This window comes from Lontra canadensis, unplaced genomic scaffold (genome assembly GCF_010015895.1).
Source record: "Lontra canadensis isolate GAN:19392208 unplaced genomic scaffold, GSC_riverotter_1.0 scaffold3, whole genome shotgun sequence".
Classification (NCBI taxonomy): domain Eukaryota; kingdom Metazoa; phylum Chordata; class Mammalia; order Carnivora; family Mustelidae; genus Lontra; species Lontra canadensis.
This window is the reverse complement of record NW_022630997.1, coordinates 25,308,349-25,596,706: the sequence shown is the minus strand read 5'-3', so window position 1 is coordinate 25,596,706 and position 288,358 is coordinate 25,308,349. Positions and strand designations below refer to the sequence as shown.

General features: G+C 40.4%; 3 protein-coding genes across 8 annotated transcripts; 1 reads left to right on the top strand and 2 right to left on the bottom strand.

Moving 5' to 3' along the window:
• Positions 1 to 117,552: 117,552 nt before the first annotated feature.
• HTR7 (5-hydroxytryptamine receptor 7) lies at positions 117,553 to 202,336 on the bottom strand. Of its 5 annotated transcripts, XR_004380199.1 has the most exons (4): positions 201,577 to 202,336; positions 131,160 to 131,918; positions 119,943 to 120,100; positions 117,553 to 117,588 (listed from the first exon to the last, which is right to left on the bottom strand). XR_004380199.1 is itself a non-coding variant. In XM_032836718.1 (3 exons), the coding sequence occupies exons 1-3, from the start codon at positions 202,119 to 202,121 to the stop codon at positions 120,043 to 120,045; spliced, it is 1,362 nt and encodes a 453-aa protein (XP_032692609.1). In that variant the 5' UTR covers positions 202,122 to 202,336; the 3' UTR covers positions 119,815 to 120,042. The 5 variants fall into 5 exon arrangements, 4 of the variants coding, with proteins under 4 accessions (XP_032692609.1, XP_032692618.1, XP_032692622.1 ...); XM_032836718.1 differs by lacking the exon at positions 117,553 to 117,588 and having other exon boundaries at positions 119,815 to 120,100; XM_032836727.1 differs by lacking the exons at positions 117,553 to 117,588; positions 119,943 to 120,100 and adding an exon at positions 124,232 to 124,664 and having other exon boundaries at positions 201,577 to 202,335.
• A 10,198-nt stretch (positions 202,337 to 212,534) lies between these two features.
• Positions 212,535 to 239,792, top strand: RPP30 (ribonuclease P/MRP subunit p30). Of its 2 annotated transcripts, none has more exons than XM_032836701.1 (11): positions 212,535 to 212,632; positions 214,053 to 214,108; positions 214,694 to 214,750; positions 215,144 to 215,218; positions 218,291 to 218,362; positions 225,845 to 225,934; positions 234,220 to 234,336; positions 234,912 to 234,941; positions 235,332 to 235,369; positions 235,737 to 235,816; positions 239,654 to 239,792. In XM_032836701.1, exons 1-11 carry the CDS (start codon positions 212,551 to 212,553, stop codon positions 239,725 to 239,727), a joined length of 771 nt encoding a protein of 256 aa, XP_032692592.1. In that variant the 5' UTR covers positions 212,535 to 212,550; the 3' UTR covers positions 239,728 to 239,792. The 2 variants fall into 2 exon arrangements, with proteins under 2 accessions (XP_032692592.1, XP_032692584.1); XM_032836693.1 differs by having other exon boundaries at positions 239,618 to 239,792.
• Positions 239,793 to 247,170: 7,378 nt separating this feature from the next.
• ANKRD1 (ankyrin repeat domain 1) lies at positions 247,171 to 255,673 on the bottom strand. Its single transcript, XM_032836682.1, has 9 exons — positions 255,544 to 255,673; positions 254,724 to 254,900; positions 253,725 to 253,862; positions 253,489 to 253,596; positions 252,187 to 252,285; positions 250,702 to 250,800; positions 250,398 to 250,496; positions 250,163 to 250,261; positions 247,171 to 247,633 (listed from the first exon to the last, which is right to left on the bottom strand). The coding sequence occupies exons 1-9, from the start codon at positions 255,568 to 255,570 to the stop codon at positions 247,523 to 247,525; spliced, it is 957 nt and encodes a 318-aa protein (XP_032692573.1). The 5' UTR covers positions 255,571 to 255,673; the 3' UTR covers positions 247,171 to 247,522.
• Positions 255,674 to 288,358: the final 32,685 nt, after the last annotated feature.

Genomic DNA, 288,358 nt, shown 5'->3' with positions numbered 1-288,358 from the left:
TCAGCTAACTGATACAACTTGAATGGCAAATACCATGTAAAAAGTTGCCTAATTCATAGCCAGTGAATGGGAAAATATACATGAAAATAAACATGATATGGTTTCATTTCATCATAACACAGAAACTTCAAAGTCCAATCCAACAACAATAAACATTGTTAGACTACGGAGACTGGGGAAATTTCCTACACTGCCGATGGGTGGGTGAACTGATGTGATTAGAGAATTAAAGTTGCAGACACAGAAATTCTACTCCTACATATAAATCCTACAGAATTTCACCCACCCGTATAGCAGGACAGGTGTATGGAAACATAGTAGTAGTAGTATTGCTTTCAAAACAAAACAAACAAACAAAACCCACCAACCCTAATGTCATGTCTAACACAGGAAACTTGGTAATTAGAGTATATTCATAAAGAAATTGATACATAACAGAACAGGTAAACTAGAGCTATGGGCTTCAACATCGGTAATTTTTCACAAATACATTGAATATATATGAAGCTTTTCATATGAAAAAAATACCATTCAAAGTGCAAAATGCATTGCTTTCTGATATGTAAATATGCATCAAGTATAAATAAATGTATGAGAAAGAAACGCCAAATTTAGGATAATGGTTACCTCTGGGTAGGGACACAGGGAGATCAAAGAGGGCTATCAAAGGAGAATTCCAAATTGTTAATATTTTTAAGTAGTAGATATGTTAGTGTTGGCTGCATTTTAGACTTTGGTGTGTCTTAAGTATTATATAATAAATTTGATATCTTCAAAGACATAAGCAAGACAGGATACAAAGGAGAAAGGTTAGCACTGAAAAAGATACTCTAAAAACAGAAGCCAGTCTACCTGGAAGCCTACAGTCATCCACAGAGACCTGGGGCTTGCAAGAAATACACAGATGTGAGAAGACTGGGATTCAATGGACAAAATGGAGGAAATGACTGTTTGCCTGGTCTCTTACCAGGGATTCTCTCCAGGCTGCCATCCTCTGGCAATACTTGCAGCAAAGTAAGTTCTCATTCTTTGGAGTGCCATCTTTTGTCAAATGTCAGTCCCTTCCTGCTGCTTCCAGTCATCTTCGAATTAAAGTCTCATCCAGAAGATTCCAGAAAGGTGATTATGTGTCTGATTCCCATATAGAGGATTCAATAAGGTCACAAATTCGGGATTACTTTTCATGTGATCTCTCACTTTTTGGTCTCATGGGGGCGTGGGAGGGGGAGAGCAAATCCTAACATCCTGGAACTGGTCTGAAGCTTGCAAGTGGGCTTCGGCATTGTTTGATGCTGGCCTGTGGCACTCACGGGAGACTGTGTTGTTCTCCTGTTAGACATTAACAATCTCATAGAACAACAACACTGGATATGCTTACTCTGAGCCCATGATATCAGAGACAAGACAAGGTCACTTCCTAACTTTGTCTAAGCACAGAAAGATGCAAAATCACCATTTGACCCACCAAAGACCAAACATGCCCCTCTCCTGGCTAATATGAGTGACCAATCTTCCCTACCAATTACAGCCTTTTCCTTCCTCTGTTCTGTTCTTCCTATGGATAACATTGAGATACCCCATCATAGAATTGTTCTGTTTCTTGACAGCACCCAATACATACAGAGCAAACCTCGATTCCTCTGACCCTCCTAAAATCACCCCACCCAGGCCTGGACACCCTTTGTGGAGAAATCCCACAGTTCTGGCGTTCACTCTCACTGCAGTGTTTAGTAAACCCAACTTCAGCTATAGGCATGTTCCAGGTGACTTTTGGCGGAAAGCACTGACCTTTGCAGTCACCACTCTACAAGGAAAGCCAATCATAATGGACTTGGAGTGAAATCCCATTGCTCAACTTGTTCAGATAGTCATGCCAGCCACTTTGTGGTGTGGAAAAGTGGATAGGTACGTGAAGTACAGAGCACTAACCCACATCAGAACTCTCATCATCTCTGACGTCACACAGTTTTCTCCTCTTCAATCTTGACTAAACGTGTAAGGGTCTATTTGGTTTTATTTTTCATCTAAGCAGAATATAGGATCTCATTTTCTCATGTGGTGAAGAGGGAAGGAGAATAGTTCAACTAGAAAACGCCAAGTGTGAAAATATGGAGAAGGGACTGTATCCTTAGGCTTGTGGCATGGTAAGCGTTCAGGTGTGGCCCAAGAGTAAACTTGGTGGAAGAGATTAAACAATGAGGGCTTGTGAAAAAGGAATCATTTGGGAACTTCAGGCAGGGTCCCCCATGCTAGGTATTAACTTGAGACTGTATTTTGTTGCCAACACATATTTCAAGCCATGGGCAGAGGCAACATTGGGAGAGGACCAGGACTATGTTTTCAAGTGATAACTGAACAGAGCAAAAGATGGGTTAAAGAAGAGAAAGAATTGATATAGTCTATGGAAAGCCCATTTTATGAAACAGGTCTTGAAATTACCACCAAATACAGGAGATTATTCTTTATTTAAATCTCTCCACATGCAGGTGAGACAGCTTTGGTATTATTTCAACACCCATGGGTGTTAAGCTACGATCATCTTTCATATAACCCAGGGAGCATTAAAGCAGCTCAGCTAAATTATGAGTTCTAATTAGGGTTTAATTAGAAATAGAAAGCAGCTTAGTTAGAACATGGCTTCCTACAGCTAGTTACAGAGCTTTGTCTGCAGCTTTGTTATGGATTTTTAAAACCCTCTATGTGCTGAATTAAGGAAGACAGGGATTGTGAATATATTCTGCCAAACTCATTGGTTCCAGGAATCATTGCTAGGAAACATGGGACAGAAATATCATCAGAGAGCCCCTGTATTTATATTCATGCTTCTCAAACCCTATTTTAAAATCTGCACCCAAGGGGTGGTCTGGGTTACTCAGTCAGTTAAGCATCTGACTCTTGGTTTCAGCTCAGGTCCAGATCTCACGGGTAGTGAGACTGAGCCCCTCCTCAGACTCTGAGCTCAGCAGAAGTCTGGTTGGATGTTCTCTCCCTCTGCCCCTTCCCTCTCTCTCATTCTCTAAAATAAATCAATCTTTGAAAAAAAAAAAAAAGAAGAAGAAGAAGTCTACACCTAAAAGACCAAGATGATGGGTAATAGAATTTCACCTTGATTAAACTTAACACTGATCAAATGATAGGAATGAGAAGAGTAGGATGCAGTCTCAGCCAACCTGGGAAGGGTACTGGTGAAGTCTTTGATAGAGGAGCTTCAAGAAGGGGAGTGACTGAACACCAGGAAATCTTCTCTCCAAACATAAGACATGACAGTCAGAACAGGGGCTACAACATAGCCTTGTGAAGGCTGCATTCATGTATGCTGCCCATGGGGTCTTAAAAGGATGGTTTTCTGTACTTCCTTGTATCTGATCCCTCTCCTGGTTGCTCAGAAACATCCACACTGCCTCTAGGTTTAAATTCCTTATAACAATACAAGAGAAACTGTACATATTGAGATTTTTTTATTTCTAGATTTTTTTTTAAAGCTATTAGGAGAATCAATTGTTCTCAAAGCCAAAATGTTTGACTTGCAGGAAATGGCCTTTTTGCTAAATCAAGAGGAAGCTCTTGAGAATCAAAAGGAAGGCTCTGAAAGAGACAGGGAAATATGACAGATTGAAAAAAAGGAGAAGATAGGGATTATGCAGACTGATCAAGGGTGACCTGGCTGGGAGAGACAGGGACACAGGGAGCTTAGAAGGGATTGGTGGGGACCACAGAAATGGTGGCCTCACAGAGAGGAGCAAATTTGGCCACTTGTTGGCTCCAGAAGAATTTTTGCCCGCAAAAAGTTTGTGTTGAAGTCTACTATTTTCTGTACTTAAAAATATATTGTGTGTTATGTCAATTGAACTAGAAAATACAAAGAGCATACTTCAGTATGTATGCCAGAGTCCCAGTAACACAGGCAAACACAGAAAGGATAAGGCCAAAGCATCTGTTCTGAATTCAGCCATAAGAGTCACCTGAGCAGCCAACTCAGTCAGCATTTGATCACGTGTGCAGAGATTCACGGCACCCCTCCAGTTTGCCCTTCCCACCCCCACTTATGTGACATCTCTACTCATGCTAATATTACAATGAGCTCTGGGGAAGGGATAGAACAGAAGAGTAAAATCAAAAGGGAAGAAGATTGGTTGGGCACTCAAAGGGAAGCCCCGAGACTGTGTGCCAAGATCATCTTGGACACAGTTGCCTCTCATGACTCCCTCAGGCATGGTCACAACTAGGACAAATAAATGGATATATATGAATTCATTGCATTCCTGGTTTGCTGACCAACCTATTTGGAAAGGAATTCCAGAGCTGAGGTCATCCATCTATCACAACCATGATTTTCTTTTTCTGAAGACGACATTTTCTCTCTCTCTCTCTCTCTCTCTCTCTCTCTCACACACACACACACACACACTTAAAAGGCAATTCTTTAAAATTTAGCTTTATAAAAAGCTTAGTATATACTAGACTTATTTTCTACCTTTAGCCTCTCAGGAGAGAGAATGTGGTCTTATATTTTGTGTGGAGTTCTTTTGCGGAACACTCTTAAGAGATACGGTTGTAGTAAAAGGAGGACAGCAAGACTGAGCAAAAGGTAAAGCTGACCTACAATGCTGTTGCAACTGAACCTTATTCACTTGTGTAGGGAGCTCTGCACCTAGAACAGCCTTTCAGAGTTCTCCCAAATCAAGCCTTAGAGCTCAGCTTTGGTGTCCTGTCTCAATCACTTATAGACCACAAGCCATCTCCTCTAGGGGGTGTAACCATGAATGGGGCAATTCATGGATACTGAGGACAAGTTCAGTGCAGGGTGTAGCTATGATCCATTGGAAGCCAGTATTCCCAGCACAAGGGGTTAAGTGCGTCACCCCAATGAGCCAACAAAGAATGTCAACATACACACAAGCTTCCACGTCAAACATTATCATACCAAAGTATTAACATTGGACACTACCATCTAGGCTATTAGTTCAGTTCTCCCCTTCGCAAAGACTCAACGAACACAGGCAAGGTCTCCCATTCATACCCACCCTCCAGCCTACCAGCTTTCATTTATCAACACAGTCCTGGATTATGAACTTCTAGAGAAATCTAGGTCTACCTGGAAAGTGATGGATGACCACACTGCTTGGATACTAGCAAATCTTGAGACCACAAAAGGATTACAGGAATGGGAATTTCTTAGTTTTCTTTTCCCTAGAATTTTACACTCAATTAAACATAAGCTACTCTGAGGCCTTGTAAGATCAGCCCTGACAACAGTCACATGTGACCTGAACACGGAGTGGCTGCCTGATGTCCCTGTGGGTCAAAGCAGCAGGAATATTGGAACCCAGCAATGGTGGTGTGTGATGAGCACGTCCTTTCCATTTTGCATCCTCTTCATTATCGAGATAAATCAATCTGTTGGCCTCCAGTGGCTTTCTTCAGTACAACTCTGAAATCTTAATGGGATAGACACTTGAAGGATAGAAAAATCTCCCACCCCCCATAAAAGGATAATTTGGGAAAAAAGTTAGATATGTAGGTTTTAAAAACATTTTAAAATATAAGCTATCTAAATATGTATATTCATGCATACACATGTTTTTATGTGTGACTAATGTTGTAGAGGTTCTTTTTTTTTCCCTAAAGTCTCCCTCTGAGGTGGGACTTGAAGTCATGACCTCCCAAACCCAAGATCAAGAGTCACATGCTCTACCAACTAAGCCAACCAGGGATGTTTTGGTTTTTTGAGATTTACTTATTTCAGAGAGCAATCAAGAGCACAAGCAGGGAAAGGGGCAGAGGAAGAGGGAGAAGCAGACTCCCCAGCAAGCAAGGAGCTTGAAGTGGTCCTCCATCCAGGACTCTGAGACCAAAGGCAGATGCTTAACTGACTGAGCCACCCAGGAGCCCCCAGCCAGGGACTTTTCTATCTGCTCCTTCTTATCTTCATTATCTTCCAGGACCTAAGAGGTCTTCTGCTAATGAGATGTTAACTTGAAGTTTAGAATTTCTGATTTCTTTCCTTTGGTTTAATTTAGAATCTAAATTTACTTTAAAAAAGGAAAAGTATGTATAGACCAATGCCATTTTTCTTAAATCTTGTTATTAATCTAGTCTTCCTCTGAATATCCAGATCACACCTTGAGTGATGTTCAATTATTAATGGCAGATACTTCTATGTTGGAATTTAATGGGATTTATTACTCTCCCCTTTTTTTCCTATAGCTTGAATTTTTTTTTTAAGATTTTATTTATTTATTTGACAGAGAGAGAGATCACAAGTAGGCAGAGAGGCAGGCAGAGAGAGAGGAGGAAGCAGGCTCCCTGCCGAGCAGAGAGCACGATGCGGGGCTCAATCCCAGGACCCCGAGATCATGACCTGAGCCGAAGGCAGAGGCCCAACTCACTGAGCCACCCAGGCGCCCCTATAGCTTGAATTTTTAATATGTATGTATTTTTACAAATCAGTAAACTAAATGGAAACATTACAATTTAAGAAAGTAGAGAAGGAATTTAAAGCTTCTTCAAACCTAACTTCAGTAACAATAGGTCAACTCCTTATTCCCATTTAATCAACTTCAACCTCAAGGTGAAGTAAAAACCACAGAGGACCTCTGTCTTTGATCCAAGAGAAGATCTGTAGTTGAGCATGGTCAGAAGCATGGTATTAGAAGGGAGGGCTCTTTTTACTTTCATTTCTTAGCTTAGCCTTAATTTGTGTATTTCCTCAAAAATAAGCCTCCTGAAAGGAATCTGAAATATGGCAAGGAAAACCACGTGAATCAGATGAGCCCCCTGCTGGGGTCACCTTTGAAGCTGCCCATTAAAAAGTAGAGCAAAGGAGGAGCAAATTTTAATGTAAGGAACAGGTAAGGGTTAATTTTTCTCATGTTTCTTGCTGTTTTGGGAATTCAGTTTTTAAGAATTAAACAAGGAAACATTTTAGAAAAGTGAAGAACATACATACAAGGGAGGAGTAAAGATCATTTCTAATTTCCTTTCCCAGCAGCAGTCACCATTAACATTTTAGTTTAATTATAGGGGTTTTTCTAGGCATTTTGATTGGCACTTGTGGTCCCACTGAGTAAGAAGTATTTATGTTGTTTTCTCTATGTAATGTCATATTAAGGAGTTTCTTACAAACTTTTACAATTATCATGCAAATACATGATCATTGAAGAAACTGAAAAATATAAATAAAATTAATCATCCTGCCACCTAGATAGAAGAATTTTTGTTACGCCAACTGCCAAGCTTTTTTAAAGGGTAAAATTGAACTCTGGATGGCTTTTCTTATTTAAATCATAGACCATAAACCTTCTAGATACCTCTGCTTTTTTGCTATTGAAATATTTTACAAGTGTTTTAAGATATACCCTTATATTTTACTCAGAAGAAAAGTCTAGAGGTGAAATTACCAAGTCAAACTAATGGCATTTTTAAGATTTCTAAGACTTTGGAAGTTTGTGCCAATGTGTAGTTTTACCAAAAGTACTTAAGAATGTCCATTTCCTTTTTTGGGTATTACAAAATTTAGCCTTCTAATCCAGTCGGAAAAACAAATCCTTTCTCATTGCCTTAATTTGTGTGCGCCTTAGATTATGCTCAAGGCCAAAGAATTTCATTAAATTACTTAGATTTTCCTTCTAATTCCAGACTTTCCTTCTTTTTATTGACATGGATACTAGTTTATAACAGCTACAATATTATCCCTTCATCTGTTCAGTATGTTTATAGGTTTTAACATAATTGAATTGGCTGTTAACAGAGTGACATTAAGTAATATCTGATAACAGAACCTTTGCTCTTATTTTGGTTTTAAGGAGAATAAATCTCATCTTGTGATCATTGGACATGGATGTTCATTGAGATTAATAAAAGTAATTCTTCTAATCCTATTATATTCAACTTTTTAAAATCAGGATGTGGGGGTGCCTGGGTGGCTCAGTGTGTTAAGCTGCTGCCTTTGGCTCAGGTCATGATCTCTGAGTCCTAGAATCGAGTCCCACATTGGGCTTCTTGCTCAGCGGGGAGCCTGCTTCTTTCTCTGCCTTCCCTGCCACTCTGCCTGCTTGTGCGCTCTCTCTCTCTCTCTGACAAATAAATAAAATCTTTAAAAAAAATAAAATAAAATCAGGATGTGTTTCAAATTTTATCAAATGCCTTTTTAAGATCTATATATTTTGTTTTTATTTTATAAAGGACACCTCATTTTCTCGAATATTGAACATTCTTAAAATTCATGCTCCTTGGGATTCAAGGTTTGGATTTGTTCCATCTGTTCTCGTTTTCAACACCACTAGTTGTTCATATATTAGACCTCCTTTATTTACAATTGTATCCATCAGAATATCTTTTTTCTTTTTTAGTTTTATTAGTTGTACAGGATTTTCCCGAGCCGTCCACCCTATCTTTGCTAGAATTTTCATTACTATTTTTCTATGTTGTTACTGTCATTCTGTAAGGCCTTAAGTTTTGCTTTCATGTCTGAGCTTTTCCCACATATTTTTGGATTATCTTATCATTTAATCTTTTGAGTTTTTAAGAATTACATCATCTGCAATTTTAGTGAGAATATAGAGATCTACTGAACTCCCCCTTCCTATGTTTCTTTGCACAATTCCTTTTATAATGTATGTTGCATTTTCTTCAAATATCTCTACCCATCTTGGATTCATCTGCTGGGTTCTGGATAAAGAACATTCTATGCAGGTAGGGGGTGTGAGCTGGCGATCTACAGCCTCATCTTTGTTACTCTCCTTTACCTTCTAAATCTTTTAGTGTCCTAGAAGCAGAGTTGAGGGGATGGGGGGAGCACAGAGGATCATAGCTAAACATAGGGCTCAGAAGTCACCTATTGGTTCCTAGCTCAATGATGCCACTTCCTACCTCAAAGTCAAGTAACTACTATTTTTATGTTTTTTAATACATAAAGTGGGGATAGTAATATTTCCTATATGAAAATTGAGTGAGATAATACTTAACCTAGAACATTTCCTGCCACATACTAATTATGGCATGATATTAACATCATTAAAAATTGTCCTGTGACATTTCCATCACAACCTGCAAATGCTGCCTTCCTTTCCTTAAACCACTCTACCTCACTCTAGGGATTCACCTCAATTATGAGAGTCAGTTAGAGACAATAGAAAGGACATAAGGTATATCTTCAGTTACACTTTCTGCGGTTTTGAACTAAGAACACATAGGGACATCCCCCAACTCCCAGGGATGATCCATTCCTCTAGCTGTAATCAGAAGTTTAGTGGACTCCCTCCTGCCCCCATTTTAGGACTACAGCACTAATTTGAGGAGAGAATTGTATCTTGCTGAAGGTCAAGAGCACTTCTCAGCAAGCTCTCTTCTTAGTAGAAAGCACGCATTTGGCTGGTACTCTGTAGTTTAAGGTTATAGTAGACATCATTTTCTTTTATCATTGCAGAGTAGTTCACTCTTCCTTGCTATTTCTGGTAGATTTTAAATAGGAGAATAAATATGCTTTAACTTGGAGACTTCTACCAGAAACCTGGAATCATTCCAATAGCTTAAGAATGGTCAGAAAGAACTCACTTATAAAGTGCTCCAGGCCAAAGCCTCACCAATGGTGAATCCTGAAGAAATTATAAAATTCAGCATGGTCATTACATTACTTACATTTCCTACTGAAGAACTGCTATTAGTGGATATTTTCCAAATTTCCCTGAGACTTTTAATTTTTTTCTTCCTTTTTTTAATGGCTTTGGTGTTTCTAATTAAAACTTCTTTCTCATTGCAGATACTGTACATATGTGGTCTTATTCCCTTACTTTAATTGCAATGACCTTGGCTATTTGTTGGTCTTTCTAAAAAGCCAATCTATGGTTTCATTTTTGTGTTTTTTATCCTTATTGATTTTGTCTTCTATTTTCCTTAGCTTAATTTTTAATTTTTCCAGATTCTCATATAGAATACCTGGTTTTAATCTTTGTTGTTAACAAACCATTTGTAGTGAATCATTTTGCTCTGAATATAGCTTGGTGATGTTACACTATCCTTTGTTTCCATAAATATTTTAATGATAATGAGATAGTCTATGGTCTGAAAAGATACAGAACACTGAACTGTTCATTTTCTGCTTGTAGGTTAGTTCCATTTTGTGGGTAATTATAAACAATTGTATTAAAAATACTTTTTCTGGATATAATACAGGTTATAAAAAACTTGAAAGTTCATAAAAGCTAAAAGGGCATTTTTCAGTTATAAAAAAAATCTAGGTTGTATTTTTTAATGTTCCCCCAGACTTTTGTGGAGTTAAATATTAGTTTCAGAACACTACAGTATGTTTACTAGTTTCTAAAGAGAAATTATCACCTTCTGCTTAAGTTCAGTGATCTGTGACACTAATGGTGGTAAATAACAGATATTGTCAGTCAGGGACTAATGTTAATACTTTTATTTACTGCCCTGAGATGGTCTTTCGTTTAATTTTATGGAAAGGTGTCTTCTGTCATCTTTAAGTCATGGGAATTTCACTGGTAGGTTAGTGAAAGATATACCTGATACTATTTATCACTATAAGCAAAGAATTCAACAATTTTTTTCCATAAAACTCTTGTGAAAGATGGTGACTGGTTGAGAGAAGGCGCTGACAAATAAGAAGTCACCGGAGATACCCACTGTCAACCCCCAGGGTGTGATGAGGAAATCAAGGTCTTCCAGGAACAGTGCTAGGAACTGAATGGTCTAGTAATAAAGTGATACAATTGTAAGAAATGTTGAAGGATATGGAGAACAAAGGGAGAGTGTTTAACAAGTCTATAGGGAATAATAGAATACTAGAATGAGGTAATGGCTGGGAAATTTCCCCAATTTTAATACATGAAATCTTACATTGAATAAGCACCAGAAGTCCTGAGCAAAATATCTACATCTCATACTCCTAGAAATAACAGAATTTCAAAGATATTGAAGATAAAAAATTTAAATGTCCCAGAAAAGAAAGAAATCGATTGCCCAGCGAGAGGGAATAAACTGACAGCACAGTTCTCAGTAGCAAAACAGACCAGTAAAGAGGAAGAAATCGAGGCCAAGAGAGATCATGTTCACTCCACAAGGACTGGTCATAGAGTTCCCCTTAAATAAGGCAGTCTGACTCTGAAGCTCACATTTCTCAACATTCCAATGCCCCTTTCTGGAAAATATGCTGGACAGTTGTCTTTAGTTTCTTACAATGATGAAAGAACCTATATCTCAATTCAGTAACTCAAACTGTGGGAAGAACCATGTGTGTGCCTTTTAGCAGATATGAAACTGATCTAACTAGTATTAATGTTTATAAAAATTCAAAAGTAGGGTTTAGAGCATTCCTCATAAGTGGTAGGATGAATTTTGATTTCCACACTGGGTCCAATTAAATTATATTTAGACATGACTAATGGTAAAATGCTCTTGACAATGTCATCCAAAAATGGAAGGTGGGTGAGTTTTAATGGATAAAAATATTTCCAATTTTTAATTAGGCATGCCATATGTAGTCAATTGAGATCTGTTGATTAAGATTTCTCCATTTCCCACATCATCTCTAAAACATATGATCTTGAATATAAATGAGCTGGGCAACAGATCTTTAATTTAGTAAATGTTACACATGTATTTGGAATTTCAATAATAGAAGAAATTATTTTTAAAATGGGACAGATTTTCTTTTGTAGCTTGTTAGCTAACTCTGAAAAATATTCCCAAATTGAGGGATCAATGAGGATGGAAGTTGAAGATAATATTTGACCTCTCACAGTCTTTGAAGGACAATACATATTAGCATATATATAAATTGTGTCACAGCTCAAGGAGTGTGGAAGACATTGAATTCTTGAAATATTCTTACATTTCCCTGTATCAACCAGACAATGTTTCTGCATTGCGTGGCACAAAAGATAACTACTCAATATACCAGGAGAGTCCCAGAAAATTCCTTTTCTGAAGTTATTTATACTTTATTTCCTTTATTGACAAAAGCTATTAAATTAGTGACCAGAGAATGGTCAAGGGACTAGAATAGGCTCAATGATCTAGTATTAAATGAGAACTATTTTCATATAATACAGCAATGCTCACTTTCTAATAAATGACAGGCCTGCTGGGAGGTGAATAGTATAGCTGGAGCTTAAAAGATTGATTTTAAATCCTTCTTATCCTAAACCTTGGCAAATTACTTGAAATCTCTGGTCTTTCATATGGATAAAAGAGATAATACTTACTTTCAGGCTTTCAGGGAGGATTAGACAAGATAACGTATATAGTGGGAACTCTACAATTTTTTTTATCTCCAATTAAATTTTGCCAGTATAAGACAGGAGGAGCTGTCTGGGAACTCCTGGGTTCTGGTCTGGTCAAAAAAGGTAGACAGTCACACATACCTGATATGTAGTGCCTGGGTGACCTAAAGAGGCAACCCCATGAGTTTTTTTTGATCCAGAATTCCCCAGTCCCACGCAACAGTCAATGGAGTCTATCCCAAAGACCCAAACCTTCATGCCAGAATGCTTTCCATCTACCATGGTTGTTCATGGCAAATCATGCCACGTCATTACATATTATTCAGCAAACAAATCACAGAAAAGGTATAAATAAGTGACACAAATAGATTGGGATTTGGGGGTGGTGGTGGTAGGGAAGGTTCATTCTATTCTACTAATTCTAGGACTTGGGCTAATAAAACAGAGCCTCCCAAATAATGGTCTGAGTGTCAGTTCATTTCCAGCCTTTGACATTTCTCATGTTATGCCAAAGGAGGAGTTACAAATTTTGGCAAAGGTTTCTCCTAGGCTGATAACCTGGTCTATTAAGACATACCCAAAACAAACCCAGATAACTTTCACCAAGCAGAGTCCCAGCCCTTACCTATCAGGAAAGGAGCAGGCCTGGATGAAAGCTCTAGCACTTGCCTTGTTCCCTGGTGCCAATCCTAGAACTTCACTTTCTACACTAGAGCTCTAGTCTCCAAGAGCCTCTCTTCGTTTGCTCTGACGTTACTGAGCACTCAACACATTACAGTAGTCCTGTTTGAGTGCTCACTGTGAGTTCAGGAATAGTGCTAAGTGCTTTTCTAAATGTATTCTTATATAAGATCCCCAGCGACTTCATAACCTGTTTCCCATTTCATATCTAAAGGAACAACTCAACCAAGATTCACCTGAAACATGGTCTGCTTAGGACTGTTCTAAGCCTGAAAGAAAGAATAAGACCATGCCCTCTGTCCTCCAAGAGCTTAGAGTCCAACAGGGGAGACACATCTGCACAACTTATAATCAGATGAGTTGACAGGGGCTGTAAATCCATGCAAACAGTTTTCCAAAAATAGGAATCTCTCCTGTCATTGTCAGCTAATGACACTTGATAATATAGCAACAGATTCATTCTCTACATGAAACATTGTAAATAAGTCTACAGTAACTCAGCTTGCGAATCTGGGCCTTCACAGCCTTCAAAACCAGAAGCATTTTTGTTCAGACAATGTTTGCTGAGAAAACCACCACCCAGCAACAAGTCATGCAGGACACAGACACTCCCCAAACTGCCTCAGTCTGAGATGAGTAATGACTGGAAATGCTCTTCCTTAACAGGTCAAAAATCTATGAGGCAGCCCACAAAACAAGGTTAATAGAACCATCTATAGGCCCCAAGGCCCAAGCTTCGTGGGTTAAGCGATGTCACACATTTTGTGGTACTAAGTCCTAACTAGCTCCCAGGCAGTTCTACATCCGATGGGTCACTAGGCAACTCACTCACTCAGAGCCTTGATTATGGCCGCAGGCCAAGAGAAAAGCCTTGGGTCTCCATCGTATTTTGCTTCCATTCTTAAAGTCACAGAGATAAAAGCATACTTCTTCTACCCCTGCCTCTAGACTGAAGTATTACGCATTTATGGAACCATAAATAAAGGGAGCCAATAGCCACAGTGGGGAAAAGAGAGCAAGAAATCAGTAAATTGGCCTGAACAGACACAAACGTGAAGTTGGAGGGTCTCTTTCAAAGCAGAGATCCTTGCCACTTCCCCTTTCAAACCCTGATTTTTGGTCTTCTGACCAGTTAGCCTCCATCAGTCCCAGCTCTGTTCCCCCAGGAGCGCTCTTTAACCCTAGGATACCATTCCTTTCACCTTCATCTTGTCATATCGCTGCTCATTGGATTAAGAGCTCCAAGAGGGCAGTGAACAGTTGATGTATAGCTTAATAATCTCAGCTTCCCACACAGAGGAGCTGGCAGTGCATAACAGAAGACACAACATCAAAGTAGCCCCTACCTGGAAAAGACACCCCCCCCAACAATAAAGATCAAATAGCTCAGGATGAAGAAGTTACAAGGCAGAGGCGGAGTGTACACTGTTATGTTTATACCGCATGACAGTTCTCAGGGTCACAGCCACCAACTGCAAATCTAGAGATAAGAGTGCTGTCCTGGGCCAGAGTGAGTGAACACAGCTTGGGAGTCCCCCAACATCTAATTCACAAGCACAACCTACATGGCCTACCTTCAAAATATATTTGTAATTCAGCCATCCCTCACCACCCAAGTCCACCAATATGCCCCACCTTGTCTTCTGTGGCAGCCTTCTAGTTGGCCATTTGCCTCCACTTGTCCCAGCCCCACAGTCTCTCACCAACACAGCTGACAGGGTTTTTAAAAACGTTGCATCACATCCCAGTTCAAAACCCTCCAGTGGATTCCCATAACACAAAATCCAAAACTTCTACCATAGTCCCAAATGCTCCCTATGGTTGTGCCCACTTCTCCCTGACCATTCCTCACTTGTTTCCTTCCACTCCCCTCTCACCTCACCCACTTTCTTGCTATTCGATGAGCTCATCTAGTATGTTTCTACCTCAGGGCCTTAGTCCTGCCTGCTTCCTCTGGCACTTTCGTCCTGGATATCTTTAAAGCTCACTGCTCATATTATTCAAGTTTAAGCTCAAATGCTACCTCTTCCAAAGAGTCTCTCCCGTCCTCTCCATGTAGCATAGGATTCCAATTATTTTTTATTCTCCTACTCCTAATACCGGAGGAATTATCACTATCTGACATGTTATTATTATTTTTTTAATCTCTCATAGGAGGAAAACCTTCATGAGAACACAGACTTGGTCTTTATTCACTCTATAGTGCTCAGGACAACAATTGAGTAGGTATGCAATAGATGGTTATTAAATGATTGATCACAAGAATAGCATTAAATGAGCCGGGAGATTACAGGCTCCAGGAGCAGACAATCTCAAGCTCACCTTAGAGTAAAAGGTCAGTGAGCAAGCCCTGAGAAAGGAACAGGTGGAAGTCTACGCATCCTCCATCTTCTGCCCTTCCCCCCAGATTAATTGCACAGAATCTTCTGACAACAAGTTCAGTGTAATTATCAGAATGGTCACAATGGTCATTTGTGGCTTACGGAGAGCATACAGGAATTCATTAACCTGAGAACCCTTGCAGGTAAGCCCTGGTCAGCTAGTCACTAGTTGGAGGATTTAGGCATGTAAACTTACCAATCTAAGCCTCAGTTTTCTCAGCAAAAACAGGAAAATGGTATTTTGCAGGACTCCAGGCAACAATTTTGATGAACTAATGTATAGAAAGGGGCCCAGAATATTAATAAAGGCCCAGCAGCTGTTAGTTTAATGTGAACCTGGTCTCCTAGGTAGTAAGTTCCAAACTGTCAAAACTTCATCTTACACCTGGAGAGTATCCCAGTACTAGGTCACGAAATATCCAGAAAAACGTCCATTACTAGTGGAGCTAACCATTTCACTGACCCATATTCTGGCATAAATTGGAAGTAAATGTAGGTTAATGTACAAGAAATTTACTAACAGCTTCTTCTCTGTCCTAAAGCCCTCCCCCAGGGCCCAACCCACTCCCAGGCAGAAAGGTCCCGAAGGTATCCAAAGGAACCAGATGTGGTTTAACATCCTCTGACAGTTCAAAAGTTTATTCCCAAAGGTCTTTGGGTGCTTCTGAATTTCAGTCAATGAGCCCCTGAATTGCAAGTATAGAAGTAATTGTGGAAAACAGGGCCTACTTTACAAATTGCTGAGCTAACATCAGCTGGTGAGTATGCTTTGTGAGTTAATGGATAATTGTTGCCTCTAACCATGAAAAGAGTCAACTTTCAACACTGATGCTTTGTGCCATAAAAACACAGGAGGGCAGTTAAGAGTCCCCAAACCCCTCATAATCAGACTATCTTTCCCACCATAACTTAGGTCTAGGCAAGAGATGGCAAATGTGTGTTCACTGGGCCGCCTTGCCCTCCCAAGGCTGCGGATTCATCATGGCCCATTTCCTAGGGGGCTCGGACATGGCCTTGCTTGACAAAGTATTCCTGGCAGGTACAGTCAATAAATTTGAATTGAAACATAAGGGGAAAAAAAAACAAACCCAATTCCTTATTCCTAAGGATTGCTGAGAAGAGAGAACAAAAAGTTTTATGGGAGCCTCCTCTCTCTTGCTATGCCATCATGTACAACCCAAGCTTGCGGTAGAGAAACTCATTTTCTCCTCCCCCCACCTCCCAATGTGTCCTGAGCTCCATCCACAATGACCGTTTGGAAACTCAGTGTATTCACTAACACCAGCTGGCTGATTACAGGGGTGTCACCATTCTCCCTAGAAGTATTAATGAAAACGTTCTATTTGGTCTCTGGAATGTTTCCTATTGGTTCCTCCTTTAGGGCCTTCATATCTATATTCCTACTGCCTCATTAAGGTTCCCTTTGCCTCATTAAGACTTCCTACAAGTACCACAGCGACTCTCTTATGATAGAAAGAGGCTTTACAATTCGAGGTGTCTGTTCACAAGGCAAAGCTACCCTTTCAGTTTATAGAAAAAGAGACTTAGTTTCAGAGAGGTTAAAGGACTTGCCAGGTGTCACACAGCTGAAGGAGATAGCTGGGCCCAAATGCCGAGTCTTCGGAATTTCAATTCCCAACCTCTTCCACTCCATCAGTGAGCTCCCCTGAAGGGCTAAGAGAACTTCAACCCCCAGCAAGCCCTAGCACTGTTGGCAGTTTATCTCCCTCAAGATTAGAATGCAGAAAAACTAAGGTTGTTTGGTTTTCTTTCAAAAGACCATCATATTCGCAAGAAAAACATATGGACAGATTGCAGGGATGCTCTTCAAAAAATGTAAGTTTATGTATCCTTGCCACTCTTGCAGCAACAAAATTTACAGCATTCCATGAAAAATGAAGGGGAAGGGAAGAAGTAGGGAGGGGTGTGAGAAGGGGGCGGGGAGATCAGCAAGAGATACACTACTTTCGTGTTCCAGATGCCTTCCTGCCCCCACTACCCCTACCCCCGCCCCCCCGCCACCATGGAAGTGGCATCTAGGAGGCCAGGAGCTCCTGCCACCACAGGTGAGAAATCGCAGGCTGGTGCCCCAAAGCCCACGTGTGCGCCTCCTACTGCTCCCTCACAACCCATCAGCTCACCTCTTTAAGGCTCAGCTTCTGCATCTATAAAGATAGTCACCATCCTACATCATGGTGTTTTTTTTTTTTTTAAGATTTTATCTATTTATTTATTTGACAGAGATCACAAGCAGGCAGAGAGGCAGGCAGAGAGAGAGGAGGAAGCAGGTGCTCTGCTGAGCAGACAGCCCGATGCGGGGCTCGATCCCAGGAGCCTGGGATCATGACCTGAGCCGAAGGCAGAGGCTTTAACCCACTGACTGAGCCAGCCAGGCGCCCCCATCATGGTGTTTTTATGGTTCACTCAGGACCGTTTGTATAAAGCCCTGAGCACAGCATCTAAACAGCTTTAAACTAAGTTAGCTAGTTTTGCTAATGTTATCATTTGTGCTGGATAGAAATCCTTTTCCAAGGACTCTTTCCCCTTTCATGCCTCATCTCTGTCCAAACTTGGGCACATCAGTCAAGTTCATGGAACTCCGGTTCCTCTTCTATAGACAAAGAGGATAATAGCAGACCCTCCTACTTCACAAAGTCCTTAAGAGAATAAAATGAAATAGAATAGTAGAGCACTTTGTAAACAATTTTTGATCACAGTCTTTCATATTCTAGCCAGGTATCATTAAAATGGGAGCTGAATCACTGATGATCAAGGAGTGAAATGCTGGAGTCCTCTGTAGCCCAGAATAAAAGAGGTGTTTGTGTAAGAATAGGGTGGTGGTGGGTGTTATGATATCCATCATTTATTATTCCTTTATTTCTCCCCTTCTAATACTTACTGGGTACATGGTATGTGCTAGTCACTAGAGTTGTGTTGGGGATATAGCATGAACGGAGCGAGTGAAGAGTCTATCCCAGCACCGCGTGCCTGTGTAAGTAGTTAGAAGTGTACGCAGAAAGCCAGGTGCCATGCTGGAAGATTCAAGCTCACTTGGGAGGGACAAGAAAGGATCCCCATGGAAATATCTGAGTAGAAGTCCAAAATACGAAGAAGCATTACTGAGGCAAAGGGGAGGGCTTTCTGCCCGTGGAACAATGGGCACAGAGGCCCAAGGAGGAACCAGTAGGAAATATTCAAGATCCCTAAGGAGATCAGTGTGAATGGGACCAAGAAAGAGAGGGGCTGAGAGCTGAGGAGGTAGGCATGCACCGAGCCCACCATGCCAAGTGAGAAGTATTTTTGTTTTGTTTTTAAGATTTTATTAATTTAACAGACAGAGATCACGAGTAGGCAGAGAGGCAGGCAGAGAGAGAGGAAGGTAAGCAGGCTCCCCACAGAGCAGAGAGCCCAACTTGGGGCTCGATCCCAGGACCCTGAGACCATGACCTGAGCTGAAGGCAGAGGCTTTAACCCACTGAGCCACCCACACGCCCAAGTGAGAAGTTTTGATCTTCATTCTAAAATCAATGACCACCACCCACAGGATTAAAATAAAAATGACCATTGAGACAATTACTCACCTGACAAGATAGGAAGAACAGATGCGAGGGGCATGGGCCAACGGAGGAAAAGCAGTGAGAAGCAGGGCTACTGCAATGGTCCAGACAGGTTATGAAGGCAGTTAATGAACCTTCTTCTAACAAAGAAGCTAGAGAGAAGTAGACAGATGCAGGAAATACTGATGAGCAAAGAACCCCAGAACTTGGTGCTACAGGAGGAGAGGGGGATATGGTAAGGTGGACCCCTCTGTGTTTCTGCTGGGAGCAGCTAGGGACACCATGGAATCACTCTCTGCCAACAAGAATGTAACAGAAGAACCTGTGTAGTCAGTCCTGAGACCTCCAAGTGGAAGTACCCGGCAAGCTGGGGAATGCAGAGTCCAGAATACAGAGAACCTTAAAGGACACCTAAGCTAGATCAGCTTTGCTAAAATGTGTAGAACTCAGGGGAAATGTTCTCTTCTGATGTTAGAGAAGGACCAACAAGAAATGGGCTTCTCTCCTCTTCCGAAGTCCGACACCCTGAAGGCAAGATCACTACCATTCATTTACTCCCCTTCTCCATTCATAAACTTCCGCTGCTTCTGAAGGCCCCCACCCCGCCCCGCTTTCTCCTGGTGACCTTTATATTCACCCACGGAGCTTTCAGATCTCTTCACAGATAAAGATGATAAAGACAACAAGGTCAACATTTGACAAACGGAAGGGAAAACACTAAGAATTAAAGTAGTGGGGCTTTCTGATTGGCTCTAGCATGGTTGGCTTTCTCTTCTAAGCAGGCTGAAGAACCCAACAGGTCCTCACAATCAGCACTGGGACAGTCTGTGGACCGGCATGCCTCCTCAGGACAGCTCTCTGCTGGGCCAGGCTAGGTAACAAGTTTCTCTCTGCTCTGGTCAGGTTCTCTTGTCCATCCTCTTTGAGCTACAAGTTAATGACCCTTGGGGTCAGTGAGTGTGCCAACAGGAAGCTCAGAAAAGCTTAAGGAAAGGAATTTGTGATGACAGCTTTTCTCGTCCTTACCACTCCAACTAAGCATGCAGGTGTGATGTCCGGTTTTGCTGTTTGCTAGCTCTGTTTTCAGACAAGTTACTTCACCTCCTTTACCTGAGTTGCGTTCACTATAAAATGGGATGCATTTCTTCAGAGGATCATCATGAGGCTGAAACAAAAGAACATTCAGGACGAACAATAGATGAGCACAAAGAAGAAGCTTTTTGTTGTTGTTGTTTGTTTGTTTTTGTTTTCTTCGTACAGAGGTGGAGAGAACATGCACAAGCAGGGGGTGAGCCCCACTCAGCGTTCGATCCCACAACCCTGAGAGCACAACGTGGGCTGAAATCTAGATGACTTTAACCAACTGAGCCGCCTAGTGCCCCAGGATGGTCTCTGTTTTAAAGAATTTTTTCAAAGGATCGTACATGAACTATTAGATTCACCTGAGAGGTTTATAGAAATCAGATTCTAGGCACCGCCCCCCCCAACCCCGCTCACTGAGATACAGTCCAGATTTGTATAGTGAGAGACAGAATCTTATTTCCCTCAGTTTAAGGAGTCATTTGTGACTGTGTTGAAAATACTGAAAATCTTAAGACTCTTAGGGTCCTAGACCAGGGTTTCTCAACTTTAGCTACCCATTTCATAACTCTGATGCTCAGGTCTCTACCCTGACTAGTTAAATCTGAACCCTTGAGCATGGGGCTTAGGCGTAAGTAGTTTAAGAAGTACCAGGTGATTCTGGAGTGCAGCCAGAGAGGAGAACCACTGGTTTTGTTAAGCTACAAGGGAATTCTATCATTCCTTTAAAATTCCATGAATATCTAACTACCCTTCCCCTTCTCTTTCCCTAGCCATCACTCAGCCTCCTTCCATCTTGGATGCTGGTCTTCTTTGTTATTGGTACTTTAACATAGAACCATCTAGTCTCTCCTAGAGAAGATCTCCAATATTTATCGATTAACAGCACAGCTCTGTTGGCATTCCCCTACTCAGAAATGCAGCCCAATAGGCCACTGGGAGACAAGGCTGGAGAATGGAGTTGAAAAATAGTCTTGGGGTGTCTGGGTGGCTCGGTGGGTTAAAACCTCTGCCTTCGGCTCGGGTCATGATCTCAGGGTCCTGGGATAGAGCCCCGCATTGGGCTCTCTGCCTGCTTCCTCCTCTCTCTCCCTGCCTCTCTGCCTACTTGTGATCTCTGCCAAATAAATAAATAAAATCTTAAAAAAAAAAAAAGTCTTGACCCTAAAACCCCAGGAGACATGGAGTCTCTCTGACAGCTGAGCAGGTGTACGTGGTGACCTGGAGGGAGTTAGGCAGGTAAAGGGAAGCTCATTACCTTAAGAGTGGCAGCTGTGTCAAGGAATTTCTTCTATGTAAAAGCAGGCTTCTTTCATGACCTAGCTTTGTACAGTCTTTTAATTATACTGTTCAGTTGCAATCTAATGGAATATTAAAAAAAGGTAAACCAAAGTAGTTAATTCCTAGGGGAAAAAAAGCTAAAATTTTGGACAGATGTCATTGGCATATGGAAAACAGAAAAACGGAGTTAGCTCAAAACTGGAAATATGGAGACTTGGAAATTCTATGGTTCTTTGCCTTAAGTTTTTCTGTTAAATGGCAAACGCTCCAGGGTCAGGGGCAAGGTGGGAAATAAGACTTTTGGCTTAATTTTTAATTTTTTTTGAAGATTTTGAGAGAGGCAGAGGGAGCACAAGCAGGGGTAGCAATAGGCAGAGGGAGAAGGAGTGAGAGAAGCAGGCTCCCCATGGAGCAGGGAGCTCTCTGCGGGGCTGGATCCCAGGATACTGTGATCATGACCTAAGCCAAAGACAGACGTTTAACTGACTGAGCCTCCCACATGCCCCAAGACTTTGGCTTTAATAAGCTCTTCTCTTGGAAGTAGGATTTATAGGGATGGGGGAAATCACAGACCTCCATGAGCTTTAAGAGATAGAAAACCAGAGGGGTATGGAAGGTGCCTAAAGAAGCAGGAAGTGATGCTTTTGGAAGAAGAGCTGTTATGTTTTATATGCTCCTTACCATGATCATATAGCGGCTTCCCTCATTCCAGATCAAACCAGAGAAACTAGCTCAACATCAAGGATAATAAGCAATCAAGAATCCGAGAGGAGTATAATCCATGCATTTGAAGCCCACTGTTAGGCCTACTTGATCTGAATCTTGCCTCCCAGTACCTCTCCTGTCTCTTCCTCCTTTGCAAAGTGTTCTAGCCAACTGAGGAGGTTTGCTTTTGACACCTACATGCCTGTTACTGTGTCCCTGCTTGTGGAAGGTTGCAAATAAGATCTGCAAATATGTTGCAAATAAAAATTTTCTAAGTCTGACAAACGTGGTCTAAGCTTTAAAGAGATTCACATCTCAAACTATACAACAATTCCCCACAAATCCCTCTGGCAAGACCCAAGGTTGGGGAATGGATACATTTGTTTTGCCTGATAGGGACTCAGCTTCTGAGCTTACCTTAGGTACATCCCAAGGATAGGCACCAGACCACAATGGCAGAAGAGAACCTCTGAGGAAGGCCAAGACAGGTACCAGAGGAGTGGAAATATCACTTTGGTCTTTTTTTTTTTTTTAATCTTATTCTGTTCTAATAATCCCTTTTTCACTCCTAAAAGGAAGTAGGGAAACCTATTTGAGATGATTTAAGAGGAAGAAATTAAATAGTAACACAGTGGGTCTTTATTCTTAGAGAAGAAACCCACTAGGGAGCTCTCTATCCCCTTAAATAGCGAAGAAGCCAGAAGACCCACTTACTACCTCATTTTAGTAGTCCTAAGGCAAAACCTTAGTCCTAAGGCAAAACCCCAGAGGAAGCCAACACTAACCAAGGAAATGGAGAATACTGTATTGGGGGAAATTTGAAGACAATGACCGGAATAGAGACTGCCCTGAGCAGGGCGAGAACAGGACCACTCTGAATTTCATGGGAGATGTCCATAGGACCCTAAGTCAAACACAACAATTCCAAAATAAGTTGTTGGAAAGGCACTTCAGAAACATGGTGGGGATTAAAAGAACATTCTGATCAAGATTCACCAGCCTGGGGACCAACACAGCCTCCATACCCTCTGCAGCCTTTAACTCAGGATCTTTATTCACCTGACAACATGTCATTGAGGGCAATGTACTCAGGTTTTTCAAAAGCCTTCCAATACAGTTTAGCTTCCGGAGAGAACAGCCAAAGCAAAGATCACAGAATAAGAGACAAAGTTTCATGTAGGAAAGTCCTAGGGCCAGGAGATGAAAGGAAGTTCCAGGTAACTCCAGGCTTCACCTAACACGCATTACTGAGGTCAGGGAAAACTCTCATCCAAGCCCTTTAAGGAACAGTTATTTCTGGGAAGAAACCTCCACTCCCACCCAAACCATCTTCAAATGTGTTTCCCTGGTCACAGAGGATAGATAGGAAAGGATGAAGAAGGCTACACAGGGCAGTCTAAAACCACATCCTTGCCTAGGCTAGTAAAGGAATCCAGGTCCAAAACTGCTGACAGTTCATGTATTTAAAAAAAAAAAAAAAAAAAAAGCTAAAAGCGTAGGTCTTAGGTGTTATCTCAAGAGAGTATAAGGATTGGAGGCAACACTTGGAGGTGATCGATAGGCTTAGGGCACATTTTGCCTTGAAGTTTCCATGGGTATAGGCTTCTCTCTGAACTCAAGTTGTATATGTTAAATAAGTATCTCTCTTAGCAGGTCAATATTACCCCCAGTCAAGTTCAAAAGTAAACAAAACCAAAAAAAGCAACCTCCCATTTTGATCTCAAATTTTCTACTCTAACCAGCCATTTCCAGTTGCTTCCTCCTAGGAAACTCTAGGAAGACAAAGGTTAACTCTTACAAAAACCAGTGATAAGTGAGAACTTATGGCTGATTTATCAAGTTTGCTCTCCTCCTGGTCAGGTGCTGCTCCCCCTCCCTTGCTGAAGTTTCCACCTACTGCCTGGAAAGGAGCCCATTAGAGGTTGATGCCAAGGCCTTGAGGAGACCCAAGCCCCGTCCCACTAAAGGCCCACCCCTAGGAATGGACTTCTAGGAGCTGTTTATTCTATGAGCCAGACTTCCAACTCTTTATGAGTGGGCCAGAGCTGGACTTATGATTCCACTGAACCATTCACAGATCATCCGGGAGGAATTTGGAAGCTCAAGAGTATTGGGCAGCCTTTGCTCTGGTTTGAGGGATCAAACACTAAGTCGCCATGGGACAGTCCTATTCCTCTGTGTAGGTAAAATGTAGAGAAAGCAGACAAGCAAAGAACAACAACAACAAAAAAAGTCAGATTAAGAACTGAAGAGAGTCCTAATTTTTTTTTTTTTAAATTTTCAGTCTATGGAACATCCCAGTCTTTGTCTTTTTGTTCATATTGGCTACAGTTGTTGTCTCTCCCTTGTAAATCATTTCCCTTGACTAAAAGCATTGTCCTAGTTTCTTCTCTCTTCTCCCTTCCCTCACTGTGGGGAACATGGGAGATAGAAGTGTCCATCTCCTATGTCCCCAAAGTGCTTATATGGCAATATCCTAACACTGGTTCTGGAATGCTCCGGTATTTAGTCATTAAGAGACTGAATAGAGGGTGTAAGCAGTCTACTGGTCTCTAAGTTTGCAGTGAACCCTGAGGGATCTTCATTATTTGTGAGATGAGCCATTATAGAAGAATAATTTTGGAATTGCCTTAGGCAAAGTTTGCCTTATTTACCAATCTTGCTAGCCGGGAGAGGATCTAGAAGGCATGTGGATTATAAGGAGAAGACAGGCAACATTCAGAAACTAAAAGATGCCTTTCACACACCCTCTTCAGTACATGCATTCTGGGAAGTGAAGATACTTTTTGGCCAAATATTCCAAGGCCCTCCTTCTCTGGGAGTTTGCTGTATCCTGACATGGTTTTCAGGATGCCTCCAATTCCCCAAGGAAAAGAGATGGTCCCTTGAGTTCCTAGAAAATTGAAATTTCATGGATGTTCAGGCTATCTGCCATAAACAAATACCCTGTAGAGATAAATTAGGATGTTTATTAGTGGACACACCAGATGAGTATGCTGTTGAAGTCAGAGTAATCTAAAATCTAGTTTTCAGGAAGTCTCTGAGCCTTCCTCCTTCATGGTTGTTTCATATATTAAAAAACACTTGAGTATCTACTATATCCCAGTCACTGTGTTACATTGATGGGATGAGCAGAATTATCCAGAAGTGAACTGGGGAGCTCAGTCTAGGTTGTCTGAACAGTAAAGTCCACTGGGACAAAGGATTCTGCTTACCCACCAGAAGGGGTTGCTCCTGAGCTTAGCTCTTTATGGAACCAGAGGCTTCCTTCCCAGCAGAAGATTCTTTAATCTTCTTTAGGTTGCCTGGGTCTCCCAGATAAGGCCTTTAAATAGCTGGCACTGAAATGCAGATTGCCCAGTGGAAAAGTCATCTGATTATTCTCCCACTGAAGAGGCTGCTCTCAATTTGGCCCTCTAAGAAGGGAAAGTATTAAAAATTCGTGTCTCATGGGACACCTGGCTGGCTCAATAGTTAAGCCTCTGCCTTCAGCTCAGGTCATGATCCCAGGGTCATGGGATTGAGCCCCACATCAGACTCCCTGCTCAGTGGGAGGCCTGCTTCTCCCTCTCCCACTCCCCCTTCTTGTGTTCCCTCTCTCACTGTGTTTCTGTCAAATAAACAAATAAAATCCTTTTTAAAAAATTTATGTCCCCTCAAGATTCATGTTGAAACCTCAATACCCAACATACATACTTTGTGTGATACTATTAAGAGGTAAGCCTTTGGAAGGTAATTAGGGTTAGATGAAGTCATGAGAGGGACTGCTGCCTTTACAAGTCATGAGAAGACTTGGCTTTGTCTCTGTTCCCTTCCATGTGAGGCTACAATGTGAGTCAGCAGTCCACAACCCAGAGGAGGGCTCTCACCAGAATTGGACTATGCTGGTGCCCTCAGCTCAGATTTCTTGTCTCCAGAACTCATTAGGAAATAAGTTTGTTGTTTGTAAGCTGCCCAGTCTAGGATGTTGTTGAGAAGGGAAGTTTTCTTCAACCTTCTTAGGGTCCCTGAGTGGGCCTCAAATTTAAACTGACAAAGACAAGTTAACAACAACAACCACAACAAAACCCACACAAAGTTAATTTAAGTTTAAGGAGACATAAGAGCCTTCATGAGGAAATCAAGACCTGAAGACATGGTTAAGCTGGTTATTTTTATATCAGATTTGATGCAGAACTGACAGTCATGGAGAAAGAGGATAGGACAAAGTAGGAGGAAACCAAGGGATACTTAGGCCCATTTGGATTTTTCTCAGCATTGCTCTTTCTTTGGAAGTAAGGTTTCTTTCTGTTATAGGAAGGCAATCCTCATATAAGGTTTTTAGGACTTACTTCATGGAAGAAGGGTGGGGTAGGGAAGTCAGAGTGACTACCCTGCTCCTGCCATTTTCTCAAACTTGATCAGCTTAAAATATTGAACATGCCAATATACCATATTCTGGGGTAACAGATCCTGAACCTCATCAGGACTTTGTTACAGCAGTCCACACGACGGAGACCAACCAATAATGGGAAAGAGCTCCTCTCCTGAGCAGTCCAAGTTGGGAGCATCCCCTCCCCCACACACTCTCTACTACATGGAAAGGATAGGTTCGAGAAAACCCCCCTCTCACTGCCACGTTTGCATCCAGAAGGGCGGCGGTGGTGTGGGTGTGGAGGATTAGAACCAGTGACTGCTAACATTGGTTGGACCTACTAAGTGCCAAGATCTGGGAGGAATCCTCCCCAGGCAAAGGACTGCATCCTCAAGCATGTATACTCATCACAGAGCCAGGGGTACCAAGAGTATCTGTGAGAGAACCAGGTCATGAAAGATCAGGTTTTCTTTACAGAGCATTTGTCACAGTGGCAGGATAAATTGGGTGCCAAAGCAGGTTCATGCTGCAGAATCACCCCTCTCAGATACAGGGATGTTTAGGCAGGTCTTTGAATTGGCCTTGGGAACACAGAATTCACAAAGCAAATACGCTACTTCCAGCACTCGCCAAAAAGAATCCTAAAATCTGGCAGCTCAGAGAAACTTTGTAATAAAATAACTAGGGCTTTCCTCAAGGGAAGGTCTTGGGGTCCTCAAGCCTGGAAGCCTGAGAAAAAGCAGTTACATTTTCTTCTGTATGAAGAATACATGGGACGGAGGGCCAGTTTGGATATCCCTGCGGTCTTGCTGTAGTCGAGTATTTTCTATGCTGCGGCCAGGATATTTCTAGAATTTAGGTTTTTCTCAAATTTCTCTATAAAAATATATTCTCTCCTGTAGCCCTCGATGCCTTCTTTATTCCCAGGAATTGAATCAGACAGTGCAGCTTCGAACCACATGAGGCGACTCTTCTGAAAGCACACCCCTCCCCCCTGCCTTCCCAGGGGTCTGAGTAGCCCCTCACAACTTACATGGCTTAGGTAGTGATCTTTCCCTCAAAATTACCCTCACGGGCCACCTGGGTGGCTCAGATGTTTAAGTGTCTGCCTTCAGCTCAGGTCATGATCCCAGTGTCCTGGGATCGAGCCCCGCATGGGGCTCCCTGCTCCTCAGGGAGCCTGCTTCTCTCTCTCTCTTGCCTTCTACTGCCACCCTGCTTGTGCTCTATCAAATAAATGAAATCTTAAAATATTACCCTTGCAATATAAGCACTGTAAACACCTGGGTGGATTAGTTCTTAACCTGCACACTGGCCCACTATATTTATTTTTTCTAACAAAACTTTTTTCTTCCCCTTCCCTGGCTCATACTTCATTGTCACAATTCCCCCCCTAGAGTGGGTATCTGCCAAGCATGCCATTCTTGGAGGAGGTTCTTCTCCCACATGATTCCTGTATTTTTTTTTTTTTAAGGTTTTTAGAGCAAGCATGGGGGAAGGGGCAGAAGGAGGGAGGGAGAAAATCTCAAGCAGACTCGGTACTTAGCATGAAGCCCAATGCAGGGCTCCATCCCAGGACCCCAAGATCATGACCTGAGCCAAAAATATCATGAGCCCAATGCTTATCTGAGTAACCCAGGTGCCCCGATGAATCATGCATTCTTTATGAGGGCTTCCAGTAACAGAATCCTATTTCCCTAGTGACAGGGATTAGCCCAGACTAGCTCTGTAGCTCTGAGCACAGCACTCTGGCCACGGGGATGGAGGGTCGGGAATGGAGGGTCAAGAATGGAGGGACCTGTGTGATGGGGTAGAAAATCTAGGTCCTGGCCACAAGACCCCATTCCCACAATATATAAAGTGGCCTTGTCATCAGACCAACCTGATTCCTACCCAGTAAAGGTTAAACTTAAAGCGACTTAAACCCATGGGAATTTATTTAAGGTCTCTCAAGAAACAGATTATAGATACACCCTCCTGAACTATTGTCCATGCACCCCAGCCTGACGGAATGGGGATCTGAATTTATAGACTGATCTGTTGCTTTGCAACACTCTAATTTGTTCCTGATAAGGAAGTGTACAGCCAAGACAACATGTAGCAGAATTTTTGTTTCCTGTCAACTCTTCAGTACTCCCAGTAGAGGGGTACAATCAACTTCTTGCAGTAGAAGAGGTCTGTTGCCTCAGTCACCAACTGCAAAGACTATTGTTGATTTTCTGTTCTGAGCAACCTCTAGCTCATCAGAGGATATAGCTTTTCTTTTGGGCAAAAATTTAACGTGCAGGAAATAAAGTAGTAAGAATGACCCAAAGCAATCTCCTTTCCAACCACAGATTCTATCACAAATAACTTTAGAATTTTCCATCTAAGAGAAAACTCCCCCTTTCTACTATTTCTCAAAATAATTGTTGAGGGGGGGGGTGTTTGTTTGAGAAATGGAAGCCAGTAGGTCATAAGATGAGAGTTTACTGCTGGATAAACTCTTACAGATACTCTGCCTCAGACACCGGGCTTTAAAGAGCCCAGATAGCTTTGTTCACCAAGTGTTCTCCACTTCCAGAATCACACTCACTCCTAATAACTGCACAGGATTGAAAGCTAGGGGTACAGCCTATGTGACTGCAGTGGAGTTCTTTCTTACCCCTGGGACTGTGCTCCCCAGTTTCCCAGCTGTGCCTATACAGAGTTTGACAAGGACTAGGAAAAGAAAAGATTTCATGGAATAACGGGGAGTCCAGAGCCTTGACTTTTAACTCCGCAAGACTGGTTTCAATCAAAAACAGGAGAGAAAAAAACAAAAAACCTGAGAAATAACACAGGTGCTTGGGCCATGAGCAATATAAACATTTTCTTGAAGAAACATAGTCCGGATCAAATAGCTAATGGCCTTTTCCTCCTCAAAGATGAAAAAAGTTAAACCTCTGTCAGCCGGTAACATTGCTTCCCATAGAGAGGCAGGGGTCCCCCCTGGGTAGGAACCTAGCTCCACTCTTCAGCTCTGGGACTTTCAGCAAGTGACTTAAGTCAGTTCCCAGCTTTATTATTATTTTAAAATTCTTATGTGTGTGTGTGTGTGTGAGAGAGAGAGAGAGAGAGAGAGAGCGCGCGCGCGAGCGCGTTCCTGAGGTGGGGGTGGGGAGCCAGAGGGAGAAGCAGACTCAGCACTGAGCAGGGAGCCTGTGGGACTCAGTCCCAGGACCTAAAACATTGCCTCAGGAGGCAGACAGGCTTAAAAACAAACAAAAATAAACAAAACAAAACAAAACAAAAACCTTGGGAGATCACAATTTGCAACTTTCCCCAAACAAGTATAAGGAGGAATTGACCCTTAAAATTTAGAGTCTTTGCCACATAAATACCCCTTGAGAATCAGAAACTGCCTTGAGAGACCAAGTAGATTTGCTGTGCAGTTGTGTTCACAAAGATTCTGTGAATTCATGTTCAGTGCACCGTAAGAAACTTCTTGTCAGTTCAGCCTCCGCATCTACTTTTCTGCAACCTGGTCCTCCAACCCTCCTTTCTCCCTGCCGCCTCTCCCCTTCACAACTCACTGTCCCAGTGTCTCTCTCAGGAGTTCTGGTCTCAAAAGAAATGGCTACAGGGTAAGAAGTCATCTCTAGGGTTAAATCCTCGCTCAAAAAACAAATAGAAAAGAACCCCACCTTTTTAAAAATGCAGATTTCAATTACATTATTATCATTAAATAGGATTTGATAAAAATGCCAAAACAAGAAATAGGAAGATAGGAGATGCTAGGAGAATTTAAGGAAGTTAATCCATGGAAAGTGTCTAGGGCTTCCTATCTACGGAGCACTTAAAAAGTGTTTGCAATTATTATATGCATCATTTAAATGAGCACTGCATCCTATTCCTAAAGAAATTTAGGTTTAGCTAAAATTAAAGAGACTATTCCTGTGAAATAGTTAGAAGTGAAATGCATTCATTATAATAGAAATTGTCTTGAGCACAATTCCGTCCTGGAGCACAGGTGGCTGGTGAGAGGTTAATCGGTCAACTCCCTTACCCAAGGCCATCTGTCCAGTTCTCTGGTCAAGTCACAGATACTCATGGAGGCTCTCCTGTTCCAGGTGGGGAGCTAGACTTTTATGGAAGAAATATCGACCTTTGGGTCAGGTTGACTGAAGTTCAAAAACTGATCCTACCTTTATCAGCTATAAAAACTCAGCTTTGTTCCTTAACATCTTTAAATATAGGGTTTCTACATTCAAACTTCAGCTTCCCCAGCTAGCGCTTCTTGAAGAAACATAGTCCGGATCAAATAGCTAATGGCCTTTTCCTCCTCAAAGATGAAAAAATTACTTGACCACTTAGATCTGGAGGTTTTCATCAGAAATGGCAGTAAGGGTAGTATCCCGTCCACAGGGCCTCTGGAGGATAAGGTGAGACTCCACGCAGATGTCCCAGTGCATTCCCATGTGTCTGGCACATGGAAGATACTAGAGAAGAGTTGTTATGAGGACTCAACACATAAATGCCTGGATATATATCCCTTACAGGTACAAAGGGTCTAATACACATGAGTCCGCCATTCCCACACTGCCACCACCCCATTTCTGCTCCTGGTCTTTCTTCCACCTGAAATTGACTTTCCTGTGATTTCTCCTAATCAAACTACTATTGCTCTTCGAAGATCACCTTAGAGAAAAATCCCTTCAAGAACAGCCTCCCAAACTACTTCTATTTCCTTCTTCTACGCTGCTGTAGCATTTTTGGTACAGCTTTTATAGAACTTTGTGTTCCCAGTTAGATAAGCTTACCAGGAATAGAAAAGCAGATTTTACTTCTCCCTGTCCAGTATCGTACCAGAAGTTATACTCATGCTAATAGATGTGCATCAGAATTTCTAAAAATAGCCTTGATCAGCACATTGGTGCTTGACTTCTCTCAGAAATCCTTAAATGAAGGGCAGGTAATATTTATTGAATGAGTTTTGGGTCCAGTCACTAAACTAGATCTTTTACATATGTTGTCTCATCAAATGAAATGCATGATATGATCATCCCCATTCCACATGTGGGGACATTCAGACTCATGGAATTAACTTCAAGAGATTTAACAGTATGTGCTAGAATCCAAATTCAGACTCATGGAATTCTAGCTAAATGCTCTGCCAATATTGTACCACTTCCTACATCATTAGGGTTCAGTTCAAGGACAGAAGGGCAGCTCCATTTCCCGACTCAGCCCTCCTACTCAAGTAAGGAGAGGGAAGCTTACCTTACTTCAAGTTTGTCCTTCTTGGCTTCTGAGACCCTCGGGGTCACTCTACAGAGCCTGAAATTCATCAAGGACTGCTCCTTGTCTTGTTTCTCATGGACAGTTGAGCATCATGCTGTCAATAAGTTAGACAGATGCCCGTGGTCAAAAATAGAACACCTATTTTTTTTTTTTTTAAAGATTTTATTTGACAGAGAGATACAGCAAGAGAGGGAACACAAACGGGGGGAGTGGCAGAGGGAGAACCAGGCTTCCCACTGAGTAGGGAGCCCAACAGGGGGCTTAATCCGAGGACCCTGGGATCATGATCTGAGCTGAAGGCAGATGCTGAAGAACTGTGCCACCCAGGCACCCCTAGAACACCTACTTATAATCAGAGGAACAAGGCTAAGCTGTTCGTACTCTAAAGCATACTTCTTGGTGCGGCTGTCAAAGCATTCCATGTAAACTATATTGCAAAATTAGTAGTAACATTGTAATTCCTATTTTATACAGGATAATCTACCTCTTCCCGATGATGTAGAAAATAGGATTCTGGTCATAAGTGAGTGAAATACTTAAAGACCTTTCTCTGTTCTGGAAAAGGAAATTTGAGAAAATTACGGGAAAAGTCCACTGTTGGAAATCATCCTACATGTCGTCTGATTAGTAAGGTGACTACACTGGTCTCTATACTGGTCAGACCACGTATTTGATGTGTCATTTCAGGGAACCATGCTTTAAAAGAGACGGTAAAAATAAATAAATAAGCAAGCGAGCAAGCGAGTGAGCGAGCTGGTAAAGTGGAAGAGATTCTAGAGGAGAGCACTGAAGAGGCCAAGTGTGCTCTTAACTCACAAGGGACATAGGAACAGAAGTCTCAGAAGGAACAAGTCACCTGTGCTTAAATACCGGACAGATTCTCCCAGCGAGGAGAAACCACATGTGCTTTGTGTTACTCCCAAAAGGTAGAGTTAAGGGTGCCTGGGTGGCTCAGTCGGTTAAGCGCCTGCCTTCATTTCAGGTCATGATCTCAGCGGTCCTGGGATCAAGCCCCGCGTCTGGCTCCCTGCTCAACAGGAATCCCCCTTCTCTGTCTTCCTCTGCTTCTCCCCCTACTTGTGCTCTGTCAGATCAATAAAATCTTAAAAAAAAAAAAAACAAAAAAACAATAAAATCTTAAAAACAAAACTTGGAGCTAAGATCAGAGGTTAGAATCTGAAGAGAAGTGGATCACATAGAACGGTCTCAGAAATTCTGCAGTTTGTGGGAGAATGCTAACCACCAGCCCCAGGCAAGATGCAGGAGGACACCTGCTAAACACTGAACCCCCAGTCACTGCTCACACCCTCTACAATCTTGAGCTGTTCCCTGAGCTCCTTTCCAATGGGTACATTTTTTTTGATCACTGGTCCAACCATGGTTCGAACTTCTTGGCCTTCTACCCCACTGGCCTCTAAGTTGACCACAAAAGGGGAGACAGTTGAAATAGATGTGTGGGGGAGGGGACAGCTGAGCAGAGCCTCTCCACACCGTGTAATGGGTCTTGACAAAAGTTCCCTGGGCCTTTGTCCTTTTCAAATGCTGTTGCCAAGGCAACTGCTTGCTCATGACTGCAAAAGTAGACAGCCCCTACATGAAATTATGGCCACTTTGTTCTAAGAACAAAATGATTTGAATGATCAGAGCTTGTTTTACACAAAATGAGATGCCAGCTAAGTGTTTCCACTCAAGGGAAAAAAGTGTATAAAGTCTCCAGTTTCAAGCTCCACCATTAGAAATGTTTTCTGTCGGGTGATGGAAAGGTTATGAGTAGACCACTGGCAAGGACAAGAAACTAAGTTACAAACACCAATGGGACTGAATAGATCACCCCTTTTCTAAGGTCATTAAAGTCTAGAGGATAATAGATGCGTGGACTTCCTAGTGCGACTCCCTTATTTTTAAATGTGGTCCCTGCCACTTAATAGTTAGGTACTTTTGCCAAGTTACTAAACCCCTCTGCCATCAGGCTCATCATCTATAAAGAGAATACCTACCTCTGAGTTGTTGCATTAGTGAATGCATATGACGTGCTCAGAAAGTACTTGGCCTAGAGTAAGCTACTTGAGTGTTAGCTCTTGTTATAATGGTGAAAGTGATGCTGATGGTGGAAGAGGAAGAGGAGGAGGAAAGACTAGGAAGGAGTGGAGACAAGATGTCAGGGCCCTTAAGATTTTTGCCTGGGTTCATAGGCCAGTTAGTCAAGGAAAAAGGAACAGCCCTTTCCTGAGTACCTAGGTACCCAGTAGTAAGCCATTAGAGCCTTGATTTCCAAAAGCAGAAAAAGTTTTTTGGGGAGGGGATGGGAGGACAAAATCTTGGGAAGTGTCCTGAACCACATGACTTCTAACAAGACACGAAGGGAGAATGATCCTGAGTATCCATCCCTGTCCCCGAAATGGGTGTTATCAGGCTGCCCAAATCTCCTTCTAGAGTAAGGTTTTACTATTGCCTCCCAATTGTGTCCCATTCCAACTGCTCATTCCTTTACCATATGATGGGAGAAGGGTGGGGACATCAGTCTCCCATGAAATAGTACCCTCTTTTTTTCCCTTGTAGGTACTTACTATCTGATGCCTCAGAGAGATTTGGGTTTTCTAAGCATCTTTGTGCTTATAGCAAATCAGACCAGACAAATATAAGCAATGATAGGAGTTCATACCTACATATAAGCATTTATCAGTCAATAGTCATATCATCCATGACTATTTGAAGGAAAAGAAAATGCAGGAGAAAGGCTATTGCACCACTTGGTTCTGGAACAGTCTGGATTTCCAAACTCAGTTGCTGAGCACAGAGGCCCACAGGTTCTGACTCCTTGTTCTTATAGTAGAAGCTCCTCTTCTCTCTTCTCTCCCATCAAGCACCCTCCAGACTGAAGGCCAACAATTTGCCCCATGTTGGTCACCTCAGCAGCTCTTCCCAAGCTGGGTGACAAGTATGGTTTCTCGTACTGAGAAAAGAGTGCAAATCTTGACAGATTCCCCAAATCCAGAGGGCAGACATACCAAGCATGATAGTCCCAAATAGTGTGCTCAGTGGTAGGACATGCCCTGAAGTGGCTGCTCCCTTAAGTCACACAAGGGAGCAGGAGGGAAATAGGAACATGGGCCTGGAGGTTTTACCCTGCACAATGAAGGGCCCCTCAGATCAAGGTAGGAAAAACTACTACCTTCTTGCCCCCTGATTGAAATCTATATATAGGCCTAATACCAATAACCTTTTGTTATTTTTGAATATTTTCAATATTTTTGTTATTTTTGAATATTATGAATATTTATCTCCAAGAGAAGGAACCTTCGAGAAAGGAATATAGATAATGTCTTATTCATCTAGCTAAAGTACCAATCTCAGTGTTTCACACATAGTAGGTCCTCAATTTTTTTTAAAGATTTTATTTATTTATTTGACAGACAGAGATCACAACTAGGCAGAGAGGCAGGCAGAGAGAGAAGGGAAGGGAAGCAGGCTCCCTGCTGAGCAGAGAGCCCAATGCGGGGCTCGACCCCAGGACCCTGGGATCCTGACCTGAGCCGAAGGCAGAGGCTTTAACCCACTGAGCTACCCAGGTGCCCCTCAATAAATGTTTAGTTAATAAGGTTCATTCCAAGAAAGAGAAATTTTAGTCGTCACTGTTATTACAGAAGATGGATATATAAAGAATGCATTTTTCTCATAGAGAAGTGTAGGAGGGTTCATCAAAGGAAGAACCAGCTGTGTATGTCTAGGAGATGTATAAGAATTCAGCTCATTTATTGGGGCACCTAGGTGGCTTAGTGGGTTAAGCCTCTGCCTTCAGCTTGGGTCATGATCTCAGGGTCCTGGGATCAAGCCCCACATTGGGCTCTCTGCTCAGCGGAGATCCTGCTTCTCCCCCCAACCCACCTCCCCCGCCCCTCGCCCCGCCACCTTCTGCTCTGCCTACTTGTGATCTCAATCTCTGTCAAATTAAAAAAAAAAAAAAATCTTAAAAAAAAAAAAAAAAGAATTCAGCTCATTTATTAAGGCTGACAAGTCTCAAGACCAAGAGAGACAGTGGTGTAATTCCCATTTGAATGCATGCAAGCTTAAGACCCAGGATAATGTTTCAGATTGGGTCCAAAGGCATGAAAAACCCTATGCCCCAGTTCACAGCAGTCTGGCAAGAAGAATTCCCTGAGCATTCAGGCGACACTTAGCTTTTTGCTCTATTCAGGCCTTCAGATGGTTTCTCTCCATATGTGGGTGGCCTTTATTCACATCAACTTTGCTCAGTCTATTAATTTAAATGTTTAACTGATCCAAGAGCATCTTCACAGAAATTCCCAGAATCATGCTTGGCCAAGTATCAGGACACCCTCTGCCCAGCCAAGCTGACATATAAAATTAACCATCACGTTAATTATCTCAGAGTACAAACAGAACCACCCCACTCCTCTTATATTCATTCAAACACGTAAGAAACACCCACTATATGCCAGGCATTATGGGGTTCTCTCATTTTTGGGTCTCAGCTCCCTGAGAAGGCGGGCACGCCTGCATAGCAACACAAGTGAGCTAGGCCTACACAGGCCTAAGCTAGAAACAACCAGAACGAAACTGCCCCAGCCCCAACCACCAAGCAGGACTCAACTTGGATTTTCGTTTCTAGGCAATACTGCGAGGGAGAAAGGCTTTCCTCTCAGAGAAATCAAAGGCAGTCTTTCTCAGAATGATTCATACAGAATTTCTCAAACTTGGCTGTACTTTTAAAATCACCTTGGGAGCTTTAAAAAAAAAAGAAAAAAGTGCTTATGCCTGAGCTCCAATTAAATTAGAACATCTGGAGGTGGAGCTAAGACACTGAGTTTTTAAAAGCTCCCAAAGCAATTCTGCTGGGTAGCCAGGGTAGAGAATCACAACCCAGCTCTTCAAGGTACAGGTAGGCTTGTGATGAGAACTACCCAACTGCTCACCTCTGACTGGTGTATACATGACCAGGCTTTCCGGCTGTGGCAAGAAAAAGGTGAGAAACAGTTGTGAGCAAACACCGGATTCTGTTAAGATGTCCAGTTGGCCGGTGAGGAACTCAGTCCTGTGTTGCCTTGGACGACTGAGCAGTGGTTGGCAATCCTGTGGCTCCTGCGTTAGCCTCTTGCTAGGCTATTTCCTCTTGAAGGGTGCCTCGGTCCAGAAGCTGCTGCTGTGTTTCCAACAGCAAAGCCGATACCCACATCTGATATCACCTAGTCCTCTCACCGGAATTGGTCATCAGTTTTTCAGAGTAACAGGTAACATGCAGCCGGCCTACCCTACAAGACCAGTGCACCCTCCCAGGGCAAGAAGCAACCAATTCTCTGCTTATGGTCAGGACAGCCCAAGTACAGAAGGGGAAGCAGCCTGATTTATGCCTAATAGGCTACTGGAAAGATAGGTGGAAGAAGTACCTAGAACTTTCCTGAACTCTATGAAGACAGACTCTAGTACACATACTGCTTGGAGGGCCAGAAAAAGGCTTTTTACAGCAGAGGGCAACCACGCACGAAGTCTTCCTCTCCCCCAGCTTCTTTCCCACAATGGAGGAGTTCATTCCTGACGAATTACCCCTTGACTCGCAGGGCTAACAGACCTGAGCAGTTTAGGAAAATAGGCCATCAAGGTAAAAAACAAAAAACCAAAAACAAACCACCTGCGTTTGAATTTCAGCATTGCCATTTAGCACCTGTGTGACCTTAGCCAAGTTATTTACCTTCTGATTTTTTTTTTCTTCATAATTAAGAAAGGAGTTAAGCTAGTGCAGACCTGTCAAAGTTATAGGACATAAAGCACATGACGGGTGAGCACAGGGTCAGCACATAGTCATGTTCAAGTGAATATAAGTTAGTCTTAATGGAAATGTACCTTCCAGAAGTGTCTACAGTTTAAGTTGTACTAGGGACTCACGAATTCTCAGGTCCCATTAGAGCCTGGGCTGCCCATCATGAGCACTTCCTATTAGCTTAGTCACCCCACACTCTGGGCCAGAGTGAGGTTGACTGGTGACCCATTAGGAAGCACCTCAGGAAAAAAAAAAAAATGCATATAAAAAATGCTTTGGAAATTGAGCAGAGATGCCCAGTTAACAACTAGTTACCATGTTGGTTGTAACTATGCTAAGTATACACACACACAGAGGACACACTTTTCCTGCATAGACAACTTCCTAATCATTTGTTTCTTTAATAAAAAAGAAGGCAGAATGCCATCTTTTGTTAAGAGATTAATACAATCCTAAGAATTACTTCCCATACACTAAGCACATCACGCAGTAGGTTTTGTCCCATGTAAAACAGCACTGGATACACATTTCACTCCTGGAAGAACATGGGGTTTTCAAATAGGTGCCCTTAAGATACCATTTCCCTCCAACCTTAAGATTCTTTCCCCTTGGTTGACTAGACATTTCTTATTACCTAAATTCTCCAGGTTTACCCATAACTGATCAGTTGTGGTCCAGTATGACAAACACTGGCATACCATATGCAAGTCTATTGCAGTTTTAACCTATCGATCTATAATGGAAACTGTTTGAGTAGGTTGCAGTTACTGTGTAATAGAAACTGTGCTAAGCACTTTGCATGCATTGTTTCACATGATCTCCACAACACCCCTATAAGCCCTATTTAACATATTTGGAATTCAAGGTTTAGGAAAGTTAAGTTCGCAGCTAAAGATACAAGTTACAAAGTGGCAGAACCAGGATTTGAACACACCTATTTCTAACTCCCAGAACCAGTTAACCAGGAAGTCTACTGAGAAAGCAACATACTACAGCAAATGCTCTGGGCCAAATGGGGCTGGGAACCCAGCGCACGCAAACCAAGGTAGGGTTCACTCCTATCCCTCACAGGGTGGATCTTTCCTTCCAAACATTCACCAGATTGATAATGTCACCAGGCAAGCTGATGAAAGATAAAATGAGCAAAAGCGAATACGTGATATATAATATCTATAGGGAGGGAAAACTGAGGACTTTGAGAATATCCACAATATAGTTGTTTTTCCTTAAAAACGCAGTTATGTAAACTTAGAGATTCATGAGTGAAATACCTACGTAACTGTAATAGTTTTCTTGTCGTTGCTACAGAAAAATTACCACAAACTTAGTGGGTTAAAACAACAAGAACTTGTTCTCTTACAGTTCTGGAGGTCCGAAGTTCGACATCAGTCTCACAGGCCAACAGTCGAGGTGTTGGCAGGACTGGTTCCTTCTAGAAGCTCTCGGGAAGAACATCTCCGTGACTTTTCAGCTGGCAAAAACCTCGTGGTCTTTGGGGGCCTCCAGCTGTACACCGGCCACCTGCTTCAGGGCTCCTGCCACACTCTTACAAGGATCCTTGTAATTACATGGGGCCCACCTGGACATCACCGAACTCTCTTCCCATCGCAAGACTCTTAATCACACCAGTGAAGTCTTTTTTTGCCAAATAAGATAATACACCCACCAGTTCTAGGTGTTGGGACATGAACGTCTTTGGGGGTCATTATTCTGTCCACCCCAATGACCAACATTTATATTTTTGTAGTTAAGACAAAATTTTAACATTAATTAGAAAGGAAGCCAACCTTTTCATAAACACCTGTGTCCGATGTCCAATTAATTTGTGGTTTTGGGGGGCTGACTTTCACTGCTAAGTAATGATGGGTTTGGGGTTTTTTTTTCCTTTTCGTTGGAAACTTTCTGGAGCACGTGGGTGCAGGGATGGTGGTAGCGTCTGGGTTTCTGAGCAGCTTGGATGAGCATCTGTGGAGGAATCACTGTGGTGGGTTATATTTAAAAACAGTTTCTTCCAAATGTTCAGAACAGGGCCAGGTCTGTACTAAGAAGCAGCCTTAAATCTGCTTCAGAAAGAAAAAAAAAAAGGTAGAGATCCTAAAATGCAGAAGGCCGTTACATCAATTCGTTTGGTATTAGCAGCTCACTAATAAGGAGAGACAAAGCAAAGAAGATTAAAGGAGGGAGAGGAAGACCTGCAGCTTCTTCACTGATCCTTGAACCAGTTAATCATATTCCGATGAGAAGCGAGTCGAGCAAGAAATCAGGGGCACCAGATTCCCCCTGAGTTTCCTTTTCTAGCCAAGGAAAAGAAGGACCATACTGCTCAGATGCCCTTTGGATGGGGCTGGATGCCAAAAAGCAAACAAACAACAGACAAAGAAAAAAAAAAACAGCAGTAAAGTCCGAGTAGGGCGAGCCCAAACAGAAATGTATTATTTGCTTTGGTTTTTGTCTCTTCCTCCAACTGGTCATTGGAGAACATCCACTCCCTCAATGCCCTGAGGAGAGATGTACAGTTGTCTTGACCTCCCAGTCCGTTGAGAAAAGAGCCCTACACTGATTGCTACACAGAGCTCTGGGTTTTAAAGTTTCAAGCTGCTGGTTCTCAAAGAAGCAAGTGAAATTGAAAGCACCTGGGTCGGGGGAGGTGGTAACCTGGTGATGGCTAAGGGCACGTGTGGTGATGAGCACTGGGTGTTGTAGACAACTAGTAAATTGTTGAATGCTACATCTGAAACTAATGACGTACTATATGCTGGCTAATTGAACATAATAATAATAAAAAAAAAAGGAAGTATATTTGTAAAGAGATTAACACGGTTCTAATACGAGGAAATTCATGTTTACCTACATGTTCTCCCCCTTTTCAGGCTTGCTTCTCCTAATATTTCAATGTGTATTTTCATCTCCTAGGAGGGCATTCACTGATATACATGTTACTTTATTAAGAAATTAACCTATAGCTTATTTGTAAAAACAATCAAATGTGAAAATATGTATCAGATGCTTTTAAAACAAGTAGCCACAAATAATGAAGTGTTCCTATTATCCTTATTAGAATTCCCTTCACGTTGGTGAGGAGAGACAGGGAATTTTTTGGCTAGTAGTTCCTAAAACTCACTAAAGCACTTCTCAGCCTTTAATGTGCACACAAAACACCTAAGGACTTTGTTAAAATGTAAATTAAGGCTCAGTGCGGGGAGGGGAGGAGAAGAGGAGGATTATAGATTCTCTATTTCTTACAAGCCCCTGAAATCCCCGTGAGTAGTGAGGTTATGGACAACAGATTTCCCAAGCGCCACCCCATCCCACCTCACCCCCCAAACTCCCCGCAGAGCTGTAATTTTAACAAGACCTTCGGATTATTTCTATATCACCAGCCTTACACTGGTTCAATGAGCGGAATTGGCACACCAGTTAACGTTCAAATGCCTGCTAGGTCTCTGTTGGTCACCTAAATGCTCGAATTGGACTTACTTGAAAATGGGTGCTGAACAAACGCTGTCCATCCACAGGTCACCAGGGTGTAACCTCTGAGCCTAGAGCTGGCAGTCTGAGCATTTGGAAGGCCATGACCCCCTGTGAGAATTGGTTGTCCGTTATGGGACATCAACCGCCAGCAAAATCTACAAACACATGCACACATTTCATAAACAGTTTCAGGAAGTTGCATATTTCCAAGTCCATCCATAGATTCCCTGAAAATTAATGAACTCAGGCTGAGAATCCCTGGGCCGCCCTGCAAGGACCATCTGTCTCAGCAATGGACAACATGCTAGTTTCAAATTTCATCTTGTTATCCTTTTGACTCCTCTGAGTCAGCCCCAGAACCTTTCCCTGAAAAGATCCACTGAAGGTAACTAGGGGCTTCTACTTCCCAACCCCCAGGGTGCACTTCAATTTAACTGACGTTCATAGAACACTATGGTCAACAATTATGGACTATATATATTTCAAGCTTATATGGCATATTCACCAACAGAGACCATAGACAATGAATCATAAAGCAAGTCACAACATTTTTATGACACTGAAATCATACAAAGGGTATCCTCTGATCTCAACAGAATTTGATTTAAAAATCAATAAAATAATATATCTAGGAAAACTCTATATAGAGTTAAACAATATATTTCTAAGTAATTTGTGATGAAAGACGAAGTCACAGGAAATTTGAAAATATTTTGTAGGATGGGCCAGCAGACTGGAAATTGAAGGTAAGTTGATGTTGCAGCCTTGAGCCTGAAATCTACAAATAGGGTAGCTGGCTGGAAATTTAGTCAGGATGCTATGTTGCAGTCTTCAGGCAGAATTCCTTCTTTGAGAAACCTCGGTTTTTTGCTCTTAAAACTCTCAACTAACTGAGTGAAGCCCACTCACATTTTAAAAGGTAATCTGCTTTACTTAAAGACTACTAACTGCATATGTTAATTATATCCATCTACAAATACCTTCACAGTAACAACTAGCCTAGTGTTCTACCAAACAACTGTATACCTAAGTCAAGTCAGCTTGACACAAAAAAATTAACCATCACATATAATACATCAAAATGTAAAAGATGAAGCTGAAGTGTTAGGGGGGAATTTATAACTTTAAATGCCTAAATTTGAAAAGAAGAAAGAGCACTGGGTGTTATATGCAACTGATGAATGGTTGAACACTACATCTGAAACTAATGAGGTACTATATGTTGGTTAATTTAATTTCAAATGACAAAAATAAAGAACTGCATGAAAAAAGGAAGAAAGAGCTAAATACAAGGACATAATAGTCTACCTTAAAAATAAGCTAGAAAAAGAGCAAAATAATCCCAAAGTAAGCAGAAGAAAGGAGACAATAAGCAGAATTTAATGAAACCTTAAAATGGACATACTAAGAGAGAACATTTACAAGTCAAAAGCTGTTTTTTTGAGGCTATCAATAATATTGAGAAACTTCTAACTACTAAGAAATAAAAAAGAATAGAAATCACCCATGGTGGGAACAAAAAGATGGTTATTACCATAAACATTAAAAGGATAGTAAGAAAATTACATACAACTTTATTATATCAAGTGAATAGCTTAGATGAAATGGACAAATTCTCAAAAAAAATTTATCAAAATTGACACAAGTAACAACAGAAAAAGGAATAATTGAAGATATACTACATAATTTAAATGTGATAGTAAAACATCTCTCCAAAGAAAATTCCAGGTCCAGGAGGTCTTAATATTGAATAATGTTAAATATTCCAGGAAGAAATAAGACCAATATTACTCACACTTAAAAAAAAAAAAAATAGAAGAGGAGGTGTGCCTGGGTGGCTCCATCAGTTAAGCATCTGCCTTCTGCTGGGATCATGATCCCAGGGTCTTGGGATGGAGCCCCAAACTGGGCTGGCTCCCTGCTGAGTGGAGAGCCTGTTTCTTCCTCTCCCGCTGCCCTCCCACCTCATGCTTTGTCTCTCCCTCTTCTCTCTCTATATTAAATAAAATCTTTTTTTAAAAAAATCGAAGAGGAGAGTTCATTGCTTAACTCATTTCATGAAACCAGCATAACCCTAATGCCAATCTAACAAGGACATTACTAAGAAAGAAAATTACAAATGAATATTCCTCATGAATATAGATGTAAAGTCCTTAAGAAAATATAAGGAAATATATCCAAAAACTATATAAAAAGGATACTAGATCATGACAAAATAGGATTTATACCAGGAAAGCAGAGTTAGTTTAACATTAAAAAAATCAATCCATGTAATTTATTGCATTTAAAAAAAAAGCAGAAAACCATATGATCCTTTTGTACAGAAAGGATTAACACTATGCATCATAAAAGATCTGAACAAAGTAGGAATAATAGTGCACCCTGCTGTTCTATTATCTATTACCCTCTTACCATAATGTCAAATGGCATCTATGAAAAACCTACAAGTAATAACATCCTTAATGGTTAAAGGGCAAATTATTTTACCCAGAGATCAGAAACAAAGGAAGGATGCCTGCTTCCACCCCTTCTAACCTACATTGCTCTGGAATTCCTAGTTATTTCAATAAGATAGAAAATATTTTTTAAAAAGATATAAAAGTTGGAACAGAAAAAAAATTAATACTGTTTGCAGATAATATAATTTTTTATATAGAAAATCCCAAAGAATCTATAAAACTACTAGTAGAACCAATAAAAACACTTGCCTAGGATACAGAATACAAGGCTATTATTTGTAAAATCTATTATATTCTTGTATACTAGCAGCAAATAAATGCAAAGTGAAATTTTTAAAAATTCCATTTACAGTGATATCAAAAATAAAAAACATAAAAGAATAAATCTAACAAAAGAGACCGAAAATCTTGACACTGAAAACTGCAAAATATTGTGAGAGAAATTAAGGAATTTCTAAAAAAAAAAAAAAAAAAGGAAAGATACAGTCATAGATTGAAAGACATATGGTAAAGCTGATAATTCTCACCAAATTGATCTATGGATTTAATATAATCCCAATTAAAATTTCTATGGGATTTTTACAGAAATTGACATGCCAATCCTCAAATTTATTAGGGAATATAAAAGTTCCAGATAGCAAAACAAATTAAAAAAAAAAAAAAGTAAACTTGGAGAAATTACTCAATTTTAAAACTTACTTTAAAGTCACAATGAAGAAAATAGTTTGGTATTGGTAAAAAAAGATAGGCATACAGATAAATGGAATAGATTCTAGAAGCAGAGCTACATACATTTGATTAATTGATTTTGGCAAATTTCTAAGCTAATTCAAAGGAGAAAGGAAAGTCCTTTCAACAAATATTACTACTCAACTGGATACCCATGTAGGAAAAAAATGAAAATTGATATTTGTCTCACACCACAAACTACTATGAACTTTTTGTGCACAAGTCTATTTAAGAACTTATATACATATCCTTTTCTTGGATTAATTCCTAGAAGTAGAATGGTTGGATGTTATGGTAGGTATACATGCAACATTTTAATAAATGGTAATAGTAGTTTTGCCAACTGAAAATTCAGGGAATGGATTATTGACTTAGATATAAAGTCTAAAATTATAATACGTATACAGGGGGAAAGGAGATTAATGCTATGATTTTTTTGGTAGGCAATGGGTTCTTATATAGAAACACAAAGCATACAACATAAAAATTTAAAATTTCTGAGTTAGACTTAGTGAAAATGAAAAGCTTTTCCTCTTTAAAAGCCGCCAGTAAGAAAACGTAAATAAAAACAAGCTACTGACTGAGAGAAAACTCTCAAAACAGAAATATCAAAAGACTTGTATCCAGAAAATTTAAAAAAAAATTATTCCAGCTCTGTAATAAAAGGCAAATGGCCTAATAAGTAAATGAGCAATAGATTTCACCAAAAAGATATACAAATGGTAAGTATATTTTTAAAAAGCTCAACATCATTAGCCATCAGGAAAATGCAATTTAAGCCACAATGAAACATATATTCATGAGAATTGCTACAATTGGAGTAACTGGCCATACCATGTATTGGCAAGGACATGGAGCAATTAGAATTCTCATACATTTCAGTTGGGAATGAAAAACAATACAATTGATCTGTAAAACTACTTTTGCCATTTGTTAAAATGTTACATGTATACTTACCATAACATCCAACCATTTCACTTCTAGGAATTAATCCAACAAAAGCATATGTATATAAATTCTTACATAGACTTGTGCACAAAACATTCATTGTAACTTAATTATAAAAGACAAAATCTGGAAACAACCCAAAAGTTCATCAACAAATGAATGGGAAAACAATCATGAATGATCCATATACAATGGAATATTTGTTAGCAATTAAAAGGAAAGAACTACTTATAGATGCAACAATTTGGATAAATCTCAGAATCATTATGTTGAAGAGAAGAAACTGGGTGGAAAAAAAAACCTGTATTATTCCATCTATTTAAAGCAGAAAAACTGACAAAACCAATTATGCTTTTAGAAAACAGCATCCTGGTTACTTTTGAGGATTGGTAGTGACCAGGAGGGGAATAAAAGAGGCTTCAGTGGTCCTTATAAGGTTTTTTGTTTCTTGATATAGGTACTGATCATACAATGGTGTTCATGCAAAGAAAATTTTTCAAACTGAATATTAATGACCCATGTACATTTCTGTGTCTGTGCTATATAATTCAATATAAATTTCAAAATACAAAAACAAAAAAACAGGACTACAGACTCTGTATTTTCTACTCTTTTGAGCAATTAATAGAGCTATTTGTACTTGTACTTGCCATACCCATTGCAATCCTGTCACATTACATAGGAGGGTCACACTCTATCCTTGAACTTGAAAGCTAGTGGCCCCCTCATCCTCATCACCAGCACCTGTACTAGCCAGCAACAACAGCCACATGAACATCACAAACCTCTTGGCTGACATCTAATGAGAATAAGCCTCTGTTCTGTTCAGAGAACATTTGCAAGACATTCTAAGTTTATTTATTCACACATACCTATCACCACCACCATCTCTACCACTGCTAAGGAAAAGAACAAAAATTATATCATAGCTATTGAAAGTAGTATTCTTTGCCACAGTTCCCCTTTCTGATGATCATGAGGGGGAATAATGATAATCCTATCATTATTTTGGGCAATAATTACCTTTTTGTACAATCCTAATTGACAAATGCATTTGTAATTTCAGGACATGTGCGGAGGCTCATGATTCTATAAATAAATAGAAGGACTTTTGTTCCAAATCTGAAATAAATATTTGCCTCTCCAGGTCAAGTTCTGACAGGACTATCTGTTAGAAACCTTGTTTCAACCCCAGGAATCCTGCTCAGGGTAAAATTAACTGAAGGAAAACAAGGTGGCCTACATGTGTCAGTCACCATGAAGCTTCTGGAAAACCTGAATTCTCCCTCAGAGAAGACAAAAATATTGTCTGGAGAACACATCAGAGCCCAATGACAGATACTCAGATATCTGAAGTTATGACAAGTTGATTTAAAAATTAGTCCCAGTTATATTCCTTATTGTACCCATGCTTCTTGAAAATGTAACATTGCAGCATATCCTATCAAAATGATGAGCCTCTTGGGACACTTGGGTGGTGCCATTGGTTGAATGGACTCTTGGTTTTGGTTCAGGTCATGATCTCAGGGTCGTGAGACTGAGCCTCACATCAGCTCCACGCTCGGCGTGGGGTCTGCTTAAGATTCTTTCTCCCTCTCCTTCTGCCCCTTTTGCACATGATCTTTCTCTCTCTCTCTCTCTCTCTCAAATAAATAAGTAAATTAAAAAAAAAAAAAGATGAGCCTCTTTTTTCACTCCCTTGAATCTGGGCCAGTCCTGTGGCTTGCTTGGGGTAATAGAACATGGAGAAAATGATGTTGTGCTAATTCTGAGCCTAAGTCCCAACATACAAGTATATGTGCTTCCCCTCTCTTTCTTGGAATCCAGTCACTACCGAACAAACCCTAGCTAGTCTGCTGAAGAGAGTTCGGTTGTAGTACCCCAAATTTTCCTATGCCTATGCCCAGCTGATCCTCATGCCTGTAAGAACCTACTCAAGATGAGCAGAGTGGCTTGTCCAAACCGCAGCTGGTCATAGACACAGAATGAGCCTAGGTGAGTCCAGAACTGCCTAGCTGGCAGATTTAAATATATTTGTATTATAATATATATTTCATATATATTATATATAATATATTTGTATTATAATATGTATTATATATATTATATATTATATATTTGTATTATTTGTATTATTAACACACTAAGACTTGGGATGGTTTGCTACATGAATAGTTAGGCAACAAATAGCTGAAACAGAAATCTGAGGGTATAGTTCTTTGGGAAGACCCTTTGGTCTAACTAACTTCCTCATTTTATGAATATAAGTAAAGATAAACATAAAGGACATGAACTAAGAGTCAGAAATACCAGCTTTTTTTTAAACTCTATTTAGCTAATATTACAACATTTCTTGGAAGAGTTTCATTATAACCATGGTAATAGCTACTGCATTTAGGCACTTAATATAGACAGAAGTATTCTAAACATTTAACAGCAATTTTTTCCCTATAATTTGAGGATATGGATTGTTCAGAATCACACATGGAACTAGTCTATGAACGTAAACCCTTCTGACATCAGAGCCCCTGTCCTGCAGTTTCACTCTATTCCACTGCCTCCCACGATGGTGAGGCACAGAACTGTACCTTGAACGGGGCCTGAAATTCTAAAGTCAGGACATTAAGCAAATAATAACTACAGTCAAAATTATCCTGGAAAATGTCTTTGTCTATAAATTGTAACACCAGCTGTCAGGAAGTCCACTAGAATCAGTTTTGTTATCCAATATTATACAGATAGCTACAGTTTGGGAGAGACAGAAGTCAGTCTCCATGGCTGGGCTGAGTTTCAGAGTCCATGTTGAATAAAAAAGATCCATACACACACGGCCATGTATCTTGTACGTGGTTAGATGCTCATGCTATGAGAGATGCAGGAGACCTGAAACCCACTGGAAGATCATCATACTTACCCATCTCATTTTTCTTTTGGCTCATAATCCAGACTGACAGATGGAATCACTTGAGGTATTAAAATTTGCTCTTTCTCTATTCCTGTCTCTTCTCATTGCCAAGTGTTCAAACACTTAAATTCGCAAAAGTTAAATGTGTATCTGGTGCAACTCCACTCTACTGTTTTGGGAAAAGATAACATGCCATGGGTTCCAGAGTACTCAAGGAGGTCAGAGCTATGTGGGGAACTGGAAAGGATACTCTCCCAAGAGTCAGGAAGCCCTGGTCTTGATCCCCGATCTGGGCACTAACTTGCTCTGTGATTTTGTTACACGTCAACATTCAGTCGACATCCCTAAAGCTCGGTTTCCTTGCCTGTGACACATTTTTTGGCTTTGTGAAACAAGCCAGAACCCTTTCATACCAAAGATAACATCTACTAGGTAAAATTGGACTGCTTCCAGGAAATCAAAAAGGGGTGAGGAGGTGAAGGATTGATGTTAGGCTCCTGGTCCTTACCGCACAAGTGCCTTCCCTGAAACTCTCCCAGATGCCTCCTGTGATGCAGGCTTCCCATGCCTTCCATCAGCTCCATCCTGTGCTCATTGGCTCTATGGTGTCAATCTGACAATCCTGAGCTCCAACCTTGGGTCTTTCCCTTGTTACCTGCATAAACCTTGGCAATGTACCTCAGCTTTTTCTAATTTTAATTCCTTCACGAATGCAACAGAATTAATAACGTATACCTAACCTATCTATATAATAATAGATGGCATTTTTGTTAAATATGTAAGATAACATATTAAGCCCAGTAATTTTGTGTCCCTTGATAACATTTAAACACCCATAAGCAATAAAAAGCAATTAAAAAGCGATAAAAATAGAAAACTAACCTAAGCAAAAACAAAAAACAAAACACACACACACACACACACACACACACACACACACACATTGGAATGATACTGAGTGAGTGCAAAAAAACTGAAGAGACAAAACCAAACCTGGGAAGGACTAGACCCAGGGCAATTTGGGTGTTTCCACAGTAGAGTGAGCATTCCTAGTGGGTCTCTGCCCCACCCACCTTCTGTGTTCAGGATGTGACTTGCTGGGAAAGATAACCCAACTGGCCTAGTTTGGATCGTTTGACTACACTGGATCAAAGGTAAAGAGCTCTGTAATGGAAAACCCCATTCAAGTCACATGCAGTGAAAAGAGTGAGCTCCCTAAGGGAAGGAAGCACTGTTTTGAAACAACAGAAGGAATGCTAAGCAGACAGAAAACAGGTTCCATGCCCAGTCCTGGGAGTTATCATCAACATCACACAAAGGTTAGATCCCAAAGTCATTATTGTTTTTAAATGGCCTATCCAATGATATCTCCCCCTAGGTATGTCCTTGCCATGACCTTTACTGCTACCCTACCTGCTTTCCTGTTGGCTCATTTTTGTGGTTCCAGGCAGCTTCCTGTGGAGAGCCTTGCTGAGTTTAATTACTTTTAGGGGAAAAACCTCTTTATGCTGGTGAACTCAGCCATAAAACACCATCAATCCAATGATTTCCCTTGTGTTAACTTCCCCCTAAGACAAGACTATTGTTTTTGTTTTTGTTTTTTTCACTTACAGAACAATACAAACTCCATATATCTGATGAATCAATAAATTATAAAACTTTGCTCTTCACCCAGAGACAACACAAAGAAACTCTGAAACCAGAGCAGGAGCGTAGTGTCTCCTCCATGAACTCCTCCCTCCGTAAACTCACTCAGTGCTATTTGAACAGCTGTCACAGGTTTGGTTTGATCTCCTGAGCCCTCTATGACAGTGGGTCAGACAGTAACATCAACACTATGTTTAGTCATGAGGGAATTAGGAGATGAGGGAAATCAAGGTCAAAAACAGACCCATGAATAGTATAAGCCATTTTTTTGTTTGTAATTTTTCTTAAGAAAACAAGGAGATGCTTGGTCTATATATTTAGGCTTGAGAGCTCAGAGCCTAAGGTGAACTTTCTGAGTAATGTCTTGTGATTCATTTAGTCTCTCTGTGGCCTTTTCAGACCCAGCACAAAACACATGGGTGGAAATTCACACCTGCAGTTCACAAGTGGGGAACTGGAATTCAGTCCAATTCAGTTTTTAGTGTAACAGAACCACTTGAAGTCAGGATCCCTGGGCTCTGATCGAACTGCCAACTGTTTCCTAACTTGAGGGGAGTTGCTTTCCTTCCATGGGTCTTGGTTTTGTCCTCCCTTATGTGAGGATACTGAGCCACTTGTTTCTACGTTGCTTTCCTTCCTGTGTTGTTTAATGAAGCTAGGGCCAGAGGGATTCCTAGGAATACGTGCTTTGGGCACTTAGAGAACCCAACTTTCTCCTGGGGAGAAAACGTAGAAATTAAAGACTCACCTTGATGGGTGAAGAGAAAACGTAGAAATTAAAGGCTCACCTTGATGGGTAAAGAGCTGAAAAGGGCACCTGCTGATGTTATTCAAGAACTCCAGAATATCATTCTTTGTGGGCACTGATTCTATAATATCTGGGATGACAATAAAAGTTGGAGTCAGCAAACTTTTTCTGTAAAAGGTCAGATAATAAATATTTTAGGCCTCACAGGGCTAGTCTCTGTTGCAGTCACTCAACCCTACCATTGTCATGTGAAAGCAGATACAGACAATCCTTAAACACAGGAGCAGGTTGTGTTTCATTACAAAACAGGCAGTGGGGACTTGACCAATGGACTGTGATTTGCTGACCCATGATATAAACAACAGCCTTTGGAAGATCACTGAAATAGGAGCTTCAAGATGGAGGTCGAAGCCAAAGTCCACCATTTAACTATCTGGTGAATTGCTTAACTTCTGCAAATCTCAGTTCCTTCCTTTTCAAATGAGAAAAACAAAGACAGAAAAGGAAGTGGTACACACTGTGCCTCAAAAGAGTAAGAATGCTAACAGTTAACATCGGAATCTTATAAAATTTGAAATACTCCTTTCACATTTTCATCACCTTTAATTCTAAAAAATAATAATCCTCAATATCTACCTAAAGTGGTAGTTGTTACCTAACATTCTGGATTGTAGATATCATTATTCCCATTTTATGGAGAAGACACTGAAGGTCACAGGGTGGGGGGGGGAGTGAGGTGAAAACTGTATGCTGCTACATTAGCACAAGGTGTCGTAATTATTCAAGATGAGGGAGATAAGGTCTCCCAAGTCTTCCCTTCACAGGTTCAAGGAGTGGATTTTCATCCTAGTATTTAAAATCCAATTCAGCATACATGTTCTAACATCCACTGTTGTGTGTAATCCATCTCTGTGCTCAAGGAGCTTCTCAGCCTCATAAAGAGCCCTAATTCACCCCTAAGGAAAGGCTGGAGTATCCCTCCTATGTCCTTGTCCTCTCTCAGAGCAAATCCAGGAAAATAGACTTGTTGCTATCTGCATGGACATGGTAGTTTTGTGGCAACAGAGAACCAAACAGTTTTCCTACCTGTGCCATTAAGATGCATGGAGGAATGGGGAAGGGGAGGTACTCAGAGTAATCTGGAATCTTCCAAAGGCCAACAGCCCTGTAGTTCAGAAGGCTGCAAGCGTTCTCCTTTGCCGGAGGCTGTGTAAAGACAAGGGTGACGGGTACACAGGCAATGTCTTCCCAGGCTTGAAAGAGGATGATCAGACTAAAAGACACACCAGAGATCACCACTTTCAAGGGTTTGAAATCTTCCCAAACATCACTTTCAAACATTTTACAATTTTAAAGAGCAAAGATCACAACTGCTGAATTCCACTTACACAGTATAATTTGACACTTGCATGACTGCTTTTGGGTGTTTTGACATATATTTTTCTACCATTAAAGGGAGCATTGCACTAAGATGGAAAACCAGAAAAACACAGAAAAAAATTTGATGAAAATAAGAGTAATCCATAATTTCATAAGGCAAAACAACTATTAATGTGTCACATTGTGTCGAAGATGGTCACAGTCATCCCTTCCCTTGTGCAGGCCTTTTTGCTATTGACCTTGCCATTCTCCTCATCCAGAAGTGGAGTTTTAGTTTCCCTTCTATTGAATCTGGGAAGACACTGCAGCTTGTTTTGCAAATAGAAAGTCACGGAATGACATGGTACAAATAATAATGCTAAGCTTTAGGAGGACTTACAGCTTTATTTTTGTCTGCTTAGAGCCCTGAGTCTCTGTATTTAAAAAAAAAAAAAATGCCTAGGGGTACCCGGGAGGCTCAGTTGATTTAGTGTCTGACTCTTGATCTCAGCTCAGGTCTTGATCTCAGTGTCATCAGTTCAAGACCTGCATAGGGCTCCTTAAAAATAAAAAAAAAATAAAATAAAAATTAAAAATAAAAAAAAAGTCTTCTAAAATAACTACTTAAATAAGACCCAGTCTTGTAACACTGCAGAAGTCCAAATTTCAACAGAAAATCAGGCATACCAAGAACAGAGAAGATCTCAAATCAAATAAGAAAAGAAAATCAATCGACAGCGACACCAAATGACACAAATGTTGGAATTATCTAACAAGGATTTTAGAGCAGTCATCATCAAAGCACTTCAATGAGCCTGTGAACATGCTTGAACCAAATGAAAATATAGGAAGTCACAGAAGAGAAACAGGAGATATAAAGAAGAATGAAATGGAAATTTTAGAACTAAAACACACGATAAATAAACAGTTCAGTGGATGGACTTCACAGCAGAATGGAGAGGACGAAGGGAGAATTGATAAAGTTGAAAATGAAACAATAGAAATTACCCAATCTGAACAACAGAGAGAAGAAAAAAAAGATGAATAGAGCCTCCTCTGTGACATGGAAGACTATAACAAAAGATTAACATTCATGTCATGGAAGTCTAGAAAAAGAGGAGAAAGAGAGCAGGTTGAAAAAATATTCTAAGAAATCTTGGCTGAACAGTTCCCACATTTGGCAAGACATAAACCTACAGATACAAGAAGGTGAAAGAAACCCAAAGAAATCTATGTCAAGATATATCATAGTTAAACTTCTAAAAACTAAAGACAAAGGAATAAAAAAAACAAAACAAAACCCTGAAAGTCTCCTGAGAGAAATGATGCATACCTGTAAGGAAAAAACAATTAGAGTCAGACTTTTCCTCAGAATCCATGAAGGCCAGAAGGAATCAACACCACATTTTTCAGATGCTGAATGACAAGAGTCAATCCAGAATTTTATAATTAGCAAAAAAATTCTTCACGAATGATGGAGAAATGAAGATATTTTCAGATGAAGAGTAACTAAACTTGGTTGCCAGCAGAGCAACTATATAAGAATGACTAACAGAAGCTCTCTAACCAGAAAGAAGATGATAAGGGAAGGAGTCTTTGAAAAGCAGGATGGAAGAAAGAACAGAGGAAAATAAAAAGCATGGGTAAGTGCAGTAATATTTCCTTCTTAAGTTTTCTAAGTTCTGTTTGATGGTGGAAGCAAAAATTGTACCAATGCGTGCTGTGGTTCTCGATGTATATAAACGAAATATTTAAGACAGATGTAGTGGGAGAGAGAAAGGGGAGGTAAGGTTTCTGCGCTCCAGTCAAACTGATAAATGTGGACATGCATAGCCTGTGGTAAGTGGTGTGTGCATCTACTGTAATACCCAGAGCAGTCACTGTAAAAACTATATAAAAAGAAACACTCAAAAACACTATCAATAAATCAAAATTGGATTTAAGTAATTCCCAAAAAGGCAAGAAAAAAGGAAACAGAAAAATGAAAAAGAAAACAAACAGCAAAATTATTTTAAAAAATAAATAAATAAACACAATTATAGGGCTTCCCAGTATTCAGGTGCAAAGTGGTTAAAGCCCAGTCCTCTGGAGCCAGACTCCAGGGCCAAATTCCTCACTCTGTCCCATTGGACAACTTTCCTAATCTACCTGTGCCTCAGATACTAAATCTGTAAACTGGAGATAATGATATCCCCTTCATAGGATTTTGCTGAGGTTTAAAAGAACTAATATTTACTTATAACAATGCCTGATGAATGGTAAATATGATATCCCTATTTTTTAATTAAATAAATTAAATTGATTCCAATAAATTAAATTGATTTCCTAACTCACAATTTTATTCCTCTTTTTTCACCCTCATAAATTTTTTATAAAGATTTATTTGTTTATTTATTTATTTATTTGAGAGATAAGAGAGCGAGCCCATGAGTAGGGGAACAGGGGTGGGAGTGAAGAGCAGAGGCGGAAGGAGAGAGAGAATCTCCAGCAGACTTTCCACTGAGCACAGAGCCAGCTGCACGAGATCATGACCTGAGTCGAAATTAAGAGCCTGAGCCTCAGCCAACTGAGCCACCCAGGCGCCCCGAACCTCATAAATTAACACTGTGAAAGACATCCTTATACTTTAGTCTTATTCCATATTTCTGACTATTTTAGGGTACCGGAATCCTCTGAAATATTCTGATGTTCATGTGCAGTCCCACTCCTTTTTCCTGGCAGGATAAACTTCACAGACTTCTAGAAGAACTTGAATAACTAGACCAGCTGCAGTTCTCACCAAATTTGTCTCGCCAGCCCGCGAAATATAGAGCAGAGTTCTCTGTGGCAAGGAAACCCTACTAGCTTATGACATTACACTAAAGCAGCCTAATGTCTTGGTTAAGAGCATGGGCTCCGAAGTTTGGTTACCTCAGTTCAAATTCCAGCTCTTTATCATTCATGAGCTGTGCAACCTTGGGCACCTTGCTTAACCTGTCTGTGCTTCCATGGTGGTCTTTTTTTTTTTTTTTTCATCTATAAAAAGGGGGAAATAATAGTATCCCAGGGATGTTAGGAGGATGAAAAGAGTTAATACACCTGAAGTGCTCAGAGAAGTGCCTGCCGTTAGACCAAATAGTAAAGTTCAGCGAAGCGTCCTTCCTGATGGCCGAAATCTATCCTGCAAGCAGGCCAGTAAGAAACACACCATGACCTTCCCAGTGAAATGTTGGTCTTCATTATTGGGCAATGTTGGCTGCCAGGAGGGTTGTGATGGGGGCACCTGGTTATTACGCGCCACCACTAGGATAGCCTACTGAACATCACCTCCGCCAGAAATCATCCCTAAAGAAGAAGGGAAACAAGTAATTTCATAAAGTATTTTTTCCATCTGAGCTGACTCTAGCTGCTGGCACATGTGGGAGCTTAGCACATTTACTGGATGACAAACAGATTGGCCTGTTCCATCGGGGTATCTGCAAGGCTCAATGTGTGGTTTGAAATCTTTGCAATTCTTGGTCTCCAGGAACTCCGTGACTCAAAAGGAGTATTCTTAGATTTCTTATGGCTATAAATCAAAGTATAAGATCGTGCTTTGGGAGATGTTGTTTATTGTGTTTTTAAATGGAGTTAAAAATAAACTGCTAAGATTCCCTCTTAAACTCTGGGCTTAGAGCAGATTCTATTCTGAGGTATTATTACTCAGTGTATAAACAGACTCTACAGAGATAAATTGTACAAAATTCCATAATTCCTTTCTGCCAAAGAATAGCAGCTGGTTGTTGCCAAAAAATCAGCTTCCTATCTTTCCTTTCTCCTTTCCTCATTTTTAATGGCTCATTTTACTCTGGAATCCAGACAAGGGACAGACTACAAAAGCATTAATCCATCCACTGTATTTGAGTTGGCATCAGGATATTCAAGACCCAAAGCAATCACTCTCCGATTTCATGCATCATAGAAAAGGGAGATGTTTGAGACTAATATATATGTCCCCGACTCACACTTAACTAGAATATTGACATAGATCCTGATTTCCTATCACAGTTCCAATGTGAAATATTCTGGCCTATTCTTAGCATAAGTTATCAAATTATCCTGAAATCCCAATAGCTAAGCATTCTTGTTACGCCTCCTCTATAACCCTAAGGAGCCATGTGTCCTATTTAAGGTATGAAAAATATGAGGACCATGAGCCCAGGCAGGTCCTCCTATTCATAACTGCTGAGTATGGTCTGCCCATTTCCAGGTTACAACGTTGGACTCCATTAGTTGGAGAACTTGATCACTGTTCCAAAGCTTCAAAAGGAAAGCCTCTTACAATTTTTTTTAATTTTTTTTTATTCACATAGAATGTATTATTTGCCCCAGGGGACAGGTCTGTGAATCATCAGGCTTACACAATTCACAGCACTCACCATAGCACTTACCCTCCCCAATGTCCACAACCCAGCTGCTCCAGTGTGTTTTGCAGGACTCACAGATTTTTTTTTTAAAGATTTTATTTATTTATTTGAGAGAGAGAGAAAGATCACTGGTGGTGGAAGTGGGGAGGAGTAGGGGGAGAGGGAGAAGCAGTCTCCCCACCAAGCAGGGAGCCCTACAAGAGACTCCATCCCAGGACCCTGGAGTCACCACCTGAGTCAAAGGCAGACACTTACCAACTGAGCCATCCATGTGCCCCAGGCCTCACAGATTTAAAGGACCGTTTGGTCTAAACAAGAAGACTCTGCTAGAGGATTTCCAGCTGGGGACTATCTGCATGCTGAGCCCTGTTCTCACAGGAGATAAGCTCAACAGAGCAAGGCCAAGGTAATCGGAACAGAACCCTAAGAGGCACTCTAGCCTCTCTTGCTTTAAGAGTGTGCACTCTGGAATCAGACAGCGTAGATCTGAATCTTATCTCTACCACTTATTAGCTGTGTGACCTTAGATAAGCTAAACAAATTCTCTTTGGTGATAATAGTGCCATCCTGACAGGATTGTGGTGAGGAGTAAATGAGCGAAAACACATAGACTAGTGCTTCTACAACAACATTTCCTATTTTAGTGTTCTTATCACTGATTATTAGCATTGTTACATCCCATATTGAGAGAGATTTACAACGGTTGCTTAGAAAACCAGAACCAATCAAATGTATTAAGCACCTACCATTCACCCAATCCCCAGCTAAGCACTCGGTCTTCAAGGGTATAAAAACATACGAGTAAATGGGGAAGAAGAGACAAATCAACCATGTAGAAGTATTTCAAATAATATATAGATATGCAGCAGAAACCACTCCTTGAGTGGGGGCTGCATTTCCAAAGATCCATAAACAGAACGGACAGGGGTGGGAGGCCAGCCACTTCACAGTGAAGAAAGCTGACAAACACTAACTCAGCCAAACAATCAAGCTCATCATAACAATGATAAATCATGTTAATTATATGCACTCCAGCACCGGTCGACTCCTGGGAAAAACCTGAGACAAATCACAACTGAGGGACATTCAATACCTGGCCAGTTCTCCTCAAAACTGCCAAGGTCATCAGAAACAAGGGACGTCTGAAAAGCTGTCACAGCCAGGAGGAGTCTAAGGAGATATGAACAACTACGTGTAGTGTGGTTGGTCCTGGAACTAAAAAAGGACATTAGATAAAAACCAAAGAAATCTAAACAAAGTATGGATCTAGTCGATAATGTATCATAATGGTTCATCCATTATGGCAAATGTACTTTACCTAATGTAAGATGTTAGTCAAAGGAGAAACTGGCTGCTGGGGCATATGGGAACTCCCCGCACGGTCTTTGCAATTTTTCTATAGATCCAAAACTGTTCTAAAAAATTAAGGTTTGGGCACCTGGGTGGCTCAGTCATTAAGTGTCTGCCTTCGGCTCAGATCATGATCTCTGGGTCCTGGGATCGAGTCCTGCATCAGGCTCTCCTGCTCAGCAGGAAGTCTGCTTCTCCCTCTTCCCTGCCCCCATGCACTGCTCTCTTTCACAAAAATAAATAAAATCTTTAAAATAATTAAAAGTAAATTTATTTATAATAAAAAATATATGGATTTGGCTCATAAGGATGTCCCAGAGTAATGAGGAGACAAATGATTAAGTCATAAATTACAAGGAGTATGGTATGTGCACACAGCACGGAGAGGTAACGCCAATGTTGAAGGTGGTTAAGCATGGCATTAGGAGGGAGACATTGTCTGAGCTGCAATTTTCAGGAGTGAATCAGGCCTCCTAAGCAGAGGGAGTGCCTGAGTAAAGATCTGGAAACCATTGAGCCTTTTGGTGTTGTCAGGTGTCTAAGCGTGAAGGGGAAGAGTCACAAAACAGGAGACTGAGAAGGGAAGAGCCAGATCAGAAAGGACTAGAGTGTGCACTTAGCTGGAGGGAGGCCGGCCCATCAGGACCATTCCAAAAGGGAATGACTGGAAGAGCAAAGCAGTGGGAAACACTCCTGATAGGCATCCCATTCTCTTAAAATTAAAATGCCCATCATCCCTCCACTGCCAGAAATAACAGCTATAAAGTACTGGACTTGACCTATTTTAATCCCATTTGTCATTGGGCTCAATTTATTGATGGCTAATAGCTTCTTTCTAGGGGAAGATTCGCGACTCAAGAAAAAGAACTTACCATTTTTAGTCTAAAGGCTTCTCCTGGAATGGACAGAAAAAATATCAAATAGGGGTTGACCTGGATGACCAGGTTTGGCCATCTCAGCCTGTGTGGTGGTCCATAGGAGCCAGCACCAAATCAGTGAGGGCAGGAAGGTGGCAGACATTGAGCAGGAGACAGGGATGGGAGTGGAAATGCCCTTTTGTAACAGGGTCGAATTCAAGGAAGTGCCCTGGGGATTGAGCTCCAACCTGGACAAAGACCAGCAGACTAGAAAGGCTATTAAAATAAAAACACAATTCTCCACCACTTTTTGCAGAAGTCCGAGCATACTGCCACATCATTAAGAACAGAGAGTATGGGTTATGGGTTAATGGTGCCAATTTAATTTCCAAATTATGAAATCCATGAAGAGCAGAATTTGTCCAATCAACTGTTCTGGTTGCCCCAATGATGGGAAGAGGCAGAAATGCCAGATGTCCCACAACTCCTGGGACAGTTCCACTCAACAAACAACTGTCCTACTTTCCACAAACTTCACACATCACTTCACACAGAGGGCCATGAGAAACAAAACCTATATATAATACATAATTATCAGAGCCAAGAACACAACTCTGTCTCACCTATAAATACAAAGTACCTTTTGCAGGATACTAATTTTGCAGAAACCCAACCACCATGTAAATCAAAGAAAGAGTTTCCATTGTTTGAAACTTCCCAGTTGTTCACCATTTTGGATGGTACCATGACTTATCTAATAACAGCACAAATGGTAGTTTTGGGTCCTCTGCACTCACAGAGTTTCCAAATATGAATCCCAGTATGTAACACCTTCATTGAGGTTGTGCTTGAAAATTTACATATTGAAACATCTCATTTTAGTAGAAATTTCCTTCTTTTTATTTCTCACCTATATTACTGCTAAGATGCTAAATTAATGTTTTCATTGTGTGAATAGGGATTTCATTTTAGGATAGTAAAGAGGACATTATAAGATGCTTGCTATAAGTAGGTGGTGGGTCTAGCAGGATTAAGAATCACAGTATTAGATTCAAGGGGGCTAAGAAATGGGGAGAAAGCCCCTCCCAGCAGCCTGTTCCTTCATTACATTTAGGAGGAAGTTAAATGACTCTGGTGGGCTCTGTTAGTTCCCTACAAGGGATTCTGCCTAAGTAAATTCCTGGGGGGCAGAAGCCCAAGTGAGCTCCAGGGGTGTCTCAGAAGCTTAGAGCTGCTCCGAGACCCAATTAAATGCAATTAAATTAAACTCCAAACGTGCTTCCAAAATGTCAGGGGAAGTCTAGTCTCCTGAGTGCTGAGACCAAGCCATGAACGGATTCTGCTTTAAAAAAGAGTAGTATCTCACACACAGAGACAGAAGGAAGCCCCATTAAACTGTTTTCTATGAGGGGGCAAGGTGACCATATACCAGCTTCTCCCACACTGAGCATCAGTACCTTAGCTGAAATCATTAAGCAGATTTCCCTTGTTCCAATGAGGTTTTGTGTTGTTTTGTTTCATTTTGATCTGCAGGAGGATTTGGTGAAGAGGACAGTGTCAGTAAAGACAGAGCTGCTTGCTAGGAAGCGAGCTGGCACACTGGAAAGAGAGATGCCTGGTGTTCTGATGTTGGTCTCCAGGTCCTCCTCACCAAGCAGCACAGAGATAGCCTTTAAGCCATAGAACCAAAGGACGAGTTCTGACCCAAAACTGGCTCCCTTTTTGTGCACTGCATAGCATTCTTGATGCATACCGCCTCAGGTCTTTGGTTCCTGCACCAGGGTGAGGGGCACAGTGCTCAAGAAAGAAAAACTGGCAGACATCCAAATCCATGGTTTCTACCACAATGCCCCACCCAAGTTGCAGGAACAAGCTTCCTCAGTGTGCAATGCCTGTTTCGGAAGATTTAGACATTAATACTGGATGAGAATTGGTGCCCTGAATAGAACTTCTCAGGGGACTCATGATTTTACTAAATTGTCGGGAATAATACTACCCTTACCAATCTCCCAGGGTTTTATCTGACTCAAATCCTGTTAATTTGTCTCCATTTCCCATGGTGAAAATATTAAAAGGTCATTGCTTGAACTAGCTGAGGAAATCCATGTTGTACCCAAACAGTGGCATGCATCCTCATCCTAGTCTGAGGGAGGATTTTCCATTGAAGTGCTTCCCACCGAACCCACATGGCTCATACGATAAGCACCAAAAGTCATTTGCAGAAAGCTATGGGTCAGGTGTTGATCTCTTTAAGAATTTGGAACTTTGGGGGCAGAGTCCAAGGAATTTTCCTCTGAAGGCATTATAAATAATAGCAAAAATAAAACACCAGTGCCAATCAAATGTTATTTGTTGGGTCCTAACCATATTTCAGATATCACACTAAGGGTGTGTGGACTCTGCCCTCTCCTTCCTCCCAACTACTCCGCCATAGAAGCATTACCATCCCTTATTTCTAGATAAGCAAACTGAAGTTCACGTATGCTAATTAGCTTTTCCAAGCAGTGTGGAAATAGATGTGAACCCAGGACTGAGTCCAAGGCTCTCATCCTCATCATGGCAGGAGAGGCAGCAGGGACCCTGGAGAGAATATGAACTCCAGCATAAAATATGTCCCCAGTCACCGGCTGTGTGATCTGGAATAAATCTCTCAATCCTGGGCTTCTGTTTTACTGAAATTCCATGAGCTGTATAAACTGATCCATCAGAGGAGAGCATAGATGGGTGCAGACCATTGCCTGAGACCAGGCTGGCTTGTTGATTCTCTGAATCCATGCCAGGAGTCAGCTGAAAGGTCACGCAGAGGATACTCCCAGGTGCACAATGACAGCGAGAGCAGGACGTTCACTTGAAAAAGAATGGTTGCAAGTAATTTATGGATTTATGTTTTCAAGGCCAGTGCTTTGAAGCTTTTCATTTCCTGGTCAATCCCTCTGCATGAGGTGAGGAGTAGAGACAACTGTCCTCAGTTTTCTGTTGTCTTGAGTATTCTTAATCATTGCTATCTGAATACCACTGAGATTTCCTTATCCTTCTGGATTTTGCTGCTATTGGATGCTGGAAACTGCTGAGAGCTAAATCCAAAGGAAAAAAAATATAGACTTATAATTCATATAGTATATAATATATAGGACAATATAGATAACATATATCATATAATTTATAATAAATAATATATATTTTACATTATATGTGTATATATATATCAGATCCCAATTTCTGGATGCATGTACACAAAAGTACACAAAAGTTAAAACTATTCATATATGAAATCAAGTATGCTATACCACATGATGGAACTAATACACAAAATGCACATAAAATTCTCCAAACATATGTTTAAAAGGAATATAGATTTTATTTAATCATGAGGAGAAACATCATAACAAGAGCTTTGTTCTTGTCCAGCTCAGCCACTGGCTAGCTCTGTGAACTCTGTAAGACACAGCGAGGTCTGTAACAAGCTTAGGGGTCAGACAATTTAAATTCTGGTGTGGAAGGGCACTGATTTGCACAATACAATTTGGATGTGCAATAGGAACAAAACAAGCAAAAGTCCTATTTGTCCTACAACTAACCCCATTGTTGTGAGGCTCTCATTCCCATGGTGGAAAGACCATAGGGGGAAATGAAATACTTAAATTTGACAAGTCAAAGTGATCTAACCTCAAGTTAGATCTAACCTTCAGTGCCACAATTTCATTTGAACAAACAGTCAGTTCAAACTCACATTCAGAGAAGTTTTTCCATCTTTCTTTAATTTCAATATTCTCCCTTTCCTTCCCTCTTCACAGTATAGTATCAGAGTAGAGGGGAAGTCTATTGTGTATCTGCTGCTTGGTAGGGCTGAGCCATCTGGTCTACCTGCTTTACTTCCCTCACTGCTCTCCAGCGTACACGTCATTGGCACAGACAGGTTCCTGGGCACTCTCTACTGGCGTCTGTGAAGGTAGAGCTAATCCTGGAGATTCAGGGTGTTATGCTGGCCCCTGCTCCATAGTGTCCTGAATTAAGCAGTCAAAACAAATTAAGAAATAAATGTCTAAGAAAGTATGGGAAGGACAATCTTACTCCAGCTCCGCCCACGGTATCAATAACCATCTACAGTAGATGACTCAACATGTTTTATCTTTAGTCCTATTCCTTGAGCAGCTGACATATGCAGCCAACTACTACTTCATATCTCCATCTGGTGCTTGAAAGACACCTCAAATTGAATATATTCAACCAAATTCATCATCTTAATCCCCCCAAAGCTGGCCTTATTTTAGTTGTCCTTACAATAGTAAGTACATCTATCAGTTATTTGAGCTAGAAATTTAGAGTTCATTCTTAAAAGCCTCTCTACTTCAGCCTCTCTATATAATCCATCATCAGGGGCAATTGTTTTAACCTCCTAATTACCACACAGATCTGACCCCTTCCTCTCAGTCTTCACTGCTCCCTGTCTCTCAACTGGACATCCTCGGTGGCCTCCTGATTGCTTTATCTGTACCCATTCTGGACTTCTAGTCTGCTTTCCACCTTAGCCAGAGTGGTGTTTGCTAAGTAAACACAGTGCCAGGAGCATCCATACCTCGTGTGCACACGTGCATGCACACACACACACTCTTCTCAAAACTCTAACTGGCATTCTATTATACTAAAAGAAAGACCAAAATATTTCATATGAGTCTCAGAATCCTATGTCACCTGACTTACTTCGGCAGCTCCCCTACTTGCCTTCACTCTCTCAGTTCCAGTGACACTGGCCCAATTTCAATCTCTCAGTCTGAAGGGCTTCTTTCCAACACAGGGTCTTTGTGTCTGCTATTCCCTCTCTCTTGAAGCCTCCTCTCCCCACTTAACCCTCCTTTGCCTGGCTGAGGGAAACTCTTCCTTCGAACCTCACCTTAGCATTATTTCCTCAGGGACCCTTTCTAACCTTCCTGATGATATCAAATCCCCTTGTCAGGTGTACTTTCTCTCAGCTCTCAGTTTACATGTATGCATATGATTTTTTTGATTAATGGCCATCCCTTTCACTAGATTATAAGCTTCCCAAGAGCGGGAACCATATCTGCTTTTGCTCCCCATTTTATCCTCAGCATTCTGAGCCATGCAGGGCATACAATAAGGTGCTTTCATACATATTTTTTTATTTCTACTCATTGAATGCATAACTGATTGAAAAAAATCCATCCAGAAACTCTTTGATGAGTTTTAAGAAATATAATAAGTTATTGATACCTGTAGAACTGTCAGCTGGAGAAATGGCTTTACTTCAGAGATTTTGACAGCTGTCTATGCTGCCTATTAGCTCGGTAAGCTTTGGAAAATCATTTAACTCAGCAGGAGCATTAAAATAATAATACCTGTTTTCAGTCACAAAGCTACAGATAAATAGTCAAGTATTATACAAATGTAAGGCATTATGATTTTATTAGCAAAGTTTAAAAGATTTCTATGAAAAGCTGCAAAAAAAATAAGAACACATAATTAATGTTGAAAAAAGCCTTGTGATTTCCCCCACAGACTTCATTTTTATATTAGTCAACATGATGTTTAATCAAATATTACCCTAAATATTTATGGAACATTCTTTAGGCACCCAATACCTTGCAAAAAGTATCTATTTCCTATCATGTAATCATTATTATAGTTCAGTTCCATGGGTCGTAGCAGTTCCTTCCCCACAGATGAGGAAATTGAGCTTTAAACTGGTAACCGCCTTGTCCAAAGTCATGAGCTGGGAAGGGATGAGCGAGGATGCCAACACCTGGTGTCTGTGACCTCAAAACTCATCCATGCTTCTGGAGATTTGGGCTAATTTAAAGGAGAAATTTTATCAAACAAAAGTAGCATTTCACTTTTTTTTGATGGTGGGGGGAAGATCATTATTGAAACCCAGATTAGTAGCTTAGAAAATTGCCTGCAAGAGATATCTCAAAGACCTGAGAAAACAGTATAGAAATAGAAATTATGAAGGAAAATTTTAGAGATTTAAAATCTCTGTATCCAGAAGACCTAACAAATACTTTAGAAAGACAAAGGGAGATAGAGAAGAGGAGGTAGTAGTTAGACAAATAAATAAATAAAATATTTGTGAGATAATGAAAGACTTAAGTCTACAAGATTGAAAGCCTCTCTGATTTCAAGCCTGGAGTATTTTTAAGCATGCCTCATAAAATTTCTGATCTCTTAAGTAAGGATAAAGAGAAAAAATCTTAAATACCACCAAGAAAAACAAAAAAAGCTACCTACATGTGAAGAAAAGAAATCAGACTGGCACGTAGAACATTGGAAGTTAAACAATAGAATGAAATCTACAGATAAGAGCAAAGACTGCAACTGAATTCTATACCCTATGAATGTATGATCACCCTTCCATGGAGATGTACAAGACTTCAGAGAGTGAATCATGCGTACAGTCCATCTAAGGAAAATACTCAAGAACATTCACTTAAATAAAAAGTGAAACCAAAAGGAAACCTCAAGATGAAAAAAGAGTAAAATAAAAAAACAGTGAACAAATAAACCTGATTGATTTGTACATAAATCCTGGTACAGATACATGTAGAACTAAAGATATAAGTATAAAAAATGAGGATAAATAATCTGATATTGTCCAACAGAAGGTTTAAGAGAGATGCTTGAAATAGCAGAGGAGAACACCAATACATACAAATTCCCAGCAAAATCTAGACATTGAGAGTGACGAAAAAGGAAAGGATTCCAAAAGTTTAATGGTAGAAAGAGAGGAAAGAAAGGTGAAAGGAAAAGTATTTTAATAGTCTCATCCTGTAGGGTGCGGGCAACTGGAGAAACAGAACATCCCACAGTGAAAGCTTCATTTTCTTATAAATAGGGAAATTGTTTCATCTGCTGGGAGAGGATCATTAAGAAAAGGGAAAAATACAGGACCACTTCCAAATTAACAAAGGGAAAGAAACAGAATGAATATCAACGAAAACCAGAAAAAGGAAACAAAGTGAGTAATGAAATGCAAAGACTGAAGAAATAAAGTCATTATACCTAACATGAATACACCAAAGTATCCTAGTCAAATACAAAGACTGACAGCCTAGGTTGTATTTATATTGCTATTTGCAGAAAACACACTTAATTTGAGTGATGAAGCGTGATGGGAAATGAAAAGATCAGCAAGGAGATACCAGACAAATGCAAACAGAAAGAAAACAGATATGGCAATATGAATACCAGATAAGATGAAACTTAAGGTTAAAACATTATAGAGGATTGAAAGAATCATTACGTACTGATAAAAAGCACAGTTTAGGAATTCACTAAATCATTGTAGGGGCACTTGGGTGGCCCAGTCGGTTAAGTGTCTGCCTTTGGTTCAGGTCATGATCTTGGAGTCCTGGGGTCCAGCCTGAGCTGGGCTCCCTGCTCAGCAGGAAGTCTGCTTCTCTCTCTCCCTCTTCCTATCCCTCCCCGCTTGTGCTCTCTCTCTCTCTCTCTCACTATCTCAAATAAATAAAATCTTTAAAAGGGAAATAAATAAAAAGGAAATCAGTATAGACTATATGTACTAAAAAAATGGCAGCTAAACAGGTGGAGGGAAAACTACTATCTATATAAGGAAAACCAGACAAAAATGCAATTGTCATACAGTTGACTCAGAACCTAGTCATCAAGGGTACGTAAGGATAGAAGAATACAATAATACAGTCAATAAACTTGATTTAATAGACCTATGCAGTGGGGCGCAGGAGTTGGATGGTACCAGCTTTGGAGAGCCAGTTGTAAGTCGGTCTACCGCCCCCACATACTGAGTGATGTCACGTTTGGTGGCTAGAATACAGGCTGTGGTGGCCATGGATACACCTGGAAACGTGTATATACAGAAGGTTATTTTGGATTATCATGTGTCAAAGAACTGGGTGAAGGAAGAACAATGCTACAAATACTGCAAATGGTCATCTCCAGAGAGAGCTGGCTGTTCAACTTTATCAGCACACCACTGAGTCTATACATGAAAATTTACATTTAAGTAGAGAACATAGTTTTTCTCATACACTCAGGGAACATTTTGAAAAATTAATCATGTACTTGACTCAAAGCCTTAACAGATTCTAAAACTGGAGATTTTTTACAAACTGCATTTTTCTGATCATATGCCAATGACACTTGAAATAAGTAATATAAAAGCGACAAGAATTACTACTGGCAATTTAGAAACATACTTCTAGTAAGTGCTAGATCAAAGGAGCATTACAATAAAAGGGAAATCAGAATCATCTAGAAAGCAAAGAGAAGGAGAACCATTCATGTAGAATCTATGGACAAATGTTAAGCTCTACTCCAAAGAAACTGTATGTTCTTAAATGCCTTTATTATTACAAAAGAAAGAGTAAGGACAAATAATGCAATGAGTCTAAGAACTAATCTTAGAAACTGGAGGGGAAAAAACACAACATGAGCCAAGAAACAATAGGAATAGAACTAATAAAAAAAAATGAAACTAATAAAAGCAGAAAACACAGACTAGAGAGGATTAAAAAAAAAGAAAATTGAAACCCAGCTTTGGAGGGAAAAAATAGGTAAATTTTTTCACCAGGATCTTGAAAAAAAAAAAAAAAAACAAGAGAGCAAACCTAGAGCAATATTAAAATTAAGAAAAGAAATATAACCACAGATGTAAGAGCAATTAAGATAATTTCTAAGAAAATGAAACTAAGGAGATACATTTAAAGAGCGTTTTCCTGCAAAACACAAATTCTTTAAATGGATCTAAGAAGAAAGGAAAACTCAAATAAATATTCCAATGACCCTAAAATCAGAAAAGAAATTAAAAGTCCACCATTCAAAACAGCACAAGAATATCTGGGTTCATAGCTATGTTTTAGCCATCTTTTAAAGAAAAGACAAATATTTATTTAATCTATTTCATTTCTAGGAAGAAGATGAAAATGTCTCCAGTTAACTTGTGGAAGATAAAATTATTCTAATATCAAATCTCAGAAACAAACCTGATAATCAGATTTTTCTTTGAGAAAGAAAACTTTCTTCTAGATGTTAGCTCCATAAGAATGGGGACGTTTATGCTTAAATACTGTGGCCTCAGCACCCAGACTATTACATGACAGAAAGCAAGTGCTCAATAAACATCTTTTGAATGAATAATAGACCAATTTTCCTCATGGATATAGATGCCAAAACTAAAAACAAATGTTAGTAAATAGAATCTGACAATGCATCAAAATATTTATAGCATACTAACAGATGCTGAAAAGACATTTGATATCCCAATGTCATAAAGTAGTTTAATTAAAATCAGACATTACAGATGGAATTATATATAATACCAAAATTTTTTTATTATTATCATAAAAGTTCTAGCCAATTTGGAAATTAAAAAAAGGTAAAATAATGAATCTACGCATCAAAAAAGAAAAAAGGAGTAATATGTTATTGTTGATAAGTGCTCCTATACATTGAAAACCCAAATATCTTGGAGAAATTTCCATAGGAATCACTGAGTGACAAAAGCAAAATGCACAGAAGTGGGCATAATAGCTCATTTCTTAAAACAATAGCAAAAACCCCACAAATATCTAAGAAGGAGAGAGATTTGTAAGCATGGAAAGATATACAGAAGGTTATTTTGGATTATCATGTGTCAAAGAACTGGGTGAAGAAAGAACAGGAAGGAAAAGCCAGGTAAAATTCAAAATGTATATACACATACACACGTATGCAAAAATTATGTACTATATATGCATTTATGCAAAGTTATATATACATGCACATATAAAACATATAAAGAAATTAAGTTAAAAATTTATTTTTATTAACAATATAGTTTTTAAAGGATTCAATTTTTTTTAAAGGTTATGTTGCTTCAAAAGGAAGGTACAGAATGAAATAATGCAGAGGTTAACTTTCTCAACTACAACTCAAGGTGTTAAAAGGCAGATTGAGAAACTCCAAGGCCATCTCCTCCTAGGGCACTGCCCTACCACCCCTGGCCTGCTTTCTAACACGGTCTTTCTCTGCAACTTTCCACAAGGAAGGCCCTCTAACTGCTTGGTGATTTATTAGCCATCAGAGGGAATTAGCCAACAATGACAAGTGTGTCCAGCTCAACGCAATTTCTCCACCAATGGGCCCCATTAGAGGATCAGTTTCATTCCTTTATGTTCCTGCTCAAATAACTGCATGATTAAAATTTATAATTGTTTCTTTTCTCTAAGCTTCTTCTAATCAATTATAAAATTATTTGACAATTATAAAACCAGGAGTAGATAAGACTGTCTCAAAGAGCCTTCATTCTAAAGCAGCAACCCCCTACCCCATTCATTTGACCATGGTTTTCTGGAAAGGGTAGCTTATTAAACATTCAGAGGGATGCCCATGAGGTGTACTCCATAGTTGAATGAATGGTTCAAATGTGTTCAGTGATGCTAGAAATATTCAGTGTATTTTATCTTATAAAGTAACAAAAATATTGGAGAGTTTAAATCATCTTATTCATTAAGAGTAAAATAATACGTTTAATCTTACATTTTTGTTATAAACTTGGGATAAAAATATTTTAATAAAAGAAGTGAGGTTTTTATTCTTTATCACTTATCCTGTTAGGTATATTTTGGATCCTAGTACAGTACCAAGATTATTCTTATATTTGTTTACACTGTGGCATTATTTAAAAATCCCAGTTCACACAAGTCCATGAGAACAAAAGATGTACATACATGTTATGTCTTAAGATATTTGGATATTCTTAAATTGGACTAATCCAAAATGTATTGATTATTTCATTAGGAACAATTACCTTTTTCTTTTCTTTACTTTTTTTAAAAGAGAGAGAAAGAGAAAGAGAGAGCAAGTGGGCTGGGGGGTGACAGAGGAGGAGAGACAGAGGGAGAGGGGAGAGGGACAGAGGGGGAAGGAGAGAGAATCTCTCTCTGAGCTCCACTGCTCAGTATGCAGCCTGAGTTAGAATTCGATCTCAGGACCCTGAGATCATAACCTGAGCAGAAATCAATAGTCAGTCACAACTGACTGAGCCACCCAGGTGGCCCATTATCTTTTTCTTTTTAAAGAAACTATGGGCTTTGATTGTTCATCTTTAATTTTGCAATAGTTCTTTGTGTTTTTTAAATTAATATATAACTCTGGAAAACACAAAATTATGCTCTTTTGATAAAAACTCTTTAAGCTATACTAGGTTCATGACAAACTAGTTTGCTTAGTAAAAATATTTACCTTCAAGAGCACAATATCATTCATCATCTTTAACCACCCTCCCGAAATCAAGAGAGACCTATATGTAGATTACAGAGAAACTGAGTGGGAAACTGAGTCTAGAGCCATTTCTTGGCAGTTAGTGCATTATAGCAAAATAAAACTTACAGCTATAAGGTGGAATGTCTTTCTAGAGACACCTATAGCTTGTCTACATATTTTTTAAAAGTCTAATTTCTCCTATTAATATGAATCTGGCCCGATTCCTTGCAAAATAATATCCAGGTCATTTCACAGTAAAGATCCACTTGTCTTTCCTCATATTAAAAAGCAGCAACTCGTTGCACACTGAAATCACTCTTTTTCTAGTCCTCAAATTTCCCCTTTGTCCCCCAAAGGGGAAAGAGACCTCTCAGTCCATCCTGACACAACACATTACTGTCATTACTTGATGAATACCTACTTTTTCCCCACTAGAGCGTAAATTCTGTGCAATCAGTACCCTTGTCTATCTGGATCCCTAATATCATCATTTCTTGAGCTTTGTATAGTTCCTGGAACATAATAGGAACTCAGGATTTGTAGAACTAAGAGGAGGAGGAATGGCGAGAGGAAAGAAGGAAAGAAGGATGTCAGAAAGCAAGCAGGCATATAATAATAAATGATAGCTTCTTGTTCAATAAGTGGTCATGATTATTATTGCTGTCACTACTCACATTTTAGGGATGGAGTTCTAAGCCCATTGCATTTATAAGACTTCATTAGTCCTTCAGACATTCTGTTGGGCCTTCGTTATAATATAATCATATTTCCAGGCTAACTTCTCTGAAAGAAATTTACTGGGGCTTCTGTTTTATTTCTAAGCAAAGCATAGGGTATCGACATTTTCCAACCAAACGAAACAAAAAAGTTTTTCTGAAGATATTTGAACCAAGAAGAACAAGTTAGGTTTTCACAAGGAAATGGATTTTCTATTAAATGGCAAATCCCACTAAATGGTTGTTTCATAGGGTTCTCGGCAAAATGTTTTTTTTTTTTAATTTACATGTTTAAATTTAGATCACTGAAAAGTCCATTTCAAGAATGTTTTCTGAATACAGAAAGAGCATCTTCACTCAGTTGTGAAGAAGGCCAATTTTCTTCTACTATACACTTTCACTCAGCATTTTGCTCTTTTGAGCTAGAAAAACAGGCAACAACACTCTGTTAGCCTTTAAAGTTTCTATTTCAGTCCACATCATCATCTCAAGAGCACTATTATATTTTAGCACTTTTCAGAAAGGTTATCATACTCAAAAAATATGACTGTTTGTCAACATCCTCATTTATACCAAGATGAATTTTCCTTTCCCCTGCCTTTCTCACCTGGAATACTTTCTCAGTGTTTGCAGTAATTTTGAACTGAAAAAGTAATTCTCCATCTTTGTTGGTTTTATACAAAACATGGAAACGATTTGTCATTACTGTCCACACCCTCCTAGCCCTCACCCATGGCAGACATCACTAATTAATTATGGCAATTCCTGAGCCTAGATTTGAACACAGAGTTCATATCAACCTGGGTTTCCTGGCAGTTACCCACAATCATTTAGACTGTTTTTGGCAAAATAAAACTTGTTTTTCCAGAGCTAGTCTAGAAGTTACCTGAAAGCAGTTAGGGCAATTAGTTACCTTGAGATCCATTTCAGTTCTATTATTCATTCTCATCTACAAATCATTTTACCACCACCCCCCAAAGTTGGGAGAGACAACTCAAGCAATCTTTCATACTCTAGAATAGTAAAATTCCAACATTTGTCATGCTGTTGTCAGCCATCAAGTAAGAGAGTAGCAACTAGGTATAGGTTTAATTAGTAGTGGTTGTATCCCCTATGGAAAGTCTGTGGTTGTCTCTTTAGAGCTTGTATAAATCAAGAAAAAGTAAACACATGAGAAGTTGGTAAGACACATGTTTTTGGAAATGTGGAGTAAAGTTGGTCTTGGACAAAGAGGAATGGAAAAGAGATCCCAAGAAGGGAAAGAGTAGAGAACTAACCCTGGCCATTCAGGTTGACAAAACATGGGACAAGAATTCTGCTGCAGGATGGGAGGCCCAGAGTGTGAAAGAAGGTATGGCCACAATCAACTAGTCCAAAACTACCACATTTTACCTCAAAAAGTGTGGTGTCTGTGGCGCTTTTGCATCTGTGTTTGTATTTTGTGTTATGGTCCATCTGACTCACAGAAGTTTTCTTTTAGTGGTACCACATGCTTTTACAATTGAAGCGATGGGATAGGGATGCCTCCTGATTATGAAGTAAACTGGGAGAGGGAGTGGGCAATTATTTGGGTTGATAACCTTCAGAGCCCAAACCTAAGCAATTATCACACATTCCCACCATTAGCTCCATGGAAGTGGCAAGAACGTACCATTGGCTAATAGCTTAATACTTTTAGGAGGCAACATTTTACTAATTTATATGTTTAAAATGATTACATGCCCTCTATAAGATAAGCACTCTTTATTGAACTACAATAGAATATTTGGGTACCAGAAACTAACTTCTATGTACATCTTTCTTTTTTTCAATCACCCAAGATCCATGATCAAGGCTGGTCTAAGAGTGGTAATACTAAAGGGGAGCATTATTTTTCTTGTACAGAGGGATGGTCTTCCCAACCCAATATCTATGGAAGGCATCATTTCAGTGCTTTCCACAGCAATGGGAATAAGTCTATTCTGAGCCATCCATATCACTTACCTGTGTCACATTACAGGCATATCTGTTAGGATAATTTGAGGTCATGGGCTCATTTATAAATTTTTTTTTTGCAAAACTGAGAATTAAATGTATGAACTTGTTCTCATATGAATGTCATTTGTGGGAGCTCAGTGGAGATACATTGTCTTTCCTATTCTTCTGGAAATAATAATCCAGCTTCTAGCTACCTTAATATTATGTAAAGTTCTGGTTAAATAACTAACTAAATAAATAGCCCTGCCCTGAGAACACGAGGTCCACCCTGACTCCTCTCATATAGATCCCTAGCTAATGCTAACAGCATAATACAATCTTTATAAAGATGGGGATGTACCTCGGCATAAAATAAAATACAGTGTTATCAGAAGGAAGCCAGAAGAGTTTATGAAGTTTCAAAATCTTCCCCGTATTTTTCTGTTTTGCTAAATATAGAACCAGTGAATCATATGAATGGGTGTGCTCAGCGTTCCTCTCCCCAGCTCCAAGCTCTTTTCCTTTTGGGAGGGGGCGGCCTGAAATGTGGAATACTGTCTCAGCTTGCTTTCAACCCTCTGATCTCCCATAAAGTAGTAGAAGTCTAGAAACTGTTAGCAATTTCTCCCTGGTACAACTGGAGACACAACTTGAGGAGAGAATGAAACACTCTGTATCAGGATTCCCCAGAGAAGCAGAAAGCTTCTAGTTATGGATATATAGATATATATCCATAGCAGATAGAGGTAAGATATATATATAGATATATATGTAGATATATATATATCTAATATATAAATATATATTTATATAAATATATTTATAACATATAAATATATAATATATAAAATAGGATACATACACATATATAAGCACACATATACACATATATATAGATTATATATATGTATATGCATATATACACATAGTCTTGGGTCCAAAATCTACAGAGCAGACCAGCAGGCTGGAAGTTCAGATAGGATTTCTATGTTACAGTCTTGAAAGAAAATTCCTTCTTCTTCCTAAAAGCTCAGTTTCTGTACCAAAGATGTTCAACTGATTGTATAAGTGCTACTCACGTTGTCAAAGGCAATATCTTTCATCTAAAATCAATTGTAACTGTAAATGTTAATCACGTCTACAAAATACCTTCACAACAACATCTAGGCCAGTGTTTGACCAAACAACTGGGCATAATAGTCTAGCCAAGCTGACAACTAAAATTAACCATCATGCATCAGTCTTAGCGATATCTCAAATTGTTGATCTTCTAGAAATTAATTCTTTACCTCTCATTCTACCAGATTAATAAATATATGATTTTTCTTGTTCTAAACTAATTTCAAGAAATGTCAAAATGATGGCTTTATACAGAGCACAGAGCCTTCAGAAGTAGAAGGGGAAATTGTGTCACAAGCCTTAGAGTTGTTTAAGATAAAAGAAAAGCTCTAAGATATTGCAAGGTCCTTAAATATAGGAATAAATTATAGGAATAAATGTAAAAATAAACTGGAATTGGAAAGCATTCCAAGGATAGATGTCTGATACTGTTATCACTTCAGAACTTCACGACTTCCAGAACGGAAGCAACACAACTAAAGTCAACACACATGCAAAACACGCTACGTCAGAATCTGCAGGGCTTTTTCCTTTTATAAGAGAAGTACAACCTTTCGTAGGAGTTTACAGTCTCTCTGATTGCTTTCATTTCAGTAAATAAGATCAAGAAGAAAATGAAGGTGTTTTATTACCGCCCAAATTCAACAATAAATAGACAAAATGTGGAACTGATTTAGTTTATGACATCATAAACTCAACGTCCTATTGTACTAAAAGTGCCTCTCATTTGTTCATTAGTGTTGTTAACCAACATGAGTACATGCCTGCTATGTCCCAGGCTATTTCCAGCATCTGGGCAGCGGCCCTCAGAAGGAATTGCTTGTGTTTATAAAACACCGGTGAGGCAGAGGGATAACATTTTTTTCCTGTGCATAAATGCATAAACATTGCCTGAATGGCTATACCACCACCTGCCAGATAGATGCATCAGCCAAGCTGGGTCAACATTTGTGTATGCTTAGTAACCATCCCTCTTGGAAGTATGCCTACCTCCCAACACACCTTTCACCCATGCTCCCAAATCCATCATTTTTCTTTCTTTCCTGGCTCCTTTGAGTTTTTCCTCAATGTAGCAAGGATCATCACTTATTTGCTTGTATCTGTTTCTTGCTCATCATTATATCTCTTATTCTTGGTACAATGGCTAGGAAAGGAAAAGAGATGAATAGTTATTTGTTGAGTGAATTAACAAATGACAATTCACAATTATATGAACTCTGCAAACTGCCCTGGGCCAGGGAATGAGGGAAATATACCTTACTCCCTAACCAAACAGGCATTCCCACCCATGGGCTGTCTGTGTTACTATCTGTGAAAAGATACATCTTTAAGAATAGAAAACCCAGAAATGGACCCACAACTATATGGTCAACTAATCGTCAACAAAGCAGGAAACAATACCCTATGGAAAAAAGAGTCACTTCAAAAAATGGTGTTGGGAAGATTGGACAGCAACAAGCTGAAGAATGAAACTGGACCACTTTCTTGTACCATACACAAAAATACACTCAAAATGGATGAAAGACCAAAATATGAGACAGGAAACCATCAAAATCTGAAAGGCCAACACACGCAGCAACCTCTTTGACCTTGGTCATAGCAACTTCTCACTAGATATGTCTCCTGAGATAAGGAAAACAAAAGCAAAAATGAATTATTGGGATTTTATCAAGATAAAAATCTTCTGCGTAGTAAAGAACACAATCAGCAAAACTAAAAAGTAACCTTTGGAATGGGAGAAGATATTTGCAAATGACATATCTGATAAAGGGTTAGTATCCAAAATCTATAAAAAACTTATCAAATTCAACACCCTAAAACAAATAATCCAGTTAAGAAATGGGCAGAAGAAATGAATAGACATCTTTCCAAAGAAGACATCCAGATGGACAGCAAACACACGAAAAGACTCTCAACGTCACTCAACATCAATATCATTGATATCATAATATCACTCAACATCAACATCAACAATATATATGTATGTCAGGGACATACGATATATACAAATCAAAATTTTTGATTTTGATTTGTACGAATCAAAACCACAATGAGATACTACCTCACACCTATCAGAAGGGCTACAATTAACAACACAGGAAACAAAGGGTGTTGGCAAGGATGCAGAGAAAGGGGAGCAAAGGGAGAAGGGGCTGCAAACTGCTGCAGCCGTTCTGGAAAACAGTTCCTCAAAAAGCTAAACCTAGAACTACCCTACAATCCAGCAATTGCACTACTAAGTATTTCCTCAAAGGATGCAGAAATACTGAATCAAAGGGCCACCTGCAACCTGATGTTTACAGCAGCATCATCAATGATAGCCAAACTATGGAAAGAGCCCAAATGTCCATCGACTGATGAATAGATAAAGAAGATGTGGTATATATACACAATGGAATGCTACTCCGTGATTTAAAAAAAGAAGAAGAATGAAATCTTGTCATTTGCAATGACATAAATGGCAAGAGGAGCTAGAGGGTGTTATGCTAAACAAAATAAGTCAGTCAAAGAAAAATACCATATGATTTCATTCTTATGTGGAATTTAAGAAACAAAACAGATGGATGTGGGGGAAAGGGGGGAAAAAGAGAGGGAAACCATTAGAGAGACTCTTAACTATAGAGAAGAGAGGATTGCTGGAGGGGAGGTGAGTGGAGGGATGGGCCAGATGGGTGATGAGGATTAAGGAGGGCACTCGTGATGAGCACTGGGTGTTACATGTAAGTGAGGAATCACTGTATTCTACTCCTGGAACTAACATTACACTATATGTTAACTAACAAGAATTGAAATAAAAACTTGAAACACTAAAAAAAAAAGAAACATCTTTGAAGTGCAAAAATGATGGGGACCCTCTCTTAACCTGAGAGAATCAAGCTCTAATGCCCTGAAGCATCTACTGTACGTCGAAAATTAACTTCTCTCTTATGCATCTAGAATGTTCTGTCATCCTTAGGAAAACTGCAAAAATAGTCATCCAAATCATTTTCTGTGTTCAGATGAGAAATGTCGAGAGGAGGTATGCTCATGTCTGAGTGGCAAATTTTCCATACTGTATCATTGCAAATATGCTGAGTAACTATATATATATATATATATATATATATATATATATATTCAACTAGATAATCACTATTCCTTTTTGGATAGTTCCCTCTATTTCCCCCTCTTCTGATTAATCCTGACCGGTTTAATCAGTTTAATTCTATATTGGTAGCAGGAACCTATATTTTGATGCCATTATGTTAATGCATTGCTATTAGGTAACACTTCAGGACCTATTTGTCAACTTTTGTACTGCACTAGCAGAGGGCCCCAGGTACAGGGAGTTCCATGCTTCTGGTCCCCCGTGTTCCTCATGCAGCGTCTGATATTCCTCAGTAGGCTACAGAATACAGTCAGTGCCAAGGATTTGGGGGAGATTGGGGCGGGGAACCCAGAACCCCACTGTCAAGTCTGTCGCAGAGCACAGAGCAATAGAAACTAATCCAGGGACAGCCAGAACAGCAGGTGGAGGAGGGAATGAGCAGGACTCAGCGTTCCCCGTGCGCTGGATGCCTGCTGGCCTGCTGACTCACTGTCTTATTTCCCTCTCATCTTTCTCCTGAGGAAAAGAGGACTCCCTCTCCCTATGCTTTGCTGCTCTTGGTAGGAGCCCAAACCTCAAAGCAGCTGGGAGAAGAAGGTGAAAACAAGGATTTTGGATCACATTGAGATAAGGAGAAAAGAGCCTACCTCTTTCTATTTCCATGAAACAAAATATGGCTCAGCAGTTTGCTTAATCAGAATACATCTTAGCTATTTTTTTTTTTTTTGGCTCTTTTAGCACTTTAAGTCTGCCAACCATTCTTTTAAAACGGATGGTACAGGAACAGTGCAACCCATACGTCTCTCCAATAACAATAAGTCGAGAATTATTATAGATCCGAGAGAGGCACTCTTTTCATGTATCCTTATTGTGCTGCTGAATTTCTAAAGTTGAGACTCTCATCTAAAATTTCAGGTAGTATCTATAAACAGCCTAAAATGGTTTTCTCATGTCCCTTGTGGGGATTAGTGATACTGATAAATAAAACAAGTCATTAAACTAGGGTTTTTCTTTGTGTATGAAAGATGTTTGCTATCACTTAATAGGTTTAAAAATAAAAGATCAGCCCTACACAGACTACTCCCTTCCTCAAAGACCCAAGTTGGCTCTGGGTGTGTTGACGAGACCAAGAAGTTCTCCATTTGGCATAAGTTGCTGAGGAAAATGAGATGAAGCATTTGTCCATGCTTCTTGATGGTTTTTCCCTCCAGAGAAACTATTAGAATAATAACACAGTATTCATGAAGCATAAGTATATAATGGAAATAAAAGCAGATGCCGTTGACCTTGGAACAGCATGGGTTTGTACTAGGCAGTCCACTTAGATGCAGATTTTTTTCGATAAAAATGTATTCTTCTTCCTTGTGATTCCCTTAACAATTTCCTTCCTCTAGCTTATTTTATTTAAGAATACAGCATTTAATAAATGTAACAGACAAAATTGTGCTCCTCGACGAATGATGTTATAGGTAAGGCTTCCTGTCCACAGTAGGATATCAGCAGTTAAGTTTTGGGGGGAGTCAAGGTTACAGTGGATTTTTGGAAGCTCAGGGATCAGTGCTTCTAACCCCCACATTTTTCAAAGGTCAGCTCTACTAGACCACTTACTGGGAGCAAGCAGGTACTCTTCTAAGCATTTTGCATTTATCAGTTGATATAATCCTGATAAAAACCCCATGCAAGACATGCCATTGTAATCTCATTTTACCTATTAGGAAACTAAGGCGCTGAAGGAAAAGTAACCTTTGGTCGCATGGGAAGTAAGCTGAAATGATATTGAAATAAAAACATTTGGGAGAGAATGGTACTCTTGTCACTAAATTTTGTTTCCGTCACCACTTAATTAAAACTTAGCTTAGAAAATTTTTCATTTCCTCAAAATAAGAAAAACAAACAAACAAACAAAACCTGGTTGTCTTAGCCCAGGCCTCCCCTCCTCGCTATTAGCAGCTTGCGTGTTATAACACATGGTGCCTTCTCCTGCTGACAGAGTTAAAGGGAGGCCAGTTCTCACTAAATATTCTTGCCATGGGTAAAGCAAACCACTATCTGTCCATGGGGATCGTGTTATCTATGGTGATGTCATATTCGTTCTCTTTCTGCATCAGAATCAGAATGACAGAGACTCCTAAAATCCCCAGAGTCCCCAGAATGGTCATTCTAGCCACTAGCAACTTGTTGCTGCAAAACTTATTAGGGAACCACGTCTCTGGTTCATTCAAACAGCAGTCCTCCCCTTGCCCACAGAGTTCCTTGTTATGACACTGGAGTGTCTCCGGCTAACCTGTGCTTAGCAAGGACGATTCCTTACTAGGGCCTTACTGAACATTTAAAAAGAGCAGTAGGTTTTTTTGTTTTGTTTTGTTTTAAAGATTTTATTTTATTTTGTTTATTTGAGAGAGAGAGCATTGTGAGGGGGAGAGGTCAGAGTAAGAAGCAGACTCCTCACCGAGCAGGGAGCCCGATGTGGGTCTCGATCCCAGGACTCCAGGATCATGAACTGAGCCAAAGACCATCGTTTAACCAACTGAGCCACCCAGGCACCTGAGCAGTATTTTTTAAATACAGTTACATACTGCTGCCTTAGTACCTTATGCAAATATCTTGTGCATTTTAAGTGAGACTTTTTATCTAAACCCTACCTACAGAGACCTCAGTCTTCAAAATAAGATTTGCCACATTTTAAATCCAAGGCAAATTCAAGGTAACAAATGGCCTCTGGTTCCACTATGTACAACACAGAAATTTTATAGCTCCTTAGCTTATGTTTTAGTTCCGGACTTTGCTCCCCAAATAATAAAGTTCATTTATTTAAGGATTTGGAGAAACAACGGCCCTTTTAGTGCTGGAAACAAGAAACAGCGTATATCATTTCTGTCCCTTCCTGCATCCCCAACCACCCTCGAACCTAGGGATGGGAGATTCTCGCAGAAAATTCCCTGTAGGTTTAAGAAACAGAGCAGGTCAGAGAATTCTCAGACTAATCTTAAGTGCATGTCTTACTGTAGGGACCCACAGGTACAAGTCTGAGAGGACACAGAGAAAAGTCAGGCTGATCAGAAGCATCTCAGCCCAAGGAGCCCCATAGTCGATGACAGCTAACATTGGTTGAACACTCATCTCTGGCCAGGTACCGTGCTAAATGCTTAAAATGTTTTTACTCATTTACCTTCACAGGGAAATGATGAAATGGGTACTATTCTTATCATCCATGTTTTACACATGAGAACCCTGAAGCACAGAGAAGTTAAGTGACTAGCCAAAGTCACACAGCTAGTTAGAGGCAGAGGCAAATATTTGGATCCAAGCCTTCCAGCTTCAGAATCCCTGAGCTGAACTACTCTATTCCAACTGTTTCTTGGAAGAGAAGTTTAATGTTGACTGTCCTCCTCTTCCTGGCCTCAGAGATAAAGAAAGAAATGGTCAGCAAGTTACCTGAGGGTTCATGGAGAAGGTGGATTTCAGAAAACCCTGTTTGTGTTTTCCATTTGTTTTTTTTTTGCGGGGGGGGGATGTTGTTTTTTGATACTGGAAAAAAAGACTCCTTATAATAATTATCATAATGTTTGTCTAGCAGAGAACCTTTGGACACATTTGTCTGACTTTTCAGAGCGGGAGTAAACAATAGTTAAGGCCCCCATTTGTGCTTATAGTTATAATGACTTAAGAATCCAGTGAATACCAAAAGCACCAACCAAAGTTATAAATAATACAAACAGAGCAGCATACCCAAAGGATGAGGGATGCCTGAGCCCATTTTATTCCACAACATCCAATCAGTATGGTTTTGTTGATAGAAACATTCCAGTTTCAACTTTCAGTATTCCCATAGACCCAAGGAACAAAGAGGAAATTTCACTGTAGTCTACAAAAGCAATCAAGTCATTGGACCATCTCCACTGCAGTTTCGAACTAATGAAAGCCATTTCTCTTTGGAGAGCTGGGATGATTCTAGAGCTTTCAGGGTCTAGAACTAACCCAGAATATAAGGAGAGCTGGGGCCTTATTTACCTTGCACACTTAACGTGTTGCTAGTGCCTAGAAGCCCAGCATAGAGCAGGCACCGAACACACAGAGTAAAAGTTGGTCAGTGAATGACTTGGAACAACAGAGTTCTCTGAGTCTGGTTCCATTCTGGTTTGAGGGAAACCCATAGCACCCTTATGCAAATTTATTCGGTATTCCTTCTGCAGGATTTGCAATCTGAAAACATAACAGAAAAGGGAAATGTTGGCTCAAACTTATACTTCGGAGACTATTGTAGCTGCCCCAGGACTGGTTGACTGTAATACCAGCATTCGATCACTGGTTGAAGGGAAAGAGGTCCATCCACCCAAAGCATGTACCTCAAAGTCATTTGCAAAGTTATGCAGTATAATGGTTAAGAATTTGATCCTTGGGGTCAGATGTACATTCATATCTGAGCTCCACCATTAATAAGCTGCATTCTGAATATCTCTTAACCTCTGTTCCCTAGTGTTTGAAATTGAGGTAATAATGCACTCCAAATCTTCTTGTTGTAAGAATTATATGCACCAACATATAAGAGGTACTAGCAGGATGCCTGGGTATAAGGAAATGCTGAAGAGATGGTTGGAAAGGGTGTAATGGAAACATGCTGAATACTCCTTCATTCTGAGGTTCATTTTCATGTAATATTTTTATCGCTAAAAGCACTCAGATTTGATGATCACCAGTTTTTCTTTTAAACAGTCTGTGTCCCCCATAGGTCAGTGACCCTCTCAGAGAAGAATTCTGATATCTTCTAGCAATGTGCCACATGAACCCTGGCAAGAGTAGGGCTCATCACCGTGGCGTTGGAAAATCAGTTGTGCTCTGCTCATGAAGAGAATACATTTCACTATATGAAAGAATGTATGCAGTTTCTAGAAATACTTAGCTTGTTTCTGGGCCAAGGATCCTCATTTTTGTTATTCTCAGACTGCCTTTCCAAATAACTTTAATGAAAAGAACTCTTGACTTTTCCATATCTTGAAGATTCCAATCGCTTGTGTTATTCTAATCTCAACACATTCAAGAGCCTCCTGGATTCCCTCTGTTCCACTCAGGCATTTTCCTTCCTGTACTAAAGGAATCTTCCTTAGTCACAGAAAATACTTGTGCTTATTTGGTGAAATAAGTCATAAAATATAAAAGATGTGTTGCAGATAAAGACATTTAATTGGCTTAAAATGATTATTACACACATTAGCAATGTCATCCTAAGAGGTAGATTATTGGATGCAAGGAGGAAAGGAAGGGAAACGAGGCAAATATTTTAAAATTCATACCATGTACCAGAAGCCAGGATACCAGCATTTACTGGGCTTAACAGGCACCAACCTCTACACTAGCACTTTTATGCCCACTTTCTCTCATATAATCATCACACATATTCTTTGACCTGGTAAAGCAGATCCCTTTTTTCCAAATGGGGAAACCTTAGCAGAAAAGGGATAACCTGTCCAAGGTCCTTTATCAAGAAGTGGTGAGTTCAGAACTTAAACTCCCAGATGAAGATTCGAAATCTAAGATTTCTCATGCTAGCATTTCACGTGCCTCACTGCTGACTTAAGCAGAGGGTAGAGTCTTGACCTTCATAATTGGGAAGTGTAAGGGTGTGGATACAATTTTTGACCAGTTTACAGCAACAGATACTATTATATATATAGGAGGACAACTTCATTGCCCCTCTATACCACTGAGACAAAGATGCACCCCAACTTCTCATTCAAATGAAGAATAAGCTAGATCTTGATCTTGCTTGAACCAGAAATCAACAGGTTTTAACAGAACTCTGAAATTTTGGAGTCTCCACTTATAATGGTTTTGGTGTGCTTGTATCGTGGGTCTAATGGCGCTCAACTGTTTACACAGAGCAAGTTTTCCTTACTCACTCACCATCATCTCCTAGCTCATGGCTTTTCCTCCAAAACCTTCTCTGGGTATTTTCATAAATAGGCTTCATAATCAGAAATATAAAGAGAATCACAGCAATGCTAATTCCACCCTCGGGACTTGTTCCTGAAGGCAAGTTTCAGACCCTTCATTTGCTTTTCAGACAAGAGTAGAAATAATTGGGCTGCACTAGGTTTATTTTTATGAAATTATTCTGAAGAACAGTCATTAGGTAGGAAAGATCCTACCTTCTCCATCTCCACGGGCCTGCTAAATGAGGACAGCAGTTTGTGAAAAGGTGGTTGTAAGCTTTTAAAACCACCACATTTCATGAGGTAGTTGGTTTCTTACATATTTCAATGGGCATGACCTGGAAGCCCAAACTAAAAAGAAAAATACCCATCATTAGCTCTCATTTATTAACAGTTCTTCTCTACAATGTCCAGGACTAGGTGATGTGCTCAGAAAAAAAAATATATATATATATATATGTATGTATGTGTATATATATGTGTATGTATGTATGTATATTACATATATAAATAAATTTGTACCATAAAAGCAAATGTCATGATTATTAAACCATGGGAGAGTCTGTCAGTTGGTGTGATATTTGTTTTTATGGTGGGTCCCCAGGGTGGCGGGCGGAGGTGGACCTGAGCAGCACCTGGTTTCCAAATTGAGCTCTGTCTCCCGAGATTTGCACTTACCTCAGTGTCTCTCACTTACGCAAAGTGGTTTAGGATAACTGAAAATGTCCAGGCTAAAGACGCTGTCTCTAATCCTGGTCCTGCTGGCAGAATTCACTCCATTTAAATAAATTCCCTCAACTCAAAACCGTGTGGATAGGACTAGGTGATTTCTAAGTTTTTCCAGAAGCTTCAAATTCTAGAAGCTGCTTCTTCTACTCCCTTTACCTTATCTACACACAGGCTTCTTGGTGTCTTCCCCTTCCCTTGGCAAATACCACTGGAGGCAGGGGTGACTGTTGAACTGGTCTGGTTGTCAGACTCCAGGACACAGAGGGGGCCATTTTCACAATGAATCAGGGTCACTGTAAGGGGAACGCTCACTTGGGAGTGGAATGCACTTAGAAGTGGCTTTCCTTTCCTGCTCTCAGGCATGCAGCTGGAGTGGGAAGTGGACCCCAGGCTTGGTTCCTGAGCCGCTCTACTTCCTCTTCTCTGCCAACAGCCAAGCTTGAGCCCATGCCCCCAAATGCAGCTTTGAGGCCATCTCAGGCACCGGGATGGAAATAACTGCATTTTTCCCATAGTCTCTCCTTCTGTCTCTCCCTGTCCTTCCGTTCCTGGGAAGCTGGCAGCTGGTGGACTGGGTGTGACTAGCTGGGAGGGAACTGAAACACAGGGCTCATACAGTCCTGTGGACTTTACTGGAGTTCTATGGACTGAGACCTCAAGCCCGAAACCAACTGCCAAACATGTGGTTTTGGCCATTTACTCTCCATGAGCTCCATTTGGGTGTGCTTTCCCAGAGAAAATTCCAGGGAGGATGGGAGATGGGGCTGAATAGGTGGGAGGCAGATGTTGTGAATTCCTTGGCTCTAACACTACTGTCACCAAGGATAGTACAATTACCAGTAAGATGGTTTGGAGAACACTCTTTGATTCCAGAAACAAATATACACAACTTAACAGAAGTTAGCTTAGACCCTAATTCATAGAGTTCACAAAAAATATAAGCTCTTACCACAAGAGACATGACAAATATATGATAAAAATTCATCTGTCTGAATTTATTCACATATAGCCTAGACCTCTATCTTTCTCAGAGTATCTCTAGTTTTATCCCTTTCTTTCCCCATCTGTTCCTCTCTCTCTCTCTCTCTCTCTCTCTCTCACACGTACATGCACGCACGCATGCACACGCCCACTCTACCGTGTGACCATGCAGGTGTATCCCAGCATCACATGGAGAGGGACTAAGAATCTACTCTTTCCCAACAAGCCATCTGCAGCAGGAAGCCTCCTGAACCAGAGCCCAAAGGAGAACTAATATACTCGGTCTCAGTTTTCCCTCTCCGAAGCCCACACACATGCCCACCTCCTAACACACACAGCATCTGGCTTATCCACCCCAGCATTTTCCCACCCACTGGGAGCTCTGCACTTCAAACACATTACTGCAACGATAGGGAAGTGGATTCTCAAGGACATATCCTGGACTGAGAAAATGTGCGGGCAAGAGGCAGCTACCCTGTGTGTCCAGTGAGTGCACAGTGCCCTCCTCTCCGGCGAAGTCAAACTGAATGTCTATCCAGCTTTTCCTGGAGGGCAGTGACCTATTGATAATGCAATTCTCTGGGTCCTTGGCCTCCCATCCTGTCCTGAGAATTCTGTCACTTCCACACCATTGACTGCAGTCTAAATGCTGCTTTGGGTACAGAAGAAAAGGAAATAAAGTTGAGAGAATATGCAGCAGCCATCTCCTCAGGCAGTTACAAAAACTGAGCTGTAAGGATGATGTCTGGTTTCCCAGAGAAGAAAGGGGAAAGAGGAACGACAAAAACACTCAAGAGTCATCAAACTCCAGAGTTCTTTCCACAGTGATAACAAGTGCAGGCTACATCAAAGACTTTGCGCTTTTCCTAATACGCCCTGAGCAGCTCGCAAGCTGTTGCCATTAAGCGACTCTAATGTTTTCTAATGCACAAGCACATTTATAGTAATTAGACATGGGATACTTCTTTCTGTTCCAGAACCTTAATGCTGGAGCCTAGTAGAGGAAGTCTGGCTGAGTCTCCTCAGTTACAATGGCTATTCTCCTGTACCATCTCCTTTTTTAAGAGGGGGGGGTGTGACGTGGGGTAGAGTGTCAGGCTGGTGCCAAACCCAGGGTGGTCCCCATGGAGCCCAGAGAAGGAGAGCTGTGCCGGGGGGGCACCCTCTGCTCCACACCACAGCAGGGCAGAGCTGCGGTGAGGGAAAGGGAGGGAGGAGGAAAGATGGGAATAACTTTCCTTGGCGACTTTCCCATTTCCCCGCAGGGCAGACCAAAGGTGCTCAGTGACACTGCATTTCTTAGGACCACAAGGGGTAAAGAAGTCCTTTCCTGAATGATCACGTGTGCTCCTTACCCCATCTGGCTTCCTCAGCCTCCAAGGCAAACACAAACACCTACGTCTCCCACATATAATTTGCTGCCCTAGCCAAGATTGTTCCCAAAGATTACATTTGATATCTATTGTAAAAATATTACATAGTCAGAATAAAATCTTCCTTTATGCAGAGAAGTATGCTGTGAAAAGTAAAATTCCTCTCCCGCACCCCCCCACCATGTGCCCTGGCCACAAGTAACCACACTGCACTGTTTATCTTATATCCTTCAAGAAGTGATTTATGCATATGCAATTGAATCTGTATATAATACTTTTAAAAATATTCACAGGGAATCACACAGAGCGTACTGTTTCATCACTTGCTTTTTAAACTTAATATATTTGGACATTTTTCCATGTCCATATACTCAGCAAATCTACTCAGATCTAATTCATTCTTCATAAGAACTGAATATTGTTTGGGCAGACCATAATTTAATGAGTCCTCTCTTTAGTGGTCATTAGGTAACTTCCAGTTGCTTGTTATTACAAACCATGCTGCAGTTAAATTATTTGTACATATATCTTTGTGAACCTGAGCAAGCATATCTTAGAAGTGGAATCCTTGGCTTAAAAAGTATGCACATTGTAAATTTAGACAGATGAAATCGTATTGCTCTCTCAACAATAATAATGGAAAGTCGAATGTTGGCTTTTCCACATCCTTGCGAACAACACGCAGTATTCACCAGTAGCTGAAAGTTGTATTTTATTGTCTAACTAAATTTTCATTTCTTTAATTAAGAAGAAAATTGGGAATATACCCACTCATTATAAATCCTCAGTGTGCATTTATAATGCCCTATTTAAACAAACACAGATACATACCCAGAAACACATTTCCTTCATGAATTTCTTATTCATATCCTTCAGTCATTTTCTTTTGGATTGTTCATTTACTCCTCTTGATCTGTAAGAATATATCCATATATATATGAAATTACTATGTCTTTATCATATATATTTACATTTTTTTTCTACTTCATCCTTTGAATTGTTCATACTTGGTTTACAGTATGATTATAATACTGAAGTTTCCAAATTTTTTAAAACATAACATAACATCTGGGTTTTATGTCAGACCCCAAGTGCTACTCCACTCCAAAATCTTTTTTAAATTACTAGTATTTTCTTCCAACACTATTATTACTTAATTCTTTCAGTGTAAATGTTTTAATCGTTTGGAATTTATTTTGGTGTAAGACATGAGGTAAAGAACCAACTATATATTGTTCCCAAATACAATTTATTACATAATCTAATTTTGGTGTTTTAATTCCAAATACTAACCTACATGTCAAATTCAAAACATATGCAGGTCATTTCTAGACTCTAATCTGTTTTATTGATTTGCTACTTCTACCTTGATTATAAGCTGATTTAATTACTCTAACTTTATTATGCATTTCAATATCTGGTAGGGCTAGTCTTTCTTCCTAGCTTTTCTTTAATATGTTTTATTTTCAAGCTAGAAAAGTTGCAGGCAGATTCTCTCTTCAAGGATGGTGGTTTGGGTTTGCTTTGAGGGGTAAATGCCCCTGTTCTGTGAAAAACCACTTGAGAGGGTCCTAGGGTTAGGCGATATTCACCCATAGCCGCCAGGGAACAACTAGAATGCAAACCCACATGCACTCTGTTCCATCTGAAGCCAAAGGTTCTATTTAGAAATGTAAATGGGGTAGATTTTTTAAAAAAGAGATCTAGGTTTCTACAGTTTATATAGCCAACAGAGAAATGTTTCTTCCTAAGTGTGGCATTTTAACGTCCCATTCATATACATGAGCACATGTGGCACAGAGATGGGATGGAAGAGCCAGCCTCAGAGAGAGGGCTGTGTGGGGTCCTGATGTCCCCTCACCCTCCCAGGCCACAGAGATCGTAAACAAGAACAGGCTGAGATTAGCACAGTCCGTCCTGGGCCTGGGCGCTTTATGACACAATTGGTGTCATAAACAGTAAAACACCCTGAATTAGGAAAATGTATGCTGTTAAACTTCAGAGTTCTGATGTATTCTAGAGCCTTCAAAGAAAAGTGAAGGCTGCTTTTAAGGCAACAGTCCGGAGCCATGGAAACTTGATCAAGGTTAAAGGGCCCACAGTGACCAGAGAGCTAAACGCAAACAGGCTCATGAAGCGACTGACCTTGAAATAGCCACAGGCCCTAACCGATTACAACCAGGCACAGTTCCTCAGATTACCAAAAAGGGAAAATTCCATACATTCCCCGTATTCCTTCACTCTGCTTGTAACTATGGCCCCTCACCACCCCCTCCTCACAGTCTCTCGTTTGCTGTCCTGCCCACTGCTCCCTTGCAGTGTAGTCAATAAATTTGTATCTCCTTTGCTCTGCCTTGGGTGAGTCCTTTCACTGACCCTGCCACTCGCTGGCTTGCACCCAACTGGGTGGGTCGCCCCCACCTTGGGGGCCTCATCTGATCAAGAGAGACACCCCAAAAACCTCATCCCTGTGGCCTCTTCTCTTTTAGGGAATGAATATTCCTACTTTCCTTGAAGGAGATGGGGAAACATGGATTTTGGGGTACTTTAGGTTTGGGGAGTAAAAAAAGATGTGCTTGAGAGCATGGCCCTGGGGTTGGTTAAGCAGAAAGCTGGGGGCTTCACTGGAAGGGGAGTTGGGGAAAGAGACACACCTTGTCGATGAGCTCATGGAGGGGCTTTGAAGGCTCCCATAACTAAAATTCTTTTTGCATTCTCTTTGCTGTTACTTCCTTTTGAAACCCCCAGACCTTCATAAAGCTTCAGACCATCTAACAGGCAATTATGGGGGGATTAAGGGACGTGACTGTGCTCACCTGGAGAAGAATAGTCAACAGGCATCCAGCTACAGACGGACAAGATCCATGGAAACAGTGGGATTCAGAGGAGTCGGCAGCAGTTAGGTGTCTGTCTGACCTGGCAGAGGACAGAGAGCAGCAGTTAGGTGTCTGAAGTGGCAACAACTCTGACCGATTTCTGTACTATGAGCGTTTCCCGGGGAATCCCAGAGAACACGTAAGTATTCTGGAATTTCTACAGGCAGTGAATTTGGTTACTAAGGGGGAATGTGGGGCACCTGGGTGGCTCAGTGGGTTGAGCATCTGACTCTTGATTTCAGCTCAGGTCATGATCTCAGGGTTCTGAGATTGAGCCCCTCTCCCCCAGCCAGCTGCAGAGCTCAGTGGGGAGTCTGCTTGAGATTCTCTCTCTCCCACTGCCTTGCCCCTTCTCCCACTTGCAGGCCCTCTCCCTCTCAAAACAATAGTGGAAAAAAAAAAAAAAACTAAGGGGAAATGTAGCCTCATATCTATTGACAAAGGGTCATTTCTGCAACAAATATTTGACTTTTTGTAACCCCTTAAGGTGAAGTATGCTTTTACTCACTAATTAAACTACGTTTTTCAGATAGGCCAGCTGGTGTCTCAGCCTCACCCAGCTGACACAGTTTTCAAATAGTCCAGTAAATCCTATCAAGGCAGGAAGATTCTCTATCCTAAACAAATGAACAAAAATTAAGATCTGACTTATCCAGGTAGTTACCCCAATCCTACTCTTAGCAGACTGAGGACTCTTGGTTGCAGCCTCTGCTGGTGAGCAGGGAGAGCCCCCTAAGGTGGACCTGGCTGCCATTTCCTCAGGGGTCTGGTCTGCGGAGGACTTTGCTCTTCCATGTACTGCTAAATAAAAATAATTACAGAGGGGTGCCTGGGTGGCTCAGATGGTTAAGCATCTGCCTTCGGCTCAGGTCATGATCCCAGGGTCCTGGGATCGAGCCCCGTATCAGGCTCCCTGCTCAGCGGGAAGCCTGCTTCTCCCTCTCCCTCTCCTGATGCTTGTGTTCCCTCTCTCACTCTCTCTCTCTCTCTCTCTGTCATATAAATAAATAAAACCTTTAAAAAAAATAATTACAGAACTGAGGCTCCTCCGAGCCCACAATATCCTTTCCCTCTGATCTCCCGACCTAGGTGAGCAGATCTACCCCTGGTGCCTTCCTTGGTACCCTTAGACTGCCTTTTGAGTCCTTGTGTTTCAATATAAGTTTCCTTTGATATTCCTTTGAATTCAATTTAAACCAGATATAAATTTGGATGTGGGGAGATACCTGTATCCCCCTACAGACAACTTTAAATGTGATTCTCACTTACGGCTATGCAGTCTTTAAGCAGTCATGGAAGACCATCTTTTGACTCAGGTGCCACTGGTCCTTATGAGTTCACTGATCTATTTAATATGCATTTATGAGCATGTATCTATTGTATTCACAACCCTATGCCATGGATAACAGAGATGTAGATGATAATATTAGCTTCTATTTAAAGAGTATTTTTTAAAAAATAATTTCCAAATGCATTACCTCCTCTAATCCTAAATAGAAGAATTGTCTGTGCCTTGAAAGATACGTAGACTCCTGGGGAACAATATACTCCACACCAATGCAAAAATATAATGAACTTTATACTTTACGTCATGTTTTATAAAATAACAAAATTAACATGAGGTCAGCTTACCCTTAGAAGGATTCTTGGAGAGAGCTGACTCAGAGTAGTTTGTGCGGGGTTTTTTTTCTTTTTTTTTTTCTTTTAATCTTGGGATGAGCATGAGTGAATTTTTTTGGGTGGTGGGGAATGGAGGGGCACAGGGAGAGGGAGAGAGAATCCCAAGTAGGCCCCATGCCCAGCGTGGAGCCTGACACAGGGTTTAATCCCATGACTCAGAAATCATGACCTGAGCTGAGATCAAGAGTCTGACACTCAACTGACTGAACTAACTACCCAGTTGCTCTGAACATGAATGAATTTTTTTAAATTTATTCATTTTTTTAAAAGATTTTATTCATTTATTTGACAGAGCGAGCAAGAGAAGGAACACAAGCATGGGGAATGAGAGAGAGAGAAGGAGGCTTGCCACTGAGCAGGAAGCCCAATGCAGAGCTCAATCCCAGGACCCTAGGATCATGACCTGAGCCGAAGGCAGACGCCCAGTCACTGAGCCACCCACGGGCTCCTAAAATTTATTTTTCATATAATCACAGGATAGAAATTTTGGAAAATGAAGACTAAAACACCCCTATCCTAAGTGATATTATTAGCATGCATATGAAAATGAAAATAATGGCATGGAAGCATATACTGGAGTGTATCTTTCCATTTGTTTTTTTAATATGCTACCTATCTGTATCTACATATACATTTTAACTAACATTAGGGTGCAAATACTTATATGCTACTGCGAGTGTTCATAACCACCATTTTAATATTTTTATCCTATTAGAACCAGTGAATATACGACAAAGTATCATATAACCATTGCTATTACTAGAACTACAAAGTTTTCCAACTTCTCAACTATTCTGACCAAAGTAGTCTTCCCATATCATTGTTTCTTTAAGGTAGTTATCCACAGGAAACTTATTTTAAACAAATCTGTCTTAAGTTTGAACTTTCTTGCTGAAACTATGGTAAATTCTTGCAAAACTAAGATGATTAAAAGCCTAAAGATTTTTGTTGCATCTCTTACTTATTTAAATCTATGTTCCTTTTTGAGTGACTAATCCTTCCCTATAATTATTTCCTGACCACTTTGTTCCTCTCAAGGTAAACAACATATTTTTCTGTCAACTTTTTGTTACACAAATGCAGAATCATTAACATCAACAAAAAAAATCTAAAATAAAAGTTGTACTTTCTTTAAGAACAAAACAGTAAACACACACACACAGATCAGAAGATATCAAGTGTTCTCTCTGGCTTGAATTAAAGAGTAAACCATCTTGGACCTGTGGAATCACTTCAGCACACTTAAGATAAATTTAGGAATACATCTTCTTCAGTAATACAGTGGACTATTTGTTTCAGCTTCTATTTATTTTCTTTTTCCCCCCAAACCTGCTTGCATGAGAACAAGGAATGTTCCCGATTTCCCACCTGCCTCAAACCATTCTGCTATTTCTTTAATTAGTCCTCTTGAAATCACCTTTTCCATTCCTCCCACATTGTTCTAATTCTATGCACTGATCCCGCCCTTGAGCGGTTCACAGGGCTTGCTAGCATCCCATTGGTGGTAGATTATACAAGGGAAAGCAAATCCACACGTCTATTACATTTAAAGGTTCACATCCAGAAATGTTTACTGTGGATTCTCTGCAATAACTCCTAGACATTTTTTTTCTTACAGGGAATTTCAGTGCAGATCATTTGAAAAGTGGAAACGCGTGCACTTATGGTAGAAACAAAAGCGGCAGGACCAGATCCCTCCAGCCAGAAAAAAGAAAAGATCCACAGGACACATGCATTTCCAAATGCCTCAGTGTAAATTTCAACACGTCAGATATAACTAGGAGAACTTCATAAGATTGCTTAGCTATTTAAGCCCTATATACAAAGAATATTGGAAAATTACAAACAAAAAAATGTTAAGGTCTTTTTATGTTTAATGTTGTTTCAAAAGAAATATGTCTTCACTATACAAATTCAAAATTCACTGAAAAGCACAAAGAAGAAAATAAAATCCATGAGGGATAATTTAATCCTTTATGTCCAGAGGACCATACTGTTCAAATGATAGGATTTTTTTTAAATAAAATTGGAATCATGCTCCACATCATGATCTCTAGTCATGCTTTTTTCAATTAACAGTATACCGGGAATAATTTTCTATGTTATTGGTGTTCTAAAACACTTTTGTCTTATTCTGTAGATGAATATACCAAGATTAGCTAATTCTTGTTTTTTTTTAAGCTGTTGTGGGTTTTTTTTTTTTCTACTATAAGTAACTATAACTGTGACTTGACATAAATTTTTTGCACATTTCTTATTATTTCCTTAGGAGAGATTTTTTTAGAAAAACTAGTTTCACTGATCAAAAAATACAAACAATTGTAGAGATTTTTAGTAAATGTTGTGAGTTGCCCATGAAGGACATTCCCTTCTTTTAATCTATGAAAATGTACTATACATATTCTTTTCTACTTTTAAATTTTTAAAAATCAAGTGTGATATCGTTAACCAACTTCTAAAATAATTAAAGTGGGCCTATGTATCCATCCTTTAGTCCCTTCACACATTTAATTCTTTTATTTCTGCAAAAATTTTGTAACCAGAAAAATGGCGTTTTGTCCCACCCTGCTAGTACCTAGAAGATGACCACGGTTCCTTTCAACCTTATTCCTTAACCCCTTCAATCAAAGCTTTCCCAGAAAAAGACTCTTAAGATTGAAATAGAAAATTACTACTTCTGATTGAAAAAATAACTATAAAGACTTTGAGACTCCAAGGTGGTCCCCTAATGTTCTAACGGTCCAGCACCCTTCCCTCTCTTGATCTATTCAATGTTTTTGGTGGGGGTGGGGGGTGGGGGTAACAACAGCTGCCTCATTTCATCTGTTTACAGTAAAGCTGCCAGTTAGCATCTTGCTCCTGTCACAGTAAGTCATTCATCCCTTCAATAGTTATTGAGCACCTTCTTTGCACTATGCACTAATCTAAGATCTTGAAATTCAGCAGTGAGCAAAAGTGAAAATGTTCCTGCTTTCCTGGAGCTTAGGTCTGTGATGGGGAGAAACTTAACATGTCTGACTTCACATTGCTTCTGTTTCCCTTGGTGCTGGGACCTACAGCTTAGAAGCTTCTGATGGGCCCTCCACGTAGGCATGTTAATCACTGAAGGAATTTTGCTTACAGCCAAGATTTGTAAAAGCTGCTTTTTTGGCCTAAACCTTCCTCTCTTGGGGAGAGAAGGAAGTACATACAGATACGACTATGTTATGTCTAAGATTTTACAGGAACAACATGACCAGATCCCTGTACCCAAAGATCAGCTGACCAAGGACAAAGAAGTCACGTGACCTTCCTCGGACGTCAACAGACGTCAGTCACCTATTGACTCAATCCTCTCCCACTTCTCCTTTTTGCTGACATTAAAGAAGCTTTAGTTTCACGCTGAGGGGAAATGGTTTTTGGGGACAATAGTCTCCAATCTCCTTGGTGTGCTGGCTTTCCACACAAAGTCACTTTCCTACCCCAACATCTTGCCTCTCGACTTACTGGCCTGTTGTGTCGCAAGCAGAGGAGCTTGGACTGGTTCTAGACCCTAGTTGGAAGAGTTGGTCAAGTTAGACTAAATGGAGTTGCTTTCTAGAATTTTATATGTAGACAGTGAGAAAAATATGCTTTCTTTCCCCCTTGATTGAGAGCTGTAAAGGTACTATTTTTTAATTAATTAACTAATTAATTAATTAATTTTAAACTCTATGTCCAACATGGGGCTTGAACTCACCACCCCAACATCAAGAGGCCCATGTTCTACTGACTAAACCAGTCAGGTGCCCCTAAAGATACTATTGGAGAGCTCCCAGAAGCCATGTCCTCTGCTATGTGAGGACACTAGAAGAATGAAGCCAAGAAGTACTGTAGAAGCTGAGAAAAAAAGCTGGAGAGCCACAGTTCCGGGGCTATTTATCATCCCCAGCCATAACCCTATGTTTAACGGTTACAAGAGACCTTATAACATGCCCCCTGCCTTTTTGTCTTTAACCTATTTGTCTAACACAGACTCTGGTCCCACGTCTTAGAAGATGGGATCTGGGAGGGCTAAAAAGCCAGCAGCAAAAGAGGAGATGCTAAGCTTGTATCTATGTGTTTCTTTTTCCTTTGCTTCTGGAGTACTTTAAGTATTTCACCTCCCCCCACATTTCGTTCATTTAACAAACATTTTTTCAGCAATGACTGTGTATCAAGTAGTCTTCTAGGGACTACGGATGCTGCGGTAAATAATACGTATGGAAATTCCTATCCTTACAGATTTCAGTTTCCAGTGGAGCCAGCTAGACAATAATCAAACTAAGAAAGAGAGTGGTGACACCAAATTTATGAGCAGGAAAGGAGAATCGAGTGCTGAAGAAGCGGAGGTAAGGGATTGTTATTTTATGTAGAACAGCCTGGGAGGGTCTTGCTTTTAAGGAGTGGAGGGTGGAGTGGAGGAGACCAGAAGGCCAGGCGGGAACAAATAAATTGGGGGAGAGCTGAGGGAGTGTGATTAGGAAATAGAGAGGAGCAGCTCAGAAATGCCTTGACCCCACACAGATAAGTCAGCTCTTAGTGCCCAGTCGCTGGGAATAGTGTTGACTCTAAGACCAGAACTAATTTGAAATAAGAAGGAAAGTGAAGGGAAACAGAAAAAGGTGTTAAAGGATATCACAGACTTAGTTTGCCCTGTTCTTTTAATAAAGAGATGAAATGTTGTAATGAAGGATGGAGTGTCAAAATTATCCTTTTGAGCATACTTAATAAGGGATGCCCATCTAAGTCAGCCCTGGTGTCCAATCTACCTATACCCACCATTGTTCTTGCCTGAAGAGTCATGCGGGGGGGGGGGATCAGATTGAAATCTAGAGCAGGGAATCCTCAGCTGAGATGCCAGGAGACACTAATGCCATAAAATTAGGCAAGAACCACAACTCTAGGGACAGACAGACACTTTTAGTACACACATACATACAACAACCATCTACCATACACATATACACACACACACACACACACACACACACACACATACGCACTGTCTTCTTGAGAAAGGGAATGGCTGTGCTTTGATGAGCTTAGCCCTTCATCTCCTTCCTGCATCATGAAGCCCCAGGGGATGAGAAAGCGTGGTGATTCCCAAGTCTGCAGAGACCTGCTCGGAAGACCGAGGGCGGGGCCCAGGCATCTACATGGGGTATGCACGCAAAATTCCATACACGGGGAACTGAGAGTGACCTCGCTAACTGGTCACGGACTCACAGCCCAGGAAGCCTCAGAAACCACAAGCCAAGATCCCTGGGTCCCCAGCCCAGCGGTCACCATTAACTGTATGGCCTGAGGGAAAGCACCTTTGAGAAGGAGCCTCTACTTCAGTTTTCTAAAGAAGGGATTTAAACCTCTTCCGGGCCACTTACACTTTTGTGGTATTTGGCATTTGAAGGTAACACCTTAATGGGACCAGGACTGTAGCGGGGAAATACCACACTCGGGCACAGTTCCAGGCAGGCATTTACAGCAGACGGAGGGAGAGGGAACTTGTTTGCCCCAGCATCAGATCACGTGGCTAGCCCCTCTGCACAAGCAGGCAGGAGCTGAGCCGGCCATCGGACCTGCACTGCCGCAGCATCCTGCGCTGTCCGAAAGTTCTCGAATCCCTTCAGCTTCTGGATGTGCGGTAGGGTTATCCCTGATGAAGGATTAAAGGAACTTGTTTGGGATACCGTGACACCTCGGACAATCTCTTTGTAAGTTATAAAACACTACAGCAACGTCAGCTGGCTTATTATTACTCTTATTAGTGTCCTCAGATGAGGTGTTGGGCTACTCACCTGGCAGGTATGAGTAGTTTAGACTAAATCTGTCTTCATTGCTGAGGTCAATCCCCAAACCCTAACCACTCTCTCTTTTTTTTTTTTTTATTTAATTATTTGACAGACGGAGAGAGAGATCACAAGCAGGCAGAGTGGCAGATAGAGAGAGGGGGGGAAGCAGGCTTCCTGCTGAGCAGAGATCCCGATGCGGGGCTCAATCCCAGGATCCTGAGATCATGACCTGAGCCGGAAGCAGAGGCTTAACCCACTTAACCGCCCTAACCACTCTCTTAAGGTGAATTACTCTTGTGTGTCATTTTCATACCAGAAGGATATTGGTGGACGCCAATGAGAGCTTAGAACAATAATTTGTTCCAGTGCTCATTGTGCTTTGTTGACCTCAGAGGGACATTAATGAACAAGTGTTAATTTCATTCCAACTTGTAGAACAAGTGGAACAATAAAAGCAGTGGGACCCTGTTCTATAAACTTGGCACGTCTCATTATTTAGAAACTGCCTGAAGAAAATTCTAGGAAGAAGCTTGGTTTATTCGTAAGAACTGATGTGTTCACTTCTATTTTTCTCCTAGTTTATGGCACTTCTCAATATGTTGATAAATTATCTGATTTAATGCTCTGAAATTCCATGTGGGTAAAATGGGATTAATAAATCATAACCGAAATCATCATTAGTGAACTCCCTAACAACCCCAGATTAGTCTTCAGTTTCCAGGTTTTTCCTAATGCTCCAGAATAAAAAGTTCAGCAACATATCAGTGTAACTGGTCATACTAATGTCCTCTGCTATGTTATCCCATCCTCAAGAGAATATGCTAAGAAAGGAATTGATTATAATCAGAATTATATGCCACCATAGCTCAGCTGTCCTCTTATACTAACCTCTAGTCCTAAAATAATGCCTCCTATTTTTAAAATGTGGTTGGTATTTTTAAACAAAACATAGAGCAGCAGTAAGATGACAAGATGAGCCAAGACCAAAATGAATGAATAATTCTTCTATCTCAAACAATAGTTACAAGTCAGGACATGCAGACTGTTTCCGTGTCTCAAAAACAGAAGAATAGTGACAGAAGAATCTAATAATTACCTAAATGTTTGATGTGGGGGCGCCTGGGTGGCTCAGTGGGTTAAGCCTCTGCCTTCGGCTCAGGTCATGATCTCAGGGTCCTGGGATTGAGCCCCGCATCGGGCTCTCTGCTCAGCAGGGAGCGTGCTTCCTCCTCTCTCTCTCTGCCTACTTGTGATCTCTCTCTGTCAAATAAATAAATAAAATATTTTTTAAAAATTCTGAAAAAAAATAAATAAAGAAAGAAATGTTTGATGTGTACAATGTACTAAACTTCCAGATCATGGCTGAATTTCTCCTCTTTTTAGTCAAAATGTATTGGACTCATGTACACCTAGGCAAAGGCAGATAGGGAAGGGTAACGAATGTAACTGTAATATAATAGTCACTAATCAAGTCATTTTAGAATCACAAATTATAGTTGACAAGGAGGAGACATCCGTGTCAGCAATATGGTTGACTCGACTTGTACAGAAAGTGCTCTAGGAACAGCCCTAACACTTAAAATGCTGCATGAAATCTTTTTAAACCCTTTTTAATTCATGGCTGAGTCACTGGGGAAAGAAGTATGTAAGAGTTAAAAGGCAGGCATTAGCTTACCATTAACCCTAGGAGGTTTGGAACCTGGGATTTAACAGACCTAAGGGAGACTGGAAACAAATCTGTGAAAACAAGTGGAGAAGTCAGTCAGAGACTCTAACTGAAGCTGAAACTCCTTCCCCTACCAAAGATTTTCACCCTTGAGGGAGACAATAAGAATACATGATTCTCTTGATCTTGGTTGTGGAAGGAGATGGGAAAAAGGCTCCCCTTAGAATTCCAACCTATGGAAGCAATCTAAGTGCCCATCAATAGATGAATAGATAAAGATGTGATATATACATAAAATGGAATATTATTCAGCCATTAAAAAAGAATGAGATCTTGCCACTTGCGACAACGTGGATGGACCTAGAGGGTATTACGCTAAGTGAAATAAACCAGAGAGATACAGACAAATACTGTATGATACCACTTACACGTGGACTCTAAAAAATAAAACAGACAAAGCAGAACCAGACCCATAAATACAGAAAACAAACTGGTGGTTACCAGGAGAGGTGTGTAGGGGGATGGGCAAAATGGATGAAGGGGAGCGGGAGGTATAGGCTTCCAGTTATGGAATGAATAAGTCAGAGGGATGAAAGGTACAACATAGGGAATATAGTCAACAGGACAGGGTTGTATGGTGACAGATGGTAGTTATACTTCTGGTGGCATCGCATAATGTACAAACTTGTCTAATCTTTATGTTGAACATCTGAAATTAATGTACCATTATGAGTCAACTATACTTCAGTAAAAAATGGCATGTCAAAACTCACAAAACTAGCGACAAATGTATAATTTTAAAATGTCTTAGCAAATAAGACTAAAACTCAGAGAAATAAACATCTGTCTCAAGAAAGTCTAAAAACATAGCAAATAAAGTAAGAAAATGTAAGATAATGAAGAAAAGAAATTAATGAATTAGAAATAATACTTACAACAGAAAATATGAACCAGGCCAAAACCTGTGTGCTTAAAAAAACTTATACAACTTATCGACTCTTGAAGATACTAGCTGAAGAAAAAAGAAGAGATGAATTAGATAAATTCCTAGGAAAATAAAATATACAAAAACAGATACAGAAAAAATAGTAAATCTGAACAGTCTATAACAATTTGAAAGTCTAAGTCTATAATTAAAAACCTGTACCAAAAAAAATCATAGTCTCCCAGAAACTTGACTTTATAGGACAAGATTACCGAAGAATGTACAAAGACTTCAACTGTACACACAGTATCCAACACAATTTATGAAGTCATAATAACTTCATTATAAAGTTTGCTAAATACATTGCAACAAAAGGAAGTTATAAAACAAATCTCACTCAAGAAGGTAAATGCAAGAAATCTTAATATATTAGCAAAACAAACCTGGTAATTTATTTGAGAAGGCAGGAAAGAGTTATGCAAGAAACAAGGTAAAAGACTTTATTTATAAAGATTGAAAACTACATTAAATTAGATTGTGCCTAATAAGAAAACAAACAATCCACACCAAAAAATAATTAAATAAATAAACAAACGACCCAATTTAAAAAAATGGGATGAAGACCTTAATAGACACCTTGTCAAAGAAGACACACAAATGACAAACAAGCATATAAAAAGATACTCTATATCATAGATCATCAGGGAAATGTAAATTAAAACAATGAGATACCACTACGCACCTATTAGAATGGCTGAAGTCCAGGACACTGACGACACCAAATGCTGACAAGTACGTGGGACAAGGGCTCCCATTCATTGCTAGTGGGAATGTAAAATGGTACAGCTACCTTGGAAGACAATTTGTCTCTCTCTAGCAAAACTAAAAATATCCCTATATGTGATTCAGCAATTGCACTCCTTGGTATTTACCCAAAGGAATGGAAAACTTTCGTGTGGTTTTGTTCACACAAAAACTTGCACATGAATGTTTATAGCAGCTTTATTCCTAATTTGCCAGAACCTGGAAGCAACCAAGATGTCCTTCAGTACACAAATGGATAAACTGTAGTACGTTCAGAAAATGGGATATTATTCAGTGCTAAAAATAAATGAGCTATCAAGCCATGAAAAGACATGGAGAAACCTTAAATGCATGCTGCTAAGTGAAAAAAGCCAGTCTCCTAAGTCTGTATACTGCATGATTCCAACTATACCACATTCTTGCAAAGGCAAAACTATAGAGACAGGAAAATCATCGGTGGTTTCCAGGGGTCTGGGGTAGGGAAGGATGAATAGGTAGAGCATAGAGAATTTTTAGAGCATTGAAACTACTCTGTCTGATACTATAATGGTGGTTACATGTCCTTACAATTTGGCAAACCCATGGGATATATAACACAGAATGAGCCCTCATGTAAACTATGGACTTCAATTAATAATAATTCATCAATTTTGGTTCATCAATTGTAACAAATATACGACTCTAATGAGTGATGTTGTCATCTGTAGTCATGTGACAAGAGAGATTTGATGAACCTGAAAAAAGTCTTCCGAGTTGATCAAGGTCTGATGCAATGGGACATAGCAGCACACATCCTGGGAACCGGGAGGACAGGTGGGCTTTAGAATCTAAAAAGCAGCCTTTGATTTGCTTTTCCACCATCTCCTAGGTACGTGGCGGGGAATTTATCCAACCACTAATAGCCACAACCTTCTTCAGCAAAAGGAAATGTTCGTTAGGATAACATCTTATGAGTATTTAAATCATAAGACAAGATCCCCTCTGTCAATGGGAATTAGAAGTCTGAGACCAAATGAAGCAGTAAAAATATCTTTTATGGTTCCTTTTCTGAGATCTGTTTAGCACATCTAACGACACTTTTGTAGGGAGACTTCTCTAAAAACTGCTGAGGAAATGAGCTAGAGATGAATAGCCAATTGGTGAAATGCTTCTATTGGTTGAATTTTCATATTTTTACTCTTATCTTTTTATCTCTTAAACTAAGTAAACTGTAAACTAAGAACATAATTAAGACCTATGTATAAACAGATGGCATTATAGACACCATGAAGTTATTCCTGGTCAGAGCTTCTGCCTGGCAATTTGATACAGTGTTAAGACAATTTCAGTTTCTTAATTTCCTTCATATAGCAATCACTTAAATAATTGAAACAAATTTTCTAAGTCATATCCTTCCCTATTTATTCATAATTATCCAATCAATTGAAGTACTTTCCTGTAACTTCAACCATAATATAATAAGTGCTATAATCAGATAAGTTTAAAGTTTAATCAACTCAGACTTCTAGGTCTATGGAAATGTTGTAGTAATCTAAATTAAAATCACCTACAATAATTCACTCACTCCTCTCAGTGGTATTTGGTAGTTCAAGGAGACACACATGTCGTGGGGTTAGCATTCAATGGCTCTGTATTGTATTAAGCAAAAGTCATTTTCTTTAAGTACAATGTAAATTGCATTTTAATATCTCTATAGATTTCTATGTTGGCAAGAGGAAAGCATAGCAAAATTCCTAAATAAATTTGAACAGAATTGCCCAGTGCTATTAATATTTTCATCTCCATATTTTAAGGTATGAATTTGCTTGCTTAAAAGCCATCTGATAAAACTTGTATTTTGAAGGGGAAGTAAGCTCAATTTCATTAGAGTCCATGGTGGCATAGGCAAAGTAAACATATGCAAGTTGTTTACGCTTTGGGAATACTCCACTCTGTTGTAAAACTCCGATTAGATTATATATATAACACATAATAGATTACACACACGCACAGAGGTCTATGGAGCTATTGGAGGCAAAAGTCTACTAAATCAGGAGGCCACTTCTGCATCTCTCAGTACATGGCGATATCAAATACTGTAAACTGCTGCTTTTTCCAATTATACACTCTATTAACATTTTAAAAATGTAGGAAATTACAGGGAAAGAATAATAATAATTTGTAAACCTACTATTAAAAATTTACTTATCTTTAACGCTTTGAAAATATAGATAAGTATAAAAAAGGAAATAATAAATAAATAAAATATTATTTTATTTATAATAAATATATTTATAATAAAAAAAATAAAAGAATAAATAAAAGAATTTAAATAAATAAAAGAATCACCTGTAATGTCAATATCCAGAGATAATCACTTTTAACAGTTTGATATGCACACTTACACATATATGTACATATACACATATATATAAGAACTTACATATATCATTTTTTAAATTGTGATTTTATTACTATATGTGCAGCTTCTTACCTGGAGTTTTTCACTAGATATTGCACCATTAGTTTTCTTTTCATTTTGTTAACTATATTTTCGAAACATGTTTGTTGTTGATCGCTGGAAAATATAAGCTCTATGAGCACAGGGACTCTATCTTATTCATACACCCAGTACCAAGTACGCCATAATTTATTTAACCACTTTCTAATTTTTTAACATTTAGGCAGCTTCCAAGTTTTCGCTGTCATAAATGTTACAATATTTTTTATATATTTGTTTAATTTTTTAATTAACATATAATGTTTCATTAGCCCTAGGGGTACAGGTCTGTGAATTGCCAGGTTTACACACTTCTCAGCACTCACCATAGCACATGCCTTCCCCAGTGTCCATAACCCAACCACCCCTCCACCCCCTCCCCCACAACCCTCAGTTTGTTTTGTGAGATTAGGAGTCTCTTAAGGTTTGTCTCCCTCCCGATCCCATCTTGTTTCCTTTATTCCTTTCCTACCCCCAACCCTCCACGTTGTATGAATTTCCCCACTATTTTCCCTTTTGCCGAAAGCTCCTTAGCTTCTTTCTCTCTCCCACCCTCAGAGGAGAGTCCTATTTCGCCTAATGATTCTTTGAGATTTTGTGAGGCCGGTCTGGAAGGAAAGAAGTGAAGTTGAGGTTGAAGAGTAAGAGGTTGTGTGGGCTAGGACCAGAGGAGGATTCTTCCGAGAATTTGAGGATAAGATGCGGGAGTAGCTATGTGAGATAAAGGGATGGGAGAGGAGGGCTATTGCAGTGGTCTCTCTTAACCTCCTCACTGTGCTTTTAAAAATGCCAAGCATGAAAACGGAAGTGGAATCAGTTTTTTGTTTTGTTTTGTTCTGTTTGCCTGCCCAACATTAATCTTTGACAATTAGGGCCCCCTAATTTCTGAAACAAACAACCCCTCAGATTTCATTAAAGTTTATTTCTTGCTCGTATCACCGTCCAATGGGTGTTCAGTGGGTGGCCTTCATGTGATGATGTAGGAACTCAGCAACTTCCATGTGAGGGATTTGACATCCCCCAGGGCCTCTGAGTCCTACACTTGTCCTTCCACATCCTGCGGGGTGGAGAGCAAACAGAGAGAACACCAGTCCTGCAGGAGCTTGAAGGGGCCAGAGCGGAGATGGCATCCATCACTTTCACCCCATTCCATTGCTGAGAATTCAGTTACTTAGTCCCCACTCAGCTGCAAGGGAAATCGTGAATGTGGTCTATCCCATCCCCTCCTATTTTATGGATTTGTGGTAAAACCATAACAAAACAAAACAAACAAAACTGTTACTTGAGGTGGTGGTGTTGTCCCGATCAAATGATGGACAAATAAGGCTGTTCAGAATCTTCCTTCTAGGTATTTGAATCTTGAGTAAAGTGACAAAAGGATGGGAAGCATGTGTAACTAGTTCATCCTGAGCTGGTGCCCTGTGGGGATCATTCATTTGTTCCTTTGACCCAACTTTTACTAGATATCCAACTTTTCCTTCATATCCACGGTTTATCCACATCCTTCCAACAAATACCCTTTTTGCCTAAATTAGCCACAGTTATTTTTTTGGTGCTTATAATCAAAGGACCCTAATGAATACAGAATCTGAATTATTTTGAAATTGTGTCTGGTTGTTATTATGATTAATCTGTCTTTCTTTGCTCATATAACCACTTTTGGATGGTGGCTCTATAAAGGTTACAGAAATAATGTTGAGATAAATTGATTTGTACACAAATCTTTACCTTATTTCTGATCATTTTCCCAAGCCAAATGCCTAGATCAACTCTATTTTTAAAAGCGTTTTAATACTAATTATATATTTCAGTCATTTAAATATCAATGCAAAATCTTTTCATATCATCAGCATTCCATTTCAGCTTTAGAAAATTGTGTTTTCATCATTACGAGTAATAGCAAAGCACAAGAAAGCACTTACTACATAGTCTCGCATTAAGGTTGGATTGCTGAATCTCATCATGAGTGAGCAATTCCTTACAGAAAGTCTAGATCCAGTACAAGCTTTCCTGGAAGCTGTCCTGGGTTGCAAGAGGAAGGTGGGGAAATTGTGGCCAGATCAGTAGTACAGTCTTCTGCAGCTTATTATTCTCTTATTCTTATCTCTTTTCCTCTAACCTGTGATGTCTCTTAGCATTCATGAAGCAACAGGGCACTAGCGGTTCTTCACCCAGAAGCCAGTCAGGTTGCCTGTGAGGTCTTGCTGTCACATGACGCCAAATTCTTTCAGAGAACGTGGGCTTCTCTTCTTGGCTTAGGAAAGGGAATAAGAATTGTGAAATCAGATAACCATGTATCCCCAAAAGAGAAATAGGGAAAAGTTTTTTTTTTTTTTTAAGATTTATTTATCTGACGGGGAGAGAGAGAGAGAGAACAAGCAGGGAGAGTGGCAGGCAGAGGGAGAGGGAGAAGCAGGATTCCTGAGCAGGGGAGCAGGGAGCCTAATGCAGGGTTTGATCCCAGGACCTGGGATCATGACCTGAGACAAAGGCAGACACTTAACCAACTGAGCCACCCAGGTGCCCCAAGGGAAAAAGCTTAAAAAAAAATCTGTAAAGAGGAAAGGTTTTTTTGAGACTTGCATACAGAGGGTAATTCTTATATAATAATATTCAACTTTGAAATGAGAATAACTGTCACCAGTTAAAATTTATCTCCATTATGGCCAACTCAGCCCTGTATTTTGTTGTTAGAGTTATTGTGCTGCTTGAAAAATACATCCTTTATCAAAATATTAGCATAAAATATTTAATTAGTATTTAACCCAAAACATGATATAATAGCTACTTAAAGAACAAGCACAAAATTAGCTAAAGATAGACATTTTTAACAGGCAATACAAAGATGTGATCAAACACTTTAAATAAAATTTAAATTGGATAGTGTTTCTTATCTTGAAAGCAAAGTCAGAAGAAAAAACAAAACCTTTTTTTTTAAGCCACCTATCAAAAAGACCCAGTATAATCATGTGAGCAAATCCTTTTCTTTTTTTTTTTTTTAAGATTTTCTTTCTTTTTTTCTTTTTTTCTTTCAGAGAGTGAGCAAGAAAGCAGGAGTAGTGGGGAGAGGTGGAAGAGGCAGAGGGAGAGGGAGAAGCAAAGCAGACTCTGGATAAACTTCTCTACTGAGCTCTGGAACAGTTTAAAGGAAAAGGATACATTCCAAATATATGTTAAAAGCAACAAGATACTATTGCCAAACCTTAACAAAAAGAAAGCAACTAACCACACTTATGTTGACCAAGAAAATCCTTAATAAAATATTAGAACACATAACTGAATAGAATACTGAAAGCATAAGAGATCATGAGTAAGTGTAATTCATTCTAGACTGTAAGGATAATTTGATACTAGTAAATAAATTAATATACCATACTCTCTTAGCTGCCAAAAACATTTGTTTGATTCCAAATATATTTGAGATTAAAAAAAAAAAACTGTGACATAGGATTGAATGGCTATTGCATGAATATTAAAAAATAATCTACACTGTAACTGTAAAGCTGGCATTATGCTTAGTGGATAAATAATGGAAGTATTTAAAGTATTTAAATACTTTAAATAATAAAGTATTTAAAGCCAGAAATCAGATATCTCAGACCAGTGCGATTGTTCAGTAAAATTCTGAACATTGAAGAAAATGCAATTAATCAAGAAAATGAAATGAGGCATACATGTTTGAAGGGAGAATGCAAAATTATTAGTATTTCCAGCTAATATAATTTTCTACTTGTGAACTCCAGGAAAACAAACTGCAAAACTTTTAGAACTGTTAAGAGAATCAGTAAGATAGCTAATTTCAAAATAAAGATACAAAAATGCAATTGCTCTTTTCACATATCAACCATAATTAGTGAGAAAATTGCCACATTTACAATAGCAACTAACAACAAAAATTCAAATAAAAAAATAAAAAATATATATTCATCCCTATTGTATCCAGCAATAATAGTAAGGACAACCACAAGAACAACATGCATGGTACTGGCACAGGAAAGACAGACAGACTGCCAAGGAGCAGAGTCAAAAATCCCAGAAACGCTCAAGTATCATGAGAATTTAGAGAATAAATGTGCCATTTCAAATCACAGGGGAAGGAATTGTTCACTAAGTAATTTGAGACAACCAGCTAGCCAGCTTAGGGAAAAGTCCATTTCATAAATTAAATTCCAGTTAGATAAAGCATGTTAATAAATGGAAAAAAGAAAAAAATGTATGAGAAAACACTCCCAAGAATAATAGAGTGGAATGCTTCTTTCTTAACTTGACACCAAAGCCAGAAACCATAGTACAAAGAAGTTAAATATTTCCTGGCAGCGAAAACAAAAACAAAATACAACAATTATATAAGTTTAAGAGACTTAGGAAAAACCATTTAGTAACACACATGTTGGACAAAGAATTACTACCACTCTATGAGGAGCTCTTACAAATCAATTACTTTTTTTTTAATGGTCAAAGACTATAGCCAATTTACAAATAAAATAAATTACAATGGACCAAAAAATGATACATACAGTTTATTTTCTGAAATGCAAATGAAACTCTTTTTATGGTAAACTTGCCCTTGCCTCCCATTTTTTTGTTGTTGTTGTTGAGGCATAACTGACATACAACATTATATTAGTTTCAGATATACGACTTGGTGATTTGATATTTGTATATATTGTGAAATAATTAATACAATAAGCCTAGTTAACATCCATCACCATATGTAGTTATAGAATTTTTTTCTTATGATGAGAACTTTTAAGATTCACTCTCTTAGCAACTTTCAAATATGCAGAACAGTATTATTAATCATAGTTACCATGTTGTACATTACATCCCCATGACTTATTTATTTATAACTTGAAGTTTGTACTTTTTGACCACCTTCACCCATTTCACTCATATCCCAACCTCTACCTCTGGAAACCACCAAGCTGTTCTCTATATCTGTGAGCTTATCTGTTTTTAAGTTGTTTGCTTTTGTATTTAGATTCTATATATAAGTGATATTATATAGTATTTGTCTTTTTCACTCTGACTTAATTCATTTAGCATAATGCCCTCAAGATCCATCCGCGTTGTTGCAAATGGCAAGATCTCATTGCCCCCCCCCTTTTTAAAAAAGATTTTATTTATTTACTTGACAGACAGAGATCATAAGTAGGCAGAGAGCAGGCAGAGAGAGGGGGGGGGAAGAAGGCTCCACGCCGAGCAGAGAGCCCTATGCGGGTCTCGATCCCAAAACCCTGGGATCATGACCTGAGCCGAAGGCAGAGGCTTTAACCCACTGAGCCACCCAGGAGCTCCTCATTCCTTTTTTTTATGACAGAATAATATTCCATTGTATATATAGTCCACATTGTCTTTATTCAGTCATCTGTCGACGGACATTTAGGTTGTTTCTATATCTTGTCTATTATAAATAATGTTGCAATAAACATGGGAGCGCATATATCTTTTTAAGTGTTTTTGTTTCTTGCAGATATATACCCAGAAGTGTGGTTGCTGGATCAGATGATAGTTCTATTTTTAATTTCTTAAGGAACCTCCAATACTGTGTTTCATAATAATCATATCAATTTATGTTCTCACCTACAGTGCACAAGGGTTTCCCTTTCTCCACATCCTTGCCAATATGTGTTGTTTCTTACCTCTTTGACAGTAACTATTTGAACAGGTACATTTCCCTGATGATTAGTGATCAGCGTTTTTTTCACATATGTTTGTTCATATACCTATATGTCCTCTGTGGAAAAAAGTCTTCAGATCCTCTGCCCATTTTTAAACCATATTTTCTTGCTTTTGAGTTGCAGGAGTTCTTTCTATATTTTGGATATTAACCCCTTACCAGACACATGATTTTGAAAATATTTTCCTCTACTCAGTAGTTTGCCTTTTCCTTTTGTTGATGGTTTCCTTTGCATGCAAAAGCTTTTTAGTTTGATGTTGTCCTACTTGTCTATTAGCTTTAGTTGCTTTTACTTTTGGTATCAAATCCAAAGTCATCATCTTCAAGACCTATGTCAAGGAACTTATTGCTTGTATTTTCTCTAGGAGTTTTATAGGCCTTATGTTCAAGTCTTTACCATTTTGAGTTTATATTTGTGTACAGTGTAAGATAGTGGTCCGGTTTCTTTCTTTTTGTGTATGTGACTGTCCAGTTTTCCCAACGCCATTTACTGAAGACACTGTCCTTTCCCCCACTGTATATTCTTCGCTCCTTTGTCATAAATTAATTGACCACATTGGCATGGTCTATTTCTGGATACTCTATTGTGTCAAATGGATCTTCTGTTTTTTTATACCAAAACCATATTGTTTGATTATTATAGCTTTGGAATACAGCTTGAAATTTAGGAAAGCACTGTCTTCATCTCTATTCTTCTTTCTCAAGACTGCTTTTGCTATTTGAGGTCTTTTGTAGTTCCATACAAATTTTAGGATTGTTTGTTCTTGCTCTGTGAAAAATGACATTAGAATTTTGATAGGGGTTGCATTAAATCTGAAGATTACTTTGGATAATATGTATATTTTAACAATATTAATTATTCCAATCCATGAGCACAGAGTATATTTTCATTTATTTGTGTCTTCTTCAGTTTCTTTCATTAATCTTTTATAATTTTCAGTGTATAGGTCTTTCACTTACTTGGTTAAATTTATTCCTAAGTATTTTGTTCTTTCTGATGCAACTATAAATGGGATTGTTTTCTTAATTTCTCTTTCTGATAGTTTGTTATTAATATAGAAACACAATGGATTTTTGTATCTTGATTTCGTATCCTACAACTTTTTAAAAGAAATCTTTTAAAACCATAATATTGGCATTAGATGAATGACAACCCAAACATTTTTGTAGGGGAGGTAAATTTTTACCTCTACCCTCTTAGGGTTTTCCAGCTGGGCCTGAGAATTAAACTGACATAAGACATACTAACAGGAGAAAAACATACACATTTATATTAAGTTTTACATTACATAGGAGCCTTCCTAAGGAATGAGACCCAAATAATTGGTAAAACCTACAGGCTTTACAGTAGGTTGAACAAAGAGAGGCAATTGCAGAGAAGTAAGTATATGGGGAGCCTAAGGGAAGATAAGATGTATTTTAACAAGATCTGCTTGAACAGATTTCTTTCAACCTCAGTTCCCTGTCACTGATGATAAGAATGTTTTCCTTTCTCCTGGTATAGGGAGGACACCTTTCACATGGGAGGTTTATCTCCTACCTTCGGGAATGAAAAGGAGGGTCAGAGTACCCATCTTGCAACTGCCATTTTTCAAGTGCCTTTAGTTCAAAATAATCAACATATTAAAACAGCACACTTTGGGGTAATATGTCTGCACTGCTCCTTTGGCAAAGGAGACAGAATACGGACATTTTCAAAAGCTGTTGATAGGAGTATGAATGGATACAACCTTTTTGGGAGGCATTTTTATCAACCACAATTATAACTGGGCAACCCATTCAATCTAAAAATCTTGTATCTAGAAATTCCCCACAAAGAGATTGTTACACAAGAGGGAAAACATATGTGCATAGATGTACCTGGCTGCATCATTGTATAGGCAAAATCGAACAGATGAAGCAAAACAAAATCTCCATCATTAAATGATTGGTTAAGTAAATAAGATATTCTATCATTAAGAAATAAGGTAGTGTCTTATCTATTGAGGTAGAAACATGAAATCAACATGTTTTCAAGTGAGACAAAAACAGGCTGTCGTGTAGGATGAATTTATTTATAAAGCATGCATATGCCCACATTTCTATATGTGTGTTCATGTACATTTAGAAATCTAGGAGTTTATCTCTGGATGGTGAGATTTGGGTGATCTTACTGCCTTAGTAGATTTTTTGCACTTGTTCCTACGCTTTGTTTTGTTATTTTTTGTTAATGAGCATGTATCATCTTAATGACAAAATATTAAGTTTTTTCAAAATAATTCACCTTACCTACCAGTTGCCTCTTTTCACTGTCTTTGTCCCTCTGTTGCACCAATTTTACCACATTTTTTCAATGCTAAGTAGCATAGGCTTTTTCCACTCCCACGCATCTTAAAATAGATGGCATTTCACAACTGCTATTGGCCAGGGGACCAACATGACATCGTTGTCATTGCCTGTGCACGTGCAAACTTGGCCATGGTTATTCATATTGCCATGACTTCTGTTAATTAGACACATTATTGGTTCTACATCCGTTGAGTGTAATTGACATTTAAAATTGCTTTGGTTCATTGCTGTCGTATCACTTAATTACCTCAAAACTGGGTGGCTTAAAACAACAACAATCCCTTTGTTATTTCTCAGTTTCTATAGGCCAGGAATTCAGGAAGGGCTTGGCTGGGTAGTTTTGGTTAAGAAATACTGCATGCGATTGCAGCCCCTTAGAAGCTGGAATGGATACAGCAGAGGTGGGGGAAGCAGGAGCAGCTGGAAACAGGCAAAGCTTCTTTCTCCCTTCATGCAGTGGGCTTTTCCACATAATTCCTCAGGAGTTGGAGGGGTTTGGGCTTCCTCTCAGCATGGCAGCCACAGACCACTGAGACTGTTAACACGGAGGGCCTGGGTTCCAGAGCAAACATTCTAGCAAGCCAAGTGGCACCTGCATCATCTTCTCAGACCTAGCTTCAGAAATCATGCCAGAGCTGATGCTTTCTATGCGTTACAAGCAAGTCACAAACTCTCCCAGATACAAGCAGGAGGAAATAGGCTTTCCTTCTTCATGTGGAATTAGTAAGGTTCTAGAAGCACATATGGGACAAGAACTATTATTGTGGCCACTGGAAAAAAAATAGCTGGCACGAAATATTTTTAGAATGATTACACTATTATATGGCATTGACATGTAAAGTTATTTTATTTATTTAACTTTTTAAAAAGATTTTATTTTTTTTTGAAAGAAAGCGAGAGACAGTGAGAGAGGGAATACAAGCAGGAAGAGTAGGAGAAGCAGGCTTCCCACTGAGCAGGGAGCCCGAAGTTGGGTTCGATCCCAGGATCCCAGGATCATGACCTGAGCTGAAGGCAAATGCTTAATGACTGAGCCACCCAGGCGCCCCTGTAAAGTTATTTTAAATTCATAAATGTACCATGTGATAAAAATAAATCCCTTTCTTTATATGTCTAACAGTGTTCTTTAAGTAAGTATAAACTAAAAATCTAGGTGGTTAGGGAGCAGTGTCTCATAGTTTAACCGGCTTCCTAAAGGTCTTTTGTACTGACTTCTTAAAGGTCTCCTATTTGTCCGTCCAGGTCCTCCTTCCACAATTCTTGTGATCTTGACACCATGCAGACATGCTCCTGTGCCCTCTGCTTCAGCTCCAGCAGGACTCATGGGTAGGCCCGGTGGGAGATGGGAAGGAGGAGGAGAGGGAGGGCAGAACACGCACTGCCTTGGTGTTTCCCTGGCCCGTACCTGACTCAGGCATACTGCTCTACCATTCTCTCTCCTTACGGGTTTCTGTAACATCTCCCACTTCTCATTCCTTTATTGAGGTTGGTGACAGCTTCTCTGATGTTTGCCCTGGGTTTCTGAACTTGCCTTTGTGGTTCCCCCACACCTTTGTAATCAGCGCCTGTGGAAACAAATCCCCAACCGGGCGAGAGGCCTGCCGAATAATCCACATCTTGTAACCAGGGGCATATTAGAATAGATGAGGTAATAGGTACAGCTTCAGAACTGACTGATTTTCCTTCACATTACATGCCAGCAGGATGAACAGAGCCTGGCCTGTCCAAGGCCTTCCCACTGTGGGGAGAGGCTGGTGGAGCTGGGAGTTCGGGAAAATTCCCAGTGGTAGACAGGCATGGCCAGTGGACTATGGGGCAGTGATCCACTGTCATATTTTCTATCTTGTAATTCCCTTGTTTACAGACACACATGCAATGTTTGCTCGGTGTGACAGCCTGATCTCATCTCTGACATAAGCCAGGTCCAAACCTACCTTTGCTGTGTAGCAGAAATAGAAGAGGAGCAAGAAGGAGAAGATGCCACGAAGAGTCAAGAAGCGACCTAAAACCGGTGGACAGTTGACTGAAGTGATGAGGAACGATCGACATGGGGTAAGGAGAGACGTGGATGGCTTCTCACTTTGGGTACACTGTAGAGCTGTTGGCCCTCTACAGGTTTTTTGCACATGTACCCCCATAAAGTCATTTTGAAAAACTAAGCAGCCACTTGCAAATTTCTCAGATACCTGGGGAGGGAAAGATAATGAAGACAGGATTCCCTGCTGCCCCATGTGACTCAGGGTGTCCAAGGAGAGAATCTGTGAAGACTGGGGACTCCTGGGTTTCATACAGTTTTAACCCTATTTAGGTGAACCTATTTCTTGAACACTGGGTGCATGAGGCCAATCTTAGTACATGCCTGCATGTCAGCAATGAGAATCTTAGTACCTTCTTGCATGTCAGTGGTCAGAACCCCAGCATATTCCTGCATGTCAGTGGTGGGAAGCAATCCAGAACTTCCCCAAATCATTAGAATCTGACTAACAATTTTCATGGTTTCAATTCTACCAGACACCGTAGAGACACACTGCATTGAAAACCAGGCATATTCTTTTCAAGTAGGAATGGGTGAAGGGTTATCGTTTTGCTTTCCTCTGATCAATTACAGAGTTTTCTGAAAGTTATCAAAAAGGAGTGTGCTGACTCTAACTGGTTGTGGAAAAATTCAATTAAACTTTTTTTGAACAAAAACATCATTTCAAAGATGCCTGCCAGGTGAATTTCAACAAAAAGAATCCTATTTTTCCCAATTATTGTAATTATTGAAATTTGTCAAGAAGGAAAAAAACAATAGATTACCAGAAATAAAAGCGATTAAAAAGGATCACAAAGAGTCACTGCTTTGTACCCCGTATACTGTTTATACCGGAAAATCTCTTGCAACTCTCTCCTCTCTCAAACTCCCCTCCATTTCCCAGATTATAAGAACTGTTCCTCGTGCAAAGATATCAGTTTCCAGGACTGTGGTAGTTGTTCTAGAACTTTCTCTCACCTGATTATCTGTAGTGTGCCCTAAAGATCAGCTGTGATGGCATTTTGCCAAAGGTGCCCACCTCCCTCGAACAAGCAGTTTACCAACATAATTCTTGAATATTTCAGAGTTAAAAATAAAATGCATTTAAAATGAGAATTGTCTGAAAAATAATCCCATTCTGAGGGTTTTCTACTTTGATTTGGTAATGGATTAATAAACATTGTTGTGGAAAATAAGAAACTATATTCATCTTTATATCATCCCCCCACCCACCCAAAATCGTTCAAGTCTAGAAAATCCCACCTACCTGCAATGGCAGCCCTGGACAAATATTCCCAGAAATTCCAGTTGTCTGCATATGCAATGTTTGAGGCACACATTTTATGTCATACTTAGTAGGTAGAGTAGTATAAAGGTGTTTGCCCCAAAATAAGTGGCAAAAATCAACATGTAAAAAACAAGTTCCCCATGTTACAGATATATATATTAACAATTAGAAAACAGTCAAAGATATGAGGAAGGCAGCCCACAGAAGAGGAAATGACTGGTGGCCAAACCACACATGATAAAGAAGTTCAACCCCACCAGTAATCAGGAAAGCACAAACCTAAAACCACAAAGTGATAGCATTTTACACCCTTCAGACTGGCAAAACCTTAAAAGTTGAGTGTTTGTGAATGCCAAGTGTTTGAGAAAATGTGAAACTGTAAGAACTCTCATATACTGTTAGTGGGAGTGTAAAATGGGGCAAAGACTCAAAATTTGGCAAAATCTCGTTAAGGATATACACTGCCTCCTACACAGCAATCAGGCGAGCTATGGAGCTGTTGGGCTTCTACATTTTTTGCACATGTACTCCATAAGGTAATTCTGAAAAACTATACAGCCACTTGCAAATTTTGGACATGTAAAACTTTAAATCACAAATGTGAATAGTTGCAGAAGATGTAAGTTTGCAATTGTTAGAAATACTGACATTTAAAAAATAAAACAGTGATATCATTTATTTAAATCTATTCAAAAGTGGTATCAGATAACAAATACTATTTTAAAATTACACAAACAGCTCTTGTTTAACATTTGGAAAATTTATCTTTTTTTTTTAAACTTGTATTTCCATTCCACATCTCACTGAAGTTTATCTTAACATAATGTATTCTTATGTTTGAACATCTTATTTTGATCAACTTATCACCTGTTACAGATATGTGTATATAATGATAAACTGCAAAAAATTTAAAAATGTGCCTTTAAGACTCTGATAGTTAAGAATTTTTTTCCTCAAAAGAAATGTTTTTCTTGATTTCAAAAGTTATCAATAAATAACTATTTTAAGTAGTAATTCACATTACTAATTCTTATTATGTCTAATTACTATTACATAATTACTATTACACAATAGTGCTGGGGCACAGCACTACTACATGAATTACTACTAAATTACTATTGGCCAAAACCAAAATGTATTGCACATATTGGTAAGTATTAAATGTAAAAGTGTAAATTTTGATTGGAAATGTTTATGATGGAATGAATGGACAATTTTTTTTTCATTTAGTTCATGTATCCAATTATGAATATTGCTTATTGCTAAAATGAAACAGGACTCATGAAATTAACAACAAAATAAAAGGAATGGGGTCACTAGCAGTATGAAGCTTACCAATAGTATATTAATGATTAATTGCATTTTTTATAATAAATTCCACTAAATATACCAAAGTTACATAAATCTAGTAAGTACATGATAAAAATGAACAAATGAGCTGAGAATTGGTTAATTGGTGATAATGAGCAGGAAACTTAAGTCCAAATGGAGAGTATATATGGATTTATAATGTCCGATAATCTTTTTGTAAAGGTAATGGAAATATTTCTTCTACAAGTCTGATTAAATGTTCGAAAAGATATAAAACACTAGCTTACTTGAAACATGAGTTTTTTCTACTCTATCTCACTCTGTCTGTCTCTCTGTCACACACACACAGACACACACACACAGAGGATGCCCGATTAAATTTGAATTTCAGCAATTTTTTAATATAAATGTTCCCATGGCACTACTGACACATATTATTTGAGAATATACTTATACTAAAATAATACAAAACTACCTGCTGTTTATCTGAAATTCAAATTTAACTAGACATCCTGTCTTTTACCTGAATTTTAAATTCCACCCAAGTTTTTGCCTTTAACAGAAATATGTGCAAGGAAAGACATGAGGCTCTACTGCAGACTTATAGGCCCTTAATTAAAGCAGACTATGTGGATCCCAAAATATTTTGAATTGTCCCTTTGGGGCACAGCACTATATTAAGATCCTAGATGGGTAAAAGACCTTTCTTTTGGACAATGGAAAGAAGTGTTAGTGAATGAGGAGATGGACAATACAGGTGGTCCTCAGGCATGTCAAGTTTAGAATGTGGAAATCCATTATGCTAACAGCCATCATACTGGGGAAATTCCAGTGTGTGTGCGTGTGTGCCTATGTGCATATGAAGCCGGGACAGGGGTGGGGGGGTGGTGTTGGTAATGTCACAATGCCCATACCTTAATTTGAAGTCCAGTATTCTGGGCAGAGTTTCCCAACAGGTCTGCACTAAATGGGTAAATGGGTTATGGTTGTGCCACAAGAGACTGACCTCTTCAGCTCTCAGGGTAGCCTTCGTTTAGAGGCACAGTGACATCTGGCAGAGGGACCCAAGTGAAAAGGGCTGGGAAGCCCCATATAGCAGAAACAGCCCCTAATATATGTAGGGTGGCACATCCATAAATGCTCATAGCAGCATTTTTTATAGTTACAAAAATCTAGACATAAACTAGATGCCCATCAGAGCAAAAATGGAGGACTGAGTCACTGCATATTCAGCTAGCCAAGGGTTACAGTGCAATTATAATGGATAAACCTGATCTGTAACTCCCAAGAGGAAGAGCCCTCAAACACCTAGCACTGAGAAATAAGCAGGTCGCAGAAGGATGGCAGACACAGTATGGCAAATGTGTAAAATAGATAGTTAAGGAAATTTTCTAAAAATGCAACCATCGTGTATTAAAAGCAGACAAGCACTGATTAGAAGGATGTAGAAAGTATCTGCTTATGCCAGGGGAATGGGATGGAAGAGGATGGGTAAGAACAATGGTACAGGAGGGCACTCATGAAGCTCAGCTCCGTTCTCCATTCTTTACACTGTTAACTCATTCACGCCTTTCAACAACCCCAGAAGGTACTGGACAGTATTGTCTCCATTTTACAGAGGAAAGGATGGATGCACAGAAATACAGAGATTAGACAACTTTCCCAGTATCAGACACCTCTAATAATAAAGGGGACATAAGGGGTCCTTTATTATTACTAATTTTTTTATTAATAAGGACTTGAAAATGTGACAAAATGACAATATAATAGATGAAAGGGTGTTTATGACACTTCATTCTTTTCCACTTTTTTGAAATATCAAATTTAAAAGCTCTGCTTTATTTTTTCAGAAGCTCAGGCTTGTCCAATAAGATCAGTCTAAAACTCTGGTTGTGAATTCTTCTCATGAAAACATAAGTCTTTTTCTCATCTGTCCTCACCAATGGTAGATAAATTCCTTCTTATTTTTGTGTGGTAATACAGAAGTGAAGACATTCTATCTCAGTCTAAATTACACAGTAGGGCCGTAAACTTGCATGCCTCACTACAAATTTTGTTATAATATTTAATATTTAAGGGATGGTTTCCATCCAAAAAGTCTGTGCTTTGCATGATCCAAATGGATGAATGGGAATTAGGTCCAATTTTCCCTTAACTGATTTAATTAACGAAATCTTTTTTTTTTTTTGATTGCAGATAAGTTAAAAGCCAGTATTTAAAAGCTTGCTGCAATTAAATTTCTAAGAGCCAGGAGAATAAACAGTATAAAGCGTAATCTTTAATTCATGCACCCAGAGTAGTGTCAGGTGGTAATTTTATCTCTACTTCCAAAATAGATTCTAACATTTCATACAGAGCCATTGATGAGGACATTGATGGGAAAATGGGGATGAAAGTAAACATTCTTCCCCGGAATTGCTCTCTTCCGGTGGAAGAGCAGCTGAAGCCTCACAGGAGCGTCTCCACCGAGACCGGGCTGGGGGCAACTGGCCAAGCCTCCCTGACATAGCTCAGCTATTATTTAATTCATTTCCACTCTCAAAAGCTAGTAGTTGTTGGGGTGCCTGGCTGGCTTAGTGGGTTGAGTGTGCGACTCTTAATCTCAGGGTTGTAAGTTCAAGCCCCTTGTTGAGAGTAGAGATTGCTTAAAAATACCATCTTTTTAAAAAATTAATTAATTAATTAAATTACATTAAAAGCCAGTCGTTAGCTCCCTTGTGAGCAGAAGAAAGACCCAGCCCAAGTCACATAGATGGATCTGGATAACAGCAAGCTTTCAGGTGCAGGGGCCCCTGGGGTCTGTAAGTAATGAAGCAGCCGTAGGATTGTGAATCCTAGACAATGAAGGAGGCACACAGGTATAATGTGAGGGGCTACTGCCCCCATCAACTTGTCACGCTGTCTGAAGTTCCTACCCACACTCTCTCAGGTTCGGACATTGATCCAAGGAATTGCTTGTCTCAACTATGTACCTTGTAGGAAGGGGACATTGTCCCTGAATATGGATTCTTGTATTTGACTCATTGGCTTGACAGTTTAGAGACAGCAAAAGATAAAAGAGTGGGGCACATCAGAGATAAGTTTTAATGAGGAGAATATATAAAGGCACATGTTATAGGGGCAATAGCAATTGGGGAAGCATATTAGGGCTCCTCAGACAAACAGAACCAGTAGGTTATTTTATATATATTATACATAGGTTATTGATATATATGTCCCATATATACCTTTATATAAATGTAAACCAATATTCTATTGATATAGTTATACATACACACATATAATCTACGTAGAGAGTTTCATTGAGAGAGAGAGAGGTTTATGATAAGAATTGCTCACGTGATTTCGGAGGCTGAGAAGTCCCACAATGTGCTGGCTGCAAGCTGGAGACCCAGGAGAGCTGGTGGTGTAGTTTGGTCCAAGTCCAAAGGCCTGAGAACAAGAAGGCTGGTGGTCCCAGTCCAAACGCAGGAGAAAACCAATATTCCAGCTCAGTCAGGCAGAGAGTTAATTCTCCCACTCTCCAATTTTTTTGTTCTATTCAGACCCTCAAGGCATTGGACGTAGCCCACCCACACTAGGGAGGGTGATCTGCTTTACTCAGTCTATGGATTCAAATGCTAATTTCATCCAGAAACACCCTCACAGACACACCCAGAAATCATGCTTAGCCAAATCTCTGGGCACACTGTGATCCAGTCAAATTAACACAGAAAATTAACCAACACAGGCAAGCTGCAATAGAATTACAAACCAGGAGAAAACACTGAGATGTTAGGTACCCAGATACGGAGGAAACCAAGAATAGGATTAGGAAGTAGGAATGACACCTTTGCCTTGTTCGCATTATCCAGGCTTTAACCTTGAACAACTACTATGGGGAATTCAGTGACCCAAGAGTTTCTCAGAGTTCAGATGCATACTTCCAGTCCCACAAAACCAGTCGGTATCACTGAGATGCATTTTGTGGAATGGAAGGAAGGATGTAATAAAAAGTACACATCCACCAGAGGGCTGTTCTGCTACTTACAGGTTAATGTCCTTGAATGCCACACACATCAGGTGGACTAAATGGAGATAAAAATGGAGATAAAAACCCCCTCTTAGGGCTGTTGTGAGGATTATCAGAATGACTGATGAGTAAGAAACGCTCAACCTATGTGAGCTGTATTAGTCACTGACATTATACACACACACACACATACACACACACACTAGTAAAAGTGCAGACCGTGGTCAAGGTCAATATCTCATTCTCAATGGCTAATATCCAACACATATTTTCAAAGATCTAGTCTTTGCTTTGTTGACAAACATTTGATCAGCTGCTTGGCGTGGGGACAGAAAGGTGAGGCATTGATTCTCAGCTGATCTTGTGCTACCACCAATATCAATTAGTTAATTCCGGAGTTACTCAATATTATAGGAATTAATCAGGTCTGGACTTAACAAAATCCATATGTCCTTACATATAACTGAAAACGATCTAAGGTGATCTGGGGGTTATTTTCTTCCACAAAACTGCTGGATTCCTGATGCAGGGACTGAGAACTAAAGACTTTGTGAGAGAATTTGTGTCCTGTGTGTTTCTCTGACAAGATGCTCGAACTGTATACAAAAGATTTAGAAACTATTATTTCATATTCATTATGCTTTTCCACACTAACTGCACACAGAATCAGCTACATGATTCATTCTGCCAGCATGTTTGGGAATAGCAATTCTCAGTGCTTAGAACCCAGCTCAGCTGTACCAGAATCACCCGGTAGGTTGGCTAATGGCCCTCTTCACCCTCCACTGCACCCCATGACATAATGAACCAGAATTTCTGAAAATGGGGCCCAGGAGTTTTCATGTTTAACAAGCTCCCTAGGGGTGCCTGGCTGGCTCAGTCAGGCAACTGAGTGACACTTAATATTGGGGTCATGTGTTCAAGCCCCACGTCAGTCATGGAGCTTCCTTCAAAAGAAAAAAAAAATCCTTAAAAAAAAGAACAAGCTCACTAGATAATTTTTACTTAGAGTAAAATTTCAAACATGGTAGGTTTAAGGCAGAAGGCAGAGTGGTCACTTCATATGAAACTTCACCTTTCCTATATCACAAACTTTCACCTTCAAACTATTGTTGACACTGTCAAAATTTAGTCTCTATTTTTCTGGCCTATTTAAGCACAGTTTGGTTAATATAATCATTCTAAAAATTAAATACCTTTCAGTGCCTTCAGGGCAACATTCTGGGCTCAATTTAATTGGGGGATAATTAAAGAGGAGGAACACGGGGAAAGTTGGGTTGTTTGCAGGCTCTGATTGGTTACTGCGGGCCACCTCTCTGCATGGCTCATAAGCCAGGGGTTGTCCTCCCCTGCCCCGTCGGCACAGCACCTCTGCCTCACACACACCACAGCATGCTGGGGGAGGGCCTTGCGCACAGTGTCCTAATTGTGCTGGTCATTTCTTAGTCCAGGCATGGCTTGGTTTTCCCTAACTGTACATTTGCAGGAGAAAATGGCCCACATTTGTGATTTTTTGTTTGTTTGTTTGTTTCTCCACGTTAGGTTTGTTCTGACCATATTTACTGAACTATAATTTTAGGTCTACCAAACCTAGTAAGAAAAAAATTGAACTTATATTTTGTATTTTTACCTCAGTTTTCTTCTAATTCGCTCTATTTTATTGTATTTTGCAAACACACAGCTACACGACAGTTTTTAAAACCTCTTCACCAAAGACAGCATGGCTTTCCATCACTCTCCTTTAAACAAATTCAGACAAAACCACAACTCTACTTCAGCACATTCTCACCTGCTAAACAGTAGGAGTTTACTCTAGATCATCCATGAGATTCTACAATTCTCTGTGGATACGGTTAGATCTTTTTCCTACAGGTGACAAACTTTTATGTTCACAGCAGACTTTCTGCTATCTTGTAGTTGCTCTGTGCCATCTCTCCCACTGTGAGACTGTGTGGATTAAGAGAATAAAGACCATTTTAATAATAGCCCAATCAAAACATAATTAAGAAAGGTAATTTGGCATTATTAAAAATATTACATAATATACATCAAAAATAAAATCTAGATATTTCTTACCATCTGCTACTTTGGATGATCAATTCTCTCCTCCAGTAAGATTTAAATGTTCTCATCAATATTTTGAAGCGTGCACTCCTTTCTGAACCTCCTTGTAGGTGCCTTATCATAATACATATCACACTGGATTAGAATCATTTGTGTAACTTACGCTTCCTTCATAGATTTTTAGTTTCACAAGAATGGAAATCAGTTCTTATTCACCACTAGGTTCTAGTGCTTAGACTCTGACATATATAATAAATACGTATGGGAATAAATGAGTAAGTGGAAAAATGAATTTCTTAGAGGAAGAACCATGCATCAGACTTTCCTTTCTTTACAGCCTCTTGAATATTTCTTGTCCATTACTTTCCCTTTGTTTTATAATCTCTGAGCATAAATTTTATAGTATGACTAGAATCTAAGATTTCATGTGTGTTCCGAGAGCCATAGTTACAGTATGTCTTAATTCCCTTCACTCAGCATTTTTTTAATGCCAAATACCCAATGTAATTGTTATCTTCAAGTCTACATCAGATGGCTGTCAACCTCTCTCATTTTCTGCTTCGGATTAGCATAGTAAATTTTGCTTTTACATTGTGTATTGATGATCACATCCCATCTCTGTTGCTTGGACTGCATAAGCCATGTTTTTGTTTTTTTAACTTATTTAGCCAGCAGGAGCTTAAAAGCAAAATTTTTTTAAGTAAAGAAATTACTTTCCTTCTCCAGAGAAGATGTAGACGAAGCAAGCTCAAAGAGAAATCCAGTTAAATAAACTTTTGTCTCTGGGAACTGGATCCCCTGAGTTGGTTCTCAAGGTCTGCCTGCTTCACACTGACTATCTGACCAGGTTTTCCTTTTGTGATCTACACTGCTTGAACTAAGGAAGGAATGACATCACAACATGTGTTTCTCCCAGTGCTTCCTAAATGCCCTGACCCCTTGAAAGTTTCAGAATGGCTTCTTTGTGCACTGGGAGGGACCATCTGGCTAGCTGTAGATAAACAAGTTTCAACATATGGGCCATAACACATACATGGCTCTGCTCTACTAGTGCAGAAAATTAAGAAAAGGTTGCTCTCTTGATATGAGAAGCTCATGCAAAAGGAGCAGCACCCTGTCGTGGAGGGCCTACCCTACACTGCACACAGGAGAGCTTAATTCCAGCCCCTTCTGTCCCCCTCATTGAACATGTCACTTGATCACACCAAGTTTCCTCAATAGTCTCCTCTGAAAATTAACAAGGATGCCAAGTAAACCCTGGCCTTCCTCTTTCCCTCCACCTCCTTCTTTCTTTCCCATTAAGAAATATTTTTTACATGCTTCCTACATATGTTGCAAGCACAGTGCAAAGTGTTGGGCATATTGATGAGGGAAACAGACACTATAATCACCCCTGAAGATGTACTAAACTATGATGGATATATACATTAAATGAATAATTGAAAACATGACGAATATTCCAGACAGAAGGTGGAAAGCATGTGTGAAGGTCCTGAGATGGAAAGCATCGACTGTTGGAAAATGCAGGGTTTGGTAAACATTTCTATCCCTTAAATGGAGAACTCTGCTGAGAGTCAAAGTGCTGCAAGGAAAATGCCTGCCACCTCCAGATGGCAATTCAAGCAATCAGTATATTAGCATAAACTATCTGAAAAATTGTCTGCATCTTCATTGATACTATGCCTATAATCAATGCATCTAATAAAACTGCATGAAAATATGATCACTAAAAACATATACAAGCATGTCAAGCACATGACACTGTGGCAAAGGCTTTAAGAATGATGAAACCATTTCCAGAAAACAGGAACTCTATGAGTGCCCCTGCTTAATATGAACATAACAAAACCAAACACTAAGTAACTATCATTAAGTGACAGCTTACAAGTACTGTTTCCTAAGCACCATTTCCCAATACCCAGCCCTGCAGGCTGACAGTTGACACCCCTGAGTGAGAAAAGACATGAGTCATCACAGCCATTCTTGCTGAACACTCATAAAATATGTGTAGAGTGTTTCTTTCAGTGATTTCCCCAATTCTGGGTTAAAACAAAAGCTGTACCTTTGGCACAAATTATGTCATGTGGGAAGCAGTATAAAGTGTCTGAGATTTCTCTCATTCTCTCTCAGTTTCTACTCTCTCCTTCTTTTGGCAGCTATGCTCGTAAAGCACAGTGCACACTGGCCAGACCCTATAGCCCAAGAAAGCAGAGTTCAATAACCAGGCGTTCGAGTCAGGCATGACAAAGAACAGATATGAATAACTAAGGTCATGACCAAAAAAAAAAAAAAAAAAAATTAAACAAACTTATTTAAAAACCTGAATCAACCCAATTAACCATAATGCCTTGTCTTTTACTACAGGAAAGGAACAGGACATTCCCTACACACTAACACACCATTCACTGTGTGATATGGCAACCATCTGAGAAACGTATGTCTTCTCTCTAATGGCACATTTCTTCAGAGTAAGGACCTGCTTTATCCATCTTTGCTCCCTTGATGTCCACAGTGCTGAATATGGCATAAGCCCAATAAATGCCCACTAATTAAGTCAAGGAATGAAGAATCATTCTTAAAAAAAAAAAAAAAAAGTTACGAGCTGGATAAATCCTCACAGTGAAACGCAGTAAACTATAGACGGTCTTAACTACCTGTTAGGATTTTAGCAAAACATACAAAACTTGGCCTTCTGCTGTTCTACGTAGAGCAATATTCAAGACAGCAAACCTTCCATTAAAAATCGTTACTTAATTTGCTTTATTACAGCTACAAATAAACTTTATTTGATGTAATGTAATAAAACATTTTTAAAATTTAACAACATTTATCCGACCAGAATTAATCATTTAAATTATGAATATAAGTATATACAGTCACTTCAGCAAATCCATGGTTCAGGAATCTGTACAAGCTTTGTCTGAGAGGACAGCGCCCACCTCCCCTCCAGACCCTTCCTTGTGTCTGGTGAGATGCAATGTTCAGTGAAAGCAGAAGATATCCAAAATCCACATTGGAATTCCATAGTCTTCTGGAAGAGAGCAGCTACCTTTCTTGTAGGAAAATAATTTTCTCTGTCAGTTCTCTTTTATCAAACGAAGCTTTGCGTTCACTTTCTCCCCTTGGAGGTACTCTTCCGACCCACCATCTTCCTGTCTTATTACATATTCCTTGTACATTAAAAAAAAAAAAAAAAAAAACTATCTGCATAGGGGCCTTTTCTGGTTCCTTACCTGCCTTAATGTCTACCACTTTGGGGTGGGAGAGGGAAGAAGAACAGAACTGGCCAGGCACACATTCGATTTAGGTTACAGAGAACACGAAAACAATTCTTCCTAAAGGAAGAGAACAGTGTTCTGAGTGTTTCCCAGTAGCAGCCCAGGCAACCTCCAAGTCACACGGTTCCCTTTAATACAACGCTGCCCAAGAATTAACAATGTGGATGCTCCGTGTCTGAAAGCATCATAACCTTCCATGGAAACCTTTCTTATTCCCACACCTCCTCCCCCAAAACACATGGTTATTGCCCAGCCTGGGAGCCCACCGCAGTTGTGTCAACCTGATGTCTACGCCCAAAGTTCCATGCCCACAGCCATGCTGGTAGACAGCACAGTTTGGCGGCCCCTGCTCTTCATCCAGGTAGGGACAAAGCCTACCGAAGGAGCCCTCCTCCCTCTCAGGACCCTTCAGAAGAAGTGTGGGTACAAGAAAAAGCTTTATTCAGGTTTGATGATTCTCTCCATCCTGAGATCTGTTCCTGAGTGATACCATAACAATACAAGAGTTCACGAAGAAAAGTACATTGGTGGGGAAGTCACAGGGACCTTGCAAAAAAGCGAAACTATTTGACAGAAGCTTGAACCAGACACTGCTCTGGGACATCATTTGTATTAGCTGATGACGGGATTCTGTTTTCTAACACGGACATGCAACACGTTCAACGCTACGCTTACCACAGTTTGCTTGGAAAAACACACCCTTCTGTCCTGCCACAAAATACATTCTGTCTCGTGAATATTCACCACAATGCCTAGACTTGGAAGCATGGGAAGTGCGCATTGGAACTTTCTTCCATTTGTAGGGGCTTGGACGCACGCAAAGCACCAGAAACGGTTTCTTTTCTGGGACTCAGTTCTGTTTGTGTGCTTACCGCTGAGCTGATCTGGCTGTCTTAAACGGAAAACTATTTTCTTTGGCACACAACAGCACTGATCCACAGAAAAAGACGAGAGGTCACCATCTCTCTCACAACATGCTTTGTACAACAGATCACCCTGCTTGTCACGTCTCAGCCACCCCAGGAAAGGACAAGCCGCACTCCATTCGTGGCCTCAGCAAATGGTTGAGTTCTGTTTCCACCTCTGTCTTGCCTTGTTGATTTCGTTTTCATTATTCCACTTTTGATCATGAATCATGACTTTTTTTCCTACAGTAGTCAGAGTTTTGTCTATAGAAAGAGAGAAAGAGAGAGAGAAAGGGAGAGAGAGAAGACAAGAAAATGATTTAGCAGAACCGTAAATGTGAGTTTTTCATTTTGTGGTGGGTAGATTTAATTTTGACAGCATTCAGTCACTTGAATCATGTGTGGTTTCTAAGGGGTTATATGAGCTTCTCTAAAAGGAAAGAAAGAGTGCTGTGGCTCTTTTCATAAATTTTATAGTGTCTCTAAGTTGCCAGGGCCTTAATATATTTGTAAATCAGCCCCAGATAACCCATTTAGAAATTCACTTTTATAATACAGCTCTAGCCAAAAATGGCTCCACTCTCAAAAATCCTTGCAAAATACTACTGCACTTGCCCCACGTGAAAAGAATAATGACAACCACGTTATGAGAAGTGTTCTTCCTTTCAAGCCCTAGAGGGTGCATCATAGAAAGACGTGTGTGCAAAAACCAGAGAACCCCATCTCCCTCACTTCCTTCCTCCCAGATTCACAGAAGTGGCATGAGTCATGGAGAAGTCTTGGCCAACCATTGAGGGACAGTCTCTTTCTTCTTGGTGCAGAGCCACATTCCCACCAGGTCCACAGTCCCCTAACTCTGTATATTCATAGGACTTCACTTACCAAACACTATTCACAAGCTTGAGACCTAGGTCTGTTGAGGTTCCAGGGCCTGGCACTGCACCCCCAGGCTTTGCCTCCCCAACCCAATAATAGTCCTACTCTCAGTTGGCTCTCAGGACTGGATAGATGGGTTTTCCTGGTGAAAGGATCAGTTTCTCCATGAGACCCCAGCTCTCGTTTTCTTTGTCTTGTCACTTCACAGAATGATGCCTAAAGAGAAGGACCATGATTCGGCTCAAACCCCCTCCAAGGCTCCTGGGTTTGTGGGAGTGGGCACCGGAAACAGCTGTATCCCCGATGATGCTTCCCAACTGTTCTTAGGCTGGGGCCTCCACCGTCTCAGCACAGAGGAGACACTGCACTTCCTTGCAGCTCAGCACCGCTCTACCTGGATTGGTTCATGAAATGGACTGAACCCCTTCAGCACCATCTCCCCTGCCCCCCTTCACCATCCACCTGTGAGGACACCACTGAACATTCAGACATCCTTGGCATCTTTCCTGGTCTCAACGCCACCTTCCTCATGTGGGCTCTCATGGCAGGAGACCTCATTTTCATATTGGTCTCCTAACCCATCTCCCTTCTCCTATTGTGAACCAGTCTACACCACTGCCTTGGTCTCACCCCTGCTCCAAAGGCTTCATCTCTTTCTCCCCCACCCACACTGCCCAGCTGGCCCTCCATGCTGACTCTAATCGACCCAGCTTCCAGGTACTCTGAAGACCTGCCCCGTGTTCCTTATTTGCCTCCAACCACATCTGTGCCCCTCTGTCCCTGCTGTCCCATCTGCTTTGAGTAGGTCCAACTCTACCTTTCCCCAAAGCTTATTTTTCTTATATACCTATCTATACTGCTTGATTTTTATTTAAAGATTTTATTTATTTATATTTATTTATTTGAGAGAGACAGAGACAGAGCATGAGCACCAGCAGGGTGAGGGGCAGAGGAAGAGGGGCAGAAGAAGAGGGGCAGAGGGAGAGCAGTCTACCCGAAGACGCAGGGAGCCAGACACAGGGCTCGATCCCAGGACCCTAAGATCACAATGTAAACCTAAGGCAAATGTGTAACTGACTGAACCACCCGGACATCCCTGTACTTCTTGATTTTATTTGGTGTTATCTGTATCTACTCAGAAAACAAAAAAGAAAAAACATGTTCAAAGAAGCAAGAAAAGCCAATTGCCTGCCTTTCCTATTCTAAAGAGATATTGCAAAGTGAGAATGTAGGCAACAGCAAAGCAAACAAGCTGTGATTATTACTCACTGATGACTTAATGAAAACAAGGAGTTGAATTACAGCTAGTTAATGATGAGGAAAATAGAACAGGGCGTGGAGGGGAACCCATGAAATAGCAAAGGTGTCATTTGTTTCTGCCTTTAAGGCGACATCCCAGCACAGATACCCAGAGCTTCAGGGCCTTGGTGCTTCCTCCCAGTTCCTACTGGGAACCATTCCTTCTCTTTTCTTTTTTTTTTTTAAACCACTGGTTTTCATAAAGAAAAGGTAGAATCACCCTGAACTCCAAAGCTTCAGCACTAAGCCGGGAGCAGCGGATTGACAGAACTCATAAAAGGAACCCAAGGTGACTCTGTCACAATTCACCACTGCAATCAACTGGGATTCTAAGAGGCTTTTTGAACAGAAAGGCAATACGATCACCAAGGAGAAGAAGGGAGAGGCGAACGGAGAGCTACTTCAAAATAACTTCATAGAATTGTTTTATATGGAAGTATTTCAAAAACGGCAACTCTTTTCCTCTTTTTAAAAATATTTTATTTATTTATTTAAGAGAGAGAGAGAGAAAAAAAAAAGAAAGCTAGGGGAGGGACAGAGGGAGAGGGAGGGAGCCTGACGCGGGGCTCAATCCTAGCACCCCGAGATCATGACCTGAGCTAAAGGCAGACGCTCAATCAACTGAGCCACCCAGGTGTGCCCAAAACTGCTTTTCTCTATTGTTCACAATAACAGTGTCAAAGAACAAAAATCCTCACGATGTGACCCTTAAAAACAATTTATGGCAATTGAAAGCAACTCTGTAAGTGAGGTTGTCAAATTAAAAAGAAAAACACAAGAATCCCTGCTATATCACATTATCACACTTGGCTTTGTATTACCAGATTCGGATACTTGTGAAAAGGTGAAAGAGGTTATAACTTAGAACAGACCAGGGAAGCAGGCACAGCTTTTCTCTCTGTCCACTGCCTACCCAAGTGTCTGCTGGACTCCTGAGTCTCTCATTGTGCTGATCAAGAAAATGGGAAGACATGGGTAGATATTTGGAAGGAGCAATACACAGTCTAGTAGAGCATTTACGCAGAAAAGAAGAAACCATCATGTAGGGATAGAGCCAGGAAGGCGGAGTTGGGGGCATAAGTGAACAAAATTAGAACCCAAGCAGCCACAGAGGGAGGAAAGGGCTGGAGAGACTAGAGGGAGGAACTTCAAGTCTATAGGCTGGCCAAGAAGCATAGGCACTGGAGAGATGGGTCGGGGGGACAAAGGATCCTGAGAAGGTTTGCTTTGAGCTACGGGTTAGACACCAGTCACTCTTCCAGAAGACTCCTGTAGAGTTACGAGATGTTTGGGCTACCCAGCTGGTGTGTACTGAAATGCAAGTATGGGATATTCTTTTTTTTTTTTTTAATTAATATACAATGTATTATTTGCTTCAGGGGTACAGGTCTGTGAATCATCAGTCTTATACAACTCACATCACTCACCGTAGCACATACCCTCCCCAATGTCCATAACTCAGCCACCCTATCCCTACCTCCCCAACCCCCAGCAACCCTCAGTTTGTTTCCTGAGATTAAGAGTCTCTTATGGTTTGTCTCCCTACCTGGTCCCATCTTGTTTCGTATTTTCCCTCCCTACCCCTCACAACCCCGACCCTGCCTCTCGAATTCCTCATATCAGAGAGATCATATGATAATTGTCTTTCTCTGATTGACTTATTTCGCTCAGCATAACACTCTCTAGTTCCATCCATGTTGTTGAAAATGGCAGGATTTTGGGGTGGGCGGGGGTTGATGGCTGCATAGTATTCCATTGTGTATATATACCACATCTTCTTTATCCATTCATCTGTTGATGGACATCTAGGTTCTTCAGTATGGGATATTCTGATTACTAGTCTCTCACTAACCATGACTGCCACATCATCCCCCCACCCAACGCACTGGACTAAAAGCTTCCAGAAGCATAGATTGTCACCTCTTCATCTTTCCACCCCCTGACATGCCTGGCATTATGCCTTGTACGTAGCAGGCCTCAAAGGTTTCTGGAGAAAACCAGCCACTGAAGAGACTACTTCCCGCCTCTGCCTTCTGATTCATCTCACCTGGAGCCCCTGGATCCGTCTCCATCTCTTCAATGATTCCCGTTCTCCTATTCACAGAGATCCAGTCAGAAGCTCTCTTCTGTCCACACTAGGGTTTTGCAACTTTAGCATTATAGAATTTGTGGTGGGGTAATGCTTTGTTGTGGGGGAGCTGCCCTTGTGTTAGGCGATGTTGAGCGGTGTCCCACTGGATGCCGGTAGGTCCTCCCCTCCCCCAACTGTGACAACCAAACATGTCTCTAGACACCACCAAATGTTCCCTGGCAGCAAAACCAACTCTGGCTGAGAACCACTTGTCTACACTAAAATCCCAAATTCCTGGGGCTAGAAAGGGAGAGTCTTCACAATCTGATCTCATTTTATCTTTCCACTCTGATCCCCAAATCTTGCCCCACCCCAGAGCTTAGCGCTAGCCTGACTGTCCTCTGCAGAAGGCCCCCCACTGGTGCCTTTACATGGATGCTGTCTCTACTCTCCTTTAGCTACAAATGCTTGACTACTTTCAGAGACATACTGGAGCCCATATCCTCCAAGATCTTCCCTGATGAGGGTTAGGGTAAGCTCTGAGTTATTTTCCTCTGCTTTGAATCCTTTAGCCTTTATTTTTTCCAACTTTCCATTGCTTTCATTATGAAAAGGATGGCTGTGCATACATGTGTGTTTACATTCAGACTGCCCAACAGAAATATATGCAGGACAGGAAAGATATCATGTATTTTCTGCATCCTTCACAATGCATGGCACAGTTAGGAGCAAGAATTTCAAAAGGAGTCCTCCCCTATGGAAAGTGAATCGAAAGCTACCTGGTGTCAAATTTTTTAAAACAGCAGTTATTCCAACTCTCTTAATGAAAATTTCCTGAAGTTAATGGAGATTTAGACCAATCATTCCAAATGATTTTCATATTCTATTATTATAAAAAAAAAACAATAATTACAAATCAAACAGAGTGAGATGTAATGAGAGAACAGTCGTTTTCTTACACCAGGGGCAGCAAACTATGACCTGTGGGCCAAATTCAACTGGCAGCCTGTTTTTGTAAATAAAGTTTTATTGGTACATGACCATCATCATTTGCTTACTTGTGTTGATGACTGCTTTCTCACTGAAAAGGCAGAGATGAGTAGTTTCAAGTGACCCGCAGCTAGCCTAACACACTTACCATCTGGCCCTTCAGAGTAAAATTTGCTGACCCTTGTCTTAGACTAACAGGAAAACAAACCTAAGCCTCCATACTAGCTAACGACCCAGAGGCAAATAACGACCCAGATGCTATGTTGGTGAAGTTAGAGAACAGGCTGCGTTCTTAGAGGTGTTCAGTCATTTGAGGGGTATTCCAGATTTAGAGCCTCTGGAGGCCACTGGGATCCATGAGGACACTTTGGCTTTCACCTGAAGCAAGGCTGTTCTTCTTGGACAGCTAGGGGGAAGAAGGTGTCCTTTGACATGGTTGTTACCCATCAAGGAATCTAATATATGAAGAATTTACAGGGATAAGATTCAGATGAGGTGGGATCTAGACCTAGGGGTGCTGCCTTAGTCCCCAGGTCTGTTACCTCTTCTGTCAAATGAAGGGCCTGGACAACATGGCTGACAGGCAGCCCATGGTTCTCTGGCTGCTCCTGCCCACCAGGTCCAGTGAAGAGAAGTGCTTCCTCCTCTCATGCCCACCACTGCCCTCTCATTAGCACCTTCCATCTTCTCATTCCAGTTTCTTTGCTTTCAAACAGCTTTCAAACAGGAGGATGTTGCCTCTGCCTCAGATTTAAAGCAAAATCAGGGGGCAGTGTGCTAACAACCCTAATTACTCTATTGTCTCCTTCCTTCTTTACCATGCCAAACTCACTAGTCAGTGGATTGCATGTGACACCCCATTCCTTATCACCACTGGCCCTCAGATCCCAGCCCCTGCCGCAACTGCTCCCGAGTAAGGCAGAGGCCTTCCAGACAGACTCAGCAACCATGGGCTCCTTCCTCCTCCGAAATGGGCAGCACCTCCTCAAAGCTCTGCAGCTTTCAAGACTTTAATCCTGGCTCCTCCCCATGCTATCCACTCTCCTGTGTCCCAGGCTGCTTCCTGTTAGCTCGTGTGAATCTGCTTCCTTCCTCGAATGGCTTTATCAGCAAAGGATGCGAGCATCACAAAAGCTTTACGGGATAGAAGAGTTACAGCAACAAAAAGCACCGGCATTACAAGAATGGGAGCTGCGGGACACGGCTTGGACGCTGTTTACGGGAAAGGGGTAGGAAACACCACCTTCCTTGCCCATCACACCAGCTGCAATCCCTGGACATACCAGTCCCGTCTCCCAGGCCCTCTAAGTACCCGACTTGGGCTCTGGGAATTCTGCTGTGTGGAGGGCTGGAGTCCAGAGTATCCTGAATTCAAATCTGATCTGCTTAGTAGAAAATCAGCTGGCTACGGATGCAGGGAGCCCTCTGGGACATGCTCAGAGAGGGTCCATACAGGGGAGGGGCGGGGGGGAAGGCGCGGTTGGAGATGGGGATAAAAGGAGAATAGTGATAAGTGACCTTACAGCACAAACTCAGGTCTCTCGGGCCTCTCGGCGAGCTTCAGGGCCTCGTGCATGCCCGCAGCCGACAGCTTGCGGTTGATGTTCCGGTACTGGCACTGGAGCAGGCTGCGGTAGGTGGTCCTCAGGTCCCGGTTGAAGAAGGCATATATAAAAGGGTTAATGAGAGAGTTGGCGTAGCCCAGCCACAGAAAGGTCCTCTCCACCCACAGCGGGATGCAGCTGCAGGCCGTGCCGCAGATGAAGGGTCTGGCGGTGGAGAGGAGGAAGAACGGCAGCCAGCACACGGTGAAGGCCCCCACGATGATGCCCAAGGTGGTGGCCGCTTTCTGCTCCCGCTTGAAGATGGAGATGTTTTTCCTCTCGTGTTTGAGGAGTCTCGAAAGGTTGGCACACTCCTCCACCTCCTTCTGGAGCTTCACCATGCCGTTCAGGGAGATGCTGCTGTCCGGCTCCTCGGGCCGGGGGAAGCCGGGGAACTTGTGCTTGGCGGCGCTCTTCCGCGCGGCCTTGTAGATCTGGTAGTACATGAACAGCATGACAGACATGGGGATGTAAAACGCCACCGCCGTGGAGTAGATGGTGTAGCCAAAGTCCTGGCTGATCAGGCACACCTTGTCGTCGTTCACGTTCTGAGCCCAACCGAAGAGTGGGGGTAAGGTGATGGAGGCCGAAAGCAGCCAGACAGATAGAATCATTTTCGCCATGCACTTGCCGTTCTGCCTCACGGGGTACGTGAGCGGCCGCGTGATGCCGAGGTACCTGGAGGACAAGTAGAAAGCGAGCACGTGACTCTGGGATCACTCCCAAGCAACCAGAGGCCGAAGGCTGCTACCAGGCTTTCTACCTCCTGAGCAGCTCCATTCCTCAGGACAGCCCTTCTAAGGAGGCATCATAACGCCCATTTTACAGCGAGGTAAACTAAGACTCAGGGACGTTACCTGCTTCCATCCAGGTCATAGGCTCAGCCAGAGGGATGGCCGCCCTCTGTCTGTAATGCCAGGCCATGCTTTTCTCGAACCTTGCAGGCTCTCCGATTCCCCACAGTCAGTGAACCAAAGGTTAAACATCCGTTCCCCCCCCATGACCACTGCCACTGAAATCAGCCAGGAACAAAATGTCAAGCTGACGTGGGATGTGGTGACACATCCTCACACATTAACCAAGGTCTACCACGCTCTAATATAACACACCCACTGATCTCCTGGGTTGTCTTAATTCAGACAGGCTTTTAATTCATTTTAACTTCCCTTTTGCACTGTGGTGAGAGCATTTCTTTAAGATCACAGAGATTTGTGAGATATTAAGGAAATTCTAGGGCTTTGGAATGGGAAGTAGCAAGTAATCATTTTTTTTTTTTTTACACCCAGAAAATTCTCACATAAGAGTAACGTCAGAAGAACAATTCTATAAAATAAAAACAGCCTACCTCATCTCTCCTCTCCTGAGAAGGATCACAAAAAAAGGGCACAATTCTGAAAAATAGGAGGTGAAGCCAACATTTTTTCTGTGCTTAGTTCTACATAGAGAATAAATAGTTCTCCATCTCTGCCCATCAAGGATTTCCAAAGCAAAAGAGATTCAGCAAACAGAAAACATACACAGCAAGATGTTTTTGCTAAATATTTAATGGTTTTCAGCTTTCCAAATTTGTTTTCTTCTCTGTGTATTTAATGGTCTTAGCTTCTACTTTGGGAAGAATGCAAAGAGCCCGTAAGAAGCCAAGACAAGTAAAAGCTGTCATTTTGTTGGTTTCTTTAAATTCATGGATGTATATAAAAGATACAGTCTTAACACAGGACAAAGAAAGGTAGAGAGCCCCCAAATTACCAAAAGGTTATTTTCTGAAAGTTTCTCAGTTGGTGGGTTGGAACTTTAAAAGTAATTATTTTGTGCTAGAAATAGCCTCACGTGTTTTGTCTAAATTATCCCACAAAAGTAAAAAAATCATACTTTCACAATGAAAATAGGCATCACTGCAGCACTTACGACAAGGCAAAACTGAAATATTAATAAAAAGGAATCAGCCACATTTTCTTATTCACCAAGAATATTTACTTATTCCTTCAACAAATATTAATTGAGTTTCTTCTGTATGCCAGGTGCTATTTTAAAAGTGGGGAATGTGGCAGTGAATAAAGGAGATATAAATCTTGAAGGCAGGTGCTTGGGGAAATCGTGTTGGGTTGAATGGGAGGACTACGGCTGATGCTTATGTGGGAGGAGCTCCTGATTCTTTCCAAGGATTCAGGTGTTAGTAGCACAGGTTCATTTCACAGCTGCTAGGTCCCTTTCCTCAATCAAGCCGACGCACAAGCACTATCCCTAGGCTTATCAGGTATAACTAGGATTAAGTTCTGGCTCCGGAACAGAATGAAGGATGAGAAAGAAGGCAGTTCTCCTGAGAACACTAGAATTAGAGCTGAAAAGGAAAGGAAGAGAGAAAAGGAGGGAGGAAAGGGGGGCAAGGGAGGAAGAGGGGAAAGAGGGAGCAAGGAAGGTAAATGCAGAGTAGACTTTGCTGTTCGGGAATTTTCTAAAATTATCTGAGTTTTAAGTCATGGAAAAAATTTTAAGAAAATTAACACACACATACACAAAAATGGTAAATGAAGAAACCCCTGAAGCAAGGTGTTGGAGCTGACTGGAAGCATACAGTTAAGTTGATCCCTGCTCTGAGCTGTTCTTTTTTTGTTTTGTTTTGGTTTGGTTTGGTTCAGACTTTTCCTGTTGGAACTGCTTTGCAGACCTCTCTTTTCAGATATCGAATTTGCTCTTTAACAACTCCTGTGGATGCACACAACCTTTTGGCTTCTTCCTTGTTTCCGAGCTCCCTCAGCAAGCCTTTTCCAGGACTTGGATTTTGATTATCTTCTCTCTTTGCCTGTAGCTACAGGCACAAGTTGCTTGTTTCCAAGCCTGGATCTAGCTTCCTGGATACCAACCCCCGCAAGAGGTCCAACGGGAAGAGACCAGTTCCTACAGTTCCCCAGGTGGCCACCAGATGGCATTGTGAGACCATCTTACATCTACTTACGGGAGTGGGGGGGTTGGCTTGTGGGTAGTTAGGGCAGTTGGTGTTTACTGGAAGGAGGAAGGAGGATCACTCTTGATGAGAGAAATTATATTTTATTTGCGGGGTTATACAAAAAATTAGCATGGCTGGAATTCATAACCTCATAAACTCCTATTCTTGATTAACACGGTTCAGTTTTCCCTTCCATCCTTCAACAGACTCCTTACTCAAACAGGGAAATTCTATCTTCAGGCTTAATTAAATCCAGCCTTTCTACTGCTCCCATAAATAATACGGAATTCACAAAGATTAAGCCTGAGAGATTAATCGAGTACCCAAGGACATCTCACAATATTAAATAATCTCATGATCACAGCATGCTTATTCATATTCTAATATACTTAGTCTGACTTATATTGCATTTCAGTGATGTGGGTCGGCCCATATTTGGTCCTTCTTGGATGTATAAATTATAGTCCATAAACTCCTAATTTAGACTCCATTCTCTAGTGGCATCAAGTCATGTCCTACAGTAAGGCAGTTACAGTTACTGGGTACCACCTGGTGAGACTTTCGGAGGCTAAAATCAACCAAAAGATGATTTTAAAAAATACGAGTGCTCATTAAAGTGTCTGGAAATAAAATAAATAAACAAAAGTCAATATTTTTTTAAAAATCCATCAACAATTAGAAATATTATGAAAGGAAACAACTCTATTCATAGCAACCATCAAGGAATTAAAATACTTAAATGTTTTAAATGCCAGAGCCTACATGAAGAACACATAAAATGCTACTGAAAGAATGAAGAAAATGCTTGAGTCCATAGGGAAATTTTTTAAAAATACAACCTAGTATTATAAAAGCGCCAATTTCCCCTCCATTGATCTAAAAACAATATACAACTGTACTGGAAAATTCCAGCAGGACTTTTCCTCAATCAACCAAATGACTTTTTAGTTCATCAAGTAAGTATGGAAAAAATCAGAAAGTCTGAAAAAGAAGAAAATTGAAGGGATACTTACTCTATATAAAAAAAAAATAGTACAAAGCCACAGAAACAAAAACTCAGTAATAATGACTCAGAATCAGACAGGTCGACTGAATAGAATAGAGCCCAGAAACAGATTCAAATATATAAGGGAATAATATAAGAAAATGCACCACTTTAAATCAGTAGTAAAATGGTGTATGTATTCTTGAAGTCTGACAACTGGCCAGCAATTGGGGTAAGTAAAAATAAAACTGGCTTAGGTTTCTCCTTACTCAAAAATAAATCCCAGATGGATCAAAGATTATAGTGTAAAAATGTTAAAATCTAAGGCTACTATGAAGAAATATGGGGGAGTGGTTCTGCAATCCCTGAAGGACAATGCTCATTCTTAACTATGATATAAAAGCTTAAAACTTTATATAAAATGATGTAACGATTAAATTTTTGACAATAATTTTATACACAAAAACAAATAAGTGATATTTAGTTTAAATTAATAACCACTGTGTGCAGAGTTAAAAGTAAAATGACAAACTCCAAGCCCAAATAACAAAATCTCAATATTCACAAATCTCTTACAGGGCAATGAGAAAAAGACAAACATTGTAATAAAAATACTGAAGCAATTAAACAAAGAAGAAATAAGAACATCCAATAAGCACCTGGAAATATGTTCAATTTCATTAATAATCAAAGAGATGCAAATTTTTAAGTGACTTTTGAGCATTTGTCAATTTTTAAGAAAGACAAGCCAATATTAAGAAAGTATGAAAAAACAAGCACTCTTTTTTTATCATTTTGCTTAGTGGAAGCTGCAACTGGGATGACAGATCTGGAGCAATTTGGTAAGGAATATACACGAACATTGACCTTTTGGCTCAGCAACCCAACTTCTAGGAATTTAAGAATATAACTGTACAAACGCAAAATGATTAATGCGCAAGGATATTTAGGGGGGAGGGAGATGGAAGGATGGGTGAGCCTGGTGACGGGTATTAAGGCGGGCACTGATTGCATGGAGCACTGGGTGTTATACGCAAACAATAAATCATGGAACAGTACATCAAAAACTGATGATATACTGTACAGGGACTAACATAACATAAAAAAAAATGTGCAAGGATATTAATAAACAATGAGGGGAGGGTGCAGTGTAAATGTCAATAGGAGGTTAGATAAAGTAGGGTATGTATGCGTGTATATATAGATACAGATATGGATATGAGTGTAGATACATAATGTAACCATTAAAAATTCTGACATATGTATCTATTTACTGGCATGAAAACACAAAAAAGGGGATAGAAAACAATATCTAGTCCCAAAGACAAGTAGCAGAGAGTCATATATTGTATTAATCTTTTTATATAAATGTAGGTATTTGTATGAGTGTGTGTGTGTGTGTGCGCGTGTGTGTGTGTGTGCTGAGACGTCTAGAAGGCTATCTACCAAATACGAATGGGAGTTTTATCTGAGTTGGAGAGATTTGAGTAGTTTTAAATTTTTTCTTTGGACTTGGAATTTTCTATGCTTAATTTTTGTTAACTATAAAAAAGAAATGAACATCATTTTAATTTCATTTTAATCCTGAGAATAAAATAGAAGATTAAGGAGGATTCTGTAATTCCTAAGCCACCTAAGTGATTTTGGCAATACAGATGATCTGGTTCATAAAACCTTTAAAAAGCTGATAATTAAATCTTAGGTTGTTTCATTTGATAAGCTTTCCAAAAGTGTTTTATTACATTCATAAATTCACACAAAGGAAACAGAACTCGCTGGCATTTAAAATTCCATAATTAGTATATAAAGTAATATTGGTATTCAGGGAAGTGTTTGTTCAAATTATACATCCGTTCTCTTAAATAGTATAAATTCATTCTCCTGTGCAGTATAAATCTTACCTTTGGGGGGGGGAATCTAGATTGATTCTGAAAATTCCCTAATATGCATGGTGAATATCTGTCACTCTACATTTTATGAACATTTATGCTCAGTGTTAATTAGAAAGCAGGGTGCTTATAAAGCCTTCAGAATTTAACTTTAAAATACATACAAATGTTAAAATACAGTAAATCTCAGAGATAAAGGCACCAAAGTATTATATAATTGAGAAATGTATGCAACTCACAACGGGGGTTCTATTAAAGAAGAGGTTTGTAGAAAAAGAGGGTTAGGGAGTTGTAATCCACATAAAGAGGGATTAGAAAGCAAAAGAATTCTGCTGCCCGCCTTCCCCTCCAATTCTACAGAAATTACAGGTAATGGTTCTTCAATGAAATGGCTTCTCCTGAGTTTTGCTGCTATAGAATAATAATTTAAGAGGTAAAAGAACAAGGAGAGATTACTCTTGGGCAAGTGTTCGACTTGGAAAAGGTCTGCACACTTAGCACACCAATTTTTGTGAGAAATCTTCCCTCACAGGTGAAATCCACTGGACTCTCCAGCCTGAAGTTGTCAGAATATCGGAATCACAGAGACTCTTTGGAAACATACAGATTCCCAGACTGCCTTCCACATATTCTCTTTCAAGAAGTCTGGAGGCCCAGGACTTTGTATTTACGGCTCTTCTGTTCCCTACCCAGTGTGCTGCTGTCAGAGTCACCTTCCCTTGCTCAGTTACAGAGACTACTCTTGTATGAAGGACTTCACTTTTACTTTATATATTTCATCTTAATGGTTTGCTTACAGTTGGGCCCAGCAAAAGCATCATGAATCGTGTCTCCGTTACACCAGCTTATTACTCTGTCTTCCAGTGTGCTAAATGCAAATGAAATAAGCATAGTTTTTTTGTCCTAATCAAGTTGTAGATTTTTTTTTAATTCACAGAAGACAACAAGGTTTTGTAAACCTTTTTGAGAGTAAGAAATAAAAACAAATACTTCCTTTTTTAAGATTTTATTTATTTATTAAAGAGAGAGAGAGGAAATGAGAGAGAAAGCATGAGAGGGGAGAGGTCAGAGGGAGAAGCAGATTCCCTGCTGAGCAGGCAGCCCCGATGGGACTCCAGGATTATGACCTGAGCTGAAGGCAGCTGCTTAAACAACTGAGCCACCTAGGTTGCCTCAAGAACAAATATTTCTTATACTAAATTTCCACAGTCACTAGATACACATATATTTATGATATAAATAAGAACATATATATGTAGGTATATAGATATAGGCATGCATATATTTATGTATTATGAAACGGAAACAAAGATTTCACAATACCAAGTTACCATTATGATTTGCAATTTACTCTTTTCTATTCTACTTCAGATATTTTTTTTAAAGATTTTATTTACTTATTTGACAGATAGAGATCACATGTAGGTAGAGAGGCAGGCAGAAAGAGAGAGAGGAGGAAGCAGGCTCCCTGTGGAGGAGAGAGCCCGATGTGGGGCTCGATCCCAGGACCCTGGGATCATGACCCGAGCTGAAGGCAGAGGCTTTAACAACCCACTGAGCCACCCAGGCTCCCCTCTACTTCAGATTTTTAAAGTGTTGGTCTTACTGCAGGAAATTGATTTCATGACCTAATAATGGATCATGACCCAAAGTTTAAAAATTACTAGGCTTCAATGAACATATGGAAAGGTGTTGAATATTATGACTCATCAGGTGAAATGAAAATTAAAAGCACACTGAGATACCACCAATACCATCAGAAGGGTTACAACTAAAAATGATAATGATTCAAACTGGTGCAGCTGCTCTGGAAAACAGTATCGAAGTTCCTCAAAAAGTTAAAAATAGAGCTACCCTACAACCCAGCAATTGCACTACTGGGTATTTATCCAAAGAATACACAGTGATTCAAAGGGGTACATGCTCCCTGATGTTTACAGCAGCAAATGTCCACAATTGCCAAAACATGGAAAGAGCCCAGATGTCCACTGACAGATGAATGGATAAAGAAAAGGTGATATATATATATATATATATATATATATATATATATATATATATAAAATGGAATATTATTCAGCCATCAAAACAGTGAAATTTTGCCATTTGCAATGACATGGATGAAACTAGAGGGTATTATGCTAAATGAAGTATCAGAGAAAGACAAATACCATAGGATTTCACTCATAAGTGGAATTTAAGAGACAAAACATATAAACACAGGGGAAGGGAAGGAAAAATAAAATAAGAGGAAAGCAGAGAGGGAGGCAAACTATGGGAAACTGAGGATTGTTGGATGGGAGGTGGGTAAGGTGATAGAGGGAACTGGGTGATGGGCATTGAAGTAATGAGGACCGGGTGTTGTATGCAACTGATGAATCAATGAACTCTACCTCTGAAACTAGTAATACAGCATATGTCAATTAAATTGAATTTAAATAAAATTTAAAAAATTAAAATGATGATGATGTTGATGGGGAACCTGGGTGGCTCCGTCAGTTGGCCATCTGACTCTTGATCTCAGCTCAGGTCTTGATCTTGGGATTGTGAGTTCAAGCCCTGCATTGGGCATAAAGACTACTTTAAAAAACTTCTAAAAAAATTTTAAATGATGATGGTGGTGATGATGATGATGATGATGGTAAAAAACTACATTACTAAATGGTAGGTGAAGACAGGAAGCAACTGTCATTCTCATATACTACTGATAAGAGTATAAACTGATGCAATAACTTTGGGAAACTATTTTTTAACATCTATTAAACCTGATTATATATATATTTATTCTTTTTTTAAACATTTTTTAAATATTTATTTATTTACTTTAGAGAGAGAGAAAGCAGGGGGAGGAGGGGAAGGACAGAGACAGATGGAGAGAGAATCCCAAGCAGACTCCATGCTGGGTGTGGAGCTGAACGTGGGGCTCAATCCCAGAAGTCTGAGATCATGACCAGAGCTGAAACCAAGAGTCAGACACTTGACCAGCTATGCCACCCAGGTGCCCCTATACTCTTCTAAATATATGATAAACATTTAACAAAATACCGAAATACATGTATTAGAATGCTCATAGCAGCAATCACGGTAATAGCCCCAAAGGAAACCAACCCATTCCACAAGAATAAAGTGCGTGCAGTTCCACAATAGAAGAATGGGTACATACATTGTGGTATATTCACGAAGTAAATTCTATAAAACAAGAGTGAACCAACTACTGCTCAACACACCAACACAGATGATTCTCACAAACATAATATTGAACTAAAGCAGCCAAAAAGAAAAAAAGAACACACAGTTCAAAAACAAGTGAAACTAACCTACGGTGATAGACACCAGGATAGCAGTTACCTTGAGAGGAGAGGGGATGTTAATAAGTAGGAGGGACTCTCAGGAAAATTTAGAGCTCTGGAAATGTTCTATTTCTTTATCTGAGTGTGTTACATAAATACATTCCTTTGGTCAAAATTAAGTTAGCTGCGCAGTCATGATTTGGCAGTGTTTGGAATGTAAAGAAACAAAGTTAATTTTAAAAATTAAAAGTAAATTTTTAAGAACACATCAAATTTACCATTTGCCATTAACCTACACATCTTTAAATCTACCATTATAATGGGGTTCCATTATACTTTTAAACCATTTTCATCAATGTTTCTAGGCTGTAATTATAGTTAGGACCAGCAAAAATCGAGATTCCCCATTCTGAGCCCAGTATTGAGGAAGAAACGTGGCCAGAGGAGAGGGGGAGAAAAGACAGCAACAAAACTCAACAAGATTTGGAAACAGAATAACAAAGGCTTCCTCTATGGAAAACTAAATTATAAAATAAGAAATGATAGTTTCCTTTTAGGGAGAAAATCAGGCTTAATTAAAATAAAGCAAATCACTTAAAGCCAAAAGTACTTGTTAAAAATTCATATACTGTTTTCGTTTACTGTTTTACATAATTAATTACCACAATTTAGTGGCTTAAAACAACACCAGATCTGTAGGTGTCCTTACAGTTGTGTAGGTCAAAAGTCTGGACATAGTTCAACTGGGTTCTCTACTCAGGGTGTCACCAGGTTGAACTCAAGGTATTGGCTGGGGCTGAGGTATCACAGGAGGAGAACTCTGGCGAGAGTACATAGTTGCTGGCAGAATTCATTTCCTTGTAACTGCAGAACCCATAAAGGTTGCATCTTCAAGGCCAGCAGGGGAACACCTGCTACACGTCTCGATCTCTTGATCTTTAAATCCTCTTTGAAAAGCACTCACCTGATTTGATCAGGCCCACTAACATTGAAGAGGAAGGAATTACACCAGCATACACACAGGGAAAAGAGAATCTCAGGGCCATCTTAGAATCCTGCCTACCGGGGTGCGTGGGTGGCTCAGTGGGTTAAAGCCTCTGCCTTCAGCTCGGGTCATGATCCCAGGTCCTGGGATCAAGCCCCACATCAGGCTCTCTGCTCCACGGGGAGCCTGCTTCCCTTCACTCTCTCTGCCTACTTGTGATCTCTGTCTGTCAAATAAATAAAATCTTTAAAAAAAAAAAAAAGGAATCCTCCCTACCACTGACCCTCAGTGATAACAAAAGCTAAGGATACAGGAAACTTCCCACTAAGTGAGCTCAACAGAGACCTTTCTGCTACCTACTCAAGCTGAGACAAACCTTCCAATGAGACTAATCTCATCTGTACTCTATCATAAGGCAATTGTTTTCTGCTGAATTTTTCCACCATGCAAAAAAAAAAAAAATACAAAAAGACAATTAAAAAAAACACAAATTTTCTCTTACTGCCAACTTAATTTTTAGCTACCTACTATGTAAAACTCTGTATCTACCAAAAACTATCAAAGAATTTCTTAGATAATTATAAGAAGTCATGCAAACAAATAATGTAAGAGATTAATAGTGACTCCTGAATTATACTTGGTGCTTACTCACTTCAGTTGTATCTGAACTTAGAATAAAGTCTGAATTTTCCCACCAAAGAATTTTATTCCTCAGAGAAAGAGAGAAATTGAAAGGCAAAGAGTAAGCCAAAATTTTACCAACAAAAACAAAACAAAGGAATGGCATAAAACTTTAGTTAAAATTTCAAAAGATTACAAGCAAGGAAAATATATCTGTTCTGTTTTATGATAGTACTAAGTGACTTCTAATCCCACATCACTCCGTAGAAGCACCTGAAGAAAGGGTTAAGTGAGTAAAATCGTTAAATTTCTGAGTAGTATTATTTGAGGTAATAAGGAGCCAGTGTAAAGAAAAGCCATAAAAGCCATTAAGAAGAAAAGCCCCAAAATATCATTTTAGACAAGATAAAAAGGAGCACCTAAATCTGTTAGCTTTTAAGACACTGGGCTAAGAATGAGAGCTACACTGAGGTCCAGAAGGTGGGTAGTCCTTAGCTTAGCGGAATGTGCTCTGATACAGGACATTTAATGAAAATTTAGAATAAAGAACAGTCTTCCACTAAAGGCTTTCACTTAGTGGCAGTTACCCGCCCACCAATCCTACACCTTCAGACTATGGAAAAGTAGATAGAATCAATAGTAGCTTAAAGCAGAAAAACAACTGCTATCAAAGAAGGCAGAATGACACAGAGAACTCAACCACACGATGTCAGAACTATCACTAACATTGAAATAACTCATGTTAAGAATGAGCCAAATGGAAAAAAATAATGTTACAGCAACTATACAAACATATTACAATAATAACAGTGAAAGAAGAAAGCAACAGAACATGCATAAAACTGTTGGAAAAAAAAAAAATCAAACTGAAAGCACGCCCTTAGGTTAGAAGGAGTTTTTTTACAAATAGTTTTCCCTGTAAAGGACCTCAACAAGTACATCTGACTCTTGAACAATGCAGGAATTAGGGGCTCTAATTCTCCATGCAGTCAAAAATCTGTATTAACTTTTGACTCCCCGAAAATAACTCACAGCCTACTGTTGCCCAGATGCCTTACTGGTAACATAAACAGTTGATTAGCACATATTTTGTATGAAATATGAATTATATACTCTATTCTTACAATAAAGTAAGCTAGAGAAAATAAAATTATGAGAAAATTATGGAAAGAGAAAACACATTTACAGTACCGTACTGATTTTTAAAAATCCACATGGAAGTGGACCCATGCAGCTCAAACCAGTGTTGTTCAAGGTAGAAATTTATGTAATCACTAAAGCAGGGATTCAAAGATGAGATGCTGAAACAGCGGAATGAGATAGAAAAAGAGACTTCAGAGTTAAGGAAATAAATTGAGGTCAAAACACCAGCAGTTCAGATCTAATAGGTAAATTAGAAACAGGTAGGAATAGAATAACATACGTGAAAAGCAAATCAGTGGCATGAGGAGAAGGCTAAAGATAAAATAATGCAGGGGGAAAACATATTCACATAATTAGAGGAGGATAGACAAGGAGGACACACATGGATAATGCAATGTAGGTATGACTGGTGTTCCCGAAGAAATGAAAGAGCCCAACAAACAAAGTAACAACAACACAACATCACTTAGACGTGCAAAATGTAAAAAGTATACAGAGATATAACATAGGATATTTTCCTTAAATCCATCAAAGGGGTGAATGTCATGATCAGAAAAGGACATACGACACAGCTGGGAAAAGTGACCTAGAATTATCTATCATCAAGAAGACCTAACCAGGTAACGTTACTGAAGTTCAAGACATGGAAAGACATATACAGGCATTTGGAATGAAAAAGATCAAGAAATGTCCAAGGGGAAAACAATCAGACTGATTCTCAGTAGCATCACTCCATGATGGAACATAACAGAACACTGTCTAGGAAGATGTGAGTGTGGAAGAACACGATAACCATTACTTAAGGTTATAAAGTCAACAAAATTCTCAACAGGAAAGAATTTGGGGAATATAGCAACCATAAACTCATTTGCAAGACAGGGGGACAAAATGCATCCAACAAAAAGATGAATCGAAATGAAGAATTTAGAAACAAAGAAACCATGCTTATCACCAAACCTGTTTAAATGCAGAACTAACACCTGTGGGAATTATATTAGAAAAACAATATAAGTTTTACAAAGTAAAAATAACATAAGCCACAAGAATCAGGAGCTGAGGAAAGTGGTATAGGATACAGTGTTAGAAGACCAATCACTTCAGGGCCTCTGGATGGCTCAGTGGGTTAAACCTCTGCCCTTGGCTCAGGTTAGGATCTCAGGGTCCTGGGACTGAGCCCTGCATTGGGTTCTCTGCTTGGCGGAGAGCCTGCTTCCCCCTGCCCCAACTCTGCCTGCCTCTCTGCCTGCTTGTGATCTCTGTCTCTCTGTCAAATAAATGAATAAAATCTAAAAAAAAAAAAAAAAAAAAGACTAATCACTTCAACTTTTATAGTAGGGAAGTACTAATATGGTCTATGAAATTTTAACATATAGTTTCTATAAATCCAACTTCTTGATGGTTGCATATTTTCCCCATAACCTTCATGCAATCTTTTAGGAAAGAATAGCATTAAAGTTAACAGCCCTTATTTTAAGTTTGTACTTCCTTCATTTTAATTTTATTTTTAATTCAAGTAAACATTATTTTAATATTTTGTTAGAATAACAAGTATAATGTTATCTTATCTCCTTCTTTTAATTTTTCATCTATCAACTTTCTGTCTATCTATGTGTTGAGTCAGCCAACCAGAGAGGCAGCTGTCCTCCTAAGTGGACAGAAGCATAAAGAGATGTCTAAAATGGTCCTCACCGAATGTTAATTGTCATTTTTCCTCTTTGTACAGGGAGAGTTTAGACAATTTGTTACTTTCTTATTTGTGTTTTTTATAATTGCTGGAAGTTTTTATGAGCACACATATTTTTCAAGAAATTATTTCTCTAAAATAATGAAAGTCCCTTTTTAATAAAATAATGGTTTCAGGGGTACCTGGCTGTCTCAGCCAGTCAGTTAAGCATCCTACTGTTCATTTCAGCTCAGGTCTTCATCTCAACATCGTGAGTTCAGGCCCTGAGTTGGGGTCCATGCTGGGTGTGGAACCTACTTAAAAACAAAACAAAACAAAAAAACTGGTTTCAACCAGTAATTTCATTCACCTGCCAGTTGGTTCCTCTTTACAGATCTCTCTATGAACCTGGCAAGTTTGGAATTAACTGCTGATTTAACCGTATTCAATTTCTCAGAAAATTTTGCAAATTATCTTTGCACTCTAAATTCTTATTAACTTCTTGAATTGTGAAGTACCTCTTGGGAGGAAGCCAGTTCTAGGCATCCTAACAGTCTAATCTCCTAACGAGTTCTGGTCAACTACAGGGGGCTGCCTACTCTTTGCCTCCCTGTCTTTCAGAGGTAAACTCTTTCCCTTTCCTTTATTCTGGGCTAGGTCTGTGACTTGCTTTACCCACAGAAAGTGGGGTAAGCATGTGTGACTTCTGAGGCCAAGCCTTAAGAGATCTGTAGCTTCTGCCTTCACAGCTTGGAAAACCCCCTCTTGGAAGCCCACCAGGCTGACAGGAAGCTCATATTAAGCATGTTTATATATATATATTTAAAAAAAAAAAAGCACCTCGTGAGGAGCACTGAGCAGTCAGACAGGTGAGTAAAGCTTTCTTGGATCTTTCAGTCTGGCCCAGACACCAGCTGAATGTGGCCAAATATGTAATCTCTTATGATGCCATTTGATGTTTTGATGTCAGTGGGCCACCCAGGTGAACTCTGCCCAAATTCCTGACCACAAAATTTGGAACAATCATAAAGTTACTGGTGGTTTCTTCTGCAACAACAGATGACTGAGACAGTATACGGATGCCATATTCTTTCTCCTCATTGACATGTGATCTCAGACACTGCATTTGCTAACAATCACTTCACCTCACTCTTAGGAATGAATTACCACAAATTGCATGGCTTCATTTTGGCCTCTGCAGCCCCCAAAGGTGAGCCAGGAACACTCACTAGTGTTTGAAGCAACTCCAGATTTCACGCTTTGCTTTCTTTCACTTTGACTTTACCTTAATGGCTTCATTTATTCATTCAAAGAATATATCCTGAGTACCGGCAAGAGGGTAGGTCCTGTTTAAGGACAGGGGCTACAGCAGTGAACCTAATAGACCAACATCTGTGAAGCCTGAATCGAAAAAACAAAACCAATGAACAAACAGAACCAGAAACAGAATGATAAATACAGAGAACAAACTGGGGGTCATCCTGGGGGGCAGGAGGTTGATGGGTGAAATAGGTAAAGGAGGTTAAGAGGTATAAACTTTGTAACTTTTCAGTTATAAAATAAATAAGTCGTGGGGATGAAAAGCACAGCAGGAGGAAGAGAGTCAATAATATTGCAATAGTGTTACACAGAAACACATGGCAAGTAGGGGTGAACACAGCCTAATGTACAGAATTGTGGAATCACTATGTATTATACCTGCAAATAATATAACTGTATGCCAACTATACTTCAACAAATAAATTAAAAAGTTTTTTTAAAAATCTATGAGGCTTACAGAGATCATAAATAAATAAGTAAAAAATGGACAGTAGGTCAGATCATTTTAAGTGCGATGGCGAAAAACAAGGCAGTGGAGGGGAACAGAGAGTGGAAGATGGGCTGGGGATAACCTGCAGAACAGATGTGCACTTTGGTCCCTGAAATGGGGTGGCAGGCTGGCCAGTATTTCTTGAAGGGCTCTCCACTCTCAACTTCCATGGTCCTTCACCCACTTTTTTACCTTAGGCTGCACAGAGAAGCACCCTCTTCATGGAGTGGCTTGACCATATTCAACATCTGGCTAAAATGAAAACCGCTGAAACCCTGCATCATCAGGCAGATCTGTCTTGAATTCTGGTTCTGTCCTTTTCACTAGCTCCAGCACTCTGAAAGGGATACTCAGCCCTCCGAGCTTCTGCTGCCTCCCAGGACAGAACGGGGGCGGGGTGAGGGTAGAGAATGGAGTCACTCTGATGGGGAAATGGGAACGTGAATGTCAGGTTTTCACAGTGAATGTCAGGTTTTCACACCACCCACTAAGTAGCAGACACTCAGAAACTAGAGCTGACTTCCTGCCCCAGAACCCCATTTTAAAGAAAGGAACTGGCAAATAAGGCTGCCACCTGAGTCGAGCCAATGGGAGAGCGAATGAGAGGACATATGAAGCATCTGGGAAAGGGAGAACAGAGGAGGGGGGTTATGCCCCACTCAGGAGAAACTGGCAGTGCCCAGCAGGTGTTTGTGGAATTTGTTGGTATATGAGTTAGCTGGCCTTGAACTGATGAAGTGGCTGTATAAGGAGAGAAAAGACAGAATTAGAAGACGTCGTTGGAACAGAGTAGATGGGGCTCAGAAATGATTTAGCAAGGACTGGGGGTAAAACCGGACAAAAGAGGAGGAGCTAAAGAAGCTCATCAGTTTTCAAGCCAGGCTGACTGGGAAGACGGTGGGGCCATTATCCTAAGGAAGCAGTCCTCAGTCTACTGTGATCCACCCTGCAGCCCGAGAGGCCTCTGGGGCAGATCCCGCTGACCTCTCCAGATCCAGTGGCCATCACTCCACCCTGGTCGTACCTGATGGCTCTGCAGCCTTCAGCATGCACTCCGTGACTCCTTCTTGAAACTTTCCTTGGTTTTCTATTGACAGGCTTCCCAAGCCCTCCCATGCCTCTGGCCCACTCTTGCCCACTCTTCTTGGCCTTCTTGTCCTCCACTATGGGGCCTTCATATTTTGGAACTCCTCCAGGCTGGGTACCAACCTCACTGTCCTGACTCTGTATTCTCTAGCTGTTCCCCTCCATTACCAGTGCTTTAAAACCTTCTATTGACTAGATGATCCGCAAATTTGAGTCCCCAGCCCAGACTCCCCCATGGAGCTCCAGACTCACAAATCCAACTGCCTCCTTCCCATCTCCACTTTGATATTTCTAAAGCATCTTATTCATTCCTTCATCCAACAGACTTTTGTGAAACATCTTATATGGATCTGGCACCCTCTCAATGTGTCCAAACATATCATTCTCCACAGACTGAGTCTCCTTCTACTTCCCCAACTTAGTGAATCCATCCAAAGGTATACAGGAACCTGGGAGTCATTCTAGACTCCTCCTTCTCTAATTTACCTCCTCCATAGCTCTAAAACCTACCCACTTCGCTCTGCCTCCACTGCCACCATTCAAGAATCCTTCTCTCACCATGGATTACTGCAGTGGCCTTTCAATTGGCCTCTCATATCTATTCTTCTCCTTCCTAACCCATTCTCCTCATGCATCCAATATGACCTTTTCTTTTTTAAAATTTTTAATGTTAATGTATTTAATTGAATATGTAACATCTTCTCAGACTTAAAAAATTAAAGTATAATAAAAGTGGATATTGAGAAGTCTCGTTTCAAATCTTGCCCCATCCTCCTACTCCTTATATTCTATATGTATCATTTTTATTAGAATCTTGTATACCCTTCCAGCTTTTCTTTGCACAAATGCAAGCAAATAAGAATATATTTCTTCTCTCCAACTTCCTTATATATAAAATAGCATACTGGATATGCTGTGTTGTTCATTGCTTCTTTCACTTAAAAATATATCCTTGAGATACTTTTACATTGGTGCATCAAGAGTTCCCTTGTGCTTTTTTTAGAGCTGCCTAGCATTCTATTGTGGGGCTTTGCCATCATTTATTTATCCAGTTATAAATAAATAATGGTATAAATAAATGCTAATGGTATCCACACCATTTGTACTCTTCCGTCCACCAATCAAAGCCAAAAAGAAATCCACAGGTCAGATGCAAACACCCTGGCAGCAAAATAATGAAACAATGCCTATGTCTTCCTTGTGATGTGAACTCTAAAACTTAGTGGCCACCTGCCTTCCGTTGGCCTTTGAAGGAAAGGAAAGTTGTTGTTGGCCAAGGCTGGTATTCAGCTCCTACTGAAGATCCCACTGACACAGAGCACAGAATGGATGTTTCTTTCTACTAGCCAACAATACTCCAATGAACTGAAGCCCGGAGTCTAGTTTGCAGAAATCCTACAATAGCTCAGGGTGTGTGTCTTTGAGCCATCCTTGCAGAAAGGACAAGAAGTCAGGTTTCTTCAATGACAAGTACCTCAAGTTGCTGCATTGTTTGAATGTAAACATTATTTTCCTCCTACTTTGAGAATATCATACACAGTAGTCTAAACCCACCAATATTTGAGCTTCTAAAAAACATATACAAATATGGCACCTATAGCTTCGGGTAAGACATTTGTCTCTGTATTTAATATTTTGATAACATCACTTTCCTTTCTTAAGTGAATTGTATGGAAAGTGATGAATTAAATTTACTCTAAATTCTCTTTTCTATTTATTACTGTTATCTGATAATTAATTTGCCCATTTCCATTAATCTTCCCCCAAAGCAATCAACTAGCAAATACATTTAATCTTGAAATGCTTATTATGTATGCATAATTTCAGTGTTTTCTTCATGAACTAAATGCTTATCTGATCTAGACCTATCACAAATGTTCATAAATTTTCACTGAAATAGAGCAGAATATAAATCAGCATATACTTATCAAAATGTATTTTCTGGTTTAAGTTTTAACATAATAAGCTTTGGGCAATATAAGCAACTATAGCCAAATACATACTTTAAAAGAATTAGGAGAACAAATGAACAAAAGAATTTTTAGGATTAGAAAACCAATTATATAATATATTCCAATCTGGAAACATAAAAGATTAGATTCTAAAAAAAAAAAAAAAAAACAAAAAAAAAAAACCAAAGAAAAATTAAACCGTAACAGTCGGCAAAATAACCAACACCAAGAGTTAGTTGAACAAAAATGAATAAAATCGAAAAGACCCTTTATAGACTGTTAAATAAGAAAGAGATTAAAAGAGGAAAGAAATGAAAGAGAAAATAGCATTTAAAAAGATCAATAGCTTTCAAAGTAAACTAAAACATAAAAGACTTTTTAAAAAGCCATTGGTAAGAACTATAAATCCCTGTATGTATAAAAAACAGTACTTAGGAAGACATCTCAATTGAAAACTGATAACAAAATTACTTTAAGATAATTCAATAACCTCCTAAATTCAGACAGTATGAAAACAAACTTCTAAAAACGAAACCCCACATCATAGTAGCATAGTTTTTGCTTTGATCGACATAATAATCTTACTATCCACTTATCTAAGCAAATAAGCATCAAGTATGGGGGTGGTTCACTCACCTCTAATTCGAATCCTTTATTCTCATATCCTTTCAGTATTTTTCCTTCAAATGATATTATTCTACTGGTTTGAAAAGGTATTCGGTTCTAGTAGCAGATATTAGTCAATATAGTCTAACCACTTAGCTGTCTTCCACTTCTTCTTGGAAACACAAAATGTATCAATAAGACTTGGGAGATTTTACTCCTCCTCTTTCTTCCCCCTTAGCACATTAAACCATTAAAAAAACACCACAGCTTTAGTCCAGAGGCTCTTGTTCCCTGTCGCCCTTTTCTTTTTTTCCTCTTTCTCTTTCTTTTTTTCTTCCTCTCTCAATCTCTCTCTCTCTCTCTCTTTCTCTCTCTCTCATTCTCTCTCTCTCTCTCTTTTTGGTGCAAAATGGTGGTTTATTAAACCATGGGCACAGGACTCGAGGGCACAAAGAGCTACGGCACTGGGGTTGTGAGGGGTAGCTGATTATATGCTCTGGGGCTGAGGAAGGTAAGGGAAAAGGGAGGTTTTCGAAAGAACTTTCATATGCTAAAGAAGACTCCCAGACTACCCTGAGGCCTTGCTATTGTCAAGTTAAGGTTGTTCACCCCTCCATACTGCCCTTAACTCTAAGATACTTGGGAGCTTCCTAGAGGAATGTTACATTCCTCCTATCACAGTCCTTATCAATGGGCTGCAGGTTTAAAAGAAATTAATTTTATTTACATTTCTTTCTGCCTCAGCCTCCCGCAATTTTATGGAGGGGAGGGCGATGTTAGGGCTTCCGGGTCCCTTAGCCCTTTTCCACATGATGTATCTTTACACAGGGGCAAAACCTTTCCAGAGGGAAAATCGTAGCTGATAAACTTATTTTCTACTTGTATGGGGAAAATTTTACATTTCTTTTACGCACATGTCTACCCAGAAACCCAACCTCCTTTGTGTGAGTTTAAAGAAATACGGCATGTATTTTTCCTTTTATCCCCAAAATGATTATGCTGAAAGAGTAAGAGCAAAAATAATTCTGCCTCATGTCTTCCTAGCATTTGAATACTACGAGCTAACATTTACTGAGCATGCAAAATGCCAGGCCCTGTGATAAATGCATAGACAAAGCATTGGACTCAGTCCTTGCAACCCTACGTGGTAGATATTAGCCACATTTCACAAATGAGGACAATGAGGCTCAAAGAGGTTAACTTACTCTTCCACTGTCGCCCAGCTAACAGAGCTCAAAACTGGATTCCAAACAAGTTTTTTCTGACTTAGGAGTCTCCTCCTAACCAATACCCATTTTCTACCTCCTCATTTACAAATCACATCCTTATACATTCTCTCATATACTCCCTCTTTTTCCATTTATGTTGGAGAATCACTGCAAGTCTAGCTGGGAAAAGCTCAGAAGCCCTGACTGACTGAATACAGAAATTCCGATCTAGAACATCCCAAGCTTTGGGTTAAACTCATACATTGTCAGAGAAGTCAGAGCTGCCTAAAGCAAATAGCTACGCTGTTGGATAGTGACCAGTGTTTATACTGAGTTCTACATCAGGTCTAGGACAAATGGGCCTTTTAATGTTTCCCCTCCCTGGGTGCCCTTCTTTTAGAGCAACCGAGAATAATTCTCAATCTTTTCCATACGGCAACTATTCAAATAGCTTCAGACATTTATGATCCTTTCACTCTTCTGTTTGGTTAGGTCCTTTTTATTGGAGATGATGGAACCCTGAGCTCAAACAAGGAGAAGCAAGAAGGCAAATGTCATGGCTTGTGATTAAAAAAAGTTAAGGTTCTGTTTCGTGCATGTCTTGATCCAGGGGCGCACACGATGCCACTAGCTTCTGAGTTCCATGTGACTCTCATCTCTACACCCAACAGCACGGCTCCATTCTCAAGCTCAGTATCTGGCCATACTGCTTCCGGCCCCTAGAGTTATATTTAGCAAGATTTAGTCTGATTCAAGACTGTGCTCTCTCCCGGCAAACCCAGGAAAAGTCTTTTCTTTCATTTTACTGGCTTTGATTGGTTCACACATCCATCCCTGAGCCAGTCATAGGGGCCAGGAAAACAATAACCCTTCTCACTCAGTGCCCCAGATGGGAGTAGCATCCACTCCCCTTCAAACACACAGAGTAAAGCACAGGGTTCGGGTAGTTTCCCAGACTAAAATAATAGTTGTTCCAGGCAGCTTCCTTATTTTCAGGAGAATTTGTCCAAGATCTTACAACATGACTACCAAAGCGAACTCAGGACTCCAAATGTGTCTACATCTGCAAAAATGACATGAAAAGGGGAATTGTTCTTTTTTTTTTCCACATTTTTGTGTTACACTTATAATTCAAGTTTATATAATAATATTGATAATTGATAATATTGATAATTATATAATAAAATTGATAATTGATAATAAGAAGATATTTCTTCTTTTTTGGAGTTGCTCTTCCCTTAAGTACTAAGCACTCTTGTTCTGTGTCCCTGGCTGGTTCCTTAGGGAGATGCTATTGTACAACAGCATCTCATTCGGACTTCTGCTCTTTTCTCTAACAGGCTTATCCATGGGAGGCTGCTTCACTTAAATGTTGTTATAATACAGCATCAGGTAGGTACTTCTGGCTGGGAGAAACATTTTCAGAAAACCCAGCTCCACGTGACCTAAACAATGAGAATAATTTATCATCGCCCCAAACAAGAAGTCACAAAGTAGGACAGCTCTGATATAGTTAATTTGTCAGCCCAACAACATCATCAGGGACTGGGCTTCCTTCCAGCTGCTTAATCTGCCATTCTCTGGGTTCGGACTCAGCAGCTCCATCTGGACCTAACGTGGCTGCTGCCACTTTGGAATGGCAGCACACACAAACCAAGACCAGCAGAACTATGACGGATCAGCCCTCCATCAGCATCTCTTTTTAAGCAGAGACACATTTCCCAGATGGCCTCTTTCTCAGAAGCCCTCTGCTCACAACTCACCAACAAGAAATCTATCACCTCCCTAGTCCTAAATCCAATCAGAGACAGAAATATGAGACCACCATGTGTGGCTCAATGAAGCAAGCCCATGGGTAGGAGAGGGAGTGCCTGGACAAAAGAAGGTTCTTTAACAATTGCTTGGGTAGGTGGCAGAAAAAAATGAAAATCATTCATCACTTGGAAATAGACCTTATTTACATTTTGGTGTTTTTTCCTTCCAAACTGTTTATCCCCCCTCTTTCTTGGTTGCTTCATTCAAACTGTTTTATTCATTTGTCTGACAAATATTTGTTGAGGACCTACTATGTTCCAGTACTGTTCAAGGCAGTGGATTTGGTGATGCTAGAGGCAAGGAAACAAATAATTTACATGTTCTTTTCAGACAGTGTTGATGCTATGTAGATGAATTTTGAAGGATGTAGGGTATATAGTGGGGAGAAACGACACAGTGAGTCATCACAGTGAGGAGGCCTATCTGAGCAGAGGTGAGGGAGTGAACCACCTGTGCATCCAAAGAAAGCACATCATATGTGCAAAGGCCCTGAGAGCAGCACACGGCCATGCTCACAAACCAGCAAAAGGGCCAGAGTGGCACGGAACGCTAGCAAGGAGGGGAGAGGCAAGGGATTGATTTGCAAAGTGGTCAGCAACCAAACTTAATGGTGCCTGGCGGGCCCTTATGGGACCTAGGGTTTTAGTCCAAGTGAGGTGAAAAGTCCCCAGAGGGCTGAGCAGGGGAGATGGGGCCTGAGATACATTTTTAATGCTCACTGGGACTGCTATGTGAAAAGACTACGTAGAGACAAGATTCTAGGAAGCAAATTTCTCCAGATTCTCTAACAGCTTTTTAAGTTCTCCTTTTCCTCACTTACAGAACAATGCTTTTTATTCATTAGCTTTCTCCTATATCTCTGGGAGTCTGTTTCGATCACTTCTTTCAGACCAGCACTGTCCAAGAGAAATATAATGTGAGACTCATATGTAATTTAAAGTTTCTAATAAAAAATTAAAAATATATATACAGATGAACTTAAATTTAATACTTTGCTGCATTTAACCCATATATCTTAAATATTATCATTTCCACACATTATATAAAAACTTTAATGACTGATTTTACAGTTTTTCTCTTATATAAAGTCTTTGAAACCTAATGTCTATCTCCCATATAGGGCACATCATCATTCTTAACTAACTGTATGTCAAGCCCTCAGAAGCCACATATGGCTTCTGCTACCATATTGGATGTGGAAGTTTGGGACAACAGTTTCCACCTGTTTTTTATTCCTTCAAATGCATCCCTTACGCTATTTCATGACTTTAGTACTTGAGGAGTTAATTTCATAAATATTTTAATTATAAAAGGTCTGACAGACTTTAATATCCAGTATCACTAAGACCTGTTGGATGGACATTGTCTTATTCTATTGCCTTTTTAGACTTTTTATTTTCAAATACTCTAATTTAAATACACACACACACACGTATGCTAGCCAGCTTCAGTTCAGAATATTTGTTTGAAAAGGCAAAATATTGAAATCTTAATATGCCATAAATAACTAGATAAATTCTATTAGCCTTAGAAAAGATGGGAAACTTAACTATTTTTTCTTTCTCTTAAGTTTATGACCTAAATTTGATTTAATCATATCAGTAATTTCATAAACTCCAGACCTCATACCTTACATAGGTTGAAAGGACATAACTTTTTAAAAATTTTAAAGTCAACATTTAAGCAGAGTTAAATTAAATTATCAGGTATAAAAATGCTGATTAGTTAGAGTACTTAGGGAATAAGATGGTTTTGTTAATTGAATTCTAAAGTTAATGTTTGCTCCTTATTGTGAAAAATCTTTCTAAAATATATTAGGCAGATTTCCATTAATTAAGTTTAGTCTACTGACTATAATAGATTCTCCTTTGATGATTCCAGAAGTTATGCAGTCTCAGTGTTATTATTCTTAATACTAGCCATCGGTATACAGAGGTGCAAAGGAAAGAAAATCCAATTATTTAAGGTCTTAGTTTAGTTGAGGTCTGGCCAGAATTCCCTATAGCATGGTAAATGAGAACGATTACCGTTTTATAGAGTAAGTGAGGGTATACTAGGTAGGAATGCTTTTAGCTAAATATGATAACCTCTCAGGTTCAGGAGGAGTCCTGAACAGCTATGGTACCTCTACAATGCCATTAGGGCATTGTAAATTCCCAGTTGTAACAAACTTAATCTTGTGGCCTTAAGCTGGTGTCTACTAAAAAATGGCATGCCATCCATGTTCTAGGCTAGAAGACAGGAGAAAGGCCAAAAGGCAAAAAAGAAAGTCAACATAGTCTGTCCATTTTTTAAAGACTTCTCCAGGAGTCCCTCCCAAGAACTTTCATCTCAAGTCTCATCAGCCAGGACAGTGTAATCTGACCACCACAGCTCCAAGAGAGGCTGGGGGGTGAGTATTTCAACTGAAAGCATTGCCATCCTAAACAGAACCAGAGCCTTGTTAATAAAGAAAAATAAAAGAAGGGGTTTGGAAAGGGTAACCAGCAGTTTTACACATGGGAACTGGGGCATAATTGTGGGGGAAAGGGAATTGGTTCCCGAATTCCCTGTGTCTCACAGCGGTGGGAAGGGAAGTGATCCTATCTCGTACAGATAGGATCTGTACAAGAGAACACAATTTGTGTCAACAAATAATCTTGCCACTTCCTCACCCTCATCCCAAGCCACACAAGCCTCTTCATCTCTTCCTTCTCAAGCAGCACTGGACTCCAGGGACACTTCCAGGCATAAAATTTCCTACTGTTGTTTCCTCTTCCATTTCCCCTAAAGTGGAATCTAACAAGGTGACCCATATATCCCAAGGGTAAGGATAATGACATGTCTCTCTCTGCTGGCCATTTGAGCCAGCAGGGGGAGACCACTGGACATGCTGAGTAATAATAAACTGAAAGAACCTAAATGAACATAAAGAAGGTCTCACTGTTTGGGCTGTTCAAACAGGACTCCTTTAAATGAACTGGGGTCCCACAGAAACACACACTGGATCCTTGGCATCTACCTCTGTAATTAATCCAGGCCATTTCTACTTGCCGGCACTCACTGCCTCTCACACTGCGCTTTCCTGTTTCTTCCGCCCTCCAAAAATGGCTCCATACCTGGATGGCCATTGTCCATTGTCCTGGTGGTCTTCTTCTACCTGCCTCCCTCTACTCAATTCTCAACTTGATTTTTCAGCTTCAACTGCAATTACTGTCCCACCTACCAGACAGGAGACCAGGCACCCTCACTTTCAAACCATTGTGCTGACTGTAGAAGTCAATCAGCCCAAAGCGAGAGTCACTGACCTGATTCTGGCCATGATGCTGGTGAAGGGGCAGTGGGAGGGAAGATACTAGACCTGCCACTTAATGGTGGTGCTGGCCTGCAGAGCCCCTGAGAGCAGTCCCTGAGGAAATGTGTACGCCTCTTGGAGATGTTTAAAAAGAATTCCAGCAAACATAAGCTCTTTTCCTCCTTCCCCCTCTTTGGAGCAGAAAATGCTACAACAGAGAAGTTAGGACAGACCAGAAGAAGAGGGACCAATACCATCATGAATAACAGGATGAAACTCTCCACATTTCTAAATCTGCTGAGAAAGAGATCTGACGTGATTGGAGGAACTGGTCAGTGTTTTATCCCAAGAAGAAGACAACAAGAGACAAACAAGGTCCTTGGTGCTCTGACCCCTGCCTTTGGCTCCAACCTCATTGCAGGCCACTCCCTTCCTATACCTGCTTTCTATTCCTCACACATTGTGTCGGCTCAAAGAAGGCAGCTTCTGCTCTGATGAAAAACTCTGAAATTCCAACATTCATTTTTCATTCGTGTCACATCTTCTGTGAGTCCAGGCAATTCCTCAGGCCAGCTCTACACCTTAGTGATGGCTAAGCAGTACATCTCTGTCAAGCCATGCTTCCACAAGCCCATAGCAGGGAAAGAGTGCTCTGGAGACACCACACCCACAATTGAATCCCATCCAAAGAATAGTTGCCATTTCCACTCACATCAGATTGGCTAAAGCGTCTTACAAAGTGGTGATTAACCCCAGTGGGACAGGGAAGTCAGTCCACCACAACTGCAGAAGGACAGACGGAAATACTGCTGGGCAATATAAAGAAGCGGTCACACTTTCCATGTTATCTTGGACCTCCACACTTTAGCTTCCCTGAGGGGCTGCTCTCCACAGGCTGCTCAGCCCCCAACCCTTTCCTTGGTTAACATCTATTCCTAACAGTTACTCCTCACTCTCCAGGCCTGCACCCAGGCTGTGAGAACTCTGTACTGTCATTACACTTGTCTCAGTATTTGCTTATCTTACTCACAAAATGACACACTTCTAACAGCCTATTACTTGTCTTTTGAAAATTCAAGTATGGAGACCGTGTGTGGCACACGGTAACGGATTCCAAAATGTGTGGGAAATGATTAAATGAATAAGCATGTAGCAACCCAAGAAAAGCCAAGAGCAGCATGAGGCACAGTGCCACAGGGAAGTAAAACAGACCGACCCACATCCAGCATGAAGGTCAGCCATCACCAAGAAGGACAAAATCAAACTCTCCACCTTTGTGAATCTGTAAAGAAGTAAAATCCAGTGGAATGATGGGAAGTGATTTGTTTTTTTTTTCTCTTTGGGTTTGGGGGTGGGGGACTGTTTTGTTTTGTTTGTTGTGTCTGGTCCCAGCAAGAGACAGATATAGCCCAATGCCTGGAACACTGCAGAATTCCCTCTATCTTAGCTTTCTAGCCCACATAAGAATACCACTGGTTTGAGGAAGAACCAGAGAAAAACAAAATTCCCTTGCAAGAAATAAATATTCTATGATGGATGTGGCTTGAAATTTAAAGGTTTTCCTTGATGTATAATTAACATATAGTGCTCTATTAGTCTGAGGTATATAATGACTCAACAATTCTATACATTACTCAGTGTTCATGACAAGTACTCTTTTTTCTAAAGATTTTACTTATTTATTTATTTATTTATTTATTTATTTGAGAGAGAGAGAGAGAGAGAGAGAATATGTATGCTCAAGCTGGAGAGGAGCAGAGGGAGAGAAACAAGCAGACTCTGTGCTGACCCCAAAGCCTGACACAGGGCTTGATCTCAAGACCCCAAGATCATGACCTGAGCCAAAAATCAAGTCAAAAACATTCAACCAACTGAGCCACCCAGGCACCTCAGGATAAGTACTCTTAACCCCCTTCACCTATTTCACCTACCCTCCTAACTATTTTCTCTCTGACAACCACCAGTTTGGTTTTTTGTCTCTTGTTTGTTTGTTTGTTCATTTGTTTCTTAAATTCCATATATGAGTGAAATCATTTGGTATTTGTCTTTCTCTGACTTATTTGGTTTAGCGTTATACTCTCCAGCTCCACTCATGTTGTTGTAAATGAAAGAATTCATTCTTTATTTTATGGCTGAGTAATGCTGTATATCCATTATATAATATATATTATATATACTGTGTATATATATCTATATATACACAGTATATCTTTAAATCTTTATACTGTATATATCTTTATACTGTATATATATATACAGTATATCTTTATACTGTGTGTGTGTGTGTATATATATATATATATATATATATATATATATATATATATACAGTATATCTTCTTTATCCATTCATCTATCAATGGACACTTGGGTTGCTTCCATATCTTGGCTATTATAAATAATGCTATAATATAATATAAATAATGCTACAATAAAATATGGGTGCATATATCTTTTTAAGTTAGTGTTTTTGTGTTATCTGGGTAAATACCCAGTAGTGGAATTACTGGATCATATGGTAATACCATTTTTAATTTTTTGAGGAATCTCCATACTGTTTTCCAGAGTGGCTATTCCAGTTGGCATTCCCAACAGTCTAAGAAAGTTCTTTTCTCTCCACATCCTCACCAACACTTATTGTTTCCTGTGTTTTTGATTTTAGCCATTCTGGCAGATGTGAGGTGATATCTCATTGTAGTTTTGATGTGCATTTCCCTGATGATGAATGATGTTGAGCATCTTTTCACATATCTATTGGCCATCTGCATGTAGTCTTTGAAAAAAAAAGTCATTCAGGTTCTCTGCCCATTTTTAATAGAATTGTTTGTATAGTGTTGAGTTGTATGAGTTCTTCATATATTTTGCGTATTACCTCATCAGATATACAATTTGCAAAAACCATCTTCCGTTTAGTAAGATGTCCTTCAGTTTCACTGATACTTTCTTTTGCTATGCAAAGGAAACACAAAGAAAATTCCCTCACAAAAAATAATTGTTTACATCTATGACAAATGTGGCTTGAATTAAACTTTTCTCATTTTTTATTAGAAAATAGTATATGACCCAAAACAAAAATTTCAAATAATGAAAAATGGTATGAATTTAAAAATGGAAGTGTCCTCCCCATTTCCACCATAGATCTCCAATACCACTCTCAGAAGTAATCACTGTTAGCAGTGTATTCTTCCAGAAATCTCTATACATATTATATTCCTACATGTTATTTAATCTTTTCACATAAATAAGATCATTTTCTATATATTCCACAACTTGTCCTTTTCCTGTACAATTGGACATCTCTGAATCAGTGCATTTAAACATACTTCATTCATCTTAAAGTCAAATAGTGAGAACAAGGAATTTGAACCAAACCCTTAACAAAGAGGCCACAACTTTTTGGAGTTTTAAATATATCTTTCAAACAGGAAAAGAGTCTCAGGACATTGCCCTTTGGAAACAGTGAGAAAAATGAGTTCATATTCTGCAGAAAATCTGAAAAACATCAGAAGGGTAATAAATGGTCAAACATTCATCTTTTAAGTGAAGATAAGAATCTGAGAAAGTAAATGCTTTCTTTTCCATAGAAAATACTGTGTGTGATTCTACCAAAAAAAAAAAAAAAAGGAATCTGATTTCTAATGTCCTTATTTCAAACATTCCATCCTGTTACATAACAAGGGTTCTTCTTTTATTTTTTCACAAGAAGAGAATCTGAATTAAAAACCTTCCCTCATCATCTTAAAGAAATAATCATGTGTCAGATTTTCTGGATCAAAATCGGGATTTAGCTGGGAAATAACCTCTCTTTGCCCTTCTTTGACCACTATGGTGTTCCTGGCATAACTGGCCACCATAAGCGCAGGTAGCAAGAGGCTGCAATCATCGCCTTACTCCAGAATTACTCCCACGGCCCTCTTCTGTGTTCTGGACACATTTTCCTTTGGCTCCAGACCTTAGCTCTCTCATGCCTCTCTCTGGGTTGGATCAAGCTGGACTCCAGGACCAAGCCATGACCTCTGGCTGTGCCCTGCTTCCCCTGGAAAGCTGAATCCTGCCATTAATAGACATTACAAAAACAGGGAGGGGTGGTCCATCCCACATCCTGGAGAGACTCCTAGACATTGCTAGAGCTGGGTCCACAGCACCTCCAATTCCACAGTCACAGGCAAGAGACAGTGCCCCCAGTATCCCCAGACTCTTCAGGATACCACACTGAGTGCTCTGCTTCTCCAGGAGGGCACTGAGCAGTTTCCAGAAATGCCGAAGTTCAGGAATGTTAGCTCAGAGGTCAGGCTGACTGAGATCACACCCAACTTTAACTTCATTAGCTTGAGTGAGCCATTTTCCTAAGACTTCATTACCTCATTTGTGACAGAGGGCTAATAATAACACTTATACAATAAGATTAAAGTAAAATCTTATTTTATAAGGTTAAATAATCCATGTCGTGTACTCATCACAGAATGTGACTTAAGCACACACAGAACATGCTTAATAAATGTCCACGGGGGTGCCAGCGATGATGCCAATGGTGAAGACAGTGACGTCTCCAAAAAGTGTTTGGAAGTCCTGCCTTCCTTGAGCAACAGACCCCACCCACCCCCCAAAACCCGGAATCATGTCCCATCACCTTTCCTATAGGAATGAGATGACCCAGATCCTTCCAGAGGAAAGGCACTCTGAAAAACCTATGACAGTGCCTTAAATGGCCAACTAGACTCAGCCAACATCCTCAGAAACAAGGTAAACACTTGCCCATGCCATGTTCCTGAGGCTCCTTAAGAATGTTTTTGAGGCCTGTGTAATCATCTAGCACCCATCCCACAGCCTTTCTTCTCCTTCCCACAAATCTGTCTGACCATCTTTGAGCATTTTTGTTCCCCATTCACACTTTTGACTCCACTTTTCTAAGCACAATAAACATGGGCATCTTATGTTCAATATTGAATAATGACATCTAAAGTCTGCCAATCCAATTGTGCTGTGTGTAGTTTTTGCTGATAGTTACTGGTTTCCTGAGGAATTTTATAACGTGGTGATTATGAGCCCCTTCTTATTGGAACTTGAACTGTGGGAATTCTCCAAGGCCTGTGTGGAAGGTGTATTTCCCTAGAAACCATTTGCATCCTTTTCTGCCAGGCGGGGCAACCCTGCCAATCCAGGGCCCCTTTAAGCCCACTTCTAGGTTGGAGATTCTGCTTGTTTGTTTTTTCAGGGCCTCCAGAGTAGTATGGGCACCCCCACCACTCCACTAACTTGCATGTAAATTTGCCTGTTAGGTCAGCCTTTCAATAGTCACTCTCAAAATTCTGGGTGGCAGCTTTGGTCTCACTCCCCACTTTGTAAAACTGCTGGGCTTACTTCTTGCCTCTGGGATGCAGCCTTTATATTTAAGACTCTAGGTCACCAGAAATCAGCAGCTCTCCCCATGGGAGGCTGCCAGCTCCCACACTGGTTTACCTCTCTGCTCCTTTTGGCCTGAGGATTCATCTTACTTTCTTGGCAGCTCAGCCACACAATTAAAATGACATGTATTTTAAAAATTCTGTTCGGCATTTTTAGTGTTTTTCATTAGAAGGGTTTTATAGAATATCTAGTCCATCCATAATACTGCCAGAAATAGCTTGGATTTTCATGTGATGTTAAAACTTACTCAGTCTTTTCTCCACCCTATTATTTGAATGGTTTATGTTTGTCTCTCCTTGTCATCTGCTTCAATAATCATGATGCTCCTGCTCGACTTTGGAGCCCCCACTAACTCACCTCTGAGTTTTCTCTTATTTTTCCTCTTGTTTCCCATTAAGCTGTGGCACTTTATCACGAATTTTTCCAACTAGGTCTGCCCATAGGAGAAAGGTTACTATATAATTATTATTTTTATACTGTGACTTCAAGCAAGATTTCTAGAAAATTTAGTTCCTGACAGGTACAATACAATTACACAAAGAAAGATGGAGATTAATTACATTCTTGCTAAGACAGAGCCTATTAAAGAGGCGATGTGGAATAGTATAGCATTTTATACATTATCTGTCACAAAACACACCACATACAAAACTGTCTAATCGTGTTGCCAACCACCTCGGGAAATATTAATCATCTACCCACTAGAATCCTTCCATTATTTTAAAATTAATCACAAAAGACTTTAAAAAGATCTGCTAATAATCTCTGTATTGCATACCAAATACCTCCATCTGGTTCCTTCTCTGAAGCTTAAACACTGTGGTTCCATGTCCAGCCTCTGAGACAGCCTGAGTTTGATTCACCACTCTAATCCTTACCAAGTGAGAGGGTAAGAACAGGTCACTTCATATCTCAGAGTCTCTAGTTCTCATCTGCACAGTGAGAATAACTGTTACTCCCATGACTGTATCAGGGTTTAAATATGAAAGTCTGTAAAACCTGGGTCCAGGGCTTGACACACAGACCATCTTTAATCATTGGCAGCTATAAGAATAAATTCTATTAATTAAAAAAAAATTTTCTAAATTATCCAGCCAGCATTATCCCAACCAGAAGAGCGACCACTGCTGAGCCAGTGTCAAAGTTTAGGAAGCCAAGAGGTTTGTTTAAGGAATGGGGATTAATGTGTGCTGACCCAACTACCTCCTCTACTTGGTACTCTGCAGGTAGGTCCAACCCAGTCTCCAAGATGCTCAGTCAGGGTAAAGTCAATGGCGCAGGCCTTAATTCAGAATGTGTAAGTGCTAACTGTGTGACTCAGCAGCAATAACCACAGCTCATACAGTTCTGTAGTACTGCCCAGTTCGTTCATCAGCCATGACCACTCTGGGAAAGACTCAAGATCCTGGCCACACACACACTGTTCCTCTGCCTGGAACACTCCACAGTCTTCCTTGGGATAAGTCCTACTCATTCATTAGAGACTAGCTTGGATGCCATTTCCTCCAGAAAGACTCTCTGGTCTCACTGAATGCCCTGCTCAGAATTCCTGGGGCTTCTCCTCAACACACAATCAACCATCCTGGAATATGTTCTCCATTTATTTGTTTTGGATCATCAATAAGATAAGGTGTGTTAGGGTAGGAACCATGTTTTTCCTTGTTTAGCACTAAATCCAAATCCTAGTTCCGTGGCTCATCTGATAGGCATTAAATAAATATTGATTGTATGAATGAATGAAACATGCAGAGAACTGTAATCAAAGATGTATTTGTCCTGTAGACATCACTTAGAGGCATTTGGAGAGACCTAAGTATCTAATTGAGATGATGGAATCGAAGAAGTAGCAGAACATACCCTTTGAACATTCTCTTCTTTGTGAAAGCCTAATAGAATCCAGGGGGTTTTGAAGTCCTAGAGGCAAATGCCTTTGTTAACTGTATAATGTCCCCCATCCATCTGTCTGTTCCTTACCCCCCCCCCACACACACACACTTGTCCATACAGTACATGGCTCAGTACCTGGTACATAAACCCTAAATAAATGCCACCTGAATAACTGAATGGCATCCCTGCCATTCTGCCCCCCACCCCCATCAATCCTAACACTTTGCCTGTAGCAACAAACACCAGAGCCAAGAGCCAGCGCTGAACTCCCACAATCCACTTGGAGCCTCCGTTTTTGTGGTATATTTTAAATAACACTATGGTTCACCTTGTTCTCTACGCAGACCTTAAAATTGTGTTTATTTTCCCTCCAACACTTTTTGCTGTTCCGCAAACGGCACCACAATGCCTGCTGACAAGGACTGAGCCCCAAACACAGCGATGCACAAGGTCCTAGAGGCCCTCGGAGCAGGAGAGCTCAGGAAACAGTCACCTTGCTGCCTGCGGGCCGCCCAACGTCCGAATGTGTCTGTTTCTAGAGGGCGATTTCTCACCCCAGAACCTGTGACCACAGGGAAGTGGCCTTTCTGCAAGGTGCTTCTACACCCTCTAACGTCTGTCTTCCATACAGCTGGTTCCAGGCATTTCTGCTGAGGGAACTTCCACAGGACACGGTGCCCAGGTTCATGTCTGACCTGCACCGACCTTACGTTCTCACTAAAAACACAAAACCTACAACAGCAGGCAGGTTAACACCTGATCTTTGCTCAGCATTGGCCCACCCATCCAAGAAGGAGGCTACCCTCCGTGGGAGGCATTAGCACTTGGTAGAAGCTAAGTAGTGGCCAAGGGCAGGCCGTGGCTAAAGAGGGTTCATCCGCTCCATCAGCAGGAAAATGCCTGTCACACTTGCCTGCTTCTAGGTACCCACTTCATGTTTCTTTATAAAGGTCAGTGATTCTTATTTATTTGTTTATTCACATGTTTACCACATGTGTTCTCCTGGGAACTTGGAAGCTAATGAGGTGGCCAGATGTGTCTGCTGGGTGATTTTTATTTATTTGCTTATTTATTTGTTTACTGCACATGTTCTCCTGGGAACTTGGAAGCTGATGAGGTGACCAAATGTGGCGCCTGGGTTCACATTTCCGTGCGTGCTTGTTCCTGATATTGGGGTACAGGCTAAGAAATGCTTAAACAGATGGAAAAGTTGATGAGACAAGCAAAGAGAGAAAAAACCTGACAGAGTTTAACTTCCCTTATTCTAGGTTATTACCTGAACTTTTATTTTTAAACTACAAAGCCTTGAAATTCATGAATAATACAGGAAATCTGTAAAATGCCACTTTTCTGGAATAAGCAGGACATTAAAATGCAAATTGCAGTTCCACACACAGCTGTACTCGATGTGACAAATTAAGCTCTTCTTATTCCTAGTCTTGACATTTGCCTTCAAGATGTTTGTTCAATGTAAAGAGAAAGAGCAAGGGAGAAGCAGACAAGAGTAGGGGCTACCACAATGCCCAGGAGGTTAGCCCCCCGTAAGAGGTCCTGAAGGGATGAAAGGTCACCCTGGGAGCTCCCCTCCTCTAGCACAAGACATGGAGAAAACCAACCTCTGCATTACTGCATTTTTCTCTATACTGCATTTTCCCCTATAAAAATAGCATTCTTTAATAATACACGTACCTCTTTAGAACAAGCAGGACAGAAATTGAAAACAAACTGAGTAAATGAGAAAGTTGGAGTCCCTTTTAGGTCTACAGTTGCATACTTCACTCACTCAGCTAGACCCAAAAAGCTCATCCTCAAACCTCTCCCCTTATAATACATTATTAGGACAAGTGCCTACTCTGCCTGGTGTACTTAGGTTCCATCGGTAAGTAACTTGGACGGAGTTTACTGCCTTCACTGGGCTTACCTGTCACAGCTGTGCGTAGAGAATGACTAGCTAATGGTGGGATCAGCTGTAGTGCTAAATATGTATTTGGCTTACATAATGCCCACCGCGGCCCTGTGAGGGAGGTACTACCGTTACTCACATTTTACAAATGAGGACACCGAGAGGTTAAGTAATTTAGCTAGCACACTAGTAAGTGGGTGAACTGGGATGTGAACCCCAGCACTCTGGCTCCAGAATCTGCCTACTCAACCCCTTCATTACATTGCCTCTCTCTTAACAGCCTCTCTCACTTGGCTACCCTGCTGTCCGTGTACAACAAAGCGTACCCTCCCATGGGGAGGATCTGCACCCTAGGTATCTTTGGAACCCACCACTCACAATCCCTACCGAATTTTGTCCGTGAGTAATCATTACTTTCTTGAATAAATGATTCATCTGTTATTACTCAGTGACCTTGGGCTAGAGTTGCAACAGCAAATATTAGCACCACCTGGTGGACAGAAGCCTGGCACAGAAAAGACCACCATTACTGAGGGCTTGACAGCAGAGATAAAGCAATTTATCTGGATAATTCAGGTACTAGTCCTCGTGCAGAGACCTTGCCATCATTCCACAGACCTCTCACGCTTGATCTGATTAACCAAAAGCTAGTCACCTAGTATATAAGGGTGCCAATATCCCAAACAGATCAATTCTTCAGGGATCAACAAAGCAGAAACTTTTTAAATAGAACTCTTCCAGAAAAGTCATGATCATGGTCATGAGGCGACAGGGAATATCTCAAACTCTTACAGGAAAAGACCTACATATTTGTATCTACAAATAACTGCACTAATCTTGTTAAAGCAGATAAAATCAATCATTTGAAGACCAAGAATTAGATTGGGCCCAGATATAAAGCCTAAAAGATGATGATTGTTCCTGATCTCTGCTTCTACAGGAGCTCAACTCTTTACCCATTCTTTTACTAAATATTAGCAAATTTGTAAAAAAAAAAAAAAAGTAATTATAATAAAAATGTATTACTATACAAATAAAGGATCTACCTATACTTTGTTCAAGTAAAACAAAACAAATAGAATTTCTTTTTTTAAAGACCTCTTAGCAAAACAGGAAAAATAAAAGAATATTTTGTTATTTTCAGTTGCTTTCCCTCTTCGACCTAAAGTGAAGAAAAAGAAAGGAGAAAAATGGTATGCAAAAGATGCAGGGAAACAGAATTAGAGGCCAAAGTGGAAAAGTCAGGAAGCCTTCAAATCCCCACTTTGTAACTTGGCAGACTCCTATTCATCCCTCAAGACCTTGCTCAAGCGTCACCTCTGCTGTGTAGTTTCTCCTAGCTATGCCCCTCCTCCACTGCTTACTCTCATTATTGAGATCCCATAGCACTTGATATGTATATTATGATATAATATCATATCATAATTATGCACTGACCTGTCCTTGCCCTCTAGACACTATGAGGATTTTCTTATAATTTTCTTATGAAGTTTCTCAGCGAAATAGCTACTGAAACCAGAAGTAAACAACGGTCATTTGAAACAAATATCACTTCCTTCTTTCTAAACTATCCTTTGTATTATTACCCAACAAAAGCTCTTGAAAGTAGCTTAAAGACCCAGCAGTTCTCAAGGCTTTTGCTTTGACTCTTTTGTGATTTTGTGTGTGTGTGTGTGTGTGTGTGTGGTCTTCAAAACTAGTCTTCCCAAGCTACAAAATCGAAAATCATTGAAATATAAAGCAGGAAAAGTAACCGAGGGCTTTGGTTTCCAATGCTATTTTTGTCTATTCTGCCTACGATAAAACTATGTCAGAAGGGACACCCCACACACATCAATGCATCTTCCTGAACTGAAAAGAATGTGGAAAGCCTCACTGGGAACATCAAACCCACTTTATATATCCAAGTGCCTGGACATGATCTGTTTATTTAAATGCTATTGGCAAATGGACTGCCGAAGGTTAACAGACAATCGAGAATCACTGTAGTTCTGTGAAAATGATAAATAAAACAGAAGGATCAGCCTTACATAGTTTTACAAAATCAGCTACAATTACACAAAAATAAATCACCAGGAAAAGCACTGTACTTGCTAAATGCATCTTACTGATATAGTGTAACGGTTAAAAAGTGTTTGGATTGAGGGATAACACAGGCCAGAATTCAAATCCATGTTTGGCTGTATATAACCTGGGTGACCTAAAACATGTTACTCAATCTTTTTATGGCTCAGTTTTCTTATCTGTAAAATGGGAGTGATAATAGTACAATCCTGGGTCTGTTATGAGCACTTAGCAGAGCATCTGGCATATAGTAAACACTCAGCAGATACTGTTATTCTTTCTCTTTTCTCATTTATTTATTCACTGCTTCAAGAAAATAAACACTGAGTGCACACACTAGCTTTTATGCTGGAGACTTCCACACATATCTCTCCAGCTCCCATCTGGAGAAATGAAAGGGTCAGACACAATGAAAATTCCCCAAGCCAACATCTTTTATCCTAGTCATGCAAAGAGTCAAACTGTGCTCCCAGGCTTCTGCAAACATTTGATTCAAATTTCATTGTTAAGGTATATTAATTATTTTTACAACTTTAATGTGAAACATCAACCACACTCATTTATGTTCTCTATCAAAATTTCACGCAAAGGAGACCCCGAAGAACTTAATGTGCGCCACCTGGTTGACTGCTTTATTCCAGAGTCCACACAACAAGCTTCTCTGTGAATATATTTGAACTTCCCAGGAATGTGACACTGATTGAAAAGGCTGAAAGTCTTTTTTGGTTTGCTCTGTTTTGTTTTGTTAAAATTCAGACCTGCACGTGCCTACTCACATAAAATCATACAAGCAAATAAAATCCTACAACATATGTGTGCTCCACTCAATTAAATGACAAGACACATTCACACGGCATTTTCTGACAAATGCTGACTAATTAAAATGGCTGAGGAACCCATTAATTGATTCTTTAAGCTGAATACTTAATTAATAACCACATGCACTTGTTACTTGCTGTGATTTTAATTTGAGACAAGTATTTGCTACTCTTTTGAGTTACTGTATCCATTAAACTGAAGAGAACAATTTTTTAAAAATACTGTCATTCACAACTACTCAGTATGAGTCCACATTTTCTTGATACCATGCAAAGAGAGAGAGTATATGTGTGTGTGAGAGAGAAAGAGAAAGAGAGAGACACAGAGTGAAAGAGAAAATTAAATTGAATGCTTAGAATGATGTGGCTGGAACTGTCTTCCATAAACAGAAATTTCATTACAAGTTTATTAAATGAGCCTCATTGCTCTTTGGATGATTTTTTTTTTAAGATTTTATTTATTTATTTGACAGAGAGGTAGAGAGAGAGCACAAGTAGGCAGAGCTGAAGGCAGAGGGAGAAGGAGAAGGAGGCTCTCCACTGAGCAGGGAGCCCGACACAGGGCCCTATCCCAGGACCCTGGGATCATGGCCTGAGCCGAAGACAGACGCTTAACTGAGTCACCCAGGCACCACTTTGGATGACTCTCTGATAACCAAATGTCACAAATTTGAAGTCACAAATGTATACTAATAAAATGTCCCCTTCGTCTCATATTTGAATCCTACATGATATTTAAAAGGGAGGTTCAAAAAACTTTGCTCCGAATTATTCTCTTTAGTGAGCCATTATCATAGGCTAGTAACTATTAATGGTTCCTAGGTGGGTCACATAGAGAAGTATCACCAAATACCTGTCCACGGAAAGGTTAAAGTCTACAGAAGACAGACATACCCATAGTTAGAATAAGGCAGTATGTGTCAAGTGCCATCAAAGTGTGTATCATATATATATATATATATATATATATATATATATATATATATATATATGGCTGTAGATTGGGGGATGATTCAATTCAACCAGGAAGTCAGAGGAAAGTTTCATAAATAATCAGTTTTTAAGTAGAACATTGAATACTGAATAGAATTTAATAGAATTAAATAGAACATACCAAGGAAAGATAAAGAAGTAAAAGATTCAAGAAATGCTCAAGAAAGTTAAGTGGTCCAAGCATATGCATATACATTTTTGTTCATGTTCGCTGAAGGAGGAAGTGGGGGAGAGAGTACAATATGAGATAATAAGGCTAGCCTAAACTGAAATAAGCTGTCGCTCCCAAAATTGCACCTAGAATAAAGATGTACATTTTGCATTTATCCTAGGTCTAAGGAACCAAAGAGAATAATGTTTAAAGTGAGATGTGCTGATAGTCCCTTCCAGATTTTTCTGTCATTCAAGATACCCTTATCATTTCCAGTGAACTGAGGTTTGATAATCCTGTTTCTTGATCTTTCCTAACAATTTCTCACAAACATGAAAATAATCACAATATTGACAGGAGTTTTGGTTTTTTAAATTTGAAATATCTGGTCATAGTGGCTCCCTAGAGTTCTTTGTTATTTATCTGGGAAATCTCCAAATCTGTTTTCAGTAGAGTTTATAAAAAGATAGAATGAAATTAAAGAATTTTGAAGAGGAAAGGAACTGTAAAATTGTGTAACTCAAACTCCTCATTTTCATGGCATCTATGACCCATATAGCTCAGATGATTCTGAGGAAAGGATGAAATGAAACAGAACACAAAACCATTTTTTAACTCAAACACACGTAAAAATGCTTGTTTAAGTGTCACACAAATTCATTCTTCAAGCTCTCAGTGCTAGAAAGATAACCATGATATCGTGATCCAAATTTCCAAGTTTCTTGACTTCTAACCCAAGCTTATCTTCATGCAGGGTACAGCGGGGGATCAAACATAAGACATGGAGTCCCTGGTTCTAAGATTTCAGTGTCTAATTGGGGAGATAAAAGATAAAGTCTGTAAATAATAGGAGTTTTTTGTTTGGTTTTTGTTTGTGGTTTATTTTGTTTTGTTTTTATTTTTACTACAGCCATACCAGATGGAAATTAATCATGACTCTTGGTTTACAACATATTGTCAGCACTGCTCTAGGCATGACCCTCTTCTTATTTATTTTATCTTTAAAAATAATATAATGAGCACCACAAACGTACTATCTGTCCCAAGAATCAGAATGCAGACAGCCATACCTACCCATGGGCCCCTTCCTGCTGGGTTTAGGAAAGACTCAGTGGAGCTGGTCAGAGTTCATTCAAGGATGATCAGTACCATTTGGGTAGATGGAAAAGAATATCCAAACGTGAATAAAATTTGAACAAAGGTCATACATAAAAATCTGTAAAGCAGGTTTGGGAAGGGATTAGGAAGAACACAAAGATGGATTCAGCTGGAATAACAACTTGTGTAAGGGCTTAATGAGAGCCAACAGAAGATATACCTATAGGTAGAGAACTCTAAGTGCCACCTAAAGTATCTTAAGTGTATTCTGAAGACAATAGGGAGACTCAACAGGGAAAAGAATGATCAAAGGAGAGTTTTAGAAAAATCAGCAGGATGGAAATAGACAAAATAGACTGAAGGGGGGAAGCCAAAATCAGAAAGTTCAGTCCAGAATTAGCTGTACAACAAAATATCACTGAAAATGACATCTGGCCCACATGCCACTAGCAGCAACTCCCTGTTTGCCATAAAAAATATGGACTCCTTATGCAAACCAAAGACATAAAACTTATAAAAATCACTTAAGTGAATAGACTATTAACAAGTACCGTCAGATGATCTTTAAAAATATTCAACATGATAAAACTTAAAATACACACATTTTTAAAATCACAGAGTTAAAGGATAAACATTCATTGGGCAATTTTTTTAAAAAGCACAGATGGTAATAAAAATTTCAGGTTAAGTAGGGTATATAATTCAGCTAACTTGAAACACATATGGGAAAATATAAATTTCCAAAGCTGACCCCCCGCAAAAATGTAAACCAACAAATAATAATGAAGGAAACTGAAAGATTAAAGAAAATAAAAGTCTCCAGAACCAGATGTTATGAACCAGTGGATCATAAAAGATCCATTCATTTTATGAATCTAATATAATTCTAATATCTGAAAAAAAAAACTATCACCAAGTAAGAACAAATTACTGAAATTAACTACAGACCAATACCATGTCTTTAATTTTAATAGGGATCATACAGAACCTGTTATCTACCCTGCAATATGCTAAAACAGAAGAAAAAATATATAGAAAAAATATATAGTCTCTGTCTTCCTGGTAATTATGGTTTAGCCATCAAGCAAGTAATTATAAGTGTAATGGGGTAGATATATAATATATATATACTGAATATATATATTCAAAACAGTCCAAGTATACATATGTTGATATACTACTACGTAATATATAAATAAATTTCCTAACATTAAACTATGCTTGCATTCCTGGGATTGCTTCCTCCATGGTTATTATGAATGATTCTTTTAGTTTATTTTAAAATTCTGTTGTGGGGTGCCTGGGTGGCTCAGTGGGTTAAAGCTTCTGGCTCAGGTCATGATCTCAGGGTCCGGGGATCAAGCCTCGAGTCGGGCTCTCTGCTCGGCAGGGAGCCTGCTTCCCCCTCTCTCTCTGCCTGCCTCTCTGCCTACTTGGGATCTCTGTCTGTCAAATAAATAAATAAAATCCTTAAAAAAAAAAAAAAAAAGAAACACAACAGAGTATTTGTTTTCTTAGAATGAGGTAAGCAATTCTAAAGCTCATCTAGAAGAATATTTAGATGATATTAGCCAAGGAGTTTTGAAAGCAAATAGTCTTAATTGTTAGATAATAAAAAATTAAGGCATCAAAATATTGGCATAAAAACTGATAATTAGGAGTGCCTGGGTGGCTCAGTGGGTTAGAGCCTCTGCCTTTGGCTCAGGTCATGATCTCAGAGCCCTGCATCAGGCTCTCTGCTCAGCAGGGAGCCTGCTTTCCCTCTCTCTCTGCCTGCTGCTCTGCCTACTTGTGATCTCTCTCTCTCTCTCTGTCAAATAAATAAATAAAATCTTAAAAAAAAATAGATAATTAACCAGGCAGAGTAATAGCCCAAGAATAGACCTTAGTCCAACAATGTATTTAGAGCAAAGTACAACAAACCTTATTACGACAATGAAAATAACTCAAGAACAAAATGAAAAAACAAACAAAAAAAACATGAATTATCTAAAATAAATCACAAATATTTTAATTGTCAAAAGATAAAAAAGATATTTTAAACAAAAAGGCAATATAAGAAATAAAAGATAGCTTTAACTATTAAAAATACAAAATTAAAAAGCAAATGATAACTCAGAAAATTATATCTACAACATCCATAACAAAAGAGGATTATTTTCAAATATAAAAAACTCTAAAAAGTTAATCTCTAATTAACACAGATACTGAGATGCAAACAAAAAAAGTTATTTGAATATTCACCATTTTACTTTATTTTATTTTTTGCCATTTTAATGTGAATCATGTTTAATGTAATCACTAAGTGGTTAAAGTAAGAATTTTATTCCCTTTATATTTTTGTACACTCCAGATTTTTTACATGAACCCAGTATTGTCACAATCAGAACTAAAAGTTATCTCTAAATCAGTAAAATGAAGATAAACACACTGGCAAAGACAATTAATTTAAAAAAAAGAAATATAAGGATGATAAATATATGATAAAAGCTAGACAACTCTAATCAAAAATACAAACAATAATAGGATGCCATGTTTGTTTCTTAAATTGTCAAAGTTTAAAAAAAATTGTTCTAATGATACTACCCAGGGTTAGCAAAAATGCAAGGAAACAGACACTTTATTTTTATGGTCTTCTCGGGGTAGAACCTAAATTGGTAAATCTTTCTGAAGAATGTAACAACATATGCCATAAATATTAAAAATACACAAACTCTTGGGGGCGCCCGGGTGGCTCAGTTGGTTAAGTGGCTGCCTTCAGCTCGGGTCATGATTCCAGGGTCCTGGGATCAAGCCCCACACTGGGCTCCCTGCTCAGCAGAGAGCCTGCTTCTCTCTCCCCCTCTCCCTGACGCTCTGCTTACTTGTGCTCTCTCTCTCTCTGTCAAATAAACAAATAAAATATTTAAAAAAAAATACACAAACTCTTATAATTTCCACTTATAAGAAATTACCCTGAGAAAATAATCAGAGCAGCATAAAAGCATTTTCATCTTATTCTTAATAACAGCTCAAAACTAGATACAACCTGAATATCAAAATATAGGAAAATTACCAAATAAGTTATGATAGATAATTATGCAATCATCAAAAGTCATAATTTTGAAAAATGACTTAAGGATGTGATGATTGTTCCCAACATAATTTTAAGTGACAAACAGTGAGATATAATCTTCTATCTACAGTGGGAATGTAAAATGATGCAGCTGTTGCAGGAAACAGTATGGTGGTTCCTCAAAAAATTAAAAATAGAATTAGCCTATGACCCAACACTTCCACTTCTCAGTATATTCCCCAAAGAGTTAGAAACCAGGGTCTTGAAGAGGCAGTTGTATACCCATGTTTATATGCCCATGTTCATTTGCCCATGCTCACAGAGCAGGATTCAAAACAGCCAAAAGGTGAAAGGAATCCAAGTGTCCATGGACACATGAGTGGATAAACAAGATGCCATCTATCCATAGAATGTAGTATTATTCCATCTTTGAAAGGAAGGAAATTCTGACACATGTTGCGACATGGAAGAACCTTGAAGGCAATATATTAAGTGAAAAACGACAAAAGTGTGGTATGATTCCACTTCTATGAGGTACCTAGAGTAGTCAAATTCACACAGACAGAAGATAGAATGGTGGTTGCCAAGAGCTGAGACGAGGGGAATGGGAAGTTGATTAATGTCTATAATCTCAGTTTTGTAGGATGAAAAGAATTCTACAGATTGGTTGTACAATATGTGAATGTATGTAACAGTACTGGATCATACTTGAAAATGGTTAAGGTTGTAAATTTTATGTGTATTTTATCACAATTTTTTATTTATTTTTATTTATTTATTTTTATTTATTTTTTTAAAGATTTTATTTATTTATTTGACAGAGAGAGAGAGATCACAAGTAGGCAGAGAGGCAGGCAGAGAGAGGAGGAAGCAGGCTCACTGCTGAGCAGAGAGCCCGATGCGGGGCTCGATCCCAGGACCCTGAGATCATGACCTAAGCCGAAGGCAGAGGCTTAACCCACTGAGCCACCCAGGCACCCCTATCACAATTTTTTAAACGGGGAAAAAAAAACTAGGTATGAACCATTTTTGAAAGACATTTATAAAAAACAATCACATCCTTCTACCACCTCTACCATCACTATCTTCTAAGGAGAACCTAGATATGAGCACAAAGTTTTAAAGGCTCTTCGAATAGCAAACAATAGAGGTCACAAGATATTAGAAGTCTAGGAAATGACTAAGAGAGAGAAAGTAGGAGCTGGCAAATGGCAGTCCACAGAAGGGAGAAAGAAAGTAAAAGAGGAAGCCAAAACTCCATTGTCAAAGAAAATTTACAATATACTACAAATTACTTACAAATACTTTTACGCAAGTGGATTTTTCCAGGGAAGCTCAAAGAGGTGAGGCTGGTGGCAGCTGACAATTGGGTTATATGAAAAATGGCTAAGGAAAAAGACTGGAAAGATACATCCTAAAATGTCAGTGATGGTTATTTCTAGACAGTGAGATTCCTGGCAGCTTTTTTCTTCTTCTCATGTGTACTCCTTTATGTGTTTTCTAAATTTTCTTTAACAAGCACATGGGCATTTATTTTTTAGTGGTTGTCTTGGGTAGTGGTGATGGGAATGAGAGGAAGGTAAGCAACAGGCATAGCCTTAGGAAAGATGGATCGACAGGATTTAGCAACAGGACCACTGAGGGACTGCCTTCTCCTGTAGTTCATTCACTCACCAATTCACTGACCTGAGCATCTAACAGACTCATTATCAGCCAACCAGAGAATCATGTGAGAAGCCCACGCGGGCTTCATACTAAGGATACACTCTAAGAATGACCAGTCTAGTCAGAGTACTCACTGGAATCTAGGATGGTTGAAAAATGCTTTGAATTAGTGTAAAACAACAGACGAATGCCAGATACTGTCCCAATTACCTGAATTATTCTATCAAGGAACAAAAGCTCCATAAAACAATGAAGAATGTATCAAGGAAGGTGTTCTACAAAGCAAAATTTCTGAACTGTGTGTGCATCTTTATGGAGCATTTTGATAAGCACTGTTGAATGAAATCTTTGGAAAAGAATTTGTGTACTGTTTTGCATGATGAAACAGCATCTACAGAACATCTAATGCTTTCCTGATGACTCAGTGTCATCATCAAAAGCATCAAGCCCAGCGCTGTCTATGACACAGTTATGCCCTCAGGAGCTACCAAGTTCTCCCAAGACTACTTCCCACTCTGGTCCAGATTTCTAGGTTTTTTCCATTCTTGTGTGTTTTTCTATAGCTTTTTATAGCTTTTATCTTCAACACAATAAGGTTTGTAGCTGGAAGTGACCTCAGAGATTACTTAATATGACCTACTCGTCTCACAGAGGAGCAAACTATTTTCCTTCTCCACTCCGAAGCTCTTCTTCCAACATTTAGCTCTGTCAATGTGCCTACCGTGAGCAACACCTCTCTGGTTTCCAATGTTCTGCTTCTAATCTGACAACTGGGAAAGCAGATAAGCAACCTTATTAGAATTATGCCAAAAATAACCATGATCTAAATGGAAAACTATTCTTAGAACACAAAGTAGGAGTTTTAATGTTGTTCTCTTGGGTCATACATTTCTTTGTGGGAATTTGGAGGCCTGTTTTCCATCCCTCAGGTTTGGGGAATGTGTTTACAATACAATACTACAGGTTTCTAGGACTATATATAGAGAACGTTAATCCTCTGAGAAGAAGGAACCCTTCCTCTCATGAACCATGTGAGCTCAAGTTAACTGTAGTCATTTTGAGCCTCAGTGTGCTCACATGTATAATGGGAATGATGTCTACCTGGGATAATAATGAATGGATTAAGTGAGGTCAGGTGCTTTAAACAGTGCTCAAAAATGAGAGTTGATATTGCTGTTCCTCTTCACATTCCCCCAAGCACTACAAGAAGGCATGTTTGCAAAAATTAACACAGTACCTTCATTTATTCAGCTCCTTCAGGACTGGGTACAATCTCACCCAAAGCAAGAGTGGGAGCCTCACTTGCAGATACTCTGATTCAACCAGTCTGAGTTGGCACCTCAGTATACTGAAATGATTCCCATAGGAGCCCAGGTTGCGAATGAATGCTCCAGACAAAAATCTTGAACCGTGCTGAGGCTCCATACATGCCTACATCAGATCAGGACCCCTAGAAGCCCTACTGTCCGCTGGTGAGACTCTAGCTTGGTTTACTCTTGGTACTGTCACACTGATCCCCTGGGAACCCTGCCTTGACTCAACTCCTATTTCCCTCAAATTGCTTGATAGTATATGGTGTAAGTCTCATCACATATTGGGTACATGAACTGATATGACTGTAACAATTGTTAAAATGCTATAATACTTCCATACTAGCTGGCATAGAGTTGTTGCCCCAAATTCCCTGAGTGGCCCCACTTCTCCATCATCCAGCCCTATGATCTACATCCACTCTTGCTGGTTAGTAACAATAATCAACTATTTTTAATACCATTTCTGATTTTCATGACCTAGGGCTTTGTACCAGGGCACTGAAATTTAGAGAATGAAAACACTGTAGCTAATGATTTTTTTAACTTTATGGGTGAAAGAACGAAACAGCAGAAAAAGAAATCAAGGAATTGTTCCCATTTACAATTGCACCAAAAACTATAAGATACCTAGGAATAAACCTAACCAAAGAGATAAAAGATCTGTTCTGTGAAAACTATAAAACACTGATGAAAGAAATTGGAGATGATGGGGCACCTGGGTGGCTCAGTGGGTTGGGCCTCTGCCTTCAGCTCAGGTCATGATCCTGGGGTCCTGGGATTGAGCCCCTCATTGGGCTCCCTGCTTGGTGGGGAGCCTGCTTTCCCCTCTCTCAATGCCTGCCTCTCTGCCTACTTGTAATATCTCTCTCTCTCTCTCTCTCTGTCAAATAAATAAATAAAATCTTTAAAAAAAAAAAGAAAGAAATTGGAGATGACACAAATAAATAGAAAGATATTCTATGCTCATGGATTAGAAGAACAAATATTGTTAAAATGTCTATACTACCCAAAACAATCTACACATTTAATGCAATCCCTATCAAAATACCACCAGCATTTTTCACAGAGCTAAAACAAATCATCCTAAAATTTGTATGGAACCACAAAAGACTCCAAGTAGCCAAAACAATCTTGAAAAAGAAAAGCAAGGCTGGAGGTATCATAATTCTGGACTTCAAGTTATATTACAAAGCAGTAGTGGTCAAGATAGAATGGTTCTGGCACAAAAACAGACACATAGGTCAGTGGAACAGAACAGAAAATCCATAAATGGACCCACAACTCTACGGTCAACTAATCTTCAACAAAGCAGGAAAGAATTTCCAATGGAGAAAAGACCGTATCATCAACAAATGGTGTTGGGAAACCTGGACAGCCCCATGCAAAAGGATGAAATTGGACCACTTTCTTACACCATACACAAAGATAAATTCAAAATGGATGAAAGACCTACATGTAAGACAAGAAACCATCAAAGTCCTAGAAGTAACCTCTTTGCAAATTCTTGCTAGACATGTCGCTGGAGGGAAGGGAAACAAAAGCAAAAATGAACTATTGGGACTTTATCAACCAAGATAAAAAGCTTCTGCATAGCAAAGGAAACAGCTAAAAGGCAACCTTCAGAATGGGAGATATTTGCAAACAACCTATCTGATAAAGGGTTAGTATGGGACATCTTAAAGAACATATCAAAGTCAACACCCCAAAAACACCCAAAAAGCAAATAATGCACTTACGAAATGGGCTAGAAGACATGAATAAACATTTTTCCTAAAGACGACATCCAGATGGCAAACAGACACATGAAAAGATGCTCAACATCACTCATCATCAGGGAAATAAAGATCAAAACTACAATGAGGTATCACCTCGTACCTGCTCGTACCTGTCAGAATGGTTAAAATTAACATCACAGGAAACAATAGATGTTGGCGCAGACGGAGAGAAAGGGGAACACTTTCGCACTGTTGGTGGGAATGCAAACTGGTGCAGTCACTGTGAAAGACAGTACTGACGTTCCTCAAAATGTTAAAAATACAACTACCCTCTAACCCAGCAATTGCACTACTAGGTATTTACCCAAAGGACACAAAAATAGTGATTCAAAGGAGCACATGCACCCCAATGTTTATGTAAGCATTAACAACAATATGGAAAGAACCCAAACGTCCACTGACTGATGAATGGGTAAAGAAGATGTAGTGTATATGTATACAATACAATACTACTCAACCATAAAAAAAGAATAAAATCTTGCCATTTGCCACAATGTGGATTGAGCTAGATAGTATAATGCTACAGAAAATAAGTCAGTTAGAGAAAGACAAATACCATATGACTTCACTCATATGTGGAATTTAAGAAACAAAACAGAAGTGGGAGTAGGGGAAGAAAGGCAAACCATAAAACAGACTCTTAACTAAGGAGAACAAACTGAGGGTTGCTAGAGGGGAGGTGGATGGGGTGGGGGGATGAGTTAAATGGGTGATGGGGATTAAAGAAGGCACTTGTGATGAGCCCTGGATGTTGTCTGTAAATGATGAATCACTGAATTCTATTTTTTTAAAAGATTTTATTTATTTACCTGATAGAGATCACAAGTAGACAGAGAGGCAGGCAGAGAGAGAGAGGGGGAAGCAGGCTCCCCGCTGAGCAGAGAGCCCGATGCGGGGCTCGATCCCAAGACCCTGAGATCATGACCTGAGCTGAAGGCAGAGGCTTAACCCACTGAGCCACCCAGGCGCCCCCTGAATTCTATTTTTGAAACTAATATTACACTATATGTTAGCTAACTGAAATTTAAATAAAAACTTCAAACTACAAAAAAAAAAATAAAAAGAGAACTTTTATGGGTGAGCCCGTTCACATAGACAGTGACACAACTGGCCTCCCAACTTTATTCAGGTCTTTGTTCAAATGTCGTACCACAGAGAATGTCCCACACCACTCCATCTAAAGCGGCGCTCCTCTGCCTAAGTTTCCATCTTTTATTTGTTGCACAGCACGAATTATTTTCAGTTATGTTTTTTGTTTTGTTTTGTTTTAATCTATACGTTAACTCTCTCTACTAGATCCAAGTTTCTGTGAGAGAGAGGACTGGTCTGGTTTGTTTGCTCTCTAATTCCCAATGTGTTGAACATTATCTATTCTACAGTAAGTGCTAATAGAGATTTGCCAACAATAAATGAATAACATAATTCATATACCACTAAAAAAGATTATGGATGGGAGGAAATATCTACAAATCTTCTATCTGATAAAGAAGTTGTATCCAGAATACACAAGAACCCCTACAATTAATAATAAAATCATAAACAACTCAATTAAAAAGTGGGGGGATTGACTAGACATCTCACCAAATAAAATACCCAATTGGCTAATAAGATGCTCAACGTCATTGATCAGTAGGAAATCACAAATTTAATGACAACAAAATTCCACTACACACCCATTGGAGTGGCTAGAATCAGAAATACTGGGGTGCACGTGAAGAAACTGGACTTCTCTACATTGCTTTTGGGAATGTACAACTGCTTTGGAAAATAGTTGGAGAGTTTCTTAGAAAGTTAAAAAGGGGCACCTGGGTGGTGCAGTGGTTAAGCATCTGACTCTTGGTGGAATCTCAGGTCTTGATTTCAAGATCATGAGATCAAGTTCTGCAAGGGGCTCCATGCTCAGTGCAGAGTCGGCTTGAGATTCTCTCTTCCTCTGCCCCTCCCTCTCATGTTCTCTCTCTCTCTCAAATAAATAAGTCTTTTAAAAAGAAAAGTTACTAGCAGTTCCACTCAGTTATCTACCCAAGAGAAATAAGAATAATGTCCACACAAAGACTTGTCTACAAATGTTCATAACAGATTTATGACAGCCAAAAAGTAGAACAGCCTAGATGTCCTTCAACTGATGAATAGATAAACAAAATGCAGTATAGCCATACAACAGAATGCTGTTCTGCAAGATATACACATACATTTTGGCGGTGGGGGAGGGGGGTATTGGAAATATTCCAGGACTGGATTGTGGTGAGAAATATACAACTCCATACATTTACTCAAAATCATGGATCTGGATACTTACAATGGTGAATTTTATGGTATGTAAATTATATCTCACTAAAGCTGTTAGACAACACACACACACACACAAATTGATGCAATAAAAACCACTGTGGAAATCTAAGAGTTCATTTGTAGCCCTTCCCAGAAAATCTCTCCTACTCCCTTTTCAGTAATACTGCCTCTTTATCCACAATGACAGGCAGACATGCCTCAGGCTGGGGACCCAAGGCCAACAGGAATCTGCTAGTTTTGGTGCCCTGTGTCTGAACAATGCACCCTATTTCCCCTTAACCTCTCCTACATATTCACATGGATAACTTAGAGTTACAACCCCAGATTGCCCCATGAAGGCTTAGCCTGGTATGGGGTTTCTAGTTCTGGAGTCTACCCACTCCCAAGTGTCCTCTTGGTTCCCAAGCTCGCTTTTGTCCTGGAACACTGATTTTAGTCCAGCCTTATTCCTCAACGCATAAACCTGAAACAAAAGCTCTAAAGGCCATCTACTACCCTGGGCCAAGAACTTCATTTTGACTGACATCAGCTAGCTTCCCCCTAGTTCTGGGGTGGGATAGAGTTCAGGCAGTGGCTCATAATCTGAAGGGTATATCCCAGGGATTCCCATCCTTCTTCAAAAATGAGGACCCCTTTAGGATGTCAAAACATTTTTCAAACCCACACTTAGTAGTAATCGCACTTTTAGTATCAGTTGACTAAAAAAGTACAGAATGACAAAACGCTATGCTAGCTTAAATGCTCTTAAGTAAATTTGCATTTTATTAATCATAATCACATCTACATTTACCGGGAAGGAAAATCTGCTCTTTTTTAAAAGGGTGAAATACTTAGCTCCAGCTTCTGTATCCTGAGAAAGTGCAGAATTCACATGGGGGGGAGAAGAGGTCATTTTTTTCCCTTAGGATGATGCAGCCCTGAGTCGTGAAAGGGAAGCCAGCCTCTAGACTGATCTGATGAAAGAGATAGATGCTATTGGGAAATAACTTGGTTTGCATAATAAAACAATAAAAATCTTTCAAGTAGTTCTCAGGCAGCTAACAGGAGTGATGGTGGCTTTTAGTATTGTTTTTGGTATGGGAGGCAGCAAAGGTGAGGAAGAACCCCAACATATTGAAAGAGGTGTTGAGGGGAAAAGTGTCAATGGGAAGAAGAGCTTAACACAAATCCAGATCATTACTGATTGGAGCAATGACCTGGATGTTGTCAGAAAGCCCCAGCCCACAGCATGGGAAATCCCCTATAGGAAATGGGATTTCTAATCATTTCTTGAGTCATCTCTTTAGAATCATCAGAATCACAAGTGAGCGTCACAGATACTGAGGGAAGATCACATCTGAATCAGTGAAGCATACAGATCAGAACACCAGCTTAGGACCCATAGTCCCACAGAGTCTGTCATTTCAAATACCTGTAACATCCTAATACTACAGGAAAAGCAGTACTCCACTTACAAAAAACACTCTTGTACATACATTCTTACTTTTACCACCAAAACATCCTATGAGAAAGGTCTAATCAACCCAACTTTACAATATGGGAAATTGAGGCTCAAAGAGAATAAAATGATGTCTTATATCTAATAAGGAAGTCACCCAATGAGACCCAAAAGCGAGGCCTTTGGATTCCAAATGCAGTGTGTTTTGTACAACATCATGGGTATGGAAAATGAACAGAAAAAATAAAAAGAAGTCAGGGCAACTGAATTCTAAGTAATATCAGACTTCAACAGCCAACAGAGACTGCCTCAGAAGTCAAAGAATTAAGCAGTGCTCTAGACAGATTAGGTGCTCCTGCTAACTTTACTATTTCCCACTCATCAACATTATGAATATTCATTCATTAAATCATTCAACAAGTATTGATTGACTGTTTATCTTGAGCCAGTGCTTTGGCAAAAGCCAAGTTTCAGTAATTGCAACTTGAATACCATTCAATAATGATATCAATAAACAGTGTGACGATATCCTTCCCTTGATGGTACGAACCTGATTCGCTGCCATCATGGTTTGTGGGCGTTATTAAGCTCATGAAAACCCTGTATTTCCCAAAGAACAAAAAACCGTTTGCCTCCAAAAATGCTAATTACACTCACACACAAACCATCAGCCTATACTGCTTTTAAATGTATAACCAGATAAACACAGAGGTCCATTCCTGGCATTTTTTATTCTGGAGCACCCAAAATAAGGCAAAAGTCATAGCCAACAAGTTGCCCAAGTACAGTTGAACAATAACCTGGGTCAAAGTGATAACAGAAAGATGTGACTCAGTTAAGTGGTTCTACAAGGAAAAGAAATAAAATAAACAACTGTCTCAAGTACTAGAATACTATTCACAGGTCTGTCCTCACTGCGGTGTATGTGTGCATCACTGGATAGGAAGTCAGTCCCATGTGCCTTCCAAGTTCTGGTCTTGTCACTTAGCAGTCAGTGGCTTCAAGCAGGCACTTCTTTTCTCTGTGCTTTGGTTTTCTCTTTATAAAATGTGAAGGTTAGACTACATAAGCTCCAGAAGTTAATATCAATCCAAAATCTCAGCAAGAAATAAATTGCACCCTCAAATTAGGATAGTCAAGGAAACTGTGTACAGAGGTATAAGCAGGAGGCAAGGGAACAACAAAGGACAGTGGGGCAACAGAACAATCACCACATGCAAAAGGAGGAGGCAAGAGGCAGTTAAAGGACCCAGTGGGAAAGAGTCAGGCAGCAGGGGTCACCTGCAGAGGAACTGTGACTTCCGGTCAAGGGGCACAGTCAGTGCAAGGTAACGTTCAGGAAGGGTAGGATCTTTCTTTGATATACTTCCAAAACCCAACCAGAAGCTGAAGAGTGTATCAGTTTCCCAGGGAAGAAAACAGAGTGGAGAAAAGTAGAGGGAAGACCTGGAGATGTCAACTAGCACAGGTCTCTTCCAGTTTTCACATTCTCTGATTCTATTCATCTGGTAATTTGTGGAGGATAATTTGACCTCACTTGACCTCTGGCATGTCAAACCTGGAACTCAGGACAATCAGGGATAAGTAGAGCCCAGCACACACACCAAGGTCAACACCTATCTTATCACTCACTGTACAGAATATTTCAAGGTGCTGATATCATGCTCCTAGGTGAACCTCCAGGTCTAGATGTATTATTTGATTTTCATCTTTAAAAGAAGACCCATGATCTACCAGGAATAGACCATACTTTCCATTCCTTTCTTTGAGAAATGTAACAGTTAAGACACCAGCCTGGAATCAGATTCTGACCCTGAGTAACCTGATTAAATTCTCTAAGACTTTCCAGGTTTGTAAAATGGGGATAATAAAACCTACCGCACAGAGCTGTTGGAAAGAGTGCATGAAATGGTCAGCATGTAGCACAAAGTCCTACAGATACCACGTAACATTTAATCCTTCACTGGGTACTTATTTTAAAAAAATTTCTTAGGAGTTGCTAATGATTTTTATCTAAGTTACCTTTCTCTTCCTTCATTCCAACTCTAAAGGAATCCTTGACACAACTTTCTAGGGTTCCCGAAATGCTAACATTGATCAGGGATTTTTTTTGAAGCTACACGTGAAATGAATTTGTTTGGAGGTTCATCACCTCAGACAAGAAGAAATTAACAGTTTTCAGTGGAAAACTGTTCATTTTGAAAATACAAATCCTACACACTGAAAATCAAATCAAATGTAAATAAAAAATCAATCATCACATAATGCCATTGGAAAAATATAATCTAGAAAGAGAAAACTTGGATTCTTATCAAAAAGTTTCTTTTGACCAGTGTCTTCTGTGAGTACATAACCTTATTCTTTAAAAACTTGGGGGAGACTTTGCTATTACCTAAAGACATACTAAGAAATTATAAGGATGGGTAAGAGACCACCATAACTTTAAAAGGCAATGTGGAAATACAAAATGTCAAGAGTAGAATAAACATCAAGTGTTGAATACCCAGGGAAGTGGGGAAGTGGGGAAGAAAGAAGTAAAGAGGCTTCTGGTGAAGCAGAAGCCAATATTCAAAGACACTGCAGTTGAGCTGCACATATTCATCTGGCCTGTCCACATTTCTGAAGTACATTCTTAGTCCCTGGCCCTAGCATAGACCTTAGGTGAGCAAATCCTACCAGTCCTCCAGACACTGCTTCTGCTCTTGAAGTATCCAAGGTCTCCTGGGGAGGCAGACTCACAAAAAGCCATCCGGAGAACATGATGGACACTGAGCTATAGTATGAACAAATCAGTATGGGAACATAAATTCAGGGAAAGAGGAGGATCAAGTCAGTAATGGCTTGCTATCAGTCAGCTTCTGCTGTGTAACAAAGTACTCTAAAACCTTGAGATTTAAACACCAGCTATATATTCAGTTTGCTACTCTGCAGGTCAGCTGCACCTGTTCTGGTCTAGGTTGATTCAGTTCATCTCAGGTGGTTTTCTTATGTCTGTGGTCAGGTGAGAGATCTGCTGGTGTCTAAGTAGCTTATGAAAACCTCATTTGCCTGCATGGGCACTGGGAAATAGGAGGACCAAGTCATGAGTCTCTCATCACCCAGTCTAGGCTTCTTCACATGGAAGTAGTCACAGTGCCCCCCAAATCAACAAAACCTGGCAAATACCAATGCATAGGCTCTTTTCAAGTCTCTCCCTGCATCATGTTTGCTAAAGTCCCATTAGGCAAAGCAAGGTAGAAGGCCAAGCCTAGAGTCAACATGGGAAGGGCTGTAAAGTCACACATGGAAGGCGTGTGTATATAGGAATGGGAAGAATTTGAGGCCATTTTTATAATCTATCACAAGGCTGCACACAAGTGACATTTGAGGGGAATGTAACAGTCTCCTAGGAATTTAGCAGAATAGGAGCTATTCCCTGGAAGAAGAATCAAGACAGGAACCAACATGTAAGTGTCAACATGTCTCTGACTCACCCAAGATAGAGCAAGAGAGGTTCTGAAGGGAGGTTTACACTTTATCATGGGATTTTCCATTTTGTGCAGGGGTATTTGAAATATCTGTAGCTGTAGTGGATCCCATTATATGATTTCCAGCATCTCATCTTGCCTCTGGGGCTCGGAAGCTAACCCAATAAGGCTGGTGGGGGTGTTCATGTAATGCACATAACAGGTAAAAATCCTGTTATACTGGCCGCCCTTACAAAGAGACCTTAAAGACAGAACATCTTGACAATGAAATCCACAGTGACTTCATAAACCATGGGAAGCAGAGCTGTGGCATCAGAGTCAGAAAAAAAAAAAAAATGCCCTGGCAACTATGGTGACGTCCCCACTCAGGGAGAAAGGAAACAAGGCCCACCAAAGCAGAACTGGATCATAAATGGTGTGGCTTCTATGTCCCTCATTTCCCCTGTCTACTTGTTCCAAACCCAAGATCCAATTAAATAGTCAAGATTTGCTTGTTTCATTCATTCACTTATTCATTTACTTTTCCATCAAATATTTATTGGGCACCTTCAACATGCCAAGAGAAGCTGGGAACAAACAGAGATGAGTAAGTGTCCCTGTCCCCAAGGACTCTCAACATTTGCTGTGTGGGGTGGGGGAAGAAATAGAAACAAGTACATTTCAGCATGATGATAATCGCGAAGGAATCTCAGAGTGCTAAGGGAAAGCCTGGAAGGAGAACCCAACCCAGACCAACGGTCAGGGACAGCTTCCTGGAGACCAAAATATGTTAGCTGAATGCTAAAGAAGGTTTAGGAAATAGGCAGGAAAGTGATGGGCATTCCAGGCAGAGGAAACAGCAGGTACTAGGACACAGGAGGAAGGATATAGTATAATCAGGAAAAATGGAAACAGCCCCTATACTTTCTGACACACACGAAGTCCACAGAGAAAGGGCACAAGCAGGAGACAGCTAGGATGTCATCTGACAAGGGACGATGCCCCACAAGCTCTCCTCTCCCCAATATCTAGAACATTGTATCAGGTACCAGTTAGTCACCCTTCCTGACAAACTGAGCATAACTCATCGTGAAGGAACTCGAGTCCCTGACTTGCCTCAAGCAGTGTCTATACTGAATCAAGGAATAGACTTTGGTCCCTATTTTTAGCATCACTGGATAGTTAGGGTGATTTGGGGGCAGGCTGCCATTCCCTGAAGCCTCATCAAGCCCCCATACAGGCTTTTTCTGCAGGCAAACTTGATTTACTTCTTCTCTTCAGGATGAAAGAAGACAGGAGAGTTAAGAAGGGCACCAGGGAGTCCTCCCATTCAAACAGCTCTAATTCCAGAATGCTGCCTTGATTGGCTGGCAGAACTCAAGGCCACAGTGCAGCTCAGAGTTGAACAATATTAACAACAATAATAATAACAAGGCTCTCAATCCGTGGGTATTTTATAAGAGACAAGCCCTTGGCTAAATTCCTCTTGGATATAATCTCATTTATTCCTCATATTAACTCTGTGGAGATATTTCTATCATAATGAGCCATGAAACTTAGAGGTAAAGCATGATGACTTATGTCAGGTCACAGGAGTCACAGAGACAGAATTTGTGTCCTCTCCCATCTCTGCCGTTTCCTAACCCAGGCTCCCCTATTTGACACCCAATTTTATCAGATAACGTTTATTCATTCAGGGGTATTTCTGCATCCCGCCTGGTGTACTGAGCCTGCAGAGGATGAATCAGACATGGTCTTGAGCCTAAAGTTCTTCTGCCCTTGTAGGATATTCATGAATTCAACCATCCATTAATTCAATCAATATGATTAAGCACCTACTGTGTGCCAGGAACTCTGTAAGCGCTAGGAAGTAGAAGTGAAAAATGAAGTCAAATTTCTTATCTATTGTAATGGAATTTAAGACATGTACCTAAGTAACTATCATCAGGGTACCATGCCACAGGGGCTGGAAGCGCGCGTTCCTGACTCCCAGCTAAGTAGTTATCAGCAAAACTTCTCGAAAGAGCTGTTTCTAGTCACCATCTCCACTTCTTTCCTCTTGTCTCTCTCATCTCCCTCCATCTGGGCTTCTAATCCACTGCTCCACTGAAGCTGCTCTTCTCAAGACGACTAGAGCTCAAGGTCACCAAGTTGACTGGTTGCTTTTCTAGACTTCTCCTACAATACCATTTCACAGAGTTGATAGTCTGTCTTTGTCAAAATACGTTTCCCTTGATTTCTTTGATAGCACATTCTCTAGGTGTTCCTCATGTTTCACTGACCGTCCCTTTTTGAACTTTGCTAGCTTGTCCTCTCCACTTAACCTCTAAATATTTTATCTCCTTAAGGATTGGTATCCAGGCCCCTTTTCCTATCTATTCTTTCCCACCCTATGGCTTTAAATATCATTTATACTGGCACCCAAATGTGTATCTCTAGTCCTGACTTCTCTCGGGAACTCCAGTCACTTAAATCCAAATGTCCACGGACACCAAACTCAACATTCAAAATAGAAACTCATGATTTTTACTACCAGTCCTACTACTTTCTCATTCAGTAAATAGCATCACCATCTGCTGGGTGGCTTGAGCCAAAAGTATGTCCTCCTTTATTCTTCTCTGTCCCTCACTCCCCACATCCAACCCTCAGTGCTGCTGATGCACCTCCAAGGCATATCTTGATCCCTTCACTTCTTTCCATCTTCACTATTCCATTATTTCTTATCTTGATGACTATAGAAGCCTTTGGGTTGGTCTCCTGGCTCTACCATGTTATTTATATCTCAGTGTATATGTCACCACCTCAGAAAGGGCTTCCATGATAACCCACTTTAATTAATTCATTGCTCTGTTTTAATTCTCCATATGGTACATATTACCAATGAATGTACAAAAGTATATCTGTTTCCAGCCCATTTATTCTCACTAGAATGTAAGATTCAAGAAAGTGAAGAGCTTATTTTTGCGTTGTTTAGGATACTGAGGAGTAACTAGTGAAAATGGAGTAACCAGTAAAGGCTGAAGAAATGAAAAGATGAATCCCTATGACTCCCGTAATAAGAAAAGATCATTTTGATACGTGAAGAAGTTGCTAATAAAGGTCTATCACTTTTGTGATCCAGGAAGGAAGCAAGAGGGGCAGGACCTGCAGCAGCCCCAAAACTATCAGGTATGGAACCACAAGGCAATCCATTTGTCAAAACGGAAGAATGGTCAAAGACTTTTATTGAGACTATCAGAGACTTTTTCACACCAAACACACAGAATATGTATTTCCCAAAATACAATTCTGAAATATTTAGGCAGCTGGACCAGATTGATCATAGCTGGACTGGAGCACGCCACTGAAGTCTCCCAGGTTGAAGCATTACGACTGACAGGTGCCTGTAAGTGGATAGTTCTGGCAGATGTTTGGGATGAATGAACCATTTAGAAAGAAGAAAGCCATCCAGCTGCCATTCTTTGAGAGTAGAAAATTCTATCAGAAGGCCCAGAAATACCAAATGCTCGGGAATTTGAATCAGAACAGAGCCCATGATGACAGTGAGAATGCAAACTGGGTAAATGAGCAAAACCAAAGCTCCCCATATAGATGCACCATGAGGGCTCCCCCCAAGGCCCACAGCTGCTCCGTCCACAGATGCTGGTGTCTGGCATCTCACTACAACACCGGAAGACTGAGCACATGGGTCGGACCCACAAGCCATCACTGTGCAGCAGTCCTTACCAAAAATTCAGGCACAGAAAGGCTGTTCAAAAACAGACCACGGGGCGCCTGGGTGGCTCAGTGGGTTAAATCCTCTGCCTTCGGCTCAGGTCGTGATCCCGGGGTCCTGGGATCGAGCCCCGCATCGGGCTCTCTGCTCAGCAGAGAGCCTGCTTCCTCCTCTCTCTCTCTCTGCCTGCCTGTCTCCCTATTTGTGATCTCTGTCAAATAAATAAATAAAATCTTTAAAAAAATAAAATAAAATAAAATTAAAATAAAAAATAAAAACAAAAAAAAAACAAAAAAAAAATAGACCACAGAGTACCTGAGTTTTTATTGATGGAAGCACTCAAACAACCCAATTGTTTGCAACCAGAAGCTAAATGACTCATAATCTCCTCCAGAAAGGTCATAGCACACAGGGATTGACTGCAGAGCAATATGGATAAGCTAGTTTTTTAAAGGTCCAAATTTTCTGATATGTGAATAAATCAGCTTAATGGATGCTCAACCAGATAACTTCTTGAAGATGCGGGTGTGTCTTTGTCCACCTTTGTATCATCACAGTACTTTAATATCTAGGAGACAAGAAACAAGGGTTTGTCTATTAAAGAAATCTCAGCTCCATTGTCTCCTCTAACTTGCTCATGCATCCTCTCTCTCTCTCCTCACTGCCTCTCTTCCTCTCCCTCTTCATTCTCTCTTTCTACACACACACACACACACACACACACACGGCCTCTCTGCTAGGGCCTGGTGCTCAAGAGTCCTTAAACCGGTGGAGAAGTGGATCGTACTATTCCATAATGACTTACCCTAACCCTAACCCAAAAGCTAACAGATGGACAAGAGTGGAGGTGCCCTGGACCAACAATGGAGGAGAGGCTGCCAAAACACATCTGGCTCCTAGGATATTAGGTAAGAGACTATGGACTTCTGCTAACATAATTACTATCATAGTCACATCATCTCTGTCCTCTCTGAAAGGCAGAAGAAAACATCTAGTGCGGAATGTGGTTCACAAATGATGTTCACCAAGTCAAAACCCCTATGGATCTCAAAACACCTGAAGTCAGACATTTCCCCAGCCAAATGTGACTCCACTACTTTCTTCCTAGACACCCTTGGGCAAGTTATTTAAGCTCTAACAGGCTCCCTTTGCTCACCACACAGGTGGCCATGATGAGAGTGCCCAAAGAGCGGTTGTGGAGATAAAGTGAGATGAATTACATAAAGCCCTTGGCAGTGGGCCTGGCACAAAATATGCACTCAACAAATGACATTGCAAATGCCATTTACTGTGCTCCCCTACTTGGCTCTCACCTTCATGCCTGACACCTGTGGCTCTCCTTCTGGGATGTGTGAGCTTGGTCAAAAATATGTTTCTTCACCGAAAGAAAAAGGCTCTGGGATTTTCATTCAGTTTTGCCTGTATTTTCCCCCTGTTCCATGGCACAAAGTGATGATAAGAAAGATCCAATCCCTGTCTCTAAACTGTTAAGCTTTCAATATCCCCAGGCCTTTAAAGTCAGTGTTCTGCCTATGCATGGAGAGCAGAAAGTGACTCAGCAGCCTACTACTATACCTATGGATAGATGGGACAATCCCTTGGGGCTATCCCACTGCCTCCATGCTGTTTCTGTTCCATCAATCCCCAAATGCTAATTTCGTTTCCCAAGGATACTTCTATGTTGTCTCCAGAAAGAATGTTGCACAGAAAGCTGGAAAATAAGAAGTCAAGGTTAGACCTTTGGGAATCTGAGGTACCCACCGTCCTTCCTCAAATGAACCTACAACAATTAGCTAAACACCTACTATGTGCCAAGTACTATGCTGGGGATGGGGATATAGTCTCTGACAAGACAGACTCCTGCCATGAAGAATATATGGAAAATTCCATGCAGAATGTACAGGTCCTGCTATGCAGAATGTATGGATGATTGAGCCAACAAATCATGCATTCATTACAATTAATTTCATAAACTGTCAATTGCACATTCCAGTGAGTGTTACTAAGAAAAAAAGCAGTGAGTTTTAAGACTCTTTAAGGTGGTCTGGAGATTCTAGGATTGCTTGCATAAGACAGTAACATCTAATCAAGGACCTGTCTAGAGAGTGATAAGAATTAGCCAACCAAAGAGGTTGAAAGGGGGAGGGGGCAATAAAAAGACTTGTGAAAGCCCAGAACATCAAAATGTCAAAGAACTAAGAAAAAAAAGAATAAGGTTTCCAGAATACTGGGGGCTTGGAGGAGATGGGGAGATAGATAGATAGACAGACTGACCAACAGACCAACAGAGGACTGAATTGAATTGAACTGAACTGAATCGAATAGAATCAAATAAAATTGAAACTTAGGCAAAAGTTGGCAAACTCCAGCAGGGTCAAATCTGGCCTGCTGATTTTTGTCTAGTACCCCCCAGCTAAGAATGTTTTCTATGTTTTAAAATAGTTTAACAAATAAAAAGAATATTTAATGAGATGTAAAAATGACATGAAATTCAAACTGCAGTATTCATAAATGAAGTTTTACAGAACACAGCCACTCCCATATATCCATGTAATGCCTATGGCTGCTTTCAAGCTACAGTGGCAAAGTAGTCACAACAGAGACTACATGGCACACAAGCCTAAAGTATACACTAAAATACATACCTAGCTCTTTACAGAAAAAGGTTTGCCAACCCCCAATCTAGTGAGGTAGGCAGAGGTCAGATTATATAATCTTTTAGGTCACAATGAACATTTAGGATCTCATCCCAAGAAATGCGGAACTCATTAACCCATTCAAGAAGCAGGAGAACAGCATAATCTAGCACGTTGGACTAACCCGGGAGCTTCCAAAGTTCGGATGCATGAGTCCTAGCCCCAAAGGCTGTGCATTAGTTGGCCTTGTGTATGGCCTGGGTGTGGGCTGTGGAATTTTTTTAAGATTCCTAGGTGATTCTACTGTGCAGATAAGTTTAGGAACTATGAATAAAATCACATTTGCACTTTTAAAAGAACATCCTAACTCCATCTTGTTACACATTAAAATCACCTGGAGGGCATTTTCAAACGAACTGATGCCCAGGCCCACCCAGGTCAATTAAATCAGGATCTCTTTAGAGCTGGGCTCCAAGACGGGCATTAAGAAAGGCAACCCACAGCATCTGCCACAAGGGGAAAAGTCTGACAGACTTGGTTTTTCCTGTGCTATTCCCTTACCTGGGATGCCTTCTGGCTCCCTCTCTGTACGTTTGCTCACAGACTGATTCACTGCCTCCAGACTCTTGGCATCTCTGTTCCCCTTGCCTGGAAACTCTCCTGCCTTTCCATCACCAGTCTAATTCAACATTTCATCTGAGACCTCGATCAGGATTTAACTCCATCATGGTGATACCCGAACTCCTAATTTCTTTAAATACATACACTTTAATACGTGACACTTGAACCAGCTTTGAACCCAGGTTTCACTCATACAAACTGTGTCTTTGGACAAGTCACTTTCTCCCTCCAGTTCCTCCCACACAGAGTGAGATAATAATGCCCACCCCACAATGTTGTCAGAAGGATCAAAGGAGATTTCTGTGGGTGGAAAGTGGTCTGCGAACAATAAAGCGCTGAACACCGATTAGCTGCCAGCATTTCTACACTGCCAGCTAACTCATAAGAAGGAACAAAAGTAGTTTGTGGAAAGCGTCACTCACAAAAGTGCAAAAGATCTCTTTATTCTCCTCCCTCTTGCCTTCCCATAGCACAGCTAGAAGAGGATTCTAGCAACCCTTAAAGTATACCTACCAGCTGCAAATTAATTTAGAGATGAGCGAGGATGACTTCTTCAAAGAGAAAGGCGATCCAGAGAAGCCAGAAGGCTCCCTGCACTGCTGATCACAGTGGAATGAAAGCCAAGAGCACAGCTCAGATCATCGAAGCGAATGAGTCACAGCACCTGGCTGTGGGGAGGCAAGACTTCAGCCAGACGCCAGTCAGAGCTAAGGAGCACGGGTCTTGCAAATAACTCAGATGAGTTCCTGTAACTGTTAACAACCCCAAGATGACCCCTGCCCTCATGCATGAAGCTAAAAATGAATGGTGGTGGACAGCACTGAAACAGTAAGTGTACCTGGTCAGACTGACCATCCATCTGATGTGAATCCTCACAGGATGTCATCAGATAAAGACTTCCATCCTTTTGATGATAAAACAAAATGCAGAAGCAGGAAAGTGCCTAGAATATACATGGATGCTTTGGCAGAAATTTAAAAAGGGAACATTCTTGTAATTATCACTACAGTCAAGAGATAAAACATGACAGCACTTTAGAAGCAAGCCCAGAGGTAATCACTCTCCTTGTTCTCATGATCTATATCTCTTCCCTTTTCTTTCTAAAATTTCCACTTACCTAGGTCTCTAAACAAGTTTGTTTGTTTCAGACTTATATGAATGGAATCACACTGTATGTGTTCTTTGGGATTCTGCTTCTTCTGGCTAGCATTACGTTTGTGACCCCAAAGTATTTATGTGAAATGACATGACGTCTGAAATTTGATTTAAAATACTGTGAAGATGGAGGAGTCACAATGTTGAATAAATGGGCCATAAGCTGATCACTGTTGAACCTAGGCAATGGATACATTGCCTTCATACTATACTCCTGACTTTTAGATATGTTTCAAACTTTTTGGAACAAAAAATTGTTTAAATTACTCTGAGATTCATTTTGACCACAGTTTCTTCATTTTTATTGTTGTACAGCAGTAGTTCTCTAGGTAAGGTCCCCAAAGCAGGAGCATCAGAATCATCTGGGAATCTGAAATGCAAATTATTTGGCTCCACCCCAGACTTACTGAATCAGAAACCTGGGGTGGGACCCAGCAATCTGTGTTTTAATATGCTCTCCAGATAGTCCTGATACATGTTCAAATTAGATAACCACTATTGAATAGTACTCTATTATCCAAATATACCACAATTATGTATTCATTCTACTACTGATGTACTGTGTATTATTTCAAGTTTTAGGATTCCAAGTCTGTGGCTATTATTAAAAAAATTAAAAATAAATTTTTTTAAAAAATAAAAAATTTAAAAAAAATAATATTAAAAATATTATTTAAAAAAAAAGATTTTATTTTATTTATTTGTCAGAGAGAGAGAGAGCACAAGCAGGGGGAGCGGCAGGCAGAGGGAGAAGGAGAAGCAGGCTCCCACCTAAGCAGGGAGTCCTGATGTGGGGCTCGATCCTAGGACCCTGGGATCATGACCTGAGCGGAAGGCAGAGGTTTAACTGACTGAGCCACCCAGGTGTCCCCATATTATAAATATTCTTATATAAGACTTTTGGTGACAAGAGTCTCTCAGATACATACCTAATGGTAAGATAACAAAATCATAGGTTGAATTATCTTCAACAGTACACAATAATGCCAAACTATTTTCAGAGAGATTCACCAATTCACAACCCTATTGTTAAAGTATGAAAGTACCCTTTGCTCTACATTCTTGTTAATACTTGGTATTTTTCAGATATTTTAATTGTTTCCATTCTAGAGCATTACACACTTTCAGGCTTTCCAACTTGGGATCAAAAAATATATATTAGGGAATAGATATATTAGGGGATAGAACTCTAGACATGAAATCATAGTTTTGCAAATATGTTAGTCGATGGGTTTGCATGAAATAAGCCTGATTTCAGAAAGAATCTGGCATGATGGAGAAACTGCGAAGGTCATTGGGACTACATATTTTGGAAAGCAAGAGGGAATGTGGTATAAAATGTTATTGAGAAGTGAAGCAAGGACAAATCAGGGACCTTACAGATGTGCTAAACACTTTCATTTTTATACCAAGTGAAATGAAAAGCCAATGAAAGGTTTTCAGAAGAGCAATTTACATAATTATACTTCTGTATTTGTATATATTTAAAATATTTCAGGCGCACATCCACTTGTAGCTATGATGAGGATGCATGATGCTTCAGACCAATGCTTCTGCTGAAACAACGAAAAAAGCTGGACAAAGCACAGAGAGGCGCACACACACACACACACACACACACACCTGCTTGGAGCCATCAGAGTTTCTGAGACAACCGGGAGCTGAGAGAACAAAATAATCCTAGAGAAGAGAGAACCACAGAGAGGTAAGCCAAAATTCTGCCGCCACTCTTTCCCTTGGGACATTGGCCATAACTAGGTGAGGGGAAGGGGCAGAGGATCCAGGCAAAGAGCCTCCGCAGAACTACTTATGAAGAAGCAACAATACCAGAAGAAATTCTGGCTGTCTTTTGAAGATAGAAAGACAGAAATTAAAGACCTAAGAGGCCAAGATCCCAGTAAGAAGGAAGGAGCAAAAAACTAAGCCCAACACTTGGCTGGTACTCCCCTTAAGACGTTGGTTGAGTTCTGAAGTTGTGCAGGGCAGGGGACTGAGAGGCCCAGGAGAAAGCTCCCAAAAGGCTTTCAGTAGGAGTTTTAGCAATCTTACAGTGCTGAGGAGAGAACAGTTACAGTACTGAACAAGCCAGCAGGAGAAGACATTGAGAATAGCTCATGCTCTTAGCTGAAATCCCACAAAAAGCTACACCCTGGGAGGAGGCATTGGCCAGCAGCAGACAGAGCCCTATCAAAATTAAAACATCACCTATAGTTAGCACAACCCCTAAATGGATTACAATAATAAGTCCACCAATATGCCTGCCTAGAAGCTATTTTCTCTTGAGAAAAATAACATCATCTACAACATCTATAATTTTGCATACAAAATGTTGAGCATATAGTCAAATGTACTAGGCATGCCAAGACATAGACCTAAAACCCAGAGGAAAACAAACAGATCACACACAAAGAAACCACTAGTGATTCAGATATTGAAATTAGTATAAAAAGAGCCTACGTGTACTCAAGAATATAATAACAAGAAGGAGAAATTACATGCATAAGGCAGAGAATTCAAATCAATGAAAAGGAACAAATCAGAAAAAAAGGATCAATTGGAACTTCTAGGAGTGTGAAATTAATAATCAATAGATAAGGCTGAACAACAGATTAGACATAGCAGAAGAGAGGACTAATAAATTGGAAGGCAGGTCAAAAATTTTTCAAAATGGAATCACAGCATAAAATGGAAAATAAAGAGTATAAGAGACATGTGTGACAGAGTAAAAGTTCTAAATTATATAAATTTAAGACACAGAAGAGAGAAAGAATGGGACAGTAAAATTATTTAAAGAGATAACAGCAAACTGATCAGAGACATCAATGCACAAATAAAAAAATTAAGAATCCCAGCAGGGTTGACAGCAAATAAACAGTAAAAAATAATCAATAACACCACACCTGGGGACATCTTAGAAAAACTGATAAAAACCAAAGACAAAGAGAAAATCCTAAAAGCAACCAGAAGAAAAAAACACACATTATCTTCAACAGCATAATAATAATGTTGGTGAATGGCTTATTTTTCTCCAGAAATGACAGAAACATGAAGACAATGGAAGAATGTTTTAGAGTGCTGAAAATCCCTCAAACATAGAATTACATACTCAGAGAAAATGTCATTCAAAAGTGATGGCAAAATTAAGACAGTTTCAGATAAACACAAATTGACAGTAATTGTTACTAACAAACCCTCACTTAAAAAAAAAATGTTAATGAAAGTTTAACTGGGCAGAAGAAAATAATCCCAGATGAAAACATGGTAATGTAGGAAAAAAATAAAGAGCAATGAAAAGGTAAACATGTGGGGAAATAAGAATGAATACTGACTGTCTAAAATAAAAATAATATGATAGATTTTTTTTTTAAGATTTTTTATTTATTTATTTGACAGAGAACAAAAGTAGGGAGAAAGGGAGGGGGGGGGGGGGGGGGGGGAGCAGGTTCCCTGCTGAGCAGAGAGCCCAATGCATGTGGGGCTTGATCCCAGGACCCTGGGATCATGACCTGAGCCAAAGGCAGAGGCTTTAACCCACAGCCACCCAGGCACCTCTAGATTTTCTAAATATGTAGATTAAAATGCATGACAACAGTAACACAAAGGATGTACAGGGGTAAACAGAATTAAAATACAATAAGGAACCTTACTATACAGTATTGTACTCACCCAAAACAAATGAAAACATGTCCCCAAAATGAATAGTATACAAATAAATGCTTATAGCAGCACTATTAGTGGTATTTAGAAACTGGAAACAATTCAAATGTCCATCTACAGATGAACTGATAAGCAAATTAAATGGAGTATTACCCAAAAAATAAATAAATAAAATAAAACAAAATAAAATACCGACAGACTATAAACTATGGGTCAATCACAGAGATATTATATTGAGCAAAAAGAGGCCAGAATTAAGATTACATACTATACTGTTACATTTATATGAGGTTCTAACCAAGTGAAACTAATTCATGATGCAAAAAGTCAGGATAAGTTATCCTTGGAGTATCAGAAACTAGAAAGGGGCAGAAGGGGACCTCTGGGAGGGTGGTAATATTCAGTTTCTTGATCTAGTGGCAGATTACATCAAAGTGTTTGCTTTATGGAAATTTATCAAACTCTATACTTAGGATTGTTTGTTTTCTATATGTATTTCCAAAAGACATTAAAAATATATTTCAGACTAACAGAAAGCTATACAGAGAATAACAAGACTGTATCAACCATCAAAATTAGAAAGAAAACATTACTGGTATAGTTGGTATGTGTGTTACTCCCTCATTATAACCGCCCCCCACAGACATAACCACTCCCGTGAGTGAAGTGTTCATCATTCCTCTGCACTCTTTTTCCCTTTACTCCTTGGACTCATCTAAACAATGTATAGAGAGAGCTCTTTTATATGTTTTAAACTATATATAAAATATAACTTGATCTCTATTTTTATTTTTTTTTAATTATTTATTTAGAAAGAGAGGGAGAGAGCAAGTGGGGAAAGGGACAGAGGGAAAGAATCTCAAGCAGACTCCCTGCTGAGCACAGAGCCCCACCTGGGGTTCAAAGATCTCAGGACCCTGAGAATCATGACCAAGCCAAAATCAAGAGTCAGACGCTGAACTGATTGAGCCACCCAGGTGCCTCGATTTCTATTTTTAAAAGATCATTCTGAAAGGGGCACAAGGCAACTTTCTAAAATTATAAAAATATGCTATATCCTGATAGGAATATTGGAATATTGGGCATAGACATTTGTCAAACACATCAAGCTATGCATTTAATATCTGTGCATTTTGCTATAGATAAATGTTATCTCACTTAAAACAAAAATTTTTAAGAGACCATTCTAGCTACTTCATTGGCAATGGACTTGACAGAAAAGAAACCAACAAGACCAGTTCAAATACTCCAGTAGACCTGATAGTGCCAAACTCATCTACCCAAGGAGGAAGGACATAAAGACAGCTTGTGGGCACAGTTCTTTGAGCGGCTTAACTGGGAAGTGGAGCAGTAACTGGAGAAGTAAGGCCAAAGGAAAATAAAAGATCAAGCTTGACCCAGTTGAGAGGAAACACTGAAGACAAAGAAGAGAAGTAGGATCAAGGAAGGAGCAAAATCCTTGAGATAAGAGGGGATGGGATGTGAAGCGTAGGTGGTTTGGTCTTTCCCAGGACACAATGTCTTTTGGCCCTTTAACTGGGCAGAAGTAAAAAGGGAACAGATGTAAGAAAGATGTAAAGAAAAGATGTAAGAAAGATTGTTTGGTAGTGGAACGATAATGAAGCTCCCACTATACTCAAAAGCAGGAAAACTATTATTCACCCTTGATTATACTTCACAAAGCACACTGTAACCTAACCTTGTACTCAAGAGGGGATGGATAAGTGAAGATTAAAATGTTTCATATTTTCTTAGTACATCTGTATGTCATTGGTCATAGTCTACAATGGAACTGAAAAAAACAGTCTCTTCAGAAATAATTCACCTTAGATATCGAAAGCAATTTCCTCTTTCTCATTTTTATTTTTGTGTGTTCTTGGAAGAAAAGCAATCTGCATCTTCCAGTGTTATCAGCTCTTCATTTTATCAGAAAAAAAAATAAAACCTATGTTCATCCTCCAAAATAATTTTGAAGCAGAATTCACCAATGGAGCAATTCTCATAGGAAATAAAGAGATAGAGTCTATATCCCTATATTACCACAATTTGTGACAATCGTAAGGATATACTGGATAAAGAAACCGGAAGCTCTTGCCAAGAAGAATTAACCTCTGTCATGGAAACATTCCTGCTGCTTGTTGGTAAGTCACATGTGTACCCTGAGTGACAAGCCTTTAGCTCATGTACAGGAATCTCAGGGTGGTCCCAAGCCAAACCTGAATGCGCCCAGCAGGACAGAAGCACCGCCTGTGTTAGGAGATGAGTCAGTATACTGTGCTGTTTACATATCACTAATCAATTACGAAAGGAAGAAAAATTATAAATGCATTTCTTGCACCATAAATTGGCATGTGTTGTAGTACACCAAGTTCCATTTAAAAGGACTCCATTCATGCAAGAAGCGCCGATTTGGTTGGCTTAGCAGTTCAATTTTTATGCTTACAATTCATTTATATACTCACTATGTATATTGAGTGCTCGCTCATATTTCCTGTTGCCACAGCCAGACTGTGAGTGCATATGTTTTTGTCATTCTTCACTACAGTAATTCAGAACTTCAGCTGTCAAGTTTGGAGCTAATATTCTCGTATATGCCATCCGTGCACTACTCTTAAAAATAATTCCTTGTTTGCTCTCAGAAGCTCCAACCTGACATGATATATGAAATGGCAGGATCAATTCTTTAAAAATAACCTAGATCTTTAAATGCAGCTACAATATATTTTTTCCTTGAAAATATCCCCTTTCATATCATTCCCTTTATTCAGTAATTATAAACCCTGGTCAAGCAGTAAAATAGGACAACATGTTAAACATCAACAAACCACAAACAGCAGTGTTTACAGGGAGGAAAAGGAAGAAAATCTCAGCTTCCTGCTATACCATCCTTTGAGGCGCTGTCATTTTAAGTGTGGAGGCATCAATTATTTCTTCTATGCTGAAGGGTTTATATATTTAAAGGTTCCATAGATCCACAAAGAAAATAAGCCATCGTTTCTCTGTATCATTAAACACAACAGGATACCAGTCCTGTGCGGGTTTTAAAACACCAGCAGAATTACGTGGGTGAACACAAAGGTTTAATATTTCACTTTCAAGAGAAACAGAGTTATTAGGTGGCCAAAGGACATTGGGACCATCCTTCAAGTTGTCAGTTGCACTGTGTTTCAGGGACCAAAGACTAGCTCCATTGCAGCATCCTGTAATCCTAGAGTCTGAAGAAACCTCAGGGTCTCCTAGCCCTATCTGTCACCCAAGAATTTTACCGAAATTTTCCCCTCAATATCTCTGAAGATGGTCAGCCTCTGTTGCAATTACTCCACTGGGGAGTTCGTAAGAGAAGATTCTCAAGGGATGTGATGAAAGACTAGAACCAACCATTCAGACAGGGAGTAAGGCTCCAGTCAGCAGGGCTGCAGGATACAGACAGCTTTGCCGAAAGCTAAAATCAGACTTCCAGGAGAATGAGATTTGGAAACAGCAATGATAGGGATGCAACGTTTAGATATGTAGAACCCCAATTCTGGAACCCTCCTCAGTCCCCTCACTGGCCTGGGAAGGAGCTCCCACAATCTGGAAGCAAGGAGCCTTTCCAACGACTGATTTCTTAAAGTAAGAAATGACACTTTCAGACTCACAGCAAGGGTCTGTCAAGCTCAGAAAGGATCAGATCCTTTCCTTCTAAAAACCAAGCCCAGGGACCCCCTGCTGGAACTGCTAATGTTTAAAATACTTAAACTTTGGTCTTAAAACCCTCACTAAAACATTTCGGGCTCTTCTTTTCAAGGTGCATATAGGCTCCGCTCTAACTGAAGTTGCTCAGTTGGTGTAGGGTTGATGTGTAGGGGTTGATGTTTTCGGCGCAGCCCTTCATCCCGCCTAGGAGTCTGGCTTATCCTCCCAAGAAAGGCGAGCGCTAGCGGTGGAGCGTCAGCACATCCCCAGCCGGACCCGGGACGGGGTGGCCCGGCCCTTACCTGTCGATGCTGATCACGCATAGGGTCATGATCGAGGCCGTGCAGCACATGACGTCCATGGCGATGAAGACGTTGCAGAAGAAGTGGCCAAAGATCCACTTGCCCCCGATGAGGTCGGTGACGCTGACGAAGGGCATGACCGCCACGGCCACCGAGAGGTCGGCCAGCGCCAGGGACACGATCAGGTAGTTGGAGGGCTGGCGGAGCTTCTTGACGAAGCACACCGAGATCACCACCAGGCAGTTGCCTGCGATCGTCAGCAGCGTGATGAGCGTCAGGATGGAGCCGATCACAACTTTCTCGGCTCTGCCATAGTTGATCTGCTCCCCGCAGCCGGAGGCATTGTCCGGCGGCGCGTCCCAGGTGGGCACCGGGCTGGCCGTCACCTCCGGGACCCCGCGCAGCAGGTGCGGCGCCCAGGAGCCCGAGACCGGGCCGGCGCCGTCGGGGCTCAGGTCCGGCAGCCCGCGCCCCACCTCTGGCAGGAGCAAAGAGCGGAGGTGCCCGTAGAGGTCCGGGCGGCCGCTGCTGTTAACGTCCATCATCGTGCCGCTGTGCGCTGCTGCCCATGGAGCCGGCGCCCCCGCCACGCGCTCCGGCCTCCGGCCCGGGGGCCTCACCTCGCCGGTTCCGCTCCGCCCGGCCCAGCCATGGGGCCCGCGCCGGCCGCTGGGGGGCGCCTCGGCTCGGCCCCGCGGCCCCGCACGTCCCGGGGCCCCAGTCGCTGCAGACCACGCAGGAGCGCGGCCGCGCCGAGACTCCCCGCGGGAGGCGCCCCCAGCACAGACCGACGCCCGCTACGCGCGGCTCACGGGCCCGCGGGCGCCGCTCGGCTGGCCGCCCCGCAGCCCGCAGCCGCCGCGCGCCTCGCCCGAGCGCGCCCGGGAGGCAGCGGCAGAAGTTGCGGAGTGCGCCCCGCCCCTCGCGCCCGCCGCCGCCGCTCCCCTGCGGCAGCCGCGCCGCGTCCCCGCCGCCGCCGCCGCTGCCCGCGCCCCTCCGGCTCCCGGGACGGGCTTCCCCGGCTGGGCCGGGCCGCCGCCTCTCCAGCACCTCCCTGCCGGGTGGGGGGCGGTGCTCCCCGCGCCTCTCGGGATCCCGAGCCGGTTTGCTCCCAGATCCCTCTGTGCGGCTGGAGGCGCAGACCCCCTCCGACAGACTCGAGCCTCCTCACAGAATGAACGACACTTGGATGGGGGAGGACAAGGGGACCGGCGGACACTCGGACTCACGGCAAAATGAAGAACCTGAAGAGGATTTTTTTTTTTTTTTCTTAATTAAAAAACCTTTTCGAGCACCACACCAAGCAACAAATAGATACTAACGTTTCCCATTTTGACCACTTCTGGGAGAAAGCGAAGATGGAAAAGGAGAAGCAGCCGAGTAGGGTGGGGGTGGGAGATCAGAAGAAATCAAGGAGAGGGTGGGATGCCTTCAGGTCTTGGCACCCAGTAGGAGCTGGGGGATCTGGGGAAGAGACCACCACGGGGCTTAAACCCATTGTGACTAACCCTCCAGCGTCTAGAACCAGGCCTTTCGGGCTCTGCAAATAGATCCGGGGAGCTTTTCTATTCCGACTTCGAAGCCTAATATACTGAAATAAGGGTTAATTTTCCCATGGTATTCTGGAAATCTTGCCCATAAGCGAAGAAATGACCGGTTATAATGTTCTGCAGAAGAACCCTGGAGGTGTATGTTGACTTAGTGCCTATTGCCTTAAACCCCCTTGATATTCAAACCCTGTCAGAGTGGCTGATTTTTACTATTCGACACTTACTTCACTCCATTTTGTATAAAGGTTTTATTGTAAACCAGCAGTGATTTCTTTAAAGACTCTAAAAATAATCAAATCTGTTTTCTTTTCTAGATGGCCCTAGCAGATTATAAATAGGAAGAAAGGGAACACAAACCTCAAAATGTATTGATCTCAGAGCTGAATAATACTCATTCTTCAAGGTGGGTATTAGCCCTATTTTTCCAGATAAGGAAACACAGTTGCTACTGCATTCAGCTGGAAAGGCACAGTTAGGTTTCAAACCGAGGTTTATCTGATTAGTATGTCCATATTCTTCTCTCTACACTTAAAAACAGAATATTTTTAAGTAAAAAAAAAAAACAAAAAAACCAAAACCCACATGGTGGGCTAATGGTCACTATGACCATTTCAGGGTCTCTCTCACTGAGATAAGCAGATCAATACATTGAGTCAGAGGAAGAGTGAAAGTTACATAGGCCACAAAGCAATATCATTTAGTAGTTAAGAAAATGGATGAGGAAATGTCTTCAATCTTACTTATGTTAGTATTAAACATAATTTCAGACAAAAGAAAACTAGTTTGGTGCTGGAAGGCATCGAAGAAACCATTGTTTACCTTTCAAGACAGGGGAACAGAGGTTGAGAGATGTTTAATGACTGAGCCAAGATCTTATACGACTACACTGAAATGGTTTAATTCTCCGGTTTTGAGTTTAGAATTGTCTCAAGGACTCTTGAAAATTCTCTAAGGTGGTAATTTCACAAGCTACGTTTGACTTTTCTTATTTTAACTCTTTAATCATTTTAACTTATCTTGACTTTCCTCTTTTCCGCCCTGAGTAATCAGGCCAACTTACATTATATTGTCTTGGCTCTCATAAACAATAGCCCACACTAATGAATTATATGAAGAATTTAAAAGCAACAGTTGTATTATTTGAATCTACAGTTAATATAATTTGCCACCTATACTCCTACCAGCTCTTACCAGGCCTACTTATTTCATAGCAGCTTCTGACGTTTTTAGCATTCATTTTTTCATTGTAGGATGCCAGATAATCAGTAAAGTACTACTTTCAAATTAACTTCCTCTTCCATTTTCTATACAGCATCAGGTCCAAACTCCCCTTTTTATAGAGCCGTCACCTCTATTACATTATCCTGGGTGATGGCTGGGTATATTTCCTTAGAGTTGCTAGGTTTTTAATTTATAAGCTGTCACAATGCATAAACATAGTTATTGAAAATCTCAGCTTCTGCAACATTACCTTACTTATGTTGAGTTTAAATTTCATCTATCATTATTTCGAGATCCTGACAGAACTACCTGGAATTTTTTGCTTCTCTCTAACCTTGACTAACAAATAATCCTCTCTTCATAAAAATGCTAAAAATCTCATGTATACATTTCCATAATTTTCTTGTAATGAAAAGCTAAAGGTAGAGCTTTAAAAAAAATCCACAAAACCCCTAAACACTCACCTAAATTTGTTATTTGTTTTGTCCTTGGTTTCCTAGTGTTTAAAATCCATACCAAGGTGTTGCTTCTTTCACCCTCCCCCTGCCCACCTACTCTTTGGCAGTTACACTGGAGAGAATAAGAGAAGTGTTGGCATTTAAATCAAATTGTGTTGTTCATTTTCATCCCTTTTATTTCTTTCATTTAAAAAATAACTCTGCTGCTTTAAGAAGTATGAAACCTTGTTTAGACTCTCATTTCCTATAACAACGGTCTCATAAAATTGTCAGTGAGGATACTTGAGACTACAGCTTTCTGATGCTTCCAACTGGTAATCTCCCTCTCTCAAAACTGCTCTGGGATAGTAGAAAAGAGCTGCTGAGTCCTACAACAGGAATTATCGTCTTTTTATAAGCTCTTCCTCCCTCTAGGTACTCATAGCTCATCCGAAGCATATGCTTAATCATATCTATGCAGACACACACATACCCATCTATAGGACATAAACTTAAAGAGAGTTTTTCCCCTAAAACCAGCATATTCTGGCAATCTAGATTTACTTTAAGAAACACAAGTAAAATAAAGCTTTCTAAGTTATAGGACCCACTGGCAACTCACCGGTCAGTTAAGCATGCTGACTGGGGTTCCAGTAATTTCCAATGTCCAATGCTGCTGACTTCCTACAGAGTTACTCTTACTTTTCCAAAGTTTTTCAGCTTCTCACTTTAATACCCTATTGCCTCACTCAACTAAACTATTCACCAGGGTGTCCCTTGATGCCAATAACCAAATACTGCCCTACCCTATGACTACCAGTTGGGCTGTGGGGCAATAGCACAGGGACAGAATTCAGAACACCCATCCTCATGACAATGACTGAAATCTGTCAACAGACATTGGGAGGCTCAGTTGGGATAAGAGCAGCTAGCTAAGCTGGAACCAGGAATGCCCCTCTCTCTGGGACCCCTTTTACCATAGCTAGTTTCATCCTTTCTAGATTCCTGAAGCATTTTTTCCCCTATCTTTATTCTAGCATCTACCAGTGCAATATGCTTTAGATCTTATTTATTTATTTATTTATTTATTTGTCATTTATTGAGAGATCACAAGTAGGCAGGGGGTGGGGGTGGTTTGCCGGAAGCAGGCTCCCTGCTGAGCAGAGAGCCCCATGTGGGGCTCTATCCATGGACCCTGAGATCATGACCTGAGCCAAAGGCAGAGGCTTAACCCCCTGAGCCACCCAGGCATCCCCAAATATGCTTTATATTTACCTGACTATCCTCCCTTAAACTGTGGACTCCCCAAACACAAGGATATTTTCTTATTTCTTCCATGTGTTAGGTGTCCAATAAACATTTGTCAAATGAACTGAGTGTAGAATAATGCCTATAACCAAGTGTCATTCATGGTGTAAAAGAATTCCTCAGCTTAAAAGTGAATTGTGAGCTTGGTTTTCTTTTAGATATATACATGCTTTAATTATGCTACCTTTGTTTGCATTAGCTCCCAAGGATGACGACAAAAAATGTACTTTTTTTCTTTGCTTCCTTCCATTTAGGAAACTTCCATTCTCTTTACAAAATAAATGTAACCTTTAAAAATTGTCATAAGAAGGGGCGCCTGGGTGGCTCAGTGGGTTGAGCCGCTGCCTTTGGCTCAGGTCATGATCTCAGGTTCCTGGGATCGAGTCCCTCATCGGGCTCTCTGCTCAGCGGGGAGCCTGCTTCCCTCTCTCTCTCTCTGCCTGCCTCTCTGTCTAGTTGTGATCTCTCTCTGTCAAATAAATAAATAAATAAATCTTTTAAAAAAATTGTCATAAGAAAAGATAAATAGAAAATCAAAGAACAGATAGATCCAAGAACGCTTATTTTTAAATTACTCAATTTTTTTCATACTAGGACTGTTTTTGAAATAAAAGTGGTACGTGTGCGCCGCCTAGTGGGAAATCCGTTCCTCAGTATAAATTCCACAAAGAGAAAAACTACCATGGAGCGTTTTGTCAGGGAACAAACTCAGCAATGTTGGCTTTCGATCTCTGACCCTGAAGGACTAATTAAAAGAAAAATTAAATTCTTCAATTTAAAGAAATGTAAAGAAAAACTGATAAAAGCAGCATTTACTCATTGATTGAGCCAATGATTACTGAGTCTAATAATACAAGTTGTAGTACAATATGCAAATAGGTATGAACTAAGGTTGAGTCCACAGGAAACAGGCATTGGACCTGACTGGGGAAACCAAAGAATTCACAGAGCTAACATTTCAAATTAGGCTGGAAGAAAGAGGACAGGGTTCTATAAATATGGGGGATACTTTTTAAATAAATATGTTTAGATTCTAATCGGTTAAATTAGATTTATTTTTTTTTAAGAATTTATTTATTTGAGAGAGAGAGAGCACAAGCAGGGGGAGAGGCAGAGGGAGAAGCAGACTCCTGGCTGAGCAGGGACCCCGACATGGGGCTCAATCCCAGGATCCTGGAATCATGACCCGAGCTGAAGGCAGACCCTTCACCCACTGAGCCCCGAGGCATCCTAAATTTAGATTTAAATTAACTAACTGAAAATTGTCAGTATTTCTAATTTACATGTACTATTTGTAAGTAAAGGCTAAATATATATAATTACTTGTTTAACATGTATTGGATTTTATTTTTAAGATGATATACATATATGTATGTCGATAAAGGTAATATGCATATGTGTGTGTCACCATAAACGAGAGGGCTACAAATGCAGAGTGATGCAGGGCTGCTGTATTGTCAACCCAAATAACAGCAACACTATTACTGCAATGACATGATATTTGAAATGAGGAACAACTCTTCTAGTTTTCTTGCAGTTCTAACCAACTCATAATTCCAAGCAAAGCAAAGCAGAAGCCTCCCTCTGTTTACTCAATAGTTACATTCCTGGAAACTTCTGTGCATATAAAAAAATTGTAAAAAAAAAATTGCTGTGCATTTATATATAAAACCTGTTTAGGTTCTAGATTTAAAAAAAAAAAAAAAAAAAGATAAACAAGCTTTACCCATGCCGGACAAGGAGCGAGTGTTCATTCTACAAGATTTTCTCACACATTGCAGGATTGTTAGCATCCATCTTGCCAAAGCTAGTATTAACCATCTCACCTCTCAATTATTGTGACAACAATAAGTCTAAAAAAATACTCACATAAATTTTCAAGTGCTCCCTGCCCAGGGTTGGCTGGGAGGTGGAAGAGAGGGCAACAATACTGTTGTGGAACATTGTTTTAAAGAATGGTTCATGAGGTATTTTCTGTAAAGTATAATATATGTATTTTATGTTTTCCAGGCTAAGATGCAAGATTGAGGCTATTATATAGGTCCTTAAAGAGCAAAACTTCCTTGTGTAATTTTCATTCATAGTAATGACATAAATCGGAAAGGACAAGTTAAGCAGTATTATCATAAAGTTTAAATATTTAAATCGGAGTACCTTTTTTGGATCATAGTTTTGATGCTCAATATGAGGTTAGACCATAATTTTCATAGCTGGAAACCAGTTTCTGTGCAGAAAATGACCTGGGTTATCCCTAGCCAGATGAGTTTCCCAAAGACACAATTTTGCTATCTATGAACAAATCAGTTTATGTGATTTTTTTTTTTTTAAAGGGAGATGGGGGATATCAGAATATTTAAAGGAGATATATCATCAACCAAAAAGACTATATCTGACCCAGTCTTCCCTGATGAGACAAGGTGGACATATTTTCCTTGCTAACATTAGCAAGGAAATCTCTTTCTGCAATTCAAGATGTTTTCAACAACCACTATATCCATTTACAGCTATTTGGAGCATGAACTGCGTGGTTAACTACCACGGCTATTATTTTTGTATAGTGTTTAAGTTTAGAGCTCAAAATGGTTTCTAGTCAATGGTACAATAAATTGACTAAGACTCTGTGTCTTGACAAAATCTTGTCACATTGTGCTTATGTTCCATAAGTCTGATGTTAAAAATGACCCCTGCAGGAATCCCATCTGTAGTCATGGTTACCAGTTCTGACAAATCTACTTTAAAATTTTCAAAATTCTTCTCCATACACACAAAAAAAGCCACTTCCTAATGATGTGCCTTTTGGGGGGCACTTTTCCAGATGATATTTAGTCATATCGAAATTTTCAACAACACAAATAGCTTTTATATATCTACTTGATTATCAACTGCAATAGAAAATGCCCAAAATAACTTGATTTTTAAAGGTCATTTATTCTGCAAGTTCCAAGCTGTATTTCCAACATCCTGAGCAATAGCATTTATAGTTACCATGTTTGTAAACGTTAATTTCTGTTTAGGACCTGTTCTTTCTTTTGCTTTCAATAAACATTCTTTGTAAACTTGCCTTCGGTTAAGAAGTTGTTGCCTGAGCAATTTTTGTTTTCACTTAATATGCTCTAATTCCAAAGCAGCACCATGGTGATGCATAATTTTATCTATCAACTTGACCGGTCCAGAGGGTACCCAGATATTTGATCAAACATTGTTTGTTTTCCTGAATGAGATTAGCATTTGAATCAGTTGACTGAGTAAAGCAGAATTAATCTCCCTAATATGGGGGGTGGGGGTTCATCCCTAGTTGGAGGCCTGAATAGAACAAAAGGTCTGATCCTTCTTCAAGTAAGGAAGGATTCCTCCCACCTGACTGCCTTCAAGCTGGGACAGTGTTTTTTGGGTTTTGTTTTCTGTTTTTTTCTGTCACTGGACTCAAGCTGAAATATCAGCTTTTTCTGGGGCTTGAGCCTGCTGGCCTTCAGAATGGGAGCTACATCAGCTCTCCTAAGTCTCCAGAGGGCCACCTGCAGATCTGGGGATTTGTCAGCCTCCATAATCCCCTGAGGCAATCACTCATATGATACACACACTTTTTGGCTTCACCAGCTATGTGGCAAATGGGGGCAAATACAAGTCTGCCTAGAGGAAGGGTGCCATTTTCCAATCTGCACAAGGGCTCCTTTAAGTGCTCCATCATTGGGAATAAAAGAAGGGGTGCTTTGGGGGTTGCTGGTGTATCATGCCAGCATACCATACTCACAGTTCAGTGAACTTCTAGCTGTGTGTTTAAATAAATGAATACGATCCAACAGCTACAGTTGTGATGATGTGGGTATGAAGGTGAACAAGAGCTCATGGGTTCATTGATTAAATCTGCAAATTTTGACTGAGCACTATCTACTTTATGCCCATTGTGGATAAACCCCAGACTTCTGCATCTTGTTACTTTTCAATTCCATCCATCAAAATCTAAATCAAGCATTCCCTCCTCCAGGAAAACATCCTTTATCTCCTCCAAATCCCCCAAACTCTCCCTCAGTCTGGGACAGAAGACCCTGCCAGATGTACCTGACACACCTGTGCAAATGGTGTTATAATACTGCTTTCTTGCCTTGCCCCCCACCTCAACCATAAACTGCCAGAGGACAGGGGCCCACGGGAGTGCTCATTAACTAAAGGAGAACCAAGTGAAAAGAGGATAAGGCCAAAGATTAGCTGAACACACACTGACTTTTGGGGACAAGCTCAAGAAAGGCCTTTGGGGAGACCAAAAAGGGCTTAAGGGTTGCTTTGGATACCAAAAGCCGCCCTTTCTAAACTCCCCAGGGAAGAGGAAATGACTAAAGAGCCATCCATCTTCTCGGACCTCAGATGTAATAGGAATAACAATATCTCCTTCATTGGCTGGTTGTGATGATTATTCAGATAATGGATACAAAGTGGATACAAAAATGGATAAATCAGATAATGGACACAAAGTACACAGAGTAATTATGCAGTACTATTCTTTTCCAGGCAGATATTTTCAGAGTTTCCTTCAAACTCCAGATCCTTGCTGCCTCAGCTTCCCCTGCAGGCCAACTTCTAATCCTTCTTCCTTGTTCTTTTCCCCTATCACCATCCCATCCTCTCTCTCCCTCCTCCTTTCCCAACCTCCAACTCTCTCCACTGCTTGTTTTGTCCAGGAGACAATACAGGAAGGGAAAACTGAGCCAAACTGCCTGGATGTATATATAGATCTATCCCTATTACTTGAGCCATAGGTTTCTCAGATGTAAAATGCAGATGTCGCTAAACAAAAACAAAAAGCCAGTACTTAACTCACGGTTGCTTTGAAAATTAAATAAGATATCCAAGTAAGTACTCACCGAAATTAGCTGGCCCTCAATAAAGTGTTCAATGACTTTTCTCTATTCATTTTTTCTCCCCGTTTCGTTTCCTCCTCATCTAGGCCTGGGGGGTGAAAATGGGAAAAGAAGTCTAAATGGTACAGTTCACAAGAAAAGCACAATGACTTTCAAAGAAAGAAGCCCTCTTTAGTCTAATGCTGACATCAAAGAATCATTTATTTTATTCACCTTCACCACGCCTTGGTCCTATTTCTGACCATTCTAGATACTGTGGTCATAGGTGAAGATGCCTGTATGATCTTGCAAAATTAACCCTAGGTTTCCTGATGAAAAGCAGAGTTTGCTTTGCATGACCTTGTTCTATTTACAGAAGTAAAAAAAAAAATTCTTGTTCTTACTTAAGAAATATCAAGTACTGGAAAAAGGCAAAATATTTCTTCTTTATTAAATTTAACCAAAAGGAGAATTGCATGCTACCACATGGAACAGAGCCCTCTTAAAATTGCCTTCTGAAATCAGGAAAGAAAGCATGTAAAGAAGGACTAATCATTACGGTGTGGTCCACAGACCAGAGACTATCTAGGTACTGTTTGTTTTAAGTACAGAAATTGAAACTGTTTAGAAACGTTTACAGCACTTTGTTATTGTCTGGATATTTAAGCGCCCCCGTCAGTGGGCTCTTCTTATTCTGCGGAGTACAGGGCGAATCGGTTGTTGTCAAACCAGTTTTATGCGGCCAGAGCTGCCGCTCACCGGCAACGCACAAGGGACCACGTACGGGGTCTCCGAAGAACTGGAGGCGGGGGAGGGGACCGGAGGATGGGGTAGAGGTGAGACTCCCGGTCCGGTTTAAGAAGCCCCGATGTAAACTGTAGTTCCACAATTTTACGTTGTCGGATAATTTATCAATCTTCGAGAGTTCATTTAAATGAAGTCCAAAAATGTGGAAACATCCAATGTGTGGGATATGTACCACTTTGTTCACTTCTCAGCTGGAACACGGACAGATTTCAATTTTGCATGTCCCCTGTCGAACCTGTCTGGCTAACCCAGTCCTGGGGCTCCCCGCTCGTCCGAGAGAGAGCCCTGCCATCTCGTGGCTGGAGACGGGGACCGCAAGACAGAGCCGCGCGCCGGGGACCGCCCGTTCTGACTGGACCGAAAGACCCTCGATGTGAGGTCTTCTGCTCAGTTCTCCGTCTTCCGGATCAGCCCGTTTCAAAGAACAGAATGGACTTCAGAAGGCGGAGGGAAAAGGGTTTCTTACGACTGTTTCAAAAGCCCTTCCAGCTCTTGGCAAAAGTGTCCGGTTCGCGAAAGAATCACTTTCCACAGTATTTTCTGGACGAATGGTGGGAGACGTGAACGCCTCCGAGGGAAACCAAACATTCTCATTCAGAAGGCGGCAAAGAAGGACTGAAGTGAGGCCGTGGATTTCAACACACTAACTTTTGCTGGTACTCGAAGGCGAGGCAAGTGCCTTCGAACCTTAAAGCGAATAATTATTTAAGTGGAGAGAGGGGCGGGAGGCGCAGGTAAACTACAATTCCCAGCCTGCCAGAGGGGGCGGGCCTTGCGGCTGCGCAGACAGACACGCGACGGTCACGTGATTTCGGCATGGCGGTGTTCGCGGATTTGGACCTGAGAGCGGGTTCCGACCTGAAGGCGCTTCGCGGGCTGGTAGAGAACGCCGCTCACCGTGAGTCTCCCCGGCTTTGCGGGCCGCTGTGCCTGCCCAGTCTCGCTGTTCCCTAGACCATCGGGCCAAGTTCAAGAGGGACTCGAGGCCTGTCCTCGTCCAGGTCTCCTGAGATCTCTGGGATGTCCCTGGTAGCTGATGCCGCCGCGGTGTTGCTCTGATCCCGGGCGCGGGAAACTCGAAGGCACCTGGGAGTTGTTACCCCGTCCAGCTCCTTCTCGCCTGCCAGTTGAAAAAACTGAGGCTCTGAGAGGATAGGAGACGTGCATAGAGCCCCACAGCTGATGGATGGCTGAAGCCTGGGCTTCCGAGTGTACAAGTTACCTACGCCACTGCTTTTGGTATCACCCCTTTCCGCCTCACGGCACTATCAGAGCATTTCGGGGAATTGAGCATAGGCGGGTAAAGCTGTGGAAATTCAAAGAAAAGGGGGAAGGGACGTGAGGGTGACATTGTGGAGACAATATTAAGAAGAAGAGGAGGTAGGGGGAGGAGGGAAGACGTACTATGCGGGTGGGAGGGGAGCAGCATGGCCAGAATGCAAGAATGTTAGGCATATTTGAATCCAAGGGAAGGCCAAAGCCCTGAGAGATGCTTTTTAATGATTGTAGTTAATCATGAGTGTTGTCTTCTTCCTTCCACTGTAAAGTGTGGGGATAGAGAAGTTTAAAAATGAGGAGGTTTCTGTGGAGCCTGTCGAATAATGGACGCTCATTAACTATTTAAGGGAGAGGAAGGAAAGAAGGAAATCAAACAGATGAGAGAGAGCGAGCCATTCTTCTGGCATTAATATGCATGATCTTTTAATACTAGTATCCTGTCGTCCCCACTGGTATTTAAATAACTTAAAAATAGGAGTCACGATCCAGACGTATTTTTGGTAGTCCGAATGTCCAGAAAAATGCTGTATTGAGCTGATAAAGCAAGGCCCTGGCCTCCAGAGAGTTCCCAATCTACTGATGGTGGGCAGCTGGAAAGGGGTGGTGAGCAGTGGTGTGAAGGAGTGATTACTCCATTTCTTCCTAGGAAAAAGGACTCTGAGGGAAGTAGAGAGGGTAAAAAGCAAAAGAAATGAGCTAGAAGAAAAAGTATCCTGCTAATAATACATCACAGAAGTCAAACAGAGCCCTGTCTCTGTCACGCACTGCTCTCAATCATCCTGTGCTTATTATGTTTTCTCATGACAGTTATGTGAGGTAAGTTCTGTTAACACCATTTGATAGTTGAAGACCTGAAGCTTGAAGTTAAGTAACTTGTAAGTGGTAACCCATAGATTTGAAGGCAGGTGGTCTGACACTGGAGCCCATATCCACAACCACTGTTACTACTGACCCCTAATCTTGACATGAATTGAGCCGAGCCTGTACATACAGGGAAAAGGTTGTCCCATTTAATAAGAATGTTCGATTTTTCTTTTTAGTTGGCTATTCAGTTGTTGCCATCAATCATGTTGTTGAATTCAAGGAAAAGAAACAGGTAAAAAACAATTTCTGAAGTTAATAACCAGCATTTACCATTGTCTTTGTTTATATTGGTAATGTGGAAGCTACAGATGAGCATATTTCTTAAATGCACCCTCTTGTGTACTATCTTATTTTACATGTTAACTGTTGAGTCAGTGCGAAGTTTTTGTGAAGTATTAGGGCATGGTAGAAAGATTCTTAAAGTTGAGGTGATGTTAATTAAACAACTTTAAGTAATTTTTAAAAGTACGTTGTCATTGAATTGTAATCCCAGTATTACTCCTTTTTATTTTACTGACATGGACTCATTACCAATTCCCCTCTTAAACATGCCTGTAAATGTGTATATTTCTCTTCAGGCCCAACAACTGTACCTTTTAGATTATTTCAGTCTAAAAACTGTTTTTCATCTCTCCTCTCCATTGATGTTCCCAACCGCTTCTCTGATTTCCAGCTTTCTTCCTTTTACTTTTTTTTTAAACTTAAGTGTTTCTCTACACCAGAAATTAACTTTTCTGAAAACCCCTTATAAGTTTTCCATTATGCTTCATTCCTTTAACATGTATGATCTAGGGTGACTGTTTATTGTTTTTTATAGGAAATTGAAAAACCAGTAGCTGTTTCTGAACTCTTTACAACTTTGCCAATTGTACAGGTGGGTATTTTGTTGTTTAAGAACCATAATACTATTCAAATATGCCCAATTTTATGTAGGGTTTTCTAACGGGCACTGTTCCTTCCTCTGCCAGTCTTACTTTTCCACAAAACTCAGCTCTTCCATGAAGTATTCACTTACTATGAATTCAGTACTTCTTTGATGATCTTTTTTCCTGAAGTCCTATAACCTTTAATCTCTTTATGTAGTTTAACACATGTACATCTTTATTTTACTAATTATATTATAAATTCCTTGGTAATGAAGACTAGCTTTTACTGATCGTCACTATCTTTTATTGCTGGTACCTTTTAATGACTACTTCCCACTGGTAAAGAGGAAAGTCAGTCATTGGCATTTGAACTTTTTTTGATAGAATGTTTTTGATTATAGGGAAAATCAAGACCGATCAAAGTTTTAACTAGATTGACGATTATCGTTTCAGATCCATCTCACTGTAATGTTTTGGTAAGTTAATTTTTCTTCTTTTTGGCCTTTTAAGTTGTACTGGTTCATGTTGAACCTCACTTCCTACTCTTTTTTTTTTTAAGGTTTTATTTATTTACTTGACAGAGGGAACACAAGCATGGGGAGAAGCAGGCAGAAGGAGATGGAGAAGCAGGCTCCCCACAGAGCAGGAAGCCCAATATGGGGGTCGATCCCAGGACCCTGGGATCATGACTTGAGCCGAAGGCAGATGCTTAACCCACTGAGCCACCCAGGCAGCCTGAACCTCACCACCTTCTGAATCCCTGAATCCCCCGCCCCCAGTTAGGATACCTGCCTACTCTCCTTATCCTCAGAATTCATATAACATAACAGTTTCTTCTACTCTTGGCACAGATACAGGGGTACCACAGTTAACAAATCCTTTGACAACTGTTCTTCATTGAACTCACATGAACCAGACGTACAGTGGGTGCCGGAGATATTGCTGTGAATAAGACAGACAGGATTGTTGAACTTAAGAAGGTTATAGTTTAATTGACAAGACAAGCACTAAACAGATAATTAAAAATGTGTGGAATGTTTGAAGAGTTGGAAGTAGTAAATAAAAGATACTCTGAGGAAGGTGATGTTCCACCTGGGACCAGAAGAATCAGTAAGTGTTATGTAGGTGCTGAGCACATGAGAGAGTGTTCCCACAGACAGGATGGATTAGGCACAGGTTCTGGGTCCCAAGAAAACATGGTGTTTTCTGGGAAATGAAACAACACCAGTAGGGCTCACCCTTGTGAGCTGGCTAACCTGGGATGAGGTTAGGGAGCTAGTCTGAGTAAGCAGTTGGAAGCCCTTGAAAGTTTTAAATGAGAGTGAAATTATGATGTTTCCATTATAGAGACTGGATCAGAGGGGTTGAGGGGATTTAAGAGGCTTGGCAGGGGCTGAGGATTGACAGGATTCCATGGTTGATTGGATGTAGTGTGGTGGCTCCCAGCACTGTCTGATCAGCCCTAGGTAGATGGTGGTACCTTTTCCTGAGACAGGATATAAAAAGAAAAGCAGGTTTGAAGGCATTGTGTTTGGCACATGATGGGTTATTGTAAGGATTCCAGTGGTGTTTGTAAAATGGGTAGTTGGAAAAAGGGGCGTGGCCCTCAGAAGAGGGATCTGATTAAAAATACTAATTTGGAAGCGGTCGCTCTGTAGAGAGTAAATGAAGTCATGGAAATGGATGAGAATCCCTGGTTCATGCGTGGACGTGTGAAGAAGTTCTCAGACAGAGTCCTGAGGAACTTCAGCATTTAATGGTGGAGCAGAGAAGGGGGAGCTAGAACTGGAGACTGAGGCGGGACTGTGAGAAATATGAAGACAATGGGCAAAGTGAGAAGGGAAACGTGAGGAAGGGTCAGCAGCATCTTCGAGCCCGAGTAGTCCAGCAGGAGAGGGGCACAGACATATCTTGGAATATTGACAAGAAGTCATTGGTTGCCTTAGCAAAAAAACCACCTCCATGGAAGTGATAGGGACGGGAGGAAATGCAGACAGTGTGTGATGCTAACTTTGCTTGCAAAGTTGACTCCACTGGGGAACAGAAGGCACAGGGAGGTTGGCAGACAAGAACCTGCTATCTCTGGGTTTTAGTAGCTGGGAGAGAGGAGTATGCCTGCTGATGGGAAGGATCTAATGAAGGAGAGAGAGAGATCCTGAAAATGTGAGCAGTTTTATCTTGAGCTGGAGTGGACTCCTCTGCCATAGAACAGGAGTCATCAAGGAAGGGCTGGCCCCTTTTATAATGATTAACATTGCTTAAAAACAAAAGTGGAAAGCCAAGTTCTGGTATTTTATGCAACTGCAAGGCAGGGTTCTGGTTCTCTGGGCCCAGATAGACCTAAAGGGAGCTGACTTTTGATGGGTCACAAAGATGTTCATTCTCTCTTGTTATCGTGAGCATCCTGGTAAGCCCTTTTTGTTCCTTTTCAATTGGGAGTGGACAAGCAGAGGGCACAGAATCCTAGGTCCTAACTTCTCTAAGACCTGGGGTCCGCCCTGTGTCAGCATGTCTGTCCAGCAGCCCTTCATGCCTGCTTCTGCTTCTCTTCACCCCTCCCCTTTCCTGCTCTGATTTTTAGAATGCCTTTTCTTTCTACAAAATCAGAGGTAAAAACTTTAAAGGTACAAACAGGCAAAGAAGAAATATCACATATTATTCCATCATTCAGAAACCATGTTTGAACATAGAGTGGAGCCTTGAACAATGCCAAGGATGAGGGCACAGACCCCCATTACTCCTACCCCACATAGTTAAATATACATGTATAAATTTTTACTCCCCCAAAACTTCACTACTAAAGGCATCTTACTGCCAACCAGAAACCTTACTAATAACATAACAGTAACATTATAGTAACAGTAATAACATTTACAGTACTGTACTAGATTTATTTTTTAAATAAAGAATGTATGGGTGGACCTTTGTAGTGTGAACCCATGTTCAGGGCTCAGCTGCATAGTTTTCCAGCCTTTTCATAGACATACACATATGGTGTTAAGTTTGAGATTTTCATTTTTAAGCAATAACTGTTTAACTGATCTATCCCTCTCCTACTGTCAGAGGACTATCAGGTATTTTCTTGCACATCTAGCATTTTAATTTTTACTTAACAGTATTCTTATTGTGAGCCTAATTGTATCATGTGTGTGTATTTCTTGTCTCATAAGAAAATGGTGAGTTCCACTGAGAGCCCAGACATGCCTTGAATGAGTTCATATCCCCAGTGCCCTGCACACAGTAGGTGCTCAGAAATATCTGGTAACCTCCTTCACTCATGTATAAGAGCACCAGCTATCCAATTTGATTTTTATATCACAAGCACAATTTGGTATGCAGTTAAAGGGTTACAATGTGGGAAGGAGGGTGATGGGTGGGGTCTAAAACCTTGTATGCTTAGGCGGGTTTCTCTGTCCGTATACAAAGCAAAGCAGAAATGGCATGTAAGAAATATTAAGTGATTAAAATAAATGCAGCTAGACTATAAGTCAGAATTCCACGTGTACACTCTTGGTTATTGTACAATAACATTCTTTTTGTACTACTAGAGAGCAACGTCTTCAAGGGTCCGGCTGTATGATATCGTTGCAGTTTTTCCAAAGACAGAAAAACTTTTTCATGTGAGTATGTAAATAACAGATAGTGAAAGAAAATAGTATTTATTATTTTATGTAAGAAGTCTGATGTTCTGCTTTTGCAGGTGATCTGTTTCACTCCATCTAGAAACTTCTAAGATTTTTCATGTATGCCTGGGATTCTGAAATTTCTCAAGGGGGTACTTAGGTGGCATGTGTTGTTTTGTTTTGTTTTATTCATCTTGCTGGATATTTGCTGGGCTCAGATGAAAAGAGTCTCTCAAGGTTTTTTTCTATTTCTTTATCTCTGCTTCATTCACTTGTTCGTTCATTCATCTGAAATGTCTCTTAGGTGAATGTTATTCTGTCTCATTCAAAGCTCTGAAATCACCTCGGTTTCTGCCCTTTGTACCATGCATTGCTACCCATGAGGGAAGAAAGGTGCAGAGTTCTGCTGTGGCATAAGAGATCTCCTCTCTGGTTTGGCTTTCTCCTTTGCGTGCTCTGAGGTGTGGTCCATATGCTAGCAAGATCATGTCGGCCTTTAGTCTTCCAGAAGTTCTTCAGAATCAGCCATCTGCTGATTCTATTGCCCTTTGTGTTCTTTGTGCCTTTATGAATTTAATTCCTTTTGTATTTTTTAAATTGCCATTTCCGTGACTTTTCAGGAGGGAGCATTGTTGAGCATGCATGGTCATTTTGTCAAGTTGAAACAGAGCACACTGGGTATTTTATTTTTTTCACTCTGCACATTTTAAGTGATTATAGGAAAAAACAAAAATCAGCTGTAATACAGTTTTTCAGGAATGTTTTACTGTGTAAAATAGGCATAGCTACTTTTAGGAAGTTCTGAATGTTGTTTTTATCTAGATTCAAGAAAATAGCCAACTACCAAAACTATACTCACCAAAAGGATACTGCAGAAAGAAAAAAAAGTGTACTGGTCTTTGATGTTTTAATTTTACAGCCAGTTCGTTTTTTTTACTTTATTATTTTTATTAACATATATTGTATTATTTGCCACAGGGGTACAGGACGATTCACAATTGTTACACATTTCACAGCACTCATTTTTTTTGGGGGGGGGGGCTTTTTTTTTTTTTTCTTTTTTTTTTTTTCAGCATTACAGTATTCCTTGTTTTTGCACCACACCCAGTGCTCCATGCAATCTGTGCCCTCTCCAATACCCACCACCTGTTTCCCCCAACCTCCCACCCCCCAGCGCTTCAAACCCCTCAGATTGTTTTTCAGAGTCCATAGTCTCTCATGGTTCACCTCCCCTTCCAATTTCCCCTAACTCCCTTCTCCTCTCTAACTCCCCTTGTCCTCCATGCTATTTGTTATGCTCCACAAATAAGTGAAACCATATGATAATTAACTCTCTCTGCTTGACTTATTTCACTCAGCATAATCTCTTCCAGTCCTGTCCATGTTGACATAAAAGTTGGGTATTCATCCTTTCTGATGGAGGCATAATACTCCATAGTGTATATGGACCACATCTTCCTTATCCATTCGTCCGTTGAAGGGCATCTTGGTTCTTTCCACAGTTTGGCGACCGTGGCCATTGCTGCTATAAACATTGGGGTACAGATGGCCCTTCTTTTCACTACATCTGTATCTTTGGGGTAAATACCCAGTAGTGCAATTGCAGGGTCATAGGGAAGCTCTATTTTTAATTTCTTGAGGAATCTCCACAGTGTTCTCCAAAGTGGCTGCACCAACTTGCATTCCCACCAACAGTGTAAGAGAGTTCCCCTTTTTCCATATCCCCTCCAACACATGTTGTTTCCTGTCTTGCTAATTTTGGCCATTCTAAGTGGTGTAAGGTGGTATCTCAATGTGGTTTTAATTTGAATCTCCCTGATGGCTAGTGATGATGAACATTTTTTCATGTGTCTGATAGCCATTTGTATGTCTTCATTGGAGAAGTGCCTGTTCATATCTTCTGCCCATTTTTTGATATGATTGTCTGTTTTGTGTGTGTTGAGTTTGAGGAGTTCTTTATAGATCCTGGATATCAACCTTTTGTCTGAACTGTCATTTGCAAATATCTTCTCCCATTCCGTGGGTTGCCTCTTTGTTTTCTTGACTGTTTCCTTTGCTGTGCAGAAGCTTTTGATTTTGATGAAGTCCCAAAAGTTTATTTTCGCTTTTGTTTCCTTTGCCTTTGGAGACATATTTTGAAAGAAGTTGCTGTGGCTGATATCGAAGAGATTACTGCCTATGTTCTCCTCTAGGATTCTGATGGATTCTTGTCTCACGTTGAGGTCTTTTATCCATTTTGAGTTTATTTTTGTGTACGGTGTAAGAGAATGGTCGAGTTTCATTCTTCTACATATAGCACTCATTTTTAAGCAAAATGTGTTCTAAAATTGTAGGATGATTTTCCTTTGGTTTATCCAGTAGGTGGAGCTGTTAACTAAGGAGGCTGATGTGTGATTAAATTTAGTTTTTAGGGCAACTATCAATTCTTAATTGTTTATATTACTTCAAGGAAATAGCAGAAATTGTCTGTGATTTTTTTCTTTTTTTACTTTGGTGATGCACTTCATAAAATGCTCAACTATAGTAGTTATCGAGAATTTTGTTTCAGAAAAAGGTGAGTGGGATCAAATGGTTCTTAGTTATCAGAAGCCCCTGTGGAACTGGTGAAAACCAGGAACTTTCAGATCTCTACCACTGGAGATTCAGATCCATTAGGTTTGGGGTTAGAATATCTGGTTTTGTTTTGTTTTGTTTTGTTGTTTTTTTCAAGTCCCATAGGAGATTCTCATTCAGTATTGAAACCCCAAGGAGGAATATGAGCATATCCAAGTTCATTGAATAGCAGCTTAGTTTTCTAAGTAATAGCAGCTTACTTATAATGTAGACTGAAAGTTGGCAGTGTCCCTAATTTTTTGTTGCCCATTTATTTTTTTAATTGATTCTGAAGTACACACAATTTACATTTTGATAGTTATATAACATGGTGGAGAAGCATATGTTTATATATTTAACCAGAAACTTCTACGTATTTATTTCTTTAACACAATAATCCTGGGAATAAACAGAACAAATATACTTTATTTTCCTCATTTTTTAGAAGAGAAAGTTGAGACTTAGGCTAAATGATTTGCTTTAAATCTTGGATAGTATATAGCAGAGCCAGGACTTTTGGAATACATTAAAATTTCATTTAGCAATTTTATCTTATTACAGTTGACCCTTGAACAGCATGGGCTTGAACTGCACGGGTCCACTTTTGTGCAGATTTTTTTCAATAAATACAATACTGTAAATGTATTTTCCTAATGTTTTTCTTAGTAACGTTTATTGTCTAGCTTACTTTGTTGTAAGAACACAGTATGTAATATACAAACATGTTCATTAGCTATTTATGTTATCAGTAAGGCTTCTGGTCAACAGAAGTTAAATTTGGGGGGGAATCAGAAGTTGTACGTAGATTTTCTGAGTGAGGGGTTGGCACCCCTTAATCCTAGGTTGCTAATGAGTCAGCTGTACTTGTTTTTCTCCAATTATTCAAAAGTGTGAATTCAAAAGCATGAACACATGCTTTGTATGGTGGGTAGAACTGTCAGAAATACTCCTGAAGATAGAACGAAGCTATAAATAACATACAAGGTATTTGTTTGGAACAGACTATGCAGAGAGTTACATGAAAAGTTACATGAAAATAGATTCTAAAATTGGAACATCTTCCTTTTATCTGTCCACATCTTTCCCATTCATTAAGGAGCAGTTAAAGTTAGCACTCTCCCTGTTTTCTATAGAAAATCAATTTTAAGAGACATTTTTCTTTTAATCCTAAAGGTTTTACAAGTATATCATGGTTTGGAACTGGGTCAGATGCAAGCAATGTGTAGCTTAGCAGGTTGTATTCTCTAAGTGATTTTATTTGTTTGATTTTTTAAGTAGATTATCTAGAATTTAAGCAAGCATCCCTGTAGATGTGATATTCTAAAACTAAGGTCTCTAAAATGAGTCATAAAAGCAAATACACACACACACATGTGTTAACACTTAGTAGTTTAAAATCTAACCACCTTAAATAGCATTGTTTCCATGGGAAATAACATATGATTTTCCATTCGGAGTATCTGGAAGATATCTCATGGATAAACCCTCCCTCTCCAGAGTTACCCTAGGGGCTAAGGCAGAAGTAAAAGACTGTAAGGGGAGTCCATGGCCACAGAATTTGGCAGGTGGCATTACATAGAAGCTTCGGGAACTTCTGAGTTACTCCCATTTAGGATTTTAAATAACTGAACAGGATAAGGAAAATTCAAGTTATTTAGTCCATTGCGCTTTGAAGTACTTTGATTTTGTACTCCATCAATTTAAAAAAAAAAATTGAGTCTTTATCCCCAGTACCTTGTTTATTTTCTTATAAATTATGTGTATGTTCCATTATGTCAGCGTGATTTTTTAAATAATACACGCACACAAAACAAGTTTTAAGAGAATGAATTAAAAAATAAAGGGAAATAGAAGGTCTGTTTTTTTCCTTCCGAAATCCGTGCGGTAGCCTTCAAAGAGTGTTGTCGGAGACCATATGTGCAACACCAGAGGCTCCTCAGGAGAGGGAGTACCTTCCAGGCAGTGCTCCTCAAGCTGGCTCCACCAGCTTCAGAACTGACAGGGCTGTTTGTTAAAGTGCAGGTTATTAGGCCCTACTTATTACTGAGTTTATTACCGGAAGTAAGACCTGATAATTTCCAGTTTAGTTAAATTCTTCAGAGGAATTTATATACACACACTTGAGACTGAGAGTCACCCTTGATGGACATCTAGCTTTTCTCTGGGTAAGTCTGGCTCTCCTTTACATCTTATTTCTCATAAAGTACCAACATGTATTAACCCGACACCCATGTAGGGGATTTGTGGAAGACTGAACCCCTACCCTCCCATTCTCCCAGTTCTGTTGAATCAAAAGTAAATGTATGTGTGCATATGTGCAGTTTGGAGACTATGCCTTCCTTAAATCCTCATAGGAGTCCCTGAAAGGTGAAAAGAGCCGAGATGGCTTGATACGCAACTTGGCAAAACCACTATAATCAGGTTCTCAACTGCAAGTAGTATTTTAACATAATCTGTTTTAGTGATTTAGGAAGAATATCATTATAATGTAAAATGAGCTGTTATTTTATAGTTTCCTAAGTGTATCAGTTAAACACTTGGATTAAAAGAAAGTTAAATAACAAAAGAATTCAGTTTGAAACATTTTAAGTTTGAGGTGTCAGAGGGAGCCAAGTGGAGCTGTCCTTTGTGCATGAACGTTTATTATATGTACTTACACCAACACAAGGGATTGTTTTTAATTAGCTGCCATTATGTAAGAGGGGGAAAATGAGCAATAGATCTGTTAAAAAAAGAACCTAATTTAGCTTTATTCTGAGGAAGAATCCTTAATGGGCTTTTAAAAAAATGAATCTGCTTTTTTTAGATGAAAAACAATGATAATAAGTTCAAACTGGACAAAGGGCCATGCATTGAAATGTACACTTTTCTTCCCATCTGAAACTCCCTTTTCTCCTTTGGCGACCACTACTAATAGTTTTTGGGTATCTTCTCAGCAGTAATTATATACGTACTCCTTCCTTCCTTAATTCCCCTCTTCCTCCTTCTACCTTTCCTTCCTTCCTAATACCATGCTTTTTTTTTTCACCTAACAGTATATATGGTTCCATAATATCAATTACAGATGTACTTCATTCCCTTGGAGTCCTCATACTGTGTTGTATAAAGGGACTATATTTTATTGAAGTAAAATAAAGGGATATCAAGTTGTGTCTAGTCTTTGGTGATTGGTATTGCAATGACTCTCCTCGCACTAATATTCTTGAGCGTTTGTTGGGTATAAGGCTATAGAATATATTTCCACAGGCTCTCTACAGGATACATTCCTACAGGTGAATTGCTGGTGTGTGTGTTTAAAATTTTGACCCCTGTGCTAAAATCCTTTTCAAGTCCCTGTACTGATTCAAAGACCCTGTGAGTGCCTGTTTATTCATTCTCTTGTTAGCAGTGGATTACTGAACTTGTGGATCTTTGCTATTCTGATAGCTTAAAAATGGTGACCAGAAGCTGAATTTGTTATATCTTCTATTCAGAGCTTTTCATCCATTCTTATCAAATTCTCAGTGAGTCTTTTATGAGGTGGACAGCTGTAGCAGTTGGGATGGGGCAGATTGTTTATGAGCCAAGTGTTTCTGCCAAAACAGTGTTACTTCCCAGGCTTACTAAGTTACTATGAGCGTCTAAAGCCAGGCAGTCTCTTATCACTGCTTGCTTCTTCCTAAAGCCCTGGAGTGGGGGTAGGAATGACCAAAGTGGGAATTCTGAAGAAGAAAGGCAAGATGTGACATTCTTGTCACTGCTAAAAGTCCAAGCTGATCGTTTACCCCTCTTCCTTACTCTGCCCTTCCCCTCTGGCCAGAGCCCTGGTGTTAGTTTGCCAGCATAGCCAACCTCGCATTTTGACTTTGTTCATCAAGCCTGTCTACACCAGCATTGTCAGTAAGGCTTGTTTTCAATACACTATAAAACAGACAATTCTTTCTGTCACTGTAAATCAAGTAAAGGCCAAATCAGAGCCAGATACGCATCTTCTAGCAGTGGTTTTGGCATATACTCTTATGCTCGTAATCTTTTCCCAGCTTTATTTTGCTCCTCTGATTTTCTTTTCATTCTGTTTTCCTTATCTATTTTCTTTTGTATGTTTTTGTTTCGTTTTTTTGAAAGCCATTTCAAACCTCTTGGAGGTAAATGCAAAGTATTGATCAATAAGCAAGAACAAAAATTAGAACAAAGGAAAGGGAACTTAGAAGTTGAAAAATACATTCAGCATCATTTGATTTGTAACAACTGTGCTTTGACCACCACCACCCTCCTTCTCCATCTCCTCCTCCTCCCCCTGCTGCTTTTTCTTATCATCTCTTTCCCCTCTATGGAGACAACTTATGCATTACACCCATTATGTAGACTATTTCTCTTCTAGTTGGAACAAAATGCCATCAGCAGGGCCATGCTAGTATCCTAGCCCCTCAGTAGTCTGATAGAAGCCACAGTCCTAGGACAGTTCCTGGCAGAAAAATAAATAATCTGTGGAATAAATGGACCATGCACATATTCCTTTGGCTTGTTTTTCTTCCTGGATTTCGGAACAGTTAGTTACCACTTTCTGGAACAATCTGATGTAGCCTTCCGGAAACTGAGCCTCTCTTAGCATCCCACCCTTCTGTAGCAACCGTGAGTTAGAGGGTCTCCAGGCTCTGTCTGGTGAGATGATCCGTGGACATTCCACTGTGCTCCAGCTTGGTTACAGTTAAACCACTCAAACCGAATGTGAAGGAGTGGCTAATCATTGACAGATACATTTCAATACCATTATGATGCCTGTGGACTGAACCATATATAATTTATATTTCCTTAAATCAGATTTGACTATGTCTCCCATTCTTAATGTGTGTCATTTCTTTCTTTCGTCTTTACCTATTGTTCTTGTTTTTGTTTTTTTCTTGACAGGTCGCTTGTACACATTTAGATGTGGATTTAGTCTGTATAACCGTAACAGAGAAACTACCATTTTACTTCAAAAGACCACCTATTAATGTGGTGAGTGTTGTACTTTCTCTTTTATATGTGAATCTGTACAAACCCACGTTAACGAACTGGAAAAGGGGCAGAAGGACCTAGTATTCTTTAGAAGGAAAAACCGAAGGCTGGGAGATAAGTAGGCAGTTTAGGAAAGAGGATTTTCATTTTTGAAAGCTGACTAGAGGTAGAAAGGGAACTTGAAACAAAAATTATCCAGTAAATTATTAAGATGCATTTAAAAGACCTCAGAAGCCAGAGTTAATGAAGGATATTTCTTAAAAGGATAGCCATAATCACAGACACTTAGAGCCTGAGCATTGAACAGTAAGGGGATAAGGCAATCTAGAAAGAAGAGGTAGGGGAAAAAAACAGAGAGGGTTCCTGAGGCACCAGCGAGCTCGGGCGGGTGTGTAGAGGAGGGAGCCAGGTGCAGAACGCCCAGCCGTCAAGGTCCAAGCAGGATGAAGATCTACCCTGAACCTCGCTGGTTGATGCAAAAGCCCAGGATCACTTTTATAATAACCTTAGAAGGTGGCCATGTGTTCAGGAAAGTTTTGTTCCTGTTTCTGCAATGGAATTCTCCTTACCTTTCTACGTAGTTTCTCTGGTTTCTCCCAACCCTTTATCTTCCATCTGTCACACCTTCTTGCCAGTCTTCATCAGAAAGGTGGTAGAGCTTGACCTCCATGGCTGCCAGGTCAGCACGGCAGTCAGCTGTTTGCGCAGGCAGCCGGGTCCTGGGGAAGGGTTAGGATGCTGTTTCAGAAGAGCAGCTTCCAAACCTGGCTCCACTTCTAAAGAATTCCTCTCGAAGGAGACCGAGGGTCTCACAGGCAGTCCAGATTCCATACCCTGTCCTGTCAGAATTGGAAAATTAAAAACTTAGGCACTTTTTCAAGATCGATAACTCCCCTCTTCTTCTGTCTCTGTGGAATCACAACTTCCTCGAGCTTTCTTTCGCTGTCGCCGCTGCTAAGGAATTGGCTCGAGGCCAAGAGTAGGGGGAGACAGTAAAAGGAGAACATTGATCTATGTGGTGTGCAAAAATTGAATCTGTGTGGAAAAATTTAAGTTGGCCTATGTTCCAGCCCTAAAAATATGCTACTAAAGAACTTGAAAAGGACTCAAAATTTTAAAGTCATATATGTAAGGGGAAAACTATAAACCAGCTCTTTTTGATAAATACAGAGAGTGCTACTGAACATAAAACAGTATTTACTAAGCTCAAATCATGTTTCCTGTCTTCTTGCTGGTACTTAAAAAAATAAACCCTAAAAACAATCCTGAATCATCACATTTTCGGGTTGGAGATCTGTGTTGTTTTTAGCAGGTCACCTGTGCAGTGTGGTAAATGCAGGCTAGCAAGGAGAAGCCGTTTAGCCCATCAGTCATAGGATGGGGAAAGTTCTGGTTGGTACCCTGTCAAAAGAGAACTCTGAAATGCTCCAGCTACCCGCGATAAAAGGCACAAACAAATACAGTACCCGAGGTGATGGCAGTCTCATACACCTCATATATTGTTCCTCTTCAGAGATAGCAAGCTCTGTCTCTAGAAGTTTGCCGAGACTTTTTACCAGCCTCCAACTACCAGTCCAATTTCTGCAGTTAGGTGGTACAGCCACTCTGTAAATTGCTATTCAGCTTACATTTTTTTTTTTAACCTCTCTCTTTGTCTTAATAAATAAGGAAGGCCATTTTCTAGACTTCTTTGCCTGAGTAAACCCACCTACCGTACTGTGCCCTTGACTGGGAGGAGATAGTAGCATGGATTGCTAAGGCCAATTCCATGGAACAGATGGACAGCAGTGCACAGCACATAACTCCTCATGTCCTTCAACAGTGGTAGGCTTCTCAATGGCTGTTTTGGCAAGGGCTTTTAGTTAGTTCCTTATGAATGTGCCCTACTGTTCAACCCAGATTGTAAGCTTATAGAGTGCACCAGCTGTGGGCTGGGTCTTTTTAATTATCCGCAAAATCTTGCCTGCAATGGATACTCCTTAGATTTTGTCAGTCGAATGAATATATGTCAAATTTAGCATATCAAGGTGCAGCTTGGGGAACATGGCCAAATCCTCCTTGTCATCAGTCTTTATCTGGCTGTCAGGGTCTGGCAGAAGTGTGGGCATGGAGGGAAGTGGGGCACTGGGGCAGCATGAGGAGGATGGCAGTGGGGACAGTGGCAGTAGGACCGCCCACCCTCCAGTTCCATCTGTAGGTACAGGAAAACTGCTGTTTGATGGATATTTTTGGCTTAATTCCCATCTATTTCAATTTAAGAAATTCTGAAAAGTAAAAATTTGACAAGCGAGAGGGATATGCAGTATTTAACACAGTGTCTGCTTTTTTAAAAAATCTGGTGTGAACATTTTACATATGTTGTTTAATAAAAACTAGATGATGGAGTGGAAGGAAGGGCTGTGCAGGATTATTTTTAGTCTTCATCTAGAGTAGAAGTAGGCTGTGGTGTGAATTGGTCAGGAAGCACTAAAGTCCATATTTATTCACCACCCATTTTTTATTTGAAAGAGTAAGCTGGAAACATATAATAAGAGGTAGCTAGCTTATTGTTCAGGGTAAGTAAGAGTTGTATGATATGTATTTATTATTTGTATCTAATAATGTCTATTCTAGATATGGAGCTGTTAAGATTTTACATTAAAATATGGAAATACGTTCACCACGAAAGGATAGAAAATGTGGTAAATGAGAGTAATAATTAATCTTAGGTCCTGGTCCTTGCATGCTCCTTTGGACTTGTGAGTCAACTTGTCTTTGGCCATGAAAAGTTGTTAGGTTGACTTTATAAGGATCACCGTATTGGGCGCAGATCTTAATTTAGGAAGGATATGTATCCCTTTATTTTGCGGTGGTGAGGAGCAGGAACATTAAGATACTTAATTCATTAGTCTTCTTCCCAGAGGCCTTAAGCCATGTGACAGTTATCAGCTCAAAAGGTTGGGATGATAGGTTGGAGGGTACAAATTTCCAGTTGCAAGAAGAATAACTTCTGAGGCTCTAATGTACTCGCGTGACTGTAGTTCATAGTACAGTGTTGTGTACTTGAAAGTTGTTGAGAATAGACCTGAAGCATTCTGACCAAAAAAAAAAAAAAAAAAAAAAAGATTACATTAACTATGTCAGGTGATCTATGTGCCAATTGTGTGGATCTTAGTAATCATTCCACAATGTATATGTGTATCAAATCATTGTATTATATACTTTAAATATGTATAGTTGTATTTGTCAGTTATTCCTCAGTAAAGTTAGAAGACGACAGCTGGGGTCATGAAAGTGGCCCAGGAGCTCGAGCAGCACACCAGAGCATTCCTTTGTACAACTTAGAGCTTGTATCCCCCTTAGTTATCTTCACCACATGCTTGGGGCACCGTAACATCAGTTATGTAATTCCCTCTAAAATCTCCTACAAACCTCTTCTGGAGTCTAAGTAACCTGTACGGAAATCACAACTTCATCATGTGATAGTTGGATTTCAAAAAGTTGAATTCAGCTCATCTTCTTAGACAGTCAGGTGACTTCTCATTACTTATCTTATGGTTTAGGCACTTTCTCAGCTGCTCCAGCCCAGCAGCCATAGGGCGTGTGGATGTGAAGTATCTCCATTATGCAGATAAGATCAGACTCAGGTAGTTTGTGGCTCACACTTCTCTCACAAGTTGACTTGGGAATTGTACTCGAGCTCTGATTTTAAATCTGCTGTCATTTCCCACTGGGAAATGCTATTTAAAATTACTTTACAGCACAACTCTTAAGCATAGAATAATCTGATATTTTAGAACATGATCTTTAGGATTTCAGGTTTCGAGAACAATTTTTTAAGCAGCACATATCTTTACCTTCCTTTGATTTTTCCCTTTGATTTTTTTTTTTTTCTTTTTCCCAGTGTTCTTGCCATTCAACAATGACTTCAAGTTTATGGAGTTATTTCAGTGCTTATATGTGTTATGTTCCCTGATGTTTTCCTCTCAGCACTCCCTTTAACTATAATCTATTTCTGTCTTCATGGTCCAATTAGTCCCCACTGAGAAGTGTCCAGCAAATAGTGTCTGAAGCCGTGAACTTGTTCCAGGAATGATGCCATATATACTTGAGTTGGGTGTGAGAGCTCTATAAACTTTATTTTTCATCACACATATTGTGAACCTAAATGTGTTGAGTGCTTTATCAATCCAGTGCTTAGACCAGTGCTAGCAAACTTGCCAGTATCAACAATTTTTGTGTGGCAAAAAAACCAGAAAGAAGGTTAAAAGACTGGTGAAAATATTTTCACATATTTCAAAGCTTTTTAAAAGGCTAATGAGAGGCTAAAAAACACAGATGAACAGTCCCCCCAAAATGGATTAAGAATGTGAAAAGACATTTCACTGGAAAGGAAATACAAATGGCCCTCAAAAATGAAAGTTATTTAATTCTCCATTATAGGAAAAATTCACATGAAAAACACCTAACTGACTGGCACAAACCTGGGAGTTTGATGTACACTCTGCTGTAAGGTTGCAGGAAAGCAGGCATTCTTGTACATTGCTGGAACAGTGTAAATTGGAACGATCCCTATGGGGAAGTGGGTGATTTGGCAACAACCATCCAAATTACAACTGCTTTCCCTTTCTGACCTTGTGTATTAGTTTTCTAGGGCTGCCAAAGCACCACAAACTGGGTGGCTCAAAACAACAGCGATTTATTGTCTCATGCTCCTGGAGGCTAGAAGTCTGAAATCAGGATATCATTAGGATCACACTCCCTGTAGGAGCTGTAGGATAATCCTTCTCCGCCCCTTCTTGGCTTCTGATTTGCCAGTAAATAATCTTTGGGGGTCCTTGGTGTGCAACTGTGTGACTCCACAGTCTCTGGCTTCATCTTGCAGTATGTTCTGCCTGTGTGTCTGTGTCTTTATGTGGTTGTCATGTTGTAAGGACCCCAGTCTTGGGATCAGGGGTGTATCTTAGACCAGTGACCTCATCTTAACTAATTACATCCGCAACAACCTTGTTTCCAAGTAAGGTCACATTCTGATGCACTGAGGGTTAGGACTTTAGCATACCTTTCAGGTGGGTGGGGAGGGGGGACACAGTTCAACCCGTAATACCCAGCTTGAGTGTTTATTCTACAGATAGATTGAAACAGCCCAAAGTCTCTTGATGGAGGCGTGGTTAATTACACGCCTCTGTATCTCTCCAGTGAAACACTGTGCCGCTATAAGACAGAATTCAGGAGTTAGGAGCTGACATAGAAAAGCCCTCGAGTCAGAACAAGAATATGGTGTGCTACCTTTTGGGTAAGAAAGAGGAAAAATAATATGTATTCATATTTACTTATGTTTGTATGAAGACACTCTGGAAGAAGACACAGAAATTAATAGAAGTAATTACAAGAGGTGGGAATGGGGCAGATGGGAGCAGACATACAAGTAAAACTTTTTATTGTTTTTTTATGTTACTTTCATTAGTGAATTAGATGAACAAATTACCTTAAATAATGTTACACCAAAGGGTGTTGAATCCTTTTGAACTCAGTAAAGAATTTTTATGAAATTACCAGAGAATCTGTATATTGGCCTGGTAATCAACTCTCTATTTTCTTCCTGTCATCTTCAGCTTTGCTTAGTTTTGGGAATTTTACCACCAGTTTTTTCTTGATTCACGTATCACACACCTGCCCTTTATAGCGTCATTATGACTGTTAACTTCTCATTCGTAAAGAAATCTGATCATCTGCCTATTCCAGAACCTTGGTCAGGATGCGAACAAAAGCCAATCAGGCAGGCACTGTCATGCTTTATGAAGAGGCTGTTAAGAACAATCATTTGACAAGCTTAAGGCAATTTACATTAGAATGGTCTTAGAAACAGGCCCAGGTAATGAGTCTATATTTTATCCATTGAAAATTTTGAAAAATAGTAAGAAATACTCACAACCTTCAATAGCACATTATGTATAATTTCTCTGTCTCAGACTTTTCTTAGCTGTTTAAAAGTGAACTTGATTAATGTACTAAGAACAAAATCAGAACTTTTTTCTTAAAGACTAATTAAGCTGATTATTGTCTTTGCTCTCTCCCCCTGTGAAAGAGAGTTTTTATTTTGATCTCATCCCCAGAGGGGGCTAAAATTTTAGATACAGTTAGGGATACTTTATGACCTGGTCCCCCAGGTCTGTGTATCATCCACATCTCCCCTTCTCCATCCTACTGCCTTGTGTTTTAGTTCAGCAAATAGCAGGATGAAGAAAAAATGTCAGCTTCTTTGACTAATTAGTAATTTTGGTAAGAGAAGTAGCCAAGGAAATAGTTGAGAATCTGGCTAAAGGAAGTGTTGTGGTTTAACTGTTGAATAATTCGCCAGTTTTATCCTGGTTCCTTTTACATGAATAATCTGTGGTGAGCAGCAGCATTACATAACCTCTTTCCTATAAGCTACTATTTATCTACTCAGAATATAAATACATTTAACACTTTTTGCATAAAAGGGAGTTATTTCTTACAAAGAAATAATCATGACGCTGCTCTCCAGCTGTGTACAAGACAGGCAGGGAGACCGAGGTGCACATTTAACTTTGGCACAAAGAGTATCATCACAGACACCATTCCCAGAAATAATCAACACAAGCCCAAGGTTTAGAGGTGGGAAGAAGTTGTCAGGGAAGGTTGCAATATGGAAAATCCCATGTAAATTTTAACTAATATCAGATATGTAAGGAATTCTACAATTAAAATCTCAGAACCTTAAGGCAAGAGGAAAAGTTAATGAAGGGAGGATTAGGGGATAGGAAAAAGGGAGTCTCGGTTCAGGGAGGGAAAGTAGGGGCCTTCCATGTGCACCTGAATTAGTTTAAGGTGGGCTGCCAGTTCTGGAAGACCCGTTTTTCCGTTCCTTGTGAACATTAAGAAGTAGACCTCCCGTGGCCATAGCTGACCACTCCCAGCTCATCCTCTGGGTAATAGAAACTCACTTGCCAGGGGTTGCCCAGTTTGTGCCTGCCGTCCTTCTATTGTTCGTTCAGAAGAGCACTGCAACCAGCTAGCATCCTTCAGGTGCTTCCCACTGCTAAGATGAGTGTGCCTGCAGTCCTAGAGACTGGCACAGTTGGCCCTTCCCACCCTCCTTAGCCTCTATTCCCACCACAGGGGGCCCCCTCACTCTTGTCCCCAGCCATTACCTCCTCTCTGTGCTCCCACATTCCCTCCAACGCCAAAGCCTTTCCGTGTACTCCTCCCTCTGAAAATGCCTGTTTACTCAGTTCCTTCGTCATCTACTCCTAAACTTCTTGATAGCACTTTCCACAGTTGAAGTGTTAGGTTTTTTGCTAATTATTTGGTAGTCCCCTTAGAGTAAAAGGTCTGAAAAGGGAGGAACCATGTCAGCGTTTGCTCACCATTCCCACACATAGTTGGCTGAACACACACCTGTCGTGAATGAATGAAGATACAGAGCTGGTCATCAGAAAAGATGGACAGCGTAGTGGTGGATTTCAGTTCTGTTTCCACCCCTTCCAGGCTGTTTTCTTACTTCTGGATGCCCAGCTATTAAGAATGCCTTAAGTAGGAAAGAAGTTTCTTTTTCTCATGTAAAAGACTAAGCTTGTCTGGTGAGGTGAGCTGGGCAAAATAGTTAAGAGCCCAGGCTTCTTCCATGCCTGAGCCCAGCCAGAACTCAGGACTCTAGTAAAGGACAAGGGGAGAACAGATATTGGGGTCAGTTAGCAGTCTCTGTCACAGTGCCTCATAAAGGTGTCATTAGGGTTAAATACACACATAAGACTCTTAGCATGCACTTGACACGATACTTCCTTCATTCAACATATGTAATAATTGACTCACCTGAGGGGCCTTCCCACCCCTGTTCTTCAAGCATTTTTCAGCTCTTCATTTCTTTGTCTCTTACATTGTTGGGTCCAATTAATTTTTGTTGTTGTTTTCTGTGTTTGCAAACAGTTTACTGGAAGTGTAGGGAGCACATCTCCATCTTCCTTTTAATAGTTCGTGGAGGAATAGCCCATTTGCCACCCCACTGGGACTTTGCTCTCTGTAGCTGCCTCACGATTCCTATTTATATAAAGTCAGCTTCCCCACAGCTAAGATCCACTATTGATCAGATAGAGCCAAACATCGGCCTTCTCCTGCGGATGGTGCCATTCAGGCATGAATCTGCCTTTGTTTCAAGCTGTACCTTGGCATGTGGGAGGTCTAAGGTGACGTTGAGGAGGGAGGTGAGGGAGATTCTTAGTGAAAAGAAAGTAGGACAGTGTGTGTTTCTCCTTGACAGTTTATTTCCTTTATCTCCTGTGAAGGCAATTGACCGAGGCGTGGGCTTTGAACTCATCTACAGCCCTGCTATCAAAGATTCCACAATGAGAAGGTACACAATTTCCAATGCCCTCAATTTGATGCAGGTCTGCAAAGGAAAGGTATGGGTCCCAAATTTCAAGGTGTTTTTCAAATCCAGCAGTTTATTCTTATTATTAATATACTGGAATTGTTTAACTGATTCCTTTTCCCTAAAGCAGAAAGTTCTCGAAGCCGGGAAACAAATTCTCCCATGTCAGTGAACCCTGCAAGTTTTAAGGGAAGGAGAAATACCAAAGGAAGAAGAATGGCAGGGTGGGGGAGGAAGATGTGTTGAAACCCTTTATCTACTAATAAGGAATTTGAAGTTCCCCTACTGTGAAAAGAATGGTCTGGATAACAATTGTTTGTCATCAGTTAGTTGAATTAAGATTATATGACTTTTTCAAGTAGTTTTTTAAATGAATTCACCTTTTGTAAGATCCAGTGGGAAGGCTTACTCTGTTTCTTGTCTTGTAGGCTGCTCTTGATCCTAAGGTCTTTCTTTGACTTTGATTCTTTACCTTATCTTTAGAAGAATGGTATTTGTAGAAACTTAAATGTTAGCAAGTGATAACTGGTTATTTGTATTAGAAGACTTTTCCATTTTTTTTTTTCATTTATCTGAAATTAATACTGAACACTTTCTCTTTGGCAGAATGTGATTGTGTCTAGTGCTGCAGAAAGGGTAAGTCTTTTCAAGTTATAAAACTTTGAAACGTGTTTCTAGAGGAAAAATTAATAGTAATGTAATGAATGCTTATTGCATATTTGCATTTTGAATTGCCTGTGCTCATTGCGGTTGTTGAAGAGTAAAATGTATCCCCACTTCTTCTGGGATGCAGGTTTTGTTTATGTGAAGTTTTTTTCTTTATGCTGTTACAGAATGCTTTCAGGGTTCTTTTAGAAACTTTTGGAAACTTAAGAAAACCATCAAAATTGTAAGGACTTAAATTGATGTGGCTAACTCCTTTAGTTTTTGGATATTTAAGCATCCTATTAATTTACTGCAAATGAAGTCATTGAAATACTATGAATAACTTCTCTCCTGTCTTTTTTTTTGTTCACTTTATTTTAGCCTTTAGAAATAAGAGGCCCATACGATGTGGCAAACTTGTATCCTTTTCTGAGTTGGAAGCTGTTGAAATGTAGGAAATTTGGAAATTGATGTGATATTATAGTTTAACCTTTTACTGTGAGTTTACCGATGTAAAATTTCAAAAATAAATTACATAGGTTGTAGAGAGCTTCATCCTTTTGTTTCCTGCGTTAAGGGTGAAATAGAAAAAGGGGAAGAAGGGACTCTATATCATAAAAGCTTAGATTGAGTCTCTTCACAGATGCCCGTTGCATTCAGGCTAGAACTGCTGGAGAGTGAAAGTCCCTCTTGGTGTGGCCAGGGGAGCCGGGGTTGGCAGTTGGGTTTCTGTTAGTCTCCTGTCCTTGGCTGACGCTGGGTTGAAAGCTTTAATGGGCCCGCCAGAGGACTACTGTTTGGGCTGTCTGAAAGTGACGCCAAGGCCGCCGTGTCCACCAACTGCCGAGCGGTGCTTCTGCACGGAGGTGAGCAAGTTCTTCCAATAAAAACACCAAATGCTCATGTTAGGAGCCAGTCTTTTTTAATTTTTTTTATTGTTTTATTTTTTAAAGATTTTTATTTATTTGACAGAGATAACAAGTAGGCAGAGAGGCACGCTGGGGCGGGGAGAGGGGGTGGGTAGCAGGCTCCCTGCTAAGCAGAGAGCCTGATGCGGGGCTCGATCCCAGGACCCTGAGATCATGACCTCAGAGGCCTAACCCACTTAGCCACCCAGGCACCCCAAGCCAGTCTTTTTTAATCAGACGATGGAGCCTATTTACTTTTACTATCCTGCTCTGCAAACCTCCTTTAGGCTCATCTTTGCTCAGCCTGTTTTAACTTTACCCACCAATGCTTCTCACCCTTTGCTTCAGACTTGACTTTGTGTACTCTGTGGACCGAATGTGGTCTGTGTTACAAAACTGAGTACTGAATGTGTCTTCCAAGCTCCACATGTTTGGGCCTGTCTACCTTCCTCCTCCCTCCTCTCCAGAGAGGCATGCTTCCCCTTTTGAAGTCATTGTTTGCAAGAACTGAAATGTGAAAAAATTGATGTTAAACCATTTATTAGGAGCACAGAAACAGCAAATACATTTTAAAAACCCAACTAAAAAACTCAAATAGTGTCTTTTCATATTTAATACAACTCATGATCCTTTTTCTCATTTTTTTTCATGCTTAACTGTGTGCAGACTGTATATCTTTTACTCACATTTCATTTACATAAACCTACCTCCTCACCTTAATTCCACTATTTGCAGCCACTGAACTTCATATTCATCAGATGATAAAAATTAAACCAGAAGTATTTGCTATGCCAGGACTTTAGAGAATGAAGATGAGGGTGTTTTTTGTTTTTTTTTGTTTCTTTATAAAGATTTTTTTTTTTTATTTGACAAACAGAGATCACAGATAGGCAGAGAGGCAGGCAGAGAGAGGGGGGAAGCAGGCTCCCCGCTGAGCAGAGAGCCCGATGCAGGGCTGGATCCCAGGACCCTGAGATCATGACCTGAGCCGAAGGCAGAGGCTTAACCCTCTGAGCCACCCAGGTGCCCCGAAGATGAGGTTTTTTAAAAAGAAAAAAATTTAGAGGCGCCTGGGTGGCTCAGTCAGTTAAATGTCCCAACTCTTGATTTTGGCTCAGGTCTTGATCCCAGGTTTGTGGGATCGAGCCCCACGTTAGGCGTTGTGCTCAGCACAGAGTCAGTTTGTCCCTCTCCCTCTGCCCCTCCTGCACACACGTGTGCTCTCAAGTAAATAAACTTTTCAAAACATACTGTTTCTCTTCCTTCCCTTTTAAAAAAAAAAAGAAAAGTATTTATACTTTCGATCTGTTTTATCTTTGTTCTCCCTGTGATTTTTAGCGCTAGTAGTAGTGGTCACGAAGCAGTTCGCTTGATATCACCTAGATAAATTTAAACTTCAGAATAGGGCTACATGTAGACTAGGTTATTTGGCATATGAATAGGTGAATTATTGAGGCCTTGTGTGTTGTGTCTAGATTTTAATGATCTGATCCCCACTTGGGAGAACTGATTCCTGTATTGACTTACTGTAAATTAGATGATTTTGCTTCTGTTTTCAACATTTTTAGTTTGAGATAATTGTATTATGTAGGCTAGACCCTATCACATAAGCTCTGGGAATGGCCAGATTCATTAGGACTTTATCAAGATTGTCTTGAAATTAAGAAATATGGGTTTGTGCTTTGGTTGTTCTGCCATTATTTTTGTCTGTTTTAAATGAACATAAGGAGTCATCAAGATTTTGGATAACCATTGGTGTTCCAAAATAGAACAATTGGTGTTCTAAAATATGAAAAGGAAGCTAAATAAGAAAATTAATGGGAAAAATATGAAGTTCTGCACTTGACTTAAAAAAACTCAGCTGTTCAGCAGAGGATATGTGTAAAGCTAGGCTTTTATGAAGCTAAACTAAAGGAAGCCTTATGGACTTAGGTAGCATTACCCTCCCACTGTGTGAGAGTCCTGGTTTATGGCTGCTGTCCCTGCAGAATTAATAGCACATCTGGAGGATACATTACAGTTACCCTGCTTTTAGTTGACATTGGGATCAATATTAGACTGCACTGTGGTGGGTTCCTAAGATTGTGAATTCAGCCTCAGGTTACACTAGAAGAAATAAAGGAATCTGAAGCAAGGGGATTCAGAGTCTCACTATTATTACCCTCTGCGTTGATGAAGTCTCAGCTGGCATGTGTATTATCCCGAGTGCCCCTTTACAGAAGGACAGCAGTGCACGGGAGCACTACCAGAAGACGGTTGCTAGGTTCTTAGAGGGTCTGGAAACCTTAACATGAAATGGTAGAAAGCAGTGCTGAAATGGATATCTGGAAACGGAAGACTTAGGACATGTAATAGCTGCCATTCAACACTGGAAGGCTCTCTATAGGGAATCAGGATTAGGTGGGCCATTCAGGGTTCCAGAAACCAGTGAATAGCAATTCTAAGGAGGTTGTAGAGAAGGGACAGAGGAAGTTGGCATTTTAATGATCTTGAGAGAAGTTTGTCCTTTTACAAATTAGAATGCTTTAAATAATTGGCAAAGATTCAGTAAACTTGGTAAATTAATCCTGATAAGTGAGAAGGTCATGCCTATGTAACTCTAGAATTGACTTTACTTTTATTACTTGAAACAAGAAATCTTAACTGAATTTATGTTCATCAAAGTTCTTTTGATTCTGTCTTCTTTGTAGCCAGTGGATCTCTCCTTCTCTCTCCTCCCTAGTCCTTATTTCATAAGGACTAAATTTGGATCTTTTCAAGGCGTTATGGCCTTAAGTTTACCCATCAAGCCCCATTTCCCCATAAATTTTTCACATTCCTCCTTCACACCAGCTTATTGTCCCCTAAACATACTAGGTTCTTCTTACCTTTTCCTGCATGTCTTTGCAAAGGAATCCCATCTTTTTCTTTTTCTGTATTCCTAGTGTTACTTCTGTTATGATACCTTCCTGATTCATCCAGGCAGAGTTTCTTCTTATGGGTGCCTCCATTCCCATTACATTTGCCCCTCACATTCTTTTATCTCTGTGGTAGGCATCTCAGTACCCTTTATAGATGACACAGGGCCTGGCCCAGTAGTACATTTTTAGCTAAAATTGGATAGATTTAAGTTGAACTCTGCTGCCAGCCTGACCTGACATCTCACAATTCCCATTCTTTATCCATTGTCCTCAGTATATGAGAGGTCAATAAATGTGTGAGTTTGATTTTTTTCATTCACTCAACAGGTATTTATTGAACACCTGTTAGATAACCAGGCATTGCTGGGTGTTAATACAATACGACTTATTCGTCAGAGGTACATAGATGACCTAGTGAGGGACCCAGATACGGTACATGCTGTAAAATGAAGTAAGCACATGTCATCACCATGGGAGGAACACAGTTGACTGTTGACCAGGCTGTCTTGATTCGTGTGCCTTTCTACCGTACTTAAAACATCTGCTGCACCAAAGTCTGGGACTTGGTCCCTGGCTGCCTAAGGTACCATGGACAGACCTTTGGAGAGAACCTGTCCTGCAGTTTTACTCTTGAGTAATCCCTTTAGAATGAATTAGATGTAAATAATATACTGGTATTTGTATCCATTGGGGAAGACAAAGTACTAACAGTGAATGACATCAGTATCAATAGCAGTTATTCTGGCTTTATTATTTACTAATGTTGTTAAGTCAAAGTAACATGGTGATACTTGTTAAACCACATCTTTTTAAATCAGGTCTTAACTTAAGGCCTATGGTTTCCCTGTTTGTTTTATAGAAACTAGAAAAACTGCTTTTGGAATTATTTCCACAGTGAAGAAACCTCGACCATCAGAAGCAGATGATGATTCTCTTCCAGCTTGCAAGAAAGCCAAGTGTGAGAGCTGAAAAGAATCCCCAGTCTCTGTCAACACTCCCTTCTTCCCTTTGATAGTCCATCAGCCGCAATAGAACCTTTATGATTTACTGTTTTCATTTGGAACTAGAAATCAGTAATCTATAAAAACAATTCTGTATTCAAGCCGTTAAAGTAACAAAACCTAGTGAAACAGTAAAAAAAAAAAAAAGACTGCCCACTTAATGAATTTAGATACACCTTAAGAGAAAAATCAGAGACGAGTTTATTTATTTTTTGTGTTAAGAATAAAACAGCAGGTATAATTGAATAAGATGTTTCCGTATTTCAGGAGACTCTTTAAAATGTTTCTTCTTCATTTAAAAATACATGCTTTGCTGCTTTACTGGATATACATGACTTATTATTTTTTAATCTTACTCTTCAAAAAGGGGTTATTTTGAGGCCTATTAAGGCATACCAAGGGATTGGCCTTTAGGTGATTTATTTTTGTTGTAAACCTCTCTCTTTGTATTCATCAAGTCAAAGTTCTTTCTGAAAGGAATTGCTATAAATTTTGTGGAAGGAGAGAGCAAGTGCATGTAAAATTACATGTGGCTCTTCCTTTGCTGCTTACCTTCATGATATTCTTGAAATAGAATTCCCTCCTTTGAGTTGGAAGTCCCTGAAAACCTAATACTGATTTTTGTAATAGCAGTATTAAAAATATCAAACCATTGTACTCAACCAACTTTGGAAATGATTTTTTTTAAAGTAGCAGAATCATTAAAATAAATGGAAATGGCCTTTTTTGCAAATATCTGTATTCACGTTATGTTGATATAAAGAATCGTTTCAGTGAGAAAAAGGCACCATTCTGAGAGAGAAAAGATAATTTTTTAAAAGAGCTGTGTATTAGTCTCACTTAGGGATACAGTTGCTTAGGTAAAATATTGGTAAAGTGAGACCATTAAAACAGTATGCCTGACAAGTGAGATTTATTCTAGGAATGTAAGGATGTTTCAGTTCTTTTTAATGTACTGTACTTTATCATATTTATTTATCAATCAAATTAGAAAAATCAGAATCATTTTAATGGATAAGACATTTGATAAAACTTAAAATCCACTCCTGGTCTTAAAAATTATAAAAACCCATGGCAAACGTTTACAAATAGAATATATCACATACACACACACATATGTTTACATACTGTATGTATTGAACATGGTGGCTCTAAAAACATTCTTGTCTGACTTCTACTTGAGCAATTTGATGGATTAGCCAACTCCATTCCCTCCGTAAAATGATGCTGATGCCACCGTCGCTGCCAAGCCCACGCAGGAGTCCACCACTCCTCAAGTGCCCTCTTGCTTCTGCCCTCACCCCACTTGGATTCACCAATGGTTAATGTATGTTTATTCACCAGTCTGTTGATGCCATTGTGGTTAGCATTGTAAAGTTACATATATATTAACTAAATATTATGAAAACTGTTGCACTATGAAGCACAAAAAAGGAATTCCCAGGAAATCCAAGTTTATGCTTTTGAAAGGCTTGAAAAGATGAGCCATTTAAAAAAAAAAAAAAAAACCTGTCACAATAGGTGTGAACAGGACAACCAAGATTTTGGGGGGATCCAGTAAAAATTCCACACTTGGATTGCTTCACTCAAGTCTTAAGTTGTCTTTCTTCCTTAAAGAGACAGGAACTCAATCAAAGACAACTGTAGGTGTCCCATCGGAGGGTCCATAATCCCAAGATCGGCACAGGAGTGTGCATTTATAGATTTTAAACTCAAAATATTTAAGGGGGAATATGGTCATCTTTTTTTGGGGTCCCACCTTGGTCTACTGTTTCAATCAACTGGTTATATTATGTGTAGATTTGCCTCACTTGCATCAGATATAATAGCGAGGGCCTCTGTTACATTAGGAAGTAAAATTATTGCAGATGAGTCTGGCCTCTTCAAAAGGGAAGCAACTGGGAAAAGCTTAGAAATACAGGTGCTCCTTCGTTTATGTATCTTTGCTACATATTTGCAGATGTGCCTTTCTTTCAGTTTATGAACAGACACTTATCCTATTCAGAATAGGTGGGCATGATGGCTGGTCCTCAGTGGAGAGTGGCAGGCAGGTTTCCTTCTAATATTTATCTTTGTTAGAACATGATGCATTACTGACTTCCTGCAACAAAATGTCAGTACCTTAAAGAAAAGTTCTGCACTGTGGTCAGTTACAAGCTAAAGACACAAAAGGTAATTGTTTGGTTAATAGTAAGTTGCTATAAAATGTCATTTTAAGGGACGCCTGGGTGGCTCAGTTGGTTGGACGACTGCTTTCGGCTCAGGTCATGATCCCGGAGTCCCGGGATCGAGTCCCGCATCGGGCTCCCAGCTCCATGGGGAGTCCGCTTCTCCCTCTGACCTCCTCGCTCATGCTCTCTCTCACTGCCTCTCTCTCAAATAAATAAATAAAATCTTTAAAAAAAAAAAATGTCATTTTAAAAGATGGTACTATTCCAAAGATATAAATTAAGAAACACATAGGTCCTCTATGAAGAAAACTCTTTAAAGGGAAATTAAAGACTGGAAGACACTCTGGGTTTTGTTTTTTGTTTTTGTTTTTGTTTTTTGATGAAACATTGTTCATCAGATTTTCCCCCAAATTATAAATTTAACAAAATTTAAAACCATCCACATATGTTGGTCTCCTTGTATATATGGATTTGAAAGAATAAATAAAATACCTACAAAAATTCATAGAAAAATAATGGGGGGGTGAACCTGAGTGGCTCAGTGAGTTAAGCATCTGCCTTTGGCTCAGATTGTGATCCCCGGGTCCTGGGATTGAGCCCCCATCTGGACTCCTTGTGCAATGGGGAGTCTGCTTCTCCCTCTCCCTCTCCCTCTGCCCCTCCTTGCTATTCTTGCTCTCTGTCTCTCTCTCTGCTCTCTCAAATAAATAAATACAGTCTTCCAGAAAAAAACACCAGTGGAAGGGGCTTGTACATCCAGTATTACAGAGTACAACAGGACTCTGGTAACTAAAACTGTGTAACTGGTGCAGAAATTCATATAGATGAGTGAAAGACTTGGGGGTCCAGAACAACTCCCATTTACAAGAAGTTGTGGATTTCTCAATTCAGTGGTGTTGGAATAACTGGTTAGCTATGCAGGAAAGGCAGTACAGCAAACAAAGTAAGTGCAAAGACTAAAGACTCTGCATATTAAAATCTGAACCTGCCAGTACTCCGTACCTGTGACCTTGAACAAATTTCATAATCACTCTGTGACTCACTTTCTTCTTTTCTCCCTACCGATGGCACTACTGCAAGGGTTAAGCAGATTCATATTTGTAGGAGGCTCAAAGAAGGACTAGTCCTACAGAACGTACCTACTAAGTATTAGCTATTGTTCTATCATTTAGGAATAAAAATGAGTCTAATCCTTATCTTCTACCCAATGTACACTAAATTCAAATGGATTAAAGAATTAAATTTTTTTAAAGTTTATAAAATATTAAAGAAAAGGTAGGTACATTTTTTGTCTAAAATAACCTTGGGTTGGAAAAAACATAAATGTGGTCGTTAAAGCCAGAAAACATGAAAATTAATTTGCCTCTATAAAAATAATGTTCTGTTAGAAAAGTACAACTAAGAGAGTAGATTTATGAGGCATCTTATAGAGCAGAGGAGTTTAGCATCCTTAGTAGAACTTTAGAAAATTGTTTTTAAAAACATACGCAATTTGAGGGGTGTCTAGATGGCTCAGTCAGTTGGGTGTTCCACTCTTGATTTGGGCTCAGGTCATGATCTCAAGGTGGTGAGCTTGAGCCCCGTGTCAGGCTCCACACTGGACGTGGAGCCTGCTTGAGATTCTTTCCTCACTTTGCCCACCCCCGCCCACTGATCTAAAAAACAAATAAAAACATATGCAATTTGGTAAATGCTGTTAGTGTCCACCAAATCCCTTTCACCAGGCTGGTGTACCCTTTCTCCAGCTGATTCAAATGTGAGCACTCATGGTTTCTCTTCACTCTCCCCAGAGCACTGCCCTGGGCTGATGGAACTCAACCTTACCCAAAGAGGCCTGGGAAGCTTTACCTCCCCACCCCCCACCCCCAACCCATTTCGGCCCGTGGCTTGTGCCTGATGCAGGACATTATCACCTGGCCTTCTGGCCTCCGCAGCGTGATTGATGCTCCTGAGCTGGGATAAGGCTGAGGAGAGACTCTTCCTGAAAGCACATCTTTGCCTGTTTCTTCTGCCCTGTTCTGTTTTCCTCATCGCCTTATAGAGCGCGCTCAATAAATCACTAACACAAGAATCCTCATTTCAGGTTCTGCTTCCAAGGAACCTGACATAATAGAAACTGGGCAATAAAGATGGATCCAAAAAATGTTCCAAAAACAAAGATGGTGAACTTTTTCAGTAATTAGGAAGATTCACCACAAATATATCTTTTGCTGATCAGGTTGGAAGAGAAAAGATTCATAAGATGAGAATTCTCATAATTTGGGGAAAAAAATGAATAACAATGGAAGGGGATTAATTTGATAATCTTACAGAGTCTTCTGTGAATGTGTTTCTTCAGAAATAGCTGGTTAGGTATGAAGGGTATTGAGATAAGAATATTCATTGCAACAATGTCTAGAATAACGGGAAAAAGGAAACAACCCAGACGACCAATAATAGGACTAAATGGTCCATTATAAACTGAAACATAAGAATACCTGGATTTTTTAAGGAACTGAGAAGTCCACAGAGTCGAAATTCAGAGTTTAGTGAAGAGAGTGATGAGAAATAGATGAGAATAGAGAGTTAAAGGCTGTCAGATTTCAAGAATTTTTGAAAAATGTTAAGGAGTTTTCATTTCATCCTGAGGGCAACGGGAAGGCACTGAAGAATTTTTCTTATTTTTTTATTTTTATTTATTCTTTTTAAAGATTTTATTTATTTATTTGACAGAGATCACAAGTAGGCAGAGAGGCAGGCAGAGAGAGGCAGGCTGAGCGGAGAGCCCGATGCAGGGCTTAATCCCAGGACTCCGGGATCATGACCTGAGCCGAAGCCAGAGGCTTTAACCCACTGAGCCACCCAGGCACCCCGCCACTGAAGAATTTTAAAGAGGTGAATGGCTTGGCCAGATGTGCAGTTTAGAAAAATCACTCTGTAATAACACATTATATGTTAATTAAAAAAATAAAAATAAATTACTGACTGCACCTTAACAGACTGGTGGGAAAAGAGCCTGAGGCCAGGAGCCCAGCAAGGGCCATTTGAGTAACGGGAGGACACTGTGGCCACCTGAGCTAGGGCAGTAGCCCCTGGGATGGGAGAAGTGGACAGACTGCAGAGCCCCTTAGGGAGGATACTTGGTAAGAAGACTTGGAGGTTGATTGGGATAAAGGAGTGAGGAAAAGAGAAGCGAGAAAAACTACCAGGCATCTGTTGGTCAATGGGACGTTCTCTTTACTGAGGAAGAGCCAAGATGAGAGACAGATTGTGGGCAAAGAGTTGGCTCAGGTGGCAAGACAAAGAGCTTTAAAGTTGACCACCTGTGAGACAGGTGAAAGCTTTGCCTGAAGTGTTTATCTTCTCCATTAGCAGAGGTGACATAGTTGGCCTTGTTCAAATGGAACTTAGCCCATGTTGTCTTTCATGGGGTACCTTTCATGGGGTACCTTCGCCCTCTACCTTTGTGCTGGTGGAAATCTCATGTGGTGACTCAAAAGTGTCTTCTGCACCCTCACAGCTGTTGCGGGGAGGGGAGTTTGAGGAAGCCATCATAAAGAGAGAACTTGGTCACTTGGTCACTTAATAACGTGCTGTGGGAGACGCCAATACCAGCAAGAAAAATGTGACTTGTGTCGTGGGTGCTTTAAGAGGAAGAAGTGGGAGGACCCGAGCCTTAAGGACATGACTGGTTAGAGCCAGGACCCTGGCAGGAGGGAGACAATGGAGGGACTCAAGTTTCTGATGCCCTTGGGAGGTTAGGAGACTAGATACAAAAGGCTCAAAGATATCTCAAACCATCCTCACAAATTAGGTGTCCTGAAGCAGCTGACTAGAATACCTTCTGCTTAGGGACCATACCTGCGCATGCTCTCAGTGTTAGAGGCATAGCCAAGAGGCTGTGTGTGTTCTTCCACCCGGAGAGAGTTTTGGAGGGAGGGACCCCAGTGCTACTGTTTTATATTGGCCTTCATACATTTCCTAAAGTGCCAGACTTTCCCCATGATCATGTCCTTTCCGGTGGCCTCTCTGCTGTCTGGAATAGCTCCAGCTCATCCTTCAGACTGCCCCAAAAAGTCAGCACCTCAGTGAAGTCTTTGTAGAATTCCCCACCTTGCCCCTCCCCTTCAAATGAGTGTGCTTTTGCGTCTGAGACTCATAGCACTCTTGTTTTTTTTCCCTTCATTGGACTTACCACAGATCATTACTATGTATTTATTTCGGACGTTATTTCTTTAATATTCATCTGTTCCCGGAAAGCAGGGCAGGGACAATCTGGTTTTCTCATCACAGGTCTTAGCACCTGGCCTAGCACCTGGCAACAAAATGGCTCCCCTTGAAGGTCAGAAATCATTAACCAGGTGTATTTTCTCGTGGGCAGCCTCTGACACACAGCTGGTGTCCACAATAATCGTTAAGTCTCCGATTAGCACTGATGGGAATGTCGAAGATCATTTGTTTAACGTGCAGTAATCATTTTGCCCACCAGGGGTCTCTTTCTCCCCATCACTGGGGCCAAAAGAACTTGAACTCCTCTATCTTGGTGATGGTTTTCCCAGCCTTGCTGCTCAAAGTGTGCTTCTGGTGTACCACCACCTCTGCATCATCAGGGAGCTTCTCAGAAATGCAGAGTCTGCCTCCCCCCACCCAACCCCTGCAACGAATGGGAGGGATCAGAAACTGCATTTTAGCAAGATCTTCAGGTGGTCTGCATACATGGTCAATACTGTGAGAGGTACTATTTTACAGGACATTTCCAATCCCCAAAACTTGGAAAACAAAAAACTCCATCTTTTTTCACATGGTTCTTTCCCACCATACTTCCAGAAGCATTTAGAAAGAGGTTTAGAATTTGCTTTTATTATGAATATAAAATAGACATACAACATAATATACATTTACACATTTACACTTTGTGGTCACTTTCATCTTTTTTCAGCAAATTCACTTCATCATGGCCCAGTGGCCTGCACCTGCCACGAACATGCCACTTACACTCACGACATTCTCTTCACCTTGGTACAACGTGTGACTTGGTAAGGAATACCAGGCCCGGGCGGCTGACGGCTTGGCTTTACCGTCCTTCTCACAGAATCCCTCTCATTCGACAGTTTCTCCTCCTGTTTCTACACGCCTCCCACTGCCCCAAACTTCAGCATTAAAAATTCAGGAGAAAAGAAGGCTGTAATAATCACCCTTGTCCTTTAAAAAAAACAACACCTTGAAATATCTTCCACCAACTAGATGCACATGAGTAGGCACGAACAGCATTGCTCGTTAACATGGTTCAAGAGCAAATCTACGGGGAGGCTCCGAAGTGTTAGATACAAATGAAGCTTTGCTCACCAAGTGGGTCATCGTGAAGGATCAGAATTTCCAGTGGCATCATAGTAAATAAATAAATAAATAAACAGAAATAAATTAAAATAAATAGGGTGAGATTCACTAAGGGAAATTCCCCTAACTATATGCCTGTGCTTTCTCCAGACTTCACTGGGTGCAGCTGTACAACAGGTGGATAGGAGCTGGGTGTTAGGACTAGTTGCTCTCCCTTGGGGCCTTGCCTTCAAAATGCCGGTGAAGAACAACGGGATGCGAGCGGCGCCATTTCCCTCAGAAGGAGGCTATGCGAGAGGTTTTGTAGGAGTTCTCCTTCAGGCTGTCAAATATCGCTTTGGTTCCATTCTGCCAGTGCAGGACCAGATCCATTGGGGTCTTCCCAGCCTAGTCAAAATGCAGAAGGAAATGTGACTTTCAGATGGAAGGCATCTATAAATTCTACACATCGTGTGTGTGTGTGTTTAATGAGGTAATGGATGGGTCTGTGTTGTTGACCTGTTTTATGCTTTCCACTATGAGTGATTTGCAGTTTATATTCAAATCAGCCCTTCAGTGTTTCTCACAGGAATGCTTTATGGCATTTCAGATGAGCAATGTTTTGGGGTTTTGTTGTTGGGTTCCCCCCCGCCGCCCTGTGGGACTGCCCCAGGTATTGGTTAAAAAAAAAAAAAAATCAATCCCCAGTTCCTAGACAGTAAATGGGAAGAGCATTCCAAGTCACTCTGAAATTTAAAAAATGCCTCTCTATATATCCAGTATCCTGTAGAAGAGGCCTGGGGAGAAAGTGGTCAAGAACCAGTTCCTATCGATTGGGAAAACAATTCCTGATAAAACATGATGGTAAACGAGCTGTTTGGACACCTTGGCGAAGTCCTCAGGTGCTGGGTAGAACTATTACTGCTCCGAGAGGGCTAGTTTTCACACTAGGATCTCCTGGGAAATTTCATTTTTCTTGGGGGGACATCAACAACGTGTTAATAATTTTTGAGACCAAAATGCTTTTCCACTTATGCGTAGGTCTCCAGACATTTACAAAATGAATACCATGTCACCTCTCAATTCTTGTCTTTAAATATGAGAAGTCTTCAAATTTCCCACCCCTGTTCTTTTGGAAGTCTCTTTAACTCAGAGACTGTGAACTGGCAGCTTTAAGATGCAAATCAGTCTAGAGACCTCTTTTGTTTGGGCCCAGACAGAACTCAGATTTCTTAAAAGTTGGAATTAATTGGCAACAGTCGGAAATTAGCAGATTTCCCAATTGAATCCGTGAACTCTCTGAGAAAATCAGAAGAGTTGGCCAGCATGATACCTAGGGCTTCACAGAGCAACAATGGGCTGGGGTGGGGAGGAGCCACCGTCTTTAAAAGTTATGTGCACAGACCCCTGCAGCCAACATTTATGTAATTTAGGTGATCTGCCTGGCCCCTGTGCTTATTTGAACTAGTGGCCCTGTAACCCTCATTTTGGAACTCCCTACCTCTGTAGCATGTTCCTTGAGAAACACTCATCGGTACACATGGTGACAGAGCTTTGGACAACAGAATAATGTTTCCAGTCCCCCTCAAGATGGTGTGGCTTAGTGGTCTTTGAATATCCAGCCATTGGATCAATGACATTAATAGTTCTAGGGCCCTTATGTTGGGCTCTAACTGATAATTCAAAGCCTTGAGCCCCATTGGTATATTTTGGGCTATTCTTCCACGAATTCCTTTACCTCATCTCTATTAGAATTTATCTCCTGATTTTCTGGCTACTTACACAGTCTCCCCAAATCTGTAGGCTAGTTCTCTGGGCTGGTAATGTCTTACTGCCTAAAAATAATTGTCATAGTTTCGCAGTTTGGGAGATTTCATTAAATCTACTTTTTTCCCGCTAATTTATTTAAATGATTAGATAAGACCAATCCCAATATGAAGGATGAGGGGATCCTATTATTAACACTTTCCCATCCAAGCAGCCTCTGTTTATTGCTTTTATCCTTTGTTCCTAAGACCAAGACAGTTTTGAGGGGGTGTTTTTTATGATAAAATATTCCTCTCAGTCTCATAGTAACACAATAAGGGGAAGAAATTATTCACAATAGAAGATGACTGGGGTTTTCCTTCTTTGTAAAGTGGTTCTCTACCAAATCTTTCAAATTATTTCTTTGGTAATTTATATCCATTCCTCCCAGTGATATTTTTAAAGCTTATATTAGATGATGTTTGTCTGGGAATTGGGACCATGAGGAAAAGTTGGCTCTCTTCCCTGGCTTGCAGATGAAGCTAAATTAACACGTACTTGTAGAAGGGACTTATATGAGCATTTTCAGGGCCTAAATATAGGAAATTATTTTGAGGGATATGCAGATAAACCACAGTGGAGAATGGATAGAAATTATCTCAAAAAATATAGGCAAAAGCATGGCTAACCCTGGAAGAAAGTGGTAGCATGTCCTGCTGTTGTAAGGAGGGGAGGACTACTCAGAATTACTCGGATTCAATATTGATTAATTTCAGTTCATTGGCTCTTGGCCCTATTGACTGCTGTGGAATTTAATCCTTTCAGGAATGGTGCCTGTCTTTATTCCTGACAATCCCAGGCCTTGCTCAGCCACGGGTGTCCAGGGAAGACAGTGCTTAGGTTTGTGAAGGTGAGCAATTTGACCGTCTCATATTTTCAAGAGGAAATCTTAAAAGAATCACTGGACACTGTGATTGTGTCATAATGGCTCCACCAATCTCTGAACAGGTGACCCGAGTCATTGCCAAGGACTAGCAATGTCATTAGGGGAATAGACAGGGGCATTTAAAGCATCACAAGACCACCCCCAACCCTGAAACCCTACCACTATGGGACCGTTTTCAAGAAGAGCAGATATGCTTTCATGCATCAGAAAGCCCACAAGCGGGGCTGCTTGTTTCGGGTACTTACACAATTCTTGATGTTGAGGTCGGCCCCATACATAATCAGGAGTCGGATCATTTTGTAACGGTTCAGCCTCACGGCGTCATGCAGAGGGGTATCTCCTTCCTAGAGAAGCAGAGACCACAGGCTAAAGTGGGGCCCGAGGCTAGGAAGTGGGTCCCACAAGAGCCCAGGCTTGGGGAGTGATTCCAGATAAGTGAGGCTGGAGCTGCTGGAGGTGGAACTTGGCCCAGGGACTCACTCGGTCTTTGGCGTTGAGGTCCGCCTCACAGGCAATGAGATGCTCCGCGCACTCGTAGTGGCCAGTCCTCACAGCTACATGCAGCGCTGTGCTGAGCAACTGGGAAATTGAAGAATGCGACTGATTTGCGGGGCTCAGGGACAGAGGCTCTCCCAGACCCCAAGGCATGTGCAAGGGGGACAAGTGGCCACTATGGTGCCCCACACAGCATAAGTTTCCCGCTGACCCAAATGGTGAGGTGGCTTTGGGAGAGGAGGAGGGAGGGGAGAGGGGTCCAGGAGTCGGGGAGGGGGGAAATAAATACCTTATCCCGAGCACTGATTTTTGCTCCTTTATTCAGTAGCAATTTTAAGACATCGAGGTTTCCTCCACGGCTTGCCCAGTGGAGAGCTGTAGATTCAAGCTATACCAGAAGGTAAAAGGACATGAGTTAATGTAAAGAACTGGTCCGAGGAGTTAATACTTGGTTTCTGAGACCCGGGAACACCAGACTGGCTAGATCATCCATGGTAGCAGTGGGGTGTCCCCCTCCGGACTACAACTACAATGACTGAGAACTACAGTTTATTGAGAATTTCAGCATGCCGACAAGGTGCTGTGCACTTTAGATGGACTGGTCTTCCCAGCAACGTTATGAGGTAAGTGTGACTGCGCTCCTTTGGCAGATGAGAAAAACAAGTCTCCAAAAGTCAAGTTTCTTGCCCAAGGAAGAACAGCTAGTAAGTATCAGAATAGATATCCAAACCCACATCTGCCTGGAACTTTTAGCCACTTTTGCCAAATATACTCAGAAGTTCTAGAGAAATGCATTTTAAAATTCTGGCAGAATAAAAGTAGTCCCTTCCAAGAGATTTTAATCTGGATCTGCCACCTCTTTCTGTGTCCCTGTGCTTTTTTCCCCATCTCTTGTTGGTTCTGTGCTGTTGTTTATGCCAACACAGTGTCCCTCAAGTGTCCCCACTCGAGGTCATCACACACTGCCCTGACTCTTGGGAGATGCCCTCTTCCCCTCTCTGACATGTTCCTGGCCTTCCAAATCATGCATTCATGAATGTTAGTGTCTTTTCATGCAAACTTTTTTTTTTTATTTCTTTCCTATGTGTTTGTCTTCAGGGTTCAATTTTGTTCAAATTCTTTGGACTTTTTTAATATCCCTCTTCCACTTTGCTATAAAGTCAAATTGAGCTGCATTTAAATAAATAAAGCATTTTCCCAGCTCAATCTTCAGTCCATAAAATATGCTGTATGCTGGTCTTTGTAGAACTCACAGTAGTTGAATTATTGAAGTCTGAATAGCAGCTACTTTCCATGGATGCAGTTCATTCCATATGCAGTTTAGCCCCTGATCTCACTGATGGCATCTATCATACAAGGTGTACAGCTAGAGAATTCTGACACATCGCTGGCTGCCAAGGGGCCACGAGCAGACTGCCGTGTATAATGGAAGGACAGGGACACCAAGAGGCAAGTGCTGACTGTATTACTTCTCAGTAATGCTACTGACTTGATACTAACCCAACTCTCTGATGGGGATATTGAATTGCATGCAGTGGCTTTCACTTCCTTCTTTTCCCTCGAACATTCGTCTCCTCTTCAGTATGTATGGAAAATACTTTCCACATGACCTAGCCCCATCTCCCAACTTCCTTTTGTATGGAGAAATGAGCTTTTGCCTGGTTTTCTCAGATCAATTTTCAATCCAATCAGCCCCATTTTTCATCATAGGTTTTCTCAAGCGTCATATGGATTCCTTATTTTGGCTCATTTCCAAACAAAGAAATATATTTACCATATCACGGAATTCGATCTGAGCTCCAGCTTCCATTAACTTCTCCACAATTGCCAAATGTCCTTCTAAGCATGCTCTGTGAAGAGCCGTCCGTTTATACTGTCAGAAGAGAGATTTAAAAAGAGAGATAGCGATGCATATAAAAATGATCAGAAATCCTTTCTAAGAGGTAGGAAGCTGAGGACTCCTACAACCTCACTGATAGAAACTCGAGTACTTCTTTTTGAATTAGAATTGTCAAATGCACTAAAATTTCAGAACTAGAACAGTGATCCTGCAACTGAGGCTTGAGTTTCCTGCAGATACATTTCTAAGTGCTCAGTGGTCTATGTGGAGGGATGTGAACTTCAAGCTCACAACTACCTCAACACTGACATTTCCCTTTCTTGACTTTTGTGCCTTCATTGTTTGTGTAGAATTTCCATGCAGACCAGAAGGTTTTCTCCCATCTGGGCCCGTTGCTGGGTTGAATATCAAAAAGTATTCAATTCTTTAAGAGAATGGGGGACTCATTTTTAGTTCAACTTCAGAAATGATTCCCCATTCAGTTCCGGGGAGAAAGGATACAAAAAGGATTAGTGCTTCTGGTAAAAAGACTTCATATTAATGGATTGACTATTTGGCCTAGAACAACTGTTGCCATTGTTCACTCCAGTGCCCTCTATTTATAGACAAGGAAACAGAAGTCTAGGAAATGCAAAGTAGCTGCTAAAATCAAATAGTCACATAGTGATAGAGCCAGCACTTGAACTTGAGTCACAGAGTCCCTGAGTAGTGGTGATGTGTTTAGGTCCAATCAAGGATGATGCTATTGGGGTGCCTGGGTGGCTCAGTTGGTTAAGCATCTCCTTTCAGCTCAGGTCATGATCCCGGGGTCCTGGGATCGAACCCTGCATCATGCTCCCTCCCCCTGCTTGTGCTTACCCTCACTCTCTCTGTCTCTAATAAATAAAATCTTTTTTTTTTTCTTTAAAGGATGATGCTATTGTGTGTCTGTCTAAAAGGGACTTGTTGGTCCTGCCTTATTAAAAGTCTACCCCAAGAACATAAAAAGCTAAAGACAAACTAAAAAGTCAGCTGGAAGAATATGGGAGTGCAAAAAATGCTGCAATTCTCAGCATGAATCCAGCCTCTTTGTTCTGGACCGCTGCACTACCCTAATATGCTAGCAGCATCTGGGACAACAGCTGGAGAGACTGTTCCAGGTGGAGTGCTTGTTGGCACCATGTTAGCAAGGCAGAAGTTATGCAGAAACAGCACAAAATGAATGAGCTGGATTTTGCAGTGCTTTGTAGAAGTTACCTCATCACAGACATCTGGATTGTTCTTGTCCGACAAGAATTTTTCTACTACTGGCAGTTTATTCTCCAGAGCAGCCTTCAGGAACCTCGGCACATCCACAGGTTCCGTCTAAAGCCAAGAGCAGAGCGCGGGAGTTACCGTGAGCTTTCCGACATCCGATCAAACCCTCCACAGATATTTATTCCCCGGCAGCCTAATGCCAGACATGTAATACTACCAAAGCAAACCGTCCTTACAATGATTTCAGGTTCAGGTTCCTTTATAGCTGGGACTTTAGTCTTCTTGTATTTTTTCCTTTTCTTCAGCTGAATGATGACTTCAAGGTCTTCTAAATTTTCAAGCTTCGATCTTTGTTCTAGTTTTTTCTTCTTGAGCTAAAAAAGAAATCCATATTTCAAAACATGGTGACCAGCATTCTGGTTGTGTCTAAACAAAATCTGCAAGGGGAAACAGCTGGAGCAAAACAGTAAAAAACAAAAAACAACAACAACCTTTAAAACTAATCGTTGACTTTGACTTAGTGACTTCTTATTCAAGAATTTTGGGCGTCTACATTTTCATCTTCACTTCCCTTGCCTGTAGCATCAGCCTTTGACTCATTGGAGTTAGGATGTAGTCTGTAACTGAGCATCGAGTCATCATTTCCATAAACAAACCCTGGATTTCTGCCGAATTTTTTTATTTAACTCAAAAGAATCCAACAATAAGGGTTAAGTTCTGAAATATCAATGCCAGTCTCTTTCAGGCAGCCTGCAGAGCAGGGCTCATGAAGCAGGCTTTCCTGGGACTACTGCTAACTAAGGCATGTTTTATCTGCAATTAGTAAGGAATGAAAATTCACACTGACAAACCACAGAGTTTGTCAGCACAGATAATGAACACAGCCAAAGCCATGTGATTGAGAAAAAGTCTCTCTTGCCTTGGATTAACTAGACAGTGTATGACATCAGAAATTCACTGGTCATGTTTCTCTCTCCAAGTCTTTAAATCAGAACGTAGTCCTAGAACCTTCAATCATTGATTCAGAATCCAGAAGTCATTGTCTTGCTACAGAATTAGTTCCTACAACCTGTCCTATAGAAGTTGTCTCTTTATGGGTTTGAATTTGGCAAAGAAACACCTTTGGAGTGGTTGCATTTATTTTGTCTCCTCTCTTTTCTCCTTCCTGCCTGGCACCTCCTTCTCTTACCCATCCCTGACTTCCCACACTAGTGGATTCCAAGAAAGGTCCTTACCTCTGCCTCTCGCTCTTTCTCAATTTTCCACTGTTGCTCCCCCAGGCTCAGGGAGTGGGCTGGAAGTGTCTTCAGGTCCTCTTGCTTCTCTAAAGTAACAGCAGCTTCATACTGCCCATCTCTGAAATCCTCAGGTAGGAACTCCCCAGTCTCCCCACTGCCATTCTTCCCCGTGACCTGGGGGGAACAAAAATTGTAGGTCAGAAGTAGCAGGGCCTACCCTGGGATCATTCTCCAGAGACGATGTTGCAGGGGGTCCCTGGTCCTCCCTGCCTGATGACAGCCACATCCGTGTGCTGTGCTCTCAGATCTCAGGCTGGGACATGCTGCTGCTGCAGGAGACCAGGAAGGCCATCAGACGATGGTCCTCCTCTCTTGGTAAAGCAAGGCTGAGTTTAGGCTGATACGTTTAAATGCACTTTTAATCCACCTAATCACACTTCACCTAAGAAAACTACAACCCCTCCATGATTATTTAAAATTCTTCCATTTCAGGTACTTTTGATTGACTCTTGGCCTTGAGTTGTGGAAGTTTCCAGACATCTATTCTAGCCATAGAACTTCTTCCCTAAGGCATCCTCATATCCACGCTTTAGTAAGAAAACCAAAGGAGAAGATAATAAATAGGAAATACAGAGAACATTCATGACGGCCAGATTTGTTTTCCCAATTTCACTTATTTCATCACTTAGGCCAACCCTGTTCTGTGGACAACATCAGAGTACCTGTGCATTTTGCCTGAAGAAGAAGGACATTTCGGACATATAAAAACCAAGACTAAACTGGTTTTCACGGTGAGACAACAACGTGTCTTACGTACCAACTCTTCCACTTTCATCACCATCATGTCAGCCTGAGGTTGGTTCGTCTGCGTGTTTGCTGCTGTGGAACGAATGCCTCGAGTCAGCCCTGCGGAGCCCCTCCACACCGGTCGCCTTATATAGCAAGGGCCGGGTGAGGTCATCTCCCAACCTGGGAACCCAAGTAACACCCCTGCCCCCACCCGCGGCCAACTCAGAGGCAGGTGAATTTTCATTCCAGACTCAGTGTCTGGGAAGCAGAGGAGGGAGGGGCTGCCAAGTAACCCCCCTGAATGTGTGAATCAGGAAGAAATGTGAGAGGGCCATTCCTTGGGCGGTGACCACACCGCTCAGCAATGCAAGTCATCCTATTTATCGAGAAGCCAGGGGACAGCTGTCTGTTGATACTGCACCACAGGCTGCTCCTTTTCCTTCTTTGCCAGCTTTCATATGACTAACCCTATCAAGAAAATGTAAATGCCCTGCATAGCACACTGCCAGTAATATCTTGCTGATAACCAGACTTATCAACACTTCACTTGCGGGAAGTGTTGCTTTAGGACATCCTATTCCTATCAGTAAACAGTCTGAGAGGAAAGGATCCGGGTCCTAATGACCCTTGTCTATATCGGTTTGGAATTCTCTGGAGTGATGTCTAGGGCTAAAAAGGCCCCATGACATGCCACCTTACCATCGTTATAAGAAACTGAAAGCATTCAGTAATGCACTTTTATTTTATGGTGTCACTGGCCATAATTAGCACATGACACGCTTCCTGTCATCTAAAAGGACATACTTACTGGGGCCTCTTTGATACAAATGGTCCCCACCAAGATTAGAGGAGATCAGTTATTTAGAAACGGCATGGTGTTGATTGGGTCATAGAGCCAAGGTTCTCAGAGGCTATCGCTAAAACACTCAGCTGTGCAAGCTTATCAAAAATGCAGATCTCCTGGGCCCACTCCGGGGCATTCTGAATCCATTTATGGTGGGTCCTAGGAATCTGTATTTTTCAAAGCACTCACAAAATCCTGATGCATCGAGGTTTGAGACACATTGCTAAAGGGGCAGAGGGCTTTGCTCTGGGGAGGGGTGAAGACTACCCCAGTTTCTGGTTTCTCATTCTGAGGTGTTAAATTATCTAAAAATATTTAGGCCTTTATTTTTTTTAAGATTTTATTTATTTATTTGACAGAGAGAGAGATCACAAGTAGAGAGGCAGGCAGAGAGAGAGGGAGAAGCAGGCTCCCCGCTGAGCAGAGAGCCCCATGCGGGGGTCGATCCCAGGACCCTGAGACCATGACCTGAGCCAAAGGCAGAGGCTTAACCCACTGAGCCACCCAGGAGCTCCAATATTTAGGTCTTTTTACGGTTCAGGAAGAGACTAGGATTGTACCTTCAAAGCCATTTATAACCTTAGTTTTTTCAGTAAGAAAAACAAAGCGGAGAATGAGAGGGAGTATTTATGGAGGGGATTGTTAGGATGTTATGTTGAATTTATGTATCTGTAACCCCTCAAGACTACTCTGCCCCACCAACATGGCTGCCATCCTCTTCTCCCCTCAAACTGATCAGCTCCTGGACATCTTCTGGAACCACCAGAATGAGACATTGACTACCTACGCTGGCAGAGAAGATCCCTCCTAATAACTCCTTTATCTGTTCTGGTCTCCTACTGTTCTTTCCTAAAAGGGGTTTTACTTAAAGCAAATCTCCTGGTGTTTTCTTTGAGGCAGACACAACTCTTATGTCTTCCTTGGTTTTTCCATCCAAGTGAGAAATGGCCATTTTAGCTTTTCCTACCATTTCTCAGGGCTTTTTGTTCCAGGCTTGACCCAAACCAAGAATAGTGTTAGGAGACATCTTTGGGGAAGGGTCACAGGTTAAGGATCTTGAATATGGAATCCCACCACCATCAGTGCCTTGAAAGTTCAAGCAAGACCCACATGCTTTCATTTTACACAGGAGGTTGTGGCCCAGAAACAGTGAGTAACTTGCTGCAGATACATAGCAGGTTGGTGGATACTCGGTTGAAGAGTTTCGGTTCCATCCAACAGAAGCTGAAGCTCACAGAGCACAAAGGAGATTTTCAAGGGCAGGGCCCAACCAAAACTGATAAAAGGTGCTCATTGTTTAGATCACCAACAATGCAAGCGGAAGTGGGTGGAAGACGGCACATCAAGCTTTAATCTTCCACTATTCCCTGAGTTTTTCCTCTCAAACCTGACTGATTTTGTACGGGACACTCCAGAAAGTCTGTTTTGTTTTGTTTTTTGTTTTGTTTTTTGAGACCGAGAGAGTGAGAGTGAGTGAGTAGGGGGAGAGGTCAAAGGGAAAGGAAGATCGAGAACTCAAAATCTCAAGCAGACTCTATACCCAGCTTGATCTCACGACCCCAAAATCAAGACCTGAGTCGAAATCAAAAGGCAGCCCCCCGTCTGACTGAGCCCCCCAGGTGCCCCTCCAGGAAGTCTTGAAGGGAATTTTGCAGAGAGTGAGAGTGGAGGACAGTTCGTGGAATGGGCTGAACTGAGAGAAAAGGAGCGAACCGGGCAGGTCAGCCATGATCGTCAGGTCAGCAAAGCCCCTGCTGGACTCCTCTCTGCGCCACTGTCCCCGTGCTGGGCCAGTAGGCATGACAACATAGGACAGGATCTGTGCTTCAAAAAGGGATTCTAGGTGCATTTGGCTCCCTGACAACGCATAAGACAAAATTGTATTTTCAAATCATTCTTATCAAAATTGAGAAAAGAACTTCTCAACTAGAGGGAAGTTCTGTCTCTTCTGTTTTGTTTTGTTTTAAAAACTTCCCTCCTGTAAAAGCACCTCCTGGGGGAAGTTCTGAAACGTATATATTTGGCTGGATCTTACTCTCACACTAGGCACAACCCTGCCTTACCGAGATGAGTTCAGAGAAAAAAGCTTCTCAGTGGTTCTACCGTTCTTTACCCAGCATCAGCCGTCTGCGGACAGAGGGAGCAGGGAAATAGTTCCTGGGTCTTATTGGAGTTACCTCATGAGCCTTTCACCCAGTTTCCACAGCATTTCTGCATTTCGGTGGGACCAGAATTAGCACCCTGTTTCCAGCTGGAGAGAGAGGCAGAGGAACAGAGCCCACAACACTAACTGTTGTCACCCCAGGTTCCAAAGATGTGCCCAGACCCCACCCTGGGAATTGTGCGGCAGCTCCGCTCCAAGGGCAATCTCATCTTTCCAAATATGGGGACCTTGTACTTCACTGTACTTCTACTAAGATATTTCTCTTATTATATTTTCTTAACTATGTAAGTAATCTCTGCATGCCATTGTTAAAAAGTAAAAAGACCCAGAATGTTGCTTATTTGCAATCTTAGATTTCATACTTGATTTTTTTCACCTGATAATGTGTCTGAGCACTCGTCTTCTACCAGCACAGACCAATCTATTTCATTATTTTAATCAACCGCATGTATTTCCACGTGTGGACAGACCATTGCTTATTTACCCACTGTCCCATCTGTGGATGTTTAGGCTGTTTTTCAAAACAGGCCCCTTGGGGCACCTGGGTGGCTCAGGGGGTTATGCCTCTGCCTTCAGCTCAGGTCATGGTCCCAGGGTCCTGGGATCGAGTCCCACATCGGGCTCTCTGCTCAACTGGAGCCTGCTTCTTTCTCTCCCTCTGCCTGTCATTTCCTCTGTTTGTGCTCTCTCTCTGGCAAATAAATAAATAAAATCTTTAAAAAAAAAAAAACAGGCCCCTTTATTTGCTCCAATCAAAGACATCTTATAGCGCATAACATTTCATTGTTATTAACATTCCGTGTCCTTAGAACACCCACCTCCATACTAAAAGGAATGACTCCAAGGACCGTAGCCAGATTCTGACTCAGAAGACACCTTGTTCCGCGGTTGTACTTCAATTGCTCATTTTGCCATCCCTCTTCATAGCCTTCCCGGAGCCAGCAGCTACTCACCTCCCTTGGCTCAGAGAAGAGGCTGACTCTGCCTGACTAGGAATCTAAGTAGCCTTACGGCCAAGCCATGGCTCAGTTTACACATTTGAAAATGCCAAAGGCAGGTCATAAAATGAAGCAAAGAAGGTTCAAGGTTGTTTCCCCACCCCCACCTACCAGGAACGGAACAACCTATATTTGAAAAGCTGAACACACTGGAGACCTATTTGAGCAGGATGGTGGTATCTGCCTTCATCTCCTCTCAAGAGACAAAGGTAAGACTAAAGTCCTTTTCTGCCCAGGGCTCTAGAATCAAAGCACATGCACACTGCCTGTAAGCAGTGGGGCACAAGCTTTCTTTTTGCAGGTATTGATGGCCCCCGGAGGGAGAGGTAGGTGAGACAGTAGGTCTTACCTCCACACCTTATGGCAGGTGCCTTGTAAATTACATGTCACAACCCGAATTTTGCCACACATATGAACCCATGTCAGCCAATAGGCAAACACAGCCACACAGGCTCTTCTATAAACTCAATGAAACCGGCCCCATCTTAGGCCCTCATACGACAAACAGCATAAAAGGTTGAGTTGAGGCCAATGAAACCACATCTTAGTAGCAAATTTTAGGTAAGTTTCTGGTCTAATCAGGCGACAGAACCTTCCATGTATGGCCCAACATGAGATCTGACAAAGTCCTTGTACTCACTATAGACTTAGGACTCCAACAGGCATAACAAAATGTCTGACACACAGTAGGGCTTAATACTTAAGTAATACCTGGCAGTATAGTTATATGCTTTTCTAGCCACACCACATATCTTGAATCCTCCTTTCAATGACAAATAATTTGAAATATTGTTAATGCTAATTAATAAAGAATGCTTTAGTACTAGTAAGAGTTAAAGATGGTTAAAGGGCTTGTGGTAGTCTCTTCCAGAACGTGCATAGCTGATAGACTTCTTATAAACCTTAAGTAACCACAAGTGTACCATGCCCAGTTAGGTCAGGTCAGATGTGAATTAACCTTTCCCAGGGCAGTGGTTCTCAAGGCCGGGTGCATCTTCGAATTGGCTATGAAGCTTTTAAAAGATGATAATACTCCAGCCTCACCCTAGGTAAACAAAATCTGAACCTTTGCTGTAAGTTCCAGGTATTGGCATTTAAAAAAAATTCTCCAGCTGATTCTAAGTTCCACTCAGCTTTGAGAATACCAACACAGGATCTAGATTTAAGTGACTATGTATATAGGGGCGCCTGGGTGGCTCAGTGGGTTAAAGTCTCTGCCTTCGGCTCAGGTCATGATCCCAGGGTCCTGGAATTGAGCCCCACGTCGGGCTCTCTGCTCAGCGGGGAGCCTGCCTCCTCCTCTCTCTCTGCCTGCCTCTTTGCCTACTTGTGATCTCTGTCTGTCAAATAAATAAATCTTTAGGGAAAAAAAAAGTGACTATGTATATAAATAAATGTACATATATTCTTGAAGGTATAGGAGGCAGTCAAACTATCCTTACCCCAGTTTCTGAATTTTGATTGTTAAAGATTCTGCCTTTATGATGATTATGGAAAATACACATACACACACACACACACACACACATACACACACACTTTATTTATTCAATATTTGGCCTTACTATGTGTCAGGCATTTTTATAGAGCTGAGATATCCTTTTAATCCTGGCCCTGCCCTGTGTCTGGTTGAGCAAGTCCTCTCACATCTTAGGACCTCAAATCCTCCAGTTATCTAAGGAGAGTTTTGAATGAAATGATCTCTGGGGCCCTAAAATTTTACGGAGGTCTTCAAACCACTGAATCAAAAGGTAGAAATAAACATTTCTGACTGCAGCATTACATACAGATGACAGAGGTGATTCTCCAAATCCTCTAAAAGAGGAAATGGTCCATAAAGCCTCCACTAGCCCAGACATTTTAAAGACACACCCCCATTTGATAACCATGAAAATCTCACACCTTCTGTTAACAAGAATAGGAATGTCAAGAGGAACTTGACGCCAAAACCAAATCAAAGCAATAGTCATTTTGAATACGCTTTTCCAAAGTCGTCCCCACCCCCCCCGCCCCCCGCCGCCAGACCTTAGAGATCTTGATAAGGCTTCTTCCCTCCTCCTTCCCATGTGAGAATCTCTGCCCCAGTAGTTCTGTCCTTTGCTGGAATCCAAGTAGAAAAAGGACAGATCAATGGACAGGAAGGGCTGTCAGGGACTTTATATTAAAAGTCTTATTTCTCCAAACAGTGGATTCTTTTTTAGGCTCCTGCATTAATTTCCATAGTCTTAGTAAGACAGAGCTCTTAACAATCAACATTCTGAGCCAGTGATAAGGTTGAGGGGACTGTCTCTTACTACGGGAAGAGTGGGTGTGCAGGAGAATCAGCTAATGTGAATGAATAACGATTCCCCTTCCTGCCCCTAACGTTTCTGAAAAGCTAAACTTACTTCATAAAATGAAATTTCACTGAATGGACAAGGGCATGGTAGAGAGTTTGCATTGAAGCAGTTTGGGAAAAAAAAAAAAAAGTCCAATTGTCATAGTAACGCTCTGAAAAGATTTTGAAGCAACTTTGGAATTACTTCACATCCAATTACATAGGACATCCACTTGGGGTGAGAGATAAGTGCTTCTATGACTGCAAACATAGAAGGAAAATGCATTTAACCTCTTTAGCCAATTTATTAAAGCAGGGAAGAATTATTTTTTAAATGCAATTTCTGACTTCAGGTAAGGGGTATTGGAAAAAAATGTCTCGGTATAGTTTGGAGTTTCCTAATAAAAAAGAAAGTGCTGCAAGACATCTTAAGTATGGGTTCTTTGGGAAGCAGAGAAATTTAGTAAAAATCAGTAAAAGCACTTAGTGGTTACTGAGTCACTGGCCTTTAGGAAGGGCTAAGCTGAGGCAGCCAGGACCCTTCTACTTTGAAGACTAAAACCTCCCTTTGTAAACATCCTGATGCATGAAATCTCACCGCAACATTGCTTCTCGTGGCTCACCTAAGTCTTGGCGGTTTAGTCAGTTTGTCTCATTCTAGCTTCAGAAAAGGCCATCCCCAACAAAAACATCCACTGAGCACATTTTACTGTGAGTCTTCCTAGATCAAGGGAGACAGAGCTGAAAGATGAAGTTCCAGCCACTGAAATCCTCCTGGAACTACCCCCCTTCTGCTGGCTCAAAACCCTTCGTCTAACTAGGTATTTTTGAGTTCTTTTGAATACTGAATTTTGGAAAGTAGAAAAGCCTTCAATATTGTCTAGCCCAGTCCCCTAACTAAACACCTCGGAGCAAGTGACACCTGAAGAGGTCAAGGGGCTTGTCCCAAATCGCATACAGGGCCGGGGTACAAATCCAGCTCTCTCCACTTCTACGCCATCCTTCATTCCCAGATGAGGATGGGAAAGAATACTTTTTCTTCACAAAGATAGGTTAGCTGATATCTGGTGCTCCATTCCCTTCAAAGTAAATGCCCACACAGGTACTATTTCATGTTTTCTGTCTCCTTGTATACAGAGGGTTATAGCTCTGTCACTTAAAAAATACATATAGCCTCTTATCCCTTGGGGAAATTGCTGACTTCAGGTTTGGAACAAGGAAGGTACAAGATGAGCTTAGAATATTCTGTGTCAGAAAGCAAGCAGGTACTCATGACTAATGTATGCTGAGTGTGAAAAAGAATAATGATGGTAACTTACGAATGAAACGACCTGTTGGGTCCATAGTGATACTCAAAAAATAAATAAATAATATAAATATGGAGCTCCTGGGCAGCTCAGTTGGTTGGGCCTCTGACTCTTGGTTTCTGCGGAGGTACGCATGATGCCATGAGTGGTGGGATCTGGCTCCATGATCAGTGGGGAGCCTGCTAGAAGATTCTTTCCCTCTGCCCCTCCCCACTCATGCTTATGTGCATGCAGTGCACTCTTTCTCTCTCTCTAAAATAAATTTTTAAAAAACCTTGTAAAGTTTATAATAAAATAACTAATATAAATATGTAAGCAAGTAAATAGAGAAAGGAAGGGAAAGGAAAGCTCTTCTTTACAGAAGAATGCCAGCTAATTAATGTAGAGAGAAGGGTAAAATTAGAAAGTTCATCCCAGTAAAATAATTGACCCAAGCAAAAATTATCAATGAATGCTAAGACTATTTTATGAAAGGTCTTTGGGCATCAGGATATTCTCATAGTACTAAAGGATCACACAGAGATTATTTATTAGACAATAAGGGGCAAAAAGCACCTTTAAAATGGGGAGACCCAGCAAGCACCATTTTCAGGAGTGACCAAACTTATTATCAAAAGAAGCACTAGGGCTCAGGTCTCAGTAGTTTTTAAAACTTTCCATCTGTTCAAATTTCCATCTAGAGTTGAGAATACCATCCTAGGGCTGAGATTTATGTGAATATGTATGTAAATATACATACATATGTATTTTTGAAGTCATAGTGAACAATTAAGCATCCTTGTGACAGTTTCAGAGTCGTGACTATAAGACCTTGGGAAAAAATACATCTTATATGCAAATTATTCACTCAGTGTTTATTTAGCCTGTTCCTGCAGGACAACCTGACATGTATTTCCTAAAGTGTTGCAATAAGAAGTGGATGTCATCACTTATGCAATATCCTTAGCAAAAATGATTAACCTGAGTCCAATCATGAGGCAACATTTGGACAAATCCAGAACGTCAGACCCTCAACAAAACAACCAGTTGGGCTCTTCGAATCGGTCAATGACTTGAAAAGCCAAACAAAAAAAAGAATCGGCTTTTCTAGATTAAAAGAAACTTAAAGAGACATAACAATCGAACAAAATACATGGATTTTGGTTGGATCTTGTAATTTAAAAAATAAAAGCCGTAAAATATATTTTGGGAACAATTAAATTTGAATACAACTTGAATTTTAAACACTATTAACAATAGTTTTCTTATGTTTTATAATGGTTTTGAGGTACTGCAGGAGGATGTCCTTATATATTCTGAATTATTTTGGGGTGGGATGTCGTGATACCTGCTTTCAAATGGTTCAAACAGAAAAACTCTATGTGTGTGTATCTGTATCTAGAGAGAAAAGACTGAGAAAGAAAAAGAGCATAACTATAAAATATTAACAATTGACTCTAGGTGAAGAGTATAGGGGTTCTCACTGACTGCTGTTCTTTCCATTTTTCTGTACCTTTTCAAACTTTAAAATAAGTACAACTTGGGGCATCTGGGTGGCTCAGTCAGTTAAGCATCTGCCTTCGTCTCAGGTCATGATCCCAGGGTCCTGGAATCCAGCCCCGCACTGGGCTCTCTGCTCAGCGGGGAGTCCGCTTCTCCCTTTGCCTCTGCCCCTCTATCCAGTCATATTCTCTCTCTCTGTGTCTGTCTCAAATAAATAAAAGCTTAAAAAAAAAATACCTACAACTTTTTAGTAAAATAGGAACCCTAGAACATAAGCTTCATGAAGCAGGGGATGTTTGCCTGCTTGTTTCACTGATGTACGCGGGGCACATAGTAGGCACTCAGTAAACCTGGGTCTAATGCAAAGCGAATACGAAGAAGGCGGTGGGCTTGGGGCTGGAGGGAAGGGCCGGAAGCGGGGAGCCTGCGGGTGTCATGCCTGTCCCTCTGCAGTTTGCAGACCCGGGCGGCAGGAACGCCCGCACCGGGGCCCCTCTGGCCAAGCCCTCTGTCTGCATTGCCTCTGAGCTGCCAGAGAGGCAGCAGGTTGGGGAGAGAGTCCCTCAGCCTGAAGGGCTTACCCGTGACCCGATTTCCCACCAACGCCACCCGTGGAGCTGGAAATGGCATGGAGATGTTTCTGGTGAGAAGAGAAAACTGGGGGACGCCTGGGTGGCTCAGTTGGTTAAGCGGCTGCCTTCGGCTCAGGTCATGATCCCAGCTTCTTGGGATCGAGTCCCGCATCGGACTCCTTGCTCCGCAGGGAGCCTGCTTCTCCCTCTGACACTCTGTCTGCCTGTGCTCTCTCTCTCTCTCTGACAAATAAATAAATAAAATCTTAAAAAAAAAAAAAAAAAGGAAGAGAAAACTGGGGCTTCTGTCCGTACACAGCTACTCAGGCACACCCCAAGGATCCCAGGGGAAATGTGAGCATGTGTGGACCCTCCGGGGTCATGAGGTCCCAGAGCCCCCCACGCAAATGGTGAAATTGAAAGTCTTATGGTCAGGGGGCAGCTGACTTCTTTCTCTATTAAATCTCCTTTCCTGCCACCAAAAGAGTGTATTGCTTTCAAAAGATGAGTTGTCTAACATTGATGACTTCTGATGACTTCTTACGTCATTTCCAAATTCTCTTTGAATGTGTACTAATGGCTAAAAGATGAATAGAACAAAAATGGCCCTGGAGGCTAATGGAGGAGGAGAGTCCCTAGGGGTGGTGGGGGACTCAGGTGTGAGGCAGACTAGAGAGGGGCTGAGCCCAAGGGTGACCACCTAAAGGTTTCTTTCTTTCCTTCCTTCATCCCTCCTTTCCCTTCCTTTCTTCCTCTTTTCTCTACCCCCAAGCCACCTCAAAAACCAGAGGGACTGAAAACAAAGTCAGGTGAAGGTCGAAGGACCCCAGCCTTCATCCTCCCTAAAACTTGATAAGTGGGGCCATGCCCTCCTATTAAGTGACTATTTCAGAAAGAGGTTCAGACCTTTTAACTAGAAACACCCGCCCCCCACCTCTTCCCGCCCCCAGGCATGTCATCCCTTTCCTGTGTCAACCTGCAAGGGAAGGTGTTCTTACCCCTCCCCCTCAGAAGGAGCCTGGCAGGGTTTTCTGAACTGAATTCACGTAAGAAAGGGAAGAGCCTGTTTGGAAAAACATACTCTTCTGCTGCCAACACAAGCAGACCTTTTAGGGAGGAGGGAAACTGTAACCCCTCCAAGATCTTCGCTCTCCTTCAGAGCCGGAGCCGGGGCTCTCAGGTTTCACAAAGGAATTTATAGAGCAGACTGACGCCTCTGGGGTTGGAATCAGCTCAGTACTCAGTGGAGAGCCAGGAAGAGGGCTAGGCACCCTTCTCTGATTGTTTACAGGGAATGAAGATGTCCTCTCACTGAAAAGGAATGTTTGGCAAGGAAATGACCTCTGGAGGCACAAGCCGGTCGCTCCCTGGGGACTCAGTTTGGGATAGTAACCATCAGAACCACCAACCTGGACAAAGCCCTACTCGGTGGGGTGGGGGAGGGGGCTGAGGGTTAGGGGAGCTTGGTGAGGCTTAAAGCAACTCCTGCCTTTGAAGGACAGCTGTTCTCTTTTCTAGGTAAGTTATGTATGGCAAATGAAGGAAAAGGAGAAAAAATGAGAAGTTGGAAATCACTTAGGGAGAAATAAGAGGAATACTTGACCTGTTGGTGTATGTGTTCCCTACTTAGCTGAGAGCTTGACCTAGGTCTTCTCAAACCTGTGTTTAGGGGGCACTGGATGGTGTGGGGTGAGTAGCTCTGGTGGCTGACATCTAGCAGAGAGAGATGATGTCCTTCCTTATTTGGTGGCCTGAGAAGCCAAGTTCCCTCCTCATCTCTCATTGCACGAGGACTAGGCCCTGGTCAGCAAAAGCCCAGCCATTCAGTGCCCCCTTCCCACCCCTCCCCAGCCCCTTGTCTTATCGCAGAGTCTTCACTGAGGAATTCTGAGGCCCACCCTAGTACTCCGGAAGTGCTCCAACCCATGGCCTGCCACTTGGCTCCTCTTGTGATGACAAGCAGATAACATAGCTCACATGCCTTCTCCTTTCCCTGCATACCAACCAGACCCCAGCTCTGAAAAGGGAACACACCACAAACCAAGAGAGATGGAGGTTTATTTTTATAGAGACATTGTTAAGACGTTGCAGTAAGCCTAGAATTATGGAACGTGCTTCCCCGTGTTGCTCCAGGGTCTCTCCTCAGTCAACGTAAGATTTTTACAGATGGGGAAATCAGTGGGTGCGGAGGTTAATTAAATATCCACAGTCACATAGCAAGCACGTATGAGTGTGTGCGTGTTGGGGGGCGAGGAGAGTTCAAATTCAAAGCCCAGGCTGACTCCATGTCCAGAGGCCCTTTATTGCAGTTAAATCCCATCAGAACTGAGCATATCCCTGATGGCAGTCACCACGAGAAGATTTGCCAAGTTCGGGTATCCTTAACTTCAAGACAAGCATTCCTTCTTCAAGGCATGGTATCAAAAGGTACATTTGCATGTCCATCAACATCCACTGGGGTTACAACCACAACTCAGATGCAATGGACAAAGTCTCTATATCTGAGAAACAACAAGAAAGCAGAGAAAATATTTGCTAAACACATCAGCAGATGAATGGATATAAATATGAAACAAAGTGGCGGATATACATCCAAATCGATACATATGAATGAGTTCAATGCCTCTTTTAAAAGACAAATGCTCTTATATAGGGTGAAACAATATAAATCAAGCTATCAGCTATTTATGAGAGACACACTTATGCTAGCACAAGATTGAGAGGAAGAAAATAAAGGGATGGACAGAGGGACGCCATGTAAAGGCTACCAAAGTATGCAGAAGGGGCAATATTAGTACCAGACACAATAAATCTGAGGCAAAAAGCGCCAAATGGGAGAAAGAGAGATGAACAACATCCAAGAAGAAGTTCTGTGCATCATCACTGTGCATGCATTCAACAACATAGCATTGGAAACATCGAAAGACCAAATCTGTATACTCAGGCATGCTAAAAACAGGTACACATAATAAAAAGTACTGTTTGGACCCGACAGAAACTCGCTGTCTCTTCCAATGGATAAATTGTCTGCAGTATATTTAAGGCAGGGAGCTTAAGCTCAGACTTTCAGACTGAAAAGATCCAAAGTATTTCGGGGAGAGCTTATTTATGCTGTATGAGTATTTTACGTCAGGGAAGCATTATGACAAATAGACCGTGAAAATCACACCACATCCTAAGGAAAAACAAAAAGCCACAGAAGATTCTTGGAGTGTCTCTTCAGGAAATCCTCAAGCACTCAAGGCCCTTGCCAGTTAGGGTAATGTGTTCATAAATTTCCCCGAACAAACTCATTCCAGCATCAGAAAATGACAAATCAATCAAACTTTAGAGAATTGATGGCTGAACTCTTCCAGGGCTGTGGGCATGAATCCAGGAAAGGAATTTATGCCAGGATATTGAACCCCTTCCTGCCAAAAATGGAAAGAAAGACGGAAAGAAAACCAGTTACTTCAATTCATATCTACCACATTCTGGGCAAGAGAGTGAAGATTTGCTTAGAGCTTCTAATAGGGGACATGAAATTCCTAGCAAAAATGTGGAACTGAAGCAATTAGTTCTTAAACAGATCTCATCTTCTCCAGCAGTGGGGGGAGGGGGGCAAGAAGCTAATGAGGAAAAATGTTGTCCATGGACAACCTTGGGCATCTAGGATTCTAAATGATATCTTGTAAAGGGAAGAAAATTGAGTGGATATTGAAGGAAAATCTAAGAACTAGTACATGCTAATCTAGAGTTTATTCTGGAAAGTGTAAATTAGACAATGAATTGGTTAGACATGCTGATAGCTTTCCAAGAGAAGAGGACCTTTTCTTCCTGATCCTGTGTCAGGTACTTAGGTAAATTCTCACACCTGAAGGGGATTTGATGTAGTTGAGGTCACTAGTGCCTTAAGTTCTACATCCAAACTGTGGGAACATGGACTGGAGACCCTACTAGGTCATTAACAAGGTTGGCCGGTATGTGAAAGGGTTAGCCACACACACATACACACACATATACATATATGTAACATATGTATATATCTCTATATATTTAACTGCAGAGAGAAAGAGAGATTAACTTGGGTCTCTGTCTGCCTCTTCGTCATTCCTTATAGTCTCTTTTCTCTTTCTCCTCTCCAGTCTAACAGCGCTTCATTCCCTGTGTGTCTGCCAGTGGGTAGGTCTTGTCTCTGCATTTCTCTGTGTGGGGTTCAGTGTATTCCTCTCAGTCATTGGCTGCCTACCCCTCTCTCTTCCTCTCTCTGTCCCCCTCCCTTCCTTACTCCTGCCTTTTGCTCTGGCTCTGGCTGCTGCCCCTGCTGCTATGATGCATTTTCTATTGATGGAGTGAGCATTAAGGATGCCCAAATATGGTAAAGGTTTCAGTCGGGGTTGAGATCATGGTAGACAAGCAATGCTCACACCCTGCACCATGCTCAGGAAACTCAGCCTGTCACAAACACTGGCCCACCTTATATCCATCCTCCTGAGATCAGAGGAAACGGAGTGATGTAGCCAGACCCTGGTTTATAAAAGGCAGCAGAGACTCTCTGTTGGCAGCTGCCACTTGTTACAGTTCCGTCGATTTTCCATCCCAAAGCAATTTACATTCATGTCTCTGTTATGATCACTTTGCTGTGCCCTTAGTGGAGGGGAAACCATCTTCCCTAGAATCAATTTAGATAATTAGAGTAAATCCACTGGATAAGGAATGCTCAGATACAAAAATGCAACTATTGAAAGATTTTTTTTTCTTTTTAAATTCACCCTCCTTTTAAAAGAATATTCAAAGATTTGCCCCATGAGAGCTCTGAAATGTCAAGAATTCCTCTCATTTCTTGCTGTGGTTAATGCCAGGAACATTCTAGAACACTGCAATTGCTCATTTCTTAGAATGAAGGATAGCGAATGATTTTGTTTGTCTGAGATTCAACCCCCCTGAGAAGTATTTTTCCAAGGTGCTCCTTGAGCTAAAGCCTAGCTAAAAACCTTTCAAACCAATCTATGGGAAAATATCTTTTTTATTAAAGAGCTTTGCTTAATCAAGCGTTCCTCCATGGCATTTTAGGGATTTTATTTTTACTGAATCCTTCTAGAACCTGCAGGAAATCTTCAAAATGGACGACACCAATTTCAGCTGCAGAAAACAGCTGCAGTGAAGGTCAGGGGAGACAGACAGGCAAAAGTGAAGAATGTAAAGGGTCTAGCCCATTGAATTTTTTTCAAGGGGATTCCAAGCCAGAAAGGCTGGGAAACCTATCCCTTAAATTCATGGTTCATGAAATTGATTAGAAATGGCTTTTAAAGTCTTGTGGAAGGGCTATATAGGGTATGAAATTTTCCACCTAGGACAAATTCTGAACTGTAATGGGACTCTCCCTCAATCTAACCTATTTATTACCATTTACTGAGCACTCATCATATGCTACCCTTTGGGACAAATGTTTGATTTGTTCATATAAATCTCATAGTCATTTTTAAATACAGATATGATTATTTTCTCTCTTTTACAGATGGACAAATAGAGCCTGATGGGTTAAAGCAATTTGTTTACACAGCTAAGAAGAAAGAGATCTGAGATTCAAACCCACAATTGCTGACCTTAGAGTCTATGTTTTTAAATACCTGTCGCATGGCCAGACTTGCCACCAAGGAGTCCAGATCCAGAGGGAAAATTGGCTCTGAGCACCAGTGACAACAAATGTCCTAGATGGGGATCCTGCTAAGCCTCCCCTGGGCCTAATCAGTAAATCTCAGAATGTTATGGAGATCATCATAGAAAGAGCTACTCAGGTTCATCAAGTCTTATGCCATTTGCAGTTCAGTATCTATGATCTCAGATGATCTTTTCTAGAACTCTGTGACTTAAGGGTTGGTATTACCATTTTAACAGAAAAAGAGACTAAGACCCAATGAGGTTAAGTACTTTCTCAAGGTCACATATTTGGTAACTTCAGAGCCAAGACCTGGGCCAAGTCCACCTGAATCTTTGTTCAGGGTCCTTTAAGCTGCTTCTGCTAGGCCAACTCCAATCCATTGATCATGACTACTCTGAAGTATTTCGAAAAATAGTCTTAGGATGGATCAAGACTTGGTGAGAAAAAGGATCATGATTGATTAACCATGTCAGCACAGACACTAGAATGAGGAGTGGCAGCACACTTGCCATAATTATGTCGTCTCTGATCTATTTTGTGCAAACTCAAATTTTCCAGAAGAAGGAATGAAGGCAGATCTCAGAAATTCTGAGAATACTCAAAATTCTAATTGAGTCAATTCCAGCTGAGATGAAACAGAATTGAATGAATTGAAGTGAAAAACTAATGTTTGATATAAATAAAAGGGAGGTAATTTGTAATTAAAGTACTATCTGCTTTAGTAGTTATTTCCTGGGGCACAATGACACTAGAAGTCATAACAAAGTAGCCGATCACTTGGCCTGCTTATAATGAATAAGTTTGGATTAAAAAAAAGGAGAAGCCAACATCAAGTTGAATATTGTTAATACTTTGTCTTTATAGTTAACATATTGAAATAAGGCCTAAATAAGTAAATTTCTTTTTTTCCCATATACTTTAAATAAGTAAATTTCTTTTTTTTTCTACATGTAAGGTTTTAATTTTTAAATTATTTTTATTAACATATAATGTATTATTTTCCCCAGGGGTACAGGTCTGTGAATCATCAGGCTTACACATTTCATAGCACCCACCATAGCACATACCCTCCGCAGTGTCCATAACCCAACCACCCTCTCCATAATCCACCTCCCCCCAGCAACCCTCTCAGTTTGTTTTGTGAGATTAAGAGTCTCTTATGGTTTGTCTCCCTCCCAATCCCATCGTTTCATTTTTTCCTTCCCTATCCTGAAAACCCCCCACTCTGCCTCTCAAATTCCTCATATCAGGGAGATCATATGATAATTGTTTTTCTCTAATTGACTTATTCCACTCAGCATAATACCCTCTAGTTCCATCCACATAGTTGCCAATGGCAAGATTTCATTTCTTTTGATGGCTGCATAGCATTCCATTATATATATATATAGATAGATAGATAGATCTATCTATATATATATAGATAAAGAAGATGTGAGACAGATATAGATATATCTCACATCTTCTTTATCCATTCATCTGTTGACAGACATCTAGGTTCTTCCCATAGTTTGGCTATTGTGGACATTGCTGCTATAAACATTTGGGTGCACATGCCCCTTTGGATCACTATTCTTGTATCTTTAGGGTAAATACCCAGTAGTGTGATTCCTAGGTTGTAGGGTACCTCTATTTTCAACTTTTGAAGAAACTCCATGCTGTTTTCTAGAATGGCTGCACCAGTTTGCATTCCCACCAACAGTGTAGGAGGGTTCCCCTTTCTCCGAATCCTCGCCAGCATCTTCTGTCATTTCCTGACCTGTTAATTTTAGCCATTCTGACTGGTGTGAGATGGTTTCTCATTGTGGTTTAGATTTGTATTTCCCTGATGCCAAGTGATGTGGAGCACTTTTTCATGTGTCTGTTGGCCATCTGGATGTCGTCTTTGCAGAAATGTCTGCTCATGGCATCTGCCCATTTCTTGATTGGATTATTTGTTCTTTGGGCATTGAGTTTGATAAGTTCTTTATAGATTTTTGATACTAGCCCTTTATCTGACATGTCATTTGTCATTTGTCCTTATCTTCTCCCATTCTGTCAGTTGTCTTTTGGTTTTGTTGACTGTTTGCTTTGCTGTGCAAAAGCTTTTGATCTTGGGGCGCTTGGGTGGCTCAGTGGGTTAAAGCCTCTGCCTTCGGCTCAGGTCATGATCTCAGGGTCCTGGGATCGAGCCCCGCATCGGGCTCTCTGCTCAGCAGAGAGCCTGCTTCCCTCTCTTTCTCTCTGCCTGCCTCTCTGCCTACTTGTGATCTCGGTCAAATAAATAAATTTAAAAAAAAAAAAAGCTTTTGATCTTGATGAACTCCCAATAGTTCATTTTTGCCCTTGCTTTCCTGGCCTTTGGTAATGTTTCTAGGAAGAAGTTGCTGCAGCTGAGGTCAGAGAGGTTGCTGCCTGTGTTTTCCTCAAGGATTTTGATAGATTCCTGTCTCACACTATCACCACTGCTATTCAACATAGTACTAGAAGTCCTAGCCTTAGCAATCAGACAACAAAAAGAAATTAAAGGCATCTGAATTGGCAAAGAAGAAGTCAAACTCTCACTCTTTGTAGATGTCTTTCATCCAGTTTGAGTCTTTCATCCAATTTGAGTCTATTTTTGTGTGTGGTGTAAGGAAATGATCCAGTTTCATTTTTCTGCTTTTGGCTGTCCAATTTTCCCAACACCCTTTTTTGAAGAGACTGTCTTTTTTCCATTGGACATTCTTTCCTGCTTTGTCAAAGATTAGTTGACCATAGAGTTGAGGGTCTCTTTCTGGGCTCTCTATTCTGTTCCTTTGATCTATGTGTCTGTTTTTGTGCCAGTATCATACTGCCTTGATGATTATAGCTTTGTAGTAGAGTTTGAAGTCTGGAATTGTGATGCCACCAACTTTGGCTTTCTTTTTCAACATACCTCTGGCTATTCAGGGTCTTTTATGGTTCCATATACATTTTAAGGTTATTTGTTCCATTTCTTTGAAAAAAAAATTGATGGTATTTTGATACGGATTGTATTAAATGTGTAGATTGCTTTAGGTACTATAGACATTTTCACAAAATTTGTTCTTCCAATCCATGAACATCGAACGTTGTTCCATTTCTTTGTGTCTTCCTCAGTTTCTTTCATGAGTACTTTATAGTTTTCTGAGAACAGATTCTTTGCCTCTTTGATTATGTTTATTCCTAACCAAAGGTATTTTATGGTTTTGGGTGCAATTGTAAATGGGATAGACTCCTTAGTTTCTCTTCCTTCTGTCTTGTTGTTGGTGTATAGAAATGCAACTGATTTCTTTGCATTGATTTTATATCCTGGCACTTTACTGAATTCCTGTATGAGTTCCAGCAGTTTTGGAGTGGAGTCTTTTGGGTTTTCCACATAAAGTATCACATCATCTGCAAAGAGTGAGAATTTGACTTCTTCTTTGCCGATTGGATGCCTTTAATTTCTTTTTGTTGTCTGATTGCTGAGGCCAGGACTTCTAGTACTATGTTGAATAGCAGTGGTGATAGTGGACATCTCTGCTGTGTTCCTGACCTTAGCCGAAAAGCTCTCAGTTTTTCCCAATTGAGAATGATATTCATTGTGGGTTTTTCATAGAAGGCTTTGATGATATTGAGTATGTACCCTCTATCCCTACACTTTGAAGAGTTTTGATCAAGAAAGGATGCTATACTTTGTCAAATGCTTTTTCAGCATCTATTGAGGCTATCATATGGTTCTTGTTCTTTCTTTTATTAATGTATTCTATCACATTGATTGACTTGCAGATGTTGAACCAACCTTGCAGCTCGGTTATAAATCCCACTTGGTCATGGTGAATAATCCTTTTAATATACTGTTGGATCCTATTGGTTAGTATTTTGGTGAGAATTTTTGCATCTGTGTTCATTAAGGATATTGGTCTGTAATTCTCCTTTTTTATGGGATCTTTGTCTGGTTTTGGAATCAAGATAATGCTGGCCTCATAAAATGAGTTTGGAATTTTTCCTTCCATTTCTATTTTTTGGAACAGTTTCAGGAGAATAAGAATTAATTCTTCTTTAAATGTTTGGTAGAATTCCCCTGAGAAGCTGTCTGGCCCTGGGTTCCTGTTTGTTGGGAGATTTTTGATGACTGCTTCAATCTCCTTACTGTTTATGGGTCTATTCAGGTTTTCTATTTCTTCCTGGTTCAGTTGTGGTAGTTTATATGTCTCTAGGAATGCACCCATTTCTTCCAGATTGTCAAATTTGTTGGTGTATAGTTGCTGATAATATGTTCTTATAATTGTTTGTATTTCTTTGGTGTTGGTTGTGATCTCTCCTCTTTCATTCATGATTTTATTAATCTGGGTCCTTTCTCTTTGCTTTTTGATAAGTCTGGCCAGGGGTTTAGCAATCTTATTAATTCTTTCAAAGAACTAGCTCCTACTTTCATTTATTTGTTCTACTATTCTTTTGGTTTCTATTTCATAGATTTCTGCTCTGATCTTTATTATTTCTCTTCTCCTGCTGGATTTAGGCTTTCTTTGTTGTTCTTTCTCCAACTCCTTTAGGTGTAGGGTTAGGTTGTGTATTTGAGACCTTTCTTGTTTCTTGAGAAAGGTTTGTATTGCTATATACTTTCTTCTCAGGACTGCCTTTGCTGTGCCCCAAAGATTTTGAACAGTTGTGTTTTCATTTTAATTTGTTTCCATGAATTTTTTCAATTCTTCTTTAATTTCCTGGTTGACCCATTCATTCTTTAGTAAGATGCTCTTTAGCCTCCGTGTATTTGAGTTCTTTCCAACTTTGCTTTTGTGATTGAGTTCTAGCTTCAGAGCACTGTGGTCTGAAAATATGCAGGGAATGATCTTTTGGTACCAGTTGAGACCTGATTTGTGACCCAGGGTGTGATCTATTCTGGAGAATGTTCCATGTGCACTGGAGAAGAATGTGTATTCTGTTGCTTTGAGATATAATGTTTTGAATATATCTTTGATGTCCTTCTGGTCCAGTATGTCATTTAAAGACTTTATTTCCTTGTTGATCTTTTGCTTAGATGATCTGTCCATTTCAGTGAGGGGGGTGTTAAAGCTCCCTACTATTATTGTGTTATTGTCTATGTGTTTCCTTGATTTTGTTATTAATTGAGTTATATAATTTCTATTAATTCTAATAGATCAAAATATACCCTTCCAAATACCTCCCAAAATTTTAAAGAAAGAAAAACATATATATATACAAAAATAAGGGTAAATATGATGAAGGGATGGAATATGACTGCAAAGATGAAAATTTAAAAAGATTCTAAAAGAGGAATTGATAAGTTGGTTGGAAAAAGAAAAAAAAAAAGAGGAAAGAATGTAATCAGGCTGGAAACTAGAACAAAGCCACACACTAGATTTAGGGTATATTTTGATCTATTAAAAGAAATTGTATCCCAAAATTTTAAAGAAAAAAAAAACCCTATCTGTATACAAAAAAATAAGGTTAAATACAATGAAGGGATATAATATGACTATAACAATGAAAATTTAAAAAGATTTTGTTAAAAGGTATTGATAAGATAAAATAGTTAAAAAATGTTAAAAGAGGGAAGAGGAAAAGTTAAAAAAATAGAATAAGAATAAAATAAAATTTAAAAAATTTAACTTTGCAAGACTAAAGGAACATTGTAAAAAAGCCATGAATTCTATATGTTCTTTCCCCTAGCTCTGGAGTTCCATCCACAGTTCTCATTGGTGGGTAAACTTGGTCTTGGCCAGATGTTCTTGCTGATCTTCTGGGGGAGGGGGCTTGTTGCGGTGATTCTCAATGTCTTTGCCCAAGGCGAATTGCACCGCCCTTGCCAGGGGCCGGGTTAAGCAATCTGCTCAGGGTCGCGCTTGAAGCTTTTGTTCCCTGAACGCTTTCCGTAGAGCTTTGGACGATGGGAATGAAAATGGCGGCCTCCCAATCTCCAGCTCGGTGGAGCCGGGAGCTCGTAGCCCCATTCCTCAGTGCTCTCAGAGAAAAGTGCTCAATCCCTCCCGTCTCCCTGGTCTCTGGCTGCACTCTGTGCTCATTCAGGCCGTGACCGAGTGATTCTATCTCTGGCACACAGTCCCGTTTGGAGTCTCCAGACCCAGCAGATTCCTGCAGCATGCTCCTGCTGCTTCTCCTGGAGGAAGAAAGAAGGGGTCTCTCCAGATCTGCCACTTGTGGCAGTGGCCTGACTGTGCCTCAGATCACGGTTTAAGGTAACGCCAAACTGAAAGCCACCACCTTGGCTCCATCTCTGCAGCCAACTTCCCTGCTCCAATATCTGGGAGCTTTGCCACCCTCAGGCACTCCTGGTCTTTCTGTAACCCCACAGGTCTGGCGACCACACTGTCCCCGTGAGGGCTCCACCCCCACTTATCCTCTGGAGTGACATCCCTCAGTGGAGCAGACTTCTAAAAGTTTTTATTTTTGTGCTCTGCTGCTCCACCACTTGCTGGGAACCAGTCGCTCCCCCGGCAGTCTATCTTCCCATCACTTCAGATTCACTCCTCCACACGTCCTACCTTCTAGAAAGTGGTCAATTTTCTGTTCCTAGAATTCCTGCTCTTCTTCTCTTCTGTCTCCTGTTGAGTTTGATAACTATCTAGCTGTACTGCTGGGACCTGATGATATTTCAGTCTCTTACTCATCTGTCATCTTGCTTTCTCCCCTAAGTAAATTTCTTTTTACATGTAGATTTATTATCAATAGAACAGGTAGCATGTGGATTGATAGATTGGCAGCTTAAGCAGCACAGTTGATCTTGCCATCAATGGTGTGATTGTCCAAAATCATCAATGGTTCTTAGGAAAATTAAAAAAAAAAAAAGAATAAGAACTGTATAATCTTCCCTTGATTCACATGTAGTTCTGTTTCTGGAAAAACAAGGTCTATTAAAGCTATAAAAAATACCTTTTATTTTTATGTACAATGGAATTAGGTTCTAGGCTCAGATAATTATAAAATATCTTGCAGTGCACTGGAAAGACATGCTGGATATGAGACCATTCTTGGTATGGAGTCATCCCATACATTCCTGGCAGTCTGAAATTCCTGGCCTTGCCCATTAAGTGTCAGTGCAGTCTCCCAGTCACCGTGTCAACCAATAACAGCTTCACGTATTTCCAAAGTGCTCCTAGGAGATGGTGTTACACTTTTTGCAGACATTGTCCTCTATAGAGAAGACCAAGAAAGGAATGAAAGTCTAAGAGAGTGTCATCAGTCATGGCTACAACTGCATTTCCCCAGTTGAGGTTTAGGAAGAAGCTTCCCACCTAAGCCAAGTAAAGGGAGATGGGGGCATCAGCAAGAGACTTGGGTATAGAGATTGGGGCTTCTGCCATGAAAAGGAGACTGGCATCTCCTTCCCCTGGTTGGATATTCACAGCAGATTAGTTCCTCCTCATCTGTGTGAAGGAGGATTGGAGAACTGTGGAGAGTACAGGGGGATTGTCTACCACGTGGAGTAGCTGGATGCTCTCATGCCACTGGGCCTGGCAAAGAGCTTGAGTTTCCAAAGGGAAAACTGGACACAGTGGATTTCAGGGATTTGGGCTTTGAGCCATCTTGCTGTTCTCCCCTCAAAGAGGATTGTCTGTTGTGCAGATACCCAACAATAAGTGGATATTGCATAAGCCACCCTTGGAAGGAACTGAAGTGGAAGAAGAGCCAAGGATTAGAAGTGGGACTGGAGCCACATCTTCCAGTCAGGGAATTATAAAGTAGGAGGAAGGAGAAGGGGCTTTCAGGAGCCTCAAAGAACCTTTGCATGAATACCCATCATAGAGGAGGTGTGGTCATTGACTGGCACGAGCTAGATAATTAACAATACAGCATGGGAAGACCTCAACCAGTTAAGTAAAAACATGTTTGCCCTTTCTCCTTCTCTCTTCCCCACTTGTGATGGTTAATTTTATAATGTCAACTGTAATGGACAGGGTGCCCAGATATTTGGTGATTGAAACATTCTGGGTATATCTCTGAGGGTGTTTCTGGATGAAATTAACCTTTGAGTCAGTGGACTTGAGTAGAGCAGATTGCCCTCCCCAGTGTGGATGGGCCTCATTCAGTTTGTTTGTTGATGGTCTGAATAGAATAAAAGGCTGAGTAAGAGAGAAATTGAACTCTGCCTGATTGTCTCTGAGATGGAGCATTAGTCTCTTGCTTCCAGACTCAGACTCAGGCTGGAACTCACACCATTGACTCTTGCGGTTGTCAGGCCTTTGGACTTGGACTGGAACTTGAACTGAGAACATCAGCTCTCTTGGATTTCCAGCTTCCAACTGCAGATCCTGGGACTTCTCAGGGTCTGTAATCACATGAGCCAATTCCTTATAATAAATCTCTATTTACCTATTTATCTGTCTCTATAACTATGTTTATATATTGAATATAATATCCTACTGTTTCTGTTTCTCTGGAGAGGCCTGGGTAATACATCACCCCAACCCACTGCAGGAGCTAGGACCATGATGAGTGGACAGGAAAGGTAAAGAGCTTTGAAATGCATAGGAGATTGGAGTTTATATTGTACCAAACTATATTTTAACATCTGAAAGTGAAGAGAAGGCTAAGGACTCTATCTAAGAGACTGTGAAAGCATATGGAATGATTTTATAAAAGATAATTGGGACTTGGGAGCAACTATTGAAAGAAATAAAAATGTTTCATGTTTATCTTCCAACCAGTTACTGGTCCTCAGGAACCTAGTGACCTACCTGACTTTGTTCCACAAAAGACTTAAAATAATTTATGAGAAGGCATTTATATACAATGGGAAATGAAAACTAGGATAAGAAAAAAATATAAACTGAATAGAATGCTGGTTAAGAAAAGGAAATTTTGGGTCAAAGATTCATAGGGCTTCTAGCTCTGTACTGATTAGGGTTGAGCCGCCAATTTGGTTCTGATCTTCCAACAGCTAAAGCAGAAGGAGGAACATGATCCATCAGATGAGAACAGGGATAAAATACACTAATAATTTTCAGAATAAAAATACATTGGGAGGTATACAGTCTGATCAAGGAGCGAACACCAATGGCTATCACTGTCCAGTGTCTGTCCGCCGTTGCCTCGATGGCTTAGATATGCCTTCCAGTTAATGAGCTGCTTCAGATTAATACTACCGATGACTAAAATTGAGAACCACTACATATTAGTGCAGTGCTAGCACTTCTAGTCATCATCCCCGTTTTATAGATGGGGACCCTGAGGCATTTAAAGATTGAGTAACTGAACAACATCGACCCAGCTAACAAGTGGCAGAGCCAAAATCTGAAGTTAAGTCTGCTGGTTTCTAGCCCCACACTCCTCACTAAACCAACTCGTAGTGTTGTTATCAGAAATGAGAGAATGCTGACAGTGCTGCCTTAGCCCAAGTGCCCAGGGATGGGAGCACTCTGCTTACCTGAGGCACGAACACGCTGGTGGCATCCTATAGTTTTGTAAAGGCAACAATGGTTAACAGTGTTTGAAAACCCCACCTGGCAGGGGTGATGCTCAACACTAGCTGGTCTTTCACAACATGAAATGAAAATTCACACCATTCTCACCATATTTGGGGCAGGACTTTGAAAAATGTACATGTATTTGTTTTTGAAGAAAGCACATATGGGTTTAAAAAAACAGTGACTCATAGAACTTTTATAGTGAAGCTTTAATTTCACCACTTAACACCAGATCTGATTTCCCCAATTATGTGAATCAACTGGCTTTGAGTTCTGATGCCTTTGTTTAGTGTTAGGGAGGCCCCTGAACTGTAATGGAAAGTGGATTGAATTTGGAATCTAAACACCAGGGTTCAGGTTCTGTCCACCTGACTTAGTTATCTTGAGTGATCTTGAGTTCCCATTCTGTCATCTATGAAACTAATATAACAAATTCTGCCATTTAGGACGAAGATGGTTTGGGGGGGGGGAGATGTGTGTGTGTGTGTGTGTGTGTGTGTGTGTGTGTATGAAAAAACTTTAAAAACCCTAAACTGAAATTATACAGTATGATATTTCTGTGTTGAATTCAAAAGGAGGGAGGTAGCTGGGTGGCTGAAAAATCATTTGGTTAAGAATAAAGAGATCACAGTATTTACATAGTGGGTCTGAGTAAGTGACCTAGCACTCTAACTTCCTGAATTTAGATAAAGCATATATTAAAACAAAACAAAACAAAACAAAACCAAAACTTAAAATTTTCTCAAAAAACCCTGATTTTTCTCAACTATTAACTGAAATTAGTTAAATGCCCCTTTTTATACCTAAATATTTTGGTTTTTGATCATTGGTTTGCTTCAATTTATGTTTCCATATTTGTGTAGGAATATAAATTAGGATCAGGAATATTATTGCCTGGATTTCTATTTTGAAAAAGTGTGAAATGTGAAGACTTTCAAACCTTGGTATTTGTAACTAACACATGTAAAATCACTCACAGTAACTTTTGGAATATTTTTATCTGTCAGAGATTTGGGTAGAGGCATCTGAGTGCTGAACTTTAGATCTTTAATGTGTTATAACCTCTCATTGATTTCCAGTTGCAGTTTTAGCTCTTAGAAAACTGCCTTTTACTTATGGCTCCCATACTCGTTTCCTAGGTCTGCCAAAGCAAAGGTCCACAGACAGGGTGGTGTAAGCAACAGAGTTGGCTCCTTCTGAGGGAATTGAGGACAAATCTGTTTCAGACCTCTCTCCTAGCCTCTGGTCATCTTCTGGCTCTTACCGGTTGAATTATAGTCCCTCAAAATTTGTATGTTGAGGTCCTAACCCTCAGTTTTCCAACTGTGACCTTATTTAGAGATAAGGTCTTTAATGAAAATAAAGGAGGTCGTTAGGGTGCATCTTAATCCACTATGACTGGCATTTTTATAAGAAGGGGAGGTTTTGACACAGACTCATATGGACGGAAGGTTATGTGGAAACATAGGGGGAAGATGTCTGTCTCCAAGCCAAGGAGAGAGGCCTGGAACAGAATGTTCCCTCAGCCCTCAGAAAGAAACAAACTTGCCAACAGGTGGATCTAGGACTTCCACCATCCAGGACTGTGAGACAATACATTTCTTTTGTTTAAGCCACCCAGTGTGTGGTACTTTGTTATGGTAGCCCTAGGAAACTAATAAACTCACAATGTTGCCATTCATTGGCTTGTAGAGGCAAAACCCCAATCTCTGCCTTCATGTTCACATGGCATACTTCGTGTGTGTGTGTGTGTGTGTGTGTGTGTGTGTGTGTACGTACCTGTCTCCAAATTTCCCCTTTTGATAAACGACAGCAATTATATCGGATTAGGGCCCATCCCCTGCTCCATCATGACTTCATCTTAACTAATTATATCTGCTACATCCCTGTATCAAGGAAGGTCACGTTCTAAGGTACTTGGTTTAAGATTTCAACCTGTGAATTTGGAGGAGATACAATTCAACCAGGAATAGTTACTTACTGTGGTAGATTGAAAAACATGACCAAAATATTTTATAGCTCCTCCCCTCAAGAGGTAAAGTTTATTCTCTCATTCCTTGAATCTAGATAGCACTGATGACTTACTCTTTCTAGGAGAATATAACAGTAATGACACCACGGAAAGTGTGGAGTTTAAGTAGGCCTCCAGAATCTTTGCAGCCTCTGTCATCTGGACTGCTCCCGTGAGCCTGCATGACCAGAAGCTGGACCAGCCCCTTCAAGGATAAGAAGCTTTGTGGAGGGAAACCAAGGTGCCCCTGACAACAGCCAGTAACAACGGCCAGACATTGAGTGAGACCATCCCGGACCTTTTAAATAGGAGCTGGTAAACTGTAGCCCATGGGCTGAATTGAGTCCGGCTATATTTATATAGCCTATGAACTAAGAATGGTTTTAACCATTTTAATGGTTGGAAAATATCAAAGGAAGAATACTGCTTTATGGCACATGGAAATTATGTGAAATCCAAATTTTAGAGTCCACAAATAAAACTGTGTTAGGACATAGCCACCCTCATTTATATATTGCCAGACTCAAGTATTTGTGACAGAGGCCATATGACCATGAACGTCTAAAATATTTAATATTTGGCCCTTTGTAGAAAAAGTTTTCTGAGCACTGTGTTAAGTACAGCTGAGTTTCCAGCCAAATACTGCTGTGTGAGTGAGCCCAGTGAAGCAAGCAGAAGATCTGTCCTGATCCCATAGGGATCAGGAGAACAAATCCTTGTTTTAAACCACAAAGTTTGAGGGTGGCTGGTTATGAAGCAACAGATAACCAACCTACTTATACATCAGACTTCCAGTTAAGTGGAAAACAATATTACTATGAAGCCAAACAGAACATGCCTGTCTTTGCAAAAACGACAACAAAAAACAATCTCCGAATACTTTGAGAACCCGAACCAAACCTCCCAAACCTTTTTTTTCCACACGCATGGTTGTAATTTTTCAGGTAATTATTTTTTAAACCAGCAGTGCAGGGAGCAAATAAGTAGTCGAAACAAAACTCTTCACAAAACTGTATTAAATGTCCTCAGTTTACATTGGATTTCACCCTAAACCAATTTTCTGAATTTCATGCTATCTGACTAGTAGCATATGATTCTGACAAAAGTGCCTGAAAAGAGCAGACAAAAGCTCCCCCCTGCCTTTGTGTACTCATCACTGCTAATGGAATTGAACGGCCACTAGCCAAACCCGGAAGGAACGCACTGTCAGTTTGCTCTCTGAGCTCTGCCATGGTTAGCTGACTTCCTGAGCAGGAGACACAGCCATAGCCTAACCACAGAAGCTTGCAGTTTCCGGCCTCTAACAATGAAAGCTGGGACCCGTGAGATCTGGGAAAACCTGGGTCTGAATCTAACCACTTAACCTAGAGCTCCTGCCTTGACTGTAGCCGCCAAGTTCCCACACAGTTATCAGAGACATCACTGAATTAAAAGACCTAAGACATTTGGAGTTGAGAGTTGTCATCCATTCTGGAGATTTACTTGAGAGTTATCAGTATAGAGATTGTAAGTCATAAAATTGGCTGCAATGTTGAGCTGGTTATTACTGTAGGCAATTGAGCACTAATTGTGCTGAAGGTACTTTGAAGAGCTATGTAGAATATGCCTCAGAACTGTCTGTCAGAGATGTAGATAGAGGAGAAACCACTAGATCTCAGGTGCTCCACGGGGTGTTGCCTCCCTCAAACTTCCAGATTTGTGTGTGTCCCTGAATGTCGCAGCAGATTCCCTTAGGCATTACAGTATGATGTTGGCTATAGATAAAGATATCTCTGAAACATGCAAATGTGCCTTATATGGCAAAATGTGACTTTGCAAATGTGATTAAGTTAAAGATCTTGAGATGGGGAGATCATCCTGGATTGTCTAGGTGAGCCTTAGGTGCAAGCACAGAGTCCCTCTAAGAGGGACCCTTGACCACATGCTGGAAAAGAAAGCCATGTGAGGCACACAGGATCAGAGAGAGAAGGGGCTGCATGGCTGGCTTGGAAGATGGAGGAAGGGGCTGTGAGCCAAGGAATACAAAGAATGCTGGTCTAGAGCCAGAAAGAACAACCACACAGATCTGCAGTAATATGTGATGGCGGCCCGAGGAAAGACAAGGAAGACAATAGTGTTTGGGGGTTATACCTGCAGATTCTGGCACCAATGACTGGAGTATAAAGGTCGACCAACAGGATGTGAGACAAGGAGCAAATCTGGGCTTCCCACTGCTTGGATCTGTTGTGGCCTATGCTCAGTGCAGCCCATCAGAGAGCTTAGATGGTGGTGACCAGTCTCCACCCAATCCAGGAAGATTAAATGGAACAAACTACAGTCTCTGCTTCTGCTTCTGGAATAAGCTACAGTCTCTGGTCCTCTTCTATGACTGATAGTTATCCTTTACCTCCTCTACCATCCTTTTTACATGTCTCTCAACTTCATCTGCTCTTCAGTAGGTATGGTGGGCTGCCTGATGGGGTGACCCAGGACTTCATTTCTGAGGGACTGAAACTCTTAGTTGTTTATCCTGGTTGGATCCTGAATCCTGTAGTTGCCCATTTATGCTTATCATTGGACACGGAGGCACTAAGAAACACTTCTGATCAAGACACACTCCTTCTTGCCTTGATGATATAACAGTAATCACAGAACCTCATGATAATCTGGTAAATGAGTTAACATGGTGATTCCTTCCTCTGCCTTTTGGTTAATTGGCTTAAGAAACCAAAATAACTAGATGCCTATGGAAATTTCTGGTTCAGTGGGGGCAATTAGTGGGTCGTCTTGTGAAAATATACCATCCAGGTCAGGGGAGAATGGGAAGACTTCTAATCCAACACAATCTAAGATTAAAGGGATAGGAAGGATAAATTTTACACCTGGGTCCTTGGGAATTATGGGGAAAGGGGACAATCCTACTTCCATCCTATTGGTTCCTAGACTCATGTATTCTAGCTATTGAGGACACAGCACCATATATCAGTGATTGGAGCAGAGTCTACACTGCATCCTGGAAGACAGCCCCCTAATTCTGCAGGGTGTTTTTCCTGAGATGAGGCCATAGTGGAGTCTTTAATTGACCATTCCATTATTATATCATGCTGCTGCCTTCCAGGTGATTTGATACATAGTTGGAAGAATGAGTGCCATAGTTATATGCCAAATGTCACCTCCTCTTCACTGTAAAATAGATCTATTGATCTGATACAAAGTTATGTAGGAATCTCCTATCAGTAAATCAGACACTTTATACGACCTTGGAGATGGTGCAGGAAGAGACATTGCAGGCACAGAATGCAAACCCATATGGCAGATGGAAGAAATACACAGATATGGGGAAAGGACACAGAGCTTCTATGCCCATTCTGAGCATACCACCCTGTGGGTTCACCAACCCAGTCTGTGGGTTCACCAACCCAGTAACTCCCTGATACCCACTCTTGTAAGTTTTTGTGGAAGCTTCATTATATAGGCATGATTGATTAAACCATTGTCCACTAGTGTTTTACTCAGCCTCCAGCCTGTGTCCCCTCCCTGGAGGTCGGGAGGGTGGGACTGGAAGTACTAACTCTCCAACCATAAGGTTGGTTGCCCTGACAACAAGCTCTCATCCTTTCCAAACGTCACCTCATTAACATAATCTCAGGTGTGGTTGAAATGGGTTTTTTTGTAAATCAAGACGCTTTTATCGCTCTTATCACTTAGGAAATTGCAAGGATTTTAGGAGCTCTGTGCCAGGAATGGGATGAAGACCAAATATATATTTCTTACTATAAATCATGAGATCACACTCCTGGTTTTTTCCCATGTGGCCTGGCTGCCAGCAAGTTTAGTCCAAGAACCAGAAGAACCCAATGTTTGTAAACATTTCCTTAAATATAAATATATAGATGTAAGTACCAGTTTTTCCCGAATAGTAATACAATCCCAGGTTCAGAAGGACAACGGCAGAGCAAGCAGTGAGACTCTCAGATCTGTTAAGACTTTGCTTTGCATGGATACTGTCACCAGAAGCTCAAACCTCTTGTTGGGGGGGGGGCAAGCAAGTCTACCTGTATAAACTGTATCTGCTCCTCCCCTGTGGAGTTACCTGCTTCTCAAGGGTTCTGGATCCTTGACTTAATACATCAGGCACATAATAGAGAAACAGTTAGTAGTCTTGAGCCTATTTTTTCTTTGCCCACCAATCCATAACACACTGCAACCCATAAAATACTTAGTGCAAAGTCCATGAAGAGCCCTCCAAAAATGGGAGCTCCTTCCATCCCTCCTTTCCATCCAGGTAAGAATATCCCAGTTTGATTCTATACCTTTCCATCACTTTCCATTATTCAAACACCCTCATTAGGCTGGTCCTTGAAACTTGGGCTTATTAACTTTAAAACATCCATCCATTTTCAATTCAAGGCTCTCTTCCCCCAAACCTGTTGCTCAGCACAGGCCACTCTGGGATCTCTGGTTGCCTGGAATGGGGCAGGGAGTGCAGTGAGGGGGTGATCACCTTCTTACCTTCTCTGCACTTCTCTAGTTTTGGGATATGGCACAGGGAGATGAAAGACCCTTCAATTGTGGCTGCTCTGGCAACATCTTCCCTGCATCTGGGCTCTTTCTCCATGAGCTAGAGGAGTGGTGGGCACAAGGACGCCCTCAACGGGCAGTTATTCGGTCCCAAGGAGCAACCCCAGGTGTGAGTAGCCCCTTGCAAAAATCCATTTCCTCCACCAGCTAGAGACATCAGGCCCTGTTTCTCTGAGGCAAGCTCCTCTGTGCTCTTCACTGTGGTGGTCCCTGGCAATGAGCACAGCTCTGCTCTTTGTCTCTGCCTAATCTTATTTGTCCTTTAGAGACTTTGGGAACAAAAACTCATTTTATGTACCTTTAGGAAAATGAGGACTCAAGGGTGATTTCCTTCCTTGCCTCCCCACCTACCTCTGTTCTCTACCCAGGTCTCAGATCTCCTGGCATGGATCTACAAGTCAAGAAGCTGAGCAGATGTTGGCGTAGGGATCAAAATGACAATCTACCCACCAGAATTTACAAGACAGGTCTCTTGGGCATCTCACAGTTCTAGGGAGGGACTAGTTAGTGGCCTTCTCCCTGAACGAAGGGTAGCCTTTCTTTGAAAATGATGGATTTCCTCAAAGACAACCTCCCTCCAGATTCCTGTCCCTTCTTATATCTCTTCTCTCCAGGGTTCCCGGGTGGCCTCTCTTGCACAGGTGGTAGGTGGTGGCAGGTGAGAGGGGCAGTCCTATAGCTAGAGTGGGGCTTTCTTTGAATTCTGGAAGTTCTGAGAGCTAATTAAGGTGTCGGTAGTATGTTATATCTGTGCCATAAAGCAAAGGAGCAAGAAAAAGGCCTCCATCAATTCTTTATAATTCCCATTACATAAATACAGGTTGAGTTGTTGCCAAAGAGAGGTCACTTGTGTCCCCAAAGACTTGCCTCACAGATGAGGGCACTGCCTAAGGCAACTAGGGAAATTCCTACCAATAGAAGAGATGTGGAAATATCTGTTTCCCACTGATATCAAGGCCAGAAATGGAAATTTTGGCCTGAAATAACCTTTTCTGGGCCAACCATCATAATGGGACATCTAACCTAAGACTCAGTTTCCTGACCTGTAAAGTTAACGTTGAACTAGCCTGCATGGTTTTCCTAGCTCAGATTTTTAAGAGCTAAGGTGATGGAATGTGCTGATGTTGTACAAATAAAAGAGACAAGGTTTTGTTGTTGTTGTTGTTGTTTTTTTTTTTTTTTTTTGGTTAGCTATTTGGAAATCCCCTGTGCAATTTGTGACCATAGATATAATTCAGATTCATAATCTAAAATAATCTTTTCCTATCTCAAATATCCCCAATTTACTCCCTGGCTTACTGTTATATTTCATTGTGAGTTAAGCCAGATATATTTTTTCCTGATTAAATAAAAACAAAATCAAGTAACTACTTCAGGCTAGCCAGTAAACTCATAAAATTAGAAAGGCATGGCAAAGATGTCAACTAACATTCATAGCATATGTTAAAGGAGTTTAGTGACAAATGGATAAGGAACAAGCAAGGGTGTCTGTGTCCAGGACAATTAAAATGATCTGAAGACAAGGAGGTGGGTTTGT

Excerpts from the sequence above, each read along its gene's own strand:
- HTR7 (XM_032836718.1), bottom strand. The coding sequence starts at position 202,121 with ATGATGGACGTTAACAGCAGCGGCCGCCCGGACCTCTACGGGCACCTC. Across the intron at positions 131,919-201,576 it reads TGCGTGATCAGCATCGACAG|GTACCTCGGCATCACGCGGC; the intron begins GTAAGGGCCGGG and ends CTTGTCCTCCAG. Across the intron at positions 120,101-131,159 it reads GAGAGACCTGAGTTTGTGCT|TCTCACAGTGGGAGAGATGG; the intron begins GTAAGGTCACTT and ends TAATCCACACAG.
- RPP30 (XM_032836693.1), top strand. The coding sequence starts at position 212,551 with ATGGCGGTGTTCGCGGATTTGGACCTGAGAGCGGGTTCCGACCTGAAG. Across the intron at positions 234,337-234,911 it reads TGCAGGTCTGCAAAGGAAAG|AATGTGATTGTGTCTAGTGC; the intron begins GTATGGGTCCCA and ends TCTCTTTGGCAG. Across the intron at positions 235,817-239,617 it reads AGCGGTGCTTCTGCACGGAG|AAACTAGAAAAACTGCTTTT; the intron begins GTGAGCAAGTTC and ends TTTGTTTTATAG.
- ANKRD1 (XM_032836682.1), bottom strand. The coding sequence starts at position 255,570 with ATGATGGTGATGAAAGTGGAAGAGTTG. Across the intron at positions 253,597-253,724 it reads AACCTGAACCTGAAATCATT|ACGGAACCTGTGGATGTGCC; the intron begins GTAAGGACGGTT and ends TCTTGGCTTTAG. Across the intron at positions 252,286-253,488 it reads ATCCAGATGTCTGTGATGAG|TATAAACGGACGGCTCTTCA; the intron begins GTAACTTCTACA and ends CTCTTCTGACAG.